Source organism: Seriola aureovittata, chromosome 13, assembly GCF_021018895.1.
Source record: "Seriola aureovittata isolate HTS-2021-v1 ecotype China chromosome 13, ASM2101889v1, whole genome shotgun sequence".
Lineage (NCBI taxonomy): Eukaryota > Metazoa > Chordata > Actinopteri > Carangiformes > Carangidae > Seriola > Seriola aureovittata.
This window is the reverse complement of record NC_079376.1, coordinates 23,475,054-23,738,017: the sequence shown is the minus strand read 5'-3', so window position 1 is coordinate 23,738,017 and position 262,964 is coordinate 23,475,054. Positions and strand designations below refer to the sequence as shown.

The 262,964-nt window shown below is 42.7% G+C and overlaps 7 protein-coding genes across 8 annotated transcripts; 3 read left to right on the top strand and 4 right to left on the bottom strand.

The window, feature by feature from the left end:
• Positions 1-27,374: 27,374 nt before the first annotated feature.
• gabrb1 (gamma-aminobutyric acid type A receptor subunit beta1) lies at positions 27,375-87,535 on the top strand. The gene is made up of 9 exons (XM_056393970.1): positions 27,375-27,987; positions 28,069-28,160; positions 28,259-28,326; positions 60,650-60,870; positions 70,421-70,503; positions 75,943-76,086; positions 78,951-79,103; positions 81,918-82,171; positions 83,510-87,535. Exons 1-9 carry the CDS (start codon positions 27,908-27,910, stop codon positions 83,849-83,851), a joined length of 1,437 nt encoding a protein of 478 aa, XP_056249945.1. The 5' UTR covers positions 27,375-27,907; the 3' UTR covers positions 83,852-87,535.
• A 2,737-nt stretch (positions 87,536-90,272) lies between these two features.
• On the bottom strand, positions 90,273-96,675 carry commd8 (COMM domain containing 8). Its single transcript, XM_056392801.1, has 6 exons — positions 96,525-96,675; positions 95,794-95,907; positions 94,382-94,541; positions 93,960-94,111; positions 92,724-92,879; positions 90,273-90,548 (listed from the first exon to the last, which is right to left on the bottom strand). Exons 2-6 carry the CDS (start codon positions 95,836-95,838, stop codon positions 90,528-90,530), a joined length of 534 nt encoding a protein of 177 aa, XP_056248776.1. The 5' UTR covers positions 95,839-95,907; positions 96,525-96,675; the 3' UTR covers positions 90,273-90,527.
• atp10d (ATPase phospholipid transporting 10D) lies at positions 95,924-129,887 on the top strand. Of its 2 annotated transcripts, XM_056392797.1 has the most exons (23): positions 95,924-96,511; positions 101,661-102,037; positions 103,556-103,750; positions 109,211-109,415; positions 110,583-110,668; positions 111,097-111,203; positions 112,238-112,369; positions 112,485-112,597; positions 113,087-113,339; positions 114,839-115,062; positions 116,524-116,715; positions 117,682-118,357; positions 118,458-118,564; positions 119,195-119,321; positions 119,451-119,635; positions 119,868-120,174; positions 120,854-120,930; positions 122,573-122,698; positions 123,649-123,849; positions 124,807-124,887; positions 125,034-125,138; positions 125,234-125,421; positions 127,281-129,887. In XM_056392797.1, the coding sequence occupies exons 2-23, from the start codon at positions 101,751-101,753 to the stop codon at positions 127,477-127,479; spliced, it is 4,173 nt and encodes a 1,390-aa protein (XP_056248772.1). In that variant the 5' UTR covers positions 95,924-96,511; positions 101,661-101,750; the 3' UTR covers positions 127,480-129,887. The 2 variants fall into 2 exon arrangements, with proteins under 2 accessions (XP_056248772.1, XP_056248773.1); XM_056392798.1 differs by lacking the exons at positions 95,924-96,511; positions 101,661-102,037; positions 103,556-103,750 and adding an exon at positions 106,708-107,205 and having other exon boundaries at positions 109,215-109,415.
• A 161-nt stretch (positions 129,888-130,048) lies between these two features.
• dapp1 (dual adaptor of phosphotyrosine and 3-phosphoinositides) lies at positions 130,049-141,636 on the top strand. Its single transcript, XM_056392799.1, has 9 exons — positions 130,049-130,518; positions 132,642-132,764; positions 133,706-133,839; positions 135,158-135,288; positions 136,241-136,288; positions 136,406-136,468; positions 136,556-136,641; positions 139,508-139,595; positions 140,849-141,636. Exons 1-9 carry the CDS (start codon positions 130,295-130,297, stop codon positions 140,870-140,872), a joined length of 921 nt encoding a protein of 306 aa, XP_056248774.1. The 5' UTR covers positions 130,049-130,294; the 3' UTR covers positions 140,873-141,636.
• Positions 141,637-142,889: 1,253 nt separating this feature from the next.
• Positions 142,890-145,711, bottom strand: lamtor3 (late endosomal/lysosomal adaptor, MAPK and MTOR activator 3). The gene is made up of 7 exons (XM_056392800.1): positions 145,593-145,711; positions 145,303-145,345; positions 144,850-144,884; positions 144,680-144,738; positions 144,417-144,550; positions 143,981-144,044; positions 142,890-143,251 (listed from the first exon to the last, which is right to left on the bottom strand). The coding sequence occupies exons 2-7, from the start codon at positions 145,309-145,311 to the stop codon at positions 143,178-143,180; spliced, it is 375 nt and encodes a 124-aa protein (XP_056248775.1). The 5' UTR covers positions 145,312-145,345; positions 145,593-145,711; the 3' UTR covers positions 142,890-143,177.
• A 10,734-nt stretch (positions 145,712-156,445) lies between these two features.
• Positions 156,446-159,288, bottom strand: LOC130179649 (retinol dehydrogenase 14-like). The gene is made up of 2 exons (XM_056392602.1): positions 158,929-159,288; positions 156,446-157,580 (listed from the first exon to the last, which is right to left on the bottom strand). Exons 1-2 carry the CDS (start codon positions 159,169-159,171, stop codon positions 156,963-156,965), a joined length of 861 nt encoding a protein of 286 aa, XP_056248577.1. The 5' UTR covers positions 159,172-159,288; the 3' UTR covers positions 156,446-156,962.
• An 84,492-nt stretch (positions 159,289-243,780) lies between these two features.
• osr1 (odd-skipped related transcription factor 1) lies at positions 243,781-251,488 on the bottom strand. Its single transcript, XM_056392725.1, has 3 exons — positions 251,162-251,488; positions 245,763-246,455; positions 243,781-244,359 (listed from the first exon to the last, which is right to left on the bottom strand). Exons 2-3 carry the CDS (start codon positions 246,428-246,430, stop codon positions 244,227-244,229), a joined length of 801 nt encoding a protein of 266 aa, XP_056248700.1. The 5' UTR covers positions 246,431-246,455; positions 251,162-251,488; the 3' UTR covers positions 243,781-244,226.
• Positions 251,489-262,964: the final 11,476 nt, after the last annotated feature.

The window sequence follows — 262,964 nt, the reverse complement described above, 5'->3', positions numbered from 1 at the left end:
TAAGATTTTACACTTGGTGCCTGGATCCAGTCCATGACCCTGAGCGAGCAGCTCTCTCCCCACACACAGGAAACGTGCTGTCCACAGAGCTAACAGTCATCAGCCCCGGCTGGAGACTGCATGGGCTGCTACAAGCAAGCAGTTTATTTAGCACTTTTCACAGACACCAGTCACAAAGTGCTTCGTGATGAAGAGATCACATCTGTCAACTCACTCTGGTCCTTTCAATCAAGATGTGTTCTGTGTCTTTTGCTTCATCTGGATTTGTGTGTTGACAAAATGCATCCTCAGCTTGTGATTGAGTTGTCATTGAACTTCATTTCTCTTGTTCCCTTAGAAGAAAGGATACTGTACTAACTGCCTTTCGTCCACTAGCAACAAGAGCCAAACTGTGGAAAAGTTGTATTATTCATCTGATTAAACCAAGCATCAACCTCAGAGGCTGAAAAATGAAGCCAACACTGAAGAACCAAAACCTGCAGTTCCTCTAACGACCACTAGAGTCTGGCTCCAACACTGAGTCAATCCCCATAGATTCCCATGTTAAAATGTCCAACTTAACAGCAGAAATAAACATGTTTACAGCCTGGTTCAAAAACTGTTTTGGTCTCTAGAGTTAATTTCCTCCTTCATGACAACTGTTTAAAGTCATGGAGAATTGAGGGCGTGGCCTCTTTGAGTGACAGGTGGGTGAGCTTATGCTTGTCACAAACCAGCATGCACTTAAGTCTCAGCTCCACACGCCCCTCCTATTTGACCATTTTTGCATTACATGGGAGTTAGGGGCGGAGTCAGACACTGCCAAGATGGTGACAGTGAAGCAGCTCATTCTGAGCTTCAAAACTGCTCTTCAGTTCTAAAAACAAACACAAGTTATTGTATTAGTCTTTACCTAACATTAAACTAAATTATTGTACGTCTCAAGTTGCAGCTGTCTGGCTGGAAGTGAAAACAATTACCTTCATTTACTGGACAATCTATTTTGTATGGAGATGATGATGGTGGAAGAAAAGGCTTGGGGCTTAGGGCAGGATGACGAAGATGGGAAATGTCCAGGGGCAGAGCAAGGAAAAGGGACTGAGCAGCGTCTGGCTGAAGGCAGTGAAGAGGGGAATGGATTCCTTGCAGGATGGTGTGGTCACATGAGTGGAGAAGTCAGGGCGGAGAGCCACAGGTGACTGAAGTCCAACAGGTAGGTGAGGTGAGAAGGGACATCACAGTCGGATGAGCACAGAACTGGACAGGCAGACAAAAAGCAGAGCTGGACGTGGCACACACTGGAGAGACAGAATACTGAAGCACAGGGACAAACAAACACAGCAAAGAATGCAAGGGAAACAGGACCAACAGGACCTCATCCTAACATATCCCATCTGGCTGGTCTTGGAACCACCCAGGGGTACCTGAACTTCAACACTTATTTGGTCCAGAGACTGATATCACTTCCTCTATTGATCAGATTGCCTTAAACATTTTTGCAGTCTATTGTCTGTCTATTGTGTGTTTGTCCTCTCAGTGTAATAAAGTGTACAAACAGGAGCATAATTATTAGTCTGTAGTTTATGTCATATTGAGGACTGGATCCTCTAGGGCCCCCCAGCAGGACTTGAGGCTTTAAGTCTTGTTTATCTGGAGGCTTCTGTGACTTCCTTTGAACGTACCAAAGCTCATGACCCTCGATTGTATTAAATGTCAAAGACACAAGGCTGTTCCCACGAAGATGGCTGTTTTTTCTAAATATCTGAGCACTTGACCTTTTGAAGGTACATTGTTTTTATCCGACAGCCACGTATTGTTGTCTCCTTGCAGCCACCACATCTGTTAGCATCAGATCCCGCAGCATCTTCACTGACACCAGCAGATCCCTGCACAACCTCAGGCCTGTATATTTCCTGGTGTGTGTTTAACAGTTAATACTGTTGCTCTCTTGTTTGTGAAGGTTGCTGCCGTCAGGGACGATTACTGGAGACATTTACGACCTTTCATGTCTTCGTTCCTCCACACATCACCTCCTGCTGTATTTTTTTCTGTGTTCACAGAAGTTCAGGTTTTCACTGTGGAGCAGCTGCTCTCTGCTCCACCTGTGACTGTTGAGATAATCTGATAAAGGAGGAACGGGAGCGATGGACAACCAGGCTTTCTCTGAGAAAACTCAATATCACAACACTGCAGTATGATATACACACTGAAGGCCAATTAAAATGTATTCTACCAAAAAACTCTATGTACGACTGCGTATTAGGCAGAGTGTGAATTATACAATGACAGTCAGAGGGGTCAAGCTTTTCTCGGGGAGCGAGGGATCCTGGTACATTGTAGGCACGTGCTTCAGTCAACTGCAGTTTTACAGTCCTTGCAGTATCTTGCTTGTTGAACTAAAGCTTTCAAATAAGTGTAGTGGACAAGAAAGTACAATATTTCCTGTGTTGTGGCATTTGGCTGACCATTGGTGGAAATATGATCACTCAGTCAGTCTGTCAGTGACATTCGCCATGATAGGGCCGGCCCTAGCTGTTGTGGTCCAACGAAAAAGGTAAAAAACTAACCAAACCACCACAACGGTTTGTTTTGGGGCATGAAGGGCAAGAATCACTGATGGAGTGAGGCAGAAACGTTCAACTAATGTCAAGGTTAAGACATGGTAGGGTTCAGTTTAGGGGTGTCTGAAATCATTGTACAAGATTCTTGAATATGATAAATATAAATTCGAAACTGGGGGGAGGGATTAATATTCTAAGAAAAAAAGCCTGACATTAACATTGTGAAGTTATGAGACAAAACTTTAGCTAGCATTAGCTAGCTGCCTGACACTGATGGGTCATAAGTTTCAGGGTCACTGGAGGTCATTAGTGACAAGGAATAGGATTTTGGTTTGGTTAACAAAAATATCTTGTGACATAAATCTAATCCAAACTTTATGCAGTGTCAGGTGAACCACAGTTTAAATGACCTACCACTGACAGACTGGGTCCCCGTGGATAAGGAGGGATTGGTACAATTTGGCCACTGCACTTATATGACAGGGTTAGGAGAAGCGTGTTTGTATGTAGGTGCCATACTCTCAACTCTCATACTCTTGAGTGAGCCACGAGGACAGTAGGATATGCAGAATACGTGTAAATTAACTGCTGATATTTGATACTTGAACCATTCAACAGTGTTTGTCACAGAAATCCTAGCCGATTTGAATCTGTAGCTGTTTCACAGAGGCCGTGAACACCAGCTGTGGTGCTCTACTTACAGCTGGACTTGGCAGCTAGATGAGTTGTGACAGGTTCAGTCCAGTATGAAGAATTCCACCTGAGGCTCCATCTTGGCGTCAGCCTGACCCTGCAAGCTTCTAGAAAGCTTTAGTGACACAACTCTGGTGGAAGTTTCTACACATTCACACTCAATCCTTAGATCTGGATTTACTAGACTGTTTTGGTTTTGTTTGAGCTGACCCGTGTTACATAATGTGGCACAGATGAATGAACATCTTAATATGATGCTTCAACTAGAGGTTAAAAAGGTTTATATGTAATTGAAAGCATATACAAAAAAGGCTCCAATAATCATAAAATTTCTTTTCCTTACCAATTATTTTAACATGCAACATACGGTATGTCAGATTTAATAAACTGTATTTCTCTCAACTCCATTGCGACGTTGGCAATCGTGTTAATAATGTCTCTCTGCAACTCCAGCACAGCATCTGTGAGGTCACACACACGTGGCCGACCTGGAGGGTTTTGCACAGTTTGCTCACAAGCAGTGGAGGCGGCCTCTCCACTCTCATCCTGTGTCCCCGAGAAGCCAATGTGGTCGTCGCCCCAATCTATGGAACATTTTGTTTAGTATAATTTACCATGTTCCATCTGTGTGTCTGTATCTCCCCCTGTGGTCATCCACAAGATCATGTAAAGCTGTGTGGCCCGAAATGGAAGCAATCTGTTCATCCATGCTTGATAAAACCCTCCTCCTGTCGTAATCTGACCATTTTTATTTTCCATGGTCCTTTGCTCAAATCTCACCCAGTTGATAGTCTCTGTTATCTTTTCCCACGTTGCATTTGTGCGTCTGTTTGTGATCCCACAACTAAGACCACCAAATAACACACATTTTCTTTTTTCAATTTCTCCAAAACGAGCCTCAATTTCACAATCGGCAAAGTGGCATTTGCTTCTTTTTTGTTGTTCTTTACTCTGCCATGCCTGAGAACCTGTGGCAGCCACATTTCATATTTTCATATTGTGTATGAATAACTGGGAGACATAAGCCGTCTCCCAATTCAGGGGCCGCATACTTCAGAGGCTGCATTTCAAGACTGGACCGTCCCATTTCGAAGGCTGCTTCAAATGCAGCCGATAACTGCGTCCTTCTTTATCCCGAGCAACAACACAGACAGAGAGCCCGAGGAGAACACTTTTAAATGTAAGTACTGGGTTTCAGCTCAGTTCAACCGCTGACGGTACAACTGTTCAAACTAATGGCCTGAAACCCTCTAGTTTTTGTGATAAAAAAAGAGGCATGTTGTCAAAGTTGCTAGGCAACAGGAGCCTCGCTTTGCGACACAACGTTAACGGTGGGCACAACTGGAGACGCACAGCGAAAAGTCCTCCGTGAACCACACTGTTTCGTTTCAGCTTGGCTTTCGTGGGCCGAGGATTTAGCCCCTGAATCGGGGACCCAGCTATAGTTGAAGACGTGAATCTGCACAGAGTTTTATGCATCTGACCCCAGGGGCCACCAAATCCAGGCCAGAAATCCTGAAGGTTTTAACTTAATTGGACACGGCTCCTGTGTGTCAGGGGGAAATGGAAATGAACAGTTACACCGACGCCTGAGGTCAACAGAGAATGTGCACATTAGAGAGGATGAGTGGCAGGATGATGTGTCTTGTGTCACAGTGAACTGAAGATGTCACCCACTACAGGGAGAACAGTCACCAACATCATGTGAAGACCAGAAGAGGAGAAGCTGCTCATCTCAGTTTATCTTCCATGATGTCAATCAACGACATGTGACTTTATTCTCAAAATAAATCCTTTACAGAATCATTCATGTAAGAAATGAACTTGTTTCCGTATAATCTTTCCTCATGTGCTGAGTTCCCCTCGCAGTGACGATGTGGGGGTGAATGTGGAGGCAGGAGGTAGATACAGCTCTGGTTTCTTCGGACAGATGATCACTGTACAGACTGTATGTGGCATTTGTTGACATTTATGGTTCAGAACATTTACAGCAGACTGTCACATTCATCCTCTGTGGACACGTGATTGTTACACTGAGGGATGCTGACAGCCACACATAGCTGGCTTACATACACTACATGTGTGTCTGTGTGTGTGTATGTGTTTGTGTGTGTGTGTGTGTGTGGGTGGGGGAGGGTGTCCAGAGAAATTAAGGTGGGTCGCCATGACAGCTCCTGGTTGAAACTGTAGCGTTTGAGACAGCGAGCAGAGAGTGTGTGGCGTGAACGCGGAAGGCCCATGTCGTCTGTCACATGATCATTTTCTCTCTCTGCTTCATATCGTGCGTTAACGTCTCGACAATGAATGTGAGGACTTGACTCCTGTCACAGGCTGCTCTTTCATTTCCTGCCTGTGAGGACACCATAGTGTCAATAAAGCTGTTTTGAAGAGACGGTGTCAGTCTTTTTACTAAATATAAACATGCTTTATCTATAATTTAAATTTTTTCCAAAACATTGAATTCCTGCACAGTGTAACATGTTGTCTACAGTATACAGTAGGTAGCAGTTCATGTGAGCCCGATGTTAGAGACCTTCAGCAGTGCGACAGTTTTATATCACCCTGACACGACTTCATAAATCTCTCTGTGGCTGCAGACGTCTTCTTCATGTGTCAGAACAGAAGCAGTGAGGTGTGTTTGTGCTCCTTCCCTCGTACGACACCCCGACACTATCCAGTGGATTCTCCCATTTCAGCTTTTATATTTATATGATCAGAACAAAACGTTTCCTCCCCTCACATTTTTTACACCTGTGTCAAACTGACTGAGCAGGAATGGTTCACATTTACATTATTAATCTTTAGTTAAGCAGCCCCAAGCATCAAGGCTGAAAACTGAAGCCAACACTGAAGAACTAAAAAATGCAGTTCCTCTAATGACCTCTAACCTCCAGCTCTTTGTCTATTGAGCAATGGCTGCACTGGGACCAGTAAACTATAGTTGCAGTGGCTCAGTTTTAATATCCCTGTGCCAGCTCACCTGTCAAACGCTGACTGATGGTAAAGCCCCATCAGACTGTTTGATGTATGTCTCACATAAAGAACATGTCATGGTTAATGAGGCATTCTTATGAAGGACTGAGCTTAATGAGACCAAGTTATTAAGGAGTATCAATCAAACATTTCATTTAGAAGAACCAGGGTGGTTTATCTTTATATACTCTACGCTTTACTTCACCACAATATAGTACAAAGGCCATTTCTTAAGTTCTGATGTTTTGCAGAATAATTGATGATTATTTTGTGATAGCAGCGGCAGGTTTTCTTAAGGTTCGTGAAGGAGGTTCTGTTCGGTCAAGCTGTCCGTCTCTTAGCTGAACTGTCTCTCGCTCACGGCTGACCTGTGTAGGGGTCAAAGTTGAAGCAGTCGACAGTCAATCACAGATGATGGACATGCTGACCAAACGCTGTTATTAAGCTCAGAGCCAGGGCCCTAACTTTGGGGCCAAAACACTGGCTTTTACCCCAGTTAATGTCAACATGAGTGTGTTTTTGCAGAAGCCCGACACAGATCTTAACACTGTGGCAGCATCATGTTAAGGGTGTGTGTGTGGAATTTATCAAGTTCAAGTTCACCTCTTTAGAAATGGTTCATTTGCATATCATTAACATATTCAGGTTACGAGAAACAAGCTTGTATTTATGTGCGTATCTTTACGTCTGTGTGAGGAAGAAGTGAGATTTCAAAAAAAAAAAGGTGATAAGCACATTGACTAAAGCTGGACAGACAAGACGAACAGAGGCCTCCAGCTCCAGAACTGTGGCTCTGAATAACGTTGTGTCGTTGTGGTTCTGGCTCTGAGAGATGTATTCTTTTTAGATGTAATTACTCTGGTTTTGTGAGAAACCTGTAAGGACCTCCAGTAACACCCCCTCCACCGGTCACCCCCAGCCTGGGTACATACTCCCATTTCCTGTCTTTCTACAACGGACAAATCAATTTCCTCTTTACTCTGTAATGTAGAAACAGGTTTAAACAACATCCACTGTCATTGTGATGTGTCAGTCTGCTGATTGTTCCAGGACGCAGGGGGAAATGAGCTGAGGACGCCATCTTCTGGTCAAATATGTCCAAGCAGCACCTGCCTGTGTAAATACAGTTCAGCAACAGGACAAACTGCAGCCTGCTAAATGACTGTAAAGTTGAATCAGCACCTCTCTGGTTAGGAGTGGCTCATGTTGTTTTCCTGGAGTCACAGCAGTTGCCATGGAGATGGACAGCACAACAGAGAGATCTGTCATGATGTTTTCATCTCATATCTTATGCGAGTCTGGACTAAAGCACATCTGTCCATATTACCTACCATTTAACTTTATCACATCTACTACACAGTTAAAGAGTCAAAGGAAACTTACACAACCTGCAAAATAAACCAAACTCTACATACAGATAGGTTTATAGACCTTAATAGCAGATTGCAGGTGTTTCACTTGATATTATATCTGTCCCTTTATTCTGTTTAGCCCTGAAGAAGAAGAACATGTGAACTTGTCCTTTAACTTATTGAGTTTCTTTTCAGTCCATGGACTAGGAAACCAAAACAGAAGAAAATAAATGTCTATTTGTCTAAATCCAGTTTAGTCTGGATCCAAAACCAACAGGTTCAGGATCCACTGCCTAATACTGTATTTATTTTAGCATATTCATATCTGTCTTTACTATTTATTATACACACACAACAGACCTAACATGTTTGAATATAAAGAACTTGTATCTAAACTAATTGTCCTCTCACATGTTTGTCTGTATCAGGACCAGAAGTCCAGTCCAGTCCTCCCCAGTGTTGGACCAGCACCTGCCTTTTCTTCTGGGTCTGGCCTCATCAATCATCAACAAACACATTACAGTAACACCATGTATTAATTAAAAATATTATCCCTGCACAGAACACATTTTGTCTGTCCTGTGATCTTTTGCACATCCTGATCAGCAGGAGTTTTGTCAACACTTTCCGACATAGTTTTTTTCATTGTTATGTACATTGTTTCATGTATATTTCTCTTTTTGACTGTTGCAGTATTTTACCTTTTTATTGCTATTTCCTGTTAATATGTTTATTGGATACCGCACCAAACACCAAGCCAAATATCTTATAAATAAAAACCTACCTGGCAATAAACCTTATTACTGATTCTGCCTTTGTGATGATGTCACATTATACCTTTAAGGTTTAAGTAAACCTACCCAATATGAGAGAGAAGTTTATCCCCACAGTGGCTATCAGGGAAAATGGTGCAGGATCCTTGAGGTTATAATTACCTCAAGCACACGTGTTCACACTGCCAGCTGCTTCCTACTTCTTTAGCTGTAAAACACCTCATATAAACATCAGCCTGAAGCTCAGAAACTCTGGTGACCAAATGGCCCCAAGTAGCCACTTTATTAGCTCCTGCCTCAGGCCAGATTTGTGTCATTTCTGTTTATCATAATTAATGGAACGGTTTGTGTCAGATTTTCAGAGTAAAATGCATTAGATTGTTAATACAGACTTAAAGAGACCAATACTGTGTAGATGGTAAGTGCATTTCCCAATAGCTGCCTTGGTCCTGTGTATTTTGCTCTGCTCCTCTGATCCACTTGTCACTTCCCTCAGGTTCAGGACTTCCTCTGTCATTCTCCATCCATCCACCAGATGTCCTCAGACTCTCACCAGTCCCAGCACCGCACTCCATCAGGGGCTTCGGAAAGTACTCAGTCCCCTTCACTCTTTTAAACACTTACGGTAATTGTGTTGGAGATTTAATTGTAGGAGGGAAGTCAATGACTGCTGTCCTGTTTGTGGAGCTGTTGAGGCTCACAGAGAAATGACAGACAATATAAGACAGTGGTAAAGATATAGATATGTATAAGGTATAACAAGATACAACAATGTTTCAAACTAAGTGATGAACACTGAGAATAACGCAGGTGGTGTTGATGAAAAAGTGAAAAAAATGAAAAGTTTGACATGAAAAATTATTAATATTGACATTATTATTTGACATGATAATAGTATTCATTTGTAATGTCTTGGGGGAGAAACAATCAATGGGCCTCATTCACCAACCATTCTTAAGAAGAAATTTCTTCTTAAAACCAACTTACACAGTTTTTACAAAGATTCTGACATTCAACAATGTTTTCTTATTAGGCAGTTGTTCGTAGGTAATAACAGAATCTACGCACATTCAAGAGCACTCTTATGCACATTTGAGTGCTGACATGTTTGAGCAAGATAAGTGGTTATTGCGTTTTCTTCTGTTCTACAGATTTAATTAAATTACAATAATATTTTTGTCATTTATAATATTTAAAAAAAAATACCTTTGATTATCTTACAAAGCATTATGGCCTTCTAAAATAAATGAACGCTACATTAACATTTAACTCGTTTGCGGCTCACTTCCTGCAGCAGTACCTCCACTTCAGAACTACTAAAGTTCCTTTTGCATTTTGATTCCGGTGCTCCGTCTTTAGATTTTCATTTTGGCATTTCCTCAACTTTCCCTTACGATATCTCTTTGTGATTTCTGTCTGTGTCTGCACACGACCCTTCAGTGTCATGTCCTTTTAAGGGCATTTTCTGGTGTTTACCTATGTTAATTAGGTGGGGGTAATATCAGGTTATGAGGTCAAGGTAAGGTTGAGTTGCCTCACTTCTGTTTTGTCATCATTGGAATGTGTGATATCAATATTGTTCACTTCCTGTGCCTTTTAACTATGATGGAACCTTTTCATATAAACTGGTCAGAACTTCACATACAGCAGAATTACTCAGTTACCTGATTCATTTACACAGTGAACAAATGAGAACAGAAATCTTCTCAGCATGGACACAAGTGGAACAAACAACGACACAAAGCAAAGCGACGAACCTGTCCCGTGTTCGTGGACCAGGGACAGTGAAGTCCTCAACACAGCTGTGTCAACTGAAACAGTCTGTAGAGACAAACAAAACACAAGCTGCGATGAAAATGGAAGCAGAGGCAGCTGTATCAACTGCTGTGACCACTGAGACACAGCCTAGAGTGGAATTTAAAACCTTGTCAGTGCCAAAGGTATTACCCCCAGCTGGCTAAAGTCCAGGCTGCTTTTCTACCAAGGACCAGGATACAGTAAAAAACAAAGACCAGGCTACAATGAACAACAAAATCCAGACTACAATAACTACCAAAGAAATGCCTGCAAAAAATACCAGCAACAATTCCAGCCTACAACACTGACTAGACTAAAGTCTGCAGTAACTTCCTAACCCCAGTCTTTCCAAGCCTGGAATCCTGGAAAGACCACAGCTAACTACCCAAGTCAAGCCTGCAGTAAATACCAAACCAAAGCATGTGACATTTCAACTCTAACCATTTCCCGTTGGAAATACCAACGTTGGGTCCGAGGTCAAAAAAGACATGACCGAACAGAACCTCCTTCAAGTACCCGAGTAAGAGTTAAATGAGCAGAAGGGGGAGAGAATATGTCCATGCTGGTAAAAGAAAAGCTTGAATTGACCAGTGAGGTTGAGAAATCGAAAGAACTGCTCCAATATCGAGCAAGTGAAGCAAACCAGGAGACAGCAGTCCTAGTTGCTGAGCTGTCCAAAATGGGGAAAATGGAAAGGGACGCTGCCCAACAAATACACAAACTAGAGGAAGCTCTCCAGGCTGAAACGGAGAAGATGAAAGAGGCCAAGAGATGCCTAGCCATACAGCTAGTGGAAACATCCAAGGTCAAATCTGCACTGGCCCACGCCGAAGACTACCTGGTAAAGTCACAACACCAGTGAGAGGTGGAAAAGTCTCGTCCCCTGGCTGAACAAGAGCAAGAAATCTCCAGGCTTAAGGCAGTGTTTGTCCAGGACCTGGAGGACAAAAACTTGAATGGGAGACAGAGAAGTCCTATCTCTTGATTCAGCAAATGCAGGAAACCTCCGGCCTCAAGGCAGCATTGAAAGGCTCCAGTGGAGTGAGGAGAGGTCCTGCCTGGAGTCTCTCAGGGACTTCAAGCAGGCTGAGAAAGCCAAGGACGAAGACAGTGCTACGGCTGGACTGATGGGAGGAATAATCGATCTAGAAAATCAGATGGAAAGAAGAGATCTAAGTGGAAACGGTTCCGTCAGTTCTTTAGTAGAACAAAGACCCAACGTCACTCTAACCTCTCAACCTGATATTACCCCTAATCATCTAACCCCCACCCCTACCCCAAATCTCTCCCTCCCTCTCTCCCTTCGTCTCTCTCTCTCTCTAAACCCAACCGGTTGAGGCAGATGGCCATCCACCCAGAGCCTGGTTCTGCTCAGGGTTTCTGCCTGTTAAGGGAGTTATTTCTTTGCCACTGTCGACAAGTTCTTGCTCATGGGAAAATGTTAGGTAAATAACCCCCCCCCTCCCCTACCTCAAACCCTAACCTTAAGACTTTTTTTTTTCTTTTTTAAACAAATACAAAATGTATAATTATAAATTTATTCATTAATGAATTTGAGTTGATATTTTACATACATTCCCAGCAAGAACAATGGTTGTTTCTCCCCCGAGACATTACATATGAATACTATTATCATGTCAAATATTCATTAATAATTTATCATATCAAACTTTTCATCTTTTATTTGATCAACACCACCTGCACAGGAACCTTCAGACAGTTAGTCTCAAATTACAAGGGAGTCCAATTCTAATGATTTCATCACAAATATATTATATTTGACAAGTTGATTCTAATCAATAATTAATATTTCATCAGTATCAATCAGTAGTTAACATAGGAAAATAAACAGTTATCTTCATGTGGCAGGAATGGGTTTCTGTAGGATCCCATACAGTATATTTCTGTACCTGACACAGGTGGAGGTCACAAGTTACATCTGTCCTGGTTAACAAAATAAGTTTTTTTGAGTGTTTCTAAAAATCAGTAATTTTACTCTTACTTACTTACTTGTCTCAAGTATTCACCACATTTAAAATTGTGATCGTTTCAAAGTAAAACAACAGTCACATGATGAAGTCATGAAAAACAGGGTGAAGCTGCATCAACTGAAAGGAGCCAGATCAGCAGCTGCAGCAGAGAAGAAGCTGCTGGTGCCACTAGAGGGCAGAGCTCCATGTGTAGAGAGGAGACATTCTCAGCTGCTCATACATGCTCATACAAATACAGTCAGACACATGTTCTACATGTTTACAGGATCCAACTGACATGCACAAAAAGCAGATCCACAAATGTGTAAATTAAGTTTAGTACTTGATGTGCACCCAGTATCAGTGACATATACCCTCAGTGAAAAAGTATAAATAACTGGTGCTGAGGTTGAGGGACACACTGGCTCATCTGCTTCCATTATATTTGTATCAGGAGGCTCTGAAGTCAGCTTGCTGTGTTATTGATACGGATGGGAATCGAGAACCATTTCCAATTTATGCTTTACGATCCCCTTATCAATGCCTTCCACTTAGTTCTGCATGCCATGCAAAACAATGACGTCACGCTCGCGTGAGAGGCTGTCAGCACGAACGACAACGAAGGATTCGAGGAAGTGTGGCTTAATTTCACACAAACGACGCCAACAGCGATACGTGCAATGTCTGTGGAACTAAGATTTCAAGCAAAGGTGGAAACACCAGCAACATGCTGAAATATTTGTAGATGCAGCAGGACATTAAATATCAGGAGTGCCGTGTGTTTGACACTCTACGGCACCGGTCAACGAGTGCTTCCCAGTCTCAGCACAGCAATGAAGGTACGTATTAGTGATGTGTAGGTCGTGTATGAGCTGGCTCTTTTAAACGAGAGACTTTTTTTTTTTTTTTTTTTTAGTAAATTAATACAAGGAACCTAGAAGCACCCCCTCCACGAGGGGTTGAACAACTACAGAGCAGTTATCTATCTTGTTCAGTGTTCAAGAACTCATAATAAAATTTGTGTTGTTGACACTGGAAACCTGTATAGGACTACTTTTTTCCACACGGAAAAATCCACAGGAATCAATACGGGAATCCATAAAGAATCGGACTGATAAGCAGAATCGATATTGGCATTGGCATCATCAATAAAATCAATTCCCATCCCTAGTTATTGATGGTCATCACTTAGTTTGAAACATGGTGGTGTTCCACAACATCCTGGATCTGTCTGCATATAATGCATACGTGGTGTGGATGGCGATCGACCCGGCCTGGAATCGGGGGAAATGCTTCAAGAGGCGACTCTTCCTGGCAGAGCCTGGGAAAGCTTTAGCGACTCCTCTCAACAGCGACAGTGCTGTCAACCCCCCCCCCCCCCCACCCCCCCAACAAGGACAGGGGTAAAAGAGGAAGAGATGCAAGCTCTGTTCCCCCGAGAGACAATAAAACAAGACTGACATTCTACAAATGTGATGCCTACGTTTGCAAAGCACACTCCAACCTGACTGTACAAAATGCCACTCACACACAGATGTTCTGTGAATTTGGTCTCTGTTTTGATTATTATAATTTTCAGTGCTCTACTCTTTGTATATTCACTGCAGTTATTCATGTTCACCACTAGTTGGAGACATTGTTTGCAGCATTAAAAGGTGTTAAATAAAATTTGGTGATGATTATGTTAGAATGATGTTTTTTGAGTTAATGTAAGCAGTTAAACCAGACACCAAAGTAAGGGGGGAGAAACAAATATAATACAAAATCGACCTTAGGACTGTTGAGTTTAGTCAGCGGGTTAACCACAGCAGAAAAGTTCCTACAGAAATCTCTGTAGTAGCCAGTCATACCTAAGAAACGCCACAATGCACGCCTGGTGGTTGGAACAGGGAATTCACTACTGGCAGTAACTTTCGCCTCGATGGAATGGACCTGACCTTGACCAACCTGCCTGCCCAAGTATGTGACGGTGCCCTTCCCAAACTCACTTTTGGCCAGATTCAGAGTGAGATGCTTTTGCAAGTCGGCTGAACACTTCGGTTAACATTCTCAGGTGTTCAGCCAAGGTAGCGGAGTGGAAAATCAAATCATCCAACTAAGCATTGCAATTGTTCACACCAGCCAGAACAGTATTTACCAACCGTTGGAAGGTAGCAGGGGCGTTGCACATCCCAAATGCCATAACGGTATATTGTAAAAAATAATCTGGAGTTATGAAGGCAGAGATTTCTGACGCCCGCTCCGTCAGCCAATAACCTTTAAGTAAATCTAATTTACTGACAAACTTGGCAGAGCCCAAGTTATCCATGCAATCTTCCATTCCTGGCAATGGATATGAATTCGGGCACGTTGACTGCATTGACCTTCCTGAAATCAGTAATAAACCTTCCAACAGACAGGGTGAGCTCCAAGAGCCAGAGCTGGGTATGGCCAATCCATGTTCTAGCAGATACTGGGTCTCCTTTCTCACCAGATGTTTTTATCGGATTTACCCGGTAGTAGTGTTGTTTGATTGGTTTGGCATCCCTCATGGCTATGTCATGTTTTAATACAGTGGTTTGAGTGGGAATATCGCCAAACAGACATGGAAGCTATGCAACTAGAGCTATAATATCACGTTGTTTAACTTCTAGATAGCTGAGCTGACACGGCAACACTTCCAGCATCTCTGAATTTGGCAACCGCACATTCAGTGTGGAGGAAGTGCACGCAGATAAACCATCCTCATCATCTGGACAAATCTCGGTTACCACGAGCGCAGAGCAGCCATTTGTCAGGACCGCAGAGCCAGTCTTATCATCCCGAGAGTGATACAGCTTTAACATATTTATGTGACAGACTCAAGTTTTTTGCTTTCTGTCAGGAGTGCTGATGACATAATCTGTATCACTCAGCTTCTGGTGGATACTGTATGGTCCGGAGAAGCACGCAGAGAGAGCGGAGCGAGGGATTGGTAATAGAGCCAACACTTTAGCGCCAACGAAATGTCGGGCTACAGCCGAACGGTCGAACCGAATTTTCATCTCCACCTGGGAGCTAGCCAGCGCTTTCTGTGCACAGGCACAGTCGTGATATAAACGCTCACGTAATCTGCTCATGTAATCCAACACATTACCTTCCGCGGAGGACTCTGCCGAGAAGAATTTTTCCTTCAGTGCCTTCAGAGGACCACAAACAGTATGACCAGGGTGTCTACAGAGATTCAGGGATGAATTTACTACCTTTTTACTACCTTCACAATATTTTTTACTACCAGCACGACTTTATGCTACAACTGTAGCGGCGTAAAGTGTGACCTACCTGTGCCCCAATTATTTTTTCTGTGCTCTTTTTTTTTTAAACTTAGGGGTATGAGTGCTCCTGGGGGGGCAGCATAGAGCCCTGACCATAGGAGTTGAATTTATCAAGAGGTCACAACAGGCCTTGGTCCATAGGTTTTACTCAATGTCAAAAAGTTAAAAACAATTGCATAACAATTACAAGATTTACACTTAAAAAAATAACTTAATTTAAGTTAAACACTGGGCACACCAACTGGCCAACACACACACACACACACACACACAGAGAGAGAGAGAGAGAGAGAGAGAGAGAGCGAGCAAACTTTAAGTGTAAGTCTGGTGTAAATTGACCCATAGTCCTGTTGTATAAGCTCACCACATGCAGCACATAGCTTGAACAGGACTATGGGTCAATTTACAGCACAGACTTAAACTTTAAACAACCAATGAAATTAACAAAACATACAAGTTGCTCATTATCATTACAGTTAAAGCAGGGTCACAAGTTCCTTAGCTCTGTGGCCTTTTCTTCAATAATTTTCTCCACTTGGAGAAGTTCTGTTTTCTTGTCCTTCTGTCGTCTTCGAAGCGTGTTGGACTTCGTAATCAGCTCGGCCATTTTTGTTCCTCTCTTTCCTTCTGCCATTTCAGCACACTGATCAGCATCCTTTTCTAGTTACTGGCACACACTACTGAGAACCTGCCGCTGGTTCCGGAGATCCTCCAACTCCTTCTCTGCGGTTTTCCTCCTCAGCTCTTGTATGGCACTCTCCTTTTTTTCTCCGTTCACTATCAATGTGGATCCTGTATTGTGACCCCGCTGAAACAGCAGAGGCCAGTAGCTCCTTGGTCAGAGGAACCTTCAGGACGCCACCGCAGATCGCCACCTTATTGCAGATTAAGCGAAGGGCTTCAAGAGATTAGTCGCGTAGGTTGCAGGTTTCTACCTCCTTATTAACTGAGAAGCCTCTCTCCACTGTGGCTTGTGAAGAGCACTGAGCTGCTGTTTTGATACTCGGTCAATATTGTGCCAAATTGTCTCGTTATTTTTCCTACTGACAGCTCTCGGTAACCTCGATCAACAGGGCTATGCTTTAAAAACGGCCGGAGTTCTCCTTTTAAGCAGTGGCTCTCAACCTGGGGGCATGGAGGTCTTGTCTAAATTACAAATTGATCATTGATACTTTCACACTTCTGAGAGTAAAAAGGCAGAAAACCACAAATGAAATTCCTAGCACAAGACCTATAACAATTTCAATAACCTATCCACTACTACTACTGTCCCTATACAATATTTCCTTACCAGCTGCAATGCCACCTGCCAGCTGCTGTCCCTGGATGAAAGTCTGTACTAATGCCTTCATCTGCTGGATGCACCACTCTGGATCTTTGACCATCCTTGTGGGATCCAAGCAGGTAATCTGCCTTACAATGGGGAATTTCAATGGAGACATTTCCTGCAGTTTCTTTATCATCCTAATAAGACACTGCAAACACTCGTTTCTCAGGCTGAGAACAGAGAGTTCCCCTATCTTGCTTCCTGGTTTGCCTAGGAGTTCCTATTGAGGAACATTAAGGAACATTCATGTCAATGGAGGTAAATGTCTGCATAATATTAATGATGATACTGAACAAATTGTATTTGCTAGTTGGTTTGTGCAGGCATCAACATTCACAAATTCACCTCACAAAACAAATAAACAATAAAATTACCTTGATGTCAGATTCAGCCCCCAAGCCTATGTCCACCCTTTTAAGGGAGACCCAATTCTTCTCCTCAGAAACGTCCAACTTGATCAGCTGCAGGGGGGTTTGGTCCTTTAGGATCTCCCTTTTTATGAACTGTCGCAGTAAACTCTGATGATGACAACAGACAGATAGTTACCGAGCCATTCCATCAATTAATACATGTTTACATTCAAGTGAATTAATCAAAATCTTTACAGTGATACTTACCAACAGAAGCTCAGTCAAATCTTTTGCCAAAAAAGGCAACACTGGCTCGTCTGTTTGGTATCTCTGAGAATTGAAGCTTTGGGATTAAGAGTGGATCCCCTTGTGCTGCCAGGATGGCGTCATAAGAGGCTGTGTTCGCTTTTTGGACCTTCTTATCCTCAGCAGCTTTGACATACTTCTGAACCATGGGCCAGACTTCCAGGACTCTCTCTGCCAATGGCACATTTTCTACCCATCTGTGGCTGCAGAAAGAGAGGGGAAGCGGGACGACCTGGTGATGTTGGTGTAGTCCTCTCTCCATGCAGGAACGTTGTGGAAGAGGAAATGGAGCGCGCACAGGAGTTTGTCAGTTTGCCAGGCTGTAAAGCCTGCCTTCATGGCATTGTGGAGAGTGTGAAGTCCACAGCTCCCAACCATCAGGACTTGAGCACCTCCATGCAGCTCAGCATGCTCCTTTTGAAGGAGATCCAAGAGTTTGAAGTTGACATTGGGGCCATCCATTCCTACTGAGAGAAGCTGCCTCGTGTTGAGTTGTGCAACACATTCCTGTGAATTATCACACAGAAGAAAGTTTGTTTAAATAACATTTATTGCTTAAGTAAACCACATTCAATATAAAGACATACAGTAATATTGTATATGCTTCAAATGACACATTATTATTCTAAAGTAAAACATGAGTCAGGTGCCTATGGTCAGAACTGCTTTGCCAAAGTTAGATTATTGGTTCTCCAAATGTGGCTCACTATAAACAAAATCCACACAGTATAATATAGGTTTGGCTTTATGGGAGCCATGCTCAACCTTCAGATTAAGCATAACAGGCTTTAGGCCTTAACGTTTTAATTATATACATTTTTCCAGTATTATGTTACAGAAATTTAACAGTTTGCATTCATTTTTATTAAGCATATCTTTGAATGGTCATGCAACACTCACTCATTTTCCATTCATTTTCAATTGGGTTTTAAAAGGAGGTTATCAATGCAAAGACTATGGAAATAATAATCATATGTATGCAAAGACTATGGAAAACCTGTGGGTTACAGTTAATACCATAGTACCAAATATCCCCTTTGTAACCAATACATATAGGAAAATAAACTTACTTTGATGTGCTGCAACAGGTCGTTAGCTCGTCCATGTCCCAGGAATTGTGAGCCAAAATACAGAGACTGTACACAACCATCCCCCAAAAAATGAATGTGTATGTCCATCTGCTTTTTCTTTGAAGATTCGTTAAGGCTCTCGTCAAACATGAGGACGTACGGTCAAGCATGGTTAATAGCTTCAACCAGTTGCTTCTTGAAATAGGGGCCGATGCCAAATTTGATGATATAGCCGGTCTTGTTGTTGGCCAAAGCGAACGATTTGGCGATTTGGGAGTCCGGGAACATCTTGCTAAACAGCTCTCCCATGCCATCATTCGACCTAAACGAGTGGTGTTTTACTGCTAAATCCAAACACCACAGTACCTCGGCCTGCAGAGTAGCGGTGGTAGTGCAGAACGTCTGAATCCTGGCTGTAGGATTATTGGCAGTGGATTGCCCAGGAGCAGGGGAGGTTGAGAGAGCAATGGAGGTTGAGGACGAGAGCGTAGATGTAGCCGTAGTAGCCGATGTAGCACTGCTAGCACTAGTGCCGGTGCAAAATAGTGACAGCGGTAGCTGCGAGTTACGACCCCGCATCCTTGCTTGGTGGCTAGTCGACTCCATGTGCGATTTAACCACCTTCGCCCCCATCCACGTAATATGTATAGTCTTCTTACAGACGTTGCAGTGAGCCTCTCGGTTGTTGCCAAATACTGTCCGAAGCCAGTCTTTAAATGCTGATTCCTCCATACAGAGGTCAGAAAACTTGAGCGGTAAACTAACGAACTCGCACAGATGTTTTGGCTGTGAGCCAGCCAGGTACCCAGATTCAACGCGCACATGACCAATGCACGTACATCATTCCATTGATAATATTCCTATCACTCAGGTCGTACTCGCAACATAGAAATAAATTCACGAAAGTTTAATAATTTAATTGCCTGCAGGTAAGTTACACAAATTGAAAAACGCATAGGTCCAGTTAGATGGAGGCTCAAAAATGTACTACCTCGTCAGATGACGTTTACTACTTTTTACTACTTTTTCTGGCCTTAATTTGGCTTAATTAAATTTACTACCTTTCACTACATTTTACAACCCCGCGGCCACCCTGATGACCAAAGATAAGTTCTGCTGGGCTAGACCCTAAGGATTCCTGCACCGACTCACGAGCCGCGAAGAGGACAATAAGAATACCTTCATCCCAGCTTTTGTCAACCTCCGAACAATACTCACGCAGCATTGATTTCAGAGTTTGGTGCCACTGCTCCAGTGCGCCCTGTGCTTCCGGATGATATGCACTGGAGACAACATGTTCTACATCTAGAGATTTTTGAAGAGATTGGATTGAAAATTTGTGCCCTGACCTGTCTGTATAATTTTTGGCAAGCCGGAGGTGGTGAAAACTTAACTAAAGCTCTAACAACGGAACTAGCTGTGATTTTGCGCAGTGGCACTGCTTCAGGAAAATGAGTGGCAGTGTACACAATGGTGAGTAAATATTGGTTTCCGGACTTTGTTCTGGGTAGTGGACCAACACAGTCTATTATGACTTGCTCAAATGGCTCTCCGATGGTGGGTATTGGACACAACGGAGCCGGCAGAATGATCTGATTAGGTTTGCCTGCCAACGGACAAATGTGACAATGTTCAGTAACATCAGACTTTAAACCTGGCCAGAAAAAGTGTTTATAAACGCGATTGTAGGTTTTGTTAACACCTAAATGACCATAATTAACACCTGCTTGCGTTACCGGGGCTGTTCCTGTCCCTCCTGTGGTGTTGGCGGCCGCTGCTCCGTGTTCCCCGGTGGCGTTGACGACTCTTCTTGACCCTCCTGTGGTGTCGGCGGCCGCTGCTCCGTGTTCCCCGGCGGCATCGATGACTGTTCCCGTCTTTCCTGTGGTGTCTATGGCCGCTGCTTCGTGTTCTCCAGCAGCGTCGACGACGGCTACTGGTGTGACGTCACCACCTCTCCTGGCTCCAGCCATGACATCACCCCCGCTCGTGGTTCCTGCCAGGGTGCCACCCCCATTGATTCTTGCCCTGACTCAGCCCACGTGGCACTTGGTGTCATTGACTCCTGCTGGGGTGCCGCCTCCGGTGGTCTCTGCCTCTGTGCCGCCTCTGATGGCCCCTGACTCTTTGCCGCCTCTGGTGGTTCCTGACTCTTTGCCACCTCCGGTGGCCCCTGACTCTGTGCCGCCTCCAGTGGGCCTTGACTCTGTGCCGCCTCCAGTGGTCCCTGACTTTGTGCCGCCTCCTGTGGTCCGGCCGATCTCTGTTCCTCGTGTCCGGACGGTGGTCCAGCTGACTACTGCCCCTGGTACCAAGTCGGCTCCTGGTCACCCTCCAGAGGGGCGACGCCATCCTCCGGCTCGACCTCCGGAGAGACCACGTCTTCGTCGCTGTCCTCCTGTTCACCCTCCAGAGGGGCGACGCCATCCTCCGGCTCGACCTCCGGAGAGACCACGTCTTCGTCGCTGTCCTCCTGTTCACCCTCCAGAGGGGCGACGCCCTCCTCCAGCTTGACCTCCGTAGAGACCCTGTCTTCTCCGACGCCCTCCAGAACGGCTCCGTCCGTTTGCCTGATCTCCGGGTCGCCCCACTGAACTGCCCAGCCTGTCCATAAGGCCTCCGAGCCGTCCCCCTGAGTTGCCATGTGTTGCCCCTGAGCATCGGAAGATGCTGTCCACTGGCCCCTGGATCCCTCCTCCCGCCCGAGTTAGTGTTCTGTTTTAGGGTCGTCTGGAATCCGACCCTTAAGGGGGGGGTTCTGTCATGGTTTGCTATGGCAGACACTTTTTGTTAGTTTTGTTTTGGAGTTTTTGTCACTTCCTGTTTTATTTTGTAATAAGGTTTCCTTGTGTGTCTCAGTGTTTCGCTTCCTGTCTTGTTTCTGTGTAGTGATTGTCTGCCCCGCTCTAATGTGTTTCACCTGTGTGAAATCGCCTTGCCTCCTGTGTCTATATAGTCGTTGTGCTCCCCTTTGTCTGTGTCGGTTCGTCTTTTTAGTTCAGGGTTTGTTCACGTCTGTTCACGTCTGATTTTGGTTAAATAAACCTGCCTGCACCGTCTCCCATGTGTTGGCTGCATTCGGGTCCAACTTACCTCGCAAACTTTGACAACAAGTTATGTTGTTCCTCTTCTGGGCTAAACAGAAAAAAGGGACAGATATAATATCAAGTGAAATACCTGGTTTCTGCTATAAAGATCTATAAACCTATCTGTATGTAGAGTTTGGTTTATTTTACAGGTTGTATACATTTCCTTTAACTTTAAGTGTATAGTAGACAGGATAAAGGTTCTGTATATCTGCACATTTGATCTCATATCTTTGGGTGAAATGGTGGCAACGTGTTAGTTGCAGTTTATTCATATATTGATATTGTCTGAGACATCATGATTTGTTCTCATGTCGCTACATTGTTACAACCCATAATTGTTTTATAAGTGCTCCATAATTACCTAATAATTACATCAGAATCAGCACTGTAATTAACCAAGACTGTAATCTGAAGGCCGGCTCAGGGAGACAGCCTTCAGTTGCTTTAGATAACGATAATGAAATAAACTGCATAATTGCATGATGTGAGATGAATCATATATTTTTTTAATTCCAGCACCAGAAACAGGAAGTTCCCAGGACCTCTTCACACAGTGCTGATGGACAGAGCGAGGCACAGGGGGAGAGGGTGAGAGGAGGCAGATGGAGGGAAAGCAGGAGCAGAAGGAGGAGTAAAGGGGGGGGGCAAAAGCACAGGTGGAGCAGCAGCTGGTGTTGTCTGTTCATCTGGGTGACACCTCTGGGTGCTGCGGGGTGACATGGAGGAGAGAAAGAGAGATGAGCTGGGGCCATGTTATACTAAAAAATATAAATGCACAAAACGCAGCAGATGTCATGAAATTAAAGCTACAAAGTGCAAGTTGTGGAAATCAGGATAACACTAGCATGAGACTCCTCTCCCCCCTCCCTCGCTTTGCTCGTTACAGTCAGGTCTTCACCTGCATCCTCGTCATCATCACTGTCTCTGCTAATGCAAGAACTTAGAGCTCACTAGTCTGTGAGTCAGGCATAGTGACGTCATCCAGTAGCTAATACAAGCTTAAAGCCTCAGTATGAGAAGAGAATCACACCAGCTGCACATTCACAAATCGAATGAGCTCCCACCCTTGACTTTAGCCTTCTCCCATTGGTTAGAAAGGCGAGGCTAGTTCTAAAAATGTATTTATATATATATATATATATATATATATATATATATATAATTTTTTTAAATGTTCTGTAAATGATATTCACTGCCACTAGATTATGCACTAGACTCCCGACATCTCATACCAAAACAAACGGTTTGTTGTCACACCTACCACCTCTGTTCAGGTTCCCAGTCAACAAGGTGTCATGAGGCTCAGTGAAATCGTCCACTAAACACACAACAAGAAACACAACTGAATAAAGTTACCCTTTGAACATGAGAGCCAGCAACATCTAACCACAACCATTAGCCCATGCTAGCATTGCTGTGATATGTTCCACAGCATGCTGGCAGTTAGCGAGCTAGCAATAGCAACATTTGCTGGAAACGTGATAGGTAACATTATCATGTCTACTGTAGCCGTCACCAAAGAAAACAGACTTATTATGAACCACAAGTTACTGACACATGGAGGAGAAGAAAAAACAGTTCTGAGTCCAGCTTGACCTTTTAGCATCTCGTTCTCCATTTCAGTAAAGCCAGACCAGTATTGACTCCAGGGATGGGATGGGAAAGACACTGATAGTGCAGGTAAAGACTAAAAACTTTATGGATATTTTGAAGGTCCACCGGCTGACCAGGATTTGAACTGGTAGTCCGCATGGCCAATCCACCTGTCATCTGATCTCATCTCTTTCTTTGTCTGAGGCCTTTTTAGATGAAAGTGTGGTTTTTCAGTGGAGGAAATTCTGGAAGGTCACTTTCACCTGAACGCTGCATACTGCACTGTGACATTTCACCTGTGGGCGGAGCCTGTGTGTTTATAAATGTGGGGAGGACCAAAGGTTTAACAGGAGGGACTCACATGCACTAACATATTCAGAATATATTTATATTTCTGAATATATACATCAGAAACAATTACTGAATCGTAATTGCAATGTGTTTTTCTTTTGAATGAATGAAAGCTCACATTTATTTATGACTGTGAAGTCATCAGGAAGTGGATGGGTTGGAAAGCAGGTGTGCAAAGCACACACCTGTCACACCAAAGGCCAGGGTCGGGATAGTCCTGGACTAACTGCTCTCTGGTAAGAAAAGAAGTCAAATCATCAGGTTCTGTGGATGATTCCCGTGCAGCCATTTCATCTTTAACATAATCAGCTAGACCATGATAATTAAGCAATATTACACTCAAGGGAGTGTTGTACTGAATATTAGCACGGCTGTGATTCGGTCACAGCAACGAGGCCGCAGGCTGAGTACCAAAGACAATCGAAGCTGATATTCAGAACAGCATCACGACCCTTTATACAACAGTCCTCTGAGCACCATGTTAGTTAAATTAGCAACAACAGATTATGATTTGTTTGTTTGTTTCATCATTTATTTGGCAATGCCAACACAAATAGTTCTGCAACTGGACTGATACTGGACTGTTGCTAAGCAACACATAAACATTTTCCTGACCTGCACAGTGCACACTAGCTTGCTACTTTGTCCTTTGGTGTGCACTGAAGTATCCAGGCTTCTTCCCCTCATCCTCTTCTGACGACCAGACATCATTTCATTCAAATGTTATTTCTGGAAATATTTTCATCTTTGTAAAGTTTGTTACAATCTAAGATAACGACTGTTAATGTGACGCTGATTAACGGTTAATAGAACACCTGTATCACTCCCCTTGAGTGATACATGTAGTTAAAAGTCCCAGTGCTGTTGTACTCATGGAATGACTCTCGTCCATTCAAATTATTTGATCAGAACTAACTGTTGTATTATGTACATCATACAAACCATGTTGCTTCCACTTACTCTCTGCTGCTACTGTCCGGAACTCAATGGAGTAGTCCACTACCTGTCCACTTCCCTGGCACACATTCATCAATCCCTGCACCGCCTCCCTCCCAGTAGCAGAGTGGTTGAACGCCTTCCTCAGCTGTGACGTGAACAGTTTGACCAATGAGCAGATGGAAGACTAGCTGTCCAATCAGCTGTCCTCCAGAGTCTCACTGGGCTGTCAAGCTGCAGCGATGTCAGCAAACTCCGGTTCATTCGGTGGGAAACGAAGGTTGAAGCTTGAAAACCAGAGAACACTGAGTCAGGAACGGCCTGCATGCTCCACACCTGTTCAGGTGGGGACAGGTGTGGTGTGGGGGTGGAAACCACCAGAGCAGGAGCGAGGACTGGAGACACTGCAGGAAGAGGCTGGTGAGCTGCTGATTGATGGAACATGTGGATGGAAACCTCCTGCAGTTCTCCAGCTAGCAAAGACAGTTGCTGCTGGTGGTGAATGACCTGAACAGTGAGCTCTCTGTGCACAGGTCCCGACAGACAGGATTGTACTGTCACGACTCAGAATTAGAGGGAATAAAATAAACAACTCCTCCAACCTGAACCTTTTTTTCCACCCTCTCAAATGACCCATAGGATACAGCCCCCTACAGCAGCAGGTGTACCAGACCTCTGTCGTCATAGTTACAATAATAAACATGCAGACTGTGTCGACAGCAGTGTACCTACCTTTGTAGCCATGGCGGTCATGGCTTGGTTAGGATTCAGAAAGGTCGTGATTTGGGTTAAAATAAGTACTTTCTCAACATTATACGGCCTTTGTTGTCATGGTTACAGTATAAACACCTAATTTCACATGGTAATCGAACACTGCTCTCCTGTGTCATATTCATCCATCCACCACAACCTCCTCCTAAGGTGGACTTTGTCTCTCTTTATACTACGTCACCGCACTTTTCCCTTTGCTCCTGTCGTAATTACTACGACCACTAGATGTCGCCTAGCAACAAAACGTAACTATGGGTCATAAAAACCTGCTGCACGACCTGTGGGCTCACTTCTTTACAGGAGGACAGTCCCCAAATACAACACCTCAAAAGATCAATAGTTCGAAATATGTAAAATACAAAATATGGAATCGTCCTGTAACTGATCATTAAAAGACAAAGTTCAGCAACTGAAACAGGACGAGCTCTGTCCTGTATGTTTGAGAATCAAGGGGAAAACCTCCTGTTCTCCCTCAGTCTGACTGTTATATTAACAGTCTACTACCCAAACAGAGAATGCCCTTCTCATTGGTCGTGACCAATGAGAAGTGCTCTTAGCGTTGCTACGATACGCCCAACAGCGGCACCAAGATTTGAAAATGGCAACTTCTGTAGTCTGCCAGCAAGAAAAAAGAAAAAAGAAGAGACTGCAGAAATACTGAAGGGAGTAGTAAAAAGATGTGTGAGTGATGATGTTTACGAGGCCAGCTGCACCGTCTGCCACCGGGTTCCCTCCATCATCACATCAAACAACAGACAACGGGAGGAAACCACAGGAGGAGAGAGAGAGAGGCTGAGGAGGACGCAGAGAGGGAGCAGTCTCTCCACCAGGCGTCTCCACAGGCTGATAGAGTACAGAGAATAATTACATCAGTAAATCTGCTTCGTGGATACACTGATTATTTTTATTGTCAAAGTAAAGCGCATCATACTTAAGCTCTATATGATGTAAATATGAACAACTGAGTAGAAAATATTTACTATTTTATTTATACTATATACAGATATTTATTTACAACCTTTACAAACATCTTACAAGCCCACATAAAACTTTTAAACCTTTTCTATAAAAACTATAATGCGATGGAGAGAGAGAGGGTAAGAAAAGGTGAAGATTACAGTAGAGAACTCTCTCTCCTCCCTCCCTCCCTCTCCTCCCTCACCACCTCCCAAACCTCAACCACTCAGTGAGCGGAATTGAATCGAACAGACAGGTGGAAAGATGGTTACCATTACTACGGTCAATGCCACAACTCTCGTCACCTCTATTTTCTTTCTCTCCTTTTTTTACTTTCAATTATTTTTCTATTGTTTTATTTTACATTTACTTTTATGTGTATTTTTAAGTTTAGTAGACTTGTTTGTTTTATTTAGTGCTTTCATTTAGGCTTAAGCTCCAGTGTTCGTTTGACAAATGCTACAGTGACAGGAGTGTTCACTGCAGGGAGGTAGGATGGTGTGGTACTGGATAATGTGTAAGGAATTCTGTTATGAACCGAAAAAATCCATCTCACAAGGTTTGGAACAGATATGTAAAAAAAACAAGTGTAATTACATAAGCATCTCCACGCTGTATGATTTCTATGTTGAATAAAAACAAAACAACAACGTCCCAGTTCTTCCATGACCTGTGGAGGTTGGTGGGTCCGGAGTCCTGAGGAGGTTCTGGTTGTGACTGTCAGAGATCAGGACTCCCAGAGAGGCTGGAGGGTGAGGGGCTGAACTGTAAATAATCTACAGTGTGAAAATAGCACTGTGACTCTGCTGCCAACAGTCTGACAGGTCAATGTAAAGTTCTCCACCTTCAAGAAGAAGAAGAAGAAGAAATAATGTCTGATGGATCTGAAGGAGCCTGATCCTGAGATCCTCCTCAGACCAACTGGTGTTAGAGACCCCCCCCTCTCTCCCCTCCCCCCCCCCTCTCTCTCTGTTCTCTCCCTGCCCCCCCTCCTCTCTCTCTCTTCCTCCTCCCCTCCTCTCTCTGTTCTCTCCCCCTCCTCTCTCTCTGTTCTCCCCCCATCTCTCTATGTTCTCTCCCTCCTTCCCCCTCCTCTCTCTCAATCTCTGTTCTTTCCCTCTCTCCCCCTCCTCCCCTCCTCTCTCTTTCTATTCCCCCCCTCTCCATCCTTCCCCCCACCTCTCTCTGTTCTCTCCCAACTCTCTTCCACCCTCCTCTCTCTCTCTGTTCTCTCCCTCCTCTCTCTCTCTCTCCTCTTCTCTCTCTCTGTTCTCTCCCTCCTCTCTCTCTTTCTCTCCTTCTCTCTCTCTCTTTCCTTCTCTCTCTCTCTCACTCCCTCCTCTCTCTCCTCCCTCACTAAAGGTGACCGGAGAGCCGGGATCAGCGCTCACTATTTAAGCTGTTCAGGTTGCGCGGCAGCGGGCGGGAAGACCGGCTTGACGCAGACCAGGTCCGGACACTGCGTCTGCAGGAACAGGCTGAGAGGGGTGCTGGAGGGGGGGGTCTGTGTATTGACATCTAGGATGCTGGGAGCCTGTATGTGCCAGCCTCTTCTCTTCAGGTGAACTCCTCGCCTACAAGCGGGTTTTTTTTTTCTTCCTGCGCGGCTGATTTTTCCTCCAGACCCGCGCTGTCTCACCTCGACACCGACGCTTGGATGTTGGTGAAACGACGCGCATGCGTTGCTGTTGGAATAATTTTACAGTGTGAATCTGAATCCCTGAAACCTGGTGTCAAAGTCGTCGGAGGGGTCGGAGTAGGTAGTGATGTGGACTACTGTGGAGCGCGGATTCTTGGGGGTGTTATGCTTGTCCCTCCTGGTGGCGGTGGTCTGCGGGGCGCAGAGGTGAGCTCTGATGATAACATCATATGTCATGTCACAGGCCTGTTCCCTGTCTCTCAACTGAAATGTCTTTTCTCGCCTCAGCGCCAATGAACCCAGCAACATGTCCTACGTGAAAGCCACCGTGGACAAGCTGCTGAAGGGCTACGACATCCGGCTGCGGCCTGATTTCGGAGGTAAGAGCCGCCGCTACGGTCTTTGCTGTAGCCCGCTCATATGACGCTCGGCGGGGCGCTGCGCTGCTTACTAATGCTCTGCATCACATTTTCCACAGGCGCCCCCGTGGACGTTGGCATGAGCATAGACATCGCCAGTATTGACATGGTGTCTGAAGTCAACATGGTGAGTTCCCTCCACTCTGACTGCAGTATGAGACACAGACCGCCTCCACGTGACAGATGGAGAGGGTTAGAAACCGGCGTCAGTCCGGCTCACATACTTGGTGCAGCACCGCTCCTGAAGGAGACTAAAAAGATCCCCCCCTCCTCCCTCCCCCCTCGCTCCCCCTTCAGTACCATGGAGAGATCCGCAATGTGTCAAAGCCAATCCGTATGCATCAAGTACTTCCCCGCGGTGTCACAGCGGCGGAAGCAGAGAATTAACAAGACAGAGAGGGGGGGTGGGGGTGGGGGGTGTTTAGTGATTCCACGCACACATTGCTGGCCCAGCATGTGTGGAGAGCCGGTGTCAGAGCAGTCTCAGTCAGGTGCAGGAAACGGCCATAAAGACGCTCCGTCCCTCCGTCCGCGCGGTTTTTTTTCTCTGCCTTAATGCAGTAATTACATAACGACTGTCAGTGAGTCAACAGGAGGACGGAGGCCCCGGAGAAGCAGAGTGTCTGCAGAATATGATGATGTGACCACTTCATACGAGCTGTCCATGCGGCAGTGGTTGCCAAGGTGCCCAGGGAACACGCGCCATCAGAGCCTCACAGAGGAACCAGCTGTGAGGCTGGCGCACGTGCAGAGAAAGTGAATGTGAGACAGTCAGACTTAACTCAGGCTGTAGGTCTGCATCTATTAACACACTGCTGCTGCTGCTGTACTGCAGCTTTACATATAGACCAGGGTCTGTTCCTTCCCCTTATCTGCTCATACATCCACTTATATTCATGTCTTTATTGATGATAAACAAAGATGTTAAAGGTCCAACCAGCTGCTCTTTCATGTGTCTCTGACTCACTGAGGTTTCTACTGAAGAAGTCATTAATTAAAAACTGCTCACATACACAACATGTCAGGAGTCTCCAACCTTTTCTACCCTGAGAGCTCCTCATGTCTTAAATTGCTGATCACATTTATTCACATATTGTATCAAAACACTCAAACTGATCTCCAAACCAAATCAGATCAATAAGATCATTTAGTCATCAAATATCAATATCCAAAACTCACATTTTGAACCAAAAATTGTGAAACTAACATTAGACATGAAAACACCACTGCAATGACTGATCAGTGATAGTTGTCAGTTCATCAACGGTTCGTAACAAACAGGAAGTTAACGTAGATCATTCACTTCACTTCATTTATCAAAATGTAAACAAACAAACAAAACATGGGTCTCAAGTTGAAGCCCACAGTTTAACTCACTGTATCCATGGCAACATATTTCCTGTTTATTGAAAAGTTTTTTCTGTTATCAGAGGAGTTCTTATCATTGCATGTCGCCTTCAAACTTATTACAGTAACTCATGTGACTGACAGCTGACAGATAACGATCAGGTGTTGAAGAGTGTATTTGTGTCTGTGTATTTGATTCAGTTTTATTTGGAGCGGATTAACTGAGTGAAGTTGTGTTGGAGTTGGAACTATACATCCATGGTTTGTACAGACTATATTGTCTGATCCTTTGGGTGAGCTCCTGGTAGCCACCTGTTGGAAACCCCTGCAGTATGTAAAACTATGAACATTACACGAATATTTATAAATCCTGTGCATTCGATAGAATTTTATTTGCCTTTAGCCAAAGTCCAGAAATGTTTGACTGCTTAAATTGTAATGAAAGTTTCATATTGAAGAACCAACAATAGTCAGTCCACCTTCACTGGTGACAATCCATTCTTTTAATTTATTTTTTATTTTCTGTATGTCCACCTTTCTTCTTTCTGTGAGGACAGACTGGATCGTCCTGGTCATAGATGACACCAGACTAACACGAGGAGATGAGTCTGTTCAGCTGCTCTTTGCTGCGGGTTTGTTGCTCCACCTTCCACTTTAAAATACTTCCGTCGTTCTTTTGGATTCAAGTCAGGAGACGAACATGGCTGAGTGGTGGTTTTCACTATTTTCTTCTTTAAAACTCATGTGATTTTTTTTCAGTGTGTTTGGATCTTTGTCATGCTGGAAGCTTCTTCAGATCGCGAGTCGCCTTCTCATCATTTAGCTATAGAAACCTGCATTCATGGTGTCATCTATGGTGGTCCTGACCAGGTCCACACCAAACCTGCTCAACCACATCTGATCCAAACGAATGTGTTTTGGCTTCTCTTCATGTTGGTTAAGTTTATTGTTGTTTATGAGCAGTGGTTTTTCTTCATGGAGCCCGTCTGTCGAAGTTGACTTCATGTCTGATCTGTCACTCAGACACCAGTTTCCACAGATCTGTCTTGAACCTGTTCCACAGGTTCAGTATCTGCTGATGCTCTTGGACCCTCTCCGTCTGGTTTCTTATTGTTCGGGCAGCTCTTCCCCGTGTGGAGCCGTTAGACACAACCCAGATCAGAAGTGAGGAAGCTGAGGTGCTTATTTTATAACGTTGTTCATCAGTTAGCTTTAACTGGAAATTACAGCTGTGATCGCTTTAGCTGTACTGACCTTTCTACTTTGGGTCCACATTTTCAGTGTAGCCTATGTTTGTAATTGTTCAAGAATCTCAAGCTCTCGAATCGGTTGCGTGAGACTGGGTGGGTGGAGAGACTCACCTGTTGAAGACCAGGCGAGGAGATCAGGTAGGTGGAGGGTGGGTGGGTGTGTTCTCTACAGACCCCTTTGTTTGAAACCATGCTGCCACTGTTAGACGTTGTTTGAAATGATTTGCCATTGTTGAAGGTTCTTATCGTTTATGTTTACATAAAATGAATTTGAATTTATTAGTGTATTTGTATCTTAACAGATCCAGAAGTATAAGCAGCTGTTGATACTTTCCTTTGAGGAAGCAGATCATACGTTGGAGCCATTTAGTATATTTCATTTGAGTTAAGTGTAAGGAAGGCAAATTGTTTTCATTTAGGAGAGTGTAGAGTTTTTCATCTTGTTTGTTTTATAGAAAATCATCCATCCATCCATCTATCCATCCATCTGTTCACCATTCATGCATCCATTGCCTAACCCCTGACCTAATAAATGGTTAGATGGTGGATCCATGTGTTTTAATATGCACACCAGCCAGAGACTCTACGGTCCAGTGATTCTTATCACTCAATAATATCCAAATTTATATCACGTCAGGTTTAGATTATACAGTCTCCTTTACAGTCTTTTTTGCACTCATTATCATGAGATCAAATATCCTACAGTACAATATCCTTCAATATGATACAGTTACTGTGCACTCAGTTTGTTGTGTCCTGTATATATAGTTCCACTTTTAAAAAAGGCTCAGCGACTTCCTAAAATATGTGGGCACCAGGGGCAGATTGCTGAAGTATCAATACTAAGTCTTGTTTTGAATAGTTTGTGTTGAGCTTCCTCCACTGTTGTTCTTCTTGCAGTACTGGTTGTCCTGCTGCGTGCAGATGCAGATGTAGATGCAGATGCAGATGCAGCAGACCCCGGTGTAGTTGTGTTTTGTTTTTGATGTGGCGCTACGTCAGCTGGATCAGTCACGATCAGCAGCATAGCTCAGACACAGCTCCAGGAAAGTGGTGCTCAAAGAGGAGCCGAGCCTGTGATGATGGATCCATGTCATATGTTGTTCATTACTGTGTGTGTTACATATCGTCTTTCTCGTCCTTCCTGCCGGTGGACTGTTCTGGTCCTGGAGCCTCTCTCTTCTCCTCTGAGAGCCTGAACCTGCTGAGTGTGTGCGTGTCTCAGAGGATGTGTGTAGACTGAGAATTGTGGTTAGTTGTTCTTCACTTCTAAATAATTGATGCGACTCTGCTTATCATATCCATCATATTCCTCGAGCTGGAGCGCTGAAGTCTAGGTGTGGCTGATGTGGATGGTTGAGGGCTGGTAGTGATCCCAGGACTTGGGTCTGGAGCTGTGATGTTTCTTGAAATATTTTCCCACTAAAACACAGAGCTGCAGATTCTCTCTGTCCAGAAGACAGAGAAGCTGTTAAGTTTAATTTTCATAAAATGAAATGTTAGTGCAGTAAAATCATATCTTTTCATCTTTCCAGTTCAAGAATCTTAATAGCATACAGACTAGAGCCGGTGATTATTTCCGACTTTTACCTCGATTACAATTAATGATCGATTACTGCGGTGATTATCAGTCTCTCTTCATATTCATCAGTTTGGTTGTATCCAGATGATTTGGTGGCGTTACCTTTGGTTTCCATCCATGTTACATTCACCGCTGTCTGGTAGTCGTGACTGATATGACTCGATCAGGAGCAGAGGCGTAAACTGTGTCCCGATTCAGGGGCCACAACCTTCGGGTGACGTGGTCTACAAAAGTGTGGCCCTTTGTGGACCACTAGGGTCGAACCGCAATGAGACGGTCTGGTCCATGGAGGATTTTCACCGTGTGTTACCAGCTGTGCCCGCCCTTACCGGCTTCTGACGCCTAGCAACCTTGTAACTTTTTAAGACTTGAGGTTTAAACTTGAGGATTTAAAGCCCTTGGTTTTAACGGTTGTACCAAAAGTGTCATCCTCAGGCTGTCTGTGCGTGTCGTTTGCTTTCATTTCACCAGTGCACAATGAATCTAGGAATAGGTTGGACCACAAAGGATCCACCTGTTGGATCTTTCGTTGCCCAGGGAAGGAAGGACACATTTCTCGGCTGCATTTGAAGGAGCCTTCGGACGGTATAGTCGCGCCGCTGTGACGCAGTCGGTCTACAAAAGCAGCCCCCGAAGGATGCGGCCCCTGAATCAGGACACAGCTTGAGTCATCGTTTCCAAAAGTCTCAGTTTCTGTCGCTCCAGACTGAAGCACAACCTGGAGTTTCCAAACGAACCAGCAGAGTTTCTGAAAGTCTGTCTCAGAGACTCGAGCTCTCCAGATGTGGACGCCAGATGTAAACGTAGCAATAGGGAAGCGTTTTAAAACTGAACCACATTAGTTTTGACTAGAGATGAAACAAAATGCAAAAACTATCATGTTACGATTATTTTAGCCGATATTGTGATCGTGATATGAGTCACAATATCAGTTGGAATGATTACATTTCACTTTCACTGAAAAAAAAAAAATATTATCTGTTTAACAGTTAAACAATTAAACTTTAACTCCCTTGTTTAAGAGGATTGTTGTTGGACTATAATTTCTTCATGAAATAAAGATTAAAATTAATAATGAATTGATAATTGATTGTTAATTTTCCCGATGATCGATCAAGGAAATTTCTTCAAGTGCCCATCCCTAATTTGGATTTTTCACTTGGACATATTGTGATATTGATATTTTTAGTTGTTCAGCCCCAGTGAGGACGTAGCCTGAGGCTGAGTGTTGGAGCTTGTGTTGTCCATATCACTAACGTTAGTGGGTCGGGGTTGGACTGGTGAGTCAACGTGAAAACCTCTGCAGTTTCATTTAGACTGGGGGAGCCAAATTCAAGGTCAAGGGTATTGTGTAGATGTTATGTTATGTCGCCATAAGATATGTCATTTGTTATTATAATTGAGCTTTGCAGTTAGCTGACAGAATATGGAGTCTTACCCACTGTCTACGCCTCTTTTACCACGTTTCCCCTTTACCACTCCTTGCCATGAAGGGTGGCAGGGCTCAGGTAGGCCCAGGCAGAGTGCCACATAGTTTTTAGACGAATTGTAAAGGCAGTCCTGTGATCCAAACTTGCCTTCAGGCTCCAGGTATGATGCGTGCAATTCCGAACTCATCTAACTTTGTTTGGATGGCAAGATTGTCCGTACATCTATACTTGTTAGCAACCAGCCTTTTTTTAAAAGCTTAAAGAAATCAGGACTGGGCTATTTACTGATGTATTTTATGTTGTAGAATAAAACGTGAAAATGTCTTGAGCTTTTGTTAAAGTCAGACCTTATTTCAGTCATTTAACCAAAAAAACACATTCAAAGAACCCGAGACTTCAGGACCAGAGAACAGGAAGTGATTAAATGTTTTTAGGATTTATTCCTGCAGAACTGAACCAACATGCTTTAAATGTAGGTTTGATACTTTGTCAGTTAATGACTGAATATTAAGAACAGGGTGATTTGATGCAGCTGACTGGAGGACAGCACCGACTCTCTGACTTTAATCTGTGTGTGTGTAAAGCGCTTTATTGAATGATTGTGTTTATTGTATCAGGACAGAGTCTGTTCCTCTGTTTACACTCACAGCTCTCATACATAAGTCATCTGTATATGAGACTGTGAAATTGCTCAAGTAAATAGAGACAGTGTTTGTGGAGTTAATGATGTGCGTCATTGTGAGTCCAGGTTATGAATTGTTTATTAGCTTTACTTGGAGCTGTCACAATTTTCATTGGAAACTGGAAGGAGTCCAGATCTGTGATAACTGTGTTACCCATACTGGTCTTCATGGGGCTCTGACTGATGGCGTCCTGAATGACTGTGTAATGAAGACAAGGATGATGACAGACTGGTGCTGTTTGATGGAAACTCCAGACGCTGCGGGAGTGAAGCAGACCGGGAGCCTGAAAACCTGACGACACTGAGACGCTTTATTGATCTGAAGGGAAAAATCTCAGAAACTGTAAAAGTGAGAATTTATTTAAAATTCTCTTCACTACAGTAGGTGAGATGTTGAAGACAGACCCTGTCAGTCTAAATTAAATCTGCTGCACATAGAAACTGACAATCTGAAAGAGTCAAAGTGTCACAGAAGCAGCAATGTCTGATTCTCCACAGACGCCTGAACTCAACACCATCATGTTTTCTGCCTGTGGTGTAAAAACTAGGCCTGGATGATATCCAACATTTAATATCTCCATGCAGTTCAGCCCAAATATCATAACATATATGATATTATCATTAATAATTATTATTTTATTGTAGATTATATTTCAGGTAGAAGCCATGCTGCCACTAAACGTTCAAAGTTTTAGTGGCAGCATTTGTCACATGACAAGATACAATGTACAGCAAGCAAATAAATTAAATATCACATATGGCAGTAACGATTGTGATATTTGATATTATTGAATATCATCCCAAGTGTAGTAAAAACAGTGGTTCTTTAAATCCAGGCCAGACCCCCAGTGTGGTGCAGATTATTATTTTTTTCATTTTATTGTTGAAGCAAGATAAAGACAAAGTGATAACAAAACAATACATAACGAGACGTAACATAACATGATGGCATACACAGTACAGAGAACAACTGATGGCTTTTTGTTATCGCTATAGATTTAAATATATGACATACACTTCTACAGGACTTGCTCGGGGCTTGAAATCATCAATTTATACAAACGGAAACAACCAATGAAGATAATGTTCTGAAAAGTAAGATGGTGTTAAACCTACGATCGTTAATATCAAGGAAAATTCCCATTGACAGTTAATGGTGATGTTAAAGGGGAAACGAGTCATTCAGTTAAAAGCATTAGAGCTTAAAATCACTTTGGATTCAAAACAATAAATCATAATCTGACAAAAATATTTAGTTTGACCTGTTATTTTTAGCATTTTTTTATAAGAAATTAATGCTGCATGTAACAGATATTACAACTTATCAGATAAAATTATCACAAGGGATTTACTTATATTCATATAGCATGTCTATGTATTCTTATAGGCCTACTACTTATTTATAGTGGAGCATATCAAATAAAATGTGTTGATTTTGGTCATTTTTTACACTGAGATTTTGTCCATGATTTGTTTTCCATCATCTTACCACTTTGATCCACCAAAGCCTTTTCAGTTTTACTCGTATTTAAATGTATTTATTAATTAAGTCACTGTTATTTCAGATTGTATATGTAAAATTAGTGCAAAAAAGTGAAAGCAAAGCCCATCCTTTTGAGACTACTCTCTGCCAGGCTGCATGGTGTGACTTTTTGTTCTGAAATAGCTCAATACTTTTACAATATTTCGACATAACCGCAGGATTTCAATGTCCACAAATGTAGCTGTCATAGAACTCAGGTATTACTGTCCCAGATATTTGATTCAAAAAAGATAAGAAAATAAAAATAAAAAAAGAAGAAAAAGATTTAATTTAAATGATAATGAATGCCATTGAACATTTAGCATAGTGTATACTGAACACACAATGTCGACGTGGGGAGTATGAAGGATGACGATGAGGATGTCCAGGACGGTTCGTTCCCTCAGGGACCGGTGGGAGAAGGGAAGCAGGTTGCATCATCTCAGGCCATCACCGCCAACCCAGTGGACGTGACGTCAGAGTTTCATTTTACCACACTGAGACAGTTTAAGCCATAAACTAAATGAATGTGGTTGTTGTGAGTGGAAGACAGGCTGGTGAGTGCATGTACACAGCGTTGACGTCATCCAGAAAAAAAATACTTCTCTGGGCTTTGGAAATTTTTTTACAAAGTTTAAAAGGATTAAAAATATAAAAGACAAAGATTAATAATTGACTGTGTTTACAGCCGGAGGTGTCCTGTCAACAGTTTTTCTTTTTTACTATTGTGGTCTATGGGAAAAATGCTTTTCGGGCGCGGGGGATTTTTCGCTGCAACACCGCGAGTGGCCAATGGGAATAATTGGCGGCAAGGCAGAGCGGCAGCGCTGCATCCAGGTCTTATAATACTTCCATGGGGCAAACTGGCCGCTACAGTGACTGGGGATCAGAAAGTGACAACATGGTCTGGCCTGGTATGCGGCTAGCTGGCTAGCATGCTACCTTCAGTAGAACAAAATAAGTGACAGAAATAGACGCAAAATTAGAGTTAACATTGGTATTGCTTTCCACTTCTGGAGACAGCTGTTGGTGAGTAAACGAATGAAGTTTGATGCTGAACCCACAACATTTCCTCTAGACTGGTAAGTAAACAGATGTTAATGCTAACGTTAGCTATGCAGCAAAACCAAAACAAGCTCCTTTAACCTCTTTCAGCTCATTGTTTTGGTTGTTTGGTCCACAGCTTCATTAACTTACTCACTTATAATTAATGATATTAAATAAATAAAGAAGACAGAGTGCTCTGATACCACAAGGCTCTCAGGAGGAAGTATTTAAAGTATGAGGTGGTCAGACCTTTGTCAGACAGGAAGAGACAAACTGCTCATTAAACTAGCATGTCAGTCAGAGTCATGTTTTTCTGTGGGACAAACTCTAACTCGCATTTTTACTTGAAACTAACAGATACTAGTTTTACAGTGCAGTGAATATATCAGGTTCACTCACATTAAGGTTCATATCCATATAAACTGGTTTAATGTGGATGGACTGTGGTTTGTTTACAGCCTGTCTGATCATCTGACTGCTCATGTTCCTCACTGTTTCCAGGTCTGAGACCGGCTGAGAGGTTTAGTGTGTACAGAGAGGCATGAGTTTGAGGAGAGTGTGTATGTAAGGTCCCCCGTCACCTCTTTTGCAGCTTCCTGTCACATGACAGGACAACTCTCAGTCTTCTCATAGGTCAAACCATTATCTCTCTGATAACTTCATTCACACTTCTCTGTGGGGTGCGCTTCATTCACTTACCTGAGGAAGAAGATGTATTTCTCAGTGCATCTCTCTGCACCTTTATCATTTTATCATCCACATTACAACATGTTCTAACTGACCTTCCGCTCTCATACTCTGTTGTGTTTGTGACTGTATGTTGACTTTTTTTTAAACTTTCTTTACACTGTTAATACTAACACAGCTTCAGCGGTCTGGACTCCTGGAGAGGTGACAGAACACACTGTCTCTGTGGAAATAGTGTTAAGAAGGTTCATCTCAGGTGTCAAGAAGATAAAGATTACACTTCTGATGACACGTTCAGTAGTTCCTTTTTACTCTGTTCATTTAGTTTGAACTATTTACAGTGCAGTTGCTCTGACTTCCTCCTTCTCCAATGAAAAGGCAGCTGAGGATCATGAGTATTGTAGTAAACTGTGCCTGACATATTAGGCCTGGGTCGATATTTGATAGTATCGAATATCACAATATTTCCGACCCTCATCTCACTGCTTTGCTCACTGTACATTGACCCTTGTCATGTGACCAATAAAACTGTCACATGACAAACAGAACTGCTGTTTAGTGGCCGCATCACTTGTTCTTGAATCATCAAATAGAATCAAATACAATAATATCTAAACCTTTCTAAACATTTATGAATCGCTGAGGTCACATCGATCTGCAGGTGTTTATACACTGCTGACATATGATTGGCTGACTGGATAACTGTATGAATAAGCGGGTGTACAGGTCTTTCTAATAAAATGCTCCTTGAGTGTATATGCATCACTGGGTTTATTGCAAAGAAGTCTGTAAGAAACAGGACGATGTTCACAAAGAGATGAATGTTCAGAGTTTATGGCATCAGTATAAAAAAAGTAGAGAAGCATCTGGGGAAAGTCAGAAAACTTGTTGGTTACAGTCAAAGCTAATAATCAGTTGACTGCAGGGTTCATTACATTGCACAGTATGAAAATGTTGCAGTGTTCAGGTGAGTGCATTACAAACCAAAAGTTTTACCCCCAGGAGAATATGAAGCTGCTCGGTTTCATTGTAGCCTGTTAGTTTATGATATGAGGTTTGTTCTGAGGATGGAATTACAGGGAAGGTTCATCCTCTGAGACCATGGCTGTGTCCCAGTTCAGGGGCTTCTTTCAGAGGCTGCATATGAAGACTGATTGTGACACTGCAGCATGACTGTCCCATTTCAAAGGCTCCTTCAAATGCGTCCTTTCTTTCCTGGGCCACGAAGGATCCAACCTATCCCAAGATTCATTGCGCTCCGGTAATGAAAGCAAACAACACTGACACAGAGCCCGAGGATTACACTTAAATGTAAGTATTAGGTTTCCGCTCAGTTCAACAGCGAACGGTACAACTGTTTATAGCCAAAAACCTCAAGTTTTTGTGGAAAAAAAGTTACATGATGTCAAGGTTGCTAGGCGACAGGAGCTGCGCTGCAGATGCAACGGTATGGGCAGACACAGCTGGTGATGCAAAGTGTGAATTCTCCGTGGACAAGACCGTCTCATTTCAGTTTGGCTACAAAGTCCCACACCTTCGTAGACCATGTCCTCCGAAGGGTGTGGCCCCTGAATTTTTTTTGAGTACTAATATAAATCATCATCTGGAGACCATGAATATCCATATACCAGCTGTCGGCCATCTGTCCAGTAGTCCACCTTTCTTGCTCTGGAGCTGGATCGATGGTCCAACTTTTCTCATCCCTGTGCCCGTCACCTCATTCAGGTGCCAGGGGGAAGAAGCCGTTCCGATTCCCCTGAGGATTTTTCTCATGTCGCACTGGACAAACGCAGGGAGACCAGCAGGACAGGACCAGTATGGTTGTACAGCTCAGCTGAACTTGGTGAACAGATTACAAGGAGGATTTCAGATCATTGTCACACTGGTCTTAGTCATCAGGTGTGCTGAGTTGTCAGAAATGAGAGCAGCTGGTGAAGTGAAGTGACAGTGATTTGACATGAGGTCTCAGCCTGCACACTGATTGGCTGTAGCATTGTTTCTGTCTGGTTGATGCACAGTGCTCCCTGCAGAGAGGACCACTGCACATGTTCATGTCTGGATGTACACTGTTGTCTTGTGGATGTCATTTTCAGTCAGTTGATATCTCAGCATTCTCAGCAAATACAAGGACCTCTGACTCATCTGAAGACAGTCGGTCATTACAAACTGGGATTAGTAGCTTCCTCTATGTCTCTAAAGTCTGAGATTCTACAGGTGATGTTCTTTTCTTTTGCAAAGTGTCTATAGTTGATGAGGTACAGCTCACTAATTCGTGGCAGTAAGCGGCAACATGTTGCTGTGTGTTGTGTGTGTCATGACAAATAGCATTAAGCATGTCATCATTCGATTAATTCAAAATAGGCATAGAAACATGGTAAACTCATCTTGTTACCATGGAAACACAGCAGAGACTGTCTTAGGCAGGATCCCCAACCTTATCACTGGGTTTTTACCTTCTGCCATTTTATTGTGCCTGAATTCTAAGTGTGAAATGTAAGCTCTATTTTTTAACCATAATAAAATCCCACAATGCAACAGGAAAAAGTAGCATCCATGGATTAGTATATAGTCGACTCAAAAGTAGAATATCAGTTTGCTGTGCACTATAGTATGTACAGTATATGTATGAAAGGTGCTGTACAAATGAAATTCATTTTTGTTATTAATTATAATCATTGAGAATTTCAAGTGCAAAATTACATGGACACATGTAATTACATGTGAACATCTGTACATGTGATTTTTGCTCATGTGAAATTTAACATGTAAAAACATGTTACTGGCACATGGGAAACGTGGTTTTGGAATAATTTCGTGGTGTGATGTGTGAAATGTAAATTCCCTTGTGAAATTTTTGGGATTACATGTGAAACTCAAATACATAACCATGTGAAACCCATTCTTAACATGAAACTTAGATTTACATGTGAAAACACTGCATAACATGGGACTTTTCTCTTCACATTATGTTTTTCACATGTAAAATTGCCATTCACTTATAAAGATAAAAACATGTGTTTTTACCACGTGAATTTTAAGATACACGTGTGTGTCCACATTAGAAACTTAGTTTCACTTCACATGTGCAACTATCATAAGTTTGACTCTTTCACATGTGAATTTAAATAGACACGTGTGAAATACTAATGTGAAATTTAGGTTCACATATGAAATTGTGTGTTTTTCTGTAAGGGGGCTACAGGGGGTCTGGTATAGAGGTAGTGAATAAGTGAAGTGGGCGTGGTGAGACATGTACAGTCCACAGGCCTGATGCAGCTCAACGGACCGACACACAGTGACTCTGTCTCAGCTGGAGCGAGGGTTCCTCTGACACTGTTCAAGAACCCCGTGTTCTACTTTAACAGCAGGTCACTGCAGCCCGGTCACTTTGACCGTCTCTGGTCCTGGACCACATCAGACCCTCTGTTTACAGCCGATCTGTAGCTTAACAGTTCTGAGTTGTGCATTTGTTGTCACGGTAACCACCATGAACCGCTCCAACAGTTTACTCTCTTCTGTCTGTGCTCAGGTCTTATGAGTGATGTGTGCTTTTAAAGACACATATAAACTGCAGAGAGCTGCCGCCGCCGCTGCTGCTGCTGCTGCCAGAATCAATCAATAACATCGGCACAAGTGATCAGCAATAATCAGCTCATCAGCTGTTAATGAAAACGCCTCCACTGCCTTCAGCCCCATCAGCATCCATCTGTGCATCACACTGACAGCCAACTAATAAGATATTAGTCAGTGATCTGATAGCTTTGTCTATTAGCACTCATTGAATCCATCTTAATAACAGTTAGTGACCAGTCTGAGTCCTGCAGCTGCACATTCATCTGCATGTGTCTTTATCTCAGTTATTTCTTTGTTTATTCTTAATATAGCGTACTCATGTATTCATCATACTTTATGTAAGTTGAAACTGTCCCACAAACCGCCCCACAAAGCTTTGTTGCGTCTTCAGACAGAGTTGCGTGTCCCGGTATCGATCGTCCTGCAGACTGATGTGTTGGCACCAGCTCAGGATGAGGATTTATGAGGAGCTGTGCAGATGGTGCTTCATCTCTGCACAGAGAAGATATGGAGGTGTCAGGATGTGTCCTGCCTCCAACAGCTCCTTCAGATCTGGGCTCAGTCCAGGTCTATGTTGTATCAGAAGTTTCAGCTTTTACTCTGAAAAATTCAGCAGTGTTCCTATTATTGTGGATAAACCACAGACTTTACTGTCATCACCTCAGTGAGACGTGTCATCAGTGTGTTTGGGTGATGGTATGATTATAAACCCTGGACAAACAGAACTATCTGGAGATAGTGTGAAAATAAAAATTTGTATGTTTCCTTCAAGCATTATGACGTCTTGACACCATCATATAACTAAAGCTGATCTGGATTCTGTTTTATATATGATAGGAAGAGAAAAGGGTTCATTAGATATTTCATACAGAAAATGTCATTCCTACCTGGATTATTACCTGGACATTTCTGGTAACTATTCTCCCACACCACAGTGTTATGTTGGTGTTGTGTGGTTTGGATTCGGCTTCTTAACTTAAATAACACAAAGGCAAACTGAAGGATCATGACTTGTTTGTAAATGACACCTTATAGTTGTTCACATCCGCCCTGTGCAAGACTGAAAATGCATTTTTTTGTTTAGCTGAATATTTTAGATAAAGGTTGATCGTGGACAATAAATCCTCCTTTCTTAACCACAAACACAAAACAAACAGGACTGAAATGTTGAAGTATTAAATATGAAATAAAAATACAAATAAAGAAAGTAAAGATGATAATTAAATAGAAATAAAGAGCTGAGCAAGAGATCAGATTGAATTATATTCAGACATAAGTTTATAGTTTCCTGTCATAGACATTTTGACATTTCTACAATTGTTAAGTAGAGGAAATTCATTTCTAGTGTTCGACACAGTGGGAGGGGATTTAGTGCAACAACATGTATGTATAGCTGTAGTATTTTGTTATGATGATGATATTGTTGAGTATAAATTCAAGCTGCTTGTTCTTCATGACGACTCCTGACTGGATTTAAAGAGAATAAATCTATATTCATGGATTTGGGCTTCAGTGGATCAGACAGGGATTTCCTTCAGTTCTGGATCCAGTCACAAACATTAAACTGTTTCTCTGCTGTTTCTACATGTATGTGGCTCTGCTGTGGAGAAACTAACGCTGCGTCGCTTTAAATGTTGCTGCAGCAAGGCATTGTGGGACGGCATTTCTCCTTTCCTCTGGTAAAGGAAGCTCCGGTGTTTCCTATGCTGAAGGAGATGAGATAGGAAGCACTGAAGCTCCTTTCCTCCTCAGGTAGAGAAGTGGAGCAGCTCTGATCATGATGCTGCTCAGACACTTCAGCTCATTTCACTCAGTTTCAACCTTCATAAGAAAAAAAAGACTTTTCGACTGCAGCCCTGGTCTCATGCTTGTCGTTGATTTCACCCCCATAGTACGCCCACAACAGTGCCCCCACCGCTCTGAATGGATTTGGCAGTGGTGTAGTACCTGCATGTCTGCTGGACTCTGGTTCCCTCACTGTTTCTCACAACAATAAAAGTCCAGATCAGAGTGTCTCTGAAATCACTTTATCAAGCTGTCAGTCTCTCTCTCTCTCTCTCTCTCTCTCTCTCTCTCTCACTCACTCTCTCTCCTCAGTACAATCTGCCCTTCTGTCTCAGGTTCCTCTTGGATCTGTCCTGCACCTCCATACATCTCTATAACAGGCCGTATGAGGACCCACTGCGTACAGGTCCTCGCCTCATTTACAGTGAACCATCAGCTTCGCACCTGCATCCATTAAATAAGCTTCTTATAGAAACAATCACAAAGAGTATAACAGATATTTTTACAAATCACAAAGACATGTGAAGCCTTAGTGATCAGCCACTGTAAGAATAAAAACAGATGAACATCAACACTCACGTAACAAGGAGTTAATTTATTCTCAGTAGGACACTTTCTGCAACTTTGTCATCGCTCAGACCCGTCTGCCTCTTCCTGTCAGTCAGTGTAGATCAGACCAGTTCACTGAACAGACCTTACAGTGTAGCTGAGACTGACATTTACATATGAATCCAACAGCAGGTGAATCAATCAATCTTCCATAAACAAAAAAAAGATATGTAGAATTGCCAGGAGTATTTAACGGTGATGAGCGGTGCAGACCTGAACATGATGTTCACCCCTCCAGAGTAATGTTCTGTCCGGCTGTGATGACAGAATGGGAATCTGCACAGACCTCCAGATGCTTTCTCCTTTCTTCACACACTGATCCATACTTTAATATTAACAAAGAATCCAGTGACTGTGTGTAGTTTGAATGGAGTCACATCTGCACCGCTCTGCACGGCCTCCTGTAGGTTGTTATTGGCTCCCAGAGGATGAACCCTGTGATTCTGCTGACTTTTCCTTTTTCATATACACTAAAATGTCCTGACAACATATTAAACAGACAGACATGAAATCTGCTGCAGACATGTTCATGTTGTTCATGTCAACACAATACAACACTAGATACAGTTTGAATTTACCCCTGATTTTGCAGCTACTTTTTGTCTGTTAGTGTAATATCTTATCAGCCCACTACACGATCATATCAGACTAATGCTCTGTTTTCCCTCTAGTTAAAGTTAATAATAGTATCATTAAGCAAAGAAATACAAGTTTTATTTAACTTTCAATTCATGGTTGCACGTATACGTAAGTCCCTCTAAACTTCGGACATTGGCAGCACGACTGCAGCCGCGAAACCAGAACCAACAGAGAGAAGAGAGATCTTTAGAGATCTCGTCTGGAAAATTACATTTTAGCAGAGGATGACATTTACTTGACTACTGTACTTCAGTATGTTTTTCCAGTATCTGTATTTTCCTTGGAGACTTATAAACTTTTCCTTCTCTGCACTTCAAAGACAAATATTCTACTTCAGACTCTACAATTCTATGAAGTACTCTTACTTTCAAACAAAGCTTTTAGTCAGGAGATGAATTTAGCTTTTTTATGGTCCAATGACTTTGTATCATATCATCATATCAGTCAGTAGGTTGTTTCAGAGTCGTAAATGTGGAACAATACAACAATGTGTTGATGTAAAAAATATACTTTTGAATACTTCAGTATTTTTTAAAATCAAACACTTCAGTATTTTAACTCAAGTAAAAGAAAGAAACCCTGTGGCACAGGTACAGGAAATGATTGTAAATGATTATACTGAACACAAAAATAAGACAGTTACCATGGAGAATATTATAAATATTTAAAAATAATAATAATAAAAGTAGATAAAGTATTAAAAAAATTGTTTGTTTTCATTAAAAAATAGTAACACATCATATTAAATGCAAACAACAACACATGGAGCAGTGTTAGATGACTGAGGTCATTCATGTATCAAATTCATCGTTTGTCCATCAGCTGACCAGGAAGGTCCAATCATCTGCATCCATGTGAACCCTATGGCCCTCCTTTTCATGTTCTGAGCTTTATGTGTTGATTTAACTCAAATCTAATGTTCATGTATGAGTTTGTATGTGCAGAGCGTTTCCTGCCTGATCTGCATCATAAAGTTAAAGCACTGATGTAGCAGCTGAATGCACTAGTATCCGTCCTGCTCGCAGCAGTGTCCTCCCAGCTCAAGTTGTTCAGAACAAAGAGTGAAGCCTTTGTTTAAGCAGCACTTCAGGTTTTGGTTACAGCTTGAAACGTGTTAGGCAGCATTTAGTCTCCCATGTGGGACCGGCCGGCTTCACATGAGCCTTTTAACAGCTCCGGCTTTCACTCGTTAGCCCGTCCAGACAGACAGAGCCATTAGACAGGAGGTTAATGGGGCTCCATCTGATCACATGCTCAGAGATGGCATTTCTGAGAAGAAAGATGAAGAGCGGGGCTGACCCGAGCTGGGCAGGGAGGTCGGCCGGCTGGGCAGCAGTGAAATATGAGGCTGTGGACAACACGAGGCCGCGGCTGAAATATGAGCCTGTAGGTTTTACAGTAAGTGTCATCCTGCTCTATATGAAGCATCTGCCTCAACCTCACAGCTCTGAATCAAACAGAAAGGAAATATATTTTCATAAATCAGTCATTGTTGGAGCAGCCCTGTATCTCCTACTGGCTGTTTCTGTCCCTCACGTTTATGTCCAGTACCACACTCAATGTAAATGCATTAGTGTTTCATTTATGTAGTAAGACAGGAAGTGAAGGTGTGGAGGTCAGGGTGGTGAAAGGGTATGTGGGAAATCTGACTGTCGTTAACTGTAGTTCTGTTTCACAGCCACTGTTACACTAGCAACACAGACATGAGCCTTTAGCAGGAGGCTAAACTGTTAGCATCATTCAAGCAGCCAGTTACCTGTCCAGGTGAAGAACAGCAGGTTCCCTCCGAAACTGATATCAACACATGTCCATCTGAAGGGACATGAAACAGCCAATAGGAACTCTCTCTCTCTCTCTCTGAAGAGACCTGTGATTGGCCAAAGTCACAGGTTAGATTTTCGAAAGTGTGAGAACGGAGCCAAGAGGAGGTGCAGACTCTAGTTTGAATTACAACACAATGAAAGGTGATGATGGAAATTTAACCATGATTGGCTGCCTCATCTTTAGTGTATTTTTTAAAGTTTTGAAACTTCAACCAAGTGTTTTAGTTTCCTAGCCGTAGCTTAACCACGATCTAAGTGGCTGTGGCTCAGGCGGTGGAGCCATCACCGATCGTCCACTACTCAGGTGGTTGGTGGTTCAATTCTAAGCTCTTCCTGTCCACATGTCAAAGTCTTCTTGACTATGATGGATGCTGAACCTCAAATTGTCCCTGACGAAACATTGGTGTATGTAGAAAAAAAGCACTGCATGAATGTGTGTGAATGGGTGAATGTTGTTTGTAGTGTAAAGCACTTTAAGAAAAGCTGTATATAAGTGCGGTCCATTTACCATGACCAGTCTTTCCCTCTGACCATACCACAGTCAACATCTGTAAAGAAAAGATGTCACTTAATGTGATCCCATAATGACTTTCTTGTCTGGAACAACAGTTGTTTGAAGACCCAACTCAGTAGAACTCCACAGTAGGGATGAAGTCAATGTTTCAGCAGTCCAAGACGAGATAGTTAACAAGAAGAGCAACATGACGTCATGTGGTGTCCAGAAACATCTGTGAACATCATCACGGAGAAGTCGAACACCAGCGGTGAGACAGTCAGGCAGGCTGTCAACAAACCACCAGGTCAGAGAGAGAAAACAAAGGTCGACGGTAAAGACACTTCCTGCTTCGACTGACTGCTGTGTCTACACATAGTTCCTGTACAATGAGAGATTATCAGCAACATTTCAGGTGCGTTCACTTTCAGTTTGACTTCCAGATAAAGTCGATGTGATCATCTGGATGAATCTGTCTGATCATGGACTCCCTCTGTCTCCGGACCACTATCGCAGTGATACTGTTGAGCACAGTTTTATCATAACCGATAGAAATGATTCATTCGAGGTTCTAACGATGTTGCTTGAAAACTATGAAAATAATTCTGCTAACTTGATATGAGTTCCAGGCAGTGATGGGATTTCCATCACATGTATAGTTTGTCCTACGGCTCATTACAGTCACTCAATGCTGTTGATGACATAACAAACCACTGAGACCATTTAGACTTAGTCCAGTTAGTTCACTGGGGTGAAATGTAACATTATGACGTAAGAATTTATACAAAAACTTGATTACAACAATTTTTTTCAATACTTAAATTACTTTTTTGTGTGTGTGTATGCTGTTGTTACAACTAACCCAGACTCTTGTAGCCATGAACTAGCTTAACTTACAGCTAACAGCTAAAACATTAGCACTGACGACTAACATGAAAAATCTCTACATAGACTCACAATAAACATGACATACTGTAAGTTTGAAGAGTTGAACTACAAATCAGACAGTGCTATTACAAAAACAAATGAAGTGAAAAATACTTTCTTCTCAATATTATTTTCCTTCTAAAACTGTCTGTCTGTCACAGGGGAATAATGTGGAATAAGGACTCAGTTGAGCAGGTAGAGAGTGAATCAGGTGATTCATAGCTTGTCCCTGATTGGAGAAATTGGTGTTGTTACAAGTGACCCGAGTTACAACCATCCCTGGTCTCCCCTACAAAACTTTACGCCTTAATAAAATGGAAACAGGTGCGTTATATAAGTAGTCATATCACCTTCTGAAAAACTTTGTGCTGCCATCAGCAGATTTTATGATAATATAAAGATCACTGACAGTTTGTCACATAGTGGTCCTGACATTTCCTTCAGTTGGAGAAGGTTGTAGGTTGCTTTAAGTGTGATCGGGACACACACACACACACACACACACACACACACACAGTGGAGGCACAAGAGTGCAGAAGGACAGAGTTACTGGGAAGCTTCAGGTTTTGACTGCAGTACAGTTGTGTGTGATACAGTGAGTGTGTTGATCTGTGGTTGTGTATTGATGTGAGTCTGGTATATACTGGTTCATTTATATAACCTACTGTTAACATACACCATGCTGCATCACATGGAGCATGAAACTGCTGATGCATGTTCCAAGCATGTTCTAGCCACACCCACTGAGTGATGTCACAGCAGGTGGAATATATAACGGACACTGCTCTGCATGCACATTCATTCTGTGGCAGTGTGCATTTTTACCTCACATCATCGTGATGTGCTGTAGCCTGTAATAAAACACAAATACTGATAATGATACAAAAGCAGAATGAAACCTGTTCGCGTCACACCGTTGTGGACAGTGTAATGAAACCACAATAAATAAGTATCATAACTTTATAACTGGAACAGTTTTTACACCAGATTCACTCGGTCCTCGTTAACACAGCCGTCAAACTCTGCTCCTGTTCCTCTTTCTCGTTCCTTTTGTCCTCCTGTTCACTCCTGCCAGAACCTTGACTTGTATTGAATCGTCTCCTCTCTACCTGTTCATGAGTGCATGCTGGGGTTGGCATGGAAACAAGAGGAGGGATGGGAGCATGCTGGTTGGTTTGGAAACAGCAAACAGCAAAAACGGTCTGATTGGTGGCAGACGACAGAGAGTCAGCATCTGTGTGATTGTGCATTATCGTGTCATCTGTCACCGGTATTGATTCTATAGAAGCACGTAAATGTGTACAGTCCGTGTGATGCAGTAAGATTACACCTGGATGGACTTTATAATGGACACAGTTTTCTGCTGAGTCAGACGGACATTTTGTTCTATATCATAACAAGAGTAGGGAAGAACTTGTTTCTGATTGGCTAGCACATGCCCATCAAAAGCTTATATCAAGAGATGGTTCTGGTCAATGGTTTAATCTAGATTAGAGTTTAAGATATTCTGCAGGTAACCATAGCAACAGTACTGATGAATCACTGCATTCACAGTTACTCATGTGGCAGATGCTTTTATCCAAAGTGAGGGACGTCACTGAAGCTTCAGTGCAGTAGGAGACCTTGATGTAAGTACTAAGTGCTGCATCTTTTCAATGAGGCGAAGTGCGAGGACATCAGGGAGACAGTCCTCCTGTAAAACTAAAGCCTATAGGTCGTGCAGGTCGTCTGTGCAGCAGATTATTATGTGCCATAGTTACGTTTTGTTGCTAGGCGACATCTAGTGGTCGTAGTAATTATGACAGGAGCAAAGGGAAAAGTGCGGTGACGTAGTTTAAAGAGAGACAAAGTCCACGTCAGGAGGAGGTTGTGGTGGATGGATGAATATGACACAGGAGAGCGCTGTTCCATTCCCATGTGAAAGTAGAAGTTTATGTTGTTTCTATTATCCATGACTGTAACCTTGACAACAAAGATCGTTTAATGTTGAGGAAGTACTTATTTTAACCCAAATCCTGATCTTTTCCTAAACCTAAGCAAGCTATGACCAGTATCATAGTAACCATGGTGACAAAGGTAGGTTCGCCACCCTTGGTACAGTCTGCAAGTTTATTTACGTAACCATGACAACAAAGATCATGTAATGTCCAGAAAGTACTTATTTACCCAAATATACCCAAATCACCATCTTTTCCTAAACTTAACTAAACCATAATTATTGTAACCATGGCGACATATGTCCAGTACACCTGGCACCATAGAGACAGTATTTCAGGAGACTCTACTATGGGTCGTATCAAAAGGTTATAACAAACAAACTCTGTGGTCGTTCAGGTTGGAGGACTGGTTGGTTAGCAGGTTTAGGTGAAGATAGAGAGGGACACCACTGGCCTGTTAGCATTTGGTAGCTTGTTCCACCATTGGGGTACCACAGATGAGAACAGAACCACAGATGAGAACAGAACCACATACCAGACCAGAACAGTCCGGACTGTGATTGGCTTGTTTCCATGATAAGTTTCCAGGTGAAGCAGAATGTTGAAGCTGAACGAACTGTGCTTAAAACGGCTGCAAAGACACTGTAAAAGTTGCGGCAGATTAAACACTGCAGACATTTTTCCTTTGGTGTAATAGACTCTGGACTCTGTGGAGGAAACCCTTCATCAGTCTGTCTCCAGTTTCAGTGAAACTGACACCGGACGGCCTGCAGACAAACAGCTGTTAGAGACATAAGATCACTGTATAACTGTGACTGGTCCCTGGTCGACGCAAGGCATGATTTGCTGTATTACATTACATTTTACAGATGATTTTGTCTAAAGTTTCCCATACCCACACATTTGGAGCAGTCTGGGTTTACTGTCAGTGTTGAATCAAGCTTTCTGATGTTCAGAGCTCATCTGTCATTTGAATTATTTTTTGTTTTTGAGCTTCTTGGCTCTAATAATTCTACAATTCCTGAATAAAACCAAATAGAAATAAAAGTAATCTGTGAAATATTGATCATTGATCAGTGCATTTGTCTTGTCTCTGTACTAGATGATATTGTATTGACTTCTCAAGCCCAGTGGTTCCTTGTGTCCATATGATATCATACTGTATGCTATGTAGTCATATATATGTTTTTAAAAAGGCTCTGTAATTTCCTAAAACAGCTGGTCACTGTATTTTTAAGCAAACATTACTCTAACAGAAGGAAATACTGCATTTGTTGGGGACTATTTTCAGCATTGGATTAATCCACATTTGGTGGTTTAGTGAGTGTTTCAGGGAGCAGAATAGTGTGTGTGGGTTGAATTAAACTACAGGGTGTGTTCATCGTAATGAAGGGAAATGTCAGCCAGTATGGCTCACTGAAGAGTTAAGAGTCAGTTATATGTAAATGCTGTTATTGCTAAATAGCTAATGTTAGAATTAGCGGCTGTTTACTTACCAGTAGAAGGAATGTTGTGAGTTCAGCATCAAACTTCATTCCTTTTCTCACCAACAGCTGTCTCCAGAGGTGGAAACAGACACCAATGTTAATTCTTTTCTCTATCACGTATTTTCTTCTACCGAAGCTAGCATGCTAACCAACTAGCCCTGGCCCAGCTGGCCCATCTTGAAACTTTCCGATACCGAGTCACTGTCGCGTCCAGTCTGTCCTGAAGAGGTAGCTGCTCCGAGGATGTATTATAACCTCTAGTTCTGTAAACACAACAATCACCGAAGTTCTCAGCAAGAATGCTTCCTAAACAGTTGTTAATGCTAACGCTATGTAGCAATAGCAAAACTTACAAATAGCTCCTTTAATAAATAACAATAATAATAAACTTTATTTCCATAGCACTTTTCTTAACAAGGTTACAAAGTGCTTTACAGAAAGACAAAGACACAAACAAAAACAGAATGTTTTTTATTTTTACTTTTAGCTCTGTGTTTTTATTTGTTGGCTATAACAGATGGAGAAAATATAATTTAAAACAGTATAAAAAGCTCTAAACACAACATTTGTGAACAACACAAACAGTTGCCTATTAATCACTGTATAATAGACACAGACTGGTGGTGCCCAGTGTTCCCTCTCTTTCTTTTAGCTCTGTGTTTGGTCTCCACCATCTCCTGAGGGAAATATCTGGATCCTCGTTGGCTAAATACTCCACCATGTTCTCCAGCTGCTCCCTAACTGTGTCTGTGGTTCAGTGCTAAGCAGAGCTGCCCTCTGCTGGTCTGAGACTGGACAGAACAGTGAAGCTAGGAGCTCAAAACAATGAACTAAAAGAGGCTAAAATGCTTCCGCACACATTGATTAACATGCATGTTTATTCGTCAGCGTATGAAGCGATCAGAGTATCCCAGTCATGGCTGAGCTCTGCTGCAGTTTCAGTTCTCTCACATCTGAAGTTGAAGAGGTCTGAAAAGGACTGCACCACCCCCACCCCCCCCCACCACCACTCCACCACCTAACCCACCCCCTCTCTTGTGAAGTGTTCCAGGCTGCATCCAGAGATGGCTGAGGATAGGGAAGAATTAGGTCAGACAGCAGCACACTGCAGTGGGGTTAGCATGGCGTAGGTGCCCATGTTCTGCAGCGCTGCCTGTTTGTTTGCTGCAGTGGAATTTGGACAGAAACAGGAAGATAGAGAGAGGGAGAGAGAGAGAGAAAGAGAGAGACGAAGAGAGAGACAGCACGGAGGGAGATCACACATCGCATCAACACAGAAAAAAACAGGCAAACACACCAAGGGCATGAGCTGCCCTGTTCCTCCGTGTGCCTGGAGTGCAGCGCAGTGTGGTGCAGTAGCAGCAGCAAACCTCTGCCTCTCTGCCACCAGGCTTCAGGTCGGTGCATATGTAGAACAGTAGCTCACGTTCAGGCCGTCGCTCCACTGCGGAAACACGAAGCTGCCACAGCGATGATGGTGGAGCAGAACAGCTGCTTCTAATAATAGAATCTAAGAAAGTCTTCATCCCCGGTGGGACTGTACACACACACACACACACACACACAGTTTTATGAGGCAGCACTTTCTCACCGCTGCCTCATGAGAGCTGATGTCATCTCCACTTTATTATCGTCCACTAACAGTTCCAGTGCCTCTGAATCATCTCTGATCGGCTCAGCTTGGCTATTCACATCTTTACAAACTGATCAATGAAGTGAGACAAACTGACAATCCAGCTGAAAAACAGTGATCCAGTTTTCTTTCTGAGCCCAGCCGCACATCTGTTAGTGTCGCCGCTTTATTTTACTTCACCAGTGTAAAACTGCAGTACAGCTGGATGCTGAATGTTTCACTGTGTAGAGCCAGAAATAAAAGATAATAATGAAATCAAACCATTTAAATCAAAAGCTGTGAACTCTTCAAAGCATTTTATGAAGTATTTTATGAGCTGCATTTTTTTCATAAAGGTAAAATGTGTCACAACAGACTATAAACAAAGCGTTGTGGTGCTACAGAGACGCCTCGGCCTACAGATCATATTCTCCAGACACAAAAGAACGTGTGTGTTTGGTGCAAGCCCCAACAAAACTCACATCATCATCATGATTCTTATATTAGTTTCAGTGAACATGAAAATAAAAAGTGACCTCTCCAACTGAAATCATATCACATCACAAAAATCAAGATAATTTTAATATGATTTTTTTTTTGCATATCGTTCATCCCTTATTTTATGGCAGAGATACTGTCCTGATGATGGTGGTGATGCAGGGAAGGTCATCCTCAGTAAACACCATAATAATTCATGACAGTTTGGTAAAAAATATTTTGCTCAACATGAACGTTGTGGACATTTTGGACCCAGAGGCTGGTTCCTCCCTGTTGCCACTTGTGCTGTGAATCCCAGTGACGCTGAGTTTAAACACCTGGTTGACAAACAGCTGCCTGTGAGGCTCTCACTGCTCCCCAGTAGTTAGCAGGTTAAAGAAGCAGCGGTGGTTTTGTTCACTCAGTGCTATAACCACTCTGGTGGTTGCGTTGTTGTGTGACCACACAGTTGAAGTGCTCAGACGTGCCTCTGGTACACGCCTGTCTTTTTTTTCAGAAAGTTTCTTCCCTCCAGGTTGTTGAAATGCTGCATAAGCATCTTCACAAACTGCAGCGAACGCTGGAAACAGAGAGCTGAGAGCTGAGTGGAATCTGAAATGCAGCTGAGCGCGTCACATGAGCTGGATGGAGGAGCAGCGATGCAGCTCCCTCTGTGTTACCTGAGGCCGGTCTCACAGAGATATTTCAGACTGGTCTGTGGTGTTGGTCCGGTCTTCATTTTGCTCATAGATTAGTTTAATGTTAGTAAGACTGTTTCACAATTATAAAGACTGCCTCATTTTAAGTCAAAAACATTAGACACCTTACCCCCAGGCTAACTCAGGTCTAAGACCAACGTTGCCATGGTAACAATCAGTGACACCTGCGCTGAGCAGTAACGAACTGCTAAAAACATGAAAACATGGCTCATCATTTGAGCAAGGAGGAGGGAAAGAGTTTTTAGAGACTGCAGCAATTTTTTTTTTCTCTTTTCTCTTTGCTGAATTTTTCCAAATGAAAACATCCTTGTAACGGTTGAATTCTTCTAAAAGACAAACATTTTCTGCTGAGGGTAAACAGAGCTGAGTTGTTGGATGCGGTTCCTTAGGAGGCCATTTTATTTATTTTGAAAAAACGCTTAATTTACCCAGAATTCATTGTACCACAGTCCAGCTTAATATAGTCAGGAACTAAACTGCTTTCTGCAACAGATGAATTCCTGAAGTCTGATTATTTGTTATATCAGAGACAACTCCTGCAGGGCTTTTACCATGATTCTTTTTTAATGTCTTGTTTATCTTTATCACCTCAGTTGTTGGTTTGTTCAGTGACGTTGAGCAGATTCTCAGATTTTCAGCCTTTCACCTCCTCCTCTCCTGTTTGCTAATGATGAAACTTGTCCTTGTTATTCTGGACTCGTCCTTGTCTCTTCTCCACCTTCAGAATCAATCAATGTGCAGGTGAAGGTAGCTTGACACCTGAGCTAGGCTGTAAATTTTTGGGAGTTTATAACTTTTTAATTCAAATATTTCTGCTATATTTAAATTGAATATATTTATTTTTTAATCTCTGTCACAGCTCACAGCCTCATCTGGATCCACAATAGTTTAGTCTTTATTTACTTCCCTCTCTCCTGCTCTCTGCTCAGTTTGTCTTATGTTTAGTTATTCCTCCGCCTCCTTTAGTAATAATGATACATGTATTGAAAGTACTTTATTTGCTATAATGGAGGCAAGGCTCAGTGTACTGGAAGTGCGCCCCCTCTTCCCTTGCACTTCCAGAGCAACCGGGAAACCAGAGCAGCTTGGTACCCCTAAGCCCCTGGTTGGCATTCATGTACAGTCCAGTCATGAACCAGGTTTATACCTGTTCATTTGAAAAAAGTTCTAAGTCTAGAGCTAAATTGTCAACACTGCAGCTATAAACACCCCCCCCCCCCGCCCCCCCCGCCCCGATAGAACCTGTTTGTAGCAGAAACTCCAACTCAGTGACGAGGCACTGCTGACCAGTGGCCAGTGGTGGAAATATCAGTCAGTCAGTCAGTCAGGGACATTCCAGATTATAGGGCCCTGCTGCTGTGGTCCAGACAAGAAGGAAGGGTAAAAACAGAGATAAAAGAGACCTACTCATGGGTTGTTTCCTGAAACCAGTTGGTGGCTTTATGACTATGACTTTATATTACCGTAGGAATTTGTCCATTGTGGGACAGTCATCAAACATTGATTTTTGATTTGGGGCGGATTGGGCAATGTATACTATCGTTCTAACAACTTCCTGTTTAATGGCGAAGCATCAAAATCTGGTGCACGGCCACAGCCGCAGAGTTCAACGAAAACTCACAATTTTCACAGTGAAGCATTGTAACCCGGTTATGCATTTTATAACCAAGTTTGGGGCAGATTGGACAATATGTATTGGAGTTATAATAAATTCCTGTTATGAAATTCGCCGCACTGCCACGAACATGCTGTTCAACAACTGTGAAAAAGCTTCACAATTTAGCATCTCAAAAGTCTTAAGATTGTTCTGGCCAATGTTGGAGTTGATCTGATTAAAACTGTAGGAGTTTGTTAAAGTACGACACGTGGAAATGGCAGCAATGGTGGATTTCCAGTTGGGTTGAGACTTTTTTGTAGATCTCCATGGGATACACATGTCTACCAATTTTCATACATTTAGGTTAAAAGTGCTGTGAGGGCTACATTGTTGAAATTTTCTAGGGGGCACCCTTGAGCCATTTTGTCCTCTAAAAGCTTTGCAATTTAACATCACAAAGGTCTTAAGATTCCATGGACCAAATTTGGAGTCGATCTGATTAAATCTCTCGGAGGAGTTCGTTAAAGTATGACGCCTGAAAATGGTGACAAAATGCGGCAAAATTGCACACTAAATTCTAAATGGTTGACTTCCGGTTGGATTTATCTCATGGGTCAAAGAGGCTTTTTTGTAGATTTCAAGACAACGCACAAGCCTACCAATTTTCATACATCAAGGTCAAACGTACTGTGGGGGCTACTTCATTGAAATTTTCTATGGGCAACCTTGAAAGTTTTGTGAGTTTTTGAACATCATAAAAGCCTCAAAAATGTGTTCGAAAAATGTTCCAGCAGAATAATAATAATCTTTCTAAAAACAATAGGTTCCTTGCTCGGGCCCTAACTACTAGAGCCAATGAAGGCAATTCAGTCATGAGTGTATCATTATATTCATAGTTAAAATGTACAGAAACCTGTCTCCAATGATTTCTGCATTAGAGGACACTACAGCTGAGAATAGCTGGAGAGGGACAGAGCGCATTTGCTGAATGTATGCAGGCTGTCATAACGTGCTGTGACACAATGCATTTCACACTGTACAGTGCTGCTGCTGAAATCTAGTGTGAGAGCGAGGGACAGCAGCAGAAACATGTTCCCTGAGGCCCACACACACACAGCAGCAGCTCGCCAGTGCAGCAAAACAATAACACACAAAGACACAATTCAGCATAAAGCTTCCACTTAAAGCTGCCGAAAATCTGCTTTTACCCTTATTCTGCGTCCATGGTTGGAGCTAAGCACTACCAGTGTGTACTGGGTCTGTACCGCACACAAAAACAGCTCCACTAGCTGAATGTATAAATGACTGAATTGATCTCTCTTGTCTGTCAGCAGAATTAGTGTGACATTGTTAAAGAGCCACAGACACTTGGATGGATGGGTGACCCAAGCAGAAACCTCTGGGACTGAAACATCCAATACAGAAGCTTGTTTGTTAATTGAATAGCAGTTATTATGATAGCACTAATTAGCAGGTATCGGTTGTGGCGATCCCGTAAATTAAGGGCCAAATAAATATATTTTTTGTTATGAATGATGAACTTTAAGTCAGGGTATTGTGTTTGTTTTGTATGGTGGAGTATTAGGGCCACATTGAGGAAGGAACATTTTTTGAGAATTTCAGAGATCAGACGTTGGAGTAGTAAACACTCGCCACGGTAACTGAGTCGGTGGAGGGGAGCCGGGGATTGAACCACCAACCCAGGGTCTTCTACCTGCACTACCACCTTAGCCATCTCCCCCCAGTGTAAAACGAATAGAAATACACAGATACAGAGAGGAGTTTTGTGTTACGCCCCTAAAACATACAACACATCAAAAAAAAAAAAAGGAAAAACATGCAAAGTGTTTTGTTCTACAATTCTTTTGTATGATGGGTCACCGTTACCACACCTTAATATTAATTAATATTATTATTATTAGTATTTCTTCATGTTTAATATGAGTGATTGAAGAGCATATTGTCATGTGTTAGGATACAGGCCAAATAAAATCACAGGTGGGAGTTTAGCTGTGTCTTTAGGCAGGCAGTCTGTACGTTCGGATGCACTAGAAGGTGACAAGGACTCAGGCCTGTCTTACTGGTATTTATTCAACATAGCATTTGCAAATGGGCTCAGCTCTTATACAGAGATCAATGGTCCCCACAAAGTGAGAGCCTCAACATGAGAACAATCCAGTCTCTTGTATTTTGGAAAACAAGAATGTGGAGTATCCTGCCCTGGCTGACAGTTGGTGGTTTCAGGCTGCACAGGCAGGTAGCTGTAAAGTCTCAGGAGTCAAAACCCAATAAGTTGTTCCCGTTACAATAAGAAGACAGGTTACAAATAGAATCGCACTAAAATTTTCCTCTACAACAGGCAATGTAACAACGGGCAGTTTAACAAAATGTAAGATGCAATGTAACAAAATTTCAAAAAGCTTTTTCACGCTGCAAGCATCACCCTGGCCTCGCATCTCCTCATTTGCTTCCTATGGCGGTCGGGCATCTTATCACTTGCGCTACATTACACCTGAACTGAGTGTGTCGTGGGTGACTACGAGGAAAACAGCTGATATCAATCAATACTTTGTGCTTCTATTTTTACCTCTCATGTATCTTGAGTTTATCAAGTGTAAACCTTGTCTGACTGAACAGTACTGACATTGTAGTCAATGTAAAGAATGATTGGATGATTACTGCTGTCAACTCTTGAGAAGTGCAAGACGAGACGTTTTGCTGTCATGGTAACGCAAAGACATAAGATACTAATGTCATATGATCATTAGAGCTGTCATAAGGTGGTCCGAGTGCAGGGTGGTGGTGGAGGGATCAGCTGAGCACGTGGCAGCGGCAGGGACAGCTGTAGGGTTCAGGCTGAAGGTGAAGGAGGGAGCTGCAGCTCTCTGAGGAGCAGAGGGGAGAATTGGAGTGAGCAGGCCGGTGACTGTTCCTGCTGCTTAATAAGAAGTGACGTTACAAAACATAATCCACCTCAGCAGCCTGTGCTCAGGCTGGAACAAGTTATTTTTGAATAGAAGGTACAGACTGCATGAGAAGCTGCAGCACTCTGCTCCTGACAGCCCAGACTGTGAATCATGGCTAACAACTCCGCACGGCACACACGCCTTCTTCCTCTCACACACTCATGATGAGTGTGAACCCTGAACATCCTCACTGCACAAACTCCACTGACCCACAGAGATATTTCTCTGTTTACGTCCTTGACAATTTGGTAAACAAGGAAGTTACTTCCTGTGCTGACCTTGCTGTGGGGGTTGTTTTCAGTCCCCTGATCTCTGTGCATTTTAATGTGTGACAATCAGGTTAAATGTTGCAATGAAGGATCCACAATCTGGAAATACAGGAGAGGCTAAAATGACGATGGAACATCTGGAAATGAATGTTGACAATGTTTTAATTAAACTGTCCCAGTAGATGTAAATCCACACTACAGATACCTTTGAAATATAGTCAACCAAATATGGAAACAATAGGAGGATTTTGTATGAGTGTGTGGTATCTCTTTTTGTGTGTGTTGAACAGCACAAGGACAAACCCCTATCCTGAGAACAGTGGACAGTACCTGCTCTTTGTTTTTCTCTCTCCTTCTCCCCATCTTGTGTAAATATGAACTTTGATTGATGCACTCTCTTCATTTTCTTCCAGCCTGCACTGGGATCATCTTGCCATTAAAATAGAAACATATAGGAACCCCATTGCAACGTGTATTTCAACTTTACACAAACTGAATAGAAATAAAAGCATTCCAACTTCAATGGAAAGTTTATCAGTCTTGGAATTAATGTTAAGCTAGTTAATTCACTCGACTGAAGCTACATCCACGCTGATACATATTCACTTTTAAATGGTGTTTTAAACAAAATCGATCTCCACCCAGGCGAGCGTTTTAGTTCTGTATCAGATACAGAAGTAATCTCCAGCCATACTAACACACCTGTAAAAACATACATACATGACCATTCACATACACTGAGCATGTGCGTTAGTTGTAGAAAATACCACGAACGAGGAACAACAAAGACAGTTGTGGCATTAAAATACAGAATTTAACTGAACAACAGCTGCAAAGACAACAAGGTCAGTAACATTTGTAATTCATTACCATGTTGTATTCACCACTGGTAGTGGAGGCTGATGAAACCCGATCAGGAGAGACTGTAAGTGTCTACGTCACTGTTTCCAAAGGTCTCAGTTTCTGTCCATCCAGACTACAACACAACCCCAGAGTTTTCAAAATAAAACAGGTCCAACAGAGTTTCTGAAGAAGTTTTAGGAGTTTGAGGACTCAGCAGTCGGGTGGACGGCAGGAATAAACACAGCAAAAGAGATGTGTTTTAAAACGAAAACATAGTAGTGAGGACGTCGTAGTAGTGTGAGTTTTGTCTTTAGCTGAAGGCCGCTCACCCAATCACTGGTAAGTTCGATGTAAGTTCGATGCACTTACAGAGAGAATCCATGTAGTCTGCATAATTTTGATAATTGATTTTATTGTTTTACACATTGCTTTACATTTGGCCTAATGGAAGAATGTAAGTGATTATGAACGCCACAATTCATGTTGGACTACTGCGATGCATAGCTGCAGATTGAGACCAAACAGTTCCTGTCCTGCAGATATAGGGACTTTAGGCAGCGACAGTTGAAGTGACAGTTTCATTCTAACACATTGTCGTAGTAATGGATATCAAAGATCGCTAAGCAACATTTAACTCTAACAACAGCTAGTTCACTTCTTCAGGAAACAGAGGCCGCTCTGAGCATCGCTACAATATGTCTCTTAAAAGGACCTGGGAGCTCTTCATATTTGCTTTAGAGACTATTTAATGAGAGGAGGAGTTTGTTTAAATCCGTCTGTTCCTTCAGCACCACGGACAGCGTCATGGTTTCATCAACACACAGCACAGTCAGGTTGTGGGCTGGAGAGAGAGGATGGAGGTTAACAACAGTTAACAGACTATGATTGAAACATTGCCTAGATCAATTTTTATCATCAGTGGTAGGGCAGTAATCTAGATCAAAAATAGTCAATGTTACCATTTTTGAGGTAAAAAAGTTGTTGGGGAAATACAACAGCAAGGTTTTATCTTGGTCTGTAGCTAATCACAGACGTTACACCAGTTCTCAGTGATATAACAAACACACTGGAAGCTGTGCAGGGTGGGAGGGATTCATGAGTCACTGGGTCGTGCTAACCTTCCTTTTGCACCATGTCATTCCCGCAGGACTACACCATCACCATGTACTTCCAGCAGTCCTGGAGAGACAAGCGTCTGTCCTACACAGGCATTCCTCTCAACCTCACCCTGGACAACCGAGTGGCAGACCAGCTGTGGGTCCCTGACACCTACTTCATCAATGACAAAAAGTCCTTCGTCCACGGGGTGACCGTGAAGAACCGGATGATCAGACTGCACCCTGATGGAACTGTGCTCTATGGACTGAGGTGAGAGCTTCTCCTGCTCTTTGTAGCCCTGTCATGAGGTGCTGGGTGAGTGATGTAAGCAGCTGTTAAAAGACATCAGTGGATGCAGTGGAACTGATGCTTTGTTTTATTTCATGTTGATGTGAACACTAGAATTAGAACACAACGAGATCCAGGTCTCTGCAGGGGCCTGCACAAGCCAGTCAGTGGTGCCCAAAATGGTGTCCAGCATCCTGCACCACTAACAAAGCTCCACTAACTCAGCGACCAACTCATTGCATTTCCTATACCTGCTTCACAATAAAAGCTCCTTCCAGTGTGCCAATAGAAAACTTTTAATGTTAAACAGCAGTAGCAGGAAGTCTCATTAAGAGTAACTGACGGTAAGGAAGTGATCAGTAGCTGGCGAAACATGGCTGATATCTGAAAGTACAAAGTTCAGAAGTGCAGAAACAACTGAGAGCTGCAGACACAGAGATGGATGAGCATGTGCTCACGGCTCAGTGCAGCTGCATGCAGCATGTCTGGACCTTCCTCAGGGCACCTTAGGGTGGTACATATTCACATGAATGGTCACTTCGTTTTAAAGCTGATTGGCTTCCAAAGAGCCAATAATAGAGTTTTATTTAGTTTTTCTCAACTCCAACAAACTCTAATCAGAATATGACTTTTGGCCATGTTTGCATATAAGACTAGCTGATTCCTCTGAGTCTCCATGAGAGGCTGAACTCTGCTCCGTCTGCTCACTGTGGAGCTCTGAGGGGGAACCAGCTGCTGAATCATTTATGGAGCCTCTCCTGGTGAACACAGTGTACACAGCCTCGCTCTCTGCAGCAGAGCACAGCTATGACCAGGTGAGCTCCATGGACTTAACTGAAGAAACTGACTCACTGTCAATAATTCAGTCCTCTCTGGGTTCAGAGGTATTCTGGGAGTTTTTAGCTGAGAGGTGTTTTTCAGCTCTGAGGCCAAGCTGCACATTTTAATAAGCTGTTAACTTTGGCTTTTTGTCCTGGATCGGAGTCACAGTGTTTATAGTGTTTATAGTGTCACTGACCTCCGAGACTGTCCTCCTGCAAAAAATGTGCATATATGTCTGAAGTGTTATTTCTTCATTCTGAGCAGTAATAGATCCTGATGGAGGCTGATCAGAAAATCTTTCAGTCATCTACAATCTATATTTTAGGGAGGGAATGATCATTTCCATCACAGGATAAAACAGGTGATTTTTGATTTTGTTCCTAAATGTTCCATGAAGTCTCACACACTGATCTAATGTATAAATTCATTTATTCTCAGGGAATTAAAGATGACAGATTTTTATTGTTTACTTGGTGACTCTGAAGTTTCTTTACACTTACACAATCAAGAGGTTTCCACTTCTTTAAACGCAGTCTGTAACTTCTGCTTCTAGGAGTCTCTCAAACACAACAATAACAAAAGATGGCATTGAGTGACGACATGAAATAGCGTGGGATCATGGGAAGTTGTTGTCTTCACCACCATAACCATAAGCTCCTCCCGGTTTGGATTCCTTCAGTGTCAGTGGTTCAGGAAATCAAACAGACCCGGTGATTCTATCGGTTAAAAACACTGAATAAAGCAGATTCCCATTTAAAGACTCAGGGAAGAGCTGGAGCTGAGATTGATGCTAACCTTTGTTTTGATTGTTTCTCTGATAACTTATGAAGCAGACGTTCAGCAGGTTTTTACCAGCAGCCGAATTATCCACAGAGGTGTCCTCCTCTCCATAACAAACACACCAAGTGATAAAAACCAGTAGAAACACTAAATAATGCAGTTTCAAGTTAAAAATCATTAATTCACTGATGCTTTTCAGTGGTCACAGGACAGGACGTCTCCAGCTGCTGGGAGCTGAGCTGTCTAACATTTCCTCAGCTTGTTTCTCTGATAACTTCAGATCCAGACGTCCGACGACTAAAACCCTTCATCTGGTTCAAATATAGAGCTGAAAGCCACCAAGGTGTAAAAAGTGTATGTGGCTTAAAACTAGATAAAAGTCAATGTTGAGCTTTTGTCAGACAAACACAACACTGACACATGATCATAGAAGATATGATGTCACTGACAGGAGACCGTTGCCATGATTGAAGTCACAGATTTCTCTGGTTTGAGAATTGATGGAAACATTTGGGGATAATGTAAAACGCAACTCAACAACATATAGAACACAGGTCTAGATGTTTTTAGACATTTTAATGTGGAAAAGTTACAGATTATAACTTTAAATTAATTGTAACCATAAAGGCAGTTTTGCCTCTGCTAAATACTACATGTGTGACAGTCTTATTTTTTTCATTTAAGAAATAGGTTGTTTATTCAATATTAAGACTCACACTTGTTAAACCTGAAAGGTGAGTTACCTGGATTTTAATGTCACTTTGATCTCAGCTGTAATTAACTCTTCCTATAACAGAACAATGTGTCTGATTGGTTAGCAAACACCGGGCAGGTTGTATTTAACTCCAGCCCATCAGACACCAGGAGAGAGAGTGTACAGTGTATCAGGACTGCTTCAGACAGAAGGAGCATGTTGGGAGGACAGAGAGCAGTGGCTGGATTAGTCCAGAAACAGCAATGGCTGGCCCCGCCTTCACGGCTCAGTGAACACAGGCCTGGTGGGCTGCCCCCATCACTTCCTGTCTCCTACAAGGTAAACATGTCTCTGTGTGCCAGGCCTCCATTCCCCTGAACAACACATCTCTTCCTCCTCTTCATCCTCTTTCCATCGACCCGAGTATCGAGTATCGAGTTAGATACAACCAACCTGCATGATGTTTGGCAACCAATCAGATACAGACTGCTGTAGGTAGAGTTAATTACAACTGAGATCAACGTGATGTTAAAATCCAGGTTTAAGAAACGTGAGTCTGAATATTGAATAAACAACATAATTCTTAATTGAAAAAAATGAGGCTGTCACACCGATAAGAGTGAAATTTATTCCTTCATGCCTGTCAATGACATCATATCCTCTATGAGCATGTGTCAGTGTGTTTGTCTGACAGAAGCTCAATATTGACTTTAATCTAGTTTTAAGCCACATACACTTTTTACACCTTGGTGGTTTTCAGCTCTATATTTGAACCAGATGAAGGATTTTGGCCGTCGGACGTCTGGATCTGAAGTTACCAGAGAAACAAGCTGAGGAAATGTTAGACAGCTCAGCTCCCAGCTGCTGGAGACGTCCTGTCCTGTGTCACTGAAGAGCATCGCTGAATCTCTGTTTTTTAAAGAGAAACTGCTTTATTCAGTGTTTCTACTGGTTTTAATCCCCTGGTGTGTTTGTTATGGAGAGGAGGACACCTCTGTGGATAATTCAGCTGCTGGTAAAAACCTCCTGAACGTCTGCTTCATAAGTTATTAAGGAAACAAAGGTAAGTAGTGTCAGTTTCCTGCTACTCCCTGTGTGCCGAGAAGCGTCAGTTAAACACAGATTTTTTGGGGCATTTTTGCCTTTATTCAGATCGCTAAAGGGAGAGGGACAGGAAAGTCAGGGAGAGAGAGAGGGAATGACATGTGGGCCACAGGTCGGACTGGAACCCGGATCGCTGCAGGTAGGACTATGCCTTTGTGGCATGTGTTCTACCAGGTGAGCTGCAGGGGTTCCAAATTAGAAATTGGTCAAGTGAAACTGCTTTATTCAGTGTTTCTACTGGTTTTAATCTCCTGGTGTGTTTGTTATGGAGAGGAGGACACCTCTGTGGATAATTCAGCTGCTGGTAAAAACCTGCTGAACATCTGCTTCATAAGTTATCAGAGGAACAATCAGAACAAAGGTTAGCATCAATCTCAGCTCCAACTCTTCCCTGAGTCTCTGTCCTCCGTACAACGTCGCTCAAACACCGACTTTAAATGTGAAACTGCTTCATTCAGTGTTTTTAACGGTTAGAATGAACCACTGACACGGAAGGAATCCAAACCGGGAAGAGCTTGTGGTAATGGTAGTGAAGACAACAACTCCCATGATCCCACGCTACTTCATGACATCACACAATGCCGTCTTTTCTTATTGTTGTGATTGAGAGACTTCTAAAGGCAGCTATTACAGACTGTGTGTATGAACACCGAGTGTGAACCAGTGATACAGACGTTGACCTTGTGACTCACAGGTGATTGATTCTGTCAGTCTGATAACGTGATCAATACAGTCTGCTGATACAGTATAATAATCATTATCCTCTCAGGCAAAGTGTTTGTTGATCATGTGATTAGACCCTGGGAGGAAATCAGCTCTCTCTCCCTCTCTCTCTCTTTCTCGCTCTCTCTCGCTCATCACTTTGGCTTCAGACATCCACAGTTTGTGAAGGAGGGAAGATTTATTTCACACTGCCATGCTGCAGAGTCATTATCCCTGCCGGCTCCCACAATTATTCATCCAGCGTGCTGCTCACTGCTGACACAATAGCTATATTTAGGTTTCCCAGAATGACCTCACCAGCGACTGCACACACACATGTTGGCTGTAAGACATATAACACACATATTGTCTGTTTGTGTATCGTTAGTAGCACACACTCAGCAGCATTAGACCAGTGTAGCAGTAATGATGATGATGATGATGATGATGATGATGATGACGTCTGTCCTCAGTAACAAAAAGAAAAATAGGACACAGCAGCCTGGTTAAGTTTAGTCTGTGCTGATGTCACATGTGATGGTGTGTGGTATCATATTAAAACTAAAACTAATAGATTGTGTGCTACTTCATGTTACACTTTTATGTCCTCCGGGCTTTTATTTGGACTTTTTTACACTTCACTTCCTCTTCTTGTCTGTCCACCGATCTACTGTTTCTGCCAAATAAAAAAAATGAATCTGCAAAAACCAAAATCTTTTGCTTTTAAATTGATGAATAAATAAAATGAATAACGGATTATCCAATCATATCTTGACCACATCTGTCCACATCTGGTTTTAGGATATATATATGTCCTGTGAGGATGTGAACAGAGTCACAGACTTGAAACAACACCGGTTGTTCTTTGCTAAGAGATGGGGGATCCACGTCTTAGCAAGCATGATCATGATGGTCTCTGTTATTGTTTCACCACAACACAGGTCAGAGTGAAGTACCTTGTTTATACTGTGCTCAGTTAGTTTCGTCCTCGATCCTTCATACTGTGTGCAGCGTAAAAAGCTCAAACTGCAGTCCATGTATCAGTGTCCACACTGTACACAGGTGGAACATGGACTATGTGAAGAGCCCATATAAACTGTAACAGGGAGTCACTGTCACTGTTTGGTTATGTCCATATATTTCTATTTTTCTCTACGTGTTTTTGTGTGGTGACATTTGTACGTACTGTATGAGCAGTACTACAACTCAGGTAAAGCATTAACTTAACTATGTCTTCAGATAAACAAAAAATATCAGATTGTAACACTGAGAACAGACGTTCATCTTCCAGCCTGAAACACCAGTGATGCTGGGAGCTCACCAGTTCCCTGCAGAGTGGTCGTAGATATAACACTGGTTTTCCTAAGGTAACAATGGACAGACTGAAAACACTGCAGTGAATTCCAAACAGCCTCCGACTGACTTTAACTTTAACTTTTCCATAATCCCTTGTCTCTTTTATGATTCCTCCGCAGCAGTGACAGCCAGAGCCAGAGACATATAGTTTTCAGGTTGTTTGTCCCATTCTCATGGACCTGATATCTCAGTAACGCCCTCTTCAAATTTGGCACAAACATTGACTTGGACTCAAAAACAAACTTAGATTTTGGTGGCTAAAGGTCAAAGGTCAAGGTCAGTGTGATGTCACAAAACAAGATTTTAGCCATAACTCAAGACTTGTTGTGACAAAATTCACACAAATGGTTAATATATAGCTAACTCTGGATAAACAGGGATGTAACCTGAGAGTGGTCTGAGTGGTGGAGGCAGACAAACGCGAGGCGGTCATTCTGTTCCACATAGAAGGAGAGGACAGAGCAGCATGTGGACATGTGATTTTGAGACTTACTGAACTTTGGGTTCATTCATACATGTAAAAATAGTTGGTGAAGACTTAGACCTAGTTTAATTTACCACCTCTGAAAAACTGAGCCCAGATGAAACACCAGAGAACTGGTTCACTGCATCTTCTTTAGACTCAAACAGCAGTGGTTTAGATTAGAGAAAATATAAGTAACCTCCTCCAGGTAGAGAACAGTCTGCCACTGGTTAACAGAGGTGACGACCTCAGTCTGTGAGCCAATGCATTCTGACTCTGTCTGATTATGAGTCACAGCTTTGTGTTTGGCAGTCTGTGATTTAAATCAACATGAGCAGTGTTGCAGTTTGTGAATGAGTTCACGTTGTGTTTTCTGTCGGTGTGTGGGTGAAAAAGTGTTTAGAGTCAGAAGAGTTGGAGCAGATCCTGTGGAGGAGATGAGAGGAGGTTCAGCTCATGTTTGTTTCAGAGCAGGATCAGTGTGTAGGATGTGTCACTACTACTGAAACGTCCATGAGGGATGATCTGTGTATACCAGACCAAACACACTCTGACATCACACACTGCTGAACACAGAGCTGCTCCTCACAGTCAGAACATGGACAACAACCAGACATCATAGATCTACCACTGTGGTCAGTCAGCTACTGAGGAGAGAAGCTCAGCACTGAGGAACTAAGCCTCTCATCTTTAACAACAATCATACAGTGTTGTTCATTTAATATGAGTATTATGGCCACATTGAGGGGAAAAAAAAGTCTGAAATTTTGTCGTAATTTTAAGAATAAAATCATAATATTTCAAGAAAAAAGTCGGAATATTACGAGAATAAAAAATGTAAATAAATGTCTAACAATAGAATACACTCAGTTTTTTCACAAACAATTCAATCTCCTGGTCCTGATGCTGAAGATGATGATGATGATGATGATGATGAGGAGGAGGAGGAGGAGCCAAAAAATGAAGTTTCTCCTCATTTGTGAAACCTAAAGTAGAACTTCACAGGATGCTCCACGTTCCTCATTTCAAATCTTCTGATATTTCCCTTAAAAACAACACGCAACCTAAAATTACAACTATTCTTTAAATATTTAAATATTAAATATTTATTTTAAATACTTTATTCTTGTGAAATTGCAGTGAACTGTTTGTATCCTTTCCTACTGTGAGCTCATACACAAGTGAAATACATGTACATATAAAGTAAAAACACATCAGACAAATGTCAAAATTGGAACTGTTTCATATATTGACATGTATGTCTCGCCCATACAAATATGTATGCTCATGTATGTATGTTTATATTATATACATTTGCAACATAAATATACAGTATATCCCTCCCAAAGCCTGTCAATATGTTGATATTATAAACAGTAGATTCCTAAAGACTGAGACCACTTCCAGAAATTAATAAGAAAAACATATAAGAATGTAGAATTTATATATATATATATTTATATATGTATATATATATATATGCATGTAGTTTTTAATGAATGTACATATATAAAAATAGATATATATCATTAACACATATATATATAAAAAAATTTATTTTTCTTAATACAAATTTTACTCTGGGTATTTCATATATGTTATAATCTTATATCTTCATATATCCAGAGGATGTGTGATAATAATATATCACCTTATAGGTGACATACAGTATATGGCAACATCACTCTTATATATTATGTTTCTGCATGGGTAAGCAATGATCTACATCAGTGGAGGTTGGAGCACGAGACACTCCCTCTACCTGCTCAGTGATTCCTGTTATGAAACAGGCGACCTGTCACGTTCCTGCAGAACCTCCTGAGAGCTTACAGAGCTGACACCACACCGTTCTGGGGTTGTTTTCACCTTGTGAGTCTGTGTGTGTGTGTTTGTGTGTGTCATTATTGCAAAACGGGGTTCTAGAGACACTTACTGTAGCTGGGTCACTGTCTGTCTGTCTGTGGACAGATGTTGTCACCATGACAGCATCACAACCTGCAGGATACAGTCAGAAAGTGCACAGGTGTGTATCTGAGATCAACATGGAGGCTGGTGATGGTCTGTGGTTCACACACTCTGGGCTCCTGCTCTATAATTCATCTGGAGCTTCCTGATGTGTTGAGTGTGTCCAGGACAGAAATGGACAGTCCCAGAATATTCACCACCGAAGTGATGAATATTCATGCATTGAAGGGCTTTTTATGTCCTCACACTGTAGCAGAGTATGTGGAGATGTGTGTGTGTGAGGTGTGTGTGTAGCTCCACACTCAGCAGAGTGAAGAGACATGGTCAAGAGGAACATTAGTGTGTTTCTCTGGGCTTCCATGTCACACTCTCCATCCTTTTCTCCACCATTAAAGGTCTGCTTATTTCACACCATAGTTTCCTATAAGTATTCAAACATACAGTTTCCTCTCAGTCTGAACTTTAGTCAGTTCCTACAGCTGTGAGCTCTGCACAGCTGTGATCAGAGGAAATCCAGACCCACATTCAGCTGCAGAGCAGACTCATTATTAAAGATGCAGGTGATACAGATACAGCACCTGTACTGAAGCCAGATAAAAACCTTCCACTGGACCTAGTTTAAAGTGAGAACCTTTCACCACTCAATCAAGACTCTCCATTAAAAAAAGATCATTCCCTGAGCTCTGGAGAACATCATCAGTCCGGTCTCCATCATACTGGAGAAAAATGCAGCATAAATCAGTTACTGCATCAACAACAATTTGGATTCAGACCCAAATGTTCTACAGAAACTGAAAATGTGTCATTTAACTGACCGAATCAAAGGTCTTTTGGATAAAAGTCAAGTTGTGGGAGAAGTTGTCTGAGACTTAACAAGACCAGGTCTAAACCTAGTACATGTCCGGACCATGTGAGCTCAGTGTGTGAAAAAGAGGAAATAGTTGAAAACTGTTGATGAACCTCTGTAAACAACTAGTTTGACTGGACAACATGCTAAATGTCACTAGAAGATGTAATAGGCTAATTAGCATATTCATGACGTCATCATGTCGTATCAGCATTCAGTGTAGTGTCAGCTGGTTTGAGTCTAGATTCAACTGTAACCAGGAGACTGTAACCAGGAGACTAACCAGGAAACCGCAGCCTCAGTCCCACCAGGAGCTGTCAGTGACCCTCATCAACACAAATGACTCGGTCACTAATTCTCTGTCCGTCAAACTGAAGTGTTTCCTCCTTCAGATGTGAGACTTCAAAGTTTCACATGATTGTCTCGATCTTTGTGTTAATTCTTAATTTTTCACAGTTTTAATTAAGAGTGAACCCGAGGAAGAGGAGCTGCCGGGGTGACTTCAGCATTACAGAACCAGCTGACTTCCAGTGGAGGTGTGAAGATTAGTCTGACTCAGTCGACAGGAGTGTGTGTAAGGGAGAGGCGGCTGAACGTGTTGTTCACTCTGTTATAAAGTCAAGTGTGTCCCTCAGGCGTCAGGAAATGAAATGTTTTCCTCCTCTGAAACCTGAAGCTGGATGTTTTTCTAGTGTTGTGCATGTAGATGAGGAGGTGTGGTTGTGGCGTGTGACGAGGCAAAGACACTGTGTTGTGATGGATTCTTCTTCAGATATCAACTGAAACCTTCTTCTTTCAGGATCACCACGACAGCTGCCTGCATGATGGACCTGCGCAGATACCCTCTGGATGAGCAGAACTGTACCCTGGAGATAGAGAGCTGTAAGTGTCACTCAGGTTGTGTGTGTGTGTGTGTGTGTGTGTGTGTGTGTGTGTGTGTGTGTGTCACAGCATCAGCAGAGTGTTCCGCAGAGAGGCACCAAATAGTCACTTCACACCTCACCTGGTCTCTCTCGAACCTGTAGTTTGGTTCAGTCACTCAGACGGAGGAGACACATAATGTACTGTAGCCTCTGGTCGGTAAACATGAGGTCACATGTTCAACATGTCACTCATGTCATTGGACAGTTCTGGTGATGTCATCACGAGACAACGTGGACCCACAGAGGTGGTGACTGACAGCAGGTCAACCTGTTGTCTTTATTAAACTTCTCATTAAAAATAAATGATTATGATTATCATTAATCCAGACTGACGTGACCTCATGTGTCCAGAATAATGAGGTGAGGATGAAGAGAAGAGAGGACTGCTTCCATGTTTCCTCCATTTTAAACTCCTTTAGCTTTGTGCACTTGTATATATACTGCACATGTTGCCATGGAACCATAAATATGTCCTTCATTGTTTCCCCTGTCAGTTCATCATCAGCAGATGGATTGAACAGTAGTTTAAAATATGAAATATCATAAAACCTTGTGTTTTTAATGAACTTCTCAAAATAACCTAAAGGTTCAAGTGATCTCCAGCTGCCGGTCTTGTATGTATGGCGCTATTTTTGTGCCTCACTCCTGAGCACACAGTGGGACTTTCTGAGCACACACAAATCATTTTTGCAAACACAAACTATATTTTGAAGTGAATTTCTTTTTGAGCAAGAAACACTTAACCTGAGCAAACAGAAATCTATTCTGCGCTCGATAAATGTATTTCTCCGTTTGCTATTATCCACATATCCACAGGGAGTCACAGAGAGGAGGAGCAGATGCAATTTAAAGAATTTCCAACAAGGCAATGTATTTATTTAGTTTTGTCAAGGCAAATCATATTAGCCACACTATTCCAATAATTATAATGATTCCATTATTTTTGATAAATAATAAATAGAGAAGTTGTTGATTTTCAAACACAGATTTACACTGAGAGGACAGATGACAGCCGGCCTTCATCTGACCAGGTGATTTAAACATGACAAATTGTACCTGTGCTCAAAGTATATCTTCATCTTTATAACTCTTCTTCTCACATGAAGTGAAAAGGAAAAAAAAGTTAAAATCATAATGAAGCCTCCTCATAATGAGAAGAAGATAATTCCCTTTAAATCCAGCTGCCTTTAGATAAGATGACGGGACGAGCCGCTCCAATTAAACAGCTCTAATTAGTGAAGGGGCAGCGGGGGCTCACTTCAGCACGGTGCAGGCTGTGGACACAGAGACCTGGCAGGAAATGTAAAGGCAGGTCTTTATTGTTCCAGTTCAGCCTGAGGGAAAGAGGAAGATGCTCGACAGAAAGAGATGAACAGAAAACTGGAGGCCGACTTCCCGATATAAACTCACGATTTAACACAGATTCATTGTGAATCACACAGAAGACGGCATGGATGTGACACTTCCTGTGTAGAGTGGATGAATTCACTGTTAGAATTATTTTTTGATCCAAATTAATAAGACTATAACATACTTTAAGAGAGAATACTGTGGTTCACTCATCATTAAAGCTCCAGATTTCCCTCTTCTCCTGTCTTTTATTTGAAGTGTTGATCCATGAGAAGATATATTTGTGGTTTTAAGAACCAAAAACCATCTCAGTGTAGTTGTACATCTCCTCTCTCATTCTTCTCTCTGGAGCTCTAGTAACAACAGGTCGGTGAGCCAATCAGAAGAGAGGAGGATCTGAGCCTCTCCTCTGATTGGTTGATTGTTTTCTGAGTGCTCTAATAATAAATATAGGATATATACTAACTGTCTTTCTCAACAAGTGTTTATAGGTGAAATTATAGGTGTGGGAAATGTGCACATTGTTCTAATACATTTGATACTAAGACATTTAATCACCCTCAGTCAGGAAAGAAATATGAATGATCCATCAACTGTCTTTCCACACATGTTGTCTATATCTTTAAATGCCCATGTGGCTTGATGTATGTAGGCCAAACTAAGCACGATCTCAAATTGAGAGTTTCTGAGCATAAGGCGGCCATTAGAAATGGAAACATGGATTATGCCATTGCTAGGCACTACAAAGAGAAAAACCATGGGTCATCTACTTCCCTGAAATGTATTGGTATTGAAATCTGATTAATCAGCAAGAAGGGAAGCATTTTGGATTCATGAATTGAACACAGTTGAACCCTATGGACTTAATGAAATACAAGTGAGGTAAATATTCTCTCTAATATCTCTCTCCACAGGTTATTTGGACACTTAGGGAGAACTATTAAGTCTCGTGACATTGTCCCGCCCCCCTCAGTGATGTAGAGGGACAGCTGCAGGACCTATAGTCGAGCTGTGTAAATAATTAGCCTTTTTACATGCAGTCAGTTGTGTATGTAGTAATCAGTTCTTATTTTAGTTAATACTGTGTAAAACTATGTCACTTTTGTAACTCAGAACAGCCACTGAACTAACTACATAACTAAATGAACGTGTTGGCCTCACAACAAACAGTATCTGTACGAACAAGCCATATAGTGAACTAGCTAAGTGAGGCAGGTCAGCTGATCAGGGAAAGTAGACAACTAGTCCTTGCCCCCGTGCCACTGGGATTCTTGCCCACCAGCATAAATGTCCAGGGCAGTCCTGATCCAGGATTAAGCAAGGCCATCCCCCTGTCAGATGACCAGATATAGGTCATGAGGCCCAACCCACCCGGAGTCCAGGATCCTCCACACACTGAAGGGTGGATGACCTTCAATAAAACCAGGCGGTTGCGGTGCAGGTACATCAGACAGACACAGAAGAACCAGATAGATAGGAAAGGGGGACTCACTTGAGCCAGGACCACAAAAAGACACAAGAACCATGGGGGCCAGCTCACAGCTCGCCATACAAATCAGGAGACTTTATCATCCAGGGGGGAAGAAGCAGAGGGACTACACACCAATGATTTTGGTGGATGGTGACACCACGGCAACGCTCAAACACTGAGGCTGACGAAGAAGAGGTTAATGGTTTTAACTGAGATGTCATTTAGAGCACCATGGTCTACACAAGGACAAATACAGCTGTCATTCCTAGGAGAGGTGACGTGTTCACATGAACTGTGACGAACACAGATCCTGATAATCTGATGGAAAACAGGACGTCAACAGGTTGGTAATGAGAAAAGGACACATTTACAATCTCTGGCTTCATCCCTTGATGTTCATTGACACTTAGGACCTCATTCCTCCAATTCACCGTCTGCCCAGTCGATGAGGATGATGACGGTCGAGCCATGTGTGGCCCAAAACCAGAGAAACTCATCAAAGGGAACTCATCACATGAGACACAGTGAACTCTGGCAGGATTCTGCTTGTTGAGCCAGAGGTGAACCCATGAGCAAGGTTATGAAGAATGTTTTTTGGCCTGTTTGAGGTCAGTTTAGATTTAGGCTGGGCTCACACTGCATCAGAAAGTCTGTTCTACAAGAGTATTTCTCTGGAGGAGGGCAGTGTGTAGACTTCAGAGTTGGGTAGAGCAGGAGCAGGTGGTGGTCTGATAGAGCCGCAGGTGAGGCTGGCATCCATCATCTCCTACAAGTCTGGAGCTGATGTAGCTGCTGCTGATCAGCTGGACTACATTCATTCTCCCCTCCAGCGGCCCTTTGCTCTGTCTCTGCTGGGTCCACAGTGCAGCTGAAGCTTGTTATAATGTTTAACTGGACTCGGGTGCAGAGAACACTCCATGATAAAAAATGTAATAATGGTTCCAGGAACTTTATATTTCTTCCTTTGTTCAAATAAAGATAATTACAGACAGGAACAGGCAGCTAATTAACTGGGCTGACCTCAGACAGACACTGAACTAACTGAGTGACTGAATGACTCTTCATTAAGCAGAACAGCACTGAACTGGAGTGGAGGAGCATGGACCGGCTTTTCCAGGGTTCAGCAAAAAGGAAGTGAAACAAAAAATAGTGAGCTACGGGTAACACAGGTGAGGCTGTTCATCAAAGCAGATCATTGGCTTTCAGTCGCTCCCACCTTAACTCCAGTCGGTACCACAACAAGACTACCTTTATAAAGGACACACATTAGATAAAAATGGTGACCTGTTGCCAAATAGTGAGCACACCTGTATCTGAACTGTTCAGCCTCATATCTCTACTGAGCTTTCTTTGTTTTCTCCATCATCAGCATTTGTACCTGCTGCTTCATCACATGTTTGTTGAGTTACTAACAATGAACCACCATCAGCATCTTAATGTCCAAAAAGTTCCATCTGGCGGATGAAATTATGGCAGATCACATGATTACATCAAATGACCAGATTCATCCTCTAAGGCCTTGGAAGTATTGTTTACCTTGTCCTGCTCTCAGCAGCCGTCCTCATTATAGTCACAGGTGTTGATCAGATTGTTCTGCACAGTGGAGATTAACATGGAGATGCTTTTTGTTGGTTGTTCTCTTCTTTAGGACTTTAGAATTCCAGGTAGAACACAGCTGGTAAATTTCCTCACCCATTCTTTGTCCCACTGTTCACATCTCTGCAGCCTGTTCACTGAACTCATTCTCCCTCCATTCATCTTCATGTTTCTTAGCTTCTCAGAAGGAGAGTGGACTCCAGTGATTTCTGTACTTCCTCCTTTTATCACATGGTTGAATAACTGTGTTTTATGATGCTGTCTGTGCCAACCCAAGAACACGTTCATAAAGTCACACCATATACACAGGCACCTGACCAGTTGTTTGTTTGTTCTTGTCCACTCAGTTCACCTGGTTATTGACTACAAAGTCACTGCCCTTAGCAACAACACTAAAATCTTTTTTTTTATTCTATGTATTTAAGCCTTGAAGATCATTGAGGTTTCCCTCCTGTGCAATGATGTTGAGATAGATTGAAATACACAAATTAAAATTCAAAAGAAGAGTAAGATAAGGTGGTTTGAGGTCAACATCTTGCATTGTCCATGGGTGGTGAGACTGTGTTGTAGATCATTTCAATGTGTTTGGTGAACAGAAACTTAAGATGCAGATTTTTTAAGTTCAGAGTAAACCTGTAGGATTTGGTGCATTAGACAATTACTAGAGCAAGTAGACCCACATGTCCCACATCATGTTCATTACGTCAGCTCCAGTTTGCTTGTGATGAGAAACCCACCATACCTTTTAAATTGCTCCAGTACCACCTCTGTCAGGTAGACCACACACTTTCTATGATTACAGCATCTTTACCTGTCCAGGATAGCCAACGCTCCTGAGCTCCAAACTAAACACGGCAGGTGTGAAAGCGCCCTGAGAGTCTGTCTGTGTCTTATACACAGTGTATTGTGTCTGTATTTAAATGTGCTGGACCTTGTGTTTCAGTTGAAGTGTGACCTGTTGTTTTCCCTCTGCCTCCTCAGATGGATACACCACTGACGACATCGAGTTCTACTGGCAGGGAGGAAGCAACGGAGGCTCTGTCACCGGGGTGGAGAACATCGAACTGCCCCAGTTCTCCATCATAGACTACCAAACCCTGTCCAAGAAAGCTGTGTTTGCCACAGGTAACACAGTTAAAGAGAGGCATAGAGAGTCACAAAAATTCACAGGGAGTAACAGGGAATCACAGAGATTCACAGTGAGTTATAGGGAGTCACAGAGAATCACAGGGAGTCACAGAGAGTCACAGAGATTCACAGTGAGTTATAGGGAGTCACAACGAGTCAGAGGGAGTCACAGAGAATCACAGGGAGTCACAGAGTCACAGAGGGTCACAGAGAGTCACAGGGAATCACAACAAGTCGAAGGGAATCACTAAGAGTTACAGAGTCACAGGGAGTCACAGAGAGTTACGGGGAGTCACAGAGAGTCACACAGAGTCACAGTAAGTCACAGAGAGTCACAGGGAGTCGCAGAGAATAACAGGGAGTCACAGAGAACAACAGGGAGTCACAGGGAGTCACAGAGTCACATGGAGTTACTGAGAGTCATAGAGAGTCACAACGAGTCACACGGAGTCACAGAGAGTCACAGAGTCACATGGAGTCACAGAGAGTCACAACGAGTCACAGGGATTCACATGGAGTCACAGAGAGTCACAATGAGTCACAGGGATTCACATGGAGTCACAGAGAATAAAAGGGAGTCACAGAGAACAACAGGGAGTCACAGGGAGTCACATATAGTCACAGAGATTCACAGAGTCACAGAGAGTCACAACGAGTCACACCGAGTCACAGAGAGTCACAGAGTCACATGGAGTCACAGAGAGTCACAGGGAGTCACATATAGTCACAGAGATTCACAGAGTCACATGGAGTCACAGAGAGTCACAACGAGTCACACGGAGTCACAGAGAGTCACAGAGTCACATGGAGTCACAGAGAGTCACAACGAGTCACAGGGAGTCACAGGGAGTCACATGGAGTCACAACGAGTCACAGGGATTCACATGGAGTCACAGAGTCACAATGAGTCACAGAGAGTCACAACGAGTCACAGAGAGTCACAACGAGTCATAGGGAGTCACATGGAGTCACAGAGAGTCACAACGACTCACAGGGATTCACAGAGAGTCACAGAGAGTCACAACGAGTCACATGGAGTCAAAGAGAGTCACAACGAGTCACAGGGATTCACATGGAGTCACAGAGAGTCACAATGAGTCACAGGGATTCACATGGAGTCACAGAGAGTCACAACGAGTCACATGGAGTCACAGAGAGTCACAACGAGTCACACGGAGTCACAGGGAGTCACAGAGTCACATGGAGTCACAGAGAGTCACAACGAGTCACAGGGAGTCACATGGAGTCACAGAGTCACAGAGAGTCACAGGGAGTCACATGGAGTCACAGAGAGTCACAACGAGTCACAGGGATTCACATGGAGTCACAGAGAGTCACAACGAGTCACAGGGAGTCACATGGAGTCACAGAGAGTCACAACGACTCACAGGGATTCACATGGAGTCACAGAGAGTCACAACGAGTCACAGGGATTCACATGGAGTCACAGAGAGTCACAACGAGTCACAGGGAGTCACAGAGAGTCACAAAGTCACATGGAGTCACAGATAATAACAGGGAGTCACAGGAAGTCACAGGGAGTCACGACAAGTCAGAGGGTGTCACAGGGAGTCACAGTGAGTCACAGAGAGTCACCTGCCATTCATGCCAGTGAAACATATTGAAATTGAGGTCAGGCGAGCTGGTTGAAGGAAAAGAGGGAGCAGTGTTATGCAGAACAAAGCAGTGAATCCGAGAAATAAAACAACATTTTCTGATTGTTTCACGGCAGGTACGTTACCCTGCGTGCTGTGATTGGTTGGAAGCTACACACCCACTGTGCAGAGGTCGACACCCAAACATAGTGAACACAGTAAATTAGCTTCTGTGTGTCTGCTGGAATCTCAAAGTTCAGCTCCAAGGTTTATTCCAGGGTCTGTTTCACACACTGCTGTCACCAGCTGTAGCAGCAGCTGGGCTGACTATAAAAAGCAGAACAGGCTAATTTTAGACTCAGTTTGAGCCTCTCACACAGAGCTGCTTGTAGCATTAGCATTCTGAGAACATGAACATTTATTTCTCTGCAGTGGACACAACACACAGGTTCATTGATAACTGTGCTGTATGAGCTTAACAAGACATTAAGGGCTGACAAATAGGAACATTACCCATGATAAACAGCTATGTGCTAACACGCCCCCACAGACACACACCCCAGAGAGCCTCACGTAGTAGACCCACTATCCCAGGTACAATACTGGAACCTCCACCCTCTTTTCTAGTGACCAGACTCCCTGTCACCAGAACCAGTCTATGCTAGACTGAACGGTAGTCATGTGTTGATGGAGGAAACAAACAAAAGGAGGTGATTCTAGTTTTTCAGATGTGCAGCTGTTAGAACTAGTAGTTACTGGCTGTAAATATTTAGTAACAACCAAGCCCTACATAAGAACTAGTTTGTGTAGTTCAACCCACTTTAATTTAGATATGCTAATTTCAGAGTGGTAAACTCTAACTTCACAACCAGACTACGAATTTTAACAGCTGGTGCTCCAGATCAGTGGGTCTGGTTCAACAACAGATAGATGCAGTGAAGGTGCTTGTTCTTTTTTTTTTAGTTTTTTTTTTGGGAATTCCTTCTTTATTTTACAGTGACAGTAGAGATAGATAGGAAAGTCAGGGAGCGATGCGCTGTGGTAAGAAAATAGCCTTAGCACATGGTACACGCTGTACCAGGTGAGCTACAGGCCTCAAGGTGCTTTTAATAATAGATTTCAGACTTACAGGCAGAGCAGTGAGCAGGTAAATAGATGGAGAAAATGAAGAAAGGGTCCGAGGGGCCCAGAGGAACAGATCAAGTGACAACACCTTGTGAAAACTGATTCATATGTTCCTTCATCTGTCCTGTATATCTCTCACAGGCTCATATCCACGTCTGTCACTGAGCTTTAAGCTGAAGAGGAACATTGGCTATTTCATCCTGCAAACCTACATGCCCTCCACCCTGATCACCATCCTGTCCTGGGTGTCCTTCTGGATCAACTATGACGCTTCGGCTGCTAGAGTCGCCTTAGGTAAGTGATGTTTTCATTCTTTACAGATTAACTGCTAGATATGACTTTCAGTCATACTGGTGTCTCTCCATCACACTGTCTGTCTGTTGGTTGGTCCATCACTGTGGTCCAGACTGGAATGTCTACTAGATGGTTGCCATGAGATTTTGTACAAATGTAGACATGGTCCTGAGACAATGAATCCTAATGGTTTTGGTGATCCCCTGACTGTTCATCTACCATCATCATCCTCAGGTCAAAATCTTAATTTATCCAGTACTCTGTTTATCACCTGTAGACCCTCACAGGGAAACAGTGGGTTTTTTTCTTTCTGAACTTCTTGTGTGTTCCCTCACATGAAGTTAAAATAAAACCATTGTTAAACCAAACTTATATTAGATATAAGCATCACTGTGCAGACATTACAATAACAAAGGTCAGAAGATACATTAACAAAGGTACCCGATCTGTGCTTAGCTGTGCTATGCTGTGCTAGGTTAGGTTAGACCTTGTCAACATTACCCAGTCCTTTGAACAAGAGAAAGGTCCTTTCCAGTGTTGTTGTAAAGTCCAGTGATCTCGTGTTGCTTCTTGGTGGAGTGAAGTCCTGTCTGGCTCTGTGGCTTCTATGTTGCAGAGGAGGCCGCTTGTCGCTCCATTGTTCCCCTTACAGAGTTAGCTGCTCAATGCTAACTCTGTTTTGTGGCTCCTGTTGGTTGTAAATTCAGCTGGCTGACTTTGTGTCATAGCTGCTGGCGTTGGATTGTTCATTCTTGATTGATCTTAAGCAGGCACTCGACTCACTGCTGTTGAGGAAGAGTGTTGTGGAGCAGTCCACTGTGAGAAGGCGTGCAAAGAAGAGAGTTCTAGGTAGCAGCATTGATAACCTGATGCTGCGAGCCTTGTTGCTGGCTGAAGAAGGCCAGAGAGAAGAGAAAGAAAGGGGCACAGCTGGGTTTTGTTGGCCTGGTGACACCTTGGGTCACATGTCACACAGTGACCAACACTAACTGGTTGTCAGGTCCCTGGGGTGGAGGTCATAACCAGGTGTGAAGGTGAAGGATCATGGGCAATGGACTTCAAATGGCCTTCATTTGTCTGTGGAACCAAAAAGAACATATTGTCTCCACCATCCTGAGGCCCAACAGCATTGTGTCAACATGTGTTCTGAGATGAGTCAGTGAACTAATGTGATGTTAGGAAACAGGACAGTGTCACATCCGGATGAGCTGATGAGTGAAGATGTCACAAGTGCAGGTTTAAACAGAAAACAGCCGGTGCAGGTGTTTGACTTAGGTCATACCTGACCTGCCTTTAGGGGTCTTGCTATGTTAGTTGCTGTGCTGGAGTGGATTACCTGCATGCAAAACACACACACACACACACACACACACACACACACACACACACACACACACACACACAGTGCAACTAAAGATGGTTTTACAGCAATTGAAATTTTGGCCTGATGATGTGACAGTGATTGACTTGGTTGCCATGGCAGCACTTGCAGATGCAGCAGCTTCACACAGACCAAATATGTCAGTGCTTTTGTCATTATGCTATACATGATCTCCAACTCTAAACGAAGAGAGAAGAGCACCTGAGTGAAACTCAGCCACAGCCACAGGAAGAACTGCTGCTTCTTTGACTCAAAGCTGGACTGATACCACAGGTCTGGTAAAACCCCAGGCCTGGTAAAACCACAGGTCTAGCAGGACCACAGGTCTGGTAAAATCACAGGTCTGGTAAAACCACAGGTATGGTAAAACCACAGGTCTTGCAGGACCACAGGTCTGGTAGGACCACAGGTCTGGTAAAACCACAGGTCTGGTAAAACCACAGGTCTGGTAAAACCACAGATATGGTAAAACCACAGGTCTGGTAGGACATGTGGCGTGAACTGTGTGTTTATATGCACAAGGACAGGAATACTAAGACTGTTCTCACTGTGTAGAGTTTACAGTCTGACATGCTGGCCATACTATCTAACAAGAGAGTTCATCTCTGTTATTTAAGCAGTCTTCCTCAGAGAGCTGTTCAGCAGCTTTAGTGATCAACAGACTGATCACCACAAAATATTTCCATCATCACTGATGACGTCAGACAAAGATGATGTGAAATTCACCAGCATCTCAAGTTTGCTTCAAGAACAAAAATACACTGAAGTATACAGTACCAGTCAAAGGTTTGGACCTAAGATAGAGATGCATGTAAAGTAGACATTTCAATCTGAACCAAAGAAGTTCAACCTGGTGGTGGCATTAGAGGAGAAGTCCTAAGGATTTGGGCACTTTGGATGTCTGTACCAAATTTAATGGCAGTCCATAGAACAACTTGTAACCAAACATTTATACCATGTACATGAGGCTTTAGATGGAAAGTTAAAGGGTTAGCATAATTATTAGCATTCATCCTCTAAGGACAAGAGTGTATGTACAAAACTTCGCAATTTACACAATTTGTGTCAAGATATTTCAGTCTGGACCATAGTGGCAGTCTGACCAACCCACCGACATATAAGGTACATACATATAGAGCCATGCTGAGTGAGAAAATGTCAGACTATCATGGTGACTGGGATATTTTTGAAAACACAAAGTTGCAGGCCTGTTCAGCTTGTGTTGTCAGTGGTTACCAGTTTAAGTAACTATTCAGCCACTTTAAATGATCATCAGTCCTTTATAACACTGAATGTGATGCATATATACTGCGGGTCCAAACGTCTGAGACCACTTTCCATTCATTTTCCTGCAGCTTTGATGTTCCCTCAGTATGCAGTCTTGCTGAAAGACCTTATTCTAACTGTACTTTCCCACATGTGCTTGTCTGCAGGTATAACCACGGTGCTGACCATGACCACTATCAATACCCACCTAAGGGAGACACTGCCCAAGATCCCCTACGTCAAGGCCATTGACATTTACCTCATGGGTTGCTTTGTCTTTGTCTTTCTGGCCCTGCTGGAGTACGCCTTTGTCAACTACATCTTCTTTGGCCGTGGTCCTCACCTGCAGAAGAGGGTTGCAGAGAAGGCTGCCAAGTCCAACAATGAGAATAAGAGCAGACTGGAGAGCAACAAAGTGCAGGTGGGAAAAAGGTCTTATGTGGTTTTCATACTGTTTTGTTAATGACATCATAGAGCCCAGACACACCAAGCCAAGAGCTGGCTGTCAGTTGCTGTTCGCCCATTGTTGCATTACTACTTACTGTTTAAAGAGTTATACGTTCCACATCTGTGAGTACGCGAGGGTCTGCTAGTGTCGCTAGTGTCCGTGTGTTGTAAATTTCAACATTGGAGGGTTTACGCAAGGCTCTGGCACAGACATCCACATACCCACCAATTTTGGCATGAACTGAAAATGATCTGGAAAACAAACACGGACGCTGAGAGGCTTTGTGAGGAAATTTGCCACCAACCTCATCTCTACAATTCATCTGTTAAAGAGTACGAAGACAAACAAATTTGTTGTTATTGTTCTTGCATGGATGCAGGCATTTTGATCTGATTACGTAGTGCACATGAGCGGAATACGTTTGAAACGCATCCTCAAAGCGAACTCCAAACTGATCATTAATGAAAACAACTTCAGGTCTGTGGTGTCCACAGCTCTCCCTGTACGTGTCCATAAGCGAGTATAACTGGGGCCTAAGGCTGCATTTTCTGCTCTAATTCTGGAAGTTTCATTCACTTACCCAGAGTCAAAGAAAACCGTATGTGCTATATATTTAAACAAGTATTCTTCAAACTAACTAGGTCGGAAGACCTTTTGTGTGACCATGTCTAAATGCAAAAGTGCATCTGAATGGGCACAGTCAAAGGTAGAGCGACTAAAAGACTGCCTCTTCCTGAATGTGATTGTTGGATTGTCGTTTCGGAAAGATGCAAAAATCATTGGACACAATGTGAGATGTATGTGAGACAATTTGATCATCTTTTTATTTTGTTGTTTCGTGAAGCATACTTAATGCCTGGAGTTTTTGTTCTACTTTCACCTCTTAGTTGTTGCTGTAAGGTGTTTTAGGATTTCCAACTCCTCTAAGAAAACACAATATGCTTCCTTCACAACAGTCTAGAAAAGGTTTAATTGAAAGGAAGATCTAAAGTCGACCAGAACAATCCAGTACAGCATTCCAGCACCTTTGATTAATATGTAAATACAGCCAGGCTGCTGCTCCTGTAAGACAGAGTCAGACTGGTCATCGGGCTTACCCCCATAAGGTCATGGGGTTCTCCCATCTGCAAAATCCCTCTTTAACCCCTGGGCAGAGCCCTCTGTGTCTTACCTGAATGGGCCAGTCCAATAAATAATGTTCAAATTCCCTTTCACCTGAATAAAATGCTTCTTGTTGTTAGGGACACAGCCTTTGTCCATTTGGGTTTTGGGTACAGAATGAATTTAATTAAATCTGATAACCTCCCTCAGGTTGATGCTCATGGCAACATCCTCCTGACCAACCTAACCAGTGAGATGGGTGGGGCAGATATGATGGGCGCTCTCAACGACCCTCGGGCTACCATGTTCTCGTACGACAGTGCCAGCATACAGTACCGCAAGCCAATGGCCAGCCGAGACCTGTACGGACGTCCGGCCCTCGACCGGCCAATAGGCCATAAGAAGGGCCGCTTGAGGAGACGGGCCTCGCAGCTCAAAGTCAAGATCCCCGACCTCACAGATGTCAACGCCATAGACAAATGGTCCCGTGTCGTCTTCCCAATCGCATTCACCTTCTTCAACCTGGTCTACTGGCTTTACTATGTCCACTAGGGCGGCAGCAGTGAGCCTGTGTAGCAGCACCACTGCTAGTGATTTGAAAAGCTACCTAGGTCTTGTACAGCCATTTATATAAATTCTGTTTTGGAACGAGTAGTACTGGATGTCTTTACAATGTAAATACAATTTACTACATATATGTATATATATATATAAACACTGTGGGGTCCAAAAGTCGGAGACCACTTTAGGACCCCACTGGAAACATATATATATATATGTGTGTGTGTGTGTATATATATATAAAACAGAGGTATAATTTCTAAAAAATTCTATCACTTTTACTGTACTCATCCATAAAAAATAGATATAGAGAAAAATAATAAGACACAGTAGAGGTATGGTATTTCTAAGTCCAAGCTTGCCAAAAAGACTTTGGTGACCCCAACATTATGGGCAATGATCTTCATTTGTTCTCTCTCTTTTTCTGACCTTCTGTTATCTCACTTTTTGCATGTGAATGGAACACAACTTTAATTTGCTTTTAAGGTAACAAAAAAAAAAAAAAGCAAGACACAGAAGCCCAGTGCAAAAACAGTGGGTAACTGAAGCAGTTTTCACTTGATCTTGTGATTGAAGCTCATCCAGCTAATAAACAGAAGACATTGGGTGAATGCCATCATAATAAGGTAGTCCTCCTTTGGTTTAAGCTCCGTGCCCTGACTGCGGTATTTTTTGTGGTGTTGGGTAAGTAACGTTGTGTTGAAATCCTTCTCTGACAGCCATCTGTGAGCTAACAAACATGTTACATTGCTTTTCATGAATGACATGATTTTCTTAGGACTGTGCTGAGTGCATGTGCACTGTAAACCAAATTCAGTTTCCTTTCATATCTATAAAAAAAAAAAAAAGCTTTGCATGGCTCTACTGGGCCACTGTATTATAATCATTATACTGTATGCTTTTGAACAATCATTGCATTTAAGATAAGCACAGGGCAGATGTTAATTGGAACTCCACTAATCTAAAAAAATAAAATGTTGTCAGATTTGTACCCACAGTATTCTCACAGTGTCTGTGAGCATGTACAATGCAATTTTCTTTAAAAGAAATCAGGTAAAGAATGACCAATGATGTCACCACACTTTCAAAACCACATTCAAAATGTCAAGCCCTGATAAAACACGCTGCTGGGGTTGAAATGCCTGGTGCCACTGTCCTTTTACCATTACAGACTATTATTGAACATTTTTGACAGATACCTGAAGTTATACTGTACATTATTGTTGTTAGAATTAATATGTTAGATAGTTAAAAGGCCTGCAGGAGGTCAATATCTGGTTATTATCAAGGCCTGCGGATCAATTTTATCTCCCAACTCCAATCCCACATTCAGAGTCCAAATACAGTTTAGAAGAGAAACTAGTGGTGAAGACAGAAGAGCAGGTATGACCAACAATTCACATCATACTAAGTGTATGTAGTGGCCAACCCGGTGGTCCTAGAAATTACATCCATACTGGACAATTCTTCCCCTCTCAAATTATGTTCAGTACCAATGCTGGAAGTAGTGTGTCCTTTACAGTACACAGATGGAAAGTAAGGGTGTATTCTGTCACAGACCTGCAATTAATATTTGTCTTTCTATCAGTCCTAACTATGATCTGCCCCAAATCTAATTGTGAATTATACAATGACAGTCAGGTGAAAGGGAGCCCAGTAGAGTGCAGACACATGCTTCAGGGAACAACAAGTGTGGCAGTCCTTACAGTATCTTGCATTTAACCTAATGTCTGCAGTTTATAGATGATGATTTTTTGGGGGGATACTGGATCATTTGAACATTTATTGAAAAGAAACCACAAGAGAAGATTAGAGGGAATTTCCATGGCACAAGATGTGGTTAAGATTAGGAAAAGACTGTGGTTATGGCAAATGGTTAAAATACTGCATGTGTTGGCCACGACAACTAAAACACTTGGTCAACATGGTCAACTTGCTTATCCACCACTCTTTAGATCTTTATCTTAACTTTCAACCTGGACCCATGAAGGACACCACCTCCTGCATCAGCACTGAACTTTGAGAAATTGTACAATATAGGTGTCATTTTTAGGGATACACAGGTCGTGTCACGCTTCACCTGCGGTAAACTGTTTGTATAACTCTTTGTTGTGGCCAGAATCACCTGGGATCTCCCACATTCTGGATCTAAGCAGCCCCGCCTCAGTCTACCCTCCAATCTGGTTTCTCTGTGTTCTGACTCTGTCATGGTCATAACTGTGAAGCTGTGAAGTCTTAGTGACAAACAACTTTGTTGAGCATAAAGGTCGCTCTCTGTCATTTGCTCAGTTGTAAAGTAAACATGGAACTGGAGATGCTGGTTTTTCACGGACATGCAGATAGTGAAGGAGAGATCTCTTATGTGTTTTTTGTTTCCACTTTATGACAACTTGGAACCTGTGTTCAAGCTTTGACCATCATTTCTATCAGTTGTACTCTGTGTTCACTAAAGATCCAAGTTAAGATCGCAGCAACAAACAGACAGGAAGAGACAAGAGCAGTCAGACAGGTCGTAAACAAACTAACTGTTACTGAGGTCGTACCTGCAGTGTTGATAATAAGAAAAAAAACAAGTGGCTATTTTCCAAAGTTAATCTTTGGACACCACACCGTGTTCAAACTTTCCAAAATGTTATTACTGATAGAAATGATGGTCAGAACGACAAAGTTGTAATAAACCAGAAACCTCCTTCATTGGAATATATATAGAAGATATGTAGTCAATAAAAGTCAATAAAAACAATCAGATGTAAACTCTAAGTATCTGAGGTGATACCTTTTCTCTCCCTCATGGATTGCCCAGGTGAGGACATGTTGCAGTACGACCGCAGACGCATGTCTTATCAGGGCTGTAAACTAAAACAGCAGCAAACAGACAGGCTTGTACAGGATACAATAGCAGTGTGCTCTTTTCTCATGGCTGAATATTGTGCCTTTACCGAGAATCTCAATATTTTCACAGGGTTTAACTTAACTTCTATCTAGTGAGTAGACTTTAAAGCGAATCATCTTGTACTTTTTTTAGATGAAGAAGAACCAGGAGTACCAGAAACAGACGTGGACACTTTAAGCTATTTTCTGAGGCTCTGACGTACAGTACCATTATCTAAGCGTAGATTGTAGTAAGACATTCCAGCATTACGATGACAATCTTTTGAATTCAGTCTCCTGCGAGTCTCCTCCATGCTGTCAGTGTTGGTGTTTGTGGACAGAGCGGACAGACAGGAGGTGAAGAAAAGAAACAGCTGGTCTTTTTTCACAGCGGACGGGCACACGTGTCCTGTGGACTGAAGAGCTAACGGAGCTAATGGAACAGCTTGAACAGCTGGTTTGCCCACAGGCTGTGGACATGGAGGACATGTGCTGGACTCTTATTGTGTAAAATTACTGTACAATTTTTCTCTCATGCTCTATATGTGCTCTCAAGTGGAACGGGAGGTGGGTGTGTTTGTGGTGTGTGTGTGTGTGTCTTGCTGCTTGTCTTTAGACAAACAAAGATACTGTACAGGAGTGTGGATGTATGTGTGTGAGAGAGAGAGAGAGAGAGAGGGACAGAGGGAGAGCGAGCATATGGACACGTGTGAGAGGGAGAAAACACAAAATAAAATTCTTTGTGTCAACTTATAGAGACTTCAAAGAATAGAGTTTAAATAAAACTGCTGACATCTCTACCAACTACAGTCACCGTGTGTTTCTGTTGCCTAGAAACAGGCAGGTTTGTATGGGGTGTTGGGGGTGGGGGGGCAACAGGAGCCTCTAGCAAGTTATAGTTATATATAAACCTCAGACCTCAAATAACACTGAGTTCAGGACTGTGTTCTGAAACTGGTTCACTCTACTGTTTATAACATCACTTCAAACATGTAGATCTACAAGAACCAATCAGATTTTAACATGTCGGCCCACATGAGCTGAATCAGAGCAGGAGTCAGCATCAACCAGGACATTAGAGGCATCTGAACTTTGGAGCTTAAAGGTCCCATGCTGATCCATTAGAAGATATATTTGTGGTTTCAAGAACCAAAAACCATCAGTGTAGTTTTACATCTTCTCTCTCAGGCTTCTATCTGGAGCTCCAATGAAATATATCCAATAAAAATACAGCAGATTTCAGGTAAAACACTCAGAGAAACCAAATCCTGCAATGGTTGGATGGTGGGTGCAGGTGACTGCTTTGCTGTGACATCACAAAGTTACAGATGTCCTGATGGCTGGTTTTAATGCTCAGTTTCTGAATACAGGCTGTGCACAATTCTCTGTGGACTGAGCGCTTTGATACTTTTGTAGTATTAATATAGAACCTAGACCTGCTTTATAATAAAACTACACATGGACATCTACCTTTAGACTATATGGACCTTTAAAGCTTGAATCCGCTGTTGTTCATTTCACTGCAGTACACACACTAAAATAAGCTGAGTTGTGTATCTCAGCGAGCAGCAGTGACAGTTGTATTGATGTTGTATTTGACAGTGACTCCTTCACTATATTTCATGGTGGTTACAGTTCACTATAAATTCCTAACGCCAGGTCCAGTGTGCACATAGAAGTTTCTGAACCATCTCCCTGTTTATTCAAGCAAACTCTGAGCTCAGAACAGTGCACAAAGTTCAGCCCTCCGTCACCTCCAGCTGCTCACTGACTCCAGACCTGAGGGGCGGCGGTCCGCACAGACACCGAGGGTCCGGAGTGAAGCTGGAGGAGAATGTCATTAGTCCAGTTAGCATGTCTGCAGCTGTCAGCAGCCACACTCATTCTCATGATTAACTTGAAGTTCTGCAGCGAAGACGAATGTCATTAGCACATTCAGCATGACGGTGTCTGTCGGCAGCTGTGCCCATTCTTCCTATTAATCAGACAGACAGCTGTCTGATCATCTGCAGTATGCAGCTTCTGATCCAACGTCACCCTGACTGAGCCACAGACATACTCTAACTCCTCTCACCTCACCTCAGCTCTAATTATTTTATCCTTCATCTGTTTCTACTTCTGTCCCCGGTGGACGTGGCTGCTGCTCACACTGCTGACAACCTCTCTTCATGGGACAGGCTTTGAAGCAAGACTGAGCTGGTTTGGCTCTCTGTAATAAATACTTCTGCTCACAGATCTTCCAGCATTTGTGCAAAAATATATTCCTAAGTTTATCTGCAGTTATGACGAGGCTCATTCTGAGTGTTTTTGGGAGATTTTTTTTCCAAACAGTGTTAAACTGTTAAAACTGTTTTGGTGCTGATATGAATGTAACTGTGTAAGATATACTCTGATAAACAGACAAACCCCTTCACTTCATTCTGTTGTAATTTCATTTTAAATGGATAAAACCAATACTCTTACTAACCCACAATGACAAAGTGAAAATGCAGTTTTAGACATTTTCTCCACACAGGATCTCCGGAGTCACCATGAGGTCCTCGGTCTCCTCTCTTCTCCCTGATGTCTCAGTTAGTCCGGGTCCAGCTCTAGAAGAGTCCTGGTCTTCTCAGACTTCTTCATGTCAGAACGATGGAGAACACTGCTCTTGTCAGGAACATTCAATGCAGCAGAAAGGAGACCATATACAGACAGGTGTGTGTCTTTCCACATCATGTCCAATCAGCTGAATTCACCAGTAGACTCCAATCAAAGTGTAGAAACATCTCAGAGATGATCAAGAGAAACGGAGGAACTTGAGCTAAACTTCACGTAAAGTGTCTGAATACTTGTGTTAATGTTAGATTTCAGTTTTTACTTGTCAATACATTTGTAAAAAATGTCTTTGTAAAAAATGTAATGTAATGTAAAAAAGACTGAGGAGGAAACACGTGAAACAGTGAAGGTCTGAAGACTTTCTGAACGAACTGTATGTTTTCTCTTTAGTCCAATAAATGTCTGTTAGACATTAAAACTCCACCGGTCCAGCTCCACATAGTCAGTGATCTCCTATTTCTAACAGTGTATCTACAGTTTTTCTCAATTCTCACATCAGAAACCTCACAGCTCTTCATGCATTTCTCATAACACTAACTCAACTGTGCAAAAGCCTCCAAAACAATCAAAACCTTGTTCACGTGTGGAAGCAGGCGAAGTCAGTCAGTATGTGTGGATACAATGGTAGTTTGTACAAACACAATGAGAAATGCTGATGTGTGAGGAAATGAAGAACTGTTTGGAGCACTGCATCAAAGCGACTGAGAAAACCTGTAAAAACAGCTCATTTCTGTTGTTGAACCCTTTAAACATTCATGTCGTTGCTTTGCAGCACTCAGATCAGATGAGCTTGAACAGGGAAAAACCAGCTTCACATCTGCTGTCTGACATAGTGTGTTGTATAATGGATCCACTCATCATGAGGGAATTAAACAAAGGTCAACAGACCACGGCACAACTGTTTTATACTGTTTTCTGGACTGTGGTTGAATTCAATTCAATGAAATCAAAAAGCGAAGAATCATTTACTTTAACACAGTTCATTACAAAAACATACAGTGAGAAGGTTCAGCTGCTCAGAGACATGACTGCAGCTCGCTAATCATCATCAAGTCTGAAAAACTGTCTACTACATAAAAAAAAAAAAGCACAGGAGAGAATCTCTTTAACTCTTCTTTGACCACATGACTCCACTGGCTGGACTTCCTGTGGTCATGGGCTTCAGTGGGACCAGTGGGGATTAGTGGTCCACAAGCTTCCATCATTTCAACTGCAGCATCACCTGCAACACATAAACACACATGAATCATCATTTGATCTGACTTCTTTACTACTGACAAATAGTGAACAGACGTTGTAGCTAAGTTATCTGCAGGTGAATCAAGGGTTGATAAAATGCTGCAGCCAACATTATAAATCAGTTATAATATATTTAGACTCATTTCAGATTAATGGTGATGATAGGATAAGGTGCACTAATCAATGTTTCTATACTAACATTAAATCAAATGCCTGTAATGAGAAAGGTGATGCTCGTAGTGACATTGTCATGAGGTAATGTCCTTGAGTTCTGCCCCCATGTGGGCTTATTTAATTCATGCTGGAGTTTTTCTGTCTTACTGACCGCACCATCACTGTTCCTACTGGAATCGACATGTTTTAAAATATTACGTTTTATTTTTAAACCAGAATCACCTCCTCCTGGTTGTTTCCTCCGCCCACCAGTCAAGTTACAGGAAATATGTAACTTCCTGAGTTACAGTGCTGAATAATGACCAGAACATTATGATGTCACAGTGAAGCTGACCTTTGACCTTTTGGAAATAAAATGTTATCACTTCATCGGTTCATCGTGTTCGACATTTGAGTTTAATTGTGTCATAATCAGTGGATGAATTCTTTGACCTTTGACCACCAAAATCACCAGCATACGTCCGTACAGACAGACAAGCTGAACACATAAAGCCTCCGGTCCTGGTGCGACACAAACAGCTGTGTGCGTGACTTAAGAAAAGTAAGTATATATTTTACCTGTTCTGTTTGTGCATAATTATGTTGCCCACGCTAGTCGATCGTCTCTGAGGCAGCTCATTAAGTTCAATTTAAGGTGAACGATATGTTCTACTTGTTAGCATACCTGTTTAATTGCTATTTCCCGCAATTCATCCATATTGCCAAGAAGGTTAGACAATAAATATTATTATGACAGTTGCACTTATTTCTCTGTAAGAAAAAGCTATTTGCTGCCATAATTAATTCTAAACATTATGTTTCCAGCAAAGGGAGGAGATTAGGACATTGAATGTTATGGTAGTTTATTCATTGTTTATTCATGTTCCTTATATCAGTCCTTGCTTTAACAATATACAGTTTATTACCTACCCTGAATTTGACATTTCATTTCATGGTCAGATACAGTACATGGTGTTATGCTGAAATTATGTGTAACCTCTGTGGATCTTGTATACGTTTGTTTCCTGTAATCCACAAACAAACCCACTCACTCCTGAACCTGCCAATAAAGCGGTAAAGGAAGTTCTGGCTCCTCGCTGTCTGATCAACTATCACACCTGAACCACATGTTTATTTACTTGTTCCAGAACAACAACAAATCCACACAGAGACGTTAGACAGTGGCAGATTTACAGATTTACTTTACACTAAACTAGAACAGTTATGATGTTCTTGGATGAGCTCACATTACTGAAAATAAAATTCTGAGTTACCGAGGTGATTCACAATAATTGTGAACAGGGTGTTTAGTTATAGCTCAACCTTTGTAAACCTGGAAAATAAACCTGCAGGAGACACTGAAGTGTGAACCTCTGTGGACAGACCTGCAGGTGGCAGCACTGACATTTCCCATCCAGTCTGACGGAGCCTGAGAGGAAGGAGGTAAACTGACCTGATCCAAGGGATGGTTTCACAAACACAGACTGTGACTGTGTCTTAGATACAGCAAACACTGAGACTTCAGATAAATGTCTGAATTCACCTGCTGCACAAAGCAGTTTAGTTCTTGACTATCTTTAGCTGGACTGCGGTACAATGAATTCTGGGTAAATTAAGACTTCCTTCAAAAAAAAAAAAAATGGCCGACCTAGGAACAACATCCTCCGTTAGCCCAGCAGAAAAAGGTTTGTCTTTTGGAAGAATGTATGAGTGTAAGAATAAAAAGAAAAATCTGATTTGGAAAAAAAAAAAATGGTTGCAGTCTATAAAAACTCTTTCCCTTCTTGTTTCTCTCTCCAGAACCTTTGTGAAACCAGCCGCTGATGTCCAGATCACTGGACCTCAAACAGTCCAGAACTAGTCACACACACACACACACACACACACACACACACACACACACACACACACACACACACACACACACACACACACACACACACACACACACACACACACACACACACACACACACACACACACACAGTATTCAGTGCCTGTCTACCTTATTAGCAGCCTCTAGTGAATTGATGAGAGTGTTTAGCTCGTCTCGGTTCATCTCCATGGTGACGGGACGGAGAGCTCCATCCTCTCTCACGTCCAGACTGAGGCTGAGCAGAGGGGTGTGGAGGGACGAGATCTTATCACTGGACAGAGCTAACTGCAGGAACAGGAAGTAGAAGAGGTGACATTTAGACATCACGTGACCAACCTGTGGAGACAATTCAGCCAACCAAACAATGCAGGCAGGTCTTCAACCAATCAGTGAATAAGATGCGTCCTGCATACATTTAGTTGTTGAATGTGGTATGACCTCACATCTAAAGCTATCCTCAGGTCAAATAACCAACTCTGCAGAAATGATATCTTGTATCAGGCAGATTGATTTTTTGGGAACATGAATGTATTGAAACTCCAACAAGCAGGAAATAGTGTTCATGTGTTGTACTGTTCACAGTCATGAACATTAGGCTCTAAACTGTGTGGATACAAGTACTAAACTTGGCACAAATCCTCCTTGGGTATTACTCTTTTGATAAAACATGTTAGCCACTGGAAAATTCAAGATGGCAGCCTCTGGATTTGCAAGGAAATGTTATTTTTTGCAATAATTTCATCCACTATTTTCTCTAATCCAGGTGTCAAATCAAACATTTGAGCGATGTAGAAGGCGACATTTAGTACACTGTAAAAAATGAAAGGAAAATATATTGCAGCGAAAAATATTACTCACAAAAGAAAAAAAGAAAAAAAATTGCTCATGAAAACTTTGCTAACTAGCCTAGCACATGCTTAGCGAGCTAACGTTAAGACAAGTAAACAAGTAGACTGTCGACTCACAGAACTTTTGGTTCACAATTCATAATAAATGGTTTTGCATATCAACATATAAATCATTGTATTTATGCAGAATTTTTCACAACATATTAGAAATTGCACAAATAAAGCTCTGAGGAAATTTAACAGTTGTGGATTTGACATCGTCATAGTCTAAAACATAGGATTCTGTCCTGAGGGTTAAATTCTGTGGTAAAATATATGTTTCCTATGCCAGAAATGGCTAATTAGCTAAAGTGGCCAATGGGATTTTTCAAATTAATGGCCCCAGAGGGATAAACATACCAATTTTTATACTTGTACCCACATTTTAAAGATTGTGGTTAGCTGCTGCACTATTAGAACCACATCAGAAATCAGGGGTGAAGCTAATTAAACAGTGAGGGAGAAATGGTCCAGTCACCTTCAGCTGCCAGTCGAAGTCCTGCAGCGTGGCGGTGGAGATGGAGTTGGTTCTGTCCAGCAGAGCACGGCGGATCTCCTCCTCTCTGGCTCTCAGCACACTCAGCACAGTGTCAGCATGGCCGCCGCTGCCCACGCCTGACAGCCCGCCAGCACCTGTCCACAGCCAACAGGAAGACTCCTGAGAATCTGACCCGAGAGCAGCTTCCACCACAGCCACCACACATCCAGCTGCTCAAGGTAACAACATCTGCTTCCTTCACAGAGAAGTATTATAGAGGTGGATGTCGCCAAACACAGCATTTAAAACCACAGCTATAGAAAGGATCTGGACACGTACACTGCGATAATCTTCTTAATAATCTGTAATATTGTATATAATCAGAGGCAGCCTGAGCTGAAGCGGTCAATGCTGTTGCCGTCTCACCTCCTCATCAGAGCTGTTGTTACCCACTGCCAGGCGGAAGAGGGCCGTCAGGGAGCTGAGCAGCTCCAGCCACTCCTCCAGGCTCCAGGTGGCGCTGTAATCCCCCCTGCAAGGAGGCTGCCTCCCACACAGTCCATCCACCACCCTGTGACACAGCTACACAACAGACAGGACTGTGAGGACTGTGAGTTTGGTGTTTGGTATATCCAGTGTTTTAGGGTGTTGACTCAGAGTTCAACAGCGAATCAATCAGAGCTTCTGCTGCTGCTGCTGTGGGTTGGGCTTCATTTAAGTTTTCGGTAGCAGACTGTTTACAAATCTTTAGATTAGAGAGAGATGACACAGACAACAATGATTATCTCTAACAATGCTGCATGGAAAGGTCTGAGCTGTAAAGACCAGAGCGACTTTTGACAGACAAGGGTCATATTATTAAGAACAGGTGACTTGGACGGAGCATCTGCAAAATGGCGAGGCTCAACAGCGGCAGACCATGAACGTTGAAGAACGTCTGCAGAACATCAGACGGGTCAGTGTCCATGCTGCTCATGATGTTGTGGATCATCAGTGAACATATTAAAGAGGAAGTGTGAGATAGTATATGAGACAGATTTAGTCACAATCCCCCATTCATATTGCACATTGTACATGTTTGTATTGTTTTTATATTTCTATAATATTTTTTATTGTTAATATATTGATGAAAAAAATGTCTATTTATATTGAAGCTACCTGACTTGCAGTACTTGCTTTTGCTTTATCTTTCTTTACATTTGTTCTTCTTCTATGTTCATTGTTATGAACCAAAACACCAAAGCAAATTCCTCATATGTGAAAACCTACTTGGCAACGAATTGATTCTGATTCTGATTTATTGGTAAATCTGTTATTATAAAGTTAAATGCAACATTTTGCAAATTATTTTTTCATTTTAAAACCAAATGATCTATTCATAATTTATAGTAAACATATATATTACCTAGCAAGTTTAACATTAATATAATTTCTGTTTTGATGTTATAATTGCTTTCAAAATGTATTGATTGATTATAGCCTGGCTCTGATGTTTATAATTAATTTGGTGGCACCCTCAAGGCTCCACAGAATTTTCTAAAGATATTGCCTTAAATAATCTATTGTAGCCTCACATTAAGTCACTTGCAGGCCACCGTAAAACAGCCTGTTTAACACCACAGCTATACAGCCTTTAATAGAGCAAACACAGGACCCACCATAGAGTCATAAAGTTCTGTGAGAAAGTGACTACATGTCAGATGATGTTCAGAGGAGCTCTCCGTAAGAACCGTAGATAAGTTAATTATCTCATTAATTAAGGAGGCGCCGCTGTCAGCTGTCACATTATAAAACTAAACATATCATCATTACTCACGAATAAACTGGTTCTTACCTTTAGACTGTCCGCCACGGGTAACCTGCTCAGTAGAACCACCATGTTCTCCTTTGGTTCCGCCTGCTGATCAGCTGATGTCAATCACATGACTACGCGAGCTGCGTTCACTTTCTGCTGGGAAAAATGAACTTCATCACCTTTACTAACTTCATAATGTGCGCGCAGAACGTCGAGGAAAGAAATACTGTGTTATACATATAATTATTATTATTACACATTATTCAGTTTTTCCGTGAAACCACTGTCACACCTGTTGCCCGGTTATTATACAGAGTTTATTAATGTTATCTCAGACGCCGAACTCCATTTCAAAATCTCTAGTTCAGATTGACCTTGATGTTTGGCAGAGGAACAACTTTCAGAGTGAATCTATTGTTTATTTTATTTTTATAACATCTATACGATGCGTCACTTGATGCCGAATTTAATGCAGAGGTCCAATAATTCCTACATTATATCCGAAGGAATTGAACTACGCTGGCACTAAACTGAAAATGTAAAAAATGTTAAATTGTCGGTGGAGTTCTGTTGGACGACGCTCCGGTGGAAAGCGGAACGTCTCGTGGCTCGGTGACTAGTGTTTCACATCCTGGTTAGCGGAGCTTGATGGTTGTTTGTGAGGCGCTCTGACCGCCGCTGCGCTGCTCTGAGATGTGACCGGAGACACCGGCACTGCCGTTAACTTTAACACGGACAACGTATGGACACAAACACGGTAAGTGTGTTACCTGCCGCTCTCCGCTGAGGACTAACGCTGCTCGGTTTCAGGAAAAAGAAACGTGACTGCGGGTCTGTTCATTCATTACAGTGGTGAACAACAACGTCCCTCGGGGCCTGGTGTCAACACAGGAGCACAGACCCCGTCCTCAGCTGGTCAGGTGTCGACACCTGAGAGCTCAGTTCACTGCCTCCACCTGGATTATAGTTTAACTTGTGTCCGTTAGAAACCTCAGTAGATCAGTTATGGATACAGGCGTGGTTTACCAGGCTATATAACATACTGTAGGTTATGTGTTTACGTCCAGTTCAACTAGAGTGGAATCACACTGGATCTGGTTGTACAGTATATCATGAAGGAAGAGTAACTGGTGAACATGAAGTCTGTCTGAACTGGGAGGGGATGTTGTGATACTGGTAGAGACTGGGAGACCAGACAAGGTCTATGTTGCTCTTTTAGTCCAGCTGAAACTGTTCTATGGTCAGAATCAGCCTCATTGGTCAAATACAGTTCATTCAGAAAGTCTTCAGACCCCTCACTGTTTCACATGTTGTTATGTTGCAGTTTTTTCTTTTTCTGACAAAGTAAAAACAGAATTTTAGACCCTTTTTTGCAAATGTATTAAGTAAAATGAAATACACTTCACTATGGCTCTGGTTTCTACACCTTGGTTGGAGTCTACCTGTGCTCAATTCAACTGATTGGACACACACCTTTCTATAAGGTCTCACAGCTTAAATGGAAGAACATATGTCTCTCTGTGGTAGTTCACTGTTGATGCTAATTACAGTGTATTGGCTTGAGTAGTCTAACTAAAGACCATGTAGTTAAAAGCACGTTGACGTCACTCAGTCAGTAGCTCTCAGACTGGAGTCTGGGGACCTGCAGGGATCCTTCAGGGGGTTTAGCAGCAGTCTCCAGCTACATACACTAACTCACTGCAACATAGTTCACTGTAAATCGCTGTTACATATGTTGTGTCACTAGTAAATGTTTCAACTATCAACACATGATTGTACGCTGTACAGTTCAGCTCCAGGACAACAGAGTTTCTCATGAGACCTGGGACCAGTGTCACAGAGATATGTCATACTGGTCTGTAGTGTTGGTCCAGTCTTCATTTTGCTCATAGATCAGTCTAATGTTAGATCAATGCTACCATGGTAACAATCAATGACACCTGCGCTGACCTGTAGCACCCAGCAACAAGAAGCAGGGAAACATGCCTCATTTGTGGTTTGCTAACATTGTTATGGAGATCATCAAAAATCAGCTTTTTCTTTTCATTGTTTCACGCTTTGATGAATTTCCAAAGAAAACATCCTTGTAACGGTTGAATTCTTCCAAAAGACAAACATTTCCTGTGGAGGGTAAACAGTGCTGAGCGGTTGGATTCGGGTCCTCAGTCAGCAATTTCTTTGATATGGAAAAAATAACCCAGAATTCATCGTACCACAGTCTGGCTTAAGATAGCCAAGATGGTAGAAAGTTTGACATGTTATTTTATCCTCTTAGCGATCAAACATTCAAACATCCAGCCCTGTACAGAACATGTGATACTGATACTGATACAACTGTTCAAGGAAGTGGATTGTGGTCTTGACTGCTAAGTCCTCAACTGTAGACACATGCGGAAGGGAAAAAAAGCAGAGATTTATAACTCTGAGTGGGTTTACAAGAAGTCCTCATCAGCAGCTACACTCCAATATTTACATTGTGCCCTGTGTCTGCTTTGATGCCATAAAGGAACGTAGTTCACGTGCAGTAGCTTACTTTGTTATCTATCACTGTAAGTCATTATCTCACCACTATGCTGAGAATGACGGTGAGCAAGTTAGACATGTCACAGCTCTGTGAGAGAGCTCTGTGCTGTTTGAGGAGGGGGCTCCAGAGAAACACTATAGACCACGTGAGACAGAGAACCACATTTTAGTTTTTATTTGAACATTACTTCTTGTACTGTTCATCCTGACTTTGAATTAGTCCTTCAAATAAAACCTTTGGCAGCTTATTTGTTCTGTTGAATATTTGCACTTGGATATCCGGAACATATTTCATTCCAGGCCAGGTCGCCCAGAATCCAGAACTTTTTATTTCACTTCTTCACAAACACATCACTTCTGTTGTTAAACTGTGTTTCTATCAGTTCACAATCATTTCCAAACTCAAGCACGCAATTCTTTCTTTCCATGATATAAAAAAAGTAATTCACACCTTCATTACATCACGACTGGACTATTGTAACTCCTTATACTTGAGCCACCCCCAGTCTTAACTCGTCTGCAGATGGTTCACTGTGCAAACATATCACCCCAGTCCTAGCTTCTCTTCATTGGCTCCCTATTGATTTTAGAAGGCAATTGCTGACTGTTTTGAAGGCTCTAAATGATCAGGCCCTGTCATATATCACAGACCTTATTCACTGGCACTCATCTTTTACGTCTCTTAGATCTGACAACAAATCTCTCCTGTGTGTCCCATGGTCACAACTAAACTAGAACCAGATGCGAATTGAAATCCAATGTGCACCCTGCATCTCCGATTTTAAATCCAGGCTAAAGACACATTTTATTCCCTGGTCTTTTTGGCTCACTATGATCTTTTATCTGATTCAATGTCCCTGACTGTGTATTGTTGTTGTTGTTGTAGTTGTTGTGTTTCTCTGTGTGTTTATGCCTCTGTGCCGGTGACAGCCAGACCCGTGTGCCTGTCCCATTCTCGTGGACATGACATCTCAGTAACGCCTTGACATAACTTCTTCAAATATGGCACAAAAACATTCACTTGGACTCAAACATATTAGATTTTGGTGATCAAATGTCAAAGGTCAAGGTCTTGGTGACCTCACAAAATGGTTTTGGCCTTGTGAACACGATATCTAAAAAAAAAACAAAAAACAAAACACAATATCTCAGTAACACCTTGAAGGAACTTCTTCAAATTTGGTACAAATGTTCACCTGAACTCAAGGACGAACTGATTAGATTTTGGTGGTCAACGTTCAAGGTCAGTGTGACCTCACAAAACACTTTTTAGGAATAACTCAAGACTTCACACAGCAACTATGACAACATTTCAAACAACTGGTTAATATTTTACTTGACTATATAAACAGGGATGAAACCTGAAAGTAGTCTGAGTGGCGGAGGCAGAAGACCATGAGGAAATTATTCTAGTTACTTTTGCTTTTATTTTAATATCCTATGTACAACATTTGGTCAGCTTAAGCTTAAGTGTTTAAATGTGGTTTAGAAATAAACTTTACTTACTTTAAGTTGCTAAAAAATAATTTCATGTCTTTTGTTTTTGTATTTTATTAAACCATTTGGACACTTTTGAAAATGGAAGGTTGATTGTCAACTTGAAGGTGAACAAACTTGTGTTGAAATTACCCACCATGTCCTACAATGTACAGTACCTGCTTCTGCCTGTGTGTAATGTTAACCCTTAGAGTGAAGCAGTGTGAGGTCAGGTGTCTCTGTCAGACCAGCTGCAGTAGACGATGTGTCACTCACATGTCCTGTTGTTGTTACACTTCCTGGTTCCTCTGCCTGAGGTTCTGAGAACAGTGAGGTCAGAAAGTCTTCCTCACACAATCGCTGGAGGTTACATACCGGAGAGAGGAGGCCTGCTGTGTCAAGCATTGTATGCTCAAACATTAGCCTGTTAGCTATTTCATAGTATATGTACATTCCTGTATGAGTTCAAGTTGTAGGGAAGGCCCCGGCACTCAGACATGGACAGTCTGTAGGCAGTTCAATAGAGCTGACAATCAATCATTATGCAAGGTGTGTCTTCCATTGACTGTAGGCTTACCAGCTTAGTCTTCTTTGCAATCCCGTCACCAGGTGTGACACTAATAACGGACCTCTCTGATCCCACAGAACCTGCAGAACCCTGTACTACAACATTTTTCTAACATCCACCCACAATGTTTACTCCACCATTTTTTCTATACAATATGTGCATGTCAACTAAAGTATGGTTAAAGTTAGGGGAATACCATGGTTAATGCAACTAAACAGTTAAAGGAGCTATTTGTACGTTAGCATTAGCAGCTGTTTACTTACCAGTCTACAAGAATCGTTGTGAGTTCAGCATCAAACTTTGTTCCTTTACTTTAAGAATTGTCTCCAGAGGTGGAAAGAGCACTAATGTTAACTCTTTCCTACTCATTCCCTCTGTTGCAGAGGTAGACTGACGGCCATCTAACCAATCCTAATGAGCACTCGGTCTCCCTCCCATGTTCACCTGTTGCATCTCAAGACCCATAATATGACATAATAGCCATCATAGATATTCAGAGGATGTTTTGAATTAAGGTTTTCTTTCTTAGAAGCCATTCATTTTGTGACTTAATTGATAAAAGATGAATATGCATTGGCTCTAATACTGGTAATAATAGGGCCCAGCTAGTTAATGATTAGCCTATACTTTCCTTGATTCATGCAGATAAGCTGGATGGCAGTAGTTTAACTGTACTTAGGTCAGACTAAATGAGGTGAAAGGCTGATGTGAATAGATGTTGGAGTTTACTTTTGAATGAGTCAGCTGAGCTAGCTTCTCAGATCTGGATGATATTATAGAAGAGAGGCTTGGTAGGAGGAAGCCCTGCCACTGACTGATGTTTCATTTATTTTGTATAATAGTATAATGTTCTAGTAGCAGTGTTTTGTACATGTTGTAATTTGCTAAAAGTTGATTTGGGGTAAACCTGAGGGTGTTACAATAGTCAAGTCAAGAACAACTGTTTCAGCATCAGCATGGGGTAGAATGGGACAGATCTTGGCAACACTTGTAAATGGAAATATCCTTTCTTTGTAATATTGTTGATATGTTTTTCAAGAGAGATTTGGATCAAATAGGATCAATGTAGATTGATGGGGGAAAACTGCAACATAACAAGTGAACAAAGTGAAGCGGTCTGAAGACATTCTGAATGGACTGTATAAAACACATCAATGAGCCGCATCATTTTGTTTTTTTATTTTATTATTTTACTACTAACAGACAGTGTGTCAAAAAGTATTAAGGAAGAGACTCATTGTTGGTTTGGTTGAGTCTTTTCATGGGATTTATCGACAATAAGAAAAATATACATAAACAGTAGACTGATCCTTTAAACTTCATGGTCCTCTCTCTGCAGGAGGAGGACATTTTGAAAGTCTGGCGTGGAGCACAGAGAAGCAGGCCACAGAGGAGGGGGCCCAGCCTCTCTCACAGCCCAGCTGTGTAGATGGAGCGGCTCCACTGGGTGCGCCACCGCTGTCGGGCGCTGTTGGGAGAAGACTCGGGGCGAGGCTGGTACTCTCCCGCCGATGGCCTGTCCACCAAAAACTCCCCGGATGCCCACCGCTCTCCACACAGAGGCAGTGGGAAGAGGAGAACAGTGTTCGCCCGACATGGACCTCACCAACACGAGTACGAAGCTGTCTGCAAAGGCTACAAGGGCAACGCCATCCGGACTACCAAGTACAGGTTCCTGACCTTCATCCCCATGAACCTCTTCCAGCAGTTCCACAGGTCAGATAAGTACTTCGGCAAATAACACAAAATAATTTCATATAATCATTTGTCCCTTTGAGATGAGAATGGTATCAATGTAGGACTACAATGTATTAATTAAACTGAAATGTTTTAGTTATGTATGAAAGGACCACACAGAACCAGACCTGCATAGCTCACGTCCCTGCAAAGAATGCAGTGCTCTACATCTTAGACTGGGTTTCTCCTGGTAGTCTTTAGTTTCCACAGTGATGGATCACCCATACAAACGTTTCACTTCTCTGTAGATTATGTTCATGCAGGCTAAACCTGTTTATCAGTGTGTTGTGCAGTTCTATGACCTTCCTCCTGATACACTGCCCGTCTGAGGTGTACAGTATCTTTAACTCAATTATAGTTGGATAACACTGGGATCTAGGCCAACTTTTAACAACAGGTAGATTACCATGGTAACCTAAGCTCCAACAATCGGTATCACAAATGCTAATGCTAAAGCAAACAAATGGGCTGTGTCTGAAATCACTCCCTACTCCCTATAGTCCACCATAGTCCACACACTTATTATAATCTACTTAGTGGACTCATAATATCCCACAATGCATCATGAAAAGTGGAGTACTGATGGTCACTAACCAAGCAATATATACCATCATGCATTGCGCTTATGCTGAAAGACAGAAAAATGGTGTGGAGAAAAAGACCCGAGTAGTGTCCCAAAGTGTGTTTTCATTTTGCAGATGAGCTCAATATATAGTGATTTCAGACACAACCATGGTCTCCTTGGAAACGGAAATCTCTTTCATTGCTGTAAATGCCTTAGTGTTTTCCTTAACTAAGGAAACCTTTGAAGAGATTCTGTGCAACACCCTGAAGTAACTCCCTCAGCTAAGGAGAAATGAAACCTTAAGTGTCATACTTAAGTAGAAACCTGACAGCCTAATCTAACAGAAGATCAGATCAAACCTGACAGCTGACCCTGCTGACCAATCATCGTTCCTACAGGAACCTGACTGGGACAAACTTACAGTAATAGAGTCATAGGTCTGGTTAAGGGTCAGTAGATTCATTGAGGTGTTTCAGGATTTCCATGTGCCCACTCTGGTTTTAAAGCCTCTCCTCTCCTCTCCTCTCCTCTCCTCTCCTCTCCTCTCCTCTCCTCTCCTCTCCTCTCCTCTCCTCTCCTCCCTTCTCCTCTCCTCTCCTCTCCTCTCCTCTCCTCTCCTCTCCTCTCCTCTCCTCTCCTCTCCTCTTCTCCTCTCCTCTTCCTCTCCTCTCCTCTCCTCCTCTCCTCTCCTCTCCTCTCCTCTTCTCTCCTCTCCTCTTCTCCCCTCTCCTCTCCTCTCCTCTCCTCTTCTCTCCTCTCCTCTTCTCCCCTCTCCTCTCCTCTCCTTTCCTCCTTACCTCTCCTGGATCAGTAAACCCAGACTTAACTGAGCCATTTGATAGCAGTAATCCAGGACCACCAGTGAAGACGGGTGTATCTGTTTGTGCATACACGATGGTTATAAATGAGGCTCCCTGGTCTCTCCTCTGCAGGGCTGCCAACCTCTACTTCCTGTTCCTGGCGTTGTTGAACTGGGTGCCGGTAGTTGAAGCCTTTCAGAAGGAGATTACCATGATCCCTCTGGTGGTGGTTCTCACCGTTATCGCCATCAAGGACGCCCTGGAGGACTACAGGCGGTATTTGTTCGACAAGAAAGTCAACAGCAATGTGGCACGAGTCTTCTGTGGGTGAGTGACCCTCTGTCTCTGACGTCCGCGGTTAGCGACAGTGCTAACCTCAGCCTCTAGGGGAACGTAGACTCAGAGCTCATAGATGGATCCTGGTTAGCAGTGAGACATCAGGTATGATAGCAACTAGCTGAACTGCACCACCATGATGAATATGTTTTAGACAGAGGAGCACACGGACACATACTGGTTCAGTCAGTGGGTTGTTTAGCGTGTGTCTATCTCAGCAGTAGAACATACAGGGATTCATAGCTACACGCTAAATGAGATCTGATTGGTTATTCAAACTGTTGACAGGTTCATCTGATGGACTTGATTTATTGACATGTGGCTCAGAAAGTGTTGAGGGAACTGTCTTTTACATTCTCCAGTTCAGTGAACACATTACTAACTACTGAGGACAGAGTTTGGTAAGCCTTTAATTTACAGGCCGTTAATTATGTAGTAATTATGGAGTAATGTGAAGAAATTACCAAGAGATAACAGTTTAAAAATTCATGACCGCTGTCATATCATCCTCTATCACAAGGAAATTATCAGTATGTTCACGTTCCACTTTACAGGCCATGGAGAAGAAACTACGGTGAAAGTTCTTGTTAACTACCCATATATTTCTAAGAAACAACGCACACTTCACTTTACAGACAGTAGTAAGGCGATCATGGGTTAACCACGGTGACATTTCCAGCCGCCACATCTGCTGTTCACAACAGTGTCAGTAGCTACCACTCCTCTCGGCTTATTGGAAGGTCAGACTGTGGAAATTACAAATACATTATGTTCATTACACTGAAAGTACTTGGCTATGTGGAGGAAACTGGTTGCTGTGTTTTATTTTGTGCGACAACAATGTTGACATGCTGATGGGTAATATATGAGACTTGGTATCACCTGCTAACAGCCTGTCTGTACAATGCAATAAGGGATATTAATGCCACTGATATAAATGGTAGCCTTGTATGTGGATGATACTATACTGACCAACCCTCTTTATTCTGCTTATAATCACCCAGTGTTTTACAGTAACTCCCAGTAATTATACTAGAACAAGTTGTTATTATACTGATTTTACTTGACTGTTATTTCTTGGCAGTTTCTTCACATTACCACATAATTATTATATATTTAACAGGCTAGACAGTTTGTGTTCTACATGAATATTCTATCTATATATATTGTGTTTTATATTTGGTCTAGTTTCACTCATGATTATCCCAGAAATACATTTTTATCAGCCTGTATTTTTTACAGCACTTTATTGAACCTCCTACAGTATTACCTCTGTCTCTGTACTGCAGGATCAGAAACATTTCAAAAGCATTAGCTCACGTTAAATCACAGTGGGACTCATAAGATTTTCCTCTGTGAGATCCAGCCTCAGGTGTCACCTGTGAAATGCTCCCAGGTGTCTGCTCTGTGTGGACTCAGGTGTGCAGGTACTGGACATTAGTTCATGTTTGTCGTGAACTGACCTCTGTAACAACACAGTATTGAATTTACGATATAGTTGTCTTCATAAGCTCAAACGTGACGTCAGCAGTCAGAAGTTAAACCTCAGGTATGATGACCTCTTGTGGTGATTAAGAAGCACAGACTCAGTTTAAACTGCAGCTTCTGATGAGACAGCAATTTTAAATCAACTTTAAACTGCAGCATCTCCGCTTCCCCAGCATCCGACCCCAACAACGACAGCTCCATGCTGAGGATAGTTCTTCTATAGTGGTAGGAGTAGCAACACAATAAGCTCAAGAGACCTGGACAAATAAAATCCCAACCCACTGTCTGACCAGATCCCATCAGCACAGTGAGAAAACACAGCGCAACAGCTCCTGTATTTTCTCCTGTTTTTGATTGTGTTCTGTGCTGGACCAGAAAAACAACGCATCCTGACTACTTCCACTTTCTGGTGTTTTCTACCTCCTTCTCCACATCTGCATGTTTCCATTTCACCATCACAGCCACTCTGCGGTATGTAAAACAACATCATGAGTCACGGTCTTGTAACATTCAAAACTTACATCTCAAACCACCGTCTTTTTCTAAACCTCACAGTTCTTCTAAACTGAGGAAAACGTTGAGTCCCAAATTAAACCTGTACTTCCTGTCAGCGTTTGAGAAGCTGCTGTACTGTGAAACTGTAGCTGCACGGCAGTCTGTAGAGAAAGTGGTTCAACAACAGAAACACCACACTGTGATGAAAATAAAAAGCCGCTCAGAGAAAGTAGCTCCTGAACGCTTCATCTGCACACAGGAACCTCAGAGACCATCGGGTTCAACTGTAAATATATAAAACTGCCCATCAATCAACAACCAATAACCCATAATGACAAACTAAAAATGTGTTTAAAATGTATTAAGAATCAAAAAGTAAAATCTCTCATTTACAAAAGTCTTCAGAGCCTTAATCCAGTTGTATGTAGGACCCCCTTCAGCAGCAGTTCCAGCTTCAGTCTTCTCTACAAGCTCTGAACCTGGATCTGGACAGTTTATCTTCCTGATACCGATCCTCTCAGTTTAGGCCGGGACACTCTGGGACAGTCAGAGACTTGTCCTTAAGCTTCAGGTCATTGTGAGGCTGAAAGGTGAACTGTTGCTCCAGTCTCAGGTCTCCTGGACTCTGGATCAGGTTTTTTTCAAGGACCTCTTTTGTATTTGGCTGCTTTCATCCTTCATCAGGTCCGACCAGTCTTCATCAGAGCATGCTGTTCAGTTTTCTAACACGAATTTGAAGGACCATCATGAAGTTAGTGACAGCCCAGTCTGCTGCTTTCCTGACCCTCCTTTGTCCTACATCGTATTACACAACCTGTCTCTGAGGAGGTTGTAAAACCTGAACCTTGAGTTTACTTACAGCGCCAGGGCCTGTAGAGGAGTGCCAAAGACCACAGACCAGATGGTTAATGATCCACTCAGCCCTCACTCCCATCTTCATCTCAACGGTCAGTTCGAAGAAGCACGGCAGGAACATGGAGGAAGGAATGAGATCAGGATTACACCTGGAGAACAACAGGTAGGTAAGGCTTCTATAGGTGGAGACATAGACTGGCAGGTGGACCTGAACCCCCCAGGAACCTGGACTCATGTTCAGCTCTGCCAAGAAGAAGCAGCTGCTGAAGAAGAGGACGGTGGTACCTTCGTCTACAGAGGATGAGGAGCTGAGTCGACTCCTGAAGTTCTATAAGAGCAACAAGATCCGGACCACCAAGTACTCCCTGCTCTCCTTCCTGCCCAGGAACCTGTTCGAGCAGCTCCACCGCTCAGCCAACATCTACTTCATCTTCCTCGCTGCTCTCAACTTCGTCCCAGTGGTGGAAGCTTTCGAGCCAGAGATCGCTCTGGTTCCCATCATCCTGGTGCTGTTGGTGACGGCTGTGAAGGACGTCCTGGAGGACTACTGCAGGTTTAGGTCAGATCACCTGATCAACAGAATCCTCTGCCATGTTTACAGCAGGTTGGTTGATGTAGCAGCAAACGCCATCGTCTCTCATTGTTGCGGCTGAATTCTCTTTCATGTTAGAAGAGGTGGTCCAAGGTTTTTAGTTCTGTTCTCCTTTGTTTCCACAAATGAGAATGAACGAATTAAACTCAACACAAAACATTTGACGAACCACTTAGAGGAGTGGACCTTGAGTCACATTCTTTTTCTACAGTTTCCAAGGTAAAGAATGAACCTTTAAGCTCAATTTATAAAAAAAAAATAAAAATAAAAATAAAATAAAAAATCTGTGGACAAAACACTGAATAAATAAATAAAGTACATATAAGCTACAGTGAAACAGAGTCACAGAGAAAGTAACTTTGTCTGGTTTCTGTCTTGTTAAACTGTGGGTGGTCAAAACAGTTCAGATCAAGACGTCCAGTCATGACGAGTGAAGAACAGCAGCCAGTCCATCAGTGAACTTCAGTTGTGGCCGATGTGACAGGAAGTATTACAAAAGTCTGGTTAATGTAACGTGTCACATTGGTTCTACAACTAAAAATTTCCTCATCTGGTGTCTGGTAAATATTTACTGTTAAAGGCTTTTTAATAATGTAGTTTCAGTTTTATTTTCAGTGTGACTGTATTTTCAGACATCAAAAATAAACCTGATTTAAATCTTGGCTTGTCTGCACCACATTATATCCGTGCTGTGGTTGTAGTAGTCAATCACAGTGACCTCATGATGTCACATGACTGTACAGGTGCGGTGTTTCCTCTGGTCTGATGTATCACAGTCACTGCCTGGAAAGGGTGTTGGCTTATAATAATTAACCACAGGCCGTATCACTGTGTGCAAATAACCAGGGGCCGTTTTATTTATATCTGATCTGAAGAGAGCAGATTCTGTCTTGACCTTACACCCTCACAACATCCAACTGGTTTCAAACAGTCCCATACAGTCTCCAGACACATGACTTACTGTGACAATGAAAGGTTATACAGTTTAGTGTTAATATAGTGTTTCACTCTCATTCATCCTCACACATAAATTATTACAAGAGTTATGATGATGTGTCTCAGCTGAAAGAGTCTGTTTACATGTTTAACTGATGGTCACTGAAGATGAAGTCACACAGATCTGTGTTCAGTGAGCTGATGGAAGCTGCTGGTTGTAATCAGCTGATTACAGCTACTGGTTATACTCAGATGATTAAAGCTGCTGGTTGTAATCAGCTAAGTAAAAGTACAGTGTAGAAATACTGCATTAGAATTAGAAACACATACGTCTAAATGCTAAATGTATTGAAAGTATCAACAGTAAAATTACTGTGCCTAAAAGGTCACATGTCACATGCTACTCGTTGACCTCCACTGGCTACCCATGACCTCCTGAATCAAAGTCAAGTCATTAATGCCGCCTTCAGAGTGACTTCTGGGTCTGCTCCATCCGCTTGAACTCAATTATTCAGCCTCACGCTTTTCAGCCACTGTGTTCCGTGTGGTCCGGCACACAAGACAGTCTCAGTCCAGTCTGTTCTGGTCTGTGGTTCCCTGATGGTGGAACAAGCTACTAAAGTCTAAAGTATCAGAGCAGAGCGTCACTCTCTGTCTTCAGGAATCTGCTGAAGACTCCTCTCTTCAGAGAGCAACTCCTCTAACACCTCTGACACCCTCACATGTCTAACGAGCTCTTACTGTGAACTTTACCTGCACCTCTTTACCTCATCTCCTTCACTTTGGATAAAAGCATCTGACAGATGAGTAAATGTAAATGTAAAATTATTAGATATCCCAATATTAGATTGTTAATATTAATGTACTCAGCTGGACAGTGCAGTGTTTCTCAGCCTAGAGCAACACTGTGTATTTCCAGCAGCCGGTGGCATCTTCTCTGAGTTCTCTACAATAAAGTGAAATAACACAAAATAGCTTGATATTGCGACCTCTCTGCGTCCTTTAATCTACGCTGTAACCTGATGTTCACCAGAGGTTGTGTAGTCCCCAGTCATGTGACTGCTGTCCCCTCTCCTCGTCCACAGCGAGCAGAGAGCTTACACTGAGCGCCGCTGGAAGGATGTGCAGGTGGGAGACTTTGTGCGTCTGTCCTGTAACGAGATCATCCCCGCTGACATGCTGCTGCTCTACTCCTCCGACCCCCGAGGGGTGTGTTACATCGAGACCGCCAACCTGGACGGAGAGACCAACCTGAAGCAGAGACAGGTGGTGTCAGACCTCCCGCTGCAGGTAATACAGGAAGTGGATCAGTATGTGGAAAATCTGCACCTGTTCACCTCCTCTGTCACTTTCACTGACTTTTCCATACACTATATTTCACATTTCAAACTGAATGTAGATGACATATATTTATGTTTGTCATAAATCTGACTGAACATACATACATACACATAAAGAAAAGAAAAAGAGAGTTGTCTTTTCTCTACAAAAAATGATTGATTTGTTATAATAGAACCAGGCTTATAGGACTGTCCATTGGAATTTCCATCAATGCATTTATAAAATGGGGTTTCCCTTGATAACCACTTCCTGTTCAGATTCTTTTTACGAGCCACCAGCAGTAGATTTATTAAATAGTTACCTCTTCTCAACCAGTCTTGAGATACACTGTATATCCGAAACATACTGTTTTAATTTGTGGAGGGATTTCACATATAAACCCCTGGTAGGGCCGTGTGTATTCTTCCTGAGTAGTCTCTTGTGACATGTATACCAGAGATTCAGGGATGTTAATGCTAGCGGCTAAAGGTTACATTAGCTACTAGCCTCAAACAGATGAGGAGTGACCAGTGACATCACTTGAACAGTTTATCAGAATTTGGATCCACATAAGCAGTGATCCTCCCCAAGAAACTGCAAACAGTTGTAGTTCCTCTGTAACCAGGGAAACCCAGGAATCCAGCAGGTTAACATTTGTGATCAAAATATCTGTAACTGAGGGTCACAGGTCAGAGGCTGATGTGAAAGCTTCTCCCACTCGCTGGCTCATGATTTAGTGTAAATGATACTGCGACGTTTGTCTTAAGAGGGTGGACTTTGTAGTAGTTGTCTTTCAGACTGCATTTACTTTACTGACAAGCAAACATCTAATACTTTGAATAAATGTCTATGTGTCTTGTGCAGCTCTATTATGTAGGAAAATAAGGACTTCATATACAAGAAGCTTTATATATATATAATGGTTAAAGGTAAAAAACATCTGCCTCCGTTTCCATCCACAATGTCATAAACACAACTCTTTATAGTGTGTGACGATAACACACAATCAGCAGCGATTTCAGCTTCTCTGTGCTGCCATAAACACCACGGTTAGACATAATAAAGATGATAATAAAGCTGTGTGCCTAATTAAGTGTGCGTGCGTGCGTGTGTGCGTGCGTGCGTGTGCGTTTTCAGGGAGCAGAGTTCACCCCTGAGAGCTTCCACAGTCGTATCGAGTGTGAGAACCCCAACAATGACCTCAGCAGGTTCAGAGGTTACATGTGAGTTTTGCACACTGTCATTTCCCCTCAATCTCTGCAACAGAGGAAGTGGATGCAAAGTCAGCAAAAACCCACCAGGCTGACAAGTACAGTGGTTTCAGGAAGTCTTCAGACCACTTCCCTTTTTACACACTGTAGAAATTAAAGTAAACATGGCTCTGGCTATTTATTTCCCAACGTGTTCATTTAAAAACAACTCTGACCATCTAACACACTGATAATGATGGCAGTATTATGCTGATACTTTCCATCATATTAGCTCTTTTTGTAACTCGGATTGTGAAACATTGTGAAAACGTTAATGTAGTTTTAGACTTTGATCACCTTTATGTTAAAACAAGCTCTAGTCTACGGAGACAAAATTCATATTGTGAAACAGGAAATCATCAAATATAAACCGTGTGTGTGTGTGTGTGTGTGTTCCACAGGGAGCACTCCAGTGGGGTTCGCGTCGGCCTCCATAACAGCAACCTCCTGCTGAGGAGCTGTACCATCCGCAACACTGAGAATGTGATGGGCATCGTGGTCTATGCTGGTAAGAGCCCTGACGGTTACTGACGAGGACACTGTCCTAACTGCTCACCTCGCTGCAGCTCTCTGTGTGGTGGGAGTTTGTTTTTCCATGTCAGAACCAGCAGCTGTCCTCTCAGGGTGCTTTAGAGTGACTCACTGTGACCCCCCCAGGACTGTTGTGCTGTGCGTTCACCACAAACAGACAGAGTGATGACTGTACAGAGGAATCACAGCTTTCTCTGTTGTGTCGCTCCAGTCTCTCTTTACCTTCGTGAACTTGCCCAGACAGATCTTTGTCTCAATTTCACTTCCACTTAAATCTTTGAATGGACGTCATGCGGAACTGAGCCGCTCTGTTCGGTTCATGTTCAGTCTGACACTCCTTTACAATGCTTTTGTTGCCTGGATTACAAAACAGACTTATCAGTGAGGAAGAGTGTGTGGAGAAGTAACAGAAGAACTAGGACAGTGAGCATATTCAACTCTTGACTATTGAGGCCCTGAATGGCACTGAGCTTCCTGCCTGAGCCACTAAACCGTTACCCACCAGCACATAGCTTTAGATCCTCAGATAAGTCCCTCGTAACTGTTAGCTGTTAGCTGTTAGCTGTTAGCTGTTCCCCAGTCAAGGCTGAAGAGCAAAAGGGACAGGGCTCCACCTCTCTGGAACAGACACATGGCTTTTTCTGAATTATTTCTCTGTTACTTCTTTTATCTGTTGTTACATTTATCCATTATATTTATCATTATTTTCTATATGTTGTTATGTGTTGAACTGATTACTTCCTGCTTTTTTAAAATTTCTTCTTGTATGTGAAGCACTTTAGCCTATTGTGCAGTGACCCGTCTTGTCTAACAAGTTCATGTAGTTTAACATAAATCAGCACTACTGTTGCGTTTCATGTCTCACGAGTGACTCGCTTACTGGTCTTGCCCTCTGTAATATCATGTCCTATCATGCTGCCCGAGTTGTGAAATCAGTTTGGCTGATGCACTTCTTCCAGTGTAATAATCTGCGGTCATGTGGTCTTGTCTCTGTGCTACTGTGTGATTTAGGTCATGAGACTAAAGCCATGATGAACAACAGCGGGCCGAGGTACAAGCGCAGCCGGCTGGAGAAGCGTCTGAACACAGATGTTCTGTGGTGTGTGGCCCTGCTCGTCGTCATGTGTCTGACTGCTGCTATAGGTGTGGACGGCTCTCACTTCAGAACAGTATCACTACAGCTGTAGATGGTGTAAAACAACAGTGAGTGTTCGGTGGTCAGAGTGATGACCTGCACTGATGTCCTGGTGTTTTTCAGGTCACGGCCTCTGGCTGAAGAACCTCAGAGACCCCGTCTTTCAGATCGACGGGGAGACGAATCCCGCCCTGGCTGGATTCTATGTCTTCTGGACCATGATCATCGTGCTGCAGGTCTAATGTCAACCATTTTCACACTCTTATTAAAGGACTGGCTTCTCTCGTATGATGATCTGACTGATGTGCGTTTGTTGCTTCAGATACGGATGAGATAACGAAAGAGTCATGAGTCTGAAGGTTGATCAGACACTAAAACACAACACAGCAGTTTATATATATATGTATTATATACTATCTACTATATACATTTATATGCTATCAGGTGATCAGATCATTTAATCCACCATCACTGTGACTATAAAATAAACAGAACAAACAGAGTCATTCGCAAGATGTGTGCTTGCACATGATTGGCCGACATGTGACATGGCTAAAGTTAGGTTTTGTGATGTTGTCACCCCCTCTGATCCATTAAACCCATTGAAATGAATGACATTGTGTTTCTCAGTCTCATCAACATGTTTCTGTCTGGGTTATATGAAGCTTTACTTTTATTTATTTACATGCGTACAGCTTTACATGTCCTCTATTTCTGTCCAACAGGTGCTGATTCCCATTTCTCTGTATGTGTCCATTGAGATTGTGAAACTGGGCCAGATCTACTTCATCCACAATGACTTGGCCTTGTACAACGAGCAGCTGGACTCCAGGATCCAGTGCCGGGCCCTCAACATCACTGAGGACCTAGGTCAGATCCAGTACCTGTTCTCTGATAAGACAGGGACTCTGACAGAAAACAAGATGGTGTTCTGCCGCTGCAGCATCTACGGGGTGGAGTATCCACATGAGGACAACGGTAAGAACTGATCATGTGACTCACACAGGAATCATCTAATTAGAGCAGAGTCCCAGCAGGAACACTGAGAGGTTCCTCTGACTGTGTGAGTGAAGATGAGAGTGTATGAGCAGGAAACAGGCAGCAGCAGCAGCAGCAGCAGCTTCAGCTTCCCTCGGCCCTGAATGTCACTGTCAGCAGTTAAATGATCAACATCTCCAGTGACAGGTCGTATCAGCTGATGCAAATGATGGTTAACTCTGTGAGGAACCTGGTGACCGCACAGACATCAACTGTCTGCTGCGGGGTTTGTGTGTAGGCTCATCAGAGTGACAGGTTGTGTCTAATAAAACGATCAGCTGATCACCTCACATCTGACTCACAGTGACACACATAGGCGGAGAAGAGAGTGTCAGTCTGAGCGTCAGGCATGTCACAAAAATATTGATAATTCAAACTAGAGATGTTCAGTGATATTTGTTTGATATTAAATGCAGTAAATACAGCTGTGAAATAAATCCTGAAATAACCAAATTAGGTTATATATGTAGAGATATATAAGTAAATATAAATATATAGCACTGAATCACACACTAGTGTTCTGGTGCTGTTGCTACGGTGACATTACCACGCCCCATCATTTTAATATAACAGATGGAAATAAATGTTGCATTTGGAAATAAAAGTCTCCGGAAATAAATAATGAACAATTTCTATGACATCATCAGGGTGCATTTACATTGGATCCACAAAGTTTTCAGCTGCTGTAGTTCCTCATAGAGTGGACGGGGCCTTTATTTACCTCACCTGCAGAAGGTTACAGGGGCTGGTTGCATAAAACACCTTAAGTTAAGATTTTCCTCAAAGTCAGAGTTAAGGTTTCCTTAATATAAAAACGGTTGCACAAAACAAGTCTTCTCTAAGTCTTCTCCTTAAGGTTTCCCTAAAATGTTCACTCAATTTTTTTAAGGTTTTCTCTCTTATCTTTATACTTAAGGAATCACTTAAAGTCAGTTAAACCGTTGAACAAAAGACCTTATTGACCAAAGTAAGGAAAAAACTATGGCAATATGGCCGAGCTTAAATGAAGAAAATGAAAACATCTCAAGAAGAGAGTCCATGAGCAGGAGACACCCTTAACGATGAGGAACTGACGCTACACCACAGGTCTGAGCAGCAGAGCTGGAACCACTTTCCACAGCCCAATGATTGTTGTACAGTTTTGTGCTACATGATCTTTCTGGTCAGGTGCAGTCGAGGCGTTTCATGTCTTTCTGTAAGATCTCTTTCACTGCTGCAAATGCCTCAACTTTTTTCCTTAACTAAGGAAAGATTTTAAGAGATTCTGTGCAACACCCTGAAGTAACTCCCTCAGCTAAAGAGAAGTAAAACCTTCAGTGTCATACTTAAGTAGAAAACTTGAGGTTTTTTGTGCACCCAGCCCTGGTCTTTCTCAGAGGCAGGTCTTTAGCTTTACCTCTATGTGTAGCCGCGTCTCAGTGTCAGTGTCTGTGTTGCAGCTCGGAGGCTGGAGGTGTACGAGGAGAAGAAGAACAGGTCGGCTGGTCAGTCTGTGACTCTGAGGTCAGGCTGCAGCGGGAAGTCCGTGAGCTGTCATTCCCTCAGCTGCAACCGCAGCTCCGTGTCTCTGCACACGCTCACTGCTGAGTCAGAGGAGGAGGAGGACGACAACCAACCGTCCAATCACGTCCAGCCCAGGACCAGCGCCTTCTGCGGCCGCATGGTCAGACACACGTTCACCTACAGCACAGACACAGTAGTTTGTTTACTCTGATTCCACAGTGAATACACTCCTGGAATCATATCTAATATCATCCATCTGTCTGTCTACAGTATCTGGACTTTTACACATGTTTTTTAGTTCATTAAAATAATGGTATCAGCTGTGATTTGAGTAGATTTGGGTGAATATAGAAAGAAGTGAGGAAGATGATTTTCAGATGAGTAAAAGCAGTGGTCACCTGGTTACATTTTTTTCAATATACAGGAAGTTCTATTGATTCATCTACTGCAGTGGCTGTGGCCCACTGGTGGGATGTGACGGTATTGCAAGTGGGCCGAAAAATCATTTGCAAAACAGAACAATTTTGGTGAAAAGATGTCGTTATAAACTGGAATCACCTCCTCCACCAACCAGCCAAGTTACAGGAAGTCCGGTCACAGTCTCTCCTTCCTGAGTCACAGTGTTGAATAATTACAGAATTATGATGTCACAGTGAAGTTGACCTTTGAGCTTTTGGACATAAAATGTCATCACTTCGTTTTATCCTTATAGACATTTGAGTTAAATTGTGTCTGAATTAGTGAATGAAATTGTGATTTATGGTCTATAACGTGTTTTGTGAGGTCACAGTGACCTTGACCTTTAACCACCAAAATCTAATCAGTTCATCCTTGAGTCCAAGTGAAAGTTCTGTCAAGGAGTTAGTTACTGAGATATCATGTCGCAGGCACTGATGCATAATAAAAAAATAAAAATAACGTTAAAACAAAATGATCATTAAAAACATAAAAAATGTTTAAAAACCCCTTTTATTGCTTTTTCCTCCTGTTATTGAGGTCTATCTCTGGGATAAGCCAGTAAGAGGAACTTTGTTGTCGCCGGGTCGGACCACATCATATACTTGTTTATTATCTCAGTCTGATAGCGCGCTGAAACATTTCATCTTTGGTAAAAAGTGGAGAATGAAAATGATATTTGGTCAGCAACAGGAAGTTAAAGGCAAAGAGAGACAGAGACAGATGGTGAATCGATCTCTTCCTGGTCTTCCCCTGAATGTTCATTATCATTAAAATAAAAAGTGCTCTGAGAACACATTATTTGGCCTCCTTATGTTGTGGAGTCGGACGTGGGCGGCCAGTTCCTTTATTTGGTTCATGAAACTGATTTAAAATTTGAGCCTCTGTTGACTCTGGTGAAGCATTAACAGGTCATCTCTATTTTCTCCACATTTCTTTCTTGATGTTCTTTATGACGTGAAGCAACTGTTCGCAGGTTTGGTCCTTGAAAGTGATTTAGCTTTACTCCAACAGTTGATCAGTAGTGATGGTTCATGCTGATGATGTGAAATCCCAGGAGCACCACGTTAAACACATTTATTGAGCTCCATCAGAATAATGTGTTCCTTTACTTGAAGCTCTGCCCCTGATGGATGATCTCCTGCTGCTCTGTGTCTGTGTCCAGGAGAAGGAGGTGGTCCCGGACCCCGAGCTGCTCAGGAAGTTGAACTGGTTTTGCTCTCCTGTGCTGCCTCTGAACGAGGGCTCCTCCGGGACTCCGTCCAGCCTGGAGCTCACCTACATCACCGACTTCTTCCTTGCTCTGGCCATCTGTAACAGCGTGGTGGTGTCCTCGCCCAGTCAGCCGCGACATGCGGTGAGTACGCCTCAGGAGTCGCAGTCAGGACCTCCAACACGTCTGAGAGCGGGATCAGCTGTTTGTTTGTTTACGTTGATTCAGTGGGTGGAGGATCCTCTCTCCATCCTGATTCACCAAAGTTTAACATCACTGAGCTGATGATGATGTCCGGCCCATGTGACGAGCTGCTAGTTCACGGTGTGACCCAGCCTCGTATCTCCACTGTATCTACTCAGGTCAAACTGGCTCAATGATCAGCTTCCTCTGAAAACCGTAGATCAGTCCATTGTTCAGTCGCTGTAGAGCTGGGCTGCAGCCCAGAAGTCTTTTTTTCTTATGAAGGTTGAAACTGAGTGAAATGAGCTGAAGTGTCTGAGCAGCATCATGATCAGAGCTGCTCCACTTCTCTACCTGAGGAGGAAAGGAGCTTCAGTGCTTCCTATCTCATCTCCTTCAGCATAGGAAACACTGGAGCTTCCTTTATCAAAAGAAAGGAGAAATGCCGTCCCACAATTCCTTGCTGCAGCAACATCTAAAGCGACGCACCATTGTAGTTTCACCACAGCAGAGCCACATACATGTAGCAACAACAGAGAAACAGTTTAATGTTTGTGACTGGATCCAGAACTGAAGGAAATCCCTGTCTGATCCACTGAAGCCCAAATCCATGAATATAGATTTATTCTCTTTGAATCCAGTCAGGAGTCGTCATGAAGAACAAACAGCTTGAATTTATAGTCAACAATATCATCATCATATCAAAATACTACAGCCTATACATACATGTTGTTGCACTAAATCCCCTCCCATTGTGTTGAACACTAGAAATGAATTTCCTCTACTTAACAATCATATAGAATATAGTGGCTGCTGCAACATTAGGATTAATAAAGCTCCTTTATTGTGTGTAATCAGTTCTATACTCAGTTCTTCTTCTGATCCATCTTCTTCTTCTTCTTTGTTTTTCCTCCACTTCCTCTTCAGGTGCCTGCGGCTCGGACTCCTCTCAAGTCTCTGGAGGAGATCAAGCTGATGTTCCAGCGCTTCAGCTTCTCTCCGTTCTCCGCCCTCTCCACCCTCTCCCCTCCCCAGATCAAAGGCAGCCCTCGAAACTTCACCAGCAGGCTGTTCACCTGGGGGAAGGCCGGCTCCTTCAACGTCCCCTCAGCCCCCAGCAGCAGCGCAGACGGGTCAGAACTGAGCCAAGAAGGCAACCTGGAAACCTCCCACCTGAAGCGCGAACTGGACTTATCCTCCAGAGAGGAGGGAGGAGACGGTGGACAAGTGGAGGACAGGGGGACAGAGAGCGATAAGACCGACGCAAGGACAGACCCTGACGGGCCCAGTCACAGTTTGGAAGTGGACTCTGACAGCGACACTGATGATGAACTGCTGTATGAGGCAGAGAGTCCCGACGAGGCGGCTCTGGTCCACGCCGCCCGGGCGTACCGCTGCACCTTGAGGGGGCGCTCTGCAGAGAGCCTGCTGGTGGATCTGCCGGGAATCGGGTCTCTGGCCGTCCAGCTGCTGCACGTCCTGCCCTTTGACTCCAACAGGAAGAGGATGTCGGTGGTGGTCCGCCACCCGCTCACAGGACAGGTGGTGGTTTACACCAAGGGAGCCGACTCAGTCATCATGGACCTGTCGGAGACACCTAAAGGTAATTAACAGGAGGAACATGAATGAGGAGGGAAACCACACAGTCCTGACTGTGTGTGTGACTCTGTGTGTGTGTGTGTGTGTGTGTGTGATGTGTTCAGGTGCAGAGCAGGCTCAGGAGATCTACACTCACATCAGAGATCAGACCCAGAAACATCTGGACAGCTACGCCAGAGAAGGCCTCCGCACACTCTGCTTCGCTAAGAAGGTGAGACACAGCTCAGACACAACGATTATTGAAAACAAAAACATACATGTCAAAATTATATATGAAACCTATTAGAAATTGGAACGATTTCATATATTTCAATATTTGTCCGGCCCATACAAATATGTACGTTTATGTTTATGTGACTGGATCATGTGGAAGATTTTAAATGTCTAAAAAAACACAACATAAAGTGACACAGTCTCTGTATTAAGTGAAAAACATGTTGGAATTATTTAGCTTTGTGCCTTTAATAACTGAATCAAATCACAACACAGGAAACAAAGTGGGGAGGTGTGTTATATGAGTAGTGACACGTTGAGGAGGTGCAGGGAGTTTTTATTTCTTTATCTTTTCGAGATGGAGACTAATCCTCCAAATCAAAAATAATCAACTGCCCAATCACAGCTTGGGGGTGGGGCCATGCGCAGAGCTTAATATTTCTGATGCGGCCTGATGTCAGGCACAGAAGTGAACAGTTTCCTCTACATGTAGTTGCAGGTGTGGTTGTCTGCAGGTGGACTGTGACCCAGCTGGACCAGGGTCCACTCAGGACTGAACTCACATGTTACCATGTTAGCGTGTCAGCAGAGCGGTTAGCGAGTGACTGTGTGCTCGGTGTCCTGGCAGGTCCTGGAGGAGGAGGAGTACGAGGAGTGGATGAAGAGGCAGCTGCTGGCAGAGAGCAGCATAGAGAACAGAGAGGAGCTGCTGCTGGAGTCGGCCCAGAGACTGGAGACCAACCTGACCCTGCTGGGTACCAGAGCCACGCTGCAGCCCACACCTGAGCACTGATACTGACCTCACAGCTGGCAGCAGCAGGACTCACAGTGTCTGTGTGTGTGTGTGTGTGTGTGTGTGTGTGTGTGTGTGTGTGTGTGTTCAGGTACCACAGGGATTGTGGACCGGCTGCAGGAGGAAGTCCCAGAGACCATCGAGGCTCTCCAGAGGGCTGGGATCAAAGTCTGGGTCCTGACTGGAGACAAACAGGAGACAGCCATCAACATTGCCTATGCCTGCAAACTGCTGCGTCCCAACGACCAGCTGCTGACGGCCAACTGTGGCAGCAGGGTCAGTGGTCTGAGGGGTGGCAGCTCTGCTGTTGGGTTATTTGGAGAAGTGGAGATGTTTTTGTGTTTATGTTTATAATCTGTTGTTATATAGTTTTTTTAATAAATTTTTTCCAATTAAAAATAATCTGCGACAGAAAAAACAAAGTGCAAATTAAAGCTGCTGAAAACTCTTCGCTGCATCATTAATGTACAGTGAGTCTATGTGACAGCACTGACTTCTCTAACACCAGGAAGCATGTGCAGCTCTTCTGGAGGAGCTCAGACTGGAGGTGCAGGGTGGGGAGGACGGTGCGACTGAGCCGGCTGCAGCAGGGACTGAGGAGTCATCGTCGTCGTCCTCTGGCAGCGTGGGAAGCTTCATCCTGGTCATAGATGGACAGACGCTGGACTGGGCCCTGCAGGAGGAGCAGCAGAGCCTCTTCCTACAGCTGAGCTGCAGATGTAAGGCAGTCATCTGCTGCAGGTCCACTCCACTGCAGAAGAGCCAGGTGGTCCGGCTGATCCGGGACCAGCTTGGAGTCATGACCCTGGCTGTGGGTAAGAACTCAGTCTGCAGCCTGAAAAGTGCTTGAAAGATTCCCACATGGTGGTAGTTAATGAAGTACAGAGACAGATCTCTGTGTATGTGTTTGATTTTGTTCTGAGTGTGTGTGTATATATATATATATCTATATATATCTATATATATATATATATAAATATCATAAATATCCATGTCTAATGTGATGTCATCAACTGTGGACTGAAGAACACATGAGGCTGCTGTCAGCTGAGAAAAGCATCATCAAACAGCATTTACACACTCATGTCCCTCACAGAATGTAATCACATGTAGTGTAATGTGTGAATATAAAATCCCATGTGAAACCCACACATCAACCCTTGTGAAACCCTTGGGGTGTGATGTGACACCCATACTTAGCATGAAACTTTGATTTACATGTGAAATCACAACATAACATTGATCTTTTTCACATCTAAAATAGGCATTCACATATAAAGCTGAAAACATGTTTTTTTCTATTTATTTTACATGGAATGTGTCACTGCACATATGTCACTATCATTTTCACATGCAAACATTTCACAAGTGAATTATATAAATCATATGAAGAACAAATGTGAAAATCAGCTTCCCATGTAAGTCACAAAACACATGAAATGTTTCAGTTCACATGTGATATATTGAATTTCACACATGTTTTTGTTCCTGTAGGCGACGGAGCCAATGACGTGAGCATGATTCAGACGGCCGATGTGGGCATCGGGATATCTGGTCAGGAGGGGATGCAGGTGAGGAACACCACATCCGTGCTGACAGAGCGCCCACTAAAACCACACAGGTCTTCATGAACGTCATGGAGGGAGAGTTTCTTAGCCCCTGTCTCCTCCAGCTGCTGCAGCTGAGGCAGCCGCACAGTGAGGACTCGTTTACACTTCTCTGAAACTACCAGAGCCAGTGAGATTCAGCTGTGGTCATGTTAGCATCTGTGTTACATTAGCATCTACAGTCCAGACTAGTATAGTATTTTGACAGTTACATTTTCCTTGTACTTCAGTAAAGAAGCCAAGAAGGGCCGTACTCCAAAGATAACAAAGCTCCTTATCCCGACATAACAAGATATTATCAGGAGAAAACATTTTTTTGTTATCTCAGGATAACGAGATAATTATCCCGTTATCTCCAGATAACAACGCTTGTTTTCTCATATAATGACTTTGTTAATCAGAGATCGGATGCAGATAGAAACTTCCGGAGCTGTAAAGTGAAAACGTCAGGACGACACATTGATCAACGCTTCAGAAAACATTTCAATCAACAGCAGAAATCTGACTGTGTCTTTTCATACAAGATAATTTTCAGATCCTCGTCAGCTAACGAGTTACTAAGGATTGTTGCTAAGAAGGAGTGTTACTGCGACTTAGTGTATGAGGTTCAGTCAACATCATTTTCTCCTGTTAATATCAAGTTATCTCGGGAGAACGAGCTGTTATCCTGAGATAACGGGATAAAAAATGTTTGCAAGTATGGCCTTACTCAGCTTCCGTACTTCAGTCTCAATCTGAAAGGATGTAGGCGGACATGTTTCCTTCACACTGATGATGATGATGATGATGATGATGATGATTAAGAAAAGACCACAACCTCTGAAGACTCAGTGCCTCATAAACAGAGAGAGACCAGGTTTCGGTTCACTGAAACACACTGTCAGAGATCTGGAGCAGAGGAGGTCTAGGGACTGATGAGACAAAAATCTACCTTCGTCATAATGATGGGAAGATGTGATGGCTCGTGATCCTCCTCATGGTTCGGGTACTGGTTCTGGCTCCAGTGGATCTGACTCACTGTTACTGACAGAACACAGAGGCCTACAGGAGTGGTCTGTGGATCAGGCTCAGACAAATCCATCAAAACTCACTGGACCACATTTCATCAACCAAAGAGGTTTTCAGGGTGAGCAGGTGGAGCATATCCTGGACTGGCCGAGTCAGTCAGCCGATCTCCGTCCGACTGAGTTGCGGTCCACCTGCTAGAAACCAGACTGAAGACAGAGAGACCCCACAACCAGAAGGAGCTGAAGGCCCCCGCAGTGAAGCAGATACAGAGAGTCTGATGGTGTCTGTGGCTGGAGACTTCATGTGTCCAGTTACTTTTGAACCTCTAATGTTCCAGTGCTGTGTGTTAAAAGGTTAATATTGTCCACACAGTCGTTTTCTACATTATAGTGTGAAGGCAATACACATGTCCACACACTGATGGTCTGTGAGGGATATTACAGCAGCCAGTATCACTGTGGTGTCACCTGACTGCCGGCAACACACCTGTCTGTACCCTCCTCCTGAACACTGCGGTATCGTGTGTGTGTGTGTGTGTGTGTGTGTGTGTGTGTGTGTGTGTGTGTGTGTGTGTGTGTGTGTGTGTGTCGCTCGTCAGGCTGTGATGTCCAGTGACTTCGCCGTGTCCAGGTTTAAACACCTGAGCAAGCTGCTGCTGGTCCACGGTCGCTGGTGCTGCTCTCGTCTGGCCAACATGGTCCTCTACTTCATCTACAAGAACGTGGTGAGTCACTGACCAGCGCTACTTACATTACAGAATCTGGTGATGGTAAATGACTGCATTCATATCATACAGAACATTCACACGCATTCATGCAGCTCATCTCTGACACACATACACACACACACACTCACTCACACTCACACACGCCGGGAATCGAACCACCAACCTTCAGATCAGGGGACGACTCGCTCTTTCCCCTGAACCACAGCTACCCATAAGGCCTTGGTTTTGGCTCTCGCATTCGGCGCCCTATCATTGTGGCGGCGTGATGCCGCTACAGAAGCGCTGAAAGGCCAATTAAATATTTTTTGCCAGGATCATTTTTCATCTGTGAAAACAAACAGAGAGAAGCAAGTGAATTTTTTACTTTCTTCTCCAAAAAAAAGACAAAAAAAAACAAAAACATATTTGTTTGTTTCTTAAAAAACATTTTTGTATTTTTTTTCACAAAAAAAAAACTTACAAAAATGATCCTGGAGAACCAAGTGAACGTTTTTCTTTCTTTTTTTTCTATTTTTTCTTTCTTCTCAAAAAAACTAAAAAAAAACGTAAAAAAAAATGGATTTCACACAAAACAACTTTTAAAATGAGGAAGGAAAGGAAGGAAAGGAAGTGAATTTTCAGACTCAATACTTGGAGCAAAGGCACAACAATAATGAAATAAAGGTTAAAATGTAAATCAAATGTTTGATTAAACACCCAGCCAGTGAATGCATTTAAACTGGCTTGTGTTGTAGTTAAAGCAGGAAGTGGTCTGCACTGATTTAAAGATTAGTCATTTGTCATAATTACAGTATCTTTTGTCCACATCTGCGAGGTCAGTGTTGGAGTCACATGATTTCTCCCACTAACACGTCTGCTGACTGACACAAGCACTGCACAATCCAGCTGAGATTCGAACCCCATCCAGATGTTGGAGAGTCCTGATCCCTGTCTGTCTCTGTGTGCAGATGTATGTGAACCTGCTGTTCTGGTATCAGTTCTTCTGTGGTTTCTCTGGGAGCGTCATGACCAACTCCTGGGTCCTCATCCTCTTCAACCTGATCTTCACCTCCGTCCCTCCTCTCATCTACGGCGTTCTGGACCAGGACATCCCTGCGGACTCTCTGATGAGGCTGCCTGAGCTCTACCAGGCTGCACAGGCCTCCAAGGTCACCGCACACACACAAAGACACACACAAAGACACACAACGAGAGCTAACACAAAAACCTAGCAATCCCAGCTGTTTTTCAGCACAGTAACAACAACAGTAAAACACTTCCCACAGCACTTCTGACCACAGGGCATTATTTGTTTGGGTGTTAGTATGTCTCACCACTAGGGGGCAGCAACACATTGGTGATGGGTCATGTTACACAATCAAGTCAAGTTTTTTTGTCTTAAGATACTAAAATAGTGTTTGCATTGACATATACTACAGTATGATAATATAGAAATATATGCTAAGGCTTGATTTATCCTTATTAATGAGTATGACTTGACTGTAATATCAACTGAGCTAATAAAGAAGGATTTAGGATTAATCACAGGACTGTTACTCTAGGTTGAGTTAGGCTAATCAGATGATCGCTGATAGTTTATGTCTTTGACAATGTCAAGACAGTATTTGGCTTGTCTTCACATTCATAATTTATTATTATTATTATTATTATTAGAAGTAATAATTATTTTAGTAGTAGGAGTAGTAGCGTTGTTGTTGTTAGTAGTATTAAATTAATATTAAATTTTGTCCTGCCATGGTGTCAGCTCAGCGTCCCCTGCATATAACTGATACATACACCAAAACATGTTTGTCACGTGGTTCAGTTTGTCAGCTGCTGCTATTCATGGTTGTTAATAGAACTTCTGGCTCTAACAGGAAGTGAAAGGAGAGTGAACAAGAGAGAGAGAGAAATGAAAACCACGAAGAGCTGTTTCTCTGCCTCTATCTGATTAAATGTAAATAAATAACACTTTGGGATTTTTTGGTAGTTTTAACACATGTAATGTATCCATCATCCTCCTGAGGCTGCGTTAGCTCTGAGGGACTCCAACTGACTCAGTGGTTGTGAGGTCCTGCTGCAGTCCCGCCTGTGGACACTCACACATGTCTGCTGTGTCTCTGCAGGTCTATGTTCCCCGCATGTTCTGGATCAACGTCCTGGATGCATTTTACCAGAGTCTCGTCTGCTTCTTTGTCCCGTACTTTGTAAGTGATCATTCAGTTTTTATTCCATGGTGCCGATCAGCTGATGCGGCTTGCCTGTAGAGACGTGTGCTCTGACGGCCTGACGGCTGATCTCTGGGTGTGTGTCGTCACACACTCGCGACGTACTAACACTGTTGTGGTCTCAGGCTCTTGCAGGTTCAGAGGTCGGGGAGCTGGCCTTCGGTTCTCCCATCAACGCCTCAGCTCTGCTCGTCATCCTGCTGCACCAAGTCCTGGAGAGTCACACTCTGGTCAGACACACACCTGCACTACCACCTCTTTGACTGTGTGTCCTGCAGTGTGTATGTGTGTGGACCACAGTGTGACCCTCTGCGTTGTCTTGCAGACCTGGATTCACGTCCTGATCCTGGTCCTCAGTGCTGGTTCCTATTTTGGCTTCGTGCTGCTCTTCAGTGTGTCCTGTGTGACCTGCAGCCCCCCCACCAACCCTGTGGGGGTGGAGACACTCCAGATGTCACAGCCTCTCTTCTACATTATATGTGCTATCACCACGGTGACAGCTCTGTTACCCAGGTACACAGACACGCACCCTCACATACACATACAACCATACACACACACACACACATATTAACCCTCCCTCCCACACACACACACACACACATCAGTGCAGCCTAGTGTGAAGAATTTGTCACAACTCATCAGGTCTGTTTCCAAAACATCAGCTTCATGCAGCCGACACCAGCTGCTGTCTCTACACAGCTCGTGTGTCCTCTGCAGCCTCCAGTACCTGAACATCCCTCTGCATGAGGCTGGTCCTCATCAGCTGGTAGCAGTCATATACTCAGAGCAGAGCCAGCTGCTGACACACAGGAGATACAGGCCAACGCCTGGACACTGTAGGAGCATCAAACATCCCAAGGAATTAAACACACAATGTGAAAAACCTGGAGGATCCTCAGAGAGCACAGACTCCGGTGGCCCCTGAGAGCTCAACGCACTGCAAACACATGCAAACAGACAAAACACACACAACTCCAGAAAACATCTTCATCACTCTCACAACACATGAGCTGCACAGACTCACAACACAACCAAGGACACAAACACGCTAAAATACACTTAATATTGTTTTCTCCTTTAGAATATTTCTCTGCAGAAGCTCCAGTAGCACAGGCCTGTATACAGACTGATCATGTGACCAGGAGATATTAACAAGTGTCTGCTCTGCTGTTCATCAGACTGTGGTGAACACACCCGACATGTTAACGTGATTCATCTCTCTGTCCAGGGTGTTACACTCAGGTTAATGAGGTGAAAATGACAAGTGAACTCAGGTGTCATGATACAGTCTGTTTAAGGCTGAATTATTATTATAATTATTATTATTAGTAGTATTAATAATAATAATTATTATTATTATTATTAGTATTATTAGTATTAATAATAATAATAATAAATCAGTTATAAAAATCAGATCGAACTGTCAGTCAATAGTCGTGTTTACATCAACATAACATATACAGACAGGATAAAGTGTCACTGTCCTCTGGTGGACAAACTATGTAATGAATATTCAGATTCAGACATTTTATTATCCCAAGTTGGAAACTTGATCTGCAGCCAGGGGTTCAGATTAAAAACAGGTAAAAAACAAAATGCAACAATATACACAAAACAATAAAACACACAACACAATAAAACACACAACACTGTAAAAAGACAGTTTACATGTGCTGATTCAGCAGGGTTGTTGCACAGGGGATAAAGGAGGTTTTTTAGTCCTAGTGCACCTGAAGCTGGAACTCTAAATCTACAGGCTTCAAGCTCAGAGTGAAGGGGGTGGGACACTGTTATTATTCATTACAATTACCCGAAGAGGGATGAGGGCCCCTCGTTTTTCTGTCCACCCAGTCCTGCCTTTTTTTTTTTGCCATTTATATTGATCCTCCGTGTCTGTTACCAAGAATAAAAAGAAAATCTCTCTGCAGCCAAAGTGTGCAGACAGAAATCAGGGTAAAAAAAATCACTGCACCAGCAGGTTTCCTGGAGGAACAATAATGAATCACTGAATCTATATTTTGACCGGCAGTTGCAAATATGTTTATAATATTCTGATAAAAAAGAAGTGTACATCAACCCAAAGACGAGGCAGTGAGGGCAGGTGAAAACACAGAGGTGTGTCTGTCCACATCATGTCCAATCAGCTGAATCTACCACAGGTGCACTTCAGTCAAGCTGTAGAAACCTCTCAGAGATGATCCAGAGAAATGGAGGAGCCTGAGCTAAACTCACAGTGTCTGAATACATGTAAATAAAACTGCATCAGAACACCATGTGAATCAGTTCAGGAATGAACTCTGTATCTCTGACATGTCTTCTCTGTGGATTGTGACGCTCTCCTCTGTCCTGTGTGTCCACGTCTCCTGCAGGATGTTGTGTCGAGCTGTGTACAACACCCTCTACCGCTCCGCTGCTCTGAGATCAGCTCAGAGGGACGATGCGGATTCAGAGGACTACCACAGGAGGATGAAGCGCTGGAACCTGAAGCACTCCAGAGTCAACAACAGGCTGCCAGTGTGTGCAGACAACCCGGGCCTGGAGCCCAGCACGGCTTCAGTGGTGTCCTGACCACGCACACGCACACACACACACACACACACACACACACACACACACACACACACACACACACACACACACACACACACACACACACACGTGGAGAGTCATGAGAGCAGGCAGACTCACACCAGTATGATCTTGACCTGACAGTCCAGAGAAGACTGGATTTCCGAGCACGTCACAGACAGAGGAATATTCCATGGTGCAATAAAAGTCTCTGTACATATGTTCCCTCTGTGTTGCACTACTCCTCTGTGTGGACAGACTCTGGCTCAGTCTGCTACAGGTCAGCAGCCTCAAGAACTCACGGTGATGTTCCATGAAGAGAACCGTGTTTTTAACTGGACTGGTTCTACCGGATGCATCAGTTCTGCTGAACGCCGTGAGCCACCATGTTACAGGACGCCTGCTGGATTCATGTTACAGTCACACCGCAGCTGAAAGAAACCAAATCTGCTGTTACGTCTTAGCTTTCAACCACCACCTGTGGCCTTCTTCAGTGGGTGGAGTTGCTCAGTTATCATGGACAGAGACACAAACCAGGTGTAGAGTGTCTGTGTGGAGGAGGCAGACAGGTACCACTGCTGTGTGTGTGATCCAGGTGTTTTGCCACTGTTATCTCTGTAACCTGCCTGCTGATGAACAAACACAGTGACCGGCTGACAGCTCAACCTCTCTCTCTGAAGCTGAGGGTCGGTCACAGTAGTCGGCTGTGTTCAGATTCAGGGGCCGCATCCGTCAGAGGACGTGGTCTACAAAGGGGCCACACCTTCGTAGACCATGACATCACCAGCTGTTCCCGCCCCTTGCTGTCGCATCCAAAACCGTGGCTCCTGTCACCTAGCAACATTACTTGACAACATGTAACTTTTTTTTTTTTTTCACAAAAACTTGAGGTGTTAAAGGGACAGTTCGGGTTGTATGACGTAGGGGTGGTGTGAGGTAGTCGTGCATAGTCAGCGTGTTACCTGCAGATTCAGATCAGCGCACTGAGTGATGTGTTGCTGTGGGTAGGGCCAGCAGAAAAAAATGTTTTAGACACTTAAAACACCCACTGAAACAATCCAAGATCTGTGTAAACGTAGAAAAGAATATTTTCAGGGGGTTTATCTTCCTGTCAAAACACTACTTCCCTGTGGTACTACATTTTTTTTCAACCACTGGACTATCCATATTCATACGAACGAGCGCACCTACAGCACAAACTCTCTGGTTCCCTCAGCTGACCTGCAACTGCACCTTCACTGCATTGGATTGTTTCAGTGGGCGGTTTTTAAAAGTGTCTGAAACACATTTTTTTCTGCTCAGCCTGTGCACAGCAACACATCACTCTGCTAGTGTGCTGTGTTCCCTGCCGCCTCTCGTCACCGGCAGTGTGCTGATGTGAATCTACTGCAGGTAACACACTGACTATACACGACTACCTCACACAACCCCACGTCAAATAAACCCGAACTGTCCCTTTAAGGCTCTCGGTTTTAACAGTTGAACCCAATACCCCAATACTTACATTTAAAAGTGTAATCAGAGAGCTCTCTGTTGGTGTTGTTTGCTTTTAATTAGCGGCCTGCAATGAATCTTGGGATAGGTTGGGTCCAGGAAAAGAAGGACACATTTGAAGGAGCGTTTGAAATGGGACAGTGTAGTCGCACCACTGTGACACAATTGATCTTCAATTGCAGCCTGCGAAGGATGCAGCCCCTGAATTGAGACAAAATTTATACTGTGAGTCTTACACTGAGCTGATTCTGGATCAGTGTGTTCATCTGCTGATGTTGTGTTTATATTTGACCTGACAGTCACATCAGAGTTTGTAACGTTCATTGTGTTTGTGTTATTAATATTTTAACCCCTGATTGAACCAAATGAGACTGAAATCCGCATCGTTATTTATTCTGCAGTTGAAACGGATGTTAACACGTGACGGGGTGGAAACACTTGCACCCGAGATCCAGTGGTTACTTCCTGAAGGGCCGTGTGAGTTTCACCTCCATCAATACACCTCATGTTTACAGGCTGTCGTCATGTGACACAGTCGTTCAGTGATGGAGGTGCTGTTGTTATCGGTCTGTTTCGTCATTGTTCATGTCATGTAAAATGAGTGGAGACTGAATGAAAACATGTTATTAGGTTTGTTAACCAGACTGAAACAGGACTACTGATGCAGTGCAGCCAGTTGACAGAAATGACCTTACTGCCTCTGTCTCTGAGTCCCTGTGATCATTGGGACAAAACCAAGCCTTAACTTTGATGCAGGACCTCCAGGTTCTTCCTACAGAAGCCGTGATGACGAGTCACTGATGAGGATTTTTATAATGATTCAGTTGATTTGTTGGATGTATGAATATAAACCTCTGTATCTACAGACGTTTGTGTTTGACTTTGCAATAATGAAATAAAACCCTTTTTGTTCAGCCCTTGTGTAATCTGTAATCAGCAAAAAGGAAGCTTCTGGCTCAACGTACGCCTGTGTCCGGTTCATATGCTTCCACATCTGGACAGATTCCAGCTGTTATTGGCCGAGGAGCTGTAAGATTGTCTGTTTATGCGCCAGAATTGTTCCAGATGTGGAAGTAGCATCTGACAGTCATGCTGGCCAGATTCATGTCTTTACTTGAGATGTGTAATGAAGTCGTCTTGTTGTGTTTGAAATGTTAGAATATTAAACCACATGACCAGATGAGAGTTACAGGAAAACCCTACTTTTTAAAAAAAAAAAAGATGATTGGCTGAACATCATGTGACCATGTTAGGAAACAATGTTTACAAAACCACGTTCCAGGTGAGTGCACCTGTACCTCACGTATGTTAATCGCCGAGAATGTTAAAAAAAAAAAAAAAAAAAGGGGAAACAGACCAAAAACGTCTCAGCGGAGCGTATTTCCTCCCTGGGCGTGTCAGTCCACTTTCACTTCTGCGTAGCTGCTGCTGCTGCTGCGAGTCTCAGACCAGACCAGGACACGAGCACGGAGACTGGGCTGCAGACATGAGCTTCTACAGGTCTGAGTCTGCTGAGGACACGCGGGACGAGCTGGAGACTCTGGGGTAAGACCGGTAACACTGTGACGTCAGGTTCACCTGCTCTAAGAGAAAGGTGAAGGCTTACTGCAGCAGAATATCTAACTGTAGAACTCGCTGTCACCAGAGACTTGTCATTTACTGCTGCTCGGGTCTTGTTGACAGGTTGGACTCGTGATTTACTGTCCGTAGTCAAATATAATGTAACTAAAGGAAATTAGGATGAAACTGTATTAAATGATTTTTTTTGTCGTGTTCCAGTAACAAACAGTTCCTCAGAAACTCTGTAAAACTGGTTCATACAGTTCTAACATCTGATGAAGTAAGACACTGAGTGCTGTCTTTATTAGCGACACCTGAATCGACATTAAGGGAAGAGTTAAACTACAATTCTCCAGTTTATGATTCAGAAAACAGTCAAGGAAAGAGCCGTTTCAGAAACCACCACCTAGACCTGCTAATGAGAGATTTCTTCTGTGTTTTCACAAACGGATTTTAAAGTGTGTTTCAAACAGCACCGAGACTTTAACCCGGGAGTCTGACACACTTTAACTTCCCTTATCTGTCCCTTAACAGTAGAATCCGAAGCTTACATTCAGTTTATTTATTTGTATTTATTCATTTTATTTAAAGAAGTCACACTGGGATCAAGATCTCATTTAAAAGTGAGACCCGAGTACAGACAAATGAAATAAATAACAAAAAGAAATGATTAATAGCAGAAAATTAAATCACATTGTCAGTGATTTTAAATATACATTCAGATGCGTGTTCATATGAACAAATGCACATGTGGTTATATAAGCAGTGATCAGAGTGTACATTTAAATTACATATTAAATATAAGTTAAGATTCCCAACCAGGTAGACAATAAGTTGACGACTTAAACACTCCTAACTGCAAGTTAGAAAAGAGATAACAGTTACATCCCAGGTCAGTCAGACTTTTAATGAAGTTTATGTCTGATTTTCAGTCTGTTCTGTAAGTTATTCCACACTGCAGCAAGATATCTGAAGGCTGCCAAGATTAGTATTTACGGCCGGAGCATATATCATCAGCCAGTTGTTAGAATTTGTATTAAAAGTGGAACGTCTTGGGCACAGGAGCGATGAGAGCTAGTAGATGTGTTGATCTCACCTGGTACCAATACAACCTCCATCATTGTTCTCCGTGTTGAGGACAGTTTTCAGTGTCAAATGAAGAATCTGCAGCTGCATTTAAAACATGTTTTTTTTTTTTAATATTTGGCTCATTTAAGCGACTTCTCCTTTGTATATCTTGTTGTTGTTTCTTGAATTTTTTTCACATCCTCAGTAACTGTTAATGCAAATACTGAACTTTCACATCAGCTTCCTGTTTTGCATCTGTCTCAAAGTCTGAGGTTTGTTTGACGGAAAACTCATCCCTCCATCCTCTGAAGACCCCTGGTTGTATTCTTCTGTAACCTCCCTGCACATATCACCCAGCTGCTGCATGTTAGGCAGAGGAAATAAATCAATAGGATTGCAGGAGGTGACGATATGATCATATCCCTTTATTGTTTTGCTGAATTATTTTGTCCAGCCTGGTGTAGGTCGGTGGTCTGGCTGTGATGGTGTGACAGGGACCTCCACATCACCCTTCAGATGGTCTTGAGTCTGAGCTGATCCCAGTCCACCGGATCAGATCTGTGCACACATGTAGAAACATATCCTTACTAATACTGTAATATTGATTTCACCCCATTGACCAGTCCTACTTGTTGCTGCTTTTAAATGCTGTTTAAAACTAGAATTACCACCACTCAGACTAGTTTCAGATTATGCCCCTGTTTACCCAGAGTCATATGAAATATTAGATATATATTATTGCTGAGTGAAGGCTTTAGTTATGGCTAAAAAAGCATTTTGTGAGATCACACTGACCTTTGACCATAGAATTCTAATCATTTCATACTTGAGTCTCAGTGAATATTTAAGTCAAATTTGAAGAAGTTCCCCCAAGGCGTTATGGAGATATCATGTCCAAGAAAACACATCTTCTCAGACTTTAGAGACAAAGCGTTTGACTTCCAGACTGTTGGATCATGCTGGTGAATCTCTTGAACAGATTGGGACTCCCTCTCAGCTCACCACAATATTACAGGTTATATTTATTTCCTGTGTTGAAGGTGGTACCATTATGACCTGTCCCGCCACGCTGCAGAGGCCCTTCTCTTATCCAACGGCAAAGATGGAAGTTATCTGCTGAGAAACAGTAACGAGGGACCAGGCTGCTTCGCTCTGTCTGTCAGGTCAGTCACTTCACGTGGAGGAAGTGCACCATGGTGGTGGTTAGTTTGACTGATAAGGTGATACAGTACTTCATGAGTACAGACCAAAATGTTTATGTTGCACCAAGTATTGAAAAATGGTACCAAAGGTTGACAATGAATGTCTGATTCATGAACTTCTTTATTTAATCTTTGATCGTCCAGATAACCATGTTGACAGTTACAGATGATTTTATTTAGAAAAGTTTGCGCATGGCTGCTGCTAGAAAACATTTAGAAAACATTTAATACAACCTTTGGCTTCTTTTGTTGAATAAAAAATGAATCATATTTAGATCTATTTTCGTTATTAGATATCCCAATGTCAGCTAAGAATAGAACTCCCCTGTTCTGCCCCAAGCATCAAGTAAAGTGACAAAAACTGCAGTTCCTCTAATGACCACTAGAGTCTGACTCCAACAGTGAGTCAATCCCCATAGACTCCCATGTTAAAATGTCCAACTTTACAGAAATGAACATGCTTACAGCCTGGTACAAAAACAGTTTTGGTCTCTACAGCTAATTTCTTCCTTCATGACAACTGTTTATTTAACTCACCTGTTTACATTTTATTAAGACTTAAAGTTATGCTTAATTGAGGGCGTGGCCTCTTTGAGTGACAGGTGGGTGAGCGTATGATTGCCACAAAAAGGTATGCACCGAAGTCTCAGCTCCACATACGCCCCTCCTCTTTGTCCATATCTGGATTAGCTGGGAGTTAGGGGCGGAGTCAGATACTGCCAAGATGGCAACGGTGGAGCAGCTCAGTCTGAGCTTCAAAACTGCTCTTCAGAAACCCGTGGGTGATGTCACAGAGGCTACGTCCATCTTTATTTAAAGTCTAGTGGAAATGTCCCACTGTGCAGACTGATATTTTTGTAAGAATACATCTTTGACCAGATTAAATGTTGTTTGTTTGTCAGGGCCAAGGATTCAGTGAAGCATTTTCATGTGACACGCAAAGACCACGGCTACGTGTTTGGGTTTAATGAGTTTAGGACCCTCCATGACTTTGTCAACCACTTTGCTAACCAGCCTCTGCTGGGCAGTGACACAGGTACGTAGACATTCAGGATTTTTACATGTTACCAGCTCATGCAATAAAACAATGTGTTGCTCTTTTGGCAAAACAATTATAAGAGTCATGAAATACACTGGATAATAAAGCTTTAAAATCTCACAGGGAAATGTAAGACTCTACTCTGAGGGCAGTTTGTATTTCATTCCATTTAAATGATGCATAGAACCTGAAACCAGTTCTTCCAGTATTAGTGCAAACATGAGGGCTATTGAAGGTTAAGTAGTTACTGCACCGTGTACTGTGGATACTAGATTTAAACGAGAGAAGACATATGAGGTAGTTTGAAGCTTCAACAGTAAAGCTTTATAAATGAATAACGTGAGTTGGCTGTTTCTTCTTGACTGTAGAGAGGGCCAACCCATGATAATATGTCTATAGTCAAGGACATGAAGGTTGACTACACAACAGTTCCGTAGATGAAAGAGACAGAAATAATTCTGTACAAGGAACCAAGTTTGATTTTTGATTTTGAATCAAGTGTTGAATATGAACCTTGAATGATCCTCCTTTACTTCTTCTGTCACCACTAAAATAATAGTAATAATGATAATAAATAGTTTTTGTTTAATTTGTATTATTATAACTGACAAAGGTTGCACCTCCAATTTTCCTACAGCTGTTCCTGGGATCCTTCAATAAAGCAGCAGTAGATGATCTCAGTTTTCTTAGAGGTCTATAGTTAATCAGGGAGTTAGAACTGTAGGTTGGTCCTTGTTCATTAAGGCTTTTGTATCTAAATGTAACAGGAAGCCAGTGCAGAGCAGCTAAAACTGGACTGATGTGCTCTCTCCTCTTGGTTCTGGTTCACAGGAGAGCTGTAGAGTTTTGAATGAGCTGAGTAAAAAGAGCATTACAGTAATGATGTTGGCTTGAAATAAAAGCATGAATCAATCTTTCAGCATCTTTTTGGTTTATAAATGGCTGTAGTTTAGCTGTCCCTAAGGCGGAAAAACGATTTTTTTAGTCACCCGTGGGACTTGAAGTTTAGATCTGAATCCGAGATAAGGTCGAGACTTGTAACCTCAGATTTAATCCAGGTAGTTTTCCCAGGTTTCCCCAAATTGTATCCCTTTATAGTGCTGTCATCATTTGGGATCTGAGGGAAAAGCCGTGTTTCAGTCAAACTAGGACATTTGGGGAAGTAAATTAAAGTCTTGAGATGTTTCAATTATACATGATTACTGGAGGTGACAAGTGGCAACACACCCTGTATTTTTTTTCCAATGCACCAAGAGAAACTCCTCACATATCTGTATAGTTGTTGGGTGTTTTAATGTGTCCCCCCCCCCCCCAGGAACCCTGATTGTGCTGAAGTGTCCGTACCCGTGGCGTGTGGAGGAGCCGTCCATCTACGAGTCAGTGCGAGTTCACACAGCCATACAGACAGGACGCACAGAGAACGATCTCGTGGCGAACGCACCATCGGTATGACAACCCACTGCACACACCTGAGAGCAGGTGACATCAAGAAATACCACAATACCTCAGTGATGTCATGTGACCAAAACAACCCATGTGAGCAGTCACATTCAGCTTAAAAGATAATTCTGAATTATTACAACATAAGTATGATATATATATATATATGTATATATATATACTTTTGGCATCACTTCTAGCTGTATCACTTAACCATGAAGCTGTTGGGGCACCACAAGCTGAAGCTCAGTTTTCAACCACATCTCTCAGTCCTGACCAGTGAGTGGAGTTATTGCTCAGTTGTCGTCTAACTACGCATTTCACCAGTGAGGAGGAGGATGGAGGAAAGGGTTGCTCCGTGTCAGGGGAACACACTGGAGTTCATATGAGAATCCCACCCTGACTTAAGACCTGGACGTCGTTGCTAACTCAACAGGGAGCACCAGAAACGTGATGATGAGAGTGAGTCAAAAGTACGTAACACCCTAAGATCTCTGCTTTCTCTCCGTCTTCCCCTGAGAGGAAGACTGTGGTGGTGTATGACATCATCATAACATCACACGTGACAGCTGTTGAGAACACCACATCAGTGGATCAACAATAATCCTGGAAAAGACCAGACCAAAACCGCTGACAGCATCAACTGGGAGGAGGTCAAAGGTCGTCGACCATGAGTCAGCTGTGAGCGGAGGAAGATCAAGGAGGACGTTCACATCTGACAGCAGAGGTTAACAAACACTGCCACCTGTTATTGTGATGGGATGACTGGACTGAAAGGACCAACAGCTTCATTCACTGATGAACTGTGAGATGTGGTAGAAAAAAAGCTAGTAAGTGGACCTTGAGTAAGATGATTTTTGGCCCAGATCCACGTTGTAATAAACCAGAATTATCTTTAAAAGTGAACGCTGGACTCAGCAGTAGAGTGATGTTTGTATTAACGCTGATGTGTTTCCAGCTGGGCACTAAGGAGGGCTACCTGGTGAAACAAGGAGCGTTCGTGAAGGTGAGAGCAACAGGAAACCTGATGTCAGTTGTTGTGACTGCGGGTGAAATGTTGTGTGACCGTAGCGGAGCAGGACTCCGGACTGATGTTTAACTCTTCTTCTTAACCTTTGTCCAGAACTGGAAACAGAGGTGGTTCACACTCAACAGATATGAGCTCAAGTACTTCAAAGACAATACGGTGAGAGCTGAATCTGCTGTTTAAGTGTCAGCTGCTTCCTGTCACTACAGAATACAGTCTGTCAGCTGCTGTGTGTCTGTGTTGCAGACTGAGGAGCCCATCCGGACCCTGGATCTGAGAGCCTGCTCTGCAGTCCAGTTCGACTACTCTCAGGACAGAGTCAACTGCTTCTGGTGAGTGATGGTCAGTCACTGATCAGAGCTGTGGAGGACCTAACATAAAGAAATGTGGAAGTTAAAACCAACTACACATGACTGTTCCAGCATTCAAAATATGCGGAGACTAGACTTAACTAAACTACACTGAACTGAACTGAACTAAACTAAACTAAACTAAACTAAACTGAACTGAACTGAACTGAACTGAACTGAACTAAACTAAACTAAACTAAACTAAACTAAACTAAACTAAACTAAACTAAACTAAACTAAACTAAACTAAACTAAACTAAAACTAAACTAAAACTTAACTTAACTAAACTAAACTAAACTAAACTACACTACACTACACTGAACTAAACTAAAACTAAAACTAAACTACACTAAACTACACTACACTACACTACACTTAACTTAAACTAAACTAAACTACACTACACTACACTACACTGCACTGCACTGCACTGCACTGAACTTAACTAAACTACACAAAGATGAACTAAACTAAACTTAGCTTAACTAAACTAAACTAAACTAAACTGCTGTTTGGTACAAAGTCATGTGAAATGTTGGAGAAACCGCTGTCAGTCTTCAGATGCAGCCTCTGAAGGATGTGGCCCCTGAGTTGAGACACAGCTGGTGTTTGCTAACAAGTTACGTACTCACGAGCTAGTGAGGGTTGACACACCCACACTGACGAGCTGGAGGTGGTGGTGGTTGCTTGGAGAAGCAGGTGTGGACAGATTTACCAATATTAGCCACGGGATGATGTAATAATGCAGGGGTCAGTCTGATGTGGATTTTACTGGTGAAAGTACAGGATTTAAACAAACACACAAAGGACTGAAACATGTGTAGATGATATAATAAAGAGATAATGTGGATGTAATATTGGCACAAGCACAAACAGTAAAACATGAAGAGAGAGTATACATGAGAGCAGCCGCAGCTCTGCAGTCTGTGTGTTTTCTGAGCTCTACTTCCTCATGGCAGCAAAATCAGACATTTGAGTTAGTTTGTAAAAGAGGAAGTGTGGGGAGGTAAATAAGAGAAGGAAACAGGCGACGGGAAGGAGAAGTGCCCATGAGCTCCCACACCTCACCTTTATACAACATCTAATACTGATCAGTCAGTCATCCAGCCAGACAAGGAAGTGTTGGGTTTGATTTATATACCCCTCCTCCTCCTCCTCCTCCTCCTCTTCCTCTTTCTCTTCTTTCATCCAGCAGGAGTCTGATAATTCTCAGGAACTGAGTCCTGCTATATCATGTCTGTTCTCTCCTGTTGTCAGTGTCATGGACGAAGGCTGAGGTCAAAGGTTAAGCTTTGTGCGCTCTGCATTTTTTCAATTAGAACCTGATTTTATGTCTCTGATGGACCTTTTTTCTATATCCATCTAAATCTATAGCCCCTGAGACTCATGGGTAATATGTAGTTCCTTATATACAATTTTTTGAGGTGTGAAAGTATATTTTTGTTGTTGTTGTTTTATCATCATGGAGATATCAAAGATTCAGCTGCATACACACACACACACACACACACACACACACACACACACACACACACACACACATATATATATCGTCACCTTCCTAAAATAATGGCCTAAGTCATGTTTTGACAAAAATGTTTTTTTTGCCTAAATCACCCCCTCATGATGCTGGCCACCTCTGGTAAAATCGCCTGAATCCTCAGTTGAGGGGAACATGCAATTCTACCCCCGGTTGTATAATGGCCTATGCCAAAAGTGTGACTCTTTTGTTGAGTTTTTTGTGTTTCCTGAAAAACCTGAAAAAATGACTTAGGCCATTATTTTAAGAGGGTGTCGATATATATATATATATATATATAAAGAGAGAGAGAGAGAGAGAGAAAAAGGAGAGAGAGAGCGAAAAAAGTCATGCTGGCTGCTCTGTTGAAGTTAGAGGTCTTGGTCTTACAAACTTGGTTTAAAACAAAGCAAACAGACAGTTAACTGGTATCTTTGTACCAACTCACCACAGGCAGGTTATAAGTTAGCAACGTTAACATTACCGACTGATTCAATCTGTTCTGCATGCTATGGCGCTAGTTAGCATGCAATCTTCTCCTATTTTCACCAAATATATTACAGGCTACACTTCACCAGCTCACCTGGATCACTCACAGCATCAGACCGGTTTGTCCAGGTCTCGTTTTTTTATTCTTATCTTAAGTCCCAGGCACATGTCGTAAAGGACGGGGAAACCTATCATAACGTTTGATGCGAACAAATATTTACACAATTGTGTTCTCTGGTCTAGAGCGGAGCACTTCTACGTTTTGATTGGTTGCATCATAGCTCATTACCATAAAGCTGTTTGGACTCAGACAAACCGCCAACGGTCCTGCTGCTGCTCACTGTACAACAGCACCACAGAGGCCAGAGCGGGTCGGCCGAGGAGGATCTCTGAGTGAGCGGTATGAAGACGTGATGACAGAACCTGGGACAGAATCTAACAACAGTGAGCCTCTGTGTGTGTAAACCTGAGAAACACAGTTTAGCTGAAGCACACCATCATGACATGAAACTGTGCTGAGGTTTCTGGGAATTCACAGATGAAACTGTACGATCACCCTCTGACTCACTGATCTTAAAGGTCAGATCTGGAACTGCTGAAACACATGTTGTTCCGGAGGTAGTTGCTGTGCAGTGCAGCTGTATTGTGTTGTCACACAGAGACCAACAGGTAGAACCAGCAGACAGGAGCAGGGTCCTCTTCAGCGTCTAACGGAAAACGACAAAGAAAATGTTTGGTCCTGTGTCCTCGTTCTCGACTAAACACACATGATGTTCATGTATGACACACTGTGACTTCCTTCCTGTCCCTCCGCTGACTCCATATCTGTGTGTCCACAGCCTGGTGTTTCCGGAGAGGACGTTTTATCTCTGCACAAAGACGGGGGTGGAGGCAGACGAGTGGATCAAGATCCTGAGGTGGAAACTGGTGAGTTTGTTTTTGTCATCAGTAGCTCCGAGGGTCTGAGGGTCTCCACTCTGTAACACAGTATCAACAACTGCTGATAATGTGCAAGGTCCTAACTGTCATGGGGACTGCTGAAAAGCATTCTGGGAAACGAGTTCAGTAGAAGACGAGGCAGGTTGAGGGAAAGTCATGACTCAGTAACAGTGAATCCATCTGTGTCTGAAGGAGGGGTTTACTTTAAACAAGGTATGTCATAGACTTGTGTAATATTAACCCACTTCCTTATTACTGGAAACACCATGTTTCTTCCACCACCATCCTCAGCTGGTTCAAACACAGGATGTGACTTTGATACAACCAGTTTAACTCTTGCTTATTTATACATACACACACGTTCTGTCCCGTTCTCGTTACATCATTCTACCCAGGACGACAAAACACAGATACATATGATTACCTCTAATATAAACATTGAAACACGCACACACACATATTACACACTCACACCATACACATCATATTCTTGTCATTTTTACATCTCTATAACTGTTCTTTTTCTTGTTCTTCTTCTTTTTTTTTAAGTCAACATTGGCTAACTGACAGTGTAATGCTTAGTGCAGTGGTTCTCAAACTTTGTCACATATAGGACCCTGAACTGACGCTAATTACACCACAGACATCCATCTTTTTTGCTTTTAGGTGTTTTATTGCAGAAAGTGACTGAAACAGTCAGATGTTCTGTCACTGTGTTACTTATGGATGGAATTACAGTGAAAATGAATTATTTTTCTTTTTGGCCGGGGACCCGCAGGAACAGACGTTGGGTTATGGTCACCAGGCGTCATGACCAGAATGTCTGTATTTTATATCAATCAAACTCTGGCAAGAGACGTTTGGAGTTTGGACGCTTAACAACACAACTGAAACACAATTAAAATGTTAGCAGGGGTTTGGCGAGACTCCCTGCTGCAGTTTGGTTGATGACACTCGTTCTTCTTACTGTCAGTCTGTTTGTGTTCATAATTGTCTCTTGAATAAGTTGAAATACTGTGATTGTCTCCACTTCTTGGTTTCTGGTATGATACAACACCTGATAGCTGGAAGTCCAATATAGCGGCTGACCTGGTGTGTAGTGAAGCAACGCAAGACGCTGAGGAAATCTCAGAGCAACATTTATTCAACTCAAAGAAGGGATTTGAAGGGAGCAGGAAGTTTGACCTGACTTGATTTCACTGAGTTCCCTTCAGTAGCAGTGACTCTCCGTTTGTCTCCAGTCACAGATACGAAAAGGTCGATGAGATGGACAGACGGGGCCGCCTGCGTGAAGGACGCCGCGTCACCTGGATGATCGGTGAAGAGTAAACTTGACACATTCTCCTGAGTGTACTGACCAGAGACGGGACTCCAGTTCGCTTTATGATGGTTCTCCAGCATGAGGATGATGAGCCTGCAGCTCAGCTTCACTCTGTTAATCTGCTCTGAGTTCAACCACATCAGATACACAGACCTTAGGGCACAACCCTTCTCTCACAAACAGCTGTCAGATGTCACATGACTCAGCTGCTGTCAGGTGTGTTTACGTCCAGTATCCTGCAGGTGACCAGCAGCTATTCTGGAAAGTGTTACATTAAGAGTTAAAGTCTTCACCTGTATGAACAGGAAACATGTTGGATGAAGTGAGCTAAGCTGTGGGAAACGACGTGAGCCATATTGAAGTTTAGTGAATTATAACTTCCTGTTTGCTGTGTACCACTGGATGATCACTGTGGAACTGAAGAGAACTTTAACACCTTCTGGACGTACGGGGAGCTTCTGTTTTCTCTGGTTTCTGAACAGACCTATGGAAAGTATAAAATGATGTGTATCATTCATGTTTGACTGAATTATGACTGATTTCTGACACTGTTGATGTCTGCTGTGAGTTGAAGTTGATGTTTTTGGTAGAGTCTCCTGTCAGCAGCTCCATATTTCCCAGAGAATGTTTGTTCCTTTTATATTTAACATGAAGTTTTACAGTCAAGTTATTTAAAGGACTGGATTAAATATATAACACTTAAACTGACACTGTGTTTGTAGTACTCCCTGACTTCCTGACCCTGTCTCCAAGGCCCTTACTGAAGAGCCAAGTCTTAAACACAGCTCATTCACATGTAGTTTATTTTAAAGAAGCCTCAGTAATTTCCTGTAACAGCTGACTGCAAACACCACTTAAACAGGAGGAAACAGTGCAGTTGTTGGGGACTATTTTCAGTCACAGATTAATTCATATCTGGTGCTGTAGTGCGTTTCCTGCAGCAGGACGGTGTGGGTGTGTTCATGGTGATGAAGAAACATGTCTCCCAGACAACGATGGAGCGCTTATGGCTCAGAGGAAGAAGATATCAGACACTATAGTTGTTGTTCAGTTTGATCTTTTAATAACTACAGCATTTGTTTCACTCCTGTGGCAGGAGAGAGTGGATTTTTTTTAAATACTGTAACAGTCAGCGTTAGATGAGATGAAGCTCAGCTCTATGGTTCCATGATGTCACTGTGTCAACCCTACAGGAGAGTGTGGTGCTGAGGACTGAAGACGAAGGATACACAGTGAGGTCCAGGAGTCTGAGAACAGGAGCCGGTTTCACAAAGATAAACCTTGACAGTGTCTTAGATAAAATAGTCAGACTTCTCATTGACGTCATCTGTAGCACAAAGCAGATTAGTTCAGTTAAACTTAAACTGGACAGTGGTACAATGAATTCTGGGTAAATTAAGACTTTTTTCAACATACAAAGAATGGCAGAACAAGGAACGGCATCCAACTGCTGAACTCCATTTACCCCAGCAGAAAAATGTTTGTCTACTGGAAGAGTTACAAGTACGTTTTACTTGAAGAGTGAAACAATAAAAAGAAAATTCTGATTCGGAAAATTGGCTGCTCTCTCCAGAAGAATGTTAGCAAACCACATGCATGAGCCACATTTTCCTGTTCTTTTGTTGTTGGGTCAGTGCAGGCATCACTGGTTGATACCATGGCAACATAGACCTGAGTTGGCCTCAGGCTGAGGTGTCTAATGTGTTTGGCTTGAAATTAGTCAGTCATTATTCTTTATTTTTAACAGCTCCAAGTGGCAGCAGGAGTTGAATTCATAAAAGCCTCATAAAACCACATGTAGCTTTAACCTATAACACAGGATCAGTGTCACATTGAGAACAGCTGCAGACAAACCTCAAACAAAGAAATGAGCTGTGTGGAGAAACCGACCTTTACCTGAAGACCACAAAACAAACAATATGTATTTTAAATCAAAACAATGAAAAACAAAGGGAGACCAGTTTAGGTGCTGAAATTAAACATTTATTCAGACGAGCTCAGTCTTAGCAGTGAAGATGAGAAATGATGGAGAGTACCTGAAGTCTATAGAAAACAGCAGGAAGTTAAGTCAACAGAGTAAAGTTCAACCATGATGTAAACAGGTCTGAAGATGTGAATACTTCCAATCATCATGTTGAACTGACAGGATTTCCCACAGGACTTGAATGCACCATTAGAGATGGAGAGACAGTGAGCAGGATGTGATCCAGATGTGGTCCAGAGGGGGGGACAGCCTGGTCTGTTGGAGCTTATGTCACCTCCACCACCTGCCTCAGCTCCTCTATTAGTGGAGCCAGCTCCTTCTCCAGACTCATGATGATCCCTGCAGACACACAGTATACTGCTGTCACTGCACCACTCAACAACACATGAACTTGTGGAAACAGCTCAGCATCAATATAGGGTGAACTGTGATGACCCCTGACCTCTGATGACATCACCAGCACAACACATCCGTTCTGCACACAGACACCTCAGAACTTGGCTACAGGGGGCAAATTTACACTCAGTGAGCAATGAACACTGTTGCCTCTTTAGACCTCTACTGTCAGGACGTGTCCCTACAAGAATATTTTAGCAATATTAAAGGGTTGAAATCGACAGCAAGTGAACTGCTCTTTGTGCTTTAATGTTTGACGCAATGCAATGACGTTTTTTTGCCGCCGATACTGATACCCATCACCTATGAGTGAGATACTGTGCAATCCCAATCATCTTTGGCAGACATTGCAGATGGCGTACGTTATATCAGTCTCACACACTTTATAAAAGTTCCACACGGCCGACATGTTGTTTTGTTTTGGTGTCCTGTCGCGAGCCAGCACAGTGAACAAGGTGGGAGGCGGGACTACACGCCACAGCACACAGTGCTTCTCTCAGCCACAGACAGCAGAGTATTAACCACAGGTGATCGGTGATCAGTGACTAGAAGCATTAATGCCGATCTACCTATCAAATATTTTTTATCAAAAATGACCATTAATGATTGGCGACCGATCCATCGGGCATCCCTAACTGTTACAGTGGACAATGGTGACTGAAGAGATTTTACCTGTGTTGGCGTTGCTACTGGCGATGAAGCTGATGACCAGTGGTAACCGATTGAACTGCACAATCTGTTCAACACAGAGACACAGCAAACAGGTGAGGACCAAAACCAGGCGCACTCATAGTAAAGGGGATCACTGTAAGATTTTCTACAAATATTACAAGCAGAGGTCGGTCAGTGACCAGCTGACAGCATCCTACAGCTGAATGTGAGTCTAAGAACATGTTCACAGCTGATTTGAGGGGTTCAGTCTATGATCCAGCTTTAATAAGTTTACAGGACATCAGAATAATGAACAAGCTGTTTAGTATGTTTTAGTTCTAAATAAACGTGCCATCAGTCATAATACATCATGTTTGAGGTGGTTGACACTGACCTGAAAGGTCCATCATTTAAATCTATGATGCATGGAATCATTACTGTGGAGCAGGTGTCTGACCTGGTAGGTGTTGTAGTAGCAGATGATGCTCTTGTTCTTGGAGAGGCCCAGCTTGCTCCCCTGATCTGTGGCCAAAGCAAACGTGGACAAGAAGCCAGGTCTCAGAGCGTGGACCGGGGCGTTGTCATTGGCAACTGCAGTGACACAACAGCAACATTAACAACAACTGCCTGGGAGTGAAAGGCTCAGAAAATTTTACTGTAAATATAAACTACAAAAGGCAGGACTTAAGGGTTTATTATGATTCAGAGATGCTTTCTCACCTTTGATCACCGGGACACCGTCCCTGTCTGTCACTACTATAGCATGAAGACCATCAACACTGAGGGAGAGGAGACAGCAGATTTCACTGCTGAAGCACTAAACATTCACATTATTTCATTGTGACATGTGACACAGCTTTAACATTAAATGTAAATTCAGCCATACTCACCTTTGCAACTGTTTGTACAGGTATCTCTTCAAGTCCTACAAAGAAAAATATATCAGGTAAAAATGACTGAGGTAGATTAGCTTCTACAGCGACCACCTGACTGACGAAGACACCGAAGGGACACCTCCAGTAAGCTACAGTTTGGTGGAGTGTTCTTTAGTCCAAACCTCATTAAAAAGATCTGTCAGTCTAACGCCATCTTGCTCATAGTCACTTATGAAACACTTAGACACAGAGTCTGGTGAAGTTAGTGCCACACATAAAATCCAAGCTAGCTTACATAAAATCACTTTTGTACTCAAGCTGTATATTGTTGAAATGTTTAGGCACTACATATATGTAATATATATATATGCATATATGCGTTTGGTTTTGTTGTAAAAATTAAAAAACGTGATGTGAATGAAGAGCAGAGGCTAACAGGCTAACAGGAGGAACTAAGGCCGTACTCACATCAGCCATGGCGGCCAGTGTTTGTCACCCAGACTCTCTGCAGCTGCAGGGACAAAACAAGCTTCATTAAATTTCATCATTGACAGAGTGACTCAAACTGTCTGTTAATATAACCGTGGGTTCCCTAAAATGGATTAGAGCATGCTAACAGGTTAGCTACTTAGCAAGAAAAGTGGCGAGATTCAGCTACTTCCTTCTAATTAAACCACTGACAGTTTGAGTTAAACTCGCGAGCTACATTAATGTGACATTTCTAAATTTAAGAATTAAACAAGAGCAGCTTTACTTACCTTCTCTGAATCCTTTTACTTGACTTCTCCACCTACAGCTACATACCAGACAAAAGCAGAAATCACATGACAACTTGTTTTGTTTCCGGCTCCTGAAGAAGTGTTCAGGGAAGTCCGTGCTGCGCAGCGTTGGCGCATCGCGTCACGCGCATGCTCAGTACGGTTAGAGAGAACCGTTCTATGTAGTAATCAGGTGCTGGAGGCTACGGTTGGATGGCACAGGACTGTGGTCCAATAGTTTGTTTTCCTTAGGAAGAGATTTTTCTCTAGTGTGTTTTATTCATTAGTCATACATATTTGATACCAGTGCCTTGGTTTGGTTTTATTTTTGTTGGGGACATTTTTTGTCAGGTGGCTAAAATAATTTCCATTTTATTCTACTTTATATTTCCACTCCTACAGGAGAGGGAAATATTGTACTTTCTACTACACTACATTTGTTTGACAGCTTCAGTTACTTGATGAAGATTTTACACTATGATTAATATAACAAGTCATTTACCCCTCTAAACTTCTGACATGGTTTCATTCCAGTAAATATTAAAATGATATAGCTCAGAGAAAATCATCATCATCTACAAACAGCAGACATTACATTAAATAAGCAAGATATTGTCAGGACTATAACATTCACTGAAGCACTTGCACTGTACTGGGTTCCCTTTCGCCCCAGGGAAAAACTCAGTTTTCATAATATAATTAACACTCTGGGTGTATTTAGAATTGCTGAATTGTGGTGTGTTGTGTCAGGAAAGTTATTGTTAAGAGGGTATGTCAACCTTCACTTGCCACTAAATGGCCAATAAGTTTTCCCCTGACCTGTCCACAAGCACGGCCATTGTGCATAATATCTGTATAAAGCTCTGCCAGAGTAAATACAAGCACTTCCATGTTTCCTAGCACGGCACTGCTCTCAGTTTTAAATTCTTTAGTTTTAGTTTTAGTTTTACTAATTTACAATTTACAACAGTCCAATGTCCAAATCCACAATGCCAAAAGTAATATTTATTTTTTCTCAGTTTACTGTTCTGTTGGTCTGTTGTGAAACATGTTGCTGTCCCCAACCTCTTTTCTTCACTGAGTTTAGTTCATGTTGCAGTAAAATATTCTGCATGTTGTTTTTCTCCAAGGCCAAGGTCTCAATTTGAAGCTTTAAATCTTTTATTGGAGAAGCAGTACTTCCTCTTAGAGAGGAGAGATGGAGCATATCTGTTTCTGTGGTAACAGAGGGACAGCAGATAAGGTAACTTTCATGGTGTGGAAAAAGTTTTAAAATTAATGTGAACATTAACTGTACTTGAATATTACGTCAGAGTAAAAATTATCTTTATGTTGGGAAAATTGAACTGACACGAAAAATAATTTCATACTATGACACGATCGGTTGTTCACTGTGAGGCCTGACAAATGTGATTGCAACATCACTTTCCTCCCTCATTTCCTCATCTGGTTCACTGGAGATTTCAGTCGGGCTAAGATTTATTCTCTCACTAAAAAAAAGACAGGACAACTCTTTCAGGGTTTAGGCACGAGTGGACAGATTTCAGTAAGTCTCCTTACTGCCATGATGATGTCCGGCACTCTTCTTTTGGTGCTTCATTGATAGAGTCTGGAAAAAATTCACGACCAACACTGTGCGCAGCTACCACGCACACCGACTGTGTGTGCTGTGTCGCTGCTCCCGCCAGCTCTATCTGTCTACATAGAGTTTGCCTTGTACAATGGCCATCAGCAAGCTGCTCGAATGTTGGATTTCTTTTCATTATAAATTCATTTGTGGTTTATTTTTGACAGAAAATGTAACTTCATATTCAGATTCAGCCTACATACTGAAACTATATTGGAAGGTGTCAGTTTAAAGGGAGAATGTTTGACACTATTTCACTGCTGTGTGTCTGTTCAGGTGAAGTAGTCAGATGGGTTAAAGGTCTTTTGGTGGAAAAGTTTGGTATTTATTTTTATATATGCTCTATATGGTTTGATTTCATAATTACAGTTTATTATGACACTATATTTAACACTAATGGTGGATATTCGTCTGCATGTTATTTATTCTGTCTGAAAATATTTTGATGAATAAAGATTTTTTGTGTATTTTTTATGCACACATTGAAAATGTGCCACCATTTCACCATATCCCAGTACTCCCTGATGTGTCTGTCCAACAACTCATGAGGAGCAGTAACAGTAAAACCAAAATAACTAACGGTTCAGGTAGTTGGCTATTGAGCACTTAAACATACAATCTGTAACTTCTGCCTCTAGGGGTTTCTCAATCAGAACATTAACAAAAGATGGATCATGGGAGTTGTTGTCTTCACCATCATTACCGTAAGCTCTTCCTGGTTTGGATTCCTTCAGTGTCAGTGGTACGGAGGACAGAGACTCAGGGAAGAGTTGGAGCTAAGATTGATGCTAACCTTTGTTCTGGTTGTTTCTCTGATAACTTATGAAGCAGACGTTCAGCAGGTTTTTACCAGCAGCTGAATTATCCACAGAGGTTTCCTCCTCTCCATAACAAACACACCAGGGGATTAAAACCAGTGGAAACACTGAATCAAGCAGTTTCACTTTAAAAACCAGAGATTCAGCGACGCTCTTAAGTGACACAGGACAGGACGTCTCCAGCAGCTGGGAGCTGAGCTGTTTAACTTTTCCTCAGCTTGTTTCTCTGATAACTTCAGATCCAGACGTCCGACGACTAAAATCCTTCATCTGGTTAAAATATAGAGCTGAAAACCACCAAGGTGTCAAAAGTGTATGTGGCTTAACACTAGATAAAAGTCAATGTTGAGCTTCTGTCAGACAAACACACTGACACATGATCATAGAGGATATAATGTCATTGACAGGTGACCAAATGACACATACCATTACCATGATTAAAATCACAGATTTCTCTGGTTTGAGAATTGATGGAAATACTAATGTAAGAACACAACTCAACAACTTTTAGAACATAGGTCTAGTTGTTTTGAGACATTTTAACTGGACTCTGTGAATGTTATCTGAAAGTTCTGTGTTCTGTGTTTTAAAGTCTGTCTCCAACAGGTTTGTTTGTTGCACTGTGAGACTGCTGAAAAACAGGCTGGATTTTGATCTTTACATTCCAGAATGGATCATTAATAAGCACCCCAGTGTTCACTTGAGACACCACACAGGTATCTGTAGATGGGGGTATCTCATAAATACAGTGATAAGTTCATTAAATGACAGTGGTGTCATTTTCAGTCACTACAGTAGAGGGCACCACAGCGTCAGTTTAAAATGTGAACTTCTCTCTGTCTGAGTGAGAACGGATCACTCTCATGTTCAGCAGTGATTTGACATGAGGGAACGTAAATCTGACAGGAAGTTGTTTATGGTTCCACTTCTCCTCTTCTATGTTACCAACACACTTGGTTGTTTCATTGTACTTGTTGCCGAAACTTTACTGTATAAGTTCTATTATTATGATGCTCTAAGCTTTAAGTATATAAAAGCAGAACAGTCAGTGTGTGAACACAGTCCACAGAGCTGCTCTGCGTTCAGAGGAATAAAAGGAACTCATTCCTCACACCATCTCCATGATGTATGAGGGTCTGAGCAGAGTCTGACACCTGCACAGTCAGTGATACTCTGCAGACTAGCTGCTTTAAGAGGGAGGGGGGGCAGGCGGGAGGGCTGGATGTCAACAAAGAGCAAAGTGATATTAACAACAGCTAACTTCTAAGGTACTGGTCCAGTCAGTCAGGTGGATCCAGTCCCTCAGGTGCTGACAAGGTCTGAGGCCATGATCTCTGTGCTGTGGAGGCAGCACAGAGACGGTGGAGGCGGTGACAGCAGAGTGACATTTACTCATTTACTAACACTGCTGTATGGTAACAGTGTTGTTTTATCACTTAATCCTTCATTTTGGCCGAACAGAGACTCTTGTGAGACTCATGTGAAAGAGAAAAGTGAAAAGTTAAATGATTACGCATAAAACTACAATCTCCGCCTCCTGGTTGTTTCCTCCACCAATCAGGCAAGTTACAGGAAATATAGTCGCAGTCTCTCACTGCATTCAATGATGGCCAGAAGTTGTTTTGCAGAACATTATGATGTCACAGTGAAGTTGACCTTTGACTTTTTGGAAATAAAATGTCATCACCTCCTTTTATCCTCATAATTTAAAATAAATAAAGTTAAATTGTGTCATAATTAGTTAATGAATGTGTGAGTTATGGTCAAAAACATCAAAATGTCATCAGTTGTCAGTCATACAGATTAGGTAGTCTATGTATTTTCTTGCATGTAAATGTATTTTATGTAAGTGTGTTATGTCAAAGTTATTTTATTGTTTTGTTGTTTGTTTGTTTGTTTTTTACCAGATAAATAGTATAAAGTATAAACAGAAATGCCCACACAGTGTGCTGCAGCTGCTCCTATTTTTGGCGTTTGTGGCCAAAGAGCTCAGTTTGAACATCTGCTTCTCCAGATGATGCTTTGCAGATTTCAGACACTGGTTTATGTGAAGAGGACACAGGTAAGATTTCCTCTAAGACTGTTACTCTAGGACTGATGGCTGGAACAGCCAATCAGGAGCAGGCCTCATTAGACCCTATGAAAATTCCCTAAACCTGCGTTTGCTGTGTGCTTGTCATCTGGGGTGCGCAGAGTGTGTGCCACATGTATTCCAGTAGATAAGACGTGGGCCCAACGCTACCGCCCCACCCCACTCGCTGTTATGTCGCCGCCTCCACATGGTCAACTCCTTCTTCTCCTGCTCCTTAAAGTGGCACCATCCAAGTTATTTCCCAGTCCCACCATCACGTCACGTATTGGCTGATATGGAGTTTACCCAAACCTTTGCATGTTATATCTTAGTTACTGTACAGAAAGGATATATGTTTGTTTGACAGAGGGGGAGGGGAGGGGAAGGACAGACCCACAGTGGGACTGTGAGGACCAGGTCCAGCCTGTCTTCTGACTGGACTGGTTAAAGCAAACAGATCCTCTGGCTGAGCAGTCCTCTGAAGACAGGCTCTTCCTGGGCCCCGTGAGGCTCTGCTGTTACTTTAAACTCTTCCAGATGATTTATGGCTCTGTGCTCTCAGGGACTCACTGCTGCTCACCGTTCATTCAGCAGAGTTCAGGCTGACTGTGAGCCATCGCCAACCAGAGCTCCCCTCATGACACCCAGTCTACTGCAGGTTAGGTTAGGTTCGTTCATTTTCAGAGTCCAGAGGGTTTATGGACTGAAGTCATGCAACAGACAAACACTGATGTTTATAGACCAGCTGATGGCTGATAATACAGGGTTTACACTTTATCTGCCACTGAGGTCCTCTGTATTTATGTGAGGACTAGCAGGGACTTTAGATCCTACAGATACTGTGGACAGACAATTGTTTCTATTATTTAGATTATTGATTATTTTGTTTATCAATGATGAAAGACTGAATAACAAAAACACCCTTCTGTATAGTTCAATACAGTTCAACAGCTTCACACACTATATAAATCACAGTGAAAGAGTCTCTGGAGACACGTTTTTATACCTGGTGGTGATGGAGGTGTGGAGAATCTGCTCCAGACTGGTGTCTGTTGTGGTTGGTTTATGATTCTAGCTCACAACATCAGCTACATCATAAACACACAGACTGTTATATCACACAACACCTTCACACTGCTCCTCTGTAGGAATATAGGCTGAGGTCCAGCAGGGCACGTTCTGAGGTTTAGAGGTTTGACTCTTTTTTACGTGTGAAGATTGTTGGACGCAAACACAGAACAAAAAGGTAATTCGATGATGAAAAAACATCTTTCAAATCAGAAGTAAGAAACTCAGGAACAAAAACTGGAGCTGGCAGACAAACAGACAACAGACAAATTGACAAAGACCACTGGGAGAATAGAGACTAAATAACAAGGGGAGCAGGTAACAAGACACAGGTGTATGGCCTTAGGCCAGATAATCACAATAGAGGGGAAACTGGACAGAGATAAGAAGTGAGGAGTAGCAACCATGAGACACTCAAGGGAAGTAATTTCAAAGTAAAACAGGAAATCAATATCCCCTCAGAGCAGACCATGACACTGTTTATTAAAGGAATAGCTCAGCATTTTGAGGAAATACTGAGAGTGAGATGAGAAGATGGATATCATCTCATGTGTATGTGTTACATATGGAACTGGGGTCTTAATGCTTTTTAAAAAATAATATTAGACTATAGTCACACAACTACACTAACTCAAACAGACCTTTAACTAATAAAGCTTACAGAATACCCATAGACTAGCCTACATCGTCTGTTTAAGTGAAAACAAACCACGTCTCTGTGTGTAAATCCAGACATCTACATTATCAGTGACCAATCACTGCCTTTCTAATTATCATACAATAAAAACCAGCAGACAATAATCGGTTGTGTATTTTGGGAGAGTTGAGGAGTTCAGCGTCGTGGTCTGAGGCCACAGCAGCACTGAACACATTTGGATGAACTGAGCCAAACTAAACAGTCAGCTGTTTTCCTTAAGCCTGGTGTAGGCCTGGTGCTGCTCCAGCTGCTGTTAGGAAACAAGGTGAAAGATAAAGAAGTCCTGCTGAAAGTAAAGAAGACAGGAGCCAAGACCTGATAGTGCTACAACTCATCCACACACAGAGCAGGTTCTTCTCTGTTACTTACCCAAATTAACTGGGGATCAGACCAGGAGACCACAGTCCACTTCTCTCCGGTAAAACTTCTGAGTCCCTGAGTGAAAACAAAGATTATAGAAGTTAATATTATAGAAGTTAATATCAAAAAGGTAAAAGACTAACTAAACCTCCACAGACACACAAAGACCATTAACATGAAATAATAAACTACTTATTGATCCTAAAACATATCTCTACAACAACTAATCCTCCATTGTCTCACTGCTCATGAATGAACACCAGTGTTTGCTAACATTAGACCATTTTATATTGGTAATGAGATGTCAAGCTAACAATGGAAATGAAAGGGTGTATATAGTTATATAGCTATATAGTTAGCTACTGCTATTACTCTTATGTAATTTGCTTGTACAACACAAAGGAGGCATGCAGACTACATGATTAGCTAATGTGGTATGGTCCAAATTAGGGGTGTCTGAGGTTGTAATACAAGATCCAGGCATGAATGTGGGAAATAAAAATAAACTATAGCCTGGAGTTTCGTCATAATGCTGATAACATCCTGTGGTAACACTGCTTTTATTTATGTATTTATTTCACCCTTTTATATATTTTGCAGTTAGAATAGTTTGTGGTTATTCCTGTTTGCACCTCTCACATGTCAGCAGTGCACTGACGTCCTGACAACCAAACTGCAGACAGCTCCACTGAGGTGTTAATAAAGTTTTAAGTCTTGAATCTAACCCTAGCCCTAACCCTGCTGCAGAACAACAGCAGAGCTGAGCTTTAAACCAAATGTGAAGATCTAATACAGACTTTGAGGCAGGAGCATGATCCAAGTCCTGTCACTCACTGTCACCACCGGAGGCAGTGCAACAGCTGTTCACAGTGTGTTAATATTTCTGATTATTATGATATATTATTAAATATATTATTATATCAATATTTGATTACCGCTCCTCTCTGAGCTTCATCCATTCATCATTCCCTAACACAACAACACAAACTCACAGAAGGAGTGTATATGGACAGACTGAATGAACAGTAGACCTGATGAGGAGCGAGCTTTCAGCACAAACCACATGGTCTTCACAATGCTGCTTACAGTTAAAGGACCAAACCAGAGCTGGTGAATGTTGTAGGAAATTTACTGCAAAACAACATCATTTAGACCAATGTTAAACTTTATCCAGAGTACGCTGTGCTGTTGTTGTGTCCTGTAAGTTAACATAGTAACTGTGTGTACAAATATTCACTGTATATTGTAGTGATGTCAACAAGAAAAACAGACATGAGGATAACTGTAGTTAATGACCTCACTGTAAGTTTCACATTAATCTTATAGTTGGATTTCATCATACTGAGGTGTACTGAGTAAACATTGTTTCCTGGATATATGAAACAAACATGGTGACATTATATAAATCATGTTATACTTTAGAAAATCGCTACTAATGTAAAATTTATGCGGTTTCTTAGGGCTGAAACACACCAGACTTTTAAAAGCATCGATATCTGTCATATCTTGTTTGTAAACCCTGGTGAAGAGAGGCTGTAGATATCCTGACTGTTCCTCAGACATTATTTACTGTCATGTTTCTCAGCCGCAGCTCCTTCCATCTGAACCACTGCTGCTCTGAGGTCTGTACTCTCTCTCAGGGCTGCAGCTCTGTCTGAGAGTTACAGTGTGAAACTATCTGACATCTTGATATGTTCAACCAAAACCTTTCTGCACATTCCTTTAAGATCTCCATCACCCTCCGTAATTGTCCTGCTGCAGAGTGCTGTGGCCTCGGTCGCACCATCATGTCTCACATCAGCTGTGATGTCAGGTTCCTTCAGCTCATGTCATTAGCAGCAGCAGCAGCAGCAGCAGCAGCAGCAGGCTGTGGAGCAGCATGACTTCTGAGAGTGTTTCCCTCCTTTGCAGTTGTGGTTAGGCCTTAGCTTAGGAGATGGTTCAGGTGTAGCACAGAGAACTGTCTGGGACTGGAGTGAGGTTCTGATCAGGTTCATGTCATAGAAATAATTTGAACTCATCAGCTTTACAGTTTTGAACCAGGGTCTTTGGTATTTTGAGCAATTAGTTCATGAAAAATAATGAAGCTGAATTTAGACTCCTTCTAATAGCAGCAAATAGTTTAACAGTGACAGAGTGGCCACTGGGAGACCTGGGACTTTTCCAGATGGGCTGCTACACAATAAATGAGTGTTCCCTGTGTTAGACAGCTAACAAGTTTGTCCAGAATGCTGGTTTGCATGTTATATCGCTAGTTAGCATGCAGTCCCCTCCTGTTTTCAGTGTCAGTGACACCTTTGTCCCCGTAAACAAACAGGGACAAGGCATAAAAGAAGAGGAAATCCCACCACTTGATCACCAGTTTCTTTGCAGGTATTTGATCATAAACCAGCGTTGGAGAAATTAAGATTCAGATGTAGCTCCTGAAGCTCACAACAAATGATCACCACAGTTATCACAGTTAATCCTGTGGGGAACATGAACGTCTGATCCAAACTTCATGACCACGCATCCAAAGGTAGTTCTAACATTTCAGTCTAGACCAGAATGGAGTGACACTGTCAGGACAGTTGGTCTTGTACAGTGGGAGCAGTGCACTGTGGGAGTTTATTAGAAGGCCTGAGCTCTGTGAGCAGAGTCCAACAGAAGCCGAGGAAACGACAGACTGATGCTGTTTTAATTGAACCATCATGTGTTGAAGTGAAGCAGCCTGAGTGAGGGCCTCACTTCTACATTAGCTCGGCAGTATCAGTATTACTGCGCAGATTAAGGACATTAAACTCTGTAATTGCTCTAATTGGAGTTATTTGTAAAATAAATAGCATGGAGCTGCCATTAAAATGCCCCAGGAGCATTTAGTGTGAGATGAATTTGATAAAGAGGCTGCCTCTGCGTTTCCAGCTCTCTATAAATGATCCAGAAAATGTCCTAATGAAGAATACAGGTGGGAAAATCATTATGTGTCCCGGGGGTCTCACTACCACTTCATGTAGGGAGAGGTGCTCTGTTTGTGGGTGACTGGGAGAGAAAACACCGCCAGCTAATGACCTCTCTCTGAGCAACCAGCATGGCTGATTGAGGCCTAACGAACCCCTGAAGAGCTGGTTTGATTCTGGGGTTCAGTGGCTGACTGCAGTCCAACATCCAGAGAACAACACAGCGGAGGAAATAACACGTGTGCTACATGTGATCATTTTACTGTAAATGACGAGAGGGAGCAAGAGGAGGCTTCTGTGGAGGGGCCACCAACAGAGGACCCCGTCAAGTTAACATCTGAGGAGAAACTGAAAGCTAATCAGCAGCAGTCCCATGATTCATTTAAAAAAAACAACAATCTGTGATTTGTTTTGTTTTGTGGTCTGTATTAGAGTTCTGCAGGAATGAGTCCTTGAACCTGGAATTTAGTGGTATTTTATCACTTCCTGTTCCCTCATCCCAAAGTGTCTGGCTTTGCTGAATGTGTTTTAGTTAGATGACTGAAATAAGGTCTGTGGTTAACACAAGCTCATGTTTTATTCTACGACATAAAATATGTCAGTAAATATCCCAGTGGTGAATTCTTTAAGCTTTTACGTCCCTTAAAAGAAGTTAAACGTCATCACGTTGAACATGAAATCAGATCTACTCACCAGTCCACCTTCACAGCCTCGCTGGGTTTAAACAAACTGGTTCTAACCGTGTCAGAGGAAAGGCTTTTATAGAAAAGATAAGAGCTCAATCAAATTAGTTGAAGTTTAGTGGTGGTGACGGTGAAGTCATGTGACCGTGGTGTAGTTGGTTTATAGCTTAACTTTATCCACTAAAATCAAATCAGTTCATCCTTGAGTCCATGTGAACATTAGTGCTAAATTTAATGAAATTCCCTCAATATGTTACTGAGATATTGTGTCGCATCGTGACCTTGAACTCTGACTCCTTCGACCACCAAAATGCGATCAGTTCGTCCTTTAGTCCTAGTGAATGTTTGTGCAAAATCTGAAGAACTTGCGTCAGGATGTTACTGAGATATCACGTCCACAAGAATGGGACAGACAACCTGAAAACAATATGCCTCCAGCTCTGACGGCCACCGGTGCAGAGGAGTAAAAACTCAATGTGAACACGTTTCTTTGTCTTTTATCAACTGTATGTAAAGCAGAATGACCTCTGTGTATGAACTGTATGAACAATATAAATAAATAAATATGTTTTTTATTCAGCATAGAAAAATCAGTCGGTGCAATGACTTTATTTCAGTCTGTCTCTTACACTGATCGACACACTGCTGCACTGAAACGAAGCAATGACACAGAAAACTCTTCAATCAAGTTGATCAAAATCAAAACACAAAAATAAAATACAAAAATTCTCAAATTTGAATTGACACAAACTTTTCAGCTTCGGGAGGAGGCACTGTGGTCATACAGGATCCAATCACTGGTTCAGAATCTGGATTTATTCTATATTAGAACAAACTGCTGATCATCAGGTAAAGATGAAGAGTGTCAGTCAGCTCCCTGCTTTGACCTGCAGCCATGACAACTGTTGTCAGGTGATACCATGGCAACCAGACCAGTGTGTGACTCTAGTAAACCACCACTGAAGTTACAGCCTGTGATCTGACCTTGATGGAGGAGAAAGAATCATTCTTCTTCTGACCAGAGCGGGAACTGAATATTTATGATTTTTATGATTTCAGATGATGGACGTGTCTCTGTCATGATAACCCTGAGGATATACTGTTTGATGGTCACATGGTGATGCCCACCATGACTTCACTGATGTCCCACAGTTTACTGGCCACGTCCCGGTCTGTGGCCTTGTCCAGCAGGACCTGAGGCTTACACTCAGCGAAGCACTGTCCCTGCACGCCGTCCACCTCTGGGCTGCAGGCCAGATACACTGAGGTCCGAGCTCCTTCCTCCGGGCTCTTGAACAGGCCCCGGGAGAGCAGGCTGAACAGGGGCTTAGCTAACACTGGGACGTGAACGTGCCTCCCCAGGTTAGTCCTCACTATGCCTGGAGTCAGAGCGTTCACCGTCACCCCGCTGCCCTCCAGCCGCTGGGCCAGCTCGCAGGTGAACAGCAGGTTGGCCAGTTTGCTGCGGCTGTAGGCGAACGCCTTGTCGTAGGCGTGCTCGCTATTCAGGTCCTCGAAGTTAATGTGTCCGTGCTTATAGAGTTTGGAGGAGACCACCACCACGCGGCTGGGAGCGGATCGCTTCAGGAGGTCCAGCAGCAGGTGGGTGAGCAGGAAGTGGCCCAGGTGGTTGACCCCAAACTGCATCTCGAAGCCGTCCTCTGTCCTGCTGTAGGGACACTGGTAGATCCCAGCGTTGTTGATCAGAACATCCAACCGAGGCTCCTCCTGTTCAGCACAGAGACACTCAGCTACAGACAAAAGGCTTACTTTGTGAACGCACAGTCAGTGTAAAACCTGCACTAGAGGACAAACAGTGTGAGTCTGTATCATATACTAAAGCTACACTGTGTAGTCTACATGATGCTTTAATAATTACAGGTATCCTACTAATTATTCATGTCACATTAAAATAAAATGACACAAGGCCAGTCAGTAACCATAGAGCTTCTCATGTTATCAAGGAGACTTGATACCTTTTTAAAATAAAACAAAACAACAGACATATCATCTATATAACAATCAGTAGCATCTAGTCGTGTTGCGTGTGGCTACAGGAGGACAGGCTAGGGGTGTTCCACTGAGCGCTCCCCCCAAGAGGCCTGGCGCTCTTCCCTTGTGTTGTCTGGATATGCAGCGTTTTTTCTGTTGCATTTGTTTTGGAGGTTTATGTTTGTTTGTTTTTACATCGTTTCCGTGTTTGCAGCGTGTTTGCTGTTCATGTTTTTGTTTTGAATTCCTGCAGGAAGTTTCTGTTGTTGTATTTGTTTTGTATTTACGCATGTTTTTTTTCGAACCTGCAGCTCATTTCTCCTAATGCAAGTGTTTTGGGCTGTTGCAGCAAGTTTGCCCTTGTTGGCCACCTGGTTTAAGGTAAAAACATGCTCATCCGCATCACTGTTTTATTTAGTGACATTAATTCTAAATACTGTCTGGACTACAGTTATGGTGGAGATTCAGGTACAAACTACAAAAGCACTGAAAGCTGCTAGTATTATTATTATTAATGACTGCTACCGCTAAATATAATAGAAATAGTGAATAAATGAAATGGCACAGTGAATCTATTAGTGTTTGCACATCCACAAATTTTACTGTTACTCCTGAGCTGTGAGAACTCCATTAAAAAATGTTCCTGTCTTGATAAATGAAGGAAGACACATTAATAACAAAAATAAAAACTGCTTCATATGCGCTTTTGCGAATCGATGAGTGATGTTATTCAATTCAGCTGTTAAATAATCCTTTGAGCAGCAGCTGTTTTACTCAAATATAAAAAAATACATAACTTTTAATCTAACGTGTAAAGTGTGAAGACAGGAACTGCAGGCTGATTAATCTGAAATTGTTATTACATAAGTGATATTTGTGAAATCAAACCTAAGCCGAATTAAAAAGTGGAGCTTCTTCAATGAGGAAATATACTGTTGGATTCTAACGGATGAAGGATTCAGAGATAACACAGTCATATTTATAGAAATGCACAATTTCCGAATGAAGTTTGGTCTGACGTTCATTTTAAGCAGACTTGTCTGTGAAACAAACTCTGATCAGCGACAGAAATCCGTCCAGCTACCTTCATTATGTCCTGACAGAAAGTGTGTACAGATGTGAGCGAGGCCAGGTCCAGCTGTTTGAGGACCAGCTGTGAACTGTCTGCACCGGTCTCCTCTCGGATCTCCCGGGCCGCCTCCTCAGCCCTGCTCAGGTCCCGGCAGGCCATGATCACACGGCCCTGGAGCTTCACTATCCCCGCTGCGGTGGCCTTCCCGATCCCGCTGTTGGCTCCAGTCACTATCACCGTCTTTCCCTTCATCATTGTGACTGTTCATCTACTGCCGTTAGAGTTCGGAGCGTTAAAAGCTAACCTGATACATGAGTGCACAACAACATAGAAACACTTCATTACCCAGAGTTCACAGCAGACCACAGTTCCCTTTGTGTGCGCTCGTAAAATAGACTTTCCAGCATTCAGATGACTTTAGTAGCTGTTTTATTTTCCTTTATGCGGCCGTTGTTTAACGGCCACGTTATTATGATTTGTGATTAGTTAGAGTTTGTTTTTCATTTTTTAAATTAATTAGAAAATGTAAACTTTATCATCAAAATGATCCTTTATAGTTCATTAGTTTTCTGTGGAGTCATAGTAGTGCCAAAAAAGATTAAGTCTATAAAAAGAAAAGAAATGTGGAAATAAAATAAGAATAAATAAGTATATATAAAGACAAATAAATAAAAATTGAAATTTAATTAAAAAAACAAAAAAACAACAAACGCTTTTCCCCTATTGCCTTTGCTTTTCCCCTATGTGTCTGTACACACATTCTGAAGTTTTAATGGGAGATTAAAGCTCCATATTTTCCTCCTCTCCTGTGTTTTATTTGAAGTGTTGATCCATAAGAATTTATTTGTGCTTTTAAGAACTAAAAACCATCTCAATGTAGGTTTACATCTCGTGATGTCATCTACAGATCAGGAGCCCTTCCTAGTCTCAGGAGGGGCCACATAGCTAGCCATACTGGGCAACATGAAAGCCCATCTCTCAGTGAATAATAACCATCATGTATTTAAGCCACAGTATGAATAATATTTTATATTTGAACGTTTCTAAAGGTAAATCTGGGGGAGCTTGTTTGAATGGGCCTGATGCAGCTGATAGAATTACCAGGCAACAGCCGAAGCTCAGTGTTATATTTTCTACAATTACTTATTTATGTTAATGTTAATATTAACACTTCAGATTCAATTCAATAAATGTAGTTTGATTATACATCATTCGGAAAATAGTCCCCAACTAATGCAATATTTTCTTCTGTTAGAGTAACATATGCTTAAAACTGCAGGGACCAGCTGTTTTAGGAAATTACAGAGCCTTTTTTTTATCATTATTAAATATATGACAACATAAAAAGTCAACAAATACATCCGTCTCTGCTGCTGGTACACATAAACATCTACTGCAAACATTTTACTGCAAATTCCAACCCTGTACAGATAGACAGGATTAGTAGCTTAGAGGTTAACAAAAAGGAAGAAGGAGGAGAAAGCAAACAATGGCTGATGGAGAGTGATTATATATTTATTTGTTCTTTATATATATTCTCTGGTTGTATAAGTTTCGTCATTGACTAATAGTTTTATGAATGGAAATTATAGAAAATGAATTCCATTATCATCCAGCCTCAGATCTGGAGCCTGACACTGATCCATCAGATGAAGCCTGTAACGGTCTGTGGCCTGCAGCCAGTAGAAACAACTACCTCCACCACCAGAACTGAGGCTGGGCTGCTGTGGTTCGTTTCACAGCTGGGGCTCCACCAGCAGCAATAATGTGGCAATAACATCTGTAACATCTGGAAAACATTGGAGTTAAGGTTGAGCCTGTAAATGACAAGTGAACCTGGGTCCAGCTCTGTGGCTTCCCATCACACCAGTAGCTGCTGCTGCTGCTGCCTTCAGAGACAAATGTAAACCTCTTCACCCTCATACAAACTGTCATAAAACATAATCACATCTATAGCCGCACAGACGAGACAGGATAAAAGAGAAAATAGTCCAACTGTTTGTAAATTACAGATGACCCACAGTCTGATGATCAATACTGTCCATGTCAGATCTATGGTTAGCCTAGCTTAGCACAAAGACTGGAAGCAGGAGGAAATGTGTGTGAATGCCATGATGAAGTAAAGTTAGGTGGTGTCCATTTTAACATGTAAACACAGGTGTATTAAAGAGTGACTGATCTCTGATCAGGTCTGAATCAGGTCTGACCTTGTCTTATTCCATTTAGCTGCTTCAGGATCAGGGTCCTGGTCCTGGTCTTATTCATACTGCTCACTGTCACTAACTGTGTCCCAATTCAGGGGTCACATACTTCGCACACAAAACTTGAGGTTTTAAGGCCCTTGGTTTTAACAGTTGTGCTGTTGATCTGAGCTGAACCAAGTACTTACATTCAAAAGTGTAATCCTCGAGTTCTCTGTCAGTTTTGATTGCTTTCATTACCGGCACGCAATGAATCTTGGGATAGGTTGCAGGACACGTTTCTCGGCCACATTTGAAGGATCCATTGAAACAGGATGGTCTAATTCCCCGCTGTGACACATTCGGCCTTCAAATGCAGCCCCATTTGGGACACAGCTTCTGTCATGGCTCCCTGGGACACTTGAGTGGAACATCATTATGGTCATTAGTTACACCTGTGACAGGTCTATAAAACAGGACTGAGAGAAGAGAGAGCTGGTGACAGGAGATATTCAGCAGTTTTCATTGATGAAAGATCAGATTCACGGTTTCATCGTTTCAGCAGATCATAACTCAGGTAATGTCAGGTCACCAGTGGACTATAGATTATAGATTAGAAAGGATTAGGCTCTGCTGCATTACACTGAAACATCCTGATGATAAACTGAGGAGGTGCTGACCTCTGACCTTCTGCCTGTGTCAGAGCTCACAGCACAACGGTCCTGAGAGACTCAGTGCCACACACCGATGAAGCTGTTTATTTATCATGAAGCCTTCTATGTTACATGACCTGGATCCACGTCACCGTGCTGTCAGCTTCCTGTATATCACCACATTAACAGTGCTCACACACGCTCTGCGAGACGTTCACATTGTTCTATCCAAACACAGCAACAGTCCACGTTCCCATGTACAGGCTCATGTTTTCTCACATGAGGAGAGAAAAATAACAAGACAATTAAAGGACTATCTGTCATCCAGCTCATAAGAAACAGCTTTAACTGACATAATGTACGATCTAGACGACAGCTGCAGTCCCAGTGTGTCACCAGCTCAGGCCAGCACTCAGCTGTGATGAATGGAGGTCGGAGCTCGATGTGGAGGTGAAAACATAGGTGCGGGGCTGTCTGAACTGTGGAGCTCAACACTCAGAGCTGAGTGCTCCCAGGGCGCTGACACAGCCGCGAACAGTGAGATCCAGGTGACTGCCCCGGGCCCCGGCTACAAGTCACACCATGAATCTGAATGAAAATGAATCAATAATCATGTGTTTAACATCACTTGTCTTATATTTACATAGCATAATGACAGAAATGGCAATAGCAGTTATCACGTTCCACAGAACCATGTTACTATAGCAACAGCACAACAACAACAGTCTTCACAGTCATCATTAGATGACTTAGACCAGTGCTTCCCAACATATGGACCAAGGAAGGCATTGCAGGTGGGTTGTAAAATGGTACAGTTTTTAAAAGAAATGTAAATATGTATATACGAATGTAGGCATACATATATATATATATATATATACATATAGATTAGATTAGATTAGAAAGTCTTTATTGTCCGTGAGGGGCAATTTGATTTGCAACAGAAGTCACAACCAATACACATCATATAAAAAATAATAAAATAAATATAGACATAAAACCATATATCATACAGTAGATTTCATCATAAGCTACAGTTGCACTAACAGTTGACGTCCATGGCAAAAACTGCAGGATCAAAATGGATAGCTGGTTACCAACAGGAAGAATTAAAAGGAAAAAATCAAGACACAGATGGCGACAAGTGATAGAAATGTAGCTTCCTACATGTTTCCCAGCTGTCAGTTCAGTCCCGAATGTTCCATCATTATCATTAAAGTGAAAAGTGCTCTGAGGAACAAATTATTTGGCCTCTATAATGTTCGGAGGTCAGATGTGGGCGGCCAACATTTTTGAGATTTTCAAGCGGACCTTGAGTTGGAAAAGGTTGGGAACCGCTGACTTAGACGGTCGTGTCAGCGTGTCAGAGATAATAGTCAAATCATCTACCAACATCCGGTGCTAGGACTTCAGACGATGGGGGGGCGCAGAGCCACAAAATGCTTTCTGTAGACCTGATCAGAGGCACAGCGATTGTAGAGTGAAGGTATTGACAGTTGTGTTGTTCTCCCAACTGACGACCTTCTCTAAAGCACCACCGGTTCACCACGTATATAATGGTTTACATGCGTAGTCCATGTGCAGGCAGTATCACCCTCCAACACTGCAGCACATACACCATGTTTGTGTTCATGCGCTCACATGAGACAACAGAGAGGTATGCTGTTCTTAAATAATAACCCTCTCGATGTGAAGCGGTTAAAACCAAACTAATTCCACCTCCATGCATTTAGCTGATTAGTTTCCTGTGCTACAGTCCCTCTCAAATTGGTCTCAGACTCAGCCCCAGTAGGACTCAGAAATACTTTGGATTCTTGGCCCTCAGAGCTTCTCCTGGGAGCCACGCTGACAGGCCTGACCTCAGCTGACCCTGCTGTGATTACCATGCAGTAGGAAGAGGCCCCAGAAACCTGAGAGCCCACTGTATGATGAGGAGTTAGAGGGAGGAAGAGTGTTTGTGGAGGCGCTGGATTTTATGTGAACTGTTTGAAGAGAATCAGAGTTTGTTTGTTTGTTAGTGCTGATTAGGATGTTTCTGACTTTTCTGTCTACTTTGTGTAATTCCCTTTTTGTCTTTTCTTTTGTTTGAATTTCAATCTCCTTCATTTGTTAAAGAGAGACTCTGTAACTGCAGAGAACTCATGATGAGTTCTGACCGGACTCTGGTGTAGAGAACACAGGCTGTTCTCCCACGACTGTCCCAAAAAACTGAGGGCTCTAACTCACATGAAACACAAGCCTCTTTACTAGTTTCAGACTGACACAGTTCATTTTACTGTCCAGCACCCGCGTCGTGTGAATAGTAAATAAACTTGGGCCCATCTGAGCACCCATGGGTCGAGAAAGAGACAAACAAAAACCTGAACTTATTTCAAATTCGATTTAACAGAAAACGGTGATCACAAATTAAACATCAATCAACTAAACATCAAACATGTTTCAATGACAATAACTGCAGTTATGAATAAAACTAATGTACATGACAACTGCTTCAAGCGAATCTCACATGTCTAGTTAATACTGATACATAGAGTTCTTATAAAGTGGTAACAGCAGCGCACATCTGTCACAGGAGTCACATCAGCTCCAGGTGAACTTCTGTTCGGCCAGGTCCAGTTGTTTTCTATTGAAGATCATTTCGATCGTCTTCAGGGAAAAATTCTTTCACCTGTGCAGGTGATGACTGTGACATGAATCAAAGATCCAACTGCTGACACCTTTTCTTTTTTCCAGTCTTCACACGGAGACGTCTGTTGGTTTTGTGCGAGCAGCAGAGTGCGACACCATGAAAGTGTGCACCGTTACCCATAATTCATCGCATCTCACCTGACGGAGGATTTTTTTTTTTTTGAAGATTTCTCTTTTTGAGGGCGTTTCTGGTTTATTTCTATAGCAACAGTATAGATAGACAGGAAAGTCAGGGAGAGAGAGGGAAAGACTCGAGCCAGGGCCACTGTGGTAAGGACTCAGCCTCGGCAACATGCTACACGCTCTACCAGGTGAGCTACCGGGTCGCCCCCGACAGCAGGGTTTTGCCCCGCCTCTGTGGCCAGTAGGAACATGTACAAACACTTTTCATGTGTTTGGGTGACACTTGAACCAGTTTGTTTGAGGCATATAAACTCAGTGGGTTGAAGTTGAAGCAGGAAGTGGATTTATAAACTGTGAAGGATGTTTGCAAACGTTTGTGAAATAATTTCACTGTTGTGTTTGTTTTCTCCTCCAAATAACTTTGACTAACTTTTGATACCGTCCATGACGGGAGGCTGGTGCTGTTTCAGCTCATGAGTCTGTGTCATCATGGTAAAATGTGGTCCTGAAGACACCTCCTGCAGCTGGAACTACTACAGAGGTGCTTCTGAGGACTTTGTGGTTTATGTCCGTGCGAGCTAGTCACTGAGTACTCATGTAATAATGTAGTGGAGATTACTCAGTACTGATGAGTCTGAACATCAACATGTTGACACCCGGTCTGACCCCATCACTTGACGGTCTCTGGTTCAACCTGCGTTCGTTCACAGCCTGTGATCATCTGACCGCTCATGTCTCTTGAACGCCGTGATCTGTCGTTATCTCGGTGAATACAATGTTACGATGTCAAATCTACAAACAATAAGAGCCAAGCTGTGACTGGCCTGATCCGTCCGTACGTCTCATCACACTTTAATTGAATAAGAAATGAATTCCCAGAGTTGAACTTGAGGCCTGTCCTCCCTCTGTTTCCCTCATCAACCATCAGCCCTGTGTTTATCTGAGATTAAAGCTACAGTGATACATTGTCATGCACTTTGCAGTGCACAATTAGAGCGATGTAATTTGCCAGGTGCACTAATCCATCTTCTGGGTAGGTACTGTCAGCCTGGTCTGCATCAGGGGCTGCAGCGTTCACCCAGATCTCTCCCTCTGCTCTCATTGATTTGCACTTATTACCCCACTCCAGAGTCATTGTGGGGATATGTAAACAACTTAACGGCGGGCATGTTTCTGTACTGTGTGGGATGACTGATTATGCTCGACTGACTTTCATGCAACGCACGGGGGCCACGGTCCGCTTGCACCCGCCCCCGATGGACCCTGCGACCCCCCCACCCCACCCCACCCTGTGAGGGAAGTGCGACCCAGTGGAAAGTGTGGTAGGCATTTTCTGCATTAACACTCTGACCCCCACGCTCACTGTTGGTTCTGATGTTAATCAGGTAAATAGGCCAAGGAGAGAAAGGGGGAGGGAGGGTGTGAGAGTCCAGGAGAGTGCAGACTGTGTGGTGGTTGATGGAAGTCTCCACAGTCACTGAGCGAGGAGATCTCATCATGATTCACAGCTCTGTGGCTGGATGAAACAGTGAAGGGTGAAATAGTGATGCTGGCAGGCTCCCCTGAACTCTGTGTCGACTCCCTCAGCGCTGCATGTCCGGCTCTGTTTATAGCCCTCTAAACTTGGTTGTTTTGGCACAGCCGCTGGCTTAAGCAATGAATTATAATGTCCTATATTTTCTCTCAGGAGCTCACCCACTTCATTTTAAACTCTCTCACATAACCAGTGCTGCTGTCAGACTGACATGTGCCATCTGCTGCAACAGAAACATCAGGTTGCATCACATGTTATCACTCCAAGGAACACTGAGGACAGATGACTGTCACTGTGACCTGAGCAGCAGGAGAGCTGGAGTCAGATCTACATTAATCATCAGGTCTATTATCCACCACGACAGTTACACTTACATTACACTTAAAGACCCCTCTGATGAAAATCAAGTGTTTAACCCTGTTAACGTCCATTTGATGCGTTTTTATATAAAACAAGACGCATGATGAGTGAACTAATCAGTCAGCACCATGACTGAATTGGAACTGCAGTGAAGTAATAAATACAGATTGAGACATCCAGGGTTTCATATGTCACAAACCTAAGGAACCAATCCTGTCAACTTGTGGGGGCAGGGGGTGGGGCTAAACAAACCTGAAACCTTGAAACAACATAAACAAATAAAAGATGCTAACTACGCTAACCGCTCTGATCCATCTGCTAGTCTCTGGTTCTGGTCTCATCTGAGTCTGGGTCTGACTGAGGCTCAAACATGTGGCTGAGTCTCTCTGATGTTTCCTCCTCTCACCATCTACTCTCTGCTCCTTCACCTGTCCACCTGGAGCCAGCAGGTGGTGGGCGGGGCATAAAGCCTGATCCAGATTTCTCAATCAGGAAGTAAGAGTAAATGAGCTTCAGATCCAGTTTTACATTTTTTCTGTCAACCAGAATAATTATATTAATTCTTTTTTTCTTTGTTGCAGAGGATTTTGAAACACAGATTGAATGCTCGCCTCTAACAGTAATGCTTGGATTACAGTGAGCGGTAAAATATTTTTACTGCTGTATTATATAAAGTCCTGTGGCTTCAGTAGCTTTAGAAATACATTCCTCTAAAATTGGAGCCCAGTGTATTTTATAAGCATTTATGATTAAATTTGGAGCAAACCCAAATCAAAGCAGAGTTCAGTGGAGCTGATCTATTTCTCTCTGAGGAGTCATTTCATAGATTGGACTTCTACACTAAAAATACACTGTAACCTCTATCAGAGCTAACACATGAGGCAGCAGTGGAGTCATCTGGCTGCTCTCTTGGCTGGAGAACAAGGGTTTGTAACTCAAAGTGTTGTAACTCAGCTCCCTCACTCATCTGACCGTCCTCCGCGGCTGAGCAGCTCAACATACTCTGGGAACCGGAGTGTGTTGAAATTCCAGTGGGTGGGAGCTCCAGCACCCGGCCAGGAAATAGATGAGTCATCGCTATTGATTAACAACCCTATCAACCTGAGCAGACATGTGATGCTCATTTAGAGCTGTGAGCCAATAAAAACCTGATTAACTGTGTCTTTTAAAGAATTATCACTAACAACAAACCTGACAGCTAGTTATGGGAAGCAAATATACAGCCAATAGTAGTTTAAAGTTAATTTAGCAGAATGTGCACATAATCTGCAGCTTTAACTACATCACCATGACATCACACTACACCTGTACTTTCACTGTTGTCCTTCACTCCAAGTTCAACATCTCATGTTTGTGCAGCTTGATGTACCAGTGGAAGAAGCAGGTTCACTTTACATAGACACACAGACCTGTTTTCCTCCATTATAACACTGGTTTCAAATGAGTATGACATCACAGGAAGGTAATGACATGACAGTGACAGGAGGTCAGTCCATTCACTGTGGTGCAGTTTGGACTTATGCTTAATGAAGATGCTTCACGTTGTTGGACACAGTGACATCACAGAGTCAAACAGGTCAAGAAACAAAACCTCCAGACTAGAAACAGAGTTGAACACAATAGCTGTGTCCCAATCAAACGGCACCTCCGAGTCTGAAAAGTGAAGCAAACACAGAAGTATCAAAAGCTTCACTTCTTCGATTTGCCGCTTAAGGCTGACTCCAGCAGTGAGTCGATCCCCACAGACTCCCATGTTAAAATGTCCAACTTTACAACTCTCATGAACATGAAAGACAGGGGATGTCACCAGGGTGTCACCAGGTGACTAGTGCAACCACTGATCACCTGGTGACGATGTGTGGCTTCTGTAAAGTGTTTCAGGGTAGGTTTTTTTTATATTAGTTTTTGTTGTTATTGTTACGTTTTAGCTACTTTACCTCTCTCTCCTAACTGACTTTTGATTCACTTCTAAGAAAGCAACGTCCCTGCAGGGATCATTCAAGTTTTTCTGATTCTAATTCTGAACCAATCCACCTGATTCCCCAAAAAATACTACTCATAAAGGTTAAATCACTACACTAAATTAAGCCATTTTGTAAATGCATTACTTACACGGACCTCAGTGAAGTCCAAAACCATATGGTGAGGATTTTTTTACCCTCATGTGGGTTAATTTAACAGGCATGCCTGCATGAATCTGTACCAGATTGGCCTCCCTCCACAGGCAGTTTTTTGATCTTTGCTTCATCCTGCAATAATAAAACAGGCTGCATAAGCAGTGATTATTTACTGCTAAAGTGTGTTGCAACCACACAATGCCCAGGGAATTGACTGTGTATTTCACTTGACTGACTATAAAAACATACATTGTTAGTGCTGAGTGTAACTTAGTATCTACCTCTTTGATTCTGGCAGTTCTGAGCGGTACTGTTGGGCCCCGCTCACCCTGATACTGCTGGACGGCGTCCATCTAAAGGTGATGGTATAGTGGGTGGGATTAAAAACACATTTCATGACTTCACATCGATTTAGCAATAGCACACATGCATCTCTGTTATCTCTATAACAGGCATCTCTGTGGTAAATGGAAAGTAATAAAGAGATGACTGGTTTAAGTCTTCAACTCTTTTGAAATACACTGAATTTTTAAAAATCTTTTAGGCGTGTATATGTGGGCTTTCCTGTAGATATGGATTTATGGGATTGTTATTTTAATCTTTCAATGACTTAATTTCTGTGCACTGCAGGCTACTGTTAATTTAAAGGCCAGTGTAAATTGGGATTCTCTGTCAGCGTATACAAAAGACTTTTTGTTTCAAAGCACAAGAGTAAAATGAAGAATGTTCAATGTTTGTTTGTTTTTGACAGATTTTACTTGCCCTCTTAAGAAAGGATTGTTTGGTGCAAAGTATGTGAATTAGAATGCAAGGGTTCAAATGTTCAAAAGTGTGGTGGTAGTAGGAAAACCTCCAGAAACTTACAGAGGTCACACAGCGTTTGTTGTCCCAGTGACGTCTTTAATGCTGGTGACAGCCAGATGTTGGTGCCAGGAGGGTCCGGGCTTGCTGCTGCAGATGATCAGGAACATGTACTGGGGCTGTGTAGTATATCGCTGTTTTGTGGCGAGAAAATAAGGCTTGATGGCCAAATCTGCTTATTTCGTAATTTTTTATTATATAACTGCCCCCCCCCCTTCTAATTGGCCTGCAAGGTCTTCAAAAACTGTGAATTCAGTGTCATAATTCATTTCCTTCCTCCAAAAATTCCCACTGCTTGTGTTCTTGTGTTTAAAAAATACATGGGCCTGACATGGCCATCAAACAGATCGGGGGAGTCTGGCTCCACGTAGTTCCTAGAGCTTCCTGTTTTTGCATATTTCATATGGTAATGTTGGTGCAGCGGGTCGATCAAATGTCCATAGGTGTAAAGCAGGAAGCCCTCCACAATAAGCATGTGAGTCTCCTCCTCCTTATGGTCAGACTGGACCGATCTCAATATCGAGAGTGTCATGCATAGATGGTGCTCATCATGGCGTCCATGTCCAGAGCAGTAAGCAGCCAGAGCTGGAAGCATACGTACGTGCATACATCCCATCCTCACGGACACGATATCTCAGTGACGCCTCGACGGAACTTCTTCAAATTTGGCACAAACATCCGCGAGGACCCAAGGATAAACTGATTAGATTTCAACTGATTAGGTCAAAGGTCAAGGTCAGGTTGACCTCACAAAACAAGGTTTTGGCCCTCTGAATTACTCATGACTTCACACAGCAATTATGACAAAATTTCACACAGGCTCAGGGATGTAACCTGAAACTAGCCTGAGTGGAGGAGGAAGACAACCACGAGACAGTAATTCTAGTTTCTTAAGGCAATGATCATTTATTAAAATAACAAACACACCACCACGTTTTATTTTTTCACAGTAGCCTATGATATTAGAGATGGGATTTGAGTCAGTCTATTGGATTAAAGTCTATATAAATAAAGTCTCAGTGGTGATCTGTCACATTTCTTTCATAGCTAATAGCGCGCCCTTTCATTTCCAGTGTTAGCTTGTCATTTCATTACAAATATAAAATGTCATATGATCTATTGTTAGCAAACACAGGTGCTCAGTCATGAGCAGTGAGACAATTAGTTGTTGTAGACATCAATATAGAGATTATTATTTCATGTTAATAGTCTATTGTGTGTCCGTGGCGGTTTAATAGATGCTCTGACAGTTCAGCCATGTCCATCCACTGATGAAGACACTGAGATGTGGCTGAAAGTCTGGAAACAGCCAGATTTCATGAACACTCGTGAATGTCATAAACTCTTTCTGGGCTCCAGCAGACGTCTAGTTACAGTCTAGTTACAGCCAACAGTATTTTCTATTTGTCAGTCTAAAATCTGACATTTGCCAAATACCTTGAGTTGTCTGCAGTGTTGTGCAGAAAAGCATTCATATAGAAAAGGGCCTTTATAAGGAGCCACTTAAGTCATTTGTGAGAGATAAGTCCTATCTGATTCTCAGATGGAGGTCTCCCTCAGTCTAATAGAGCTGGAACGCACCATTTCCTAACCCTTGTTTCCCATGTTACCGTGCCAGGTGTTTGCACCAACATATCTGATGTAATAACAAGTAGAGGGTGACAACATGGCAGACTGATGTGGAATGTGGAGACCCCACAACATACACTCATTCGTCTGATGGGGAAACTTCTACTGCTTCAGACACGAAAGTTACAAATTCTGAATATGCTCCTACATCATATTTTTACACATATTTTCTAACTTCGCAGCAGTTAGTTAGGAGGAGGAGGAAGAGGAGGAGGGGGAGTGAGAGAACAGGTTGAGCTGGACCTGGATGTCAGAGAACGGAGGTTGTGATATTCAACTACAAACGAATACACTGCTGAGGTAACGGCCCATTCGCCACAGGACTGACTCTAACCACTAACCACTCTGACTCTAAAGTCAGAGTCAGAGTCAGTTTAGCCTCCTGCTAACTGTGGTATAAAGTGCGTGGATATGAGCAGGGATCTGCAGGAGGAGCTGTATTTTCAAATACTGTCTTTTGTTTCTTTTCTTTTTGTGTCTCAATTTCTTTGACTACAAATTTGAGGATTTTTACTTCTGTATTTCCATTTTATACAACGTCATACTTGTCTTCCTCCACAGGTGAATATTGTAGTTTTTACACCACTGCATTTGTCTCACAGTTTTAGTCACTTTTTAAATTACAAATTTGATACCCTTCCTGTCCAGTGAAAACCATGTATCTCCAAATGTCTTGGTTTTGACCTTGAATAATAAAATAAAGGATGAAGTTTCCTTCATGTGTTGAGGAACTTCTTCCTCTCCTTCAGATAAATAAACTGTTTAAAAACCTCTTGGATCAGTTGGAAAATATTTCGTCACAGAGCTGGAAACAGTATAAAGTTATTAAATGAGCTGAACCTTCAACATCTACAGCAGTAACATGTAACACACACATTAATGTGACAGATATTCACAACACTGACAGAGACCATGTTACTGCACAGTGAATATTTTTTCACAGGGAGGTATGTCACATGTAAGAAGATGTGTTTTAATTTTGTTTCCAGCCACAGGGGCAGAACAAGTAAAAACCTTCCTGCATTCAGTCCATTATGAAAGTCTTCATTGATGTCTTCCTCATTTGAAAATGCTGCTTTTCACCAAATGGATCTGACATGCAGAAGGTCTGTGAGCATTAAACCTGTGCTGAGTGAGACGCCATGGAAGAGGCCAGACGGGCTCTCTGCAGGGAGCTGCGAGGACGTGATGAAACAAGCTCGCTTCGTCATCATCAACATCATCATCAACATCATCATCAACGTCATCATCAACATCATCATCATCAACATCATCATCAACGTCATCATCAACATCATCATCAACATCATCAACATCATCATCAACATCACCAGCTCGTCCAGAGACCAACACAGATGAATGTAGTTCCCTATCTTCAGAGAGGCTGATGAGTCTCCATCAGATACATGGTCTTAGTTCCAAAGGCCCCCTTATATCCACCATGGATTATTGAAACCATTTGGAGGAGAGGAGACTGGGGGGGGGGGGGGGGGGGGGGTGTCCATGTGATCAGTAGGTGACTGTACAAACACAGCAGCTCAGCAGCTCTGTGTCAACATCAGATGGCTCACTGAGATGAGAGAGTGGCTCATATCTGAGAGGAGCTGCCTGCTGTGTGGCTCGCTTTCAGATGAAAGAGAGAGAGCTCCTTCCTGCCCCCCGACCACCGCCCCACCCTGATGCTGAGGGTCTCATCCACTGACTGAGGGACACTACAGACTGTGAGGAGAGTGTCTGCTCTGTGTGCTGCCCTGTATCAGAGGTGAGGAGTTAACCAGGTGATCATTTACCAAACAGACCAGTTAATCATCTACTCACGTTAAAGTGAAACCGCCTGTAGAAGTGTAAAGAGACACAATCACTGTCCAATCACAGAGCAGAGTGCAAACAGAGAACAGGTGGTTCTGTTACCTTTGTCCCCGCTGCAGATCCTGACAGGTGTAGTAGATTTTCAAGATGGACGACAGCGCGGGCCCTTCTTCTTCTTTATATCTGTAACACATGTTCACAGCTCTTCTTCTTCTCTCAGTGTCTCTGTGTGACCTCAACACTGATTATTATATTTGTTATTCACAGTTTCTTTTTACATAAACACAAATCTTTCCCACGTGTTCACACTTCAGTTTCTCCTGCAGGTTTATCATTGTTGGTTTACAGACTTTAGATTTACTGTGAACATCGTATTATACGATCAGAATATTATTGTCCAACCATCTTCACAGATAAATCATGTCATGTATATTCAAAGATAACCAATCAGGACCAGAGAATGTAGTTCCATTTCCTGGTTAGTCACACAAACAGATGTATACACACACACACACACACACACACACACACACACACACACACACACAGAGGTGGAGACACACGGACAGTGGCTCTGAACATACACATCCAGCTCTGCAGAAGAGCACAAGTTGGTGACCTCATGACAGTGAGAAGAGGCTCCTGTGTTTGTTGTATTTGGCTGAAGGACACTGAACACAGTACATACACTACACACTACACAATACCAGCATCCAGCCTGTGTTCCTACTGTCTGCACAATCATGCTGTAGGACTGAGCCACCAAACATGAAGTACCCCGTCCTACAGGCTGCTGACAGAGACCTGCACCTACAGCCTGAGACCTGCACCTACAGCCTGACATCTGCACCTACAGCCTGAGATCTGCACCAACAGCCTGAGATCTGCACCTACAGCCTGAGACCTGCACCTACAGCCTGACATCTGCACCTACAGCCTGAGATCTGCACCAACAGCCTGAGATCTGCACCTACAGCCTGAGACCTGCACCTACAGCCTGAGATCTGCACCAACAGCCTGAGATCTGCACCAACAGCCTGAGATCTGCACCTACAGCCTGAGATCTGCACCTACAGCCTGAGACCTGCACCTACAGCCTGATATCTGCACCTACAGCCTGAGATCTGCACCAACAGCCTGAGATCTGCACCTACAGCCTGAGATCTGCACCTACAGCTGAGACCCGCACCTACAGCCTGAGACCTGCACCTACAGCATGAGATTTGCTCCTACAGCCTGAGACCTGCACCTACAGCTGAGACCCGCACCTACAGCCTGAGATCTGCACCTACAGCCTGAGACCTGCACCTACAGCTGAGACCCGCACCTACAGCCTGAGATCTGCACCTACAGCCTGAGATCTTTACCTGGATAAATAGACAGTGGACAGAGTCAACACAGAGGACAGCTGCTGCTGATGACGCTTCAGTTTTACTGGTATCTGGTCATAAACCAAAAGTAAAACGCTGATCTACTGATGGTTTGAGATGAGATGTCAGGTGATCAACTGTTTCCTGTGTGAAGGTCCTTAGCTTCATCCACCCCATCCCTCCTCTAACGTGGACTTTGTTCTTTGCACTACGTCACATGACTTCCTCCTTTGCTCCTATCACACTACGACCACTAGAGGTCACCTGACACTGGAAGATAACTGTGGGTCATAAAAACCTGTACAGACGACCTGTGGGCTTGTTTCTGACAGGTGGGCACTCTCCATGTGACCTCCATTCATTTTTTGGACGTGTCAGTGTTTTCACTGTTCTTGTGGTTATATATAGGAGAGGAAACCGTGGACATCAAAGTGAGAGTGTATGTTTTCTGAACCCTCTCTCTCTACAGAGGGCATGGTGTCATGTTGGATTCTGGTCTCTGGACCTGGTACAGAGACCACAGGGGCTGACAGGATGCAGCTTTCTGTTTGACTCCACTTTGAGTTTACACACTTCAGTTCTCTATGAACTTACACATGTCATCTGGATCGCTCCAGGCCGCATACCCCCCCCACCTCACCCCCGTCTCACACACAGGATATGGTCCTCAGGGAATGCTTTGGATGAGAGGAAGCTGAGTCAACATGGAGGCTGTGACTCCTGTCAGTTTCCTCACACCAGAGGCAGAGGAGCAGGTGGAAAAACTTCTATGACTCTCAGCTCCCAGGAGGAAGTGACATGATGCCCTACAGAGACACTGGGGGGGCTACAGTGTTTGTGTATGTTCTCCATGAGACACGACTCCTGTAGTCCAGTCAGTCAACTCTAACTGTCTGCTCTGTCTCTGGTGACGTACAAGTGTGATCAGCTGCCACAGTGAACTGAGCTCTGCTGTCTGTGTGTTACAGTCGCACAAAGACTCTTCACAGACTGTAGATCAATAGCACAGCTCTGCTGTCTCTGACACACACAGAAAGTGAGTAACACTGGTTTGGATTGGAAGAAGAACTAGACTCATGGATCATCATCATGGTCATATCCACTTTGAAATAAACATGTTAGGGCTGAACAAGATGAAAAAAAAACTTATTGTGATTATTTTGACGGATATTGTGATTGTGAGTCACGATTTTAGGGATAATGGTGATTTTTAATTTAATTTTTACAAAAAAAAAAAATAGTATCTGAATTTGTGTTGTGACACATTTTACCTTCATCACAAATCTGCAGCTCTTGTGATTTGGATTTTTCACCATGTTGTGATTTTAATAATGTTTTGGTTCATTGTTCAGCTCGAATTCATCTTGAACCTTAAAAAGCAGATTTATTCAAAATAAAATTGTTGTTGAACTGAACATATAAGTGATGACTGACTTCTTCCTGTGTGATCAAACAGGAGGACGTTTAACATGAATGTATTAGGAGTGATGTATATTACAGTAAACTGAAGTTTCTCATGGTTCACACACTTCAAACACTACAAGGATGAAGACTTTGCATCAAAGTTCAGCCCTGCAGTCAGGAGTTAGATCATGTCACAGCCCAACAACAGCTGCATAATGTGTACTGAGTAATATTGTTCAAGCCCTGGATCACCATCAACACTGTGACCTATCTAACACCAAAATATAGGCAGGTTTTTTGAACACGGGTAAACCCGCTAAAAAAGGCGATGGACTCCTTTTACACTGCCAGCTGAGTTTGCCTGAGAGGACACACACACACACACAGCTGCGGGGACCATGTCATCACATGCAACTGATGACGTGATGACATGGTCCCTGTACACAGAGCACATGCACATACACACAAACACACACACACACACACACACACACACACACACACACACACACACACACATAACGATGCAGATGAGAAACAGTGACTTTTTAGTTGCCAGTCAGTCTGTTAACATGTATTTGTCTCATTCTGGGTTGTTGCTCCTGTCAGTGTCGGAGCCTCCATGGAACGCTTCAGTCTGTGAATGTGTGTTTTTAAAACTTATTTCAGGGTGTGTTCACAGTGTCGCTTTCTCTGAAAGACGTCACAGCAGGAAAAGGGGTGAAAATTGACGTTTTCACCTGGGTGTTTACATCACTGCCGATCAGAGCCGATAAATACCTGTGACATCTGCAGAGTCATGTGACCCGGGTGTGAACGCTGATTGTACCTTTCACATAGAATACAAAAGCCTGAAGTCAGCAGGTCTTGGCAGGTTTTTTGACCAGTGGATAACAGGTTTAAGCATTTGATTCTGTTGATCATAATATGTATGAAAAACCATTCTGGTGAGGAAAGGATGATCAGTCTATTAAATGGTTATTATCTCTGGTAGAAATCAGACAGTACTGTCAAAGGGTGCCAAATCAGGTGTCCCACAATGGTCCGTTCTTGGTCATCGATGGGTAGCTTTGCCACTCCATAAACTGTAATGTTCATTATTATGCTGATGATACTAGTGTATATTCCACAGACTGCTTTGGGTTCATTTGTTGAGATAAATACTTGAGAATCAGTGAGCTTGTCTGTAAAATGGAAAAACACTTTTGGACACTACTCGGGTCGTTTTCGCTGCACCATTTTTCTGTCTTTCAGCACGGGCGCAATGCATGATGGTTTATATTGCTAGTTTAACGACCATCGGTGGTACGCTACTTTTCATGATGCATTGTGGGATACACTGAGTCCACTATATAGGGTATAATAATCCTCACTATACTTTTGAACAGCACTCCAAAATGGCGAACTCACTATATGGGGACTAGTGATTTTCTAGTGAATGTTTCTACCAAATTTGAAGAAGTTGTATCAAGGCGTTACTGAGATATTGTGTCCATGAGAACGGGACGGATGGGCGTATACCTGAAAACAATATGCCTCTGGCTCTGACTGGCGCCGGTGCAGAGGAATAAAAAAACAACACGTCAACCTCATGAATGGAGGAGTCATCATGTGACCTTCAACAGGCTCAGGGACAGAACTCTAACTTGTACAGTACTGTGTTGTAATGTGTCTTATGGGAACGATCTATGGTCTCTACAGGTGTGTTAGTCAGGACCAAACAGGGAGCCAGAGAGAGTGAACTACAGTTACAGTAACGCTGTCTTCATGCACAGTGTGGACTTGGGATGTTTACTGCGTTCACCATCAAACTGGACTCAGAGCATCCCAGGCAGTGGGCCCCCTCTGAGGGTTCGGCTGGAGCACATGAGCCCCAGAGGATTCAGCTGTCGACTGCTGGACACAGTCTGACACAAAGGCATGTGACCCCCCCAGTGGAGGAGCAGCTTACTGATGCAACTGAAGAAAACAAAGGCCTCTAAACACAAATAAACCTGAGTAACATCTGCAGACGGAGGGAGGGAGGGAAGGGGCGGGGGGGGCAACTGCTTCTGCCTGAGCCGCTGAGAGCGAGCAGGGATCATGTGACCACAGAGTAAATAAAGCTAACGGCATGAGGCAGGGATGCGGCGTGGGGTTCGGACCCCTCAGGCAGACGGATGCTCTGGCCTCCATAGTAGAGGTCTGGTCTGTCAGAGGACCGGAGAACCACAGCTGTGTTTTCACTGTGTTTGTTCCTGAGGGCCGCATGGAGAGGCTCCAATAACCAACAACACACACACACACACACACACACACACATACACACACTGACTGAGGCTGGTTCAGTTTATTAGAGGGTGAATATGATCTTAGTGATCAGTACAAGCAGCATTAACAATAATATTGGCAATCAATAGATTAATATTGATACAGCAGCAATATTGGTGGTGACAGACTTCTAATGACAGCAGGAGGAAGTTTGGATACAGAGGTGATCAGTTTGCTCCAGACGCAATTTGAAACCATTTTTACAGCTAGAGGATTAAATAAAGATTGACTGGGAAACTTTGAGTTATTTTAGCTCATGTTCTTGTTCCATATTGACTGACAGATACTGGACAGACTTCCCTCTGATGTCTGATGTCAAATTCTGACAATGTGACATTCTTGTTCTGCCACAGCACAGATGTCGTAGCTGCAGTAGATGTGATTCTTCCAGGACTGAAGAGGGCGGTATTAGAGTTGTAGTCTGACAACAAACTCAGTAAACAACAACAACAACAACAACAACAACAACAACAAAAACAACAACAACAGGGGGAGGAAGAACGACAGCAGCAAGTGAAAGTGCAACCACAGGCTGAAAAAAAAGATCATCGGTTATGTACGACCAGAAGTCAGTAGGCTGTGTGAACATGTCACAGATCATTTCAGCCTCTGTGGTTTTGTTTCTTGCTGTGGTATTGACTTTGGTAATCAAGAATCTTGGAATTTTATTGATGTTGGTACCAACTACCAGATTTCTTTTTATTCTGGCATCGCTAACACACAGTCATCCACCACCGCAACCTCCGTCCCCTGACACCGAAAAGTACTGAACTGTGGGTAAAGGTGAACATCTGATTTTTGACTGCTTTCTACGGTGGCCCTGAGAGCTCAAAATCTGCATCTTCAGAAAACACGTGCGAACAGACAAAACACAAACACGCTCAGAAAAAGAGAGAGAGAGAGAGAGAGCAGGAGAGAGCATAGAGGAAAAGAACAAGAACGTACAGTGATAGCAATATTAATAATAGTGACACAGCAGTTAGTCTTAACCACAGCGGCGTGGGCTTGAGTCCGACCTGTGGCCTTTTCGCCTCACGTCATCTCCTTGGACAGAAGAACAGACTCCAGTGGAACATGGAGACCGGGGCGATGTGTAAACATGTGAAGAGGACCGGTCTTTGGTTAGAGCAGCTGTCTTGATTCACAGCCACTAAGAATCATAAAGACCGGTGTGAATGTTGTTTGAATGCAGATGCACGGCCTCACTCTCTCTCCTGGATTAGATCAGGACAAAAAGCTCTGAGTGTTCCCAGGAGAACAGTGGGAACCAGAACTGTGAAGGGGAACAAGTCTGGAGTCAGGTCAGCTTTATTTCTATAGCACATTTAAACACAGTTTGAGCTGACCGAAGTGCTGTAGAAAGAGCAATTAAAATAAATAGACAAATACATATACAATGCATAAGACACATATAAGTACAATAACAAACAAGTAGACAACAAAAAGAAAGTGCTGAATATGAGCACACTATAGATCTGGAGTCCAGATAAACTGAGGAACCAGGTGAGAAGGATCTGGGTCAGGGACGAGAACCATAACAGAGCTATATCTGCACACATGGAGAACCTGCCAGGAACATGACTACTCCTGCAGCTCTCACACCTTGTAGGTGGATCCATGCACAGGGTGTTAGGGCTGAGACGCTCTGTCAAAGCTGCTGAGCTGCTAAGCCCATTGGTTCCTACTGAGGGTTGCCATCTTTAAAAACAGCACAAATATAAACTTTAACTTTTATAAAAAAGGACAGTAATCAGCTAAAACAACTGCACACTGTCATTTTACCAGGTACCACTCCAACAGGAGGAAACAGTGCATCTGTCAGGGACTATTTTCCGCAGCGGATTGATCCAGATTTCATGTTCTAGAGTATTTGAGCAACAGGAGAGTGTTTGTGTCTCACTGATGTGTTTTAATAGAGATAAAGTGATGTTGGTTTGAGTCTGAACATGTTGGCAATAGAAAAAACACTGAACATAATCAGACTTCTTCATATATTATAGACTTCTTTATGCCTTCAGTACAAATACATAGAAGCTATAATATTGCAGTGGCTGGATTTGTGATGATTGTACTGTGTGGGACTGATGGTGCGTCAGGCGGAGGCGTTCAGACAGCTGAGGGCAGCCTTTCCCATGTTTTGAAGGCTGCAGTGAGACGGAGAGCTGAGAACAGTGTTTCAGTCCTGTCTCTGTCCGCAGTGGAGAGTGAGCCTGTAACATCAGTGTTGAGATGATGTAGTGAATGACCGTGTTGTGACCCCGCACTGTGTTGTAGAGGATGGAGCAGCCTCGGCTCTGTTATTGTTGAGGACGGTCCAAAGGCGGGAGCTCTTTCTCTCAGTAACAACCTCTTTCGTTTGCTCCATTTATTCACAAGATTGATGGTCAGGTGAAGAGGAGAAACTCCTGTTTCCTTCCCTCCACTTTTCACCTCCATGTGGACAGAGACTGGAGGCTGGTGAGGAGAGAGAGGACTGATGCGTGCATGAAGGACAATCTTCCTGTTCAGTCTCTGACCAGGAGCATGACTACGACCCATCCATCCAAAATGGAAAAATAAAAAATAAATAAATTAAACATTAAAAAAGGGGTCAAATTTATAAATAATAAATATATTTTTATTCTTTGAAGCTTTAACTGAACATTCACAAAGTAAACTGTAGGATTTACTAAGACAAACACACCTGACTCAAAGACATGTGCATTAAAATATTAAATAACAGATAAAGATCAGTCTAGAGCAGTTCATTAAACTAACAGCTGCTTGTTCTGTGACAAACGTGGTGAATGGCAACTGCAAAATACCACATTGTAGATCTTAACGTAGACAATCAGCTGGATCACATGACCAACTGAAATCAAATTAACTCCAGTCGCGCACTGTCCTGACTATCAACACACACACCTGGTCCAGAGGTCACCGTGACCAAATGTTTTAATAAAGACATTTCAGGAGGAAAATAAAGCTCTGGCAAAGAAAACCAGCAAGACATAGCTGATCTGTGATGATGATGTGAAACCATACAAGAGAGAAACAGAGTGAATGTCAAACTGCTCTGATTAGACCAAAGTGAACTGAGGCTCAGTAGCTGAGCTTCATGTTACAGCAGCAGTAAAACATCAAACACTGCAGACTTCAGATCGACACCGTGCTGCTTCTGATGAACAACTTGCAGCTGGTTAACTTCCTACAAACTCTGCCTTTTTCTAAAGTGAACAATTCACCACAGTCCCACTTTCAAATCTGATTATAAAGCAGGTCTAGGTTCTATATTAATACAAAGCCCCGTCCACAGAGAAATGCACACAGCCTGTATTCAGAAACTGACCCTTAAAAACAGCCGTCAGGACTTCTGTAACTTTGTGATGTCACAACAAAAAGCGGTCACCACTCTCAGCCAACTTTTGCAGGATTTGGTTTCTCTGAGTGTTTACCTGAAATCTGCTACATTTTTATTGGATCACTATTAAAGACTCACTTAGAACACTTTTCTTCTTACAGCTCGTTGGATTATTTTGCCGTTGTTCATGAGTTACGCTCGTACATACGCTGCTGTCACGCTGCCACTACCAGACCAGTCTCTGGTCTGCAGTCCCAATCAATCACAAAACTCCACACGTCCTGGCGGCAACAGGAGGGTAGACTTCTCCTCCTGGTATTCCTCTTGTTATATTCCACTCTTACTGTCTGATCACCCACCTCCCTGATGTCCCCGATGGTCTTGGATTCTGCAGCCACACATGATCCCCTGTCCTCAACATACACTAGCTCTGTATGGGTGCACCTGGAGGGCGAGTGACCTGGAGGCCGGCGCAGAGGGGTTCCGTCACTCCTGCATTGGACCCGGATGCTGCAACACCACAGACAGTCACCCTGATGCCGACAGATGAATGAATTAATTTGATCGTCTGTTTGGCTCATTTCAGCTCTGACCGACCATCGGCATTATGGGTGAGTAATCCTGAGAGAGGCATTTTGCTCATCAAGCAGCAGAATGTCATAACATGAGATATGAGTGCTGACAGATTAACATTATCATCTCTGCGGTTATCATCGTCTCTGTCACCATCAATCAGATGAGTTACAACAAGTTTGTAGATGTTTCAGTGTGAAGCAGTTTGTTGAATGTGAGTCCCGACAGTGTCATGAATTTAGTGAAAACATTCACATAATACATCAACACATGTAAATAAATGTGTTTTACATTTTATTATGTCCTATTTACATTATATAGAACACACAGACTGATGTTCGCCCTCCCCCTCACTTCTGCAGACCCTCACTATCACACAAGCAACAAGGACCATGTGTCAGAGTGTATCACAGGTTTCAGTCCTCTAACAGGCTTCTCTAGTGGTTAACCCCCTTCGAGGCGCCGCCTCAGCACCCTGAGACAGACCTTTGCATTGACCGTCCAATCAGGGGGCAGCGACCTCCAACTATGGTCCCTTACAAAACCCCAGACAGACAGACAGACAGACAGAGGTGAAAACAAACCTTTTTTCTCAATCATACAATCACTTGATCTCTTTCTGTCTGATTTTAATTTTCTTTTCGTCTAAAATCAGTTGGATGGAATATTATTGAGAGCAGTTTGATGACGCTTGACTAAAAATTCTTGGTCTTGACTAAAATTAGATTAAAAACGTTCACAACATTTTGTCAATTATCTTCTGATGACTGAAGTGTTGATGTTTTCTTTGGACATTGTTGTCGCATCTCAGTCAGAGTTAAGTCGACTAAAGATTTGCTAAAAATTAAAAAGATGACGTTGACTAAGAATTACATGGACCTCAAGATCAATCAAACTCTTGACTCATCAAATATATGTATATATATACATATATATATTACTATTGATAAAAGAAATAGCTGGATGGAGATGGATTAACAGCAGCTTTACTTCTCTCCACACTTCATCTGTTTCACAACAGCAAGTCCTGTCTCTACGTCGCATGTCACTAAACTAACCAATCAGAGATGAGGAGGACTTAGACTGAGGCATTAGGTTACTGTAACCTCTACTGTACACACACATATATATATATATATATATATATATATGGCTCTTGATAATGGTTTTTGAATGACGTTTTTGGGAGTGTTTGTGCTCCTCAGTCAGTGATGACTTGTCTTTATCATCATCACACCTGTGGCTGATCTCATATCTGAAGCAGTGTGTCAGGCTGCTGATGTGTTGATGGCTGTTACAGCTGATGGGTGAACTGGAGGATATCTCCTCCTTGTAAACAGGTGGGGGACCTCAGAGAGGCCTCTGGCATCCTGAGCCTGTTACTATGGGAACAAAGGTCACACAGGGATCAGATTAGGTCTGTGTGATTTGTCTCTCAGCTGCGTGTTTAACCCTCGCAGCGCTGGTTAGGGTTAGAATGGCCCTCAGTGAGTCATGCAGAGAGGTAGATCTGGTCTGAGAGGGAGAAAAATAATCTTTTTTTAAAACAGATTTCTGATGTGAGCTGATAAATGAACACGTCACTGCTGTTTCCACCATGAAATCTTTTTTAATGCAGCTCCAGCCTTCTCATGTGTTTCTGGAGAAAGGAAACACTTTGCTTTCATCTTGGTGAGCAGTATACATTTCTCCCGCTCTGTCAGGCTCTACTGTGGAGAAAGTTTGTGCAGTTCATGAGATTCTGAAGCAAACCGTATTATATTACATGACCTCTCCTGAAGAGCTGGACGAGCGCTGGCACTGTGATGGACTGTGATTTCTAACTTGTACTGCTGCTCTTACCTCAGGCTCCTGAGGAGCTTGGCAGCGCAGCCCTGACCAGTCTACTGTTACAGAACATCCAGTCAGCCTTGGACGGACCATCAGCCCCTGCACTGCCACCGCCCGGTGACGCAATTACCAATAATGACTTCTGACGTTTAACTATTTGTTTTGAAATCAATATTGGCTCAGTTCTGGAGCCCGCAGATTGCGTGTTGGGAGTGTGTGGTGTTTGTAAAGCTCTCGGTGTGTTGATGTGACGAACACCAGCCTCCCTGACTGAGGGAGGAGGAGGGAGCTCGTTCTCCTACGGTAGAGTTAATAACTAGTAAGTGGTCAGAGACTAGTCTTAATGCTGTTCCATTCTTCTTCATGAGCTTTGTAATATGTTTGTTGTGTGTGTACAAATGTGTGAAAGGCCAGAGCTAAAGTGTGTTTACTCAGGTGATATCCTTTGCTTTGTTTCTCCTCATGAAGTGTGGTCATGTATGTTTGCAGTCTGACATGGTATGTGTGTTGGGGTTGTTATTCATTTTTCTAAGGGGTCATAAAATGGTACCTAATTGAAAAAACATGTCTGCGTAGTTCTCGATATCTCTGGTCCAAGACTGCGTTGTTTTTCTAGCCAATTATAATAAAATACCACAAATGGCTGAGGGCCACTGCCGCTGAGAGCAAGACAATTTTCAGCATCAGACATAAATGTTTTCTTTTGGTTATTAACAATGGAAATTGCTGCTTGGCAGACTCCGAGGCTGCAATCAGCTCTCCTAATTGTCGGGCGTTTTAGTTGAGCTCACAGTGAACACACCGAGGTGAGGCTGGATCTCTTCTCTGAACTTTCTCAGTACACAGCTCCTGTCATTACCCAACATTAACGGGCTAAACGACACTTTGACTGATGCTCGTAATTTAGGAGGTTTTTCTTTGGAGCAGAAACATTTGCTTCTGCTGTTGGACTGGATCCCTAATGACAGGCAGGGGACATTAACGACTTCTTGTTTTCCTTTCATCTGCAGAGTTTCCACATAGACGATCGTAGTATAAACTGTCAAACGTCGACTCACAGGTGAGGATTTCAACATGATGTATCGGCAAAGAAAACTGCTGCAGTGGCAGAGTGAAAAATCACATCATAAAAAAAAAAGCTGGCTCGTGTATGATAACAGTACAAGTTTCTGGCAAAAGACAAGTGAAACAAACTTCAGCCCAGGTCACAGTTAAAATGACAAAATGTTGTGTAGATTTCATTTCACTGAAATCTGTGAAAACAGCGTGAGCTCGGTTCAGGTGAACTTTAACTTTGACCAGTGTTGTGAAACAGCAGCTGATGATGAGTGAGTGGCTTTCAATGGAAGTGCAGAAAGAAATGTAAAAAGAAAAAAAAAATACAGAAATAAATACGTTTCTTGGGAATAAATAGCTGGGAAACAACAAATGGAAAATGATTAATGGATAGAAAGTTAAAGAAAGAAGAAAGAAAGTAGAAAAAGAAAGAAAATAGAAATTTAAATTGGAAGGTAAATAAATAGCGGAATTAATACAAAAGTAAATAAATACTGAAGCAAATTAAAACACTGTGGAAAACCTTGTAATTTTCAAAAATGTAAATCTAAATAACATTAAAAAAACATTGTAATTTTCTAAATGTAAATATAAACAATGTAGAAAAACTTGTAATTTTCCAAACATAAAGAACATGAAAAACATTGTATTCTTCAAAATATAAATATAAAATACATGAAAAACCCTGTAATTTTCAGAATATAAATACAAAGAACATGGAGAACTTTGTCATTTTTAAAATCCAAATATAAAGAACGTAAAAAAACCTTGTAATTTTTTTCCAAATATTTTGTTTACATTGTAAATAATCCCTCTCATAAGGCCGGTGCTCATCGACACATACAGCCCTGTGGGGAGGCCTGGTGCTGCTAACTCAGCGGCTCTATGTGCAGCTTTGCTGAAAAGAGTTGGCGACACTGCTCCTGAGATGTCATTGCAAATCGTCCATTGGTTGTTCGAGGGGGAGGAGCCGCATTTTGAGACATTGTTGTGCAGTTAGAATTTGTCAGCCCTCGGGGGGGGGGGGGCTCTACGGCCTGGGGCCTGCTTGGCCTGTTCACGTGAAGGCTGTGCCTCTGAGCGGAGGGGCTGCAGGGATGGTTTGTTAGTCAGTGACTCCACCGCTGAAATATCTCAGCACGGCTTTCTTTCTTTTCAGGCGCCTTCTGGCTCATCTGCTTGTTTTTATATCACAAGTGTTACAGGAGTTTGGTGACACGCAGAGAGCGAGCGGTCAGTATGTGTTCCGCTGAAGTGTTTCATGTTTTCAACTGTCAGCTCTTGATCATAATTGTTTTCTGAGTGCAATGAGTGATGAGTGACTGAGTAATGTGTGTGTGTGTGTGTGTGTGTGGGGGGGGGTCGGCAGAGCCTGAGACGTGGGTAAGTGAAGGAATTATAAAGAAAACAGTCATTTGGCCAGTTCACCCTCACATATGCAACTAAACAGCTCAGTGTTTGCGTAGGTTAATTTCCACATTCTGATGCTGTGAGCCAAGGCTGAGCTCAGGAATGTTGATGTTCACATGGTTAACATATCTTGGCTGTTACATGCGAGAGCTGAATTAACAATATGTGAAATTTTAAAATAAATAACTCACATGTAGCCAATCACGCTTGTCATCGCCGCTCAGAGCTGCACCGCTCCCCAGACTCTCATATTTGCCTTCACCCAAGCTTTGGCTGTGCAGACCAGGGCGGGTTGACTGGGCAGGAGGTCATCATAAGACCATTAAATACCTCCAGAGGCTCCCAGTGAGCAAACATAGCAACCATTTCTCCCACTTCTCCCAGTCTCTGGATCGTTTTATCTTCAGCTGTCTCATGTTTGGACGCTGCTTATCTGTAAAAGCAGATGATTAGGAAACACACAGCAGCAGCACCACCTCCTGTTATTAACCTGAAACCTGGAGCCGTGTGTCACCATGTGTGCCAGCATAGATAGATGATGATATAATACTTTGAACAGGCTGATGCAGCAGCAGGAGGATGTTTCTTCACACTGTGCAGTTCAGTTCACTCTGAGGACAGTTTTCTATTGATGGCTGCTGTGTAGACAGGACCAGCACCCATTGGTGCAGCTTATAATTAGTTATCATCCTTTATTAGAGCATCTTTGCCCAGATTATATAACTCATCAACCAGGGGTTATATATGAGGAGAGGATGACACTGTGGGGAATGCGTTGACTCTGCTGGAGATAATCATAGACCTAGTGTGGATGTTGTTGGTGAAACACCAGTGATGGAAACTTCCCAGGTCTCCTTGTTTACATATCAAAGAATCAGTTTTCATTTAATTTTTTTGTTTTCACTTATAACAATGCATCTGAGATGTAGAGCTACACACACACACACACACACACACACACACACACACGCACACATAGTTTATACACTTCTGGTGACAGTCAGCTTCCAATTTGGCACAAACATTCACTTGGACTCAACGATGAACTGATTCGATTTTTGGTGGCTAAGTATCAATGGTCAATATCAGTGTGACCTCACAAAACACTTTTTCAGCCATATTTTCTATGACTCTGGATAAACAGGGATGTAACCTGAAACTAGTCTGAGTGGTGCAGGCAGAAAACCATGAGGAGGTGATTGTAGTTAAATTTGTGACCTCTGGAGAATTTCGTCACAGATTTATGATTCCGAGAATACATGTTTTTTCTCTGAATATTACCAAACTTCCACAGCTCAATACTTTTATTTATTGATTTATTTTTTTTTCTTACCAACAATGGCCCTAACAGGCTGCAGTAGGAACCACCATGAAGTTAATCTTCTATCCAAACAGGATAACTGGATAGCTGTGTCCAAAGTATTTTATAAAGGCTACATGTGTTAGCATCACTTCATATTCTGCTCAGAGTGATTAATCTAGTCTAATTTAGTTTATCTTAATTGAACTGAAGCAAGTTCAGTAATGTAACAACAAACAAACAAACAAACAAACAAACAAATAAACAAACAGCAGCGCTAGTTGAGTTCACTGGAGTTAAAACCAGCTTTTTAAATACTCAACTCTTCCTCCTGGTAGACCAGGAGTCACCTGTGAATATTTTTCACCTCCTGAAGAGGGAACCACCAGGTCAACATGACTCAAAGAAAGAACACTTACCCAGCATGCACTTTGTCTCTCTGCTACATTTCAAATCTCATTACTGATTAATGTGGAAAATGTTGTGGAAACTTCCCAGGTCTCCTTGTTTACATATCAAAGAAACAAGGTTTTCATTTATGTTGAGCAACTATGACTGTGACTGAGGTGAGTTCAGGGTCAAAGGTCAGTTCGTTTTTCAACTTCAGTTTGAACAGTTTATGACAGATGAGTTTACTTTGAAATGAATGAAAGCTCTGAGGCAGCAGTGGACTGATGCTGACTCACCTCACATGAACAACAAAGTTAAAACACATAAACGTCTGTTATAAAATCTCAGAGAAGGTAAAATAGCTACACCAACATGACAAAAGTAGTTTACTACATCAGAAGGTACTTTTATTTTTTTAGCTTTAAGTCATGTCACAGCTGAGTGATGACTGTCAGTCAAACACAGGTAAAAATGTTCACTGCAATTGTTTAATTAAAATAACCTGTGATGTCACTGATGCATAACAACAAACAAACAGAACTAAATGTGTGCTCCACATTATAAAAAACGCTGTCCACTCCCAGTCAAACCTTCAGTTCGTCAGGAGGTCAGCAGGTGCGCTGTGACCTGTGCGGTCTCCCTGGCGACGCTGCTGAGGGTGTATCTGATGCTGGGGGTTTAAGAGGAGACTGAGTCCGTCTCTGAGCCTGAATCATGACACAGGTGCACATCAATATCTGGGTGGAGATATTATTTGTGTGAAAAGATTAACAATCAGTGTGTAATTGTGTAATCTGTAATTATATATGTCGGTTAGTTCCGACCAAGTGATTTGATTGTACAAGAGTCATTCCATGAGTACTGATATAGCGTACAACAGCACTGGGACTTTTAACTACATGTATCACTCCGCCTCACAGGTGTTCTATTAACTGTTAATTAGCATTTCATTAATAGTCGTTATCTGCCTTAGATTGTAAAAAAACTTTTGATGAAGGATGAAGGGAAGAAGCCTGGATACTTCACCACACCTCCAGGTGCACTTAAATGACATCTTCAGGTCAGGAAAATATTTGTGTCGCTTAGCAACAGTCCAGTACCAGTCCAGTTGTGGAACTATATGTGTTGGCGTTACCAAATAAATGATGAAATAAACAAACAAATCATAATCTGTTGTTGCTTATCTAACTAATATGGCGCTCAGAGAACTGTTGTATGAAAGCAGTATCACACGAGAGGGAGTGAGGACATAAACCAGCTGACACCTGGTTATGGCAGCTAGTGAACTGTTATTCATGTTAGTTAACTGCAGTTAGAGGCTATTATCTTAAGATACTTTATTAATACAGCTGGCTACATGAAATACACTGTTGACTAGAGTCATGAGACGTCCGCTGATGTGTGATTACAACTGAAGTCGACAACGGTGACACTTCCTGAAACATCTGCTTTGTGATTGGTCACTGTACTCAGTCCAGACCAGTAATGTCGTGGTCCTCATGTGCGTCTACTGACCGCTGCAGCAGGTGAACAACATGACCTGTGGACTGTGTGTGATTTAACCTTCTCCAGTCTGCGTTCTCTCCTGACATGTGAAGGTTTGTCTGCCATCCACGCTGTTTGTTGGATTAGTTATGTGTGTGTGTTTATTTATGATGCAGTTGTGTCTGCAGTAATGATCTTACAGCCCCTGAGGACAGAATCCAAGCACAATGAAAACACAGGTGTGTTGGGAGAAGTCCAGCAAACATACTTCAGACTGCTGCAGAGGAGCCAGGAGTGTGTGTGTGTGTGTGTGTGTGTGTGTGTGTGTGTGTGTGTGTGTGTGTGTGTGTGTGTGTGTGCGCGCACATCAGGGAGCGAGAGCATTTAACAGTGAAACAGGGCACTCAGTTCAAAGATGGACCCCCTGTTCTTAACAAGTAGGAGTGATGATTCATACAGACATCCATCTGTGCTGTGTTACTGAGGCTGCACACCATCCCACACCGGCTGCGTGTCAACACAGAAACTACAACACTGACGAGTAGGCTGTACATCATCATCATCATCATCATCATCATCATCATCATCATCGCCACTGTCTGTGCTGTATACTGGTAATTGTCCTACAGAGAACAACATGACGATCCACAAACATCAGAGTTTCCATAAACTATTAAACATAATAACAATAATAATAATAATAATAATAACGATCTGCAGTTGTTGATTCATGATACATTTAATATCAGGGAACAGAGACTGTGAGAAGTTCTCCAGGAGCGCAGTGCACCAGCTGGGCGTATAAAAGTAGGTCTGACGTCTAGTGCTGCTACACCCGACTTACACCGAGTGCACCAAACCTGACTTCGCCTGGTCTTATGTACTAGACGTAAATGTTACACCCCGGCACAACACACACAGGTGCACTGGTCATAACTTTAAGTTGGTCATAGCTTTCAGTTGTAAGTCAGACTTACTCCACTCCTGATCCTTAAAAACCGTCAAAACATTAACGTCATCCATGTTGAAGCAGCTTTGGACCCTGTATTGGATGCTTTGTTGCTTTGTTGAATCCAGCGTTGCATATAGCATACGATCCTGTGTCGAATCGTGTGTCAGATCCTGTGTTGGATCCAAGGCGGGGTCCAAGACAGGATCCAACATGGGATCCGAGTCCCTCTGGCTGTAAACATGGTTCACACATGCTCTTCACACTCAGCTCCTCTAATAAATCTGCAGTGTTGAACATCTGGAGAATCTGGCTCTTTCCTCTGTACTGTACTCAGTATGAGACAGGTGGTCTCTGCTGTTCGTGCCATTTTCATATCACTGGTCAGATTTCCCTCTTCCTCTGTTTGAGGGTTTTTTCAGCCAAAACCTGTGAAGATGGAGGACGCCGTCACTGCTGCACCTCATCGTCAGGCTGCAGGGGAAAACACACAGTCCTGAGTTTAACACTGTGGGCGACGTGGTTCACGAGGAGGGGAATAAAACTACTTGTTTGTTCGACCTGTAGTTCTGCATTCTTCTTCTTCACTGCCTTTGTAGGTGCTCTGCTGTTCACTACCAGTCCTCACTCACCGCCCACCAAGACATGGAGTTTCATCTTTATGTAAATGCTCTTTGATACAGCAGCTTTGATTCCCTCAGTCTGCACCACAGGATACACCCACGCTGAGAGACACCAGCTTCATCACCGAGGTCAGGTCCTTGTCTCTGGGTATTTAGGGGTTTTCTTAACTTACATGGAGACAGTGTCTGTACTCTGTGTGAGACACTGAGATCCACTCTGATCACCCTTTTCTTCTTCTTCTTCTGCAGCAGGAAACTTGTGACAGTTATTTATGATTTTCACTTCAAACAAATCTTCTGATTCTTTCCCATGATTAAATGGAGTAAATCCCTGAAACAGCAGCAAAGCCTCCATGAAGTCATTTTACGGAACAACAACAGTATCTGTGGTTTGTGTTTAAAGTGGACCGGGACACTGACAGGACTCACTACAGAGGGAGCAGCTGTGATGAAGAGCAGGAGCAGTGAGGTTACTTACAGAGAGCTCTCTGAAGAGCTGGACATGCTTAATACACATTATCTGTCTCATTTATCACCACTGAGCTGGTGAGATGACGGGAGCCGGGCCTGCGACCCGTCCCGCTGGGGAGAGGGAACGTCTCACAGGAAGAAGAAGAAGTTCTGAACCTCAGCGCTGCGTCTCGTTGTAGCTGTCTAATTATGACGGCTCGTCAGGGAGCGCAAGTGAAAACATGCGGCGGATTATAAAATCAATTAGTCTTCATTTGAGACGCTTTCAGAGCCAAACAAGCAGAGAGCAAGTCTGTGTTCACAGACTGAACATTTTGATTTTCATCCCCTGTATGACTTCACTGCATCTGCAGGCACTACAGCGGATCACTGTCGGAACGTAGAGTATACTTCTTCTGTAAAAAACAAACATCAAGTCTTTGTGAACATGTTTTACCATTTGTCTTTGTCTTTGCAGGTTACACACAATCTCTCACTCCTAAAATTTGCTTTGAAAATCTAAGAATCACAAACAATTAAATTATGTGTGAGGCTTTAAATCATCATTTCATTTCATCAGCAACACGTTTAATACACAGTCCACTACTACAGCCACTTGTAGGTTTTCACATCTGTAGGTTCTTCACCAAATATTTCCAACTCTGGCCACATTCTCCTTCAGATCAGTGAGCCGTGGTGAAGTTTAGAGTAAGCTGGTTCATTTAAACTCTAACAAATCTAAGGGTGAGGATGATTTAGATCCTTCCCTCTGGTCTGATTGCAGCACCTCCAGCTTACATTTCTAACTCATCACTCGCAACAGGCCAAATTCCAGAAATCTGTGGCGTCCTGATGACCAAGTGGGTACGGGTATACTGAGCCCTGAGCAGCAGGTCCCTGGGTCCACTGCATGTCTCTCTACCAATCTCTCTCCCGTATTTCTTCAATTCCACTTCCCCTATCAAATAAAGGCATAAAACCACCCAAAAAATAACAGGAAGTCTCCACTGGTTATCCCATTACACAGAGGCGGTGATCCTTGCAGCTTAAATAATTACTGTCCAATCTCAAAATTGTCCTGTTTAGCAAGAATCCTGGAGTCTCTAGTAAATTCTCAACAGACTGTTTCTAGAGTCAAATCACATATTACAGCCCGAGCAGTCAGGATTCAGACCATGTCATAGCACAAAAACAGCAGCATTAACAATATCATTGAAGCCCTGGACAGTCATAAACATAGTCCTGCACCTTTCATTGACCAACAACAGGGCCCAGAACCCCACCCAAAAGCAGTAGAGAGCAGTATGATGAGTTGTTCTGATCGAGACGTCAATCTGACACACGATACAAGCAATTCTGAGCCAATCCCCTCGTAATTCTGGGGAACACCAGGGATGAGGTAACGGGGAGAAAATGCCGGGCGCCACGGGGGCCGAGGTCGGAGGAGCAGTAAAAGCGCATACTCCTACTCGCCGCACGGCCAGACGAGCATGCAAACTGCAGGACCGGCAATTCAGACGCAACAAGCCGGTGATTATTCAAGGAGATTCCAACCTTAACAGAATCCCACCATTCAATAACCTGTAGACAGATCTTCACAGCTACCTGGGCGCCACAATCTACCACTTTTTGAAAGTGTGTGAGAAAGCACTGGTACATCCACACACCAAAATTGTGATATTCTCAATAGGCATGAACAGTAAGGACCAGGAACCAGAGATTACCACAATCAAACAACTGTTTTCAGGAGGGCCGAGCTCACCTTCCCTCATGCAGACATTTACTTCCCGTGCATGAACTCTCCCTCCTTCCCTCCCAGCAGAGCAGCAGCAGAACCTGAAAATAATCAACCATCACATTAGAAAACACGTTCCTTCTTTTCCAGCCTTACTGGAAGCAGACTTCAGCACCAGAGACGACCCCATCCACTGGACGCCTGAAACTACATACAGTTACACTCTCTTATTTCACTGGGATATTTCAAAAGACTGTACTTATGTATTTACCATCATACACATCTTTGCACATCCCTTTCTTGAATGTGAAAATGTGTAATGAATGAATGAATGTGTGTGTCCATTTTAATGCCCATGAATTTATGTGAGTCTGTCTATTTATATAAACTTTGTAAGTTTATTTTTGTACAGAAGTCTGTCTTGAAAAAGAGATCCTTATCTCAATGACACTGCCTGTTTAAGTAAAGGATTTAATAATACACCCTAATATAGTTCAATGACATGCAGGACTGTGGAGTTAAATGATGCAAGAAGCTTAAAATGTGTCGACATGACGTGAAATGTCCAGAAAGTGGCAGTTTAAATGTAAAACCATAAGATCACACTGTTCACAGATCACACATTTAAACAACTCCTCCTCCAACCTGAACAAACCACACAGGCCGTTTTTCTCAACCCTCTGATACGACCCATAGCAGTGTCTCCTGAAATAGCGCCCCCTACCTTGGTTGTCATGGTTGCAGTAATAAACACGTGGACTGTACCGACAGTGGTGTACCTACCTTTGTCGCATTTATCGCATTCTTACTATAATAACATTGACCAAGTAGTTTAAACTACTTGGTTAGGTTTAGGAAAAGATTGTGATTTGGGTTGAAATAAGTACTTCCTCAACATTACATGGTATTTGTTGTCATGGTTACAATATACACTGGTAGTTTCACATGGGAATTATGTGTCATATTCATCCATCCACCACAACCTCCTCCTGACGTGGACTTTGTCTCTGTTTATACTACGTCACCGCACTTTTCCCTTTGCTCCTGTCGTAATTACTACGACCACTAGATGTCGCCTAGCAACAAAACGTAACTATGGGTCATAATAACCTGCTGCACAGACGACCTATCGTCTTGTTTTTTACATAAGGACTGTCAGTGTGTGTTTGTGTGTGTGTGTGTTTGTGTGTGTGTGTGTGTGTGTGATTAGTCAACAAGCAGCAGCTGATCAATCAATCAGCTCACCTGGTACTGATGTCACAAACTACCTCCATCTCTCGCTCTCTCTCTCTCTTTTCTCCTGCAGCTGAACGTCAACCTTACTCACCCCCACATTCATACAACCTGTCTATAATGTAACATAAATAAAATGAATGATGGATAAATAAGAACAAATCATTTGTTTTCTCTGCATGCGCCTCAAGGTCCTTGAACATATTCCAGAGGTCTTTGAATTAAATCCAGGACGCTTCAGGTTCAGATAGAGTGTCTGTGTGTGTGTTATCTGTGTTATCCTCCAGTGTACAACAGTGAGTCAACCTTTCTGACTGCAGAAAGGTCACGTTTTTTATTTTTCAGTTTCAGATTGATTCATTTGAAGGATCTCTAGAGACATGATGACACTAAATTATCTCATATTTCACAAGAACACTTGTAAAGGAAATCTGTTTCTATTCTAGTTAGTACTGAAGAATTCTGGGAGATGAAGTCCTGCTGCAGTGGACAGGACACAGTGACCGAAGCAGACTGTGACAGAACAGCAGCAGCAGCAGCAGCAGCAGCAGCAGCCACTGAACACATCTGCAGACACATGGATGAACTGCAGCCTGATGAGCTGCCTGCTGGCCAGCAGCCAAGCTAAACTGAGTGCATACTTTACAGTAGTCTCTGTGTTTGAGGAGCATGTGCTCCAACAGGCTGAGGGAATGTTAAAAATCTGAAAATGACTCTTCATTACAATTGCTGGTTTGCCAGATGCTGTTTTGTTTTTCTACAGAGACCCATCAGACTCAAACAGAGAATCAGTCAGTGATACCACATTGTGGGAAGGTGGTATAAATGTTGAAAGATAGGTTCATGATTTTCTATTCTTTCTTTACACAACCCTGAACCTCTGCACATTCAGAGGGTCACTGATTATTCCTTTTGTCCCTGCTGACCCAAAAAATCCATAGACCTCGTTCTGTGGAGAAATGCATCAGGTTTTGTTTAAGTTAACTTATGCAGTGAACCTCGTACTTAAATGTCATACTTGCATAAAAACAGTGAGTTTGGAAAACTAGACCACTGACGTATTTTTCATCATGAATAACTTTCTCCAGGTTGATGACAGATAAATGGTTTGGTTTTCTTCTTACCTGATAATACAAACTGGCAGTTACCTCGGTATTGGTTATCATGTAGCCAAGTTTTCCATTAATTTCAGCTGTTAAATATAATTATCTCTGTCTTGTCCTCTGTTACAACACATCCATTAATCAATGCAGTGTTTTAGAGAAACCGTACTACAAGAATAAGTAGAGTCAACAGCAGAGTGTGAATTATAAAATGTCAGGGGGGGTCAACTGTTTCTCCAGGGAAAAACAGAACCCAGTACAGTGAAGGTGCTTCAGTGTATTGTTACAGTCCATACAGTACCTTGCTAGTTTAACCAAAGCTGTCAAATAAATGCAGTGGAGTAGAAAGTACAATAATTGAAATGTAGGAGTGGAAGTATAAAGTAGCATAAAATGGAAATACTCAAGTGCATTAGATCATATATGACATTTTATATTGGTAATAAAATGGCAAGCTAACACTGGAAATAATGCGCTAGCTAATGTTAATAACATCAGACAAAAGTTAGAAACTAGCTAACATTAGTTAGCTAAACTATAACTTAAAGCTAAAGTTAAAACTAGCTAACATTAGTGTTCATCCGTAGATACTTCACACAATCTAAATCAGAAACTTTGAAGGTAAAAAAGTAAAGCGTATCGAATAAGCTCGATAGCTAGTCACATTCACCTACAGTGTCTCAATTAGCTTGCATGACCCGCAGGAGCAGAGACTTTAGCACATGAACCACTTATGGGAATAAATTAGGCAGACAAGATGAGAAGTTAATGTCAAGGTTTGGAAATAGTACGGTTCACTTTAGGTGTGTCTGAAATCGTAGTACTAGATCCAGGCATTGATATGGGAAATATTTTGCAATATTTACAATTGCAGGTAAGTAGGATAAATAAATAATGATAATAATGTATATAAATAAAAAAAAACAAACAACAACAGCATTAAAACAAACATGTCAGTGGAGAAAAGATTTTCTGGTGACATAAGGACCCTGATATGTACACTGGGGTCAACAGGGGCCCGACAACAAATCTTTGCCCTGAGGCCCCTAACAGGGTTAATCTGGCCTCGTCAGTCTGGACAAAACCACAGTGATCACGAGTCTGTGAGGATGAAAGTTTATTTAGAATTCCACTCTGAATAAAAAGTGTGACTGCTTATGAAATGATGATTTATGTGAAATTGTTGCTTTTGAACTCAGATCAAAGTCTTTTATTGTCTGAGCTGGTTCAGTAAACTTTCTTTTCACACATGTTGACTTTCTTCCACTGAAACTCAAACATGAAATGAGAGAACGTCCACGCCCGGCTGACGCCTCCTCATCGTGACTCAACTCGGACTCGGCCCCTGGAAGAGCCACTTTGAAAAGGCAGCGACACATCAAGGAGTCAGGCTGTGTGTTCAGCAGCCATACATCACTGACACTGACAGAGGGGGTACAGGATGCGGTCAGTCCTGTGGTCCACTGATGGTACAACAACCGGAGGATGCTGCCCACAGAGTCTCCACCTCGTCCTCTTCTCACAAATAAATTATAGAACATTCATTTTTATAGAACACGTCATTTTTACTCACTGGTGTGAGGAGGATGAAAATTATACTGTGGTAAAAACTACTTTCTAGTGTTTCACCTGAGCAGTGAGGTCATGAGGGACTGATCATCATTTGTCTTTGATACAGAGAAACATACATCAGACTTACACTTATGTATTAACCTCAGGGAAACATTACGACTGTGGCGGTGAGGCGTACACTACACACCACTGTCTTATTTCCAACCTCACCAAACCTGAAAGAACACCTTTTTTCCCAAAATAAAGCTGTTTTGTACTTTCCAACTCCCATAGCATCTCAACTTCCCTCTCATTACCTACTGTCTCTCATGTATATAAAGGATGAGGAGAGACTCCTTAATGAGATCAAGGAATTTAAAGACATGTAAAACCCACAAATACAGTGGATAAAACCAGAAATTGGATATTCAAGTGAAAAATCAAGTTGAAGCAGTTGGTGTCCACACATGATTTTGGCGTGCTGCACCTTCATATGATGCTCCATTGTGCTGTGGTGGCTGTTCTGCCCTCTGTCCATCATCTCTTTTTATTTCCATAGTTAGTTTTGTAGTTATGTAATTTTGAGATATGGTTTGTATGAGTTTATATCCCCGCATGTCACGTTGTCATGAGGCAATATGATATCTAATATGATGATGCTAACATGACGAGACTGACATGAGGAGGCTGACATGACGATGCTAACATGACAGTGCTACCATGACGAAGCTGACATGACAATGCTAACAGGATGAAGCTGACACGACGATGCTGACAGGACGAGATTGATATGACGATGCTAATATGATGATGCTAACATGATGAGACTGACATGATGAGGCTGACATGATGAGGCTGACATGACGATGCTGACATGACGATGCTAACATGATGAGGCTTACATGACGATGCTGACATGACGATGCTAACATGACGAGACTGACATGATGAGGCTTACATGACGATGCTGACATGACGATGCTGACATGACGATGCTGACATGACGACGCTGACATGTTGAGGTGTCTGGTGTGGTCAGGAGGCCTGTCTGGCTGCAGTGGGCTCCAGGTACAGCTGACTGTGTCACTGTTGTACTTTGTTGTGTTTTTATGTTGTGTGGCATGAAACTAAGAACACCACATACTGTATTCATCTACCGTGTCCAATAGAAAAGTGAGCTCACAAATCCTTTTTTATGAAAGGCACAAACTATGTCCTAACTGTTTCTCATTAGAAGGACTTGTACATCACGGTCTCTGAGCTCTGACGAGTCTGCTTTTCTCAGTCTTAAAACAGTGGAACAACCTTCAGCCTTCTCCTTTGTGTCTTTAATCAGAATCAGACCAGCAGCATAGGAACTCACTGGTATCTCTGTGCATTTGTTTGGAGTTCATTAGACGTCACTGTGGCTCTGATAAGACAGTGTATTCAGCAATAACATCACTTCATGTTAATGTCATACTAACACAGTCATTTCCATACTGAATAAAAATCAGACTGTGACCATCTGAGAACTGACAGACACACAGGACCCGTACAGCGAGCTCAGCCTCCTGAGCCCATGTGTCAGCAGCAGAGGGGTGCAGGCGCTCAGACTCACTCTTGTGTACACAGTCCCACATTTCAAACAGTGGCTCACAGAAGGAATTTCTTGTCAAAACACAAGGGATTTGGAGAAGGAAACTGCCGGATGTTCCACAAGTGTCTTCCTTTGCCAGGAGCTGTGTGTGTCAGATCTAAAACAGGCCTGTCTCTACAGCGACTACGTTTACATGACCAGAAGAATTACCCTCTATATACTGTGCTTCAGCCCCAGTCCACCTGACTGTCTCTGTGGGCTGTTCATATCCTGGGACCCGAAATTCCATGGTGCACCTGTACTTACCTGTCCTGACCTGTACTGTCCTGTACTATACTTCCCCTACTCTCCTGTCCTGTCTTGACCTGTCCTGTCCTGACCTGTACTGTCCTGTACTGCCCTGTGCTTCCCATACTCTCCTGTCCTATCCTGTCATATATTTACCTGTCCTGTCCTGTCCTGTACTGTAATGTCCTGTACTGTCCTGTACTCTCCTCTTCTGTCCTCTTCTGTCCTGTCCTCTTCTGTCCTGTCCTGTCCTGTATTGACCTATACTGACCTGTACTGACCTGTACTGACCTGCCCTGTACTGACCTGTCCTGACCTGTCATGTCATGTCCTGACCTGTACTGACCTGTCCTGACCTGACCTGTCCTGACCTGTACTGCCTTGTACTGACCTGTCCTGACCTGACCTGTACTGACCTGTACTGACCTGTCCTGACCAAGCTAAAATAACTAGCAGATCTGAACAGCATGTAAACAACTGCTGAATTAGTGGAAGTCATTAAAAGGAGCAGAGAGCTGTGAGTGCTACAGCAGAACTAAAGTAAGTTTAAATGTACAGCAGGTAGTTAAACACTGTGATGAAGAAAACAGCAAGGTAAACTGTGTTCAGATAGAGCCGCAATAAACTCTACCAGTAACAACCAAACTCCAGCTACTGGAGATGAGACACTACACGGACTGCAGCACGTCAGCACGGGGCAGCCAATTTACACTATAACCACTAAAATAGACTACACCACTGTGAGAAACACTTTTTCATGTCACAGCTACAACAACACAGATTCTACAGTCTGAAAAACGACCACATAACTAAGTTGATACATTAACGAGGATCATAAAAACTGAACATTAATAAGTGAGGTAACTGGTATTTACTGCTGTTCACTTTGAATTATAGCTTCCTGTTGTCTTCTTACTTCTACTTATGCTGTAAAACTTGACTGGTGTTTATACTGGACTCACTGGGGAGCTGTACTGGGAGCTGTGGTCTCTGCTGCTCTGCTCCTCCTGTCTGTTGTCTTCAGAGTTTCTGCTAATAGATGAAGACCTTTTTGAAGCATTTCTGGATTTTTCTCTGAGCTTCTCAGACCTTTATGTTTTTATATTTTGTTATTCCTGTTAAATGAGTCAGCATCAGCTCCGCTGCTGCCTCAGAGCTTAAACCATGATAAACATACAAACACACAAACAGTAAGAGGGTTAGGATCTTTTATTTTTTGTGTCGTGGCCCGACAGGATATATCCTTCTGATGACATTGTCTGACTGTAATTTCAGTTCAACACAAAAGGTTTTCATTGTGCTATTTCTGTCTAAATAGCTCAAAAGGATTTTCAGTTTCATTCCTACTTCACTGAGACACTGAGAATGAACAGAGAGTGACAAATAGATAGATAGATAGATAGATAGATAGATAGATAGATAGATAGATAGATAGATAGATAGATAGATAGATACTTTATTTATCCCCTAGGGGAACTTCATGTGTCCAATAGCTCATTGTTGATGATAATAATAATAATAATAATAATAATAATAATAATAATAATAATAATAATAATAATAATAATAATAATAACAACAATAATAACAACAATAATAATAATAGTAATAAAAACAGTTGATAATAAATAAACAATAATAATTAGATTAGTCCACTTCCTTTGGCTGAGGTGTTGTATAGCCTGATGGCAGTGGGAACAAAGGATCTCCTGAACCTCTCTGTTCTGCAGTGCAGTGAGATGAGACGTTTGCTGCAGCTGTAGCTGCATCTCTCTCATGCCAGAATGTTGTGGAGAGGATGGTTGGTATTGTCCAAGATGGCCTCCATCTTACATCGCATGTGTCTCTCCACAACAGTCCTGAGTGAGTCCAGACTCCTGCCAAGCACAGACCCAACCTTTCTGACCAGCTTGTCCAGTCTCTTTGTGTTCATGTCTGACATGCTGCTGCCCCAGCAGACTGCAGCATGAAAGAATACACTGGCCACCACTGACTGATAAAACATGTGCAGCATTTCACTGCAGACGTCAAAGGACCTGAGCCTCCTGAGGAAAAAGAGCCGGCTCTGCCCCTGGTAGATTGCATCTGTGTTCAGGGACCAGTCCAGTTTACTGTCCAGGTGAACACTTAGGTATTTATAAGTGTGCACCACCTTAGTGTCCTTCCCTCTAGTGTTGACTGGCTGAAGGGTGGGCCTATACCTCTGAAAGTCCATGACCATCTCCTTGGTCTTGGAGGTGTTCAGAAGGAGGCAGTTCTTGTCGCTCCATTCACTGAAGGCCATCGTCAGATCCCTGTACTCCTCTTCCTGCCTGTTCCTGATACTTGCCACAATAGCTGTGTCATCCGAGTATTTCTGGATGTGGCAGGACTCAGAGTTGTATTTAAAGTCTGCCATATACAGGGTGAACAGGAACGGAGCCAGAACAGTTCCCTGTGGAGCCCCAGTGCTGCTCATCACTGTCCCTGAGACATCGTTACCCAGCCTGACGCACTGTGGTCGTCTTGTCAGGTGGTCCAAAATCCAGGACATGAAGCAGGGATCCACCCCCATCGCTTCCAGCTTGTCTTTAAGGATGGGGGGTTGGATGGTGTTAAATGCACTTGAAAATCAAAGAACATAATCCTCATGTAACCACCTTGCTCATCCAAGTAAGAATGGGCCTGGTAGAGCATGTAAAGGACGGCATCATCCACTCCAATATGTTCTTTGTAGGCGAACTGTAGGGGGTGTAGTGCATGTTCAACCTGTGGCTTCAGAAGGTGGCGAAGCAGCCGCTCCAGGGTCTTCATGATGTGTGATGTGAGGGCCACCAGATATCACTGTAATAATTAATATAAACATGATATTTTCTCTGCTGTCTGCAGGTTGAAGTCGTCATAAGTCTGAATTTGTGTCTAAGGCAGCGTAGAACAAAACCAGGGACCACCTCCATCCCAGAGGTGTGGGAGTGAGTCCGGCCTACAAAAAGTGGTAGCAGCCTGGTTTCTGGAACAGATGAGCTTGTGAGATCACCACACACTGTCACCCCACACACCAGGAGGAAAACAACAAAACCTGACTTTAAAACAGGCATTCTGAAACTGCACTGTGGTTTAATGCAAGACTGGACTGAGGACTGAATAAGGACTGATGGATGTTTTATTACTGTACTGAGGGTGTCACTGTTGAACTCTGCTTGTTTAAACTTTTGTGTTAAATTTCTGTTTTATAGTTTTATAGCTGGACTGACCCAGACTCCACACCCTCCTGATTTACGGAAGAGGTCCCTTCAGTCTAACCTTCATCATGTTTGACTGTATCTGGACACACTGTACAGTGTATATGGTGTTATTCAGCTGGTCACCCAGACATCTTCACATATGGAGAGCCTCTTTGAAGGGGACCTGTCACAGCTCCATATTTTCATTCTGGACTCCACATTTGCAGTCAGAGGGGGATGTTATGAACAATAAAGTGGACAATAAAAATCATTATTTATCTCACACTGACTGTTATCCAGCCCCACAGCTGAGCCTGACAGAAACAGGCAACATTAGCTCAGGCCTCCTTAAGAGGCCTCCTTAAAAGCCCACTTTTGTTCTGATTGGCTGAACCTCCAGAAGCCTGCTGAGGGGCAGCACTCAGGGCTTGTGAGCCCCCCCCATCCTCGTACTGTGGAGGTTCTGAAAGCAAACTTTAAGACTAACTAACGAGTAGAGTAACAGGTAGAGAGAAGACAGCACGGACATCAGGACATGTCTGTTCAGTAAATATTAGGTCCATTACCTGCTCATTGCTCAGGACGCTGGATGTAGTCTCAGTCACAGAGAGAAGTTCCATGTGGTTTTTTTAAAGAATCATAAGAATCATAATGTTTAACCATGCGAGTGTCCATGAGGCAGAGTTATGTATTAACTTCCCGTTCTTCTTCTGTTAGCCCTGAAAAGAAAAATAAATCTAATATTTTTGTTCTGATCGTGTTGACCTGCAGTGGGTGAGTCTGTATTGCGTTAGTAAAACCTTCATCTCTGTGAACTGAGGATGACAGGCTCAGTTTGAATCTTCATCACAGTTAGCAGCAGAGACAAGCTCAAATACCTGTGTTAAACTTCAGCATTAACAGGATCACTGAGCAGCAGGCATGCATAACTAACACACCCAACAGCTGACCAGTGATCAGTGAGAGGGAAACTGATAGTCAAGAGGCTGGAGCCAATCAGGTTAGTGTGACCAGAGCCCTGCTCCTGTTCATTTCACAACATAAAGATCTTAACGGGACAAACGGACAGAAAAAAGGTCTTGAGGTCAGAGGGAACAGGAAGCTTCAGGTCAGGCTGCAAAGTAGATGTTAGTAGGTTTATATTGAAGAGGAAAATTTGGCCTGACAACACTGTCTCCTACAGAATATGTTTATGGGTCTTTCTGTAACTATGGGCACTTTTAATTCCAAGCAGTCAAATTTTGGATTTATTTAAAAAAATGTTATATGATGCTTGAAAAACATATAGATAGTGTTATTGCACATCTTGACAAAAAATATTACAAGAAATGTGATTTAATATAATTTATGAAGCATTTTATGGGTCAAAACACTACTTTTGTCGATGTCCCACCACTGTGGTTTCAATGTTCACCTTCATAAAAAGAGTTAATTCAATTACAATATGACATTATTTCAAATTAAATTGTGTGATAAACATATTACTTTACACCATGTTCAAATTCTTTTTTTTTTTTTTTAAATCAAGCATTATTTATATAATTTTTTTCATCAAAAATGTATCTGTCCCACACTTCTGAGTCCTTACTGCAACACTGGACAAATGTCTCTTTTCAATACAGAACAGCTCAGGTACACACAAAGTTGGCACACTAGGTGACTAAAGACCCAGAAAAAACAAGATAAAGATCATCATCTCTACCTTAGTATTTATTACGTGTCCTTACTGAACAGCTTAGTAATTGTGTATTTTGAAATAAATTCTAAAAATAAATTCAGAGGACTGTTGAATTGATATACTACTACATTGGATAACCACAGGTTTAGAAGGGAACAGCCTGGATCATGTTCACTGTTTCCAAGCAAGGAACATTTACTTTCTTCATCAGAGGATGATGAGGGACAAAGGTCAGGATTTTATCCCTGGAGACTTAGGTTCAGATCATGTGTTTTGCCTGATTTAGGCTAAAACTCTTGGTTAGAGACTTACAGTGTGTGTTCAATGTAGCATCATGTACACTGTAGGTAAATGTAGCCTGTAACCATCTAGCTTGTTTAATACACTTTACTCTTACCTTCAGAGATTGAATAAGATTGTGTCTACAGATGAACGCTAATGTTATGTCCTGCTTTAGCCTTAAGTTACAGTTTAACTATATAATGTTAGCTAGCTTGTAGCGTGCCCTGTTAATTCCAGTGTTACCTTGTCATGTCATTAGCAAAATAAAATGTCATATATGATTTAATGTTAACAAACACTGTACTGTAACATCCTGTATGAACATCAGATCCCCCCCTGAGTTGTCCCTGATGTAAATGGGTTGTTGGAGAAGGTTACTTTTACGAGCCAGGGTTAACATCACAGCAGAGGTGTGTTCTGCAGAGGTCCGGATCAGTGTTGATTGAGGGAGCAACAGACCGACAGACCAACATCACCTCATTAAAGTGATACACAAAGGCAGGAACAGAGCTAAAACTGAGAGAGAAGAATCTGTGGTTTCCCTTCTGCCTGTCCTCAGTATCACTGAGAACATTTTGATGACATAAATGAATCATAAATCTTCATTTGAGCATCCCAGAGAATTAGCAGCCGTCACAGTGATAGGCTGTCTGTGGTAAAAACAGTTGGGTGTGTTTCTCTCAACAGTACATTCCATCACAGAGAAAAAGCTTAACCACAATACAACTCCTGTTCCTGAGATGAAACAAAGGAGGTTTGTGCTGTCTGTCTGTCAGGGAGTCAAACCACCGCAGGCAAATACTGCACTCGGCTGACGCACTGTTACTGTTTATACAAGCAAATGCAAAGGAACTGCAGGTATGACAACTGGCTCAAAGGAGGGAGGGGGCAGCATGATGCTGATGTAAACATATATATAAAATATTTTATTATAAAACAAAGGCAAATGCAAAGATAATAAAGCTTCATTTGCATTAGTTTTAGCAACTAAACATCCTGCAGGTTGTTCAAACTGTACTTGTAGAAAACTGAGGAGCTGCCAACACCTGAGTTTCACCTGATGGGAGTGTCTGACAGTTGAGTGCAGACCTGAATGCACTTGCTTGAGATGCTGAGACTTTGTAATGACGCTCGCAAACATAGGAGGGAACTATATCTGGCATCTTCACTCTCCCACGAAAAGCCAAAGAACGTTAGTTTTTCACCAACGTTCACACTGAACTGCAGGAGCTCTCTAACCACTGATGTCATGACCTGTACCATACAGTCCTGTCATCACTGGAACAGGTCTGCACTACAGGACAACATGCATGATATTATTCACCTTCCTCCTTCAACAGTTACACAGATGATCTGTCTGGCGTTATAAACCAAGATGGCGCGGCCGAGCTGCGAGAGGAGAGAACGACGTCTTCCTCTTGTCCTAACCAGCCACACCTATTGTCCACATCCATGCAACTATTGGTTGTGTCTAGAGCCTTTTGAGTTAGTTAGGAAGGTTAGCTGATGTCTTCTGGTTTAGTTACATTTGAGCAGGTTACGTTGATGTTTTGTTTCTAGGTAGATTAGTTTTGTTTGTTATTTTGGTCTCAACCCTGAAGCTGAAAACCTCCTCCTATTGAAAAGCACCTTGTAAATAAACTTGGGGAAGACGGGGTATTCATGTTGTGTCCTGGCCACCCCTCGACAGGACATAATGAAGGTCTTCGTCATGGAGACATAAACACAGGTAACTGTAGACACTTGAACAAATGGTTGATGTTTTTCTGCTAAGTTTTATATACGAGCTTCATCTGAAGTCGAAGGTGAAAACATACACTTCACACTGTTTCTAAGTCACATTGGACACATTGGACGACATCATTCAGTCGCCATTTCCTCCTGTTGAGATTCAGTAGAGAGAACAGCGTCTACAGTGTGTTTGAAGGTTTCATCGAGCAGTGAGCAGACTGTGTGATCCAGTCCTCCCCTCAGCTCACTGATGTCTGCAGTCAGAGTCCGGACAGGAGGAGAGCAGAGTCAGGTCTATACACTAATGTTTCTATTAAAAATCTGTATTGTTACAGATACGTTACTGATAACAGCCCAGTGTTTCCATGGAAACCACCAGACCAGTGAGTACAGTTACTCAAGTAGGCCTACTGTAAGTACAGTTTTTTCATGTATGTAGGTTTTTTACATTTTATTTGAGAGGGAAATGTTTCTTTTTACTCTTTACTGTTCTTTCTGTCTTTCTCTTGTTTTTTCTTTCTTTCTTTCTTTGCTTGATTCTTTACTTCCATCTTTTTTTATTTATTTCTTTCTCTTTCTTTCTTACTTTCCTTCTTCTTTCTGATCCAACACCTTTACCTCTCTCTTCTCCTTTGTTCCTTCTGTTTGTCTTTTTTTCCTTTACTCATTTTTATCATTTCCTGTCTTCATTTTTAAGGTTTTGACGTTATATTTTAGAGGGAAATGTTTCTTTTTAGTCTTTATTCTTCTTTCTTTTGTTCTTTCTTTCGTTCTTTCTTTCGTTTTTTCTCTTTCTTTGTCTTTCATTCTTTCTTTCTTTCTTTCTTTGCTTGATTATTTACTTCTATCTTTCTTTATTTCTTTCTCTCTTTCTTTCTTACTTTCTTTCTTTCTTTATGATCCAACTTCTTTTCCTCTCTCTTCTCTTTCTTTCCCTCTGTTTGTCTTATTTTCTTGTCTTTAATTGATTTAATTATTTTCTGTCTCAGTAGCTGTAGAAGTACAAGTAACAAAAGGAACCAGATTCCTCACTATGAGTTCACTTGATAAGTCTGGTTTTACCAAACTTCTCTTCATGAACATGACCAACAGAACTCATTTACAGAGTGAATAGATTTGATTCATTCAGCCTCATCTGACACACACACACACACACACACACACACACACACACAGGTATTCAGGAGCTGTCTGACAGTGTTAAGTCTTAGAACAACAAACACCTGTATGTTCCCTCACAGAGCGTTACAGTGTTAGGAACCTGTTTGTCTTATTCTGCACGACTCAACATGTTCGGTTCTCCACGTACAACACAGAGCCCAGTCTGGATACGATCTCTGCACACACACACACACACACACACACACACACACACACACACATCTCAGAAAATTCATCTGGCCCATCATCTGAAGTTCAGAAAAACACAAACTTATTTTAATTTAAAATATTGATACTTTGGTTAAAATATCACTCAAGCAGCAGAAGTATAGTTCAAAATATCCATACTTAAAAAGAATTACCAGCAACTAACATAAGAAAAAAAATTGTTAATTCTTAAGTGACTCACTGAATTATCTACAATACAATTAATTCAATTTCATTCTCCATTTACACTCTATATTTCTACACCTGTAACATAATAATTATACCTTATCTCTAACCCCCATATTGTTTGGACAGTAACAGAGTAACAAGAAAAAAAATATTGTTCCTTATCTTATCTTATTTTATCTTACCTTAATCTTAATCTTATTTTATCTGTGGGCTGTAAAATAAATATTATACAAAACATTGGTAAGTCACTTTATGAGCACCACAGTTCAGTGAGTGAATCTCTGACATCACAGCTGTGTAGAGGATGTTAACATGCTTCTGGTACAAAGAGTGAAGGAAGTGTCTGTATCCTCTCTCTATGTCAGGTTTCTTAAAGCTCACTGTATTTGCTGTTTCATGACTTCCTCATAACTTTCACTTTCCTAGATTTTTTTTTTCAGACACGCAGTGACAGATCACTGACATGCCCACATCATATTGTCTCAGAGAGAATGAACAGTGGGCTCAGATGTCTTCATCCATGGACGTGTTGAATCAGTGTTTAAGCAAATCAGTGTGTGACGACTTACCACCCACACTAAAGCACTTATATTTACACTATGAGTGATTTTAACATGTCAACAGCTGCCTCTGCTGGAATTAAACTCATGTATAAGTGTGGTTCATAATTGCTACTCTAACATACTTGCTCCATAGTCTAGTGTGAGTCTGTCCCCTGGCTGTGTCTTATCTTCTGTCTCTATCTTGGAGGTGAAGACACAGAAAAAGTCAAACAAAAGCCATATTGTCTGACAACGAGCGATCTTGCCAAAAGAATGAAAGGTGTTTTCCGAAAGCACCTCTTTGACAAATAAGCATTGTTTGAAAATTGGCAGCTGGAAGTTGTAAAGTATTCCTTCGTACAAAACATTCCTTCTTATTGTCACCAACACCCAACACCTGACTTTAGCGCTAGTGGTTATTAAACCAATAAATCTTTGATGGCTTGACACAGAAAAAAACATCAACTATCAGCAACTGCACAGGTACTGGAGTCATAGTAAAGTGTCTGAATACTTATGTCGATGTCATATTTTTGTTTTCTACTTTTTAATACCATTCAAAAAAAATTCTAAAATCCTGTTTTCACCTTGTCATTATGGAGTGTTGAGTGTAGACTGATGAGGTAAACATTTTTTTTATTTTAGCATATAACTCAGAGGAATGAAACAGGCAGAAGTTTGGTCTAACAAACCAGGAAGACAGAAGCGATGAAGTTGAAGCACAGGCAGACAGGGTATCAGCCAGGATCAAATCATAACAAGAGAATTATTATTATATTTAGCAAGACAGAGTTTTAGCCAAATTGAATCTCGGTTAGCCGGTGGACTGTCAAAACATCCATAAAGTCTTGCAGCTCCATCATTGTCATTTGTGAGGCTGGTCCCAGTGAATCAGTCCAAGACTGAATTTCTTTCCCAGTCTGACTGTGGAGTCATTACTGGTCTGGTTTTATTGAAAGGAAACCCCTGTGAGCTGCTAAACGGTCCAACTGGACTCAGAACTGGTTTTTCTTCTCGTCTATGTGCCAGTAACTTGATGGTTCATAATGTTATATGCCTGTTTTCATTAGTGACGGCTACAGTAGACATGCTAACATTAGCTAACTTACTGTTACTCATATTGTGAATGTGTCCAGCAAATCAGCAAATGTTGCTATCACTAGCTGGCTAACTGTGACTAACAGCATCGCTGTGGAGCATATCACAGCAATGCTAGCATTGGCTAATGGTTGTGGTTAGGTTTTTTTTGTTGTTGTTGTTGGCTCTCATGTACACAGGGTAACTTTATTCAGTTGTGTTCCTTGTTGTGTGTTTAGTGGATGATCTCACTGGGCTTCATAACACCTTACTGACTGAGAACGTGAAGTGAGGGGAGGGGGAGGTGTGGCTGACGAAGCTATAAATGTCTCTGTAAAGCAAAGAGCTCCATGACTAATTCAAGAGGAGGTAAAGGGAACGTGACTGACATGGAGACATTAGATGAGAAAATAATAGCTTACAGGGGGTGATGCTAAACTGTTGGGAAAGAAAGATCCTGCAGCAGCTGAGTGAGAGCGACTACTGACGTGCAGAAGTCTGCCAATAAAAATCATAAATCTATCTGTTTATCACTTGTATAACAGGTCTGGACCACTCGTCCTTCAAGATAATTGAATTGTTGTTGAATGGCACAAATTCTCTTACGTCCCTTGTACATGTCTGTTGAGATTTAATCTGTTCATATATATTAATGCTGCATGAGGCCCAGTGTCCATGAACAAACAACAAATATGTCTGAACAGCAGACGATGTGGTGAACAATCAGAACTCAGTGCAGTCACACAGTCTTCAGAGCCCACAGCAGGCAGTGCATGTATAACTGATGACATCAGCTGTGCACACAGCTTATTCCCTGTCAGTCAATCCCAGGACCAGGTTTGGGACTTAATCAGTTCAGCATGGTAAAGATATTTAGCTGTGTTTGTTTTGGCACAGTTTGTTACCCACATTTACTGTACGCTCCCACACCAGCACAGAGACTGCAGATAAAACAGGAGGTTTCACACTGTGGCCAGTCAGCTGCTGCGGGGAGTGTATTATAATGACGATACAGCCTAATCACCAGGAGTATGGGGCACATAACTACAACAGAAAACACTTCAGCTGCTGGGACTGCTGTGGACGCACATGGTTTATATTTCCAGCTCCTTTGTTCAGTGCATACTGGGAAATGTTACTCTGAAGCTAAAACCTACCCACAGGACCAAGTGTTTTTTTAATCTACAATCTTTAGCAGTCATATGAGAGAGGCCACGTCTGTACCAGAGGTGTTCCATTAAACCATATATGTTCACAAAGCTGTTTGGATGTGTTGGCTTCTATGAGTTTAAGGCATACACCAGTTATTTCTACAGAGCACTGGTCATATCTCAGGAGGAGAGGAAACAAAGACATATTAGTGTGCTCAGAGACATGCAGCACAGTTTGATTGGACAATGTCACAGAAGTGTTATTAAGAGTTATAATTGGTTCATCAGTCTCTAGGATACTGACGCCTTCTATCTGTGTAGGTTTAGGTCAGCAGTGCAACACATTGGTCTGGCAAGTCCAAGTTCAAACTCAGACAAGAAAAACCTCCTGTATCTCCATTCTGATGAAGACAGAGCAGAAGAGATTTAAAAAGGAAATGATTTTCAACTGGATCCTGTGATGACGTCTTCCTGTCTGGCTTGGTTGGTTTTATTTCCACTTGGACCCATGTTAGCAGCTCTGCAAGCCTTTTCAGGAGTCAGGAAGTGCATGCTACTGTCTGAATGAAAGTTGTGACATCATCATTGTAGTCATTTACCTGACTGGGATCTGAGTCCTTGGCCCATCTCTCTTCCACCAATTAGGATAGGCTCAAATGCTGCTTTGAGCAGGATGAGAGATTGATCAATCATTCCTTTCTCCTGCTGGTGCCATACAGTTGAGATCTCCTGGGTTGTGAAGCAGACATGGACATTATTGCAATGGTTGGCTACTAGGCTCTGGATGCATGGTGGTAAATGGAAGTAGTTGATAGTGAAAGTGATGAGCTGGTGGAGAGCAGAAATGTAGGCATTTGCAAGATCCAACCAAATCATCTGGAGATCTTAATTGTTGTGCTTGGCTGTCTGAATTGTTCCCAGATCATGGCTGAGTGTTCCACACAGCCAAGAAACCCTGGAACTCTTACCTTCTGACAACTGGTGTTAATGTAGAAGGAGATAGCTGGTCATCTGCTTTGCCACCACTGAGAAGAACATTTTCCCTTCCACATTTAGCAGGGTGATGCCTCTGAATTGGCCTCATCTTTCCCGGCAGTGCTTATTAGCTTCCAGAAGCCTCGGTATTCTTGAGCAGGTCTTGTATACCCCACAGAGTACATCTTTTGATCCGGGTGCTGATGCAGTGTTCACTAGTCTACTACCACTACCTGTTTGACTTCAGACCATTTGAGTGGAGGGGTGTCAAACTGCAAAGAGGGCTCAGATGGGTGAGGGACTGGAGGGGGCTCTCCTTTTGGGTGTTATTAAACTGGTCTTTGGTGTATTCCTCCAGCTCCTGCTTGGTGGTTTGCAGTGTATTGGTGGTCCTCTTCTCCTCCAGCAGACCCCGGCCATTGAAGAGGTCCTGGAAGGAGCTCACCGTTGCTTTTTCCCAGCATCCTTTCAGTTCATCTCAGGTGTGTGAATCTTACCTTAATCTAGTTCGACACGTTCTTCAAGCCCTCCTTTTCCTGGGCCTTTTCTCCATGAATTCTGTAAAAAAGCATCGCTTCTCTATCTGGAGGATCTCTGTGGCCCCTCTCCTGTTCTGATTCAGAATGATTCTCCTTTAAGTCATCTCTCCAAATCTCTTCCACGATGTGATCTTCAGTTTAGAGGTCGTGCTGTGTATTACCATGTTCCGGAGGGTGATGTATTGGCTCTAGTTGAAGTTTCTTTATGCATCCCTGTTACTGCTATCACGCTGTGGGTTGTGCTGTTGATGATGTAAATCCTGCTAGGAAGACTGGTCAATGAATGAATGAATAATGAATAGCAGAAGACACAACAGTGGAAAGATGAAATGGTGTTTTGACCCAGCATTACAGGAAGATGAAGCTTTCTATAAACAGATGGGGAACAAATCTCATCCTTTCTTAAATCAAAAGAATCCTAAAACTTATTTTGCCCCTGTTAGATTTAATAAACAAATCTGGGTGATTCTCAGAGTATATGATAAATTGGATGAAGAGTGAACTAATGCATGTATCACAACTGGTAGACAAGATGTTCCTGAAGACCAGCTGTGATGTCTTAGATGAATTCACAAGTTTGGGTGTTATAGATACAAGAAGAGTTGCAGAGGTTCATTGATTTTTCAGTCACTTCCAGCTTCATCCCTCAGACTCTGTTGCTTCATCTGTCTTTGGCAACACACCTGGACACAGGTAGATGGTGTCCCACACACAATTGTCCACATCCTGTATGGTATCAAGAGGCATCATTAATCTGTGATCATTTTTCCTGACAAATTTTTCTATAATTAATCGAAAGCTTTGGTTCCATGTTGGACATTCCTACATTATGATGTTTCATTTAGCAGGAGCTCTCTGGACAAGTGGCTGTGTTCATAAGAAATCAATTATTTCTCTCACTGGCACAAAGGGCTCCTTTAAATATTTTTCAGCTTAGGCACAGATGGCCAACAATCAAGCTAAACATAGCCTTTTGAAAAGCACCTCTCCTTATTAGTTCCCAAAACTGCAGCTCTGCTGCCGTACTCCAGAAATCTTATCAGCAGTGTTTGTGGACATCTGTACAGTCTGCCCTTGTTTCTCTGCTGCTGAGACTGAGGTTTGGCTGAAATACAGTTTTTTACAAGGAACAACATGATATTCTGTCCAACTGATCAAACTACTGCAAGGCAAGAGTCCAACATGACTGTGTTCAATGAGGACCCTAAAACAGATCACCTGTTGTGAGGCTGCAGTTCATATGTTACACAAGTGAGGCAAATTCAAATCCACTTGAAAACATTGGATTCTTTATACAAACACCGCACTCAGTATTATTTATGTTGTGAGAGAAACCTGGTGAAATCAGCCTGACTTACAATTCTGACACAATCAGAATGTAAGAATGTACACATGTGTGGTATCTGTGGTAACCATCGCATGAACCTGAAATGTAGCTAGACTTGATGTGAGAAAAACATTATTGTTTTCCTTTGCATCACCACAGATGTTTCTGTTTATCTATGGTCTTTAATAGGGTTGAACTGTCACATTGAGTTCATGCAGGTCTCAGGGTGGTGTGGGAGTGGTTATGGAGTACAGTTAATATTGGGGATTGTCTATATGCACCTGGGAAAATATAGTCACATGGCAGCCATCCAGCTATTCACACCTGTACGGAACAGCCAGTGGTTCCCTCAATGCCTTGTGTTTTGTGCCATTAAAAACTGGTGTGGCAGATAGCACACGTTGTTGCACTGTTTAATATGTGCCACATACCAGGTGGCATTATGAACATCTGCCACCATCAGTTCAGGTCTGTCTTCATTTAATTTATAGAAATTATTGTTCATCCATTTATTTATTTTTAAAAGACAGGTAGTAATGGAGTTCATGGATGTACAGTTGTGTGTCATCAGCGTAACTATGGAGACATACATTGTGCTCTCTGATGATGTCCCCAAGTGGCAGCATGTACAGTGAGAATAATAATGCAGCAAGGCATCAGATGTCATGTTTCTGACACATGACCTCAGATGTAGAACTGTCCCAGTTTAACACACAGTCAGAAAGACTGATCAAATTTTCAACACGATTGATTAGGATATTATGATCAATCGTATGAGACATTGCACTGAGGTCTAAGAGCTGCTGTGGTTCGTTCAGACGGAGGATTTCTTTACTCACTGCCAGGGTAAAGAGGCTAGTGATGAATACTCTGCTCATCTGTGTGTGTGTGTGTGTGGGGGGGGGTTTAAAATCAGGTGTGTCTTAAATATGCAGTTCACTACAATCCTGACTGAAACTATTCCAGGATGTTGTTTTCTTTAAGAAAGGCGTTTATCTGCACTGAAGCTGTCTTATCAAGTATCTCACTAATGAACGGAGGGTGGGACATCAGCTGGAGAACCTCAGTGATGAGACATAATCAGTAAAACTTCTCTGCATTGTTCTCAGTCTGGATGACTGTGGGGGGGGGGGGGTACTGAGGCGTGTGCACATGTCCAGTTCCACGATGACTGAGCTTTATAAAGAAGAACCAGGTGTATGTACAGTTTTAGTCCGTATGGCAGTTGTTAGTTGTGTATGGCCGGAGTAATCATCTCCACCCATACACAACCACCTGACACCCTCACACTTCCATCCTGTGATTAATAAGACAATATCTTCATTTGCTGCTTCAGACTGTGATTTATGAAAAACGTTGAACTTCAGTCACAAGGTCAGGAACAAACCCTCACTGACTTACTGAGATGACTGGGATAAATGAACCTCAAACAACCGAAGATGACTCATTGTCAGATGTTGAACAGTGAAATGTGAAGGCTGGTTTGAGAGCCTACCTCAGTGCTCTACATGTCCTCTGAAGCTGAAACAGAATCCTCCATTACCAATGATTCAAATAGAAACATGTGTTACTCAGTCTCAGTTCTGGCAGCGGTTCTCCACTAAAGAGCATTTGGAACAAGAATGTCATGCATCTACTAGCAATCATGTGTGGGAAGATAATTTGCTCCCTTGAAGAGTTTGAATTCCCTCTCATGATATGACTGTAACAGTCCCCTTTTTAAATATGGTTTACTTGACATGGTGAACCTTTAGCCCTCAGATACAGTATATGTTGAAAGATACAAGACCAGAGAGGTGAGAAGTGAGCAAAGCCAGAATACACATAATACTCCACAAACACACCAGACACCATTAAAACAGAACTTAGAGGCTTTTTAAGGCTGTTAGAGAGGTCAGGTCTGTAGAGACAGTTACAGTTAGCTACTTGTCCATTGCTTAGTCATTGGCATAACAATATAACAATGTGATTGTCATTAAAAACAACTCATGTGAGTGTTCAATGATCAATCTCCACCTGATCAGTCACCACCCATCAAAAGGATGACAGTGTTTATCAGTGTCTTCTCAGACTTCCTGTTCTGAGGATGGAGCATTACTGTTTATGGTCATGTGAACCATTTAATTTATTTGAACTAAATACGCAATTCCTGTCCCAATACAAAGTTCATGAAGTTTAACAACAAGTTTAATATCTGGGTAGAAAGGCACCACAAATATAAAATTTATTTTGTACTGATTAACCAAAGATCTTTTATTTTTAGCTATATATAACAGTGTATTCTTACATTACTTAGTGAGGTTGTGTGTTTAAAATTTACAATATTGGTCCATATTTACCCTCAGAGAATATCCTAACTCAGGATGAGAGCTGGGTAAACCTCAGATCCCATATTTTACACCTCTTAAGTTTTGACAGCACAAAGAAGATACAGATCTCCTCTCTCTGGAGCTCCACCAGGTCTCTGAGCCTCTCTTCTGATTGGCTGATTTTCTCAGTGATGCGTGACCAGGCCAACCACAGGTAACAAAAAAGGTGAGTCTGGGTGTGCCATGCTGGGGGCGTGGCTGAGGGTGATGACTGTGTAGTTGTGACATCACAAAGTTATTGAAGTCCTGACAGCTTGTTTTAAAGCTTTGTTTCTGTATACTTTTATTATTATGATACTATAGAGTTTATGATACTAAAGTTTAAAATACTATGGCTTATAATACTTTGGTTTATAATAGGTTTATGATACTATAGTTTATGATTCTATGGTTTATTATACAATGGCTTATAATACTATGATTTATAATACTAGAGTTTATAATACTATGCGGTTTTCACAGCTCTGGATCATTTATTCTCTGTCCTGATGAAAACAGGTAACAGTACAATCATCATCATCTACCAGGAAGTTCCTGTGCATGTCTTTGATTGGACAGTGCAGTGCGTTGCCAGATGATGTTGGATTGGATTTGTCAGATGTCCCTGTGTGTTTTGTTCCTGCTGATACTCGAGTGTCATGACACTGTTAGTGTTTGATCCTCTGAGCCTCTTTAAGCTCTTTAACATTCATGGCTCCTTTTGTGTTCCTCAGGTGACTAACTGTCTACCTGCTGTCCTCTGACACACAGCTGACAGAGTGGTTTAGGAAGGAGGTCTGTTTTCTCCAAGTATTAGTTTAACCATGGCTCCTCTGTGTCTCTGTGTCTCAGGTGGCTCTTCGCAGACAGCACCACATGTCTTCTCCAGGGGCCTCAGGTATCATCTGTTGGTGCAACAAAATGCTGCACTTGAAAGGTGCAAATGATACTTGACATGGAAAAGTTGGGACTTATGAAAACAAACAGGAGAATGTGAGCACCTCAGGCACTCAGAGTCATGCGTATGAACACTTTGTAGACAGTGGAAATTAGTGGTAGACACCAAAAACTTCACTCCATATCCTTATTAGTATACTGTATACAGTCTGATGTACACAGTTTAATGTATAGAAGATGGTAAAAGCTTCAGCCGGTGGTTGGAGGTGTTTGGAGCTTGGTGAGCTGTTGACTGAGGCAGATTCCTGATAAATTGCTGCAGCTTTCCTGAAGAAGCTGAGGGCTGAGAGGCTGGAGGATCAGAGGGGATTAGGACTGAAGATGCTGGGAGATGAATGATCACAGGTCTCTGTTGCAGAGTGAGGAGCAGCCTCCACCTTTTAAAGCAGCAGCTGCACATGTGTATTCATGCTGTCTGTCACCACCACACACTCCTGCAGCTCTTCTGTTGTGAACAGGACTAATAACAGCGCTGCTAATCTTTTAAAACACAGTACAGCCAGACAAGTGGTTAAAGCTGAACCTGAATAAACTAAAGAATGAGGAATAAACTCTGATTATATAAAATGTCCATGACAACTGTGAAACACAGATAACAGATTATAATCAGATTATAAGACCTAAAAACACTGATCTCCTGTAGTGTCCAGTTGAAACTGACAGTTACACATCTGTCCACAGTGACTGTCTCATCTTTCAAAAACCTGCTCCTGTCATGTTTTGTGTCTGCGACTGTTTTATGTGGAGTACCATTAAGGTTTTAAAGGAGAGACTGTGAGAATGTGATGCTGTGTGTTTCACCGTGTGTGTGTGTGTGTGTTTCACAGGAGGCTGGAGAAGTGTGTGTTAGTTTTTCATTGTGTAAAAATAACTCATAACTTTAAAAAGTCTCTAAAACCATAACTGGAATTTCACATTATTTTAGGCAGATTTTTTCATACTGGACCTGCTGCTTTGAATTTCTGTTGATTTTTTAAATTAATCTTTTCATGTCACACACACTTTGATGACATTACATTTATTCTCTTTTTGTCAAACAAAACAGTTCTTGATCTACTGATTTACATCACAATTCAGGTAGTGTCAGAAAATCCCACATTCTTCATGCCTGAAGAAATCTACCTGGAGAAATCTACCTGAAGAACTCCACCTGAAGAAATCTACCTGGAGAAATCTACCTGGAGAACTCTTCCTGAAGAACTCTTCCTGAAGAAATCTACCTGGAGAAATCTACCTGGAGAACTCTACCTGAAGAACTCTTCCTGAAGAAATCTACCTGAAGAAATCTACCTGGAGAACTCTTCCTGAAGAAATCTACCTGGAGAACTCTACCTGGAGAAATCTACCTGAAGAACTCTTCCTGAAGAAATCTACCTGAAGAAATCTACCTGGAGAAATCTACCTGAAGAACTCTTCCTGAAGAAATCTACCTGGAGAACTCTACCTGGAGAACTCTTCCTGAATAAATCTACCTGGAGAACTCTTCCTGAATAAATCTACCTGGAGAACTCTACCTGAAGAACTCTTCCTGAAGAAATCTACCTGAAGAAATCTACCTGGAGAACTCTTCCTGAAGAAATCTACCTGGAGAACTCTTCCTGAAGAACTCTTCCTGAAGAAATCTACCTGAAGAAATCTACCTGGAGAAATCTACCTGAAGAACTCTTCCTGAAGAAATCTACCTGAAAAAATCTACCTGGAGAAATCTACCTGGAGAGCTCTTCCTGAAGAAATCTACCTGAAGAACTCTACCTGAAGAACTCCACCTGAAGAAATCTACCTGGAGAAATCTACCTGGAGAACTCTTCCTGAAGAACTCTTCCTGAAGAAATCTACCTGGAGAACTCTACCTGGATAAATTCAGCACCCCAGGTAGAACACCTGTTCCCCAGTGTTTACCATTAGATTAGACACTTTCACATAGTCACAGGTGAGGAGGTCACAAAAGTCAAAAGTCAAACTTTAATCTTAAGAGTTTTGTGTTGTAGTGGCGTCTCTGCTGTTCACTACACAAGGATCAATGTAGAGTTCTAGGCGAGAACTTTTCACTTGAACCTGTAAACATTGTCCATGTCAACAAACCCTTCACACCATCAGAAGACATGGCTCTTGTCAGACTGTGATGGCAGCTCTCAGTGTATTGAACTGTGCCGTTGGTTTATGGTTTATTCTTTCTGTTCATGTTTTGGATGTTTTGGTCCTTATATCACAGATTGTTCCAACGTTTCATTGTTGTTATTCATGTTTTAATGTTGGGGGAAGAAGTTTGTTAACATTTCAACCCTGTTACAGAACGAACAGGGGGAACAGACTCACTGATGATACTTGAATGAGAAGATGAAAGTTATCGCAGCAGAGTTTTTACTGAGTGTTTGGAAGTGATTCTCATGAACTATCCTCACTGTCCAATCAAAGACAGCGTATATTTGCTTTGTCTCAAATGTCTGAATGCTTCCGTTAGGGAATGAACACTTGATTAATCAAAACACCAGGCTGAAACTGAAGCTGACACTTCAGGACATATATGGTCTGTTTCCAACACAAATGTTAGTTTGATAAATGTTATACTTCAAGAAATTAATAATAATGAGTTGATGATAGTCTGGTCTCATGTGAGGAAGTATGTGACCCAGGTGAAACATATACAGTTTGTGTTGAAGCTGGGTCAGAGTCAGAGGCTGATGGTCATTATAATTGTTTCAGTATATTTGGACCAATCCAACCCTACGAAGGAAACATGGGTCTCATAATAGCAAAACAACCAGTGTCATACAACACACAAACAAACACGCAACATTATTAGTTCACACAACAGTGTAGAAAACATTTATTTCTCAGTAACTGAGCTGATGTGGGTCGACCCAATCAGATAGACCACAACACTGGTCTGATCAAATCTCTTTAGTTTCCTAACTCAAGTTTTCATGACCTTTAGTGACCTTTAGTGACCCGTGTGAGTGTGCGTAAATGTACTGTCTGTAGTATAGGTGCGGGCGACCTGATGATCTTACATCGTGGACAATCTTACTTTGGTATATGATGATATGATCTACAGAACGCGTCACTAAAGGTTTCTGTTTTAAAAAGTTTGGTCGCTGCTAACCAGACCATGTTAACTGTTGGGCCATGAAAACACTGGCGGCTGCTGAGTGTCTTGCTTTTCACTTTGGTGTCCATTTCAACAGGTTAGGTTCCCAGCTAAAACAGAGAGAAAAGTCCTATTGATGTCATACTGACATCATACCAGCAACAATACATAAAAAACTGACGTGAAAAACACGTGACATTTTCTGTCAAAAATAAATTAGAAATTAATTTATAATGAAAGGAAATCCAACATTTGATTAGACTACTGATCAAAGGTCAAAGCTAATCAAAGGTAAACTCTATATAGAGAGACAGAACTGACAGTAGCAGCGACGCAGCAGACATGCAACATCAGGCAGTGTGTTCCCAATGTTAAACAGCTAACCGACTAACTGTAGCTGGAGACAGCAGTCCTTGTTCTGCTCTAGCATCAACCTCCGAGGCTGAAGAATGAAGCCAACCCTGAAGTACCAAAAACTGCAGTTCCTCTAATGACCACTAGAGTCTGGCTCCAACAGTGAGTCAGTCCCGACAGACTCCCATGTTAAAATGTTCAACTTTACAGCAGAAATAAACATGTTTACAGCCTGGTACAAAAACAGTTTTGGTCTCTACAGCTAATTCCCTCCTTCATGACAACCGTTTATATAATTCTCCTGTTTAAATTTTATTAAGGCTTAAAGTTCTGCTTAATTGAGGGTGTGGCCTCTTTGAGTGACAGGTGTGGCATGAACCTGAGTCGCCCCTCCTCTTTGCCCATTTCTGGATTACCTGGGAGTTAGGGGCAGAATCAGGCACTGACAAGACAACGAAGCGATGGTGGAGCAGCTCACTTTGAGCTTCAAAACCGCTCTTCAGAAACCTGTGGGCGTGGTCACGGAGTCTAAGTCCATCTTTATTTACAGTCCTTATTCTGCCCTGCAGCCTCTGTGAGTTTGGAGTAGCTCCACATGTAGCAGTTGTAAACCTGAGCAGAAAAACAACCACTGTCATTTGTAAACATTGTAGGTGAAGAGTAGTGGCAAACAGACAAACATTCGAAAGAAGCGTCACACTGATGGGAAGATACGAATTACAAACTTCCAGTCAGGATTTTCAGAATAAAATCAGAGCAGAAAAAGAATTAGATCATGGATTGCGATTCTACTCAAATGATTGTCATACGATCTCTCGGCCTGATCCCCCTCCCCTACTGCAGAGTCTGTAGAGATTTTTTATGTGACTCTTGGTGAGATGAGCAAACTGTTTGTTCCTGTGAAACCAACAACATAAAACTGTTTGACTACATCAGACCTCACTGTTGGTCGTCTCAGCCTCCTCCACTGTCTTTAATCTGACTAAGCCAACATTTCCACAGGACACCCCACCACGCTGCCTTTTATAACATCACCATGACAATTGTTTTGTCTAAAGCCCCACAGAGTGCTGGTTTTATCCAGACTCTCCGGGTGGAAGGAGTAAGAAACATACAAGAACCTGAGAGGGGGTGTTTGGCTAAGGTTACCCAAGTTGCTCTTGGAGATGGATCAAACCTTGAAGAGGCCCTTCATCATCATCCTTCATCTCCACTGCTCTTGTTTTGCTTCGTCTTTTAGATAAACTCCTGCTCTGGAGGGCAGCAGTCCTCTTTAGCTGTTACCCTGGAGGAGAGAGACTCTCCTGGATGTACAGGAGGTCTGTGTGGCGAGGGCGAAGCTTCCACCCGCTCTCATGAAACAAACATGTCTGTCCTCGGGGTTTCTCAGCCTGTGGAGGAAACACATTCCTCATTTTGCTCCTGCATTAATCCAATTACCAAACACCTGCAGACATGCAATAACAGTTCCTGTGCCAAGACACCACCTCCTCCCCCACATCCCACCTACCTCTTAACAAACACTCCTGCTGGACCGGGTCGGTCCAGATACCTGTAGATCTGTTCATCTTACCAACTTTGACTAGTACACACTTTAGTAATCACAACTTTAAACTTCACTGCCAACTCTTTGTTAAGAGCTTTGCTTAATAGATGCTACAAACGGCTTTCTGTTGATTCATCCATCAACTACTTAAAGGATTAGTTGATTAATCTAAACAATTAATTTTTTCTCCAATAAATCTAATTAGCAGAATCACACCGTCAGTCAGCACAGAATCAGACCAGAGTCAGGTCGAAACATTTTCTCTACACTTCTTACCGAGACGACTTTATGGTTTTATGATGTTTTATGATGACGATGAGTCATGTGCCAAACAACATCCAGATGTTTCTATGAGAAGATTCAAACTTGACTTCAGGTCCAGTTCTTGTGATCCAGCTCCGGTCTGGGTGCTCTGTCCCTCTGATCCATCTTCCTCTTCCTCATTGCTCTGAGTCAGTGCAGTCTTGTGTTTACTGTAGGACATGAAAAGAGCTCAGCAGTTTAACCAGCTCTCATTGTAGGACATGATGGACAGAGTGAATAGTTTAGGTTTGGCCCAGTGGGGATGGGGCTGAGGGTGGGGGCTGAGACTGTGTACTGCAGATCAAAGCCTTCACATGGATATATATTCACATGCCACACAAAATGTGCTGTTTGCTCAGGCCACAGGTCCTATTATCAACAAAGACTTGTACAGTGTGGTGCAGGAACACAAGTATAAAACTAATGGAAAATTCCAGTGTCCTCTGACATGCCTCCATATCATCAATGTGTGATTTTCAGGCCCTTCCAGGAGCGATTTTGTCGTGATGTGTCATTTATCTTTTTGGTGTATTTACATTCCTACAAAATCGACCAGGACTATTTCTGCTTCAGTTCTGGATTTCTCTCCTTTCCCAGAAACTCTGTAGAAACCTGCAGAAAGCTCCACGGGCTCGCTGCCAGCTCAGTTTGATCATATATAATGTCAGTAACAGAGAGAAGAAAAACAAGGAGCGGTGCCCCTCACTGTGCTCTGCTCTGTGGAGGCTCCTGCTGGCACATATATACTGCCATCTCTGCCACTTCCAGTATGGATGACCCACAACATGATAGTTAATGTTTAAAAGTTCTTGCTGAAGGAAAAACTCCACAATGGACAGCGCTTCTGTTTATACAACACTGAGTTTCAGTGCGGGTAGACATGTTCACACATGTGCAGTACCACAGATGGTTCGTGCACAAATCTGTACTGTCATAGAGCTCGAATCATAATCTCTGCATACGTGAAGCTGCGTGGGTTCCCGTGATCCAAAACAGGCTAATGTGGCACAAATTAAAGGAGCTATATGTAGGTTTTTCTATTGCTGAAGTTAGCAGCTGTTTACTTACCAGTTTAAAAGAAATATTGTGAGTTCAGCATCAAAGTTCACTCCTTTACTCACCAACAGCTGTCTCCAGAGGTGGAAACCAACACCAGTGATAACTCCTGTCTGCACCGTCACCCGCTCCTGTCTTCCCCCGTGTCGGTTGCCAGAATGTCCCGTTAGGTTCCTGTGTGCTCCTTCTCTTTGCTTCCTGTTTTTTTTACCTGCTTTACCTGCGTTTGGACATTTTGCCTGTCGTGTTGGACTTCTGCCTGCTCCTCTCTGGATTTGTTGCCGTCACTGGTTTTGACTGCTTCACCTTCTCATCAACCTTTCTCTGACTTTGTTTAATAAATTAGTGAACTTCATTAAATCTTCCTCTGACAACTGGGTCCAATCCCCAGAGTTTCTGTAACCCTGCTTGTGCCAGTTAAAACACACAGCAACTGTTTTCACATTTAATTATGTCATCAATCCATTTGATTTTGTCCTTGAGTCACTGCCTGTAATTATAGAAAACATATATGAGTACACTAAATGTAGTACACTGTAAAACATCACAGGCCTTTTTAGTTATGTCCTCTTACTTCTCTTTATCTGAAAGAGAGCTAAAAAGTTTGGGATTTTGATCTTAAATGTGTGAGTTTTCTAAAGTTAAACTTGTAGTAATTCATTGTGTTGACTGTCTGAGTCAGATCTGCATGAGTTGATTCAACTATAGAGTTTATAAGTTATCAATTAAAAAAAAGAAATAAAGAAAAAAGGTGAGTGTGGGAGGATGGGAGCTTAAGAGGAAAATACCTGCTGCAACGTTTGAATTTGAGAGAAACTTTATGCTAAACAAGAAAGGACTACTGCCACCGGCGGAGGGAGTCGATGTGTAACATAACCTGACAACGGCCTGTGAACAGAGGCGGAGCAATTCAGTGTTACTGCAAAGAAGGAGAGCCAAATGCGGTGGTGAGGACGCCAGGAGGTGAGTTTAATGTCAGTTATGGATTTAATTAAGCATTTTTGCATTAACCTGAGGTGAATTAACGCAGCAACGTTAACTGTGTAGGTTGTGCTTTTTAAAGGCTAAATTCATGGCCTTGATGTTAAGCTAACATCTTCCCCCCTCTCTGTTGTCCCATGACTTTGTTCTAAGACTCATGTTGGACAAATTTAATCAGCCATGCTTTTATAAAACATATAAAATATAAAAGTTTAAGTGGTTTAAGTTTAAATGGTTTCGTTTTTAAACGTGACTTTCGCTCACTTTGTTCCATGTGAGTTGTTTCACATTCATTGGATGAGTGTATAATTATGAAACGGCTCTGTGACGACTTGATCTTTGACATCTCTGTTCATGCGGAGCAGGTTTCTGTTGATGTGAACTGTGTCCGTCTTCGTGGAGAACCATCTCTCTGCTGTATCCACACATCACCGTGACAATGAGCCGTTCAGCTGCAGGAGAGGGGCCAAACTCCCGACACCGAGAGCTGCAGATGAAAAGAAGAAAATGATCCGTCAGACCTTGGTGCACTCACTAAAGAAGCTGTTTGACATGGGCCTCATGGGCCTGACTGCTGTTGTGTTTGGCTGAGGAGGGTCTGGAGCTGCAGGGCAGCAGAAGCCACCTGTGGCTCCTGTGCAAGAACTGTTTGGATGGCAGGACAAGACAAGGCCAACCCGCACACAGGAACATATATCAGAGCAGAGGAAGGTGTAGGAAAGGATGAGAGGAGCGAAAGATAAAAGGGAATGAAAGAGATGATTATACATTCAGGAGCTGTAGCTGTTTTAAAAAAGTCAGGTTTTAGGTTCAACTCACACAGTGGTAAAGATTTAATAAACTTCTGTCCAAGGGAGTGTTGTTACTGTATATCAGTTTAAATTAAACATATTTAGGGCTCGAGCACCAAAGGTGTGAGGCCCCTTTCTGAATTGTTTATTATTATAGCTGATGAATCTGTTTTTTGAGCCTAAACATGCTCAAAAATTAATTAAACTTGGCACACCTGTCAGGCCTGGTGAAAGTCTACATGTTTTATGGGTCTTACACATGGACGTGGCAAAATGGCTCGATAGTGCCCCCTAGAAAAATTATATTTATATAAAATAGGCAGCCCCAGCTCTGTTTCACCCACAGAATCCCAGAATCGGTAGTCACATGTAACATGCCAAGACTCACAAAAAAGCCTCTTGCATCCATAACCTAAATATAACAGGAAGTCAGCCATTTTGAATGTACCCGTTTTTGCGATTTAACGATGTTATACTACCTACAAACTCATATTTGGTCACTCTCATCTTAAGACCTTTGCGATGCTAAATTGTGAAGCTTTCAGTTGTTGTTGGAGGACCCACCCGTGGCAGCGCGGCGAAACAGGAAGTTGTTATAAGCGAAATACACACTGTGCAATCTGCTCCAAACATCCTGTGTTTGACGACAGTCCCACACTGAAGGCATCTGCATGCTAGTATGATGTCATAATCATAACGCTACCTACTGAAAAACAGGAGTTACCCTTGAGTGACGATCATCATTTGATTTAGATGACATAAATGGTCTGGTTTACACTTGATATACAGGAATGTCAAGTGGCCTCATGGCAGTGGCCCCAAGGTGTGGGGCCTGTGTGACCATGCACAGTAGTTCTGGTTGTATATGTTGACATCTGGAGGTCAGAGGTCAGGGTCTATGAAGTATCAGTGTTCAGTGCTGAAAACATAACAAAATGAAAATCAGGGATTTTCTAATTCAGGTGGTGTTACAAGACAAATCTGCTCAATCATAATTTAAGTAACAACAAAAATGTGTTATTGTGTACAGTAACATCATGATGTATACGGACACACTTACTGTAGAATAGAATAAAACAGTTACAGAGCAATTTAACCTCAGTACACTGTATTGATTGATTTGAGGATATGATTTAAATAAAGATTTCTGTAAACACTGCGAATGTGAACATTTATTTGCTCTGTGTTAAATTGGACGCCTGACAACACACAAGTTGTTTTTTCAACGTTATGATTAACTGTTTCACTCCTCGCTGCCAAATCAGTGATTAATCTGTGTTTACATGAAGTGTCAGTAGTTTGGAGCTGCAGTTACACTGTGCACCTGGACCAGAGGGAAATGACTGTGAGGATGAAATAACACATATATGTAACAGACACTGAGGATGTACAGCTCATTAGAGAAGACTGTTTAGTGACAGCATGTGTCTAACACACAGTGGGAGGATGTGACAGACTGAACCTACCAAGCAAACCTGCTTTAGAATGGCTGCTGGACTGTGAGTGAATTGTATGGTTGAGACTCTGTAGACATATTTTCAACAGACTGAATTAAACCCACCAACATAAACCACAAAGCAAAATTCATTATTAAAAATAATAATAAGTGCTGACGAAATTGTGGAAAATGTCACAGGGTCTACTGTACCATAAGTTATTGTGCAATTAAGTGCTAGCTAGGCTGTTAGCCTATTTGCTAGCTTGGTAGCTCCAACCACACTAAACCATCTAAATCAGAAAATGCTGTTTAACAGTAGGAAACACTGGGAAAACTAGACTGTGTCACTCAGTCTATAGTTTCATGTTACATCCCTGTTTATCCAGTCATATAAAACATTAACCATTTGTGTCATAATCACAGCTAAAATTGTTTTGTGTGGTCACACTGACGTTGACCTTTTACCTTTGACCTTTGACCACCAAAATCTAATCAGTTTATCCTTGAGTCGAGGTGAATGTTTGTACAAAATTTGACAGACAGACGGACGAAGACGTGTCACCTCCGATCCAAGAGTCTTCTTCAGTTCTGACTGACAGTTTATACATAGACAGACTCACATAATCGACACACAGAGGTTAAATCCCTGGGTCTACTGAGTCTGAGAGGTGAAACTTCTTCAAGTATCTAAAACCAAGTCCAGTCGTCCTCAATTCAACTTCTCTTGGAAAACTGCAGCACACCTCACCTGGACTAACTCCTGCACCATTACTGTGTATTTTCACATTGATATCTTAGAGCTTAGAGGAGCTGATGATGAATTCTTCCTCTTTACTAAGGACCTGATAAAAAGGGAAAAACAACAGATCAGTTACATAATACAGGAACTACAAAAAGTTTCCTGAGCAGCATAAAAAATAAAACTAAATCCAATGTAAATACAAAATAATAATGATAACAATAATAAATATAAAAAAATAGTAAATAGTAAAGCAGAAACCTCAGCAGTTCCATGGCCTGGGAAAACTGTTTGACCTCATCAGTGAACAAGTTCTTAAACTTTAGCAACAACATTAATTAGTTCAAGTCTGCTGTCATCATGGTGATATCAACAGATTTCTGAACTGAGAAGAAAAGTTTCTGCCATTTTCCCAATGATGAGGTTTTTCAGCGTGGTCTGGATCTTAACCAGAACGGTCTGAATCACAGATTTAACTTTAGATGTAACTAACGAGCTAACACATGAGCTAACAAGCTAGTTAGCGTTGATGCTCAGCAGTCGTCTGAATGGTCATGAGGTTTTAAGGTTTTATTAATCCGCAATGAAAAGTGAAAGCTAGAATAACTTTAATCTAAAGTCTTAGGGTGAGTTCTGTGGTCATTTCCCAGAGTTCCTTGCAGGACAGCTTATGACCAACCTTAATGACCAAATTCACAAATAAAAATAAGAAAAACTTCGACTCAAACCAAAAGATACACGCTCTAATTTCAGACTCACATTTCCTGATATTTCACATTTCAGCTCTATGATATGATTTATTTTATCTGATCTTTACTGTTATGTTGCAGTTTTGCAGTGTGTGTTGACTGGTGTGTGTTTTTATTAACAGACAAAGTAACCCATAAGAAAGATCAAACGATTAGAGAAACTGTCATGAATCTCAACATGAAGGATTTTAAAATGACCACAGAGAACAAATAAAAACGTTGCTTTTCTCCTGGTTGTAAATCCGACAGTTTTACACTGCGGCTCCTCCGTTGAGCTCTTCTTCATCTTAACTACATAAATGAAGTTGAAATGAGGAAACACTACCCTACGGAGCAGGATGACAATGGTGAAACCGAGTGGAGTTTGGATGTTGGTGAAAGACTTTGAGCTATGCTTTCAAGCACGGGAGGGAGCCTGGTGCAAAGTACCCAAAGCATAGCAGTTTGATTTCCCAAATGTTCATAATTAAACATTTAGTATTTGAATAGCCAGCAGGGAACTCCTCTGCTTGTGTTTTTCTAGAGGCTATTGTGTTTGTGGAGCCAAATATTGGAAACTTTGATACCAAATCCCCTGGTGTATGTTAACTTTGGCAGCTGCCAAAGGATTCTGGGGATGCTTTTCCTGCACATTACTGTGCCTTCACTGTCCACCACCCACCATCTCCTCAGGTCGTGGAGTTCCCTGCAGCCACTGCTCGCTGGGCCGAGGAGGGGGAGGCACAGGGAAGACATTGTAATGCATCTCGGGGTGAAAACTTATCTCGAGTGTCTCAGAGGTTTGTAGAGAAAACACCTCGGCGCGGAGAGGCCTATCTCCTCTCGCTGAACTCTGCTTCATCCTCGGTCGTACCTTGCAGCTCTGTATCTCAGGCTACAGGAAGCCGTCAGCCACCTCCAGAAGGTGTTCTCCCCCTACAGCATGTATGATGCATGAACCTCTCACCCTGTGATCCCTCCCTCCAGCCTGGGGATCAGCGAATGTTCAGACTACTGTGGAAAGAGGACCGGGGCACGGCTCCTTTGGCTGGTCTCTGTGCAGCACAGGATGAGTCCCGGCTGGATGGGAATGTGAGCTGAGGGCCGCACAGGAGGAAAGGCAGAGTCAGCAAACAAGCGGGAGAGCAAATAAGCCTCACATACTGTTTGTTATCAGGTTCTCTTTTGACGTGTGCGTGTGCTTGTACAGTAAGATCACCCAGTGCTATAGTGGCCCTCTTTTCTGTCCTGTTTGGGGTCAGTCATCTGACGTCCGTTTTTAATAAATGCTCAAACTTTTCTTTTCTCAATAAAGACTCTTTACCTTTAAATACATCACAAGGTCTGAGCAGGAGCGCGGAGCCTCTGGTTGTTCAGGACCATTAGGCCAATACTACTGTTTTACTGGTTTTATGGTCACAGTCTCTCCTTCCTGTGTTACAGTGTTTTTGCAGAGCATTATGATGTCACAGTGAAGTTGACCTTGGATTATGTGGATATAAATGTCATCACTTCATTTCATCCTAATAGACATTTGAGTTTAATTGTGTCATAATAAGCAAATGAATTTGTGAGTTATGGCCAAGAAAATGTGTTGAACTCACAGTGACCTTGAACTTTGAACTTTGAACTTTGATCACCGTTTTTTACTGTAGAGCATCTGACCAGAGTCACGTCACAGGAGTCAGCATCTTACGATCTCTGCTGGTCCACAGACATGAACAGCCCTGAGAGGAAGGTAGTGGTATATGACATCATCATGACATCACACATGACACTACATTGGTGAAACAGCAAAGACCATCATCATTTGTCAGTGTTGCTGTGACAGTCAGTAAATAATCCATCCATCCATCCATCCATCCATCCATCCATCCATCTATCCATCTTCTGCCACTTATGCAGAGTAGGGTCACGGTGGCACCAGGTTAAGTTAGGTCGAGTCATGCCTTTCCCCTCCTGGTGGATCCTGAGGCATTGCCAGGCCACATGAGAATCTCTCCAGCATGTTTTGGGTCTACCCCAAGGTGTCCAGGAGGATCCTGATCAGATACATGACCACCTCAACTGGCTCGTTTGATGTGAAGGAGCAGCAGCTCCCTCTGGATGTCTGAGGTCCTAATAACTCAGTCGGAACCCAGACACCTTACAGGAGGAACTCATTTCAGCAGCTTATGTCAGCAATCTCATTCTTTCAGTCACATAGAACATGGGTTATGCTTCTAACCAAGATCGACTGGTCAATCAAAATCCATCCTCAGCTCCCTGTACACCATCCACCTGCCAGTCTCCCACTCCACGTTATCCTCACCTGTGAACACCGAGATACTTCAACTCCTTCGCTTGGGGCAGCAACTCACTCCCAATCCACAGGGAACAATCCACTACAGCCTCAGACCTGGACTCTCAGACCTGGAGGTGCTGATTCTCATGCCACCTGTTTCACACTTTCAAACTGAAGGTCATGGTCTGATTAGAGAAAACAGTAAACCTGCCATCATTTCCCTGAGTCAGTGGCAGCCAGTTTTAATAAACAACAATACTAGTGTGTTAGTTGAGCCAACATAAGCAGTTACACCCAACCATGGAGAGAAAACCAAAAACTATTTTGATTGTATTTAGAGCACTGCCTCGAAGCAGTCAACAGTCAGAGGCATGAATGAATGAATGAACAGAATTGTCAGCTGCCAATTTAACAGCGTCTTCTCATACAAAGCTGAGGATTAATAGTGTGAATGCAGCCTCAGTGAGTCCATCAGCTTGAGTGGTTGGATGAACCATTGGAAAAGAAGATTCTGGCAGAGACATGGTTTTCCTGGGGAGGACTGACTGACTGATCTGGCTTGTTACTCTTATAATCAACTTCTCTCTTTGTCTTTCTCCACGTCAACATCTTGGTTTGGCCTGGCCCCGTGTCAGCCCTGACATCAAAGTCCTCTCCATGAGGCAGGCTAAACACCGTCCCCCCATCTCGCTCTGGCCATGAACTGACTGCAGCGCAGCTCAGGAACAGCAGGTCATCTTTACAGTGTCAGTATGGCATCATCATCATTGGCCTAATTATGAGAAAAGGAATATTATCTGAAAATAATGTTTCTGTTGTCTTACCCTGAACAGCCTTGTTTCTACTGTGATGTCAGTCAAGTCTCTCCTGCCTGGGGAAGTGGACTGAGACATATACAGGCATCATTCAAAGGCATGAGAAAGATTAAAAGTCATAGTAACATATGAAACTTTACTTTTACACATTCAGCCTCTGAAGCTGATCAGTTAAGGGGTTGGTTCACCCAATTTACACTGTCACAATTTCCAAAGGGACTATTTCCTTCCACATAAAGTAGTTCCAAAAAAACAGTGGACAGTATGTGGTTTACATTGAGTGATGGTGATACTGACTCTACTGAATAATTTTAGACTGAAATATCTCAACAACTAAAGGCTGGATTTTCATGAACCTTCCATCATGATCCAAAGAGGATGACTCCTAATGACTCTACTTCTGGTGTCAATACCAGGATAAAATCAGGAGGAAATCTCAGACACAGTAACCTGGACAAAACTGGATAGCTACCACTAAAAAGGAAGTCAGAAAATATGTTTTGTTTTTCTATTCTAGAGAGCAATCTGCCCAATTAAATTACACCTGAAGCTTCTTAGACCCCTGTAGTTCTGGAGCTCGGGACATGTAACTGCTATGTCAATCAGTAATCCATCTTTTCTTTGTTGGAGCAACATCACTGCTGGATGCAGCCGTACAACACAATCCATTAAAGCACTGAACCATCCCACAGGTGCAACAGGTTCACGTCCCCATCATCACAGAGCAAAATGAAACTTCTGTTGTAACCATGCCCTGCATTTTACAGAGCTATTCCCTTGTTCAACATTTACACACCACCCTCACCATTGTTGCAGTGTTTACAGTGTAATTGGTTATTACAACCAATACCTAAATGTCTAATAAGTGTTCATGGCTACACTACATTGTTAAACCCTCTCATCTGTCTCCTGTGACTGAGTAAGTTGTTAAAACAGCAAAATAAAAACTGAACCAGGTGGTAACTCTCTATGGTTTTAGTTTTCAGAAGATATTATCTGTGCTTTATTTGATTTCATGTTCGTTTCTTGAACCATGCTTGTGAACAATTAGCATTCACGGAGGTCAAAGTAATAAACTTGTCTCTGGCTGTCAGAGGTCTCTGAAGACTCCACATTAGGACTCCAGGACTTTCCTACATCAGGATCTAATGTAGGCAGCCACTCCTCCCTCAGCTGGGCAGGCTGCCAGCTGGACCAGTGAGCTGCTGGTCCAGTCATAGTCTTTGATGGGGCACAGTCAGCCCACAGGGCATTACAAAATGTACAAGAATGAAATAATGGGAGTGTCTCTCATGGACTCATGGACCTTTCTCTCCAACATCTGGTTCAGTGATGGGAGAGAAACATTCAGGGATATAAATGAAACAGCAGTGTGTGATGTTACATCTAAGATCATATCGCAGTTAGCAGTAAGACAATAGGTTAAAATCTGATTGATCTTCCAGGAGAATGTGGAGTTACACAGTACGACAAGTCTTTCTGTTATTCTCCGGCTCTTCACACATGATCAGGGGCAGAATCATTTCCTGCAGCTGCCATGCAGCCAATGTGTCCTAGGCGTGAGGGGAGTGAGGACACCCAACCTTGTGACAGTACTTCCTTGGGTGTTGTCCTCTACTGGATGACCAGGCAGCTGGTGTGGGGCTGCACCAACCCGGGCTCCAAGAATTTCTGTTTATATGCCACTAATTTGGAACAGAAAATATATTGGCAGGAGGCCAAACTGGGTTTTCTCTTAACAGGGGGGTCTGAGAAACAGGGGCAGGGGTTTTCATCATTGTTTTTAGACTCAGCATCTGGCAGCATTTGGTTTAGAGAAATATCCTGGTTTAATAAAGAGAAGAGGTTTCAGTGACCTGAACCACAAAAAAACACAAAAGCCCCTTACCACTTCATGAAGGTTTTTCCCTAACCCTAAACCAATCTAACCTCACTTTAACCAAACTAACCTAACATTAACCAAACTAATCTAACTTTAACTAAACTAACATATCCTTAACCAAACTAACCCAACTTTAACCAAACTAACCTGAGCTTAACCAAACTAACCTGAGCTTAACCAAACTAACCCAACTTTAACCAAACTAACCTAACCTTGGCTCGGCTTCAGCAGCAGTTTACAACATATCACAGATACAGCATGATGACGTTAATGTGATGCTGTGGTAGGATTACAGGAGGAGTGGCCTGTGGTTGTGGTCTTCATATCTGTCACAGGATCACTTTCCCATGAACATCACTGCTTCCTGTCTCCGTATCTCTGTCTTTACTGAAGAGTCCAGAAGTGTTGGAAGTGTTATTTTTCCACTGGACGATCATTCTTTCCACCATTTGCCTCTGTCAGAGGGTCTGAAGTTTAGAGTTCAGTCGTTCAGGGAGCGCACGGCCCTGCTACTGGTTAATGTCAGTTTGTTTCTGGAGGTAAATGTAAAGAGACAAGGAGGAAGAGCAGGAAATCACATGACGACGGCTGGAGTACATACTGTTTGACTAAATGTGTCATATAATCCATACAGGGGCGTAGCTGCAGACAGTGCAGAAGGGCCTTTAGCACGAGCGGGCCGAGCTCGATGGAGAATGGGCCTCTAAAAGGAATGTGGTGAACATGCTTCAAAACCGTGCTTCTGTTCACTAAATCCCAACAGTTGCCTTTTTTTCATTGTTTTCTTTTAAACCTTTATCATGATGTCTGTAATTTTATTGAAAAAAGTCAGTAACAAGCAAAGTATAACAATATTATAGGCTTATTCTACATATACCATAAAAACTATGAAGGAATTATTAAAAACGATTGAATCAAATGAATATTTTCTTATTTTATTTGGTATTCATGTCATATACAGATGCAATGATGATTGCTAGGTAATGTGTGTATGTTGTTGCCCAATCTTAAGTCTCTATTTTCTGATGTGACAAGACGACAAGACTCCAGCTAGGTGAAACGCAAAATCTGTCAAGACTGACAAGCTGAGCACAGCCAAGCGAGCAGTCATGCCATTTAAACACAAAATTGGTTGCAAGAAAAGAACAGAGGAGAAAGTTGCAAAGCTACAATTTGAGAGACGCATACATGTGTTTTTAACTCGGACATGTATTACCTAATTGTAACTTTAGTTGTAGGCTACTAGTGAATTAATGTCTCTACCAGGCGGATAGTCAGCCTATGAATTATTGTGGTAAGCTAACTAATAGCCTAGTAGATGCTGGTTGTTTCTAGCCCTAGATAACCGTTAATATTTCCATATTTTCGGTTGCAGGCAGAGTCAGAACCAGGTATATCAGTTGCTTGGCTGTCACAACACTATCCATGGTTCTGATGACTTTCTCTTTGACGTCTGTAGAAATACAATAGTCTAGGTGACACATTCTGACTGTAAAATCTACTTTATATGTATGCCTAATTTTGTGTGCATATCTAAGTGTGTGTGTATGTGTGTGCTTTGTAACTGAGGAGCCCAAGGGCCCATCATAATAGCCTGCACTAGGGCCCTTTGTTACTAACTGCTACTGAATCCATACATGACAGTAACCACATTAAAATGCCCCTTGTTAACACCATGATGAGATTTAAATCAGACTGTAGGTTAGTTTTAATTGTCCATTTGACCAATAAAGTCCTTATGAAAAACTTCATAACTATTCACATGAATTTCCCCTAGGGGACAAATAAAGTATCTATCTATCTATCTATCTATCTATCTATCTATCTATCTATCTATCTATCTATCTATCTATCTATCTATCTATTCTTGCTGTGTATCTGAGTTTTATTGGACTATACGGTCTTCCTCTTTATATGAGATGCTCAGAATGAGTGCTGACCAAGTGGCAACTGCCAAAACTGAAGTTAAAACCTGCAGTTCCTCTAACGACCACTAGAGTCTGGCTCCAACAGTGAGTCAGCCCCCATAGAATCCCATGTTAAGATGTCCAACTTTACAGCAGAAATAAACATGTTTACAGTCTGGTACAAAAACTGTTTTGGTCTCTAGAGCTAATTTCCTCCTTCTTGACAACTGTTTATACAACTCACCTGTTTACATTTTATTAAGGCTTAAAGTTATGTGGAATTGAGGGTGTGGCCTCTTTGAGTGACAGGTGGGTGAGCGTATGTTTACCACAAATCAGTATGTACTTCAGCTAAGTCTCAGCTCCACACACACTCCACTTCTTTGCCCATTTTTGGATTAGCTGGGAGTTAGGAGAGGAATCAGTCGCTGCCAAGATGGTGGCAGCTCACTTCAGAAACCTGTGAGTGATGTACCGGAGGCTACATCCATCTTTATTTACAGTCAATGGTGCTGGTGTTCCCACAGCAGCATGTGGATAAATGTCAGAGATCAGAACAGAGTAACACAATAAAAGAACACGAAAGTTAGTGTACACATCAACAACCTTTACAACAATCAGGAGGAGGATATTGACATCAATTCATAGAAAACACTTTGCTATGTATCATTCCGAAGAGATTTAAACTGATTCAAAGAGATTTAAACTGATTAAAGGGGATTCACTTCTGCAGATAGTTCCACCTGCATGGAGACCAGTAGCTCAGTATCAGCATAATGATTTTAAAGGACCAAAAAGCCCTGGGACTTAGAGCAGTGTGAAGTTGCTGTATTGTTAAAAAAAAAAAAAACAGCCAACCAAAAACCATGCAGTGCAGTTCTCTTCTCACCGCCAACAACTGCTACCCAACTGAGGCTCTGAGCCACTCTTCTGATTGGCTGACGGTTTTCTGACTGATCCAATAAAATTATAGCAGATTTCAGGTAAACACTCAGAGAAACCAAATCCTGCAAGGCTGGACGTTGGGTCCAGTTGGTTGGGACTTGGGACGTGGCTGAGAGCGGTGACTGCTTTGTCATGACATCACAAAGTTCCAGAAGTCCTGACGGCTGGTTTTAAGGCTCAGTGTCTGAATACAGGTTGTGTGCATTTCTCTGTGGACTGAGGCTTTGATACTTTCACAGTATTAATATAGAACCTAGACCTGATCTATAATCAAACAACACATGGACATCTACCTTTATACTATATGGGACCTTTAAACCTGAGAGAGTCTTTAACATCAGACAGATGAACTACATCCTGAGACAGATGAAGGTTTGAGTTTCTAACAGTTCAAATGGACAGAAACAGAGTGGTGCAGGAATGCTGAATCAGCATGCACACAATAAAGAAATAATATAAGAACAGTGTGAATAAACAGATCTGTACAGCAGGTTCTGTTACACTGAGACATTTTCACTTGTAATTAACCAGGTTTCATTTCTGAGTGACCAGTGTTTAGTGAGTCAACACTGTGTACCATTAAATCACCGGGGTGTTGCCTTTGTTGTGTGACTTTGATGTGAACATTTCTTCAGTGAGTGTGAAACATTAGTTTTTCATGTTTGTTCATTTACAGAGGAGGATGATTGACAGTGTGGAGAGTTATAGGAAAGTTTTAGCAGCAGCAGCTTTAGCTGGAAAAGTACAGAGTGGTTTTACATCACACTACAGCAGCATGAAAACTGTCAGGACCAACGTGGAGAACAACAGCATCACTCTCATTGTGTTTGATATCACGAACTGAGGAATGTTCAGGCTCAACTTTTATTTATATGTGATTCTCACTGTAGTCCTTCAGTCAGTTAGAGGACTTGTTGAGATTTTCCCTCCACTAGAATTTGTCTAAACTCTTTTAACACCGCAGTGTTCAGGGAAAGACACTGTCTACGAAAGTGCGGCCTTTCGTAAGTGTTGTCGACTGTGAAGGCCGAACTGAAATGAGACGGTCTCGTCTATGGAGGATTTTCACTTTGTTTGCTTTCATTACCGGCACGCAATGAATGTTGGGATAGGTAAAAGAAGGCCGTGCTTCTCGGCCGTGTTTAAAGGAGCCTTGGAAATGGGACAGTCTAGTCACGCCGCTGTGACGCAATCGGTCTTCAAATGCTGCCCCTTAACTGGGGTACAGCTATTGTCCCCCCCTCTACTGGTGTATTTAGTCTCTGTTCTGTCTTCTACGGTGGCCCTGAGAGCTCAATGCACTGCAGCTTAAGAAAACACATGCAAACAGACAAAACACAAAGAAATTCAGACCTTTTTAGTGTGTTGTCAAACTGAGAAAGATATTTTCTGAATTAGTTTGTGTTTTGTCTGTTTGCATGTTAATTCTTAAGTTGCGGTGTGTTGAGCTCTCAGGGCCACCGTACTCTTCCCCTGTTCCCAGTTCACCTCGGTCCCTTGTGTCACCAATCCTTATTTTCCTGGTGTAGTTGTTTCTTGTGTGTAATTTCAGTTTAGTTTTTGACCTCGTCTCAGCTGCTGTGTTTGTTGATTGTACTGACGACCTGTGTTACTGAACTTTTCCAGGAAAGACCTTGATTCCTTTAAACCCTCACCTGTGTCTTGAGTTGGTTGAGTCCTGATCTTGTGGTTTCAGTTCTCGACATGGGGACGTTTTCTTCTTAATACCAATCAGTCATGGTCTGAATGTCTCGGTCTCTCTGAGTATTGTTGCTGACCATGTTCGTCTCTTCATGGCCACAGTTCACCATTTCCTACTGGCAACTTCCAGCTGGATAATGCTCTATGTTACAAAGATAAAGCCCCACTACTGTAAACATGATAAACAACCTTCAACTGCAGGCACACAGGGTCAAAGTCATGACTGTCCATGTGCTGGGTTCAGGTCTGTGGTGTTGTCTGGGTCCTGGTTCGCAGTTGGCGGGAGGGGGCTGGGGGTGCTGTACACAGCTTGAGGAAGGAAGCTGTTATAGAACGAGGTTCAGGAGGAGGCCCTGGTGATCCAGTGTTTCCTTCCAGGTGGTTGGAGGGTGAAGAGACTGTGGGAGGTGGAGGAGGGGTCCTACATGATGCTGAGGGCCTGATCTGTTCTGCCTGTTTCCTTTTAATGTGAATAACCTTCTGACTTTTCCTCTACGGCCTCTACACTACACTGACATGATGTTAAACAGCCTGTACTCTGAGAAAGACATTCGTCAAAACAGTTCTTGTTTTTTCTGCGTCTAAGAATTAAAATAAACACCCATCCGTCCATTAGCGACATGCTTATCCTCATAGGTCCGCGGGGGGGGGGGGGGGGGGCTGGAGCCACTCCCAGCTGACACTGGGCGAGGGCGGTAACCCATCTATCACAGGGCTGACATTTAGAGACAAACAACCAGTCATGCTCACATTCACACCTATGATGTTGGGCACTGAGAGTTGCCAGTTGACCTAATGTGCATGTCCAGAGTACTCCAGGTTTGAACCCAGAACCTTCTCGCTGTGAGGAACAGTGCTAACCACTGTACCACCGTGCCGCCCTGTGAATTAAAGATTCAATTAGTAAAGAACCAGTTTGTTTGTATTCTGAATGTGAATGTTGTTGTGCACATGTACCAATCTGTGATTAGTCATATAACCACAGACCGTATACACAGTGAGCCCCTGAAGCCCTGACAGCTACGGTGCAGTTGGCTGGTTAGTGACTCTAGAGAAAGGCTCCTTGGTTGTCAGCACTTTTAACTGCTATCTCACAATCAGAGGAGAGATTTTTTTTATATCTCAATTGGACTTGCTTGTAAAATAAAGTAGTTAGTCACTTTTACACAGCCTGTTTAAGGCGGGAAGGTTGCCTCACCTCGCCGTCCTGTATAAAAAGGTAGGACGACGGACTGGGAGGGCGTCGTTCTTCTGCCTTAAGCAGCAGAGGAAAGTGATGGAGCCAAATCTGTGTAACAGGGAGAGCTGGCATGGTGGGACAGGATGCCTCTGACTCCTGAAAACCAGCATGCTAACTAACACACACACACACACACACACACACACGCACACACTTGGTCGACATCATGCTTGTTTGGTTCAGTGTAAACAAGACTAGGTGTCATAACCAGAAATATGGTTGGAGCTCTATATAAAAGGGACCTTTATCAGTCTGACCTGTTCAATGTTAAAGCGTTGTCATGGTCACCAGTAGAAGCAGCTGTGGCATCATGTCAGTGTAACTGCATCAGGGTGAAGAGGCCATCGAGCACGTGGAAGTGATTTTCATCGAGACCTGCGTTCACCTTCCTGGCCCGCTCTGATCCTGCTCTGTGACTGTTAGAAAAGGGGGGGTGGGGGGGGGCACTTTTCCTTCCCCTTTCCTCCCCCGCTGGAGGAAGCCTGCGGGGGAACAGCCGGTCCCCGTCGGCTCTGGATCTGTCAGTTCACCGTGCGTCCATCCTGCCACCCTCCAACTCACCCAGAAACCCTGGAAACCATAAACGTGTCAGTGGGCCGGAGCAGTGTCTACTGTGTGAAGCGCTGCCCTCTACCAGCCCCTCCTAAATCATTCAGTTAGGACAGTAGCAGTGAAGGACATTTCCCCCAGGCCCAGAGGACACAGAGGTAAAGCCAAGGCCAGGGGGAGGTCGTTCCCTCAATGTTCACAGCTTGTACAGTCACTATCCACTGTGGCAGGCAGCAGGTTCTCACTTTCATTACTGTAGGTCATTATTATTATTATTATTAGAAGTAGTAGTTGTAGTAGTAATAGTGGCTTTACCTGTGGAAGAGATTGTCGACTTCCTAATGCACAAATTAAATCACAACAGTGGTTTCAAAGTTCAGCGTGTTCACTGTTACGTCACGTCGAGGGGAGGCCAGGACACAACATGAATACTCCATCTTCCCCAAGTCCCATGTAGGCACAGGCACAAATTACTACACTGTTAACTAGTGTGTTTATTTACAAGGTGCTTTTCAATAGGAGGAGAGTGGTTTTTAGCTTCAGGGTTGAGGCCAAACTAACCAACAAAACTAATCTACCTAGAAACAAAACATCAACGTAACTTGCTCAAATGTAACTAAACCAGAAGACATCAGCTAACCTTCCTAACTAACAAAACAGGAGAGAAAGTGATTAAAAGAAAAAGACAGTCCAACCCTACTAACCCTCAAACTACAACAAGGCACATGGGTGCGTGGAAGACGTGGTTCTCTCCTGTCGCTGCTCGGCTGCAGCATCTTGGTTCATAATGTCTGGTGGACATCTGACAGGAGCCAATCAGCTGCAACCGCCAGCGATACGCACCAATCACCGGCTTGTCCCTGCACACACCTGTTTACATACACTCACCGATGCACACGTCAAGTCTTTCATGCCACAGGGGGAAAAAAAACATACAACAAAAGGTGAAACACAATATGGCCGCAGTTGTAACATCACTAACTGAAAACGAAAGGACTCATCTTCTCTACTGGGGTTTTTACTGTGGTAAGAAACAGCTGTGATCTGCAGGACACAGTCCAACATGACACTGACTCTCCTGCTGAGCTTTTATATTTCACATAACTACAACAATGTAGACATTACACCCTCAAACAGAGTTCAAAACCCACCTCACTCCTGTGTGACAGACACTTTATGTAGTCCAGCTCACCGCTGACATCACACACACAGCATCAGCACAATCATCACAGTAAACTGAGCAAAACTCTTCTTCATGTCATTATTCATCAGCTCCGCAGGTTCATGGCACATTTTGTTTGACTTCCTTTTGGGCATTTTGTCTATAATGTTAACAACGTGTGCAACACTCGAACCTGAAACCCTCCACACAGTCAGAGTTCTGGACCCTGTATAGATCAGATCAAACCTCCAGGCTTTAGTGTTCACACACACACACACACACACACACACACACACACAAAGAGGCAGGTACATGTTTTATGGCTCTTTTACATTGGTGTGGCAAAATGGCTCGATAGCGCCCCCCCAGAAAATTTCTAAGCAGCACTTGTATCCCCAGGGGTTTCACCTACATGTATGGAATTCAGTAATCATATGTAACATGCCAAGACTTGCAAAAAAGCCTTGTGCACCCATACCCTAAACCCAACAGGAAGTCAGCCATTTTGAATTTAATGATAAAGAACGCCTGCATCAGTTGTATTTGGTCAGTCTAATGTTAAGACCTTTACTATAGCTTTTGGGTTTTTGTTGAACGGCCTGCCCGTGGCACCCACCCGTCTATCTGCCCCAAAGAGACAGGTGGTCTCTCGTTGTCATTTACACACTCAGATACACTCAAACGACAAAGTACTTTGATCTGATTTGTTCTAATGCAGATCAGTGTGTTACGTTCTTACTGAGGAAAAATCCAAACTTGTTTCCAAAGGTCTCCCCGTCCGCATGACAACGGGTTTTCAAACTAAAAAGGGGCGAGCAGCGTTTCCAAAAGTCTCTGCTTTCAGTGCTCAGAAACGCTGGAGTCGTGTGGACGGGAGGCAAAGAAGAAGCAAAAGAGATGCATTTTAAAATATAAACGTAGTGGAGTGGACGTACCTCTAATCAATTCCCCCCACATCACAGCACTGGGCAGCAGATGGGGCGAGGGGTGGGAGATGAGAGGGTCTCCTCTAGCATAAACCTGATTATAAAGGAAGTGGAAACAGCCTCAGTCCGTGGTTCACAGTAATACAATCTTGTGCATGTGTGGTACTCGAAGAAACACAAAAATATTCTATCATACCCTCCCATGACCACTAGAACATGACCACTGGCCCCCGCCGCCCAGCAGCCTTGGACCCCCCCCCCCCCCCCCGGTGAGTGGTAGCAGACTCTGTGTCTCCGCTGTGTAGTTCAGGTCTGATCCTGCAGCAGCCTGAGGACAGGAGGCCGAGGTGAAGAAAGTGTTCCTCCTGCCACAAACAAGACTCCTGTCACGTACACCATCGCCTGCCATCTCAAGCTGCCCAGCTGTGTGTGTGTGTGTGTGTGTGTGTGTGTGTGTGTGTGTGTGCGTGCGTGCGTGTGTGTGTGTGTCCCTGGCTTCTCAGCGAGTTGATGACAGACTGATGAGTTCCTGACTACAAGAGAAACGGTGAGCAACAGGCCGACCATCCGCTCAGCTCTCCTTCTTCCCTTGGACCAGGAGCCTTCTTCCTGCATGACGCACTAAAAATGCCAACACACATACCCCCCACACACACACACCCACATTTCCATTTCCACTTTCATTTATATGTCTATGACTAGTAAGAGAAGATGACACATACCTTTTCACTTTTCTTAAATCTGTCACAGCACCTGTGTCGTCAGGTTAAATTAGAACTGAGGCTCTTGATTCTTACAAACTGTTATTCTTGTTATTTTTTTATCAGTGTGGTCAGTGAAGAAAATCAGCAGAGTACTGTGATTCAAAATGCAACTGAAAGCTGTCTGTAGCCATCAGAAGAGGCTCTGTGGTTCAACTCAAAAACAAAGGAAGTGGTTTCAGCATCTGGAAGATTTTCCCCAGGCTTGTAAAGACAATGAAATATTTATGAAACATACTGTATGTACACTAACTGGTTTATATTCAGGCAGCTTCTCTACTGTAGATCTCTCTGAGCTAATGTCAACTGTTTGTTTAATCTAAACCATCAACTGGTCTTCTAGACCCCAATCCACACTTCTTTTAGATCAACACTATATTAGATCTGAGCAACTTCTCTTTATTCACAGGTCAACAGGTTATGTACCAGAGGCTTTTAAGGTTCCAGTAATTAAAGCTCTATTTAAAGTTCCTCTCAGACATGTTTAAACTTTGTAAAAATCCTCTGCGATGATGAATATTGTGTTTAACATGGTTTTCACACAAAAAGTGAAAGAAAAAAAAAATCAAAAACTGTGTCCAAAGCTCATCTTACTTCCTGATTGAGAAATCTGGATCAGGCCGTATGCCCCGCCCACCACTGTGCTGGCTCCAGGTGGACAGGTGAAAGAGCAGAGAGTAGATGGTGAGAGGAGGAAACATCAGTCAGACCCAGACTCGTTGTCTGTACTGACCAGGTTTCGGGTTTATATAACCTCCCCTCTATTTCTAAAATCCTTGAAAAAGTGGTTGCTAACCAGTTATGTGATTATTTGGATAGGAATGGTCTGCTTGAAGATTTTCAGTCAGGATTTAGAGTCCATCATAGCACAGAAACAGCTCTAGAAACAGTTACTAATGATCTTCTCATGGCCTCAGACAATGGACTCGTCTTTATATCTTAGTGCTGCATTTGATACCATCGATCACAGGATCTTATTGCAGAGACTACAACATGTCTTGAACTTGGCGTTTAAGGAACTGCACTAGGCTGGTTTAAACCGTGGATTCCAGTTTGTTCATATTAATAATGACTCTTCTATACAAACATGGAGTGTTAATCATGCAGTTCCACAGGGCTCTGTGTTTGGACAGATACTTTTCACCTCATATCTGCTTCCTTTAGGGAATATCATCAGGAAGCACCAGATAAATGTCCACTGTTACGCAGATAACACCCACCTGTAACTATCTATGAAGCCAGATGAGACTAATCACATTTCCAGTGTGTCTTAAAGACATAAAGACCTGGATGACCTGTAATTTTCTAACTGAAGTTATTCTACTCGGCCCTATCTGATAATATACTTTGGCCCCCAGTGCTACAGTGACAAACCTTGGGGTCATTTTTGACCTGGACATTACTACTAAAACAAGTCTCTCGGACAACCTTCTTCCACCTGCTGAAAAACTAGTCCATGCATTTGTTACCTCTAGACTGGACTAACTGCTGCAGCAGAGGACTGACAGGAATTAGAGAAGAGATCTTTCCTGTGTATCTTCAGTGGATCCCTTTAAGATCCGGAATAGAATTTAAAATCATCCTCCTCATCTACAAAGACATTAAAGGTCAGACACCATAATATCTTAAAGAACTCATAGTTCCCTGTTATCCCAACAGAAAACTCTGCTCTCTCAAGTTTCTAATCCCCTTTTCAACCATATTAGCAGGTATAAGCAGGTTTTTAAACCCGATAATAAAAGCCAATTGACCCCCTTTTCCACTGCCAGTGGAATTTGTCTCTCTGTTCGGACTGAGGACACACACAACTGCAAGGAGCGACGTCATCACACGCACTTATGGAGAACACACAACAGTGAGCTGCCACACTGTGCAGCTGGTAAAACAGATCTGTCACGTCTCATCCCCAGGTTGTTGCTCCTGTCAGTGTTGGACCCAACTCCCAGTCTGGGTTCAGCAGGAAGAGGCAGCTCAGGTGAGTCCTGAACCAGCCCTTTGTCATGCTGCTATGGGTCCAGACTGCTGGGGGAACTCCCATGATGCACTGAGCCCTCTCTCTCTCAGTCTCTCTCTCTCTCTCTCTCTCTCTGTCTCTCTGCCAATGTATTTATATCATACATCATGTCATTTACCTTGTATTTCTGGTGGGGACGTGATCCAACCTGTTTCTGACCCAGCTACAGGTGTACTCTGCAGGTTTCAGCAGCAGCTCCATGTTACACTGGATATCAGTGTTTCTCTCAGAGATCTGCACTAGTCTTCACTAGAAACAAAACCCACAGGAAACTGCTGCAAGTTCACAGACAATGACCCCCCCCCCCTCCCCTCCCCTCCCTCCCTCATACAGCAACACTTCACAGCCAGAAAGTTACAGTAAAATATTTTATTTAGAAATGATTATTCATTTTGAAATTAACTTTAAGAAATCCAGTGATATATGTAAATAATCAATAATCAGGTTAAAGTGCAAAAATACATTTTTGATATAATGCATCTGTATGAAAATATCATTGGAATGTGAAAGGATGAAAATGTTAACATGGCTTTGATCTTTTATAAAGTCCCTTTAATAAAGTCTTTGGATTTGAAGCTTCTGAGCAGCCACAAGGTTTTTAAGGTCCGTTCACAGTCCACACGTCCACCAGGTTCTCTGATGACTGAATCTCACCTCTCTTCTTTAAGTAAAACGTTTGATCCTTGAGTTCACGTAGAAACAGCTGAAATGAAAAGTCTTTGGTCGGTGTCTTTGGTCCTGGTTTTCCAGTGTCCCCATCCTGTCCCTGCTGGGGGGGGGGGGGGGGGGGGGGTGTTGAATCACTTGATCTTGGCTGGCTTCAGTTCCTTGACCTGCATGTGTAATGTTTTGTGGACCGCCAGAGTCCTGGACTGACAGAAGCCCTTCCCACACTCCTGACATTTGAAGGGCTTTTCTTTGGAGTGGATGTACCTGCAGGAGGAACACAACACGACAGCTGGCGTTAGTTCATATTCAGAGGAACCGCGTCAGATTTCAACATCATCAACGAACCTCAACAACCCTTCATGACCCCTTCATGAGCCCTCCTCCACATTCTTTCAGGAACAGCTCCTATGAGTCTTTGTGATGATGCTGATGTGTGGTTGGTTTAGAACAAACTAGAGCTCTGTAGAAGCCTGATCTCCACTCTGTCTGTGCCAGACTCGGTCCAGACCTCATCTAGACCATGTCCCAGTGTCACTGACTCCTCTGAGCAGACACCAGGCTTCAGTCTGTGTCTGTGTTCAGGCTCAATGTGGTGACAAGACTTCAGGAAGCTGTTGCAGTCAAATAGTTTGATACTCTAGTTACTGATGTTGGAAAAGGAAAGACGCAGAGGCACAAATCAGCTGAGAGAGACAGGAGCTGAGGCGAGAGTGGAAAATGTCTGAATCTGTTTGATAAACAGGAAAAGTGAGAGAGAGAGACTGGGAGGAGATAAAAGAAGAACTGGAGAGTTTTGAGTCACACACGCACGCACACACACACACACACACACACACACACAGAGCTGTGTCCAGCTAACATCTGTAACATCTGTACAGTCTGATGTTAGTCGCTGTAAAGATCTGTGACCTCAAATGTCACATAATAAACGTCCCTGCCGTTTTTGTATTATATCATTTATATGTTAGTGTATATATAATATTTCCAACAGTATAAAAGCAGACATTATGTTCATTATAAACTGTCAGTGAATGATAAACTACAGACTCCCTCTCTCTCTAAAAACTGGTCCATGTAAAGTAAAATACAAAAATATAAATAATAATAAAGACGCTCCTCTCTGTCACAGTCTGACAACGACATCACTGACACGTCTGTCTGTGTCTGCATGATGATGATTAAATTCATTTCTATTTACTTTGGTGGAATCATTGTAATGTCAGCATTTACAAACTAAACCTTCCTCCACTGACCCTCACAGCCGGTGAAGACCAGCGGAGGAGTTTCAGTGTGTCTCAGTGTCCGTCTCATCTGACAACAGCTGTGCTTCACTTTTAATCAAACTGTCAACACAGCCTACTTCAGGTGTATTTTCTTCAGTTTTCTACACGTCACTACACCGACTGCAGAATGCAGGTGACCTACAGTCAGAACTGAACCTGAACACATCCTGAGCCCCCCACAGAGGGAGGAGCTCCTCACACTAAACGCACCAGCCCTCCTGTGCAGACATGGTCACAGTGAAAAGTCTGACCACATCATCAGTAAGGTGGACATGATTGATATGGTGTGTTGAGGCTCAGTGAGGAAGCTCTCAGCGGGAGAGAGAGCAGTAACTGACAGACAGACATCAGACATATCTAACCCATCGCAGTCTGTCACCTCACCTGTGGTCCCGGAGGTGGTCCTGTCTTCTGAAGGCCTTGTGGCAGATGTCGCAGGTGTACGGCCTCTCGTCCGTGTGCGTCCTCTCGTGGATCAGAAGGTTGTAGGACTTGGTAAAATGGCGGCCACAGAACTTGCAGACAAACTCTTTCTTGGTCTTGGAGGGAAGTCGGCCTCGGCTGGACTTCCGCTCCGGCGAGGAGAGTTTGGTCACATCCAGGAGGCATCCCAGGCCGGCTGAGGCGGAGTGGTGAGACGAGGCCTGCGCCGCGGCAGCGCCTGACATGCTCAGGTCCTCTGCCTTCAGGTAATCGTCCTGGGTGGCCGCTGCTGCCAGGTTGGCAAAGTCAAAGCGGGGCTTGTTCTTGGAGCTCTGCAGCAGCTCTGAGGAGCCCTGCTTGGGCTGCAGCAGGTGAGGGAATATGGGGATGGAGGCCATGGAGGAGAACTGGGCCGGCAGCTTGGAGATGGTGCAGCGGGGCAGAGCCAGCGGCGGGTAGCCCAGGGTCCACTGGTGGAGGTGGATGGCGTGCAGGGCGCTGAAGCTGTAGACGCTGTGAAAGTGATCAGCCGGCAGCTGGAGGCCGGTGGAGCTCTGCAGGAGGGAGTAGTTGGCCAGCTGGAGGGAGGGGTGCAGGGGGACCGGTGCTGGCAGAGTCTTGCTGCCCATGGCTGCTACACAAAGGCCAGCAGGTCTGGAGGAGACAGACACATCAGCTGATTATGATGTTGTACAATCATCACATTTTATGTTTCTAACAGGTGAAGTGCTTGAAGTATTTCATCACACACTAAGACACTAAAAGAAACTGCACCACATTCTCTCTGAAACACATCATCACTCCATTATTCATCATTGATTCATAACTGATTCTCCCAGCAGAACCTGCTGCAGACAGGAGGGCGGTTCTGCAGACAGGAGGGGGGTTCAGCAGAGAGGAGGGGGGTTCTGCAGACAGGAGGGGGGTTCTGCAGACAGGAGGGGGGTTCTGCAGACAGGAGGGGGGTTCTGCAGACAGGAGTGGGGTTCAGCAGAGAGGAGGGGGGTTCTGCAGACAGGAGGGGGGTTCTGCAGACAGGAGGGGGGTTCTGCAGACAGGAGGGGGGTTCTGCAGACAGGAGTGGGGTTCTGCAGACAGGAGTGGGGTTCTGCAGACAGGAGGGGGGGTTCTGGTTCTATAAGAGGGCAGGGTTTGTACCTGCTGGAGGACTGAGAGGTCTCAGGTTCTCAGGTGGTTCATGGTGGATTCAGGTAGTTAAATGTTCGACTCCTGACTGATTGATTTATAAAGGTAAAGTACTGAAACCCATAAACACGTTTGATATGTAGATACCACCCCTACCCCACCCCCACCTACACACAACCTCCTCACACCTCACACAACAACACACACACTTCCGCCCAATACACATCGAGTGTGACGCTGCTGTTGAAGCTGAAGTGTGATGCTGATCCACATGATACGAAGCTGTAAGACTTACAGGAGCTTCCTGCACACGTTTTTAATTTCACTTTGTTCAATATTTGCACGCGGTGACGTCAGGATGCTCGGATCACGGTCATGGCTCTACAGACTCATTTGTGTAATGTGATGAAAGTCAAAAATAGGTGAAAATCACCTTTTAAAAAGTAAAAGTAAATAATGATTTTCCTCTGCAGTTTTGTCTTTTCTAGTCTAATTAAAAGAAGAACCTCTAACATGGTTCTTTTAAAGTTGGTTCCAGTCTTTTAGAACAGGGTTCTAGTCACAGTGGAGATGGAGAACCTCCACTGATGACGGTCCTCACCAGTCCACTAAGACAAATGTGTGTGTGCGTGTGTGTGTGTGTGGTGAGTGAGTCAGCAGAAACATAACCATTGGCAGCATGAAACACACACACACACACACACGCACGCGCACACACACACACACACAGTGGCGTTGTGTTTCCTGTACATGCCCGGGGCTGTTGAGGCAGAGACAGAAATACCTGTGAGCTGTTAAATCAGGTTTGATTAGACAGAACAACAATAGACAATAAAGTATCTTTGTCTGAGGAAGATGATGATTGACAGGAGCCACAGGCCCCGCCCCTCATCATCTCACACGGCCCTGACCCACAACTGCTACACACACACACTAACACACTGACACACACACGCTGCACTGATCACTCTGCTGAAGTATTTGTGTTTTAAACTGAGTTTCTCGTCCAGATGCTGGAGGAGTTTTTACATTTACCTGACATGATGCTTTAATGTAGTAAATATATAATTGACCAGAATATGACCCGCTGACCACACAGCACTTTATAGAGTTAAAATCATTTTAACTGCTGCTTATTAATCCATCAGTAAAATAATCCAGTGTATTACTTGAGTTATAAAAGAGAAGAAGAAGAAAATATGATAAACAGTGTAAAACTAGAGGTTCACATGAATGTATCAGTAATTTAATTTAAAGAGTCCATCCGTCAACATTAGTACCTTTACCTGGTGAAGTATATTTTCTGGTTTAAATTTATGCTCTTTAATTCAGAGCTTTTCCTGTTAATTAAGTCTTTCTTTTTTTATTCAGTATTTATTCTAATTAAGTGTTTTTTTAATAGTCTATATTTTAAAAAGTCTTTTTCTTCCTCGTGTCGTTGTTTCTAGTTTCCAGGTCGTCGTTACTTCTTCCTCCAGTATTTACGGCGCAGTTTAGTGAAACGCATCTGTAACCATCACCTGGAAAAATCCAGATGTTTCCTTCTGTTCTTTGACTCGTCACAGTTATCTGTCTTTCATGATCGTGGCTTGTTGCTGAGCCCGTGTCAGGCTGCAGAGCTTCTCTGGACATGGAAACACTTCTTCAGACTCTGTAACCCATCAGTGCAGAGTCACGTGGTTCATGCGGTTCAGACCCTCGTCCCTGCTCGTGTTCAGGCCCCAGAGTTTTCACATTTCTGAAGCATGTGTCGAAAGTGATGAAATGATGCAGCCAACGATTTCTTAATTTGGACTATTCAGGGAAAAAAGAATCCGTTCTCGTGTCGATACAGACTGAGAAATAAAACAGAAGTGGACTTGAGGAGTCAGAACTGAGGGAAAAAACCTGGTTCTCCCAGACTCATTGAAGGTTTGAAGAAGAATTAATGTGACTGTAACTTCATCTGAAACTGTAAGACACCGAATGAGTGGGTCATGTCGCCAGCGGCTGCGCAGCAGAGGACGGAGCTGCTGAACAACCTGGTGTCAGACTCAGATATACGCACACACACACACACACACACATTTTTATTCCTGCCGCAGACGTTGGAATAAACAGTAAATAAGAGAAGTGCAGCGTGTGGCGAGCAGCTCGGTAAACTCTGCAGAGTCTCTGGAATGAGCAGCTCTAACAGCTCCAGCTGCCCCCTGTGGTCTGCCTCCTCTGATCATGACGCAGAAGTAATTGACTTTTACTTAGGAGGTCATTAGAGGAGATAAGTGGTGAGCTGCTGAGCCTCTCCTCACCTTTAACCCTTTGATGTCTGCATACCAGGGGCCCCAGACCCTCACAGACATGTGGCCCTCAGCTCAGGCACAGAGACTCTCACCTCCATGTAAACGTGATCAGTCTGAGTGTAGTACACACCCACACACACACACACACACACACAGAGCCTCATATTATTAATTGATGTGAACTGTTCTTCCCGGGTCCAAACTACGGAGACACACGTCATGTCCTACTTTTTTTTTTTTAAATTATGATTTAATTTTAACCTTTAGTGACCTCACCTACACTGACAGTGTTCAGTAAACTGTGTCTCAATATATTTAAATTTTATCCAAAGGCTTCAGTGAAAAATACTAAAAAAAAAATGTTTTAACTCTGTGATCTAATAAAATATCTGCTCATGTAGTAAAACTGGTTATAACTGATTCATAAAGTCAGAGCTGAAACCAGCCGTTCACAGGTTCCTGACTTCATGTTCTGACCTCGTCTGATCAACAGAGTGAGTTTCTGAAAGTTTGAGCTGAAGTTTTTACAGCAGAAAAATACAAACGTTTTCATTCTTTCAAAAAAACAGAATTAGAGAAAAGTCAGAACAGTAATGAGCAGCAGTGGTTTTGTGAGATGTTGGAGAACCAAAAATAATAATAATCTACAGACTAGTAACTATAAATATGCTGTCTCCTTATTAAAGATACACATTATTCATACTATTTCTTTCTCTGCCTGTTTGAACCCTGGTTATAAATTCTGTTTGACAGCAGTTTGGAACATTAATTATCTGCAGTTGTTTTGAGAGCAGTGGAGGGGAAGCAGTTATTTATGTAATTTATTCACCTACAAACATGACAGATTTTTATTTAGTATAAGCACTTGAAGTCTGTTTGGGTAAAAGCGTCTGTCAAATAAATGTAAATGTAAATGTTATATAAAGCAGTTAATATTAGCACCAAACAAAACGCATTTAACACATAAAACTATGTAAGAGTTTTCATGCTTAAGGGGAATATTTAACTAATATCAAACTCATAATACTTCTGTCATTTACCAAAGCACAGTGAGTGCAGGACGTCTACCTGCCGCTCGGTGGAGTTTTATTTGAGTGACAGATCTGGATCTTCTTTACACCGAAACCTAGTGACTAACATTTAACTGACTTTCTTCTTTCACACTTCCCCATGTCCATACACGGCCGCCCTGGCTCCCTCCACCCTGTGAGGCGCCCTGTGCTCCGTGTGGGACACCTCCACCAGGATCTGATCTCCAGGAGCTGAGGTGATGAGGAAAAAGGCCTGACACCTCTTGTGTGATGCATATGGACTTTGTTTTGATCCAGGACTTCATTAATGAGTGAAAACGTGGAGGAAGACTGTCAGAGGATGAAGGTGTCAGAGCTCCAGAGCAAAGAGGATCTCCTTCTTCTAGTTCTACTCAGGCTGCAGTTCACTGAGCAGCATTTAAACCTTTGTTTAATGCTCACTGACCTGAGACCTGAGACCTGATCACAGCGGGTTAACATCAGAATTAAAAAGGATGTTTGTGAGCTGAAAACTCTCAGAACTGATTTTGGAGTTTGTTTGTGTAGAGAAGGAAACAGGTTTTTGAGAAGGTTCAGTGTTTAAGAACAAACATCACTGTTTTCTCTTTATTTACCATTTATTTTTCAATCACTAAATATAATTCCGCACGTGTAGAAAATGGTTGTTAATATTGAAGATAATTTAAATGCATCATTTTAAAGAAGTGAACGTTAAACACCTGTTGCACGATCCTCTGCATCTAAAACCCATAAGTCCTTTAAATAACGATTTTAATCTACATCATTAGTCGCTGAATCAAATGCTGATTTGTGTAATTTTACATTTAAAAGTTAATGAAATCTAAAGAACCACCTATAAAACTCTGTTTCCCTCCATGGTTAATAAAGCAGACTGAGGACTCACCAGTCTGTTCAAAAAGTCCTGAGCTCGGGAGTCCTGCCGGAGGTTCAGGCTGAAGCCCGCGGAGCAGCCTCGTTCAGCGGGTGGATGAGTTCATGAGAGGCCGGAGCGGCATCCTCCGCTGCAGCGTCTCTCCTCCTCCGGTAACCCTGGTGTGATCTGATGTGAGCGGGTCGGCGGTGTGTGGAGCAGCTGTGTTGTCGGGACGCCTCTCCGCTCCAGTGGTTCGCGCTCTCAGCTGCCGCCGCCTCTTTATTGCAGCGCAGAGTCCGGCTCCTGCTGGCGCGTCACTCAGCCAACCCATACACACGGCAGCATCACACACCAGCATCGCTGCTATATGATCCTGTGGAGTCTCATGTGCTAATGCTTCATTCTGCTTCTTGGCGTGCGCGCGCACTGGACAGGAGTGGGCACGTGGAACGAATCAGAGCTGATTATTTATTTTTAAAACTTAGAAATCTGAGCCAAGTTCCTGACTGTGTCCCCTCAGAGTCTCTGACAGGCTGGTAACTGACTGCAGGTCTCCATGAGGAGCATGAGGGTCTGACAGAGACCGTGTCAGACCTGCAGCCTCTTCATGGTGAACTCTCTGTGATGACAGTTAGAACCTGATGATGATGTCCATGTTGAAATTAAATGAATACAGATTTGTTTATTATAATCATAGGTTTTCCATATAGTAATTATATTGTATTATAAATTAGTGCAGTGGGACTGATGGACTGGAGGACTGTCAAGTCTATACAGATGGTTTCTCTTTATTCATAATCACAATCAGAAGAGAATCATCTTCAAGGTTTTATTTTATTTATTATTTTCCCCCTTCTGGTCCTTATAAGGATCAATATTGATATTGAATATTGATTGCATACATTAAAGGCCCATTAACTTTTCATTTTAAGATCCAGTAGAGTCAGCTGCACAATGTTCAATGACCATTAACACAGGATTGTTTTAATGTATGTCATGTGACACGTCTTCCTCATCCACCGGGTAAAATATATTTCATAATGATAATAATAATAATAATAATCTAATTAGCTCAGGTAGAAGACATTATTACAGTGTGTGAGTGTGTGAGTCAGTGAACTGGAGGATAAACACACTCAGAGGTTGAAGTGGACTTGAGGAGTCAGCACTGAGGGAAGACCTGGTGTCTCCCAGACCTCAGACTCATCAGGATCAGGATCTCAGAAGGTTTTAAGCTGAAGAAGAATTAATGTGACTACATTCATTTATAACCGTTAGCCTGAACTTTTACCTTTAACAAACTTATAATAAAAAAACTTATATGATAATTAAACTGACTTAAAAAAAAAAGGGTGTTCTGAGTCTTTAGTTTTTAATTATCATTACGTGTCAGAATTAATTCTATTATATATTTACCCATTAACATGTAACTGTGTGAAGGACAGGTCTGGAACCAGCAGGTTGATAGTTTGTGGTGAAGTGAACAGAATCTGCCCCCTGCTGGACAATGAGTTTTTACTTCATCCTGACTTTACATGCATGAGAACCACAGACTGATCTCTGACTGGTTTCAGTGTGAAATAAACAATGTGAGAGTAATGAGGGAAACAAACACATGACTGAACCTGGTCTGAAGTGGATTACTGTGTCTTCATGTGCCCTGCTGATATTTTATGAGGAACTTGGCAGGACTGGTTCATGCTGTGTAGCAGTGCCAGGTTTATGAGTGTAACCATGGCAATCCATCAGAGAGGGTGACAAAGGCTTCAAGTCTATGAGCAGTAAAACACAGTGACCATCATCTACACTGAGTCAAGAGAGGAACACACACTGTGTTCGTGTCATCTGTGAGATACTGCTCTGTACACATGCACGCACACACACACAAACACACACACACACACACACACACACACACACACTTCGGATGAAATCCAAACAAAGGAACTGGCTGCACATTCGAATGACAAACCTGTAACTTCTACATTTGCTTTAATGGTAGAAGTTCTGTTGTTTCATGCACATGGGACACACACATAAAAAACTGTCACAGTTCTTTCAGGACATTTGAAATAGTCGTGGCAGTTTGACAGAGTCATTCTGGCTTGTGGTCCCTTCTCTGCTTTTTGCAGATGGAGTCAGTTTCTGGAATCCTGCAGCCTCCATCTCTGTCCTCCGTCAGTGTACAGCCTGGGACGTCCCCCTCAGCAGTGGTGTGGCATCAGGGTGAGCAGTGTTTGCCCAGCTAAAGCTAAAAATAGACATTGAATACAACGATACTGAAGTGAAGCGATATCTCTCCTTACATCTGATCTCGGAACAGCGTTTGGTCCCATAAAGGATCTGATGCCTATTTTCCATTCATCATGTAATTTACTGCCCTCTTGTGGTGGCAGGGTATTGTCTCTGAAAGGTAGCTTGACTTCCAGCTGTTGTATCTATCTATCGTTTCTGTCATTTTCATGGGTGTCACTATGTCCCATTGACAAAGGCTGGAGCTTGTCAAGCGGAACGGGACAGACACGTTCTCACACTGAGGATAATCCTGGGATCTTCGACTGGTGGCCAGCAATAGCCAAAGGGTGCTTAGCAAGCTCGACTCAGCTTCTACCGTTCTGAGATCAGTTATGATATTCCACGTGTGTGGAAACTAAACTTGCACATTAACCATTTAGAGAAAGCAGTGCCAAGTAAAGGAGCAAATTACACTGACTTATCACCTCTGTGCAAGATCTACAGTAAGTTTGAGAAGTTAGAGGTGGAATATTGTAACAGGAGTAAAGCAACTCCTTTCAGGAATAGATCAGTATGTACATTTTTTGTGAGTAGTGGTCGAGAGAGAGAGAGAGAGAGAGAGAGAGAGAATAGTGATGCTGGAACCCAGAGCAGAGAGTTAGCTAGTCAATTAACAGTTAGCAGTGTAGCTGTGAACGTGCAGTGTGATGTTTGTGCACTTTAGGCTCATGGTCAGTTAATAAATGCTCAGACTCCTCAACACCCAAGTTCCCACGTCCCCCCTGTGCTTCAACCACAGTCCAGATGATAAACCAGGAAAGGTGAACAACACAGGGCGGAAAATACAGGATTCTACATTGTCACTGTGCTAATTTTACAACTTCTTCAGAGAGGAAGGAGAAAGGCAGCACAAAATCATGAGACAGCACAGGACTGAATTTAAGAGAAAGGTATGTTTTAGTCTTGTCCATATTTTTGTGGTTAGTGTAGTACACAGCTGAATCTCTGAGTTGATGGCAGTTGAGTGGGTGCTGTTGGCTGCTCGGTTCTGCTCGCCTGTCTGTAAAAGTCACCACACGCCACTGAGTTGAGGACGGTTATCAATGGTTCATCGTTCCCACATCAACGGGTGCTGCACCTCCTGCACCCAGGTGCCCTCGTTAAGGACATTAACACCTTCGGGCTACAGCCGCTACATCGTCATCCGTGTGTCTCGACTGCTGTGGTGACTGTTGCATCAATGACCTTAAGATGCAGCATCTATATCACTGAAGATTTTGTCTTCTCCTGAACAATGTTTGGATCTCGCTCCCACCACAGCCAGACCCATGACGTGGCCACAGGACTCAACTGCACTTCTAGACACACGGAGGATGAGGTCCTTGACGACACGTATTTCCTCCTAAACAGCTGGACTTGCAGAGCCTTTATCCAAAAGGTCACTCAACCCCTGGAAAAGTCCGGCCTGCTAAGCCGTCAGCACCGTCACCATGTTCAGATTTCTAATGGACTGGGCCACTGCCGGAGGAGACTCCTCTTCTTCTTGGCTGTCGAATGCCACAATGCAAACATTGCTGCAAGGTGTGCTGTAGGAAGAACATTCACAGCCAAGTACAACAGTGGCTACAAACAGTGGCTGGAGGACCTGATACTGGAACTAGTTACCCAAGTGACAGGAGGGAGCGCTCCTCAACCAACTGTACCTGAGCGAGCCACACCTGAGCATGACTGTGAAAGAGGAAGATCTGTAGTGAGTGTGAACTGTCAAGGAGTGGCACTGATGCCCGTCCTGGCTTACCTGTTAATACCTTATTGTTCTGCTGCATCCTCACTTGTCAAATTATATAAGATGGAGGACTTCAACCCCAGCTCCTGGGTCCTGAGCTCCTGCTAGAAGCAACTCAGGCTCAACGCACAAGTGTCCATATAGCTTCCACGAAATCAGCTCTAGCTCATAGAGAATATGAGTTATTACAATCCCAGGTACAGACCCACGGTGTTTCTCCTGCCACAGGGCTTGAGATCACTCAACTTGCAACTTGCAGTCAGCGATTCACCTGATGCCTAACCATGTCCCATAGACCTCACTAGAGTTTTGCCTTGAGTTTCCTTGTGTGCCAGTTTCCCCAGTGTTCCCTCATGCTTTTTGTTAAGTTACTCCACATGTTACCCTTCTGGATTTTCCTGTGTTTAGACTTTTGTTCAAGGACTTTGTTTGGCTCTTTGTATTTCTTTGTTTTACCTGTTCAGTGAGTCTTTTGTGTTTGCATTATTTAATAAATCTACTGAAATACCATGTTGGTTTGCATTTGGGTCCAGTTAAACTAAAACGTTACAGATGTGTTGTCTTTTTGTCAGATACAGTTTGTGTCGCCCTCTGTCATGCTGATGTTCGTCATTTCAAACCTCAGTACATTTCGTGGCTTGTTTGCAGGGATTCAGTTTAATGTGAGGTGTTTTGATGCGTCTTTTCCAAACCTTGATTAGCCTTCTGTGGATTTCTAATTAGTCTCGATTGAAACGTTTCGGGATCAGGACCGTATTTCAACCACACCTCTTCCGGCAATCCCATAAATACCAACCTAACCCTCATGTTATTGTTTTTTGATACCGAGTTGTAAGCCATTTTTATGCCTCTGCGCCGGCAACAGTCAGCCAGACGCACATTGTTTTCAGGTTCTTCGCCCATCGATATCTCATTTATGCTTGACAGAACTTTGGCACAAACATCCACTTGGATGCAAGGATGGACTGATTAGATTTTGGTGGTCAAAGGTCAAAAGTCAAGGTCGTGGTGACCTCACAAAACACGTTTTTGACCATAACTCACAAATTCACACCTCTGCTACACTATAAGTCAGGAAGGAGGGACTGTGACCATATTTCCTGTAACTTGGCTGGTTGGTGGAGGAGGTGATTCTAGTTCATCACCTGTTACTGCATTGTACCTGTATTTTGTAACAGATTCATTATATTGTAGAATTGAATCACACACTTTAGTCACCAGAGGTATTGTTCCACCACTCTGGTCCAGAATCTAATGTCTTGTCATTACAACATATTCAATATGTCCAGTCAGTGTAGTCAGTCAAATATTACACTGTCAGAAAGAAAAAAGCCTCATACAGTAACATGGAGGTTAAACAGTGAGAAGCCATTTCACCTGCCTCAGTATGAAGTCAAAGGGATGACAGTTGGACACAGCAACAAAGGAGAAGATCAACCAGTGAATGAACACAAATTTATACTATCTGTAAACACAAACTGTAGATAGAAAATAAACTAAATCTCACCTCTCACATTTTTTGTTTATTCATTATTCAACTCCAAACCAACAGAATAAATGAAAGTCATCAGGAGCTCGACCCTGTGAAAGCTCATCAGGCCGTGGTGATGTCAGGGAGCTTTTCAGTTTGTTTATTTGACCCTGTTCACACTGGAATTCACGTGTTTCATGTCTGTGTGTCCTGTTGTGGACTGTCCTTGTCATCCTGTCATTTCCTGAGTGCTAAAGTTCCATCTGGACTGATGTTAAATTAGTGAGGAGCACAGTGAGTGCTTCATTCCTTCACCTCCACCTGTAACGTTGATCCCGTCTGAATGGAGCTGTATTTATATTAAGTGTTTTCATTAACATTCTTAGCTGTAGCAGTGACTCAGTGTAGCCACAGGCCTCAATTAAGTTTTATCTCATCTGATCTTATTTGTTGTTTGGGTCCAAGTTAGTTTGAGCTGAAACAGCAGGACATGATTAGAGATGGAGAGAGAGAGAGAGAGAGAGAGAGAGAGAGACAGTCAGACCACAGCTCTCTCTCTCCCTCTCTCTCTGTCTCTCAGTACATGTAATGCTCTCTCCACCCTCTGACATTATACCTGATGTACTCCAACACTAGTGTTTGGTTCAGTTCCAGTGACTCTACATGTCATTTTATTGGCACATGAAACCACAGAGGTGGTTTTTCACTGTTGACTCAGACTGGAACTATTTGCGGTCGGAGCTGTTTCTGATTTGGACAAATTTAGGACCATGTGCAGGTGTGCTGCATACACACACTCACACACACACAGACACACACAAACACACACACACTTAATGCATAAATGCAGCTACCATTGGCTCCAGCTTTAGGCCTCTATGACTTCAGCATTCCTGTAACTGCTGCTGCTGCTGGAGGTTTGCTATTCTCTGTTGTCTCTGTGTTACAGTGTGTTACTGATTCAAGAGTCTGTATCAAACCCTCGACCACAGACACACACTCGACAGCTGTTGGCTGTGAGTTTTCTGTTCCTGGTGATGATTTAATGCGGCTACAGCCCCTGAAAGACAGACATGGTGATGATTCTGACACTTAAGTAGTTACAGCCTTGTTTACTTTTTCTTTGCGAAAGCCATCCTCATCTTCCTCCTCTGTTGTTTGAAGATCCGTGTGTGTTTCTGCTTGAGGAAGTTTTAGACGAGTAGTTCGGCAGTTTTAGGAAACCATCGTACTTCAGATGTTTAACGATGCGTCGTAACAGGTTAGTTCAGTTAGTTAAGTGTTCGGTTGCTGTGCTGTTGCACAGGAAACATTCCCGGTGTTACAGCACAGGCTGGGAATTCGGTTTTTTTTCCGTTTTTTCCTCCATTCCTTCCTACACACCCGATGGCAATCTACTCATCTCCAGCGCTTCAGGTTCTCCACCTCACCCTTCACTCCTCACCAGATTGTTCAGCCTGTTTCAGTGGCAGCACCTCTCTTCGTGTCTAACCCCAGTCATCTCTTGTGTTTTCCCTCCTGCTCTTTGCTAACCTGCTTTATTCCTGTGCCTCAGTGATCTCTCGATCCAGACCAGAACTCCAGCCCCACGCCGTTTCCTCTGCCAGACTGCACCCCAGACCTCAGTCCTCAGCCGAAAGCCATCTCACCTCCTCCCCCGAACAGCCAGCCTTGCCTCCACCTTCCCTGCCAGCACTCCAGCTGAGTCCTGTGTCTGCATCTGGGTCCAAACATTACCTGAACCGTCACACCCAGATGTGTGTCAGTGATGCTGTGATTTAAACAGTCTATGTGAAACCTCATTGTGTACATGCACACACACACACACACACACACACACACACAGACACACACACAGACACACACACACTCCGTGAGTAACGCTGGAGCAGGGATTCAAAATCAAAGCACCAGGATTCAAGGTGTCTGGTTCCTGGAGCTAAAGTGTGGATTTCAGTGATTCATCAAATTTAACCAGAAGCTGGTCGTCAGTCCTCAACCGTCCATCTTCATCCAGTGCAGGAGGCAAGTATGGAGGCTGGGAGTAAAACTTACCAAAGAGAAGATCTGGCTTTGATGGAGACTGTGTTCATATTTCCAAAGCAGTAATCAGATCCACATGGAGAGAAGACTAAAGCCTGCAGTAGTCCAGCCTGTGTAAGGTGTACATATACATACTACACGTGTGTTTACATCCATGTGTGTAGCCGAGCTCGTAGATCTGTGAGAATCTGTCTGTGACCTCACTGTAATTAGAGAGCAGCATTTGTGATGCACTCTGACTTGTCTCTGTGACATAATGTGTTACCCTGTAAAGTGCTTGAGATAATGTATATTATGATTTGGCACTATACAAATACAATTGAATTGAACTGAATGTGACGTAGGAATGTCCTCATCCAGAAATAGAGGAAAACTAGAATCACCTCCTCGTGGTCGTCTGCCTCCTCCACTCAGAGTAATGTCAGGTGACGTTCCTGTTTATCCACAGTCATAGAAGATATTAACTATTTGTATGAAATGTTGTCTTAATTGCTGTGTGAAGTCTTCAGTAATGAAGTAATAAGTGTTTTGTGTTCATCCTTGAGTTCCAGCGGACGTTTGTGTCCAGGGATTCCCTTGAAGAGGGGTCGCGTCCACAACGCCAAAACCACGTTTTGCGACATCATATGGAGATATTGCGTTCACAAGACCGAAAGCCGTGTTTTCCGATGTCACTGTGACCTTGACCTTTGACTTTTTGACCAGCAAAATCAAGTCAGTTCATCCTTGAGTCCTAGTGAACGTTTTTGCCAAGTTTTTAGAAATTCCATCGAGGCGTTACTTAGATATCATGTCCACGAGAATGGGATGGATGGACGGACAACCCCCAAAAACATAATACATAATGGAAAAAAAAATCAATGTTCATTGTAGATGTGGTGCTGTGCTAGTGCAAACTGTAAACATACACATCACTGTAGAGTCTGAATGGACAGATTACTTCAGGTGATGGAGGAAATGTCTCATGTCTGAGGATCAGTTCTTCACAGAAGGCAAACGGATCATTTTTTATGCTGGTGAATGAAGGTTAGGACGCAAACCACATGTACTCTGATGACCTGAGCAGTGAGTCCTGGACTATTTCCCGCAGGTCATTCCCCTGCTCTCCCCATCTATCTCCACTGTCTCTGTCTAATAAAGTCATAAAGTTGTTCATACCTCTACTGATGTTAGACTCATCAGTGGAGTCGGTCGACGGAGGTGGAACCTTTGGAAGGAGGCCGAGTGTCCCGGGGTCATCATGTCTTAGGATCCTGGTGACCACCACTGACACAGTGACTGTACGTACTTCCACCTGCTGTAAAGGTCAGAGACAAAAAATGTTCACCTGAGACATGTACTGTTATGTGAAAATAAGAAAGCAGTATCAATATTTTTTGGGCTTTTTAAGCCTTTATTGATAGCACAGTAGAGAGACAGGAAATGGGGAGGCAGAGAGAGGGGGAATGACACGCAGTAAAGGGCCGTCCGATGCGGGACTCGAACCGGGGCCGACTGCAGCGAGGACAGTAGCCTCTACATATGCGGCGCCTGCTCAACCCACTCACCACTCGACGCCACTCAATAGCCAAATAAGACAGGATTATTGTGTATTTTAAAAACAATAACAAAATAATGCATGTCAGTAATTACTCCCTATTTATTTCCAATTGTAAAAAGCCATGGGACAAACCTAAAACAACAGCCCTGTCTTAATTCTGCAGACGCTGTGACACTGTGTAGCAGTTACCACCACACAGGAGCATGTTTGTTCCCATCACGATGTCCCCTGTCTGCTTTCTGTATTGGAGTGAGAGCTGCAGATCCCACGACCAGACTTTTTGGCCACTGGAACATACAGTACATGTTCCTGTAAGATAAACATATAGTGAGCAGATTGATAGACAGACAGACTAAAACTGGACTGAAACATTTCCAGTAAAAACAGTTGAGAGGTGTGTAAATCCTTGTGTGTATTTAGTGTTGGCTCAGTCTGTAGCTGGACTTTGACAGAAATGTCAGTAAAGTAGTGGATAAACACCACAGACATCAGAGGAGTCTCTAATCGGTTGATTCGAATCAGCTGTTTGTGTCCACCTGCAGTTAGAGGTCGCCATGGTGATTTCAAGTGCTTAGTTTCTACTGAGTGAGACATGGACTGAGATGAGAGACACCTCTCGAACTCTGGCTTGCCAGTCGAAGACCTCCTATCCCCTCGGGCTTTATATTTCCCGAGAGAGGAGACTCTGCCGAACGCAGTGATACAAAATATTTGTCTGTGGTGTGAAAAATGTGGCATGTGCAGCAACTTTAAAAAATGTCTTGCTTCCTGTTGAGTGAAAAGGGAAAACGGATGGTCCTCCTGCCACTTTCAAACTCATAGTTCAAATTTTTCTTCGGTTAAACAGAAATTTTTCAGACCAGTTGAACAGCTTCTCCCACTCTGTGATGTCATTCTAACTGTGAACACTTCGTTCAACCTCTCCAGTTCAATCCAGATCTATTATCCAGTTCAATCCAGATTCATCCAGTTCAATCCAGATCTATTATCCAGTTCAATCCAGATTCATCCAGTTCAATCCAGATCTATTATCCAGTTCAATCCAGATCTATTATCCAGTTCAATCCAGATCTATTATCCAGTTCAATCCAGATCTATTATCCAGTTCTATCCAGTTCTATCCAGATCTATCCAGATCTATCCAGATCTATCCAGACCTCCAGCTGCACATTTGACTTTTGAATTGAGTTTCTGCACCGAACAGGGTGCAAAGTGCAAAAAGTCCCGGAGCCATTATTGATCGTGTGTGAGACATCACATGAGGCTTTGTGGACTAGGTTTGGGGATTTCCTTTCGACGTGAGGGAGCAGCGGCTCCTCACTGGATGTGCGGCGTGGGCGTGGCATCTCGGTTGCAAATTCGTCGACCATGTTAACGGGTCGGAGCAGACACTTGCCTGTGTGACACGTGTGTCTTATGTCTCACAGTTGTGTCATGTGATCTAGAGATTCGGTTTATACTGTTCATCTCAGCAAGCGCTACGCAGATCCTGAAAGAAGTCAAAGTACCTTGAATGGATGTAGAAGAAATGGAGAGACAGGAAGAAGGAGAGGGGGAAAAAAGACACGAGTCCAGCCAAAGGCGTAGGGCAACACACGCATACATACACGTATACACAGACCTAAGGTATAATGTGCAGAAAAGCCTGAGCAGCAACATCAGGGTTTTTAGTTCGTGCTTTTATTTCAGGAAACCTGAAGAACGAAGAAAACACTCATAAAAACACTGAATAGACTGATGCTATTTCTGTTCCACCTGGAAAGAGCTACAGAAAGAATGAAAAGAGATGGAGAAATTCAAAAAGATACCAGCGGCTGCTGAAGAAAACACTGTACCCCAGCTCCAAGGCTAACCACGAGCTGCGAACCTCTCCCACAGTGGTTAGAAAACATCTCCTTTTCCACAGTGCCCTCACCACAGACCACAGTGACCAGTATTACAATACCACAGGTGAAAAAGAGACAGATAATTACAAAAATATGTGCTGGTGGAAAGTACAGAAGTACAGGCCCAGAAAGTATGCAGAGTATAAGTAAATATGGTCATGCACAGAGGAAGACAGAGAGAAACATACTATACTGTAATTAATGGCCTCAATCACCATCTCTCTGCACAAAATCTGTTTAATAAAAGTGAATTTTTAGTTGCTTAGGAGCTCGATCTCTGATCAGAACAGAATGTTTTCCCCTCGCAGAGGGACTGGGGCAAAACAAGCAAAAAAAAAAACAAAAGCATAATCTTTATTCATGCCAGCTGCATGGACAATTAAGTGAGTACCCAGCAAAATGCTTTAAATATGTGAGTAAACAGGAAGTAAACTGTAGAAACAACTACAAGTTGCATGATGATTTTTCTGTTTACATACAGAATCCACTATGTATGTACGATGTATAGGAAATGAACAAATTCTTTCCTCATAAAACATTTTCAAAGCTGATTTTTAAATATACGTATAAACCTACAAAATACTCGAACTGTAGGAAGAGTCCTGCTGGTTCCCAACTGTTTCCTTTCAACATTACTGAGCTCCTGGGAACACTCAAAGCTTTAGGAGTGGTTTTATACCGTTGCTCTGATCTATGCCTCACCACACTTTTATCACAGTGGTATACGGAGAGCTGCTTGGACTTCATGACTTTTGGCCCTGACATGCAGAGTGAATTGTGGGACCACATGTGCCTTTATAAACTACGTCCATTCGATTCATTTTGCCACCGGCTGCCCACCCCTCAGCAAATTTTGTTGCCCCCGAAATAGA

Excerpts from the sequence above, each read along its gene's own strand:
- gabrb1 (XM_056393970.1), top strand. The coding sequence starts at position 27,908 with ATGTGGACTACTGTGGAGCGCGGATTCTTGGGGGTGTTATGCTTGTCC. Across the intron at positions 28,327-60,649 it reads TGGTGTCTGAAGTCAACATG|GACTACACCATCACCATGTA; the intron begins GTGAGTTCCCTC and ends TCATTCCCGCAG. Across the intron at positions 79,104-81,917 it reads GGCTGCTAGAGTCGCCTTAG|GTATAACCACGGTGCTGACC; the intron begins GTAAGTGATGTT and ends GCTTGTCTGCAG.
- commd8 (XM_056392801.1), bottom strand. The coding sequence starts at position 95,838 with ATGGTGGTTCTACTGAGCAGGTTACCCGTGGCGGACAGTCTAAAG. Across the intron at positions 94,112-94,381 it reads CAGCTCTGATGAGGAGGTGA|CTGGCGGGCTGTCAGGCGTG; the intron begins GACGGCAACAGC and ends TGTGGACAGGTG. Across the intron at positions 90,549-92,723 it reads CACTAGAGGCTGCTAATAAG|GTGATGCTGCAGTTGAAATG; the intron begins GTAGACAGGCAC and ends TATGTGTTGCAG.
- atp10d (XM_056392797.1), top strand. The coding sequence starts at position 101,751 with ATGGAGCGGCTCCACTGGGTGCGCCACCGCTGTCGGGCGCTGTTGGGA. Across the intron at positions 109,416-110,582 it reads TGTCAGACCTCCCGCTGCAG|GGAGCAGAGTTCACCCCTGA; the intron begins GTAATACAGGAA and ends GTGCGTTTTCAG. Across the intron at positions 118,565-119,194 it reads CACTCTGCTTCGCTAAGAAG|GTCCTGGAGGAGGAGGAGTA; the intron begins GTGAGACACAGC and ends GTGTCCTGGCAG.
- dapp1 (XM_056392799.1), top strand. The coding sequence starts at position 130,295 with ATGTTAAAAAAAAAAAAAAAAAAAGGGGAAACAGACCAAAAACGTCTC. Across the intron at positions 132,765-133,705 it reads TGCTTCGCTCTGTCTGTCAG|GGCCAAGGATTCAGTGAAGC; the intron begins GTCAGTCACTTC and ends TTTGTTTGTCAG. Across the intron at positions 139,596-140,848 it reads AGATCCTGAGGTGGAAACTG|TCACAGATACGAAAAGGTCG; the intron begins GTGAGTTTGTTT and ends GTTTGTCTCCAG.
- lamtor3 (XM_056392800.1), bottom strand. Across the intron at positions 144,739-144,849 it reads CTGTACAAACAGTTGCAAAG|TGTTGATGGTCTTCATGCTA; the intron begins GTGAGTATGGCT and ends CCTCTCCCTCAG. Across the intron at positions 144,045-144,416 it reads GCTACTACAACACCTACCAG|ATTGTGCAGTTCAATCGGTT; the intron begins GTCAGACACCTG and ends TGTGTTGAACAG.
- LOC130179649 (XM_056392602.1), bottom strand. The coding sequence starts at position 159,171 with ATGATGAAGGGAAAGACGGTGATAGTGACTGGAGCCAACAGCGGGATC. Across the intron at positions 157,581-158,928 it reads TCTGTCAGGACATAATGAAG|GAGGAGCCTCGGTTGGATGT; the intron begins GTAGCTGGACGG and ends TGTGCTGAACAG.
- osr1 (XM_056392725.1), bottom strand. The coding sequence starts at position 246,430 with ATGGGCAGCAAGACTCTGCCAGCACCGGTCCCCCTGCACCCCTCCCTC. Across the intron at positions 244,360-245,762 it reads GACCACCTCCGGGACCACAG|GTACATCCACTCCAAAGAAA; the intron begins GTGAGGTGACAG and ends TTCCTCCTGCAG.